The sequence below is a fragment of the Oryx dammah genome, unplaced genomic scaffold (assembly GCF_014754425.2).
Source record: "Oryx dammah isolate SB20612 unplaced genomic scaffold, SCBI_Odam_1.1 HiC_scaffold_19, whole genome shotgun sequence".
NCBI classification, from domain to species: Eukaryota; Metazoa; Chordata; class Mammalia; order Artiodactyla; family Bovidae; genus Oryx; species Oryx dammah.
The window spans coordinates 56,039,809-56,328,166 of record NW_024070203.1 but is presented as its reverse complement, the minus strand read 5'-3'; the positions used below and the strand labels follow the sequence as shown (position 1 = coordinate 56,328,166).

At 41.9% G+C, this 288,358-nt stretch overlaps 1 protein-coding gene and 1 pseudogene across 1 annotated transcript; one reads left to right on the top strand and one right to left on the bottom strand.

Moving 5' to 3' along the window:
• Window positions 1-129,889: 129,889 nt before the first annotated feature.
• On the top strand, window positions 129,890-236,866 carry PAG1 (phosphoprotein membrane anchor with glycosphingolipid microdomains 1). Its single transcript, XM_040262001.1, has 8 exons — window positions 129,890-129,984; window positions 173,516-173,613; window positions 215,371-215,578; window positions 217,200-217,251; window positions 220,354-220,450; window positions 224,408-225,009; window positions 229,581-229,640; window positions 234,799-236,866. The coding sequence occupies exons 3-8, from the start codon at window positions 215,454-215,456 to the stop codon at window positions 235,165-235,167; spliced, it is 1,305 nt and encodes a 434-aa protein (XP_040117935.1). The 5' UTR covers window positions 129,890-129,984; window positions 173,516-173,613; window positions 215,371-215,453; the 3' UTR covers window positions 235,168-236,866.
• On the bottom strand, window positions 182,658-183,587 carry LOC120878997 (annotated as a pseudogene).
• Window positions 236,867-288,358: the final 51,492 nt, after the last annotated feature.

Here is a 288,358-nt window from a genome sequence, read left to right as displayed (position 1 = left end):
AGTGATTAATATAAGTCCTTTGCTTATACATATAGAAACTGAAGCACAGAGAATTTAAATCACTTGCTTAAGATTGAACAGCAGTAGAATTGACATGTGAGTAAATAGCCCCTAATATAATGCTTGAGCTTCCCCTGTAATTCAATTGGTAAAGAATCTGCCTGCAGTGCAGGAGACCTGGGTTAGATTCCTAGGTCAGGAAGATCCCCTGGAGCAGGAAATGGCAACCCACTCCAGTATTCTTGCTCTGGCCCATGGACAGAGGACACTGGCAGGCTACAGTTCATGGGACCACAAGAGTCAGACACAACTTAGAGGCTAAACCACCACCACAATGCTCAGTGGTAGGTTGAATAATGGCCACCCAAAGATGTCCACATCATAGTTCCCAGAACTTGTGATGTGTCACCTTAAATGTTAAAAAAAAAAACAAAAAGACTTTACAGATGCGATTAAGGATTATGAGGATTATGAGATAGGGAGATTATCCTGGTTTATCTTGGATCCAGTGTAATTACAAGGGTCCTTGTAAGGCAAAAACAGATGGGTCAATGGGTCAGAAGCAGAAAAGAGATGTGATTATGGAAGCAAAGCTCAAAGTGATGTCTTCTGAAAATGGAGGAAGGGGCTACAGTCAAGGAACACAAGTGGCCTTGAGAAGCTGGAAACTCCACTAAAGCCTCCAGCAGGAATGAAGCCCTGCCAACACCGTGATTTTAATCCATAAAACCCAGACTTCTGACCTCTAGAAATGTAAGAAAATAAATATGGGTTATTTCCAACCACCAGGGTCACGTGAATTTGTTATAGCAGCAATAGGAAACTAATACGCTTTCCATTTAAACAGCTTAGTTCCTTCCTTAAAATAATCATGAGTGTTATTGAAAGGAACAGCAAAATGCAGGAACTTTACTGAAAATTCAAATTTCCATTACCAGATAAGCTGTGATACAGTCAGATGAATCAACTGGCTAGTTTCCCACAGGCTGACATATGAACTAGACTCACCATTTTAAATTAAAAAACAGTAACAGCAAAATTTAAACCAAGGTCCAAAATATGATAAACAGATTTTAAAATAAAATGGAAGAATCACTTTGTTAAAAATCATTTGGTTACAAGGAACCAAATTAACTCTGGCTAGCTTGAATACAATGGAAACTAGAGGCTGGAAGGGAAGCCAAACTATAGAAAGAACAGGGACTCTTGTAGGAATCACGGTCACCACTTTTTCTGTCTTTCTGTCTCACTCTGCATAGTCCTTTGGTACTTCCTCTCTTTGTGCACAGGCTTACTGGAAGCCTACCTCTTTTTGTTCCAGGCAATCATGACCACCCAATTTTGACTTTTTCTTATATCCCAATGTGTAATCTCAAAGATATTGATTGAAGTCACTTCAAATCTGATCTTCTGATCTTCAAGGAGAGAAATATCTGATTAGTCCACTTGGTCAGATGCTCACCACTCCAATTAGCTGGGACTGGTTGAGTCCCACGGGGACCAATCATGGCATTGTAGGGTTCTGTGTTTCAGTTCATTAGAGAGTTCATGGGCACAGGATCAGAAAAGGGGAATATGCAGTATAGATCAAATGACCAATATGTCAATCATATCTCTAAACAAGAAGAGTGGAGCTGGATTCAGACAGAAATTTATAATATTAATCACAATTATTGTTTTAAAGAGATGATATATATGAATTGAATTTCTCATTAAATATGTAAAAGGATTCACATTCAAACAAAGCAGTGTAAAGCAAAACACATCAATAAAAAACAGACAAACTGTAGGATCAATCACCTAAAGTATATGCTCAAAATTTTTTATGGAATGAACCAAATGAAAAGTTAAACCTGATTAAGTCAAATGAAGAAAGAGTAAATGGACAACAGAAGTAAATAATACTACAAATAAGAAATAAAATACAACCATAGATACCCAGAAGAATTAGAAAAACAAGAGAGTACCATGTATAACAGATGGAAAAAAGGTGAAAGTTATATAAAAAAATGATAAAATATTATTCCAGTTCAAATAGAAAACCAGTAATTCAGAATTTTTTAAATGTAAATGATAACTTTCTTCCCATATTTTTTCTTGTCTGCTACCCAGTAGACAAAAAATACCTCATAATATATTTAGATGAAAAGCCACTGTGATTTGACAGAACTTACTCCATATTATCATTTAGCCGTTACCTATTCCCTACTCACTCACTTCCAGCTTACAAAATAAGAAAGGCTTCTTTAACCAATGATTTGTTTAAGCCCTCTAAAAGAATTGTGTTTTCATAAACTACAATAGAAAATACTGGAATCTGCACCCCCTTTTTTCCTTTCCTTGAAGTTATTGCTCTTCTGAAAATTTAATGTCTTAACCAGATAAGTTTCCCTGGTATCTCAACAGTGTTGGAAATTGGACTGGACAGAAATCCTTCCTTAAATAACAGAAATCCTTCTGCTGCTGCTGCTGCTGCTGCTGCTGCTGCTGCTGCTGCTAAGTCGCTTCAGTGGTGCCCGACTCTGTGCGACCCCATAGACGGCAGCCCACCAGGCTCCCCCATTCCTGGGATTCTCCAGGCAAGAACAATGGAGTGGGTTGCCATTTCCTTCTCCAATACATGAAAGTGAAGAGTGAACGTGAAGTCGCTCAGTCGTGTCTGACCCTCAGCGACCCCATGGACTGCAGCCTACCAGGCTCCTCCATCCATGGGATTTTCCAGGCAAAAGTGCTGGAGTGGGTTGCCATTCTAAATGACATCAAAGAAACTGCAGAAAAATTATCAAGGCTGAACAATTAAATAATGATGAGTTCTTTGCTACTGTCTTCCACCAAGGGTTTCTTGGCAAATTCTAGATTTTACCTTGTTTCCTGGAAGGTGCAGAATAGTAAATCAACAGTACACGTTATCTATATTTAGCAGATGGTAGAGATGAGATTCTGCAGAAAAGCTGATATGCTCAGCTTCTCACATCAGTGGTAGAAAGGAGAAATAGTATTCAGAACCCCAGAATCCAACTACATGGCTCATTACCTGGATTATCCTTCTCTCTGAGAATTAAAAATATCATATTGCAATTGAATACCAAAAAATTATATTCCTTTAGAAAATCTGACCTCAGTTGGAGTTGGAATAGTAGGTAACATTATAGTTTTAAAATATTCAGCCTCCTCACTACCTCTGTAGAAGTATCCTTCCCTGTCTCTAGGCTTAGGGCTTGCCACATAACTTGCTTTGACCAATGAGCTATTGGCAGATTTGATGTCAGCAAGAGCTTGAAATTTGTGCAGTTATCTTCATGTGCCTCTGCATTTCTCGCTGTGTATGTGTTTGTCCCAAAATAAAGACAAGTGGGGCCAACCAAAGCCAAGCCTGCAGCTCAAAGCAGAGCCATCCAGCTGAGTCTAGATCTGCCAATGAGCAGACTCATTAAAAACATTGTTGAGTGGCACTGGGATTTTATGTTTGCACAGTAAAAACTGACCAAACGTGAGAATGTATGGTCTATAGTCTAGGGCCTGAAGAGATTTGATTGCTTTTCAATTCTGTTGCCTGAGTTATTTTTCCTAATTTTAAATCAGGAGCTTTAATTTCCCCAGGCTAAATTGATTTGCTCCAGCTCCCAGCCATTTCTTCAATTTTGCACTCAGCTTTGTTGTCAATACTGCTGCTCCAATATTTACAGCTTCAATGACCATCAGCTCTGGGTTGCTTGTTGATTGCCTTTGACTGCTGTTGCTGAGAGCAATTCACAGAATCCCCAGGAACATTGAAGGTATTTACAGATTTGGTGTCTGCATACTTTGTTTTAATCTTCTGCTATAATTATAAGAAGGGATTCCCTGGTGGCTCAAACAGAATTTGCTTGCAATGTGGAAGACCTGGGTTTGATCCCTTGTTAGGGAAGATCTCCTGGAGAACGGGATGGCTACCCACTCTAGTATTCTTGCCTGGAGAATCCCATGGACAAAGGATCATAGAGAGCTACAGTCCATGGGGTCACAAAGAGTTGGACACGAGTGAGAGACTTTCACTTTCTTCCTTTCATAGTTATAAAAAAAGATGTTTCTAAGGTCACTATTTGTTCAGGATGGTTTTCATCACTGTGAGAATCTTATTTTCACATAACATTTACAAAATATATATTTATTAAATGATAAAATCTAAGTAGAATCCCATATGATTAAAGCTAATAGGATATAAAAATTGCTTTATTATGTTATAGTTCAACTTGTGTACTATCTATTGAAGTACATAAGAGAATGTAATTCAGACTTTCAAATTGCTGAGTTCTCAGTCTCAGCACTATTGACATTTGAGGCCAGACACTCTGTATCAAGAGTAGCTGTCCTGTGCATTGTTTAACAGCATCCCTGGCCTCTACCCACAAGATACCAGTAACACCCCCTCCCTAGCTATATCAACCAAAGATATCTCTATGTATTTCTAAATGCCCTTGGGAAAAATTATCCCAGTTGAACGTGTTAGTCTCTCAGTTGTGTACAACTCTTTGTGACCCCATGGACTGTGGCCTCTGTCTATGGAATTCTCCAGGCAAGAATGCTGGAGTGGATAGCTGTTCCTCTCTCCAGGGGCTCTTTCTAATCCAGGGATTGAACCCAGATCTCCCACATTGCAAGCAGCTTCTGTACCATCTGAGCCACCAGGGAAACCCGGGTGACAGCTGCTGAATTAAAAGATACTCTATTTTCATTTATCAGCTAAAAATACCTAACTCAGAAATTATTCCAATTTCCCATTTCTCCCCAGTGACTGTTCTAATCTGACTGGTCTCTATACTCTCACCAAACTCAAAGGTAGTCAGTCTTTCCTTATACCCGTCAAAGTTTAAAAAAATGTTCCACAGCACTGAAGTCCACTTGCAATGCAGTGATAAATGTCAAAACAACTTTCATGCAGATAAATTTTTAAATAGGCAGGACCGGGTGAACATAGCATCATTTATGCTAACTTTATATTGAAACCAGATCAACAGAATATTGTAACTATGGGTCATATATAAAAAACCTGCACATAGTCTTACTAAAGAGATCTGGAAATTACTATAATATTCATTAAAGTGGTATTTTACCTGTATTTCATTGTCCTCAATTGTACAGAGTCAAATTTCTCTATTGATTTAAAGCTTTGCACGCCAGAACAGCTACAACTAGTCTCATTCTTATAATTAGACTGTATAAGATTTTTGCATGCAAACACCATAAGCATATTTTGCTTTCAATAAAAAGCCATCTGTTTTCTAAAGGCTGCACTCCCAGGCATGCAATATTTCATTTAGATATTATAGTGTTGCTGTATTTTTCCTTGCCATGTGAATCACAGTCATTGCAAGTGTAAAGTCCACAAGGTTTGTGTTGCAATAAGGTTATCTACTTTTCCAGTGTTAGTTTTGAGGCGGCATATCCATATTTTACGCCTAGACTGACATAACAAATATGGGAGTAATTAAAACAGTCCAGTGGAGAGCCAGCTACACTGGCAGATGGTGAAAGCCTCTTCACCAACCATTTTTAAGCAGAGGCTATTAAGTCAAGGATGTTTTCTTTGAGAGAGCCTTGGCTAATCTAATCTCCACCATTCCCTGAGTCTAATATTATTATACTATTCTTGCTTTTAAACACTTTGATTTCATTCAATGAACCATTAAACTGTTCTTGGGAACTAAGTACTAGGCGAGGTAATGCCTAATATTTATCACATATATTATCTCTTTTTGTCCTCTGATAGCATGAGTATTGTTATCTCCATTTGACAGATGGGAAAATTGAGGCTTAAAAAGATTTAGTGACTCCTTCCAACTCAGTGTCAAAGTAGAGATTTAAGCCCAGATCTGATCTGGCTATACCAACACTATCCTGAAGCGATAGATCAGAGGTCAGAGTCATGATCGTGTGATGAGTCTGTCCAGCTCATAATGTACAAGCCACAGATCTTTTCCACACACAGTACTCTCCATATTTCTTAAAATCCTGTGCCTTTTATCACTTATGGTAAGGTTCTATACTAAATAAAAACTGATTAGGCAATGAAGAGAACAGTGTTACTAAGTGTCCTGTGACAAACGAAGCTTTGTTCTCTAGTTTTTAAGTAGTCATATTGGTTTAAAAATATAATTACATGCTCTGTGCAAAAACTCAGTTAAAAAGGAAGAATAAAACCTTATCATTTTAATTTTGTTATTTCCTTTAAAACTGCATATACCAATTTAGTGAAATGGTTTGTGTGTATAATTTGCATGTGTGTATATAATTTTTAAGAAGTTAGGTTTTGAGTTTTAAATCTTAGGTTTAAGTCTTAGTTTTAAGTCTTAGGTTTCATGTTTATGCCATTCCTTTCCACATCTGTACAAAGATCTGTAAAGAAACACAACTAAAAATAGATCAAGAACCTTGTTTATGGTACAACTTTTTTCCTGAGGGAAGTTAGAAAACTATAAAATGAGACAGTTTATTGTAGTGTATATATTATTTCAGAGTAAGATGAGGAAACATAATGTTAATACCATGCACTAGAAATGCTATTTCTGTATAAAAATAATGAAATGTCAGGATCAAAAGGAATCCCATAAATCACTATTATTCACTTCTGCTCCTTATTTTATTACTTGAAATGCATGCAGCTATGAATTGAGACCTTTTCTCCTCTTAAACTAACAATCGACTAAATTGACACAATTCCACACTCTCATTAATAAAAAAAGCCATCCTATCCAAATTACATGATTTAGTTTTATCCATTATTTGACCTTTTCTTATCTCGTATTTCTTGTTTATAGCTTCAAGCTTTGAAAGCTGGCTTGATTCATAAAAGTATTTTCCTCACAGCAAACAAAATAAAGCAAGACAATTCCCACAGAGCACTTTATTGTATTTGTATCTCTTCTTGTTCCAAAAGATATTTGAGAGGACTTACAAAGTGATGGTACTAATATGACAACATTAAGAGGGATAAAAAGTCAGAGCCAAATAAAATAAAATAACAAGAGGGAAACCTTTATCATGTGATTTACCTACAAGGTGAAAGTGGTTGACCACTGGGTCGCTATTATTTAATATTATAAACAAAAGAACACACTGCAGATGCCTGTGCTTCACTGGTTGTACTTTACTTTTCTCCCTTCTTATGGTCCACTCTCGGGGCTTCCCCGGTGGCTCTGGCGGTAAAGCCGCCTGCCAGTGCAGGAGACATGAGAGACTCAGGCTCGTTCCCTGGTTTGGGAAGATCCCCTGAAGGAGGGCGTGGCAACATACTCCAATATTCTTGCCTGGAGAATCCCACGTTCAGAGGAGGCTGGCAGGCCCTGGCCCATGGGGTCGTAGAGGGTCGGACCCGACTGAAGCAACTAATCATGCTTCACAATATCTTTAAAATTGTCTGCTTCTTTTCGTTCCTATTACCTGACTTACTGCCAGATCCTTGTGAGCTGATAATTATCATAACCCCAGGAGGTGATTATTGAAGTAACCAGCCTATATACGCTTCTGGTCTCCAGAATTTCTTCACTTCCATCCATCATCCATGTGACTGTCAAATGAATCTTTCTAGACACCACATCCATTCCTCTTGCATGTACAAATTGTTGATGGCAATTCCTTATCTTTAAATTACCTTCCAACCCCTGCTATAATTACTGCATTACTTGAATACTCCTCAAATGAGCTGAAATTTTATTACCATCTTAATATACCAAACACAGTTCCTCCCCCACACACTTTGCTCAATTCCTTCCTCATTCACTCATGACCTCCTGAGTCTCTGCATATTTATAATATTTAAATCCTTGTCATGCATCACAACCCAGCTCAAGACTACATTCCTGATATCTCTGATTCACAAAATGTTGCCAACTTAAGATATTCACCATACGCTGCATGATGAATAAAAAGACAATATCAGTCTGGAACTAAAAGGAAAAGAAGCTATCCACAAAAGATTTCTGAACTACTATTACACTTAATACTTGCTACATTCATCTAGAAATAAATAGCATATATCTTTGCATTTTCCACCAATGAGAATATTTCTCTATAGGAATTAGCTGAAATAAAATGCAATTACCAGAAACCTCTGGAAATTCCATCTGGAACTGTGAATGAAGGTGGGTCATTAATAAACCAGCTCTAATCAGATCATGCCAAGATAATTGGGCCAGAGTAAATGTGTTGTAATTTAAAATAGAAAGTGGCACTGCCTGCAGTTGTTTGTTTTCCTTGCCATTGTTCAATATTGTAAGGCTTAATTGATTGAGGTATGTTTTCTATACAACACTTCACTAATAAGAGCAAGCACAGCTATCTTTCACTTAAAGTAACTTTATATGTCCCTGAAAGCTCTTAAAGCCCTAAGGGCCAAGCCCACATAATGGTACTTCTCTAATTGCACACACGTAGAGCGAAGTCCAAAGAGCACCTCATAAAGTCATTTGTAATTTGTCCAACCCAAAGACTGGCAACAATATCAGGAAACTTTTTCATGTTTATGAGTCTCTTCTCCCTCTTTAATTTGACTGCCTCTTGAAGTCAGAAACCAGGTCAAATCATGCATTCAATAAGTATTATTCAACATTCGTTCATGAGGATTCATGGGAAGTTATGAAGCTAAAATGTATGAAGTATTCAGAGTTCAGAGTTTAAGTAACAGAAACGAACCCTGGCCAATTTCAGGAGAAAAGGAAAACAATATATTTAAAAAAGCCATTGGGTGGCACACATACAATCATGTGGGAGACTGGTAAACCATTAAGAGAGAATAGGCAGGAAGGAAAACCATAAAATTGACTGGGCAAGAATATTGATGCCCCACATATGACCATGGGACATGGCAACTCTGGACTCTGGAAGCCACTCCTGGCACTTTACCTGGGAGACTAGATATTGCTGTCACTTGTTGCTTTAGATTCAGATTCTAGAGCAGGCATGTCTGATTGGACCCATAACCTGGGTTATAGGTGTGCACTCAGCTGCAAGAGGCTGGCAAAACCCTGACAATTCTTTTGAGCTTCAATAGCAAAAGGCAAAGCAGGTTGATTGTAAGAGTAAGATCCAGATGTCAGAAACCAAAAGTTACTTTTTTTCAAAACGGTATGTATCCACTACTATGTGTTTTGATCATTTGCTCTTTAGAAAGATCACCCTAGTGGGAATGTTCAGAACACATTACAGAAGCAAAACCTGAGTTTCGATTTGAAGTTGCATGCAAGAGATTATGAAGCTACGAGGAGACAGAGGTAAAAAAGGAATTTGAGAGAAAATGAAGCGATCACCTTGGCAGAACCTGGAGACCATCAGCAAATTTAGGGAAGATAATAAATATTAGTTGGGGAAAGATCAAGTATAAGGTGCATGTGACAGTTTGATTCAGAGGCTGGACTCAGCTGGAATTGTCCACTGAAGTATCTGCACACTCACAGTGTCTCCATTGAGTTTGGGCTTCCATAGTGGGTTTTATATAAGCAAGAAACGAGACTTTGCTGTGCTAAACCACTAACACTTTGGGATTTATTACTGTAGCAGAGCTGGACTTACCCTGGCCTAACACAATGATTACCAAACATGTAGCTACATCATGATTGTTCAGTTGCTAAGTCGTGTCCGACCCTGCAACCCCGTGGACTGCAGCATGCCAGGCTTCCCTGTCCTTCACTCAAAGGAAAGGCTCCCAGAGTTTGCTCAAACTCATGTCCATTGAGTCAGTGATGCCACCCAATCATCTCATCCTGTGTCACCCCCTTTTCTTCCTGCCAGCAATCTTTCCCATCATCAAGGTCTTTTCCAATGAGTCAGCGCTTCACATCAGGTGGCCAAAGTATTGGAGCTTCAGCTTCAGCATCAGTCCTTCCAATGAATATTCAGGGTTGATTTCCTTTAGGACTGACAGGTTTGATATCCTTGCTCTCCAAGGGACTCTCAAGAGTCTCCTCTAGCACCACAGTTGGAAAGTATCAATTCTTCAATGCTTAGCCAGCTATAGCATATAATGAAATATACCTTCATTTACCTTGTCTTCTTGTGCCTGTTAGCCTAGAGGCCAGTCTGAGGGACGCTCTTCTGTTCCACCATGAGCAATTTGGAAAGTGAGCTTCTGCTCAGTGTGGTACATGAAATACACATGATATGGGCCTGGGCGCCCATCCTGTCATGCTATCTACAAATAGTGGAGCCTTGGATAAGTTAGAGAATATTTCTGGGCCTCAGTTTTCTCATCTGCAGAAAAAGAATAATGATCATAGTGCTTGTCTCAGGATTGTCGTGAGAGTTAAACAAGATGAGATATCAATTATGTGGAAGGTGGAAAAAATATGACCATAAATTTTCTTAGCAAGACATGGAGCCTGTTTCCCCATTCCTTGAAATAAACCTGTTCTAATGATTCAGTTTGACTGATAATAGAATGTGGCAGAAGTGACAATACTTGCAAATCTCAGAGGCAAGTGGTCTTGTAGTTCCTGTTTTCACCCTCTTGGAACATTGTCATCACCTTGCGAAGAAGCTCAAGCTAACCTCCTGAGGACAAGAGATCACATAGAGAAAGTTAGATCTAGCCATTCCAGCGTTCTCTGCTGAGGTTGCAGATATGTGAATGAGGCCATTCAAGACCAGCCAACTGTAGCCACCTAAGTGATTCCATGCAAGACTGGAAGAACCACTCAGTTGAAATCTGCCTAAATTGCAGAATCATGAGCAAGTAAATCATTGTTGTTAAAGATACTGCATTTTACAATGCTTAATTATACAGCAATAGAACTGATATATTGCCCATCGAATATCCAGAGCAAATGTCCATCTGGGAGCTGGATATGAATCTAGAGCACATAGGAAAGATAATAGGATCATCATGATGACAGTCAATGCCAAGAACTGCATGCAATAATCCAGGGTGAAGTCATATAGTTTTAGTCATGGGCAAAGGCGATCATTTAAGATACGAGTAGAGAAAAGAAATTAGTGAAGGAAATTATAAAGAAGCAGCCAGTGAAAAATCAAGCAAATCCATTAGATCAAACAAGTAGGAAGTGACTTTGGTGGAAATAATGTTTTTTGAGTTGGTATGAAAACCAGGTGGAGATAGGTTGAGACATCAACAGGAAGTAAAGAAAGAGACACTAACAGATATGTTTTATAAATATTTTCTTATGACTAATAGGAAACAATAGGGTAGAAGTTGAGGTGTTTTTTTCCCCAAAGCTGAAAAAAGATATTAGTTTGCTTATAAAATGGCATGAAATTTTTAAAAAATATATTCAAATTATTCAAAGGTTTCAATGAGATGTAAGGTCCCCAAGGAAAAAGTAAGAGATGGGAGTAGGCCCAAGGGGAAGAGAGCAGCCTTTTTCAGGAAGAAGAGCTATAAATTCACTGACCTTGGCATGAAGAGTAAAAGATAGGTATCAGAAAGACTGATTCCTGGGAATGGTGCCAAGGACTGGGGAAGGGGAGGGGACAGACACAATCTACCGTAAATTAAGTGCCAGGTGGCAGCAGGAAAGAAACATCATTTATGCCTAAGATCCTCTGTTTTCTCTGTAAAGTTAGAGATCATTTACCTTCCAAAAATTGAGATATATGCAGTGCTAAAAGACCCAAGGGACATGGCAAAGATTTGAATAGGGAATGGGACATAGCGTCTGTGCTAATTTAAATGTGGCCATGAATTCCTGGCAGTTCTTAGCAAGAGCTGGAGTCTGTCTCCCCAGCCCTTGAAATCCAGTCGGTCTTATGACTTGTTTTCACGGACACAGTTCAGTTCAGTCACTCAGTCATGACTAACTCTTTGTGACCCTATGGACAGCAGCACCCCAGGCCTCCCTGTCCATCACCAATTCCCAGAGTCCATCCAAACTCATGTCCATTGAGCCGGTGATGCCATCCAACCACCTCATCTTCTGTCATCCCCTTCTACTCCCACCTTCAATCTTTCCCAGCATCAGGGTCTTTTCCAATGAGTCAGCTGTTCGCATCAGGTGGCCCAAGTATCGGTGTTTCAGCTTCAGCATCAGTCCTTCCAATAAACACTCAGGACTGATCTCCTTTAGGATGGACTGGTTGGATCACCTTGCAGTCCAAGGGACTCTCGAGAGTTTTCTCCAACACCATGGTTCAAAAGTATCAATTCTTCAGCGCTCAGCTTTCTTTATAGTCCAACTCTCACATCCATACATGACCACTGGAAAACCATAGCCTTGACTAGACGGACTTTGTTGGCAAAGTAATCTCTCTGCTTTTTAATATGCTGTCTAGGTTGATCATAACTTTCCTTCCAAGGAGTAAATATCTTTTAATTTCATGGCTGCAGTCAACATCTGCAGTGATTTTGGAGCACAAAAAATACAAGATGGCTGAAATAAATGTGACTGGCAAGTTGGTTCAAATGCAAGCTCTGCCACTTTGAAATGTGGGACCCATGGTAAGTGTATTCATTCATTCATTCATTCATTCAGCTCCTATTTGTTGGATAATAGACTCTCATATGTGCCAGATAGTAGGCAAAGTGTTAGATATATAGCAGTGAAAAAAAAGGCAGGGGGTAACAATAGAGTCACCACCTGCTATGGTCTAAATGATCATGTCCCCTCAAAATTAACTGCGGCATGTGAAAGCCTAATGCCCAATGTGATGGTATGAGTAAGAGGGGCTTTTGGAAGATGCTGACGACCTGAGGGTGGAGCTCTTATGAATGGGATTAGTGCTTTTATGAAAGTGTTCCCTAGCTCCGTCCACCATGGGGGAATCCAGAGAGAAACTGACAATGCATAATCCAGAGGGGTCCTTCACCAGAACCCCATCATGCTGACACCCTGATTTTGGACTTCCATCCTCCAGAACTGTGAGAAGTAAAGTTTTGTTAATTATGAGCCATTGTTGTCGCATTCCGGGAAACAAACTCACTCAGAAGGACAATGCAGATAGTGGAGTGCAGTTTATTACACCGGCGTGCCCAAGGCAGAGTCTCCTCTTAGTCAAGGACCCCGAGCAGTTTTTGTGAAAACCTTATATACCCTAAGTGTACATGTTCAAACCCACCTCCCCAAATTCTCTGAAACTAGTCTGAACAAAGGAAAAGAAAGATACAATCAAAGTTAACGCGTGATTTGTATGCCTTAAGCCTAGGTGGACAATTATCAATAGGCCTGCGGTCATACCGCAATAAGCATAATAGAATTTATGATTCTATTTGGTTACACAGATAATTAGGGTATTCTTTTAGGTGATGGAAAGTCTAGGTATGAGCCCTGGGGCTCTTCCATGGTGTGTGTGTGGGAGGTGGGCGTGGGTTTGGTTTTCCAGTTGGTAAGTCATTTCCATAGATACTGGGCATATAGCTCGAAGTCCACAGTCCGGCCAAAGATGGAGTCCTGCTTTCAAGATGGAGCCCTGCTTTCAAGATGGAGCCTGTTCTGTCTGTTTCCTCCTTCACCATCAGTTTGTGCTGTTTTGTTATAGCAGCCAGAACAGACTAAGACACTATTTTTATGTAATTTACAGTCCTTGGAAATTACTTACTCTGTGTCTCATTTGTCTTTTCCGGAAAATGTGTCTTAAAAACGTAACTGCTTGTAGCTAGCACTTCAGTTCAGTTCAGTTCAGTTGCTCAGTCGTGTCTGACTCTTTGCGACCCCATGAATCGCAGCACACCAGGCCTCCCTGTCCATCACCAACTCCCAGAGTTCACTCAGACTCATGTCCATCGAGTCAGTGATGCCATCCAGCCATCTCATCCTCTGTCATCCCCTTCTCCTCCTGCCCCCAATCCCTCCCAGCATCAGAGTCTTTTCCAATGAGCCAACTCTTTGCATGAAGTGGCCAAAGTACTGGAGTTTCAGCTTTAGCATCAGTCCTTAGTGACCATTAAACTATGTGTATAACACCACTCTCACCCTTAATTGTGCTATTTTTTTCTATTCTCTCAACAGCACTAAGAAGTAGGTACTTTTATTTTTCCCATTTTGTAGATGAAAAAACTGAGATCAAGAGGTTAAATAACTTTTCCTAAAGTCAAACATCTGGTAAGTCATGGAGCTGGATTTCAAATACAAGCCAACTGACTCCAAAAATCTCCCTTCCTATAAGGAAATTTTATATAAACTAATCAATTAATGTTAGTGGAGAGAGGAAAAGAAGAACAAGGGGAAAATGAGAGACTCACCAGAAAGAAATTGCCATGGAGCAGAAAAAATTGTGACCAAGTATTTAAGAGTGCATTAAAGCCGGGGGATGGGGGAAGGGAGCCTAACAAAACAATCACCTCTATGAAACAATCACCATTAAGACACAAATGCAGGAACTCAGAAAAGAGATGGTCCCCTGCTAAGCAGGAGACTCAGGTTCAATCCCTGGGTTGGGAAGATACCCTGGAGAAGGAAATGGCAACCCGCTTCAGCATTGTTGCCTGTGAAATCCCAGCACAAAGGAGTCTGGTGACAGGCTGCAGTCCATGAGGTCTCAAAAAGTCAGACATGACTTAGCAACTAAACAACAACAAGAAGATAACAGGAAAGGATGAATTATGAGCTAGAGGAATTTAGGAATACAGTAGGAGAAAAATATAATAACAGAAATACATGTAAGATTTGAAGGAGATTCAAGGGAAACGAGTATTGATGGAAGTCCCATGATAGAAGCAGAAATTAAAATTTCATAAATAAGCAAAATGAAACAGTTACTCAAGAAAATTTTTCTGAAATAATGATTTTATACATATTGAAAATCAACCATTCCCCAGATTAAATTTACCCAGAATGATCCATGCTGAGAAATACACTCATAAACCTAATAGATTTTAAAAGAAAGAAAATATTTGAGACATGCAGAAAAACCCATCTTAGGTTGGTTTCAGACTTTTTACACATTTCAACATCAGAACACAAGGGAGGAAAACCTACAAAATCTTCAAGGAAAAATTGTGACCTTAGCATTTTATATTTAATTTAATTGCTTTTCAGTTGTAAGGACAACAGACAAATTATCTTGAACATTCAGGGGATATTGTTCCCATAAATCCTTATTAAGGAATCAACTAGAGGAAAGACTTCAGCCAACCACTGGCAGTGAGAATTGCAACTAAATGACTCTAAAACTGAGATTAGAATAAATATAGAAATAGAGTGATAAACTGGAAAAATTTTAATTTCTGACAAATTATAAAAGGCATAATGAAAAAAAAGAGTAAAAGAGGGGAAAGTTTAAATATAGAATAATTACTTAAGCCTGGGTTCCCTAGAAAGCAGAACTTGCAACAAAGGCTTTTGTGTAAGTATTTATTGGACAGTGTGATCTAAAGAGTGGAGAGGAATGGAAAAGGAACAGAAGGGGAGTGAGTCCATACAGAAATGTGTTATTGTTTCATAGACTGTTACAGATCCCACCAACTTATCCAACATGGTTCATTGAAAAGTCTACCTTCACCCTACTGATGTGGGCTGCTGCCTTTTTAATATGCTAAAATCCTTTTATTTTAGACCTATTTCTTGTTTTTCAGCTAAGGAACTTGTACCAAATTGTTTTTATTTTTGAAGATGTAAAATATGCTTGAATATGTGGAAGCACTGATCCTTCTCACAACTCCTCCAGATTTTTCTTGTCTATTCTTGTCTTATTTTTCCATTTGAACTTTAATACTAGTCTGTCTGACTCCAAAATAAAAATGCTGTTGCTATTTTTATTGAATCACACCTTTATGATGTGGATTTTTTTCATCCAAGAAATGATACATCTTTCCATACGTAGTTTCAGTAGCATTTTAAAATCTTAAGTAGATCTTTATATAGACCTCACTCTTATTCCTCCGAGAAAGCAATGGCAACCCACTCCAGTGTTCTTGCCTGGAGAATCCCAGGGACGGGGGAACCTGGCGGGCTGCCATCTATGGGGTTGCACAGAGTCGGACATGACTGAAGCGTCTTAGCAGCAGCAGCAGCACTCTTATTCCTAAACATTTTATTTTTTTGTTGTTGCATAGAGTTTTTCTTCCCTTATATCAAATATGTAAACTGTTTATTCACAACCTTGCATGCATGCTTGCTAAGTCGCTTCAGTCGTGTCCGACTGTTTGCAACCCTATTGACTGTAGCCCCCCAGGCTCTTCTGTCCTTGGGATTCTCCAGGCAAGAATACAGGAGTGGATTGCCATGCCCTCCTCCAGGGGATCTTCCCAACCCAGGTACGGAAGCCGAGTCCCCTATGTCTCCTGCATTTAGGCGGTTTCTTTATCACTAGCACCACCTGGGAAGTCTATTCACCACCCTATTAAGCAATCTTACTTTGACTGGTCTCTGAGTTTTTGTTAAAGAATCCAAATTGTGTCTATATTGATTCAACTTTGATAGATATAATGTGTCTTGAAGTCAAGAGCAGCAGCAATCCTTTGTATTTGATAAATGATATTACTTGAACTCAGATCACATCTTTTATGAAAGCATTATTCATCCTAGTTTAGGTATATAATGTTATGATTGCTATTGATTTGTTTGCTTTTCTTCGAAATTAAAAACAATACTTAGCAGCTATTTTTTATCATCATTAAGTAATCCATGAGTATTCTGGGAACATATTTACTATAATGTAGAACTTTATCTCAAGAGGAAACATGTGGCTTTAACCTTTAAAATGTTTTAATTATTCTGGGCTATGTCTTCTCTCTTATCATGAAACATCCGACTGATTTTCCACACGTGCCTCAAGCTATACCAAATCCTTCTTGAGCAGCAGGAATCAGAAGCATTGACTCTTTGCAGCCAGGAATGTAAAGGATCAAGCAACTATCACTGATCAGATCTTGGTGAATTGATGCATGTATAAAAGCAGGTAGGTGAATTGATGCATGTAGAAATCACAATAGTCAGAAACCAAGCAAATAGATAGTAATCCAGGGTGAAAGGGCAATATTGAGTGGAGAATGAGAAAAATCAACGGCAGAAAGACTAGGCAGAAGCATCATATATAACTCATGAATGAAGAAAAACAAAACTGTCCAACAAAAAAGGAAGAACAATCAATAAATGTGATGGGCTGTTATCCAGCTGTTAAAATGACAATTCTGGTAATTGGCTAGAAACACTGAAATATCGGGATTCTAAATGAATAAAATACAGGACAGGACATTTACAACAGTATTCAGTATTGTTGTTTTTAATAAAAAAAAATCAACTACACATGGACAAAATTTGTAAGCAAATATGAACAAACAAATATTAGAGAGTTAGAATTATGGTTAGATTAAGAAAATAAACTTTTCATTGGCTTAACAATAGTTTTTTAAAATCTGTTACGAAGATATGGATTTAAGAGAATGTGAACGTGATGGCAGCAAGAAGACCTCTTACTAAGGCAGGCATCTGCCTCAGTCAAGACATTTTATATATTTCCTGTTAGTAAGAACGAATGCTTTTTCACCATCTCCTGAATACTAAGTCTTTCAAGCAAAAGTCAGGTCTTAACCACGGTTAGTATCGGCTTTGCAAATATCATTCCTTGCACTCTAATAAGAAATGGATAAAATGAATATGCAGACAATGAGAGAGGGAGGGAGGAAGTAAAATAAAGACATTTCATGCTATTCTCTCAAGGAAGGTATGAAAGAAATGTATGATGACATCTGTTCTCAAGCCACTGAGAATTTAGGTGAGTGAGGGAGAAGGAGAAATGGACTTGAAATAACTGGCAGTAAAATACTCTATTTCCTGTTATCTCAAGCTACAATAACAGATTAAACTAGAAAATAAACACATAAATGCAACACCCCCCCCAAGTGTTTCTTAAGAGCAATGTGGGGATTTGTAGCAGAACAGTTCTACAGTTGTGCAAGACTATTTCATGAATTGCAAGACGGTTTAATCAGTATCTGAAACAGTGCTTCTCAATTTTTATTTCATTATTCCTATTAAGACTCTCCCAGACATTTGTCTTCATAAATCCACTGCTTTTTGCATACCTGGAAACATATAGTCTATACCCAATACTCTTTAAATGAATAAAGGTTGTATCTATTCAGGAAAAGTTTAAGAGAATTTAGAAATCAATGTAAAACTGAAGGTATACATGGATTCTGCAAAGGAGAAGCATTTCTCAGTTGAGGGACTATTAGGAAGTTGTTGTTGTTCAGTCAGGCAGTCATGCCCAGCTCTTTGTGACTCCACGAACTGCAGCACACCAGGCTTCCCTGTCCTTCACTATCTCCTGGAGTTGGCTCAAACTCATGTCCATTGAGTCGGTGATGCCATCCAACCATCTCATCCTCTGTCACCCCCTTCTCCTCCTGCCTTCAATCTTTCCCAGCATCAGGATCTTTTCCAATAAGTTGGCTTTCCATGTCAGGTGGCCAAAGTATTGAAACTTCAGCTTCGTCATCAGTCCTTCCAATGAATAGGGTTGATTTCCTTTAGGATTGACTGGTTTGATATCCCTGCTGTCCACAGGACCCTCAAGAGTCTTCTCCAGCACCACAGTTGGAAAGCATTAGGAAGAAAGATTTTCAGCTGTATGTTGGGGAACACAGAGAAGTCATATTAAGTATACGAAGAGGAGATCTGACTATGAAAAGCCTTAAAAACAATTCTTGGGAGTTAGGACTAAAAGTTGAAAGTGAAAAGAAAGAAATCATTATAGGACTTTACAGAGAAACATGATAAAAATAGTCTTTTAGGAAAATTGACCTGGCAACAGTATAAAAGATGAATCAGAAAGAGGAGAGAATAAAAGAATGTAGACTAACTAGAAGACTACCAGTAACTGGGTGTGCACTTAAGAGATGACAATTGTAAGGGGGGAAAATGAGGAGATTGAGATTCTCCCAAAGAGAACATGGCAAAACATTTCCTCACTGAAAGCCCTTGGTTGCAAGTAACTGAAACTGGCTTAAACAGCAAGGGAAAATATGGACTCCCATTGCTGGATATCAAAAGAAGTGCACCCTTTCGGAGGAACTTAATCTAGTTTCCTTAACTCCATTTCCTCGAGAATCATTGACTCAGCACTCATAAACATGTTGGATTCACCCCCAAAGTGACGCTAACATAATGACCTCCTTTCCAGATGTCACATCCATACACGAATATATCCTGAGAAAAAGCAGGAGAAAGAAAAAAAGATAATCGCTTCCGAAAGTTCTCCTGGAAGAGTAAGAAAGAATTTCCCCAGAATTTCCCAGAAGAGGAAAAAGTTCTCCTTAGATCATTCTGGTGCATTCCTGGACTTGGGGCATGGCAACCCACTCCAGTATTCTTGGCTGAAGAATCCCAACGACAGAGGAGCCTGGCAAACTACAGTCCACGGGGTGGCAAAGAGCTGGACACGACTGAAGCGACAGCATGCACGCACACATGCGGGCTACCTGGGAGATTAGCTGATGGGCTAATCAAATGGACAGTCAGCAATGATCCTGGGGCCCAGGGAAAATATCAGAGCTGGAAACAGAAATTTAGCGGTCACCCTTATAGAAGGGAATGAGCTCACCAAGAGAGTAAGTATAAAAAAGGAAATATGACAAGTCTTGTTCTCATATTAGAGAAAGGAAAGATAGATACTAGTGGGTCTAAAAGAAAAAAAGAGCCATCAGATCAAAGGAGTAGTAAATGCAGTATAATCATCAGGAAGAAAATGTCAAGTGGTCCAAAGAAATATGAAGAGGAGGGCTGATAAAGCCAGGTTTGGGGCTAGAGAGGTATGAAAAGTATATGAGGAGGTCATTTAAATATTCATGAACCATTTCCAAAGAGTATCTAAGGCTGAATTCAAGTTCTCAGTGTAAATTTGCAATGGGTCAGGTAAGTTGGGTTTCTCTCACAAACCAGTATGACTTCTGCACAGACAACAGCAAAAAAGGATGATTCCATCATTGGGGATGTGTTATTGGGTTTGGGAAAAGATAAGTAGTGAGAGAGTTTAGAGTCCTGATAAAGCAATACTAGGGAAGGGCTTCCCAGGTGTTGCTAGTGGTAAAGAACCCACCTGCCAATGCAGGAGGCATAAGAGACTCAGGTTCGATCCCTGAGTCGGGAAGATCCCCTGGAGAAGGGCAAGGCAAGCAAGCAATCGCTCAGTCATGTCCAACTCTTTGCGATCCCATGGACTGTAGTCTACCAGGCTTCTCTGTCCATGGGCATGGCAACCCAATCCAGTCTTCTTGCCTGGAGAATTCCATGGGCAGAGAAACCTAGTGGCCTACAGTCCGAAGGGTCACAGAGAGTCAGCCACAACTGAAGTGACAGCACGCAATCACGCAAGGCAATATTAAATAGTTGACCATGGAACTTAAAGTGGAAAAGGCATTGTAGGCCAAAGGGTGCTGATGGACAGATTTCCCCTGTTTATCAGGTGACATAGACAGCGTTAGGTTCCATTTAATTGAATTTGCACTATAACAGAGTAGACTTGCTAGCTTTGTGTTTTGCTTTGAGTTACCGTGAAAATGCAGCTTGAATAAGAACTTGGGTCCAGGTAGTTTTTTCAGAGGCAAGTCTAGGAAGAAGAGAGAGTCCCAGGAGTAAGACAGGGAAGTGATTAAAAACCCATAGCTTATTGTTACTAATTTCAACCAGCTTTAGCAGACAGTTCAGTATAGATACCAACATCCCACCTCAAGCTTCAGTGGTGCTGTCTCTAAGTTTCTAACCCAAATCTTTCTCTGAAGCCCAGCAACAGAGGTGAAATGGCAAAGGTGTTGACAAACCTGGGGCAACCCTCAGCCAGTGGGAAGTGGGACTGGTTCAGTCAATACCACTGGGTCAGTCAGGGTCTGTTGTACCAGTTGGTTACCAATGTAGGCAACTGATTTGATCCCTAGGTCGGGAAAAGATCCCCTGAAGGAGGGCATGGCAACCCACTCCAGTATTCTTGCCTGGAGAATCCCATGGACAGAAGAGCCTGGTGGGCTACAGTTCATAGGGTCGCAAAGAGTCAGACATGAATGAAGCGACATGCAGGTAGGCAACTGAGACTCAGTCCATCGGGTTCATGCACAAAAACTGTGCGGAAAGCCTTCAAGTACCCCATCGCCTTGCACACTGATAGAGGATTGCCTCCAGGTGTTCACTCCCTGCCGTTCCCGGCTGCACCTGCGCTGGTGATTCAGAGAAAGCCCCGAGGCAGAAAAGCAGAGTCACAACTTCAGGTTCTGGTAGACCACAGTCCACCACAGCTGCTCTGAAATCAGTCACTGAGGGAGCTGTGACACGGGCATTGCACGCAGCTGCCACCCGGGGTGGGGTTTCTTACCCGCATCACTGGTGACATTTTGGACCAGTGAGAATTCTTTGTTATGGGGGCTTCCCTGTGCATTGTAAGATGTTTAGCAGTATCCCTGGCCTTTCCTCCTTAGATACCAGTTGCCCCCTGCCCAGTTGTTACGACTTAAAATGCCTCTAGACGTTGCTAAATGTCCCTAGGGAGGCAAAATCCCCTTTTGTGGAGAACTAGTGTGCAACACTGTAATTTTGGGCAAGTTTCTTCACTTCTCTAAATCTCAGTTTCTCATCTGTAAATTGAGCGTAATAGAGGACCAACCGCAGGGGCTCTGTGTGTGCACGTGCTCAGTTGCGTCGGTCATTTCTGACTGTTTGTGACCCTATGGACCATAATCCACCAGGCTCCTCTGTGGGATTCTCCAGGCAAGAATACTGGAGTGTTTCAGGGAAAGATTAAATGACATGGAGAACATTCATTACAGAGCAGAGTACCTGTTACACAGTACATGTTAACAACAATAATGCAGAAAACTTCTCTACTTGACAGTAGTGAATTTTTATAGCTAGAATTCAAGGTCTATTTTCCCCTTCTCTGATTAAAAATGATAACAAAATACTTATTCCTAATATCTGTTTCTGCAAATGGAGCAAAGGCTGAATTTCAGTGTGAGTAAATCAGTAAAAAGTCAACATCACTCACTCTTGATCTTCTTTCATTACCAAACACCAATTAATGCTCCTTAGTTAACACGACTATGTGTCATTTGTTGTAGTTAAGTGAATGCAGGATGTAAAGGAAATAAAAGAACTTTGCTTAAGAAGTGACCAGTCCAAGTTCCATGAATGAAACAGGGTACTCAAAGCCGGTGCACTGGGACAACCCAGAGGGATGGGGTGGGGAGGGTGGTGGGACGGGGATTTGGGATGGGGGACACATGTATACCCATAGCTGATTCATGTCAATGTATGGCAAAAAAAACACCACAATATTGTAAAGTAATTAGCCTCCAACTGGAATAAATTAATTTTTTAAGAAAGAAGTGAATAGAAGATTAGAATATCCTATTCAAGAATCACGGAGAAGATAATGGCAACCCACTCACTCCAGTACTCTTGCCTGGAAAATCCCATGGATGGAGGAGCCTGGTAGGCTCAGACACAACTGAAGCAACTTAGCAGCAGCAGCAGCATTCAAGAATCATCTTGCAGTGTTTACACCTCAGTATTTTGCAAAATAGAGATTTAAAATGTACATTTACTGAAACAAATTTTTCGAACATAGTCAGCAACCTCAGGCTTAAAGGCATGAATATTTCAGGTTTATTAACATAAACAGAGTACCAGCATGCAAACACTGAAATGAATTTATGGAAATTGTTAATGATTCATTATATAGAATAATTAGATTTTTGTATAATCTGAGCAAATGCATTAGCAAAAACAATTATGCACTGATACAATGAAGAACCACTCTCAGGGAAAAAGCCATTAGTGTAATAAAAAGGACATTTTGCAGGGGCTCCTCCTGTACTTTTTTTTGACTCAGTCCCAAACAGCTGTTGCCATCTGCCAGGGAGAGCCCTTGGCAGAGATATTTGACCAACTTCTACTAAACGCTTTTCTGTTGAAAATGTCTACCCCAAAACTCTCAGAGGCCCAATATCTTTGAGAAGTAGCAATGAGCTGACTTATCTCATTCTAAAGGATTGTAAGAGAAAAATGAAACAACGTAAGAATGAAAAGTATATTCATGGGAAATTGCTTATGGTTTCTGAGTCTGTCTCTTCTCAAACTTTTAGCGGGTGTGTCTTTTTGCCCACAGTGGACTCACTGTTCAAATTTGTTGCTTCATCTTGTAACTCCTTTTTTTCTTTTCTTTTATAGGTTATTACAAAATATTGAGTATAGTTCCCTGTGCTATACAGGAAGTCCTTGTTGATTATCTATTTTATATATAGTAGTGTGTATTTTTTTTTTTCGGAGAAGGCAATTGCAACCCACTCCAGTACTCTTGCCTGGAAAATCCCACGGGCAGAGGAGCCTGGTAGGCTGCAGTCCATGGGGTCGTGAAGAGTTGGACATGACTGAGCAACTTCACTTTCACTTTTCACTCTCATGCATTGGAGATGGAAATGGCAACCCACTCCAGTACTCTTGCCTGGAGAATCCCGGGGACCGGGGAGCCTGGTGGGCTGCCATCTATGGGGTCACACAGAGTCGGACATGACTGAAGTGACTAAGCAGTGTGTATTTTTAAAACCCAAACTGCTAATTTGTCCTTCCCCAACCCTTTCTCCTTTGGTAACTATTTGTTTTCTATTGTGCGTCTATTTCTGTTTTTGGAATAAATTCATTTGTATCACTTTTTAAATATTTCACATGTAAGTGATATTATCTGATATTTGTCCTTGTCTGGCCTACTTCACTTAGCATGATAATCTCTGGGTGCATTCATGTTGCTGCAAATGGCATTATTTCGTTCTTTTTTATGGCTGAATAATATTCTACTGTATATATACACCACATCTTCTGATCTATCCCTTTGTTGATGATATTTAGGTTGTTTCCATGTGTTGGTTATTGTATATAGTGCTGCAATGAACATTGGGGTGCACATATCTTTTCAAATTATGGTTTTCTCTGAATATATCCCCAGGAGTGGGATTGCTGAAAAATATGGTAGCTCTATTTTTAGTTTTTTGTAGTAGCAATTTTCCAGCTGTATGCTGCCACCCTGTTTGTTTAATCTATACGCTGAGTACATCATGAGAAATGCGCTGGATCAGTTACAAGTGGGAATCAAGATAGGTGGGAGAAACATCAACAATCTCAGATATGTGGATGATACCACCCTCATGGCAGAAAGCGAAGAGGAACTAAAGAGCCTCTTGATGAGGGTGAAGGAGTAGATTGAGAGAGCAGGCTTAAAACTAAATACTAAAAAAAAACTAAGGTCATGCCATCTGGCCCCATTACTGCGTGACAAATAAGAGGGGGGAAAGGTGGAAGTACTGACAGATTTCCTCTTCTTGGGCTCTAAAATCACTGCTGTTGGTGACTGCAGCTATGAAATCAGAAGATGTTTGCTTCTTGGCAGGAAAGCTATGACAAATCTAGATGGTGTGTTAAACAGCAGAGACATTACACTGCCAACAAAGATCCATATAGTCAAGGTTATGGTCTTCCCAGCGGTCATGTATGATTGTGACAGCTGGACCGTAAAGAAGGCGGAGCACTGAAAAATTGATGCCTTTGAACTGTGGTGCTGGAGAAGACTCCTGAGAGTCCCTTGGACAGCAAGGAGATCAAACCAGTCAGTCTTAAGAGAAATCAACCCGGAATACTCATTGCAAGGACTGATGCTGAAGTTGAAACTGCAGTATTTTGGTCATCTAATGTGAACAGCTGACTCATTGGAAAGGTCCCTGATGCTGGGAAAGATTAAGGCAAGAGAAGAGGGCATGAGAGGTTGAGATGGCTGGATGGCATCACCAATGCAATGGACATGAACTTGGGCAAACTTCGGGAGATGGTGAGGGACAGAGAGGCCTGGCGTGCTGCAGTCCATGGGGTCACAAAGAGTCGGATGGGACTGGATGACTAAACAATAAGTTTTCTAGTAGTAGTTTGTAACCACTTTTTAATGTGACTTCGAACTCTTAAAGTGCTGGCATCTAGAGATTGTCATATTTATATTCTGGGGCCCTGGCACACAGCACTCAATAGATAATGAATGAGTGAATGAATTAATAAAAATGTCAGTTAATCCAACTCACCATGACTGGTGGAACAGACCCTAACATCAGTTAAGAACTTAAAATATCTAAGTATTCACAGGGATATCTCTGTAAGTACTATACCTCAGAACCACCCAGCCTTCCTATCATGGCTTAGCCTTCCTAGAATAGATACAGTCTGGGGCAGCAGGAAATGAGGCAATCATGTTTAGACACTGAATGCTCAGAGCCCTGTGACATGAACGAGATCTACACCCCTCCATCCCTGTCCAAAAAAGAAGTTAGGCGATCTTCCAGATCACTGAAACAGACAAAGATGTCTGCCAGGAATTGCCAGTTAACTCAGGCTAAGTAGGTTTTTTGTTTTTTTTTTTTCTGCTCAAATTAATAGTATAATTGCCTTAATTCTAAATTTGTCTATTCATGTGCAGACATAGCTTCAGATAAAATAATTTGAGGTGGCAAGTCCTGGGGGAATAAAAGGGAAGGAGCCCAGAGACAAAGGAGGAACTTTCAGAACTAGCTCAGCTGTGTCACAGAAGAGGCTGAGTGCATCCAGGTGGCAGTCTGGAAATTATGAAACGAAACTGGATCTACACAAATGATTAGGAAATGCTTTTGTGAATTTTACAAGTAAGAATTACAGCGATTTTCGTACTGTGAACCATTTGATTTTACCTGAATCTATCAACATTTCAAAAGTAAATCCCTGTGTCAGTTCTTTCTGTCTGACTGCAAGGAACCTTTTCTGTAAGCATTCAATCTGGAAAGCTTCAAACAAACAGTGGTAAAGATAAGATGGTTTGAAAAACTAAACTTAAATAATTCTGCTGTCTCCCAGGAAGTAACTCTGAATAATAAAAAAAATCAAATTAAGTACTGTAGAGTCTCACATTGATGTCATCTTGGAAGTTAGCTCTGAGACTGTGCTAGAGATGGACAAGTATTTTAACGAGCATTCTGAGTTTTCATTACCAATCTCGGTTATATTTCATCAAGGTAATGCACCCTCTACTGCCTTGGTTGTGTTGATAACCAGGCATGAACTTCAGACTGTGAACAATCACAGCATAGTTTAAAAACTGACAGAAAAGTGAGCAGGCACCATATAAATTACAATGAGATAATCTGTGAGAAAACTTTGTGAACCGCAGCACGCCATGCAAATCTGAGTTATTATGGCATGGAAGGCTCACTGGAGTATTTTTTTTTCTTTTAATAAAATGATGTGACTAATTAGGACAAAACCTCATTAACTTGTTTAACCTGATTTTCCTTTTTAATTATTGGAACCTTATCTACTTTCTTCGAGCAGATTTCTTCTCTGAATGGAGATCTCTCCCTGCTGTGATTAGATTTCACAGAGACCATGAGATACATCACCTCTGGAACTGTTTGAGTCAAAGGAATATAGAATTAGTCTACCTGAATTAATTTTAATTCACCATGGAGACCGTAGACCAGGAAAAAAGTGAATGAGAGAAAAGTAAATCCATATTACTGACTCTTGAACCCAGGTAGTTCAAACTATGGCTAAGATCTCCTTGCTTACTTGAGATTCTATTCCTGGGCCTTGAAAAGAATTCACAGACATACTCTGAGTCAGATTTGGGGCATAACATGAAATGACTGTTATTGTCAGCTAAATGATCTGAAAAAAAATTTTTTTTTCCTGAAGCTTCAATCATTTCTTTTCCAGTCCTAATGGCTTTAAAATGATTTGTGAAGTTGACATATATTTTAAAGCAAAATACATAAATGTTCATGCATTTAAAAAATAGACTTAAGGAATCATAAGACCTTGGTGAATAACGTTATAAACCAAATAGTGATTTTCTTTGTTTTAATTTTCTTTTTCATTCTTTAGGACATTTTTTTTCTCTTCAAAATTTGCTACACTGAGAGGGAAAAGTACGCTTTTAAATGTCTCATCAGATTAAATAAGTTTAATGGGAAATTCTTTTGAAAAATTTGTCCAAATACTTTTGAATTCTCTCACCAGTTTTTTTTTAAATGAACCTGTCCCCAATTGACCTATGTTAAAACATTCATAAAAATAGATATTTTAAAGATGTTTTAACAAAAATATTTCATCCTAAGAAGAGATAATCAACCATTACCTTGCTATTTATTTTCTTTTCCTTCACTATGCCCTGGGCTTACGTTGCTTCTTAAATTGCTTCTCAATGTCTCTATTACTACTCTGCGTCCCAGCTAAGAGATACTTGGAATACATTATGATACAGTTTGCAGCAATGCTGTTTTAGTAGAGTTCAGTTTTTCTAAGACCTAGTTCAAATTCAGTTCAAATAACATCTCATGGGTTAATCAAATTCTCTTAACTAAAATTTTGTAGAATTAATATTCTGTAAAATGACTAGTCTCTTATTATATATTTAAATTGCTTTGTTCAGAAATTTGGGTCACAATATTGGTCTGGTAAAGTATACTTGGGAATATCTATTTTTATTCTTACCAGTTTCACTTTCTTTTAGATTTTGAAGAAAATAAACAGGAAGATTAAAAAAAAAAAAACTCACTGTGATGTTGACTCTGATGTTACCGTTCCCTTTATGCGGCATCTTAAAAAAAAAAAAAAATGATACAAATGCACTTCTTTACAAAACAGAAACTGACTCACAGATGTAGAAAACAAACTTATGGTTACCAAAAGGGAAAAGAGGCAATGAGGAATAAATTTGGGGTCTGGGATTAACAGATACACATCCCTATATATATAAAGTAGATAACCAACAAGGACCTACTGTAAAGTACAGAAAATTATATTCAATACCTTATAATAACCTAAAATGAAAAAGAATCTGAATCACTTTGCTATACACTTGAAGCTAACATAACATTGTAAATCAACTATATTTCAAAATTTTAAAAATAAAATTAAGAAATAAATGACTTTAAACCATGCTTAATAAAAAGGTTTACTCAAATTTGTCTAAATATGTAGATATTATATGTTACTACAAGAGGAAATAGTATGGGAAAATTACATTTCCAGATGTTTCTGAATGATCACACATGAATACACATCTGTGACTTTTTCCCAAAGTCTAACCAAGAGCCTATAGTAGGCTGAGGTCCTAAAATTAAATTATCTTAATAAGTGCAAGGGATTAGAATGAGATCTTCCAGTCACACTGATTTAAACCTAAGTGCAGTCTGACATTGGATTCTATTCTTGCACTCAAAATTCAGACAATGTGTTTAAAAATCAAATAAAAATAGTGTTTAGAATCATATAGTCATTACCATGTAATCCACATCAGACATGGTTTTCCTTTCCATAGATAGTCAAGAGTTGGACATGTATTCTATTTTTGACCATATTTCTGATCCAGTTAAGTTGGTCATAATAGAGGAAAATTCAATTAATGCTTTTCAAGGCTTAGCCCTTTTCCTTTAATGGATTATCGATGCTTGAGTAACAGCTGAATGAGGAAGGGGCCTTAGATACTGTCCTAATGAGAGGAAGGAAATACATTCTATCAAATGTTCAGATGTACCTATTCTTAGGTTTTATTCTAACTAATTCAGTAACATTAAAAATTAATCTTTTCCACTCTCTAGAAAAGTGAAAATTTTAGATGGGAGATTAAAGATTTATGTACGTATTTAATTATTTAATTATTTATGTCTATAAATGCTCCTACAGTTATAAATCAGTGCACACAGAGCTTGGTGCTTTGTGATAGTGAAGAAGAGGTTTTGGAAATCTGCAATGGGGTGCTGTAAAGCATAGGTATTACCCAACATCTTTATGGTAAGCCGTTTCCTAGGGCAAAGGGAAGCTATTCTTCTAAGGGTGGATACTGTAGTTCTCAGATTTTTGCTACAGCCAGTTTCATAATTTATTGCACCAGCTTTGTTCCTAACACACCAAATATTTCCCACCCTCCTCGCTAAGCAACCCCCACAGACTGAGAAAGAAATAATCAAGGGACATATGTCTCTTCTTTGGTTTCATCTGCTCCTCACCTGCCTGCTTCCCCAGCTCACCTCCTTTTTGAAGACCACTTACTGCTGACACCTAACTGCCAGTATCCTTTATGACCTCAGAAAGACCCCATGGCAAAGCAGAAGGCTCTCAGAAGTACAGACAGGTCTGAGAACCTAGAATATGGCCTTCCCCTACTGAGCTTCAGAAAACCCCCATATACACCATGTTCACAGCTTAACTCCCAGAGATTCCATGATAGTATTTTATCCTTCTGAAAATCTTTTCAGGATTTAAGTGAATTTCTCACAGGCAAGTAAAGAAATTGACATGAGGGTAACCAACTGGGGACTAGAAACTAGAAGTAGGTTAGGAAGATTCTAGCCACTGATGGGAGCCAAACTGAATTCTCAACTGCTTTAAGAAAATGATGAAAAAAGAAAGGTCATCGAGATGAATGATTTGTGAGCATAAAGTAGGTGTTCTCTTTATTGGCAGACAGACACTTGTATCATGCTCTCTCTTTCTCCCTTCCTCCACGTTCCTCTTTAGGAGTGAAGTCTGAGGAGGAAAAGGCAGAGAGCCAGTGGCGAAGGGGCAGAGTCGGGGGCTCCACACGAAATGCTAAGGTTTCAGGTCTCCAGCAGTCAGCTTCCTGTGTTTCAGTCATCTTACCTCCCAACATACTTCTCTATTTTCTATAAGGCTGAATGAACTGGAACACTCTCTGGAGGAGCTTTGCCTATTTCACAGATTCTCTCTATTAACAGAAAACCACTTCATCATCAAAGAAAGAAGTCACCAAATCATTATGCTATGATTCTTCTTTACTTAAATGTTGTCAGTTTCCAGCAGGTATTGTAACACCTCCTCCAGTTGCCTCCCTGGATTTCATCTGCTTTCTTTGTCGTAGTTGCTATGTTTCATCAGACCACAGGGAGATCATCCTCCATATTCATGATCCAAAGAAAAAAATAACTGATGGCCTATTTATAGCTGACAATTGTTGCCCTGTAGAAGAATGAGGAGGGAGGGTTTCTTAGGCCAAGGCCCTGCATCCAAGCAGGGGAGGACGGTGTGTCAATGATTCCAAGGCGGCATTGCTCCATCTCTAATTACCCTGATTCATCAGCTGTTAATTCTGTCAGGAATTTTTGACAGAAAACCAACACATCAGAGACAAAACTGAAGGCATTAATTCTGGTCTTTTAAGCCTAAGAATATTAACATAGCAACCAATCTGATGGAGGGGACCGGGCTGAGGGGGAGGGGATGACACCACAGCTGCACAATTGCCTGTTGTAATCACTGCCGTTATCTTCTGTGCTTTATATTCAACAGTTCTCAGTGCTGATCACTGCACATTGATTTGGAGAAAAAGAAATGAGTTTCTGAACATATAAGGCCTTTCTGGTATACTTAGAACAATTCACTTCCCTTTTTTCTTTTCTGATGCATTTTCTGACTTCAAAGATCACGTGACTCGTTTATTTTTAACTTTTTTTTTAACATAATTTATCAGGCAGGACGTTGGATGGGGTAAAGCATGTAAAATAAAGTTTAAATTGAATTAGAAATGAATTTCTTCTTAATAAGAGCCCCATTCAAAGGTTCACATTTAAATGTTCTGAGATGGTGTGTGGGATATTTATGTAAATCATCCTACTCAGACATCTAAAAGGTACACGAGGGCAGAGATTATGTTAAAAAGGCAGCACTTAGACTCCAACGTGAGACTCTATAGCTGGAAGCCTCAATGTTCTCCAACAAGAGATTTCAGGTTGTCAGCAAGGGCTGCTGACTGTCACTCATGCCCCCCTGGCATTTCTGTCCCTGGTTGCAGACACGGGGAATGTATGCTTTAATGAGGGTGACCGGGGTACTCATTGTCCATGGAGAGGGCCCGAGAGCAAGGAGAACCTTGTCTTGAGGGCAGCATCACATAGAGCCCGGCTCTCTGTCCAATATGACCGAGCTTAAAAAGAGCTAAATTCTCTCCTCTGAGATGACGAAAGCTCGCATTAGCTCGCATTGTTGAGTGCTAAGTGTGCTAGGCATAATGTCAGACACTTGACTTAAGAAGCTAATTTAATCCTGAAACAACCCTGAGAGATAGGTTTTAATATTAGCCCCATTTTAGAGATGAGGAACCTGAGGCTTAGGAAGATAAAATTACTAAGCCAAACTCCCTGGGCCAGAAAGAAGTAACAATGAGATTCTAACTTATGCTCCTAACCAGGTGTAACCATCATTGCTCTGGACTCTTCCCAGGCTGTCTCCCAACATGCTGCCATTGTGCTGAGCAGGAGTTCGTGTCTCATGAGATGACCCCAGGATCTGTTGTCAGACAACCTGCATCCACACACCTGTGCTGCCTTTCTAGTGCATGTCCAGGGTGTGGGGATGTTCCCTACCCCTTGCCAGTAACATGGGGGAAATTAGACTTATTGCAAAGGACTGCTATAAGAATTAAATTCCTTTTCCAATTTGATCAGGGCTCAATTAATGGTTATTGAGTCTGATTCTTTAATTCTATAAAGAAAAATATATTTGTATATTTTATATAGCTTCTCATTACATAGCAATCAGATACCATCTCAGTTCATCTCTCATTGTAACTTGATAAAGCCTCAGTTTATCTTTGAGAACATAATTCTCCACTTTATTCTTATCTGCCCAGGCATTGGTTTCCACACTTAGAGCTCACTTTCTCAGCAAAACGTTCACACATATGTCAGGAAGATGCAAGCACTTGGCTCAGAGCCCCACAAAAGGAACTCAGTGACATGTTATTGAACCGAATCTCAGGCTTGTCAGTGGACTCTGCCCAAGCTTGTATTTACACACACCCATTTCCTGACGTGACCTCTTTGACCACGCAGGGTTCCTGCTCTTGATTGTTTGCACCTCCTCCCAACTTACAGCCCACAGAACTTCACTGTCCCCACCTCAAGAAGGAGAAGATGTTGCTAGCAGAGTAGCTGGGGTGAGAAGGTAAGTTGCACTGGGTGATAGAAAGAGAGACCAAGAGCCAAGCAGCGAGACTCGGAGGTGCAGAACACCAGGATGACTTTGGCTTCCTGGAGATGACGGACTGGCTAAGATGGGATGGAGTGAGGGGTGCCCATGTGCTGTGAGACAGAGGGATCATGAGAATACTCCCAGCCTTTGTGACAACGGAAAGGTCTGCACAGAACGGTAGATCTCAGGACCTTTGCACAAGTTCTATGGAAATCCTTTCACTCCAGACTATGCAACCAGTGTCTTCTCCCTAGGAGCCTTCTATGACTTCTTTATTGAAAGCAATCATTATCACCCCCATCATATTGTGTCATCTCTGTAGCACCTTATCATGATCTGAAATTAAAGTGTTTATTGAGTTACTTGTTTTCTGATTTGTCTTCCTCTTCTAGAGTGCAAACTTCTTTCTACTGCCTTCCCAATGTCTAGAATGACTCAGTGCATATTTATACAATGAATGAGTTTTACCACTGACTTTTCATCCCCTTTAAAGCTATTAATTTCCTTTATTTTAAGAGATCTCCACTCAGATATCCCATTTTTATTCAAAACCAAGCCTCAAAATTGAGCTATAAATCCTCCTTTCAGTCACCCAAAGAGCCAAGATACATTCTGTCTCACAGCTTTTCCTTGTTGTTCCCTGTGCCTGCAAACTCCTCGCTGCTTTTCTTCCCACAGAAAATGCTCTGCCCAGAGGATGGTTGTCTTTGATTTTCATCAAATTCAATGCTGTTTCTCAGAAAGAGCTTCCCTAATCACCATGATCAAAAAGTCTGTCTTTATTTTCTGTCAGAACAATCTGGATTTTTTTCTTTTTCTATATTAGTTTCAGGTGTACAACATTGTGAATCTATATATGTATATATCATGAAATGATCCCAGTAAGTCTAGTTAACAATCATTACAGTCTGGTTACAAATTTTTTGTAACAAAATGTGCAAACTTCCAGTTATGAAATAAATAAATCCTGGGGATGTAATGTACAACACGGTAATTATAGTTAATAGTATTGTATTGGATATTTGAAAGTCCCTTAAAAGAATAGGTCTTAAAAGTTCTCATCACAAGAAAAAAATGGATTTCTTTTGTTTATTTTTGTTTTTTAATTCAATTGTTTATTTATTTGTTTCTTATCTATGTCCCTTCCTGGACTTTCAGTTTTACCAGGGCAGAAACTGTGAATATTTCTTTTTATAATGCATGCTTAAAATATAGCACAATGCCTAGAACAGAGTGGGTACTAGGCCAATTGTTGAATGTATGAATAATCTTAAGTTTGTCCACTTTTGAATTAGAAGGCAAATCTTACTTCCAAATTTACTAATACTTGAACCCCTTACCTCTTTTAATGTCTACATAGACTATTCCTTTGCAAAAGTGAAAAGTGAAGTCGCTCAGTCGTGTTTGACTCTTTGCAACCCCATGGACTGTAGGCTACCAGGCTCCTCAGTCCATGGAATTTTCCAGGCAAGAGTACTGAAGTGGGTTGCCATTTAAAGGACTAGTTAAAATTCTACTTTGTCCATGGGACTTCACTAAATCACTCCAGCTGCTGTCACCTTTCCCTTTGCCAGACTCATTGGTTTAATTTATAAACTGGTGCTCAGGTATGTAAGGGATAGAACGATACATCAGATATGGTTCCTGACCTCAAAGAGATTTAAATATTTATCACACACTTTTGGACTTCAGTGTAATGCATCTGCGTCTAATGAATAAATAGATGAGCTTAATTATAGCTTTGTTGACCTCTTAAATCATTTTTCATGATACTGAACACAAAGACTCAGCTTCTTCCGGCAATTTTTGTAGGAAGGCTCAAGAAAGATCATACTTACAGAAGAATTGAGAAAGTGGCCTATTTGCAGTGAAGAATCGGTGCTAGGAAATAAAGTAGCTTTCTAGCATCTCCTAAGTCCTATTTATACCCTTTTAATTCATTATATTTAAATGAACTTCCTGAAAACCACACCCTCATGTACCAAGTGCCAAGTCACTTCAGTTGTGTCCAACTCTTTGTGATCGCATGGACTCTAGCCCACCAGGCTCCTCTGACCATGGGATTCTCCAGGCAAGAATACTGGAGTGGGTTGCCATGCCCTCCTCCAGGGGATCTACCCAACCCAGCCACACCCTCATATTTAAATATAAACTTGAAAACATTTTCCAAGCCAAAGGTAAATGTTTTTAATTATTAATAGTTTTCCTATGAAATGACTTCCTCTCATTAGTCTGTTAACCTTTAATCTCCCCCTGGTTTCTCAGGTCATATATGGTAGCACTGTATTTGTGCCCCACCAATTTGAAACCAAATTTGAAATCAAATCCAGATTTTTTTCTCCTTGCTTCATCCATTACATCCAATCCTCGATGAAAGTTTTCTGTCTGTAGCATTAAAAAAAAAAAACTAGCTAAAATGTGTGAGTGTGCTCATGCTCAGTCATGTCCAACTCTTTGTGATCTCATAGACTGTAGTCTGCCAGGCTCCTTTGTCCTTGGAATTTTCCAGGCAAGAATATTGGAATGGGTTGCCATTTCCTCCTCCAGGGGATCTTCTCAACCCAAAGATCAAACCCTTTTCTCTTATGTCTCCTGCACTGGCAGATGGCTTCTTTACCACTAGCGCCTCCTGGGAAGCTCTAAAATGTGGGAAATGCAGTCAGTCTATTGGCTACTTTGTCTATGTGAGGCTCCACCCAGGGGTAAAAGACTTTTCTCTGCATTTGATTAATGGAGTGCATCTTGGCACAATTGTTGGGCTACCAATTTTCTTTAACATTTCTCCGGTGTTTTTTCTTTCCAGTGCCATTTTTTAAAATCGCTCTCAACTGCAGGCTGCTTAAGTGACCTCTCGTCCTAGTTTTTCTTTCTCCTTTCTGCCCCACCCGTCTCAGCCACAGTGATCAAATTCCAGTATCCTATCTGCGTGTAATTTCCAAATTACTCCTCCTCACTAGCTCATCGATTCAAACTTCCAAAGAACAGACCTTGGGAAGCTCATCGTTAGTCCTCACCTCCTATAATGTCCTGGTGATATTTTCTACTTAACTAAAACCAACCCATTTGTTACCCTCTGCTGTTCATTCAGTGTTCATTGCCTCATTAAATGCTTCTTCAAGGCCTGTCAGTTCCCCCAACCATTACAGCCTTAGTCAAAGCTGCTATTACATCTCTCCTCCACTTGGACAAGGCCTCCCTGACCCTCCTCCACCACCACCTTCTGCAGAATAAACATGAACAACTCTGCAAACTTACTTTCTGAGAAATAAATCAGGTTATGTCATTCCCCTGCTGTAAGTGTGCTGGCATCTTCCCCTTTTATCCAGGATAAAAGTTGGACTTCCCAGTCCTTCACCCCTTGCTTCTGGACACACTGGCCTGTTTGGCTTTCCCTAATTCCCTTCTTACCTGGTGGGCTGCAGTCCATGGGGTCGCTAAGAGTCGGGCACGACTGAGTGACTTCACTTTCACTTTTCACTTTCATGCATTGGAGATGGAAATGGCAACCCACTCCAGTGTTCTTGCCTGGAGAATCCCAGGAACGGCAGAGCCTGGTGGGCTGCCATCTGTGGGGTCGCACAGAGTCGGACACGACTGAAGCGATTTAGCAGCAGCAGCAGCAATTCCCCTCTTAGGACCTGAACTTGCTCTTTCTTCCCCTTGATGATGTTCTCTTTCATTGTATCAGCATGTGGCTTCCTGGGCCTCACAATCTCATATCAGTTCCAATGTCACCATCTCGGAGAGGCATTTTCTGCCCTCTTAGTTAAGCGACATCCCTCTTCTCCCTCTATGACGTCTCCTCTTCTGTTGTATCGTTAGCGCCCATCTGTGTGTGAAATCATCACACTTCTTTGTGTATTGTCTACCTCTCCCTTCTTAGAAGGCAAGCTGCCTATGGTCAGGTTGACTGTGAGTAGTATTCACCATTGTTTGTCTAGCATCTAATACAGAATCTGGCACATAGCTGGCATGCCTTTCATTCACTCAACAAAGGCTTATTTGGAAATGTCTATATGACAGCCACGGTCCCAGGCACTAGGATATAGCTGTGAATAAAATTGAAAAGTGCCTATTCTCAGAGGATCTATGTAACATTTTGATGTGGCTAGTGCACATGGTCAAAAAAAAACCAAACCAGTTAATAAACAACATGTACTATATCACGTGATGGGAAGTACTCTAAAGAAAATGAGTAGCAAAGGGAAGTAGGGGTGTCTTACGGAACATCCCCCACTCCAAAATAAATGGGGTGAATTACTCCTGCCTTTATTTCCATAGCACCTTAGATACAGTTTTTTCCCCACATTTATCACATTCATCCTAGTTACATGTTCACATGACTTTCTTCATGTAAACTCATCTGACTATGTGTTCTAAAGTTAGTGAAGATGTTACACCTATAATTCTTTATGCCTGGCACATAGGAAGACTCAATTCAGACTTAAGTTCAGTTGCTCAGTCATGTCCAACTCTTTGTGACCCCATGAACTGCAGCATGCCAGGCTTCCCTGTCCATCACCAATTCCTGGAACTTGCTTAAACTCATGTCCATCAAGTCAGTGATGCCATCCAACCATCTCATCCTCTCTCATCCCCTTCTCCTCCTGCCTTCAATCTTTGCCAGCATCAGGGTTGGTGCTGAGAAGAGCTGATGCGAAGGGCTGACTCTTCACAACAGGCAGCCAAAGTATTGGAGTTTCAGCTTCAACATCAGTCCTTCCAGTGAATATTCAGTGAATATTCAGTCCTTCAGTGAATAATCCAGTGATTTCCTTTAGGATGGACTGGTTGGATCTCCTTGCAGTCCAAGGGACTCTCAAGAGTCTTCTCCAACACCACAGTTCAAAAGCATCAATTCTTCAGCGCTCAGCTTTCTTCACAGTCCAACTCTCACATCCATACATGACACTGGAAAAACCATAGCTTTGTTTATACAGACCTTTGTTGGCAAAGTAATGTCTCTGCTTTTAATATACTATCTAGATTGATCATAGCTTTTCTTCCAAGGAGCAAGTGTCTTTTAATTTCATGGCTGCAGCCACCATATGCAGTGATTTTGGAGCCCAAGAAAATAAAGACTCTCACTGTGTCCATTGTTTCCCCATCTATTTGCCATGAAGTGATGAGACTGGATGCCATGATCTTAGTTTTTTGAACACTGAGTTTTAAGGAAGACTCATAAATGCAATTATATAAAAGAATTAAAGAATTAACTGTTTATGTTTTCTTCTCTTACCCTCTAGAATATCTTCCATGTACCACTTCATGAGACAGCATCCCTAGGAGACCTGGAGAAAATATTTTTGATATTCAAGCACACAGTCAGTGCCACATGTGTGGTCTCTGTGTTTCATTTACTGTCTCTATGCTACATTTGCTGTCTCTGTGGATCAGTGAACGGAAGGAAAACCTTGTAACTGCTGTGTATTATTTTTCAATTTTTTCCCATTTTCTTTTTTTGTAATTAGCTTATTTTAATTGGAAGATAATTACTTTACAATATCGTGATGGTTTTTGCCATACATCAACCAACATGAATCAGCCACAGGTATACATCTGTCCCTTCATCCTGAACCCCCCTCCCACCTCCCTCCCCATCCAATTGTTAAAGCATCCTCTGATCACGGAAGGACAAAGATCCACCCTCCTTTCCTTCAGGCCATAGTGCTAGGGCTCATGCTCATTAACCCTTTATATGGCACAGACTGAAAGTGTGCCCATATGGATTTCCCTGGTGGTCCAGGGGCTAAGAATCAGCCTACCAATGAAGGGATAAAGGTTCAATCCCTGGTCTGGGAAGATTCCACATGCCGCAGGATATCTTCTAAGCCATGCGCTGCAACTACTGAGCCTGTGTGCCACAACCACTGAAGGCCCTGTGCTCTGCAACAAAAGAAGCCCCTGCAATGAGAAGCCTGAGCACTGCAGCTAGAGAGTGGCCCCTGCTCAACCTAACTAGGGGAACTCTACAAGCAGCAGTGAAGACTCAGCACAGCCAAAAATAAAGAAATAAAATTTAAAAATAAATAAATAACTGTGTGCCCATAAAGGAGATACATAATACATATCATGAGCTCACTTAGCTTCCTTTGTTGCAAAGAAAATCGTCACAGAGCAGAAACTGTGTATTTTGTACTTCTAATCTAGGTCCTTGGCACACAGCCACGCATCAGGGATAAGTCCAATTTTCCTGCAGAAATGTTGTGATGGATCTGAGGTCCTTCTTCAATGACATTACACTGCTTTCCTAGACAGGCAAAAGCAAACGTCTGTCTTTTTCTGTGCTTCCAGTGTATTTCAATATTAGAAGCAATCAAAGGCCTAGAGCCCTTTTTTATTTTTCGAGAATTGGTTCCCAGGTTGCATCTTTGATATGGCTAAGGAAACTATAGATAAAAAATAATGATATCTGACTCTATATCCAATGAGGGATAATAAAAGGAAAATTGAGTTTTCTCTAAGAATCTGAGTGGTTGGAGAGAACATCAGGAAAGCAAATGCTTCATTACCAACCAAGCAGTTCATTTCATTATAAAGACTCCTCATATACACTTATGAACAAGAGAAAAAACAGCCTATTTCTCTAGTGAAAGACTGTAGTAGTCAGTATATGGTGTGGAATAGAGAAGAGGAAGAGATAATTTTGATGCATATTATACCGGATTTCAAAATACATGTGGTTTCCTGCTAGAAACTTAATTTCTAGCCCTGTCTCCAAGCAGTTTAGGCTGAGTTGTTACAGATTTCCTGTGTCCCTCTCTGATAATATATTTATAAAAATAGAAAACGAGAAGAAAACACTTCTCAGCCAAAATATATCACATCAGGTTTCAAGTGTAATCTCAGGTAAGAGATTAAAAGACTACACTGTTAGTTAAATGTCTTTTACACATTCAGCTTTTATGCCCTTCAGACTATCTTCCTAACAGTGATTGGTGTGAAATACCAGAGACCCTTGGATCGAGCACCTGTTTAGCAAGTGTGATCCAAGCATCTGGAGAAGATCTGTGTTTTACAAAATAGCCATGGAAAAAAACAATGCAAGTATGCATGCAATCTATATGGAAAATAGTTTGGAATCATTTTTGTTTCAGGCCCTATAAATGAATGACCATTTCATGAAGCCTGGAAATGTGGGTCTTTCATGCTATTCTGCCACTGGTATGGGAACCACTAATAGCTCCAACTAATCATCTTTTAGCTGGCTCATAGATGGGATCCTTAGGGATACTCAGCAAATAAAGCTTCCTTTATTCATCCATCTTTGACCAGCCATTCTACACAGTTCACATCTTGTTTGCTAGGCCTGTGAAAAGAAGTTCTGAATGATGAACACTATTGTCAAGGATTTTCCATATATTTAGAGTTTTAATTATTACAGGTATTTGGTGAAAGAACTTCTCATATGCAGTCAATTATTCTGCTACTCTGTACGTTAGAGAGGGATGCACACATGTTAAATAAAATTGCATCAACCCAGATTGGGATGTTTTGACAGCAAGAGACAGCAAAAGCTTATGCTGGTATTACAAAGCAGCGAAGCATAACAAGTGATTTACGATGGCAGCAGAGGCACAAACTGAATCACAATGAATAGAGCAAGCTGGCTGTTAAAAATATAGAGTAGTTAATAAAACTGCATTTCATTAAATGAAAATTTGGGGGATCCTCTCTAATGGATCATGGATAATGGTTCTAATAAAGTCAAGTGGATTTTTAAATTTTTATTTATAATACTCGCTTTTTGATGGATCCTCTAGGTATATGTGCAGTAGTCCAGCAGAATTCAAGTATGTCAGATTGTCAAGAGAATCCAAGTCCATTTTTATCAGGAAAATCCTGATTTAACAGATGTGCTTCGTGTAATGCCATGAAGGACAACATTTTCTGAGTCTAAAGAACAAAATTCCAGAGACTTTCATTTCTTTATAAAACTCTTCTATTCTCAATCCTTACAGTTCAGTCAATTCTCAATTTTGACTTTAGAACAATACATCTTTTCCCTAAGCCTAAAGATAATTGGATGGTATCGAGGAGAATGGCAAATATATGTGATTTTCGCTATTCAAAAAAATTTTATACAAGATACAGGAAAGGAGTATGTGGGTGGATATGAAATGGGTTAGATCAGATTGAGAGGATGTCATGGATGAAACAAAAAATAAACAGAAACTGTGATCAGCCTGTGGGGTAATAATGTTTTCTATTTTTTTTAACATTATGTTGAGGAAGCATGAACTAATTTATGAAGGAGAAAGAGAGTGATGGATCCTATTTTGGAAAATGTGTTTATTTTTTAGTGTGTGTTTTAAATTTTTTAGTGCAGCAGTTTCACTATTAACACACAAAACTAAAATCTCCCAGTTGTTGCAGCCCAACATTGCAACGTTAGGAATTAATAGGAATCACTATTCTTCATCTTTTTTATACATTCTTTTAAAAATATTTATTTATTTACATGGCTGCATTGGGTCTTAGTTATAGCACGAGGGAACGTCGTTGCATCATTCGGGATCTTTCATTGTGGTGCACGGACTCTAGTTCAGTGTCAGCTTAGTTGCTCCAAGGCATGTGGAATCTTAGTTCCCAGACCAGGCGTAGAACTCATGTCCCCTGCATTGCAAAGCACATTTTAAACCACTGGCCCACTAGGGAAGCACTGAAACCACTGTTCCTCTTGATGTTACATGTAGACATTCCGTGCTAAGAGTCAAGTAGGGAATATTAGGAATAAGTGATTTTTATTGTTTTTATTGAAGTATAGTGAATTTACAACATTGCATTAGTTTTAGGTGCACAGCATAATGATTTGGTATTTTGTAGATTACGTTCCATTATAGATTATTACAAGATATTGGGTATAATTCCCTATGCTCTGCAGTAAATCTGGTTGCTTATCTATTTTATGTATAATGGTTTGTATCTGTTAATCCCATACCTCTCATTTGTCCCTTCCCCTCTCCTCTCCCCTTTGGTAAGCATACATTTGTTTTCTATGTCTGTGAGTCTATTGATGTTCTGTATATACATTCATTTGTATTATTTTTTTAGATTCCACATATAAGTAATATCATATAAGATGTCTTTGTCTGATTTATTTTACTAAGCATAATATTCTCTAAGTCCATACATCTTGCTATAAATGGCAATATTTCATTCTTTTTATGGCTGAGTAGTATTTCTGTGTGTGTGTGTGTATGACATCTTCTTAAGCCAATCTCTGTTGATAAGCTGCTTACATGTCTTGGCTATTATAAATAGTGTTGCTATAAAGATTGGGGTATGTGTTTCTTTTTTAATTAGTGTCTTTGCTTTTTTTTTTTGGATATATATCCAGGTATGGAATTGTTGAGTCATATGGTAGTTCTATTTTTAGTTTTCTGAGAAATCTCCATACCATTGTCCGTGGTGGCTGCACCAATTTATATTTCCACCTACAGTGTACCAGGGCTCCCTTTCTCCACGTCCTCTTCAGCATTTGTTATTTTTAAACTTTTTGATGATAGCCATTCTGACTGATGTGTGGTGCTATCCCACTGAGGTTTTGATTTGCATTTCCCTATTCAAATCAAATAAGTGCTTTTTCAAAGTGGCAGAAATTTTCATTCTTTTTTTTTTCCTGAACAAGCAATATTATATGATTGTTCACACAATATTTCTCTCCGAAGCACATGAATTTCGTTAATTTTCTTGGAGTTAGTAACCAGGTGATATACAGACAAACATGATTACCTCTCAATAGCAGCAAAAAAAAAATCTCCAGGTATAATGAAATAGTCCATCTTATTGCAATAAAAAGCAAGAAAACCAGGGCACTGAGACCTGATGCTTTCTCTAGTTTACATCCCTGAAGACCTCTGGAGGTAATAATCATTCCAGCTTCCATTTCCATAGTGCCTGATGGTTTGCAAAGTACTTCACATATATTATTTCATTCAAGGAAAAAAATGCATATTCTATAAGGTCCATTCCTGAAAGAAAATAAAATGTCAAGTAAATGAAAACTACCTCTTAGAGAGAATAATTCAAGGAGCTGCTCTGTCAACGCAGTGAATCACTTCATGACAAACAGGGGAGCCAAAAAATAAAACAAAATCATCATTATGAGTATAACTGTGAAATATATGGGCCTTGTTAAATGTTTTTCATTTTGTTCATGATTCGGGGACTGTATTTTTTTCCAGATTTGTTGAAATTAGGAAAAAGATGATAGACATCCTAGATCTTAGATGCATTGTGGAATTGTAATGCTTTGCCACCTGAGGCAAAATGTATATGTGTTGTTTGGTGGTAATGACCTTCCTTCCTTTCCCTCTGATTCCATCCAGAGCCCACTCTGATGTGATATATGCTCCATCCTTAGCTCTGTGTACTTTCCACTTCATCCAGGCCAGAATGTTCCCTTTGACAAAAATGTACACATTCCTGCCCCATACCGGTCTTCATATCTAAAATCATCTTTCTTCCTCCAAGAATGTTCCCATGCTACTCTGAGCTACACTCTCCTTGTTTAGTCTTCCAGTACTTCATATTTTTCATTCATTCAACCACTATTTAAAGAGAATCCACCATGCACAAGGCACAAACTAGGGAATGGAATAATGAATGAAAAAGACAAAGACAAACAAGATCTCTAATCTTGGGCAGCTGACATTCTCTGTGAGAACAGGCAACAAACATATGCACAATAAAAGATTATTTTAGATGCTCTTAAGTGTTATGAAGATCCACAAAGGGGTGATACGAGACAGTGGCTGAAGGAGATGGCTCAAACCATGAAGATTCTGCCTGCAATGTAGGAGACCCACGTTCTGGAGAAGGAAATGGCAACCCACTCCAGAATTATTTCCTGGAGAATCCCATGGACAGAGGGGCCTGACAGGTTACAGTCCATGGGGGTCACAAAAAGTTGGACGCAACTGAGTGACTCACACACACACACTGAATGCAATGAAAGGAGCCAGCCCTTCAAAGTTCAGATGCAAAGTTTTCTAGGCAGAATGGATATCTGCAAAGGCCCCAGGGAAGGACCAAACATGGAAGTTTCCAGAAGGAAAAAAGACAGGAGGTATGGTCAGAGAGTAGCAAATGATGGGAAGCTTGGCAGAGATGGAGCTGAGAGGTAAGCTAGTGCTGATCACGTAGGAACTTAGTGTTTAAATCGAGTGCCCCCAGAAGCTATGAAGGGGGCTTTAGGCAGGAGATGGCAAGACAGGATCTGTGTGTTCTGAAAGCTCTCCATGGCTACTGTGCAGACAGTGGGCCGCAGGGGAACAAAATTAGAGTGAGAGTCACTAGTAAGAAGATTGTTGCAGGTCCAAGGAGTACAAGTGATGTAAAGACTAAAGTTGTATGTGAAGATGGAGAAAAGTTGACAGACTTGAAATCTATTTTGCAGCTTAAGTCATCAGAACTTAGAAAATTCAATGCAGAAGGAAATAGAAACTCAAATACATACTCTACCCCATCTTAATTAAGCTATTTAATGTGTTTGTACATGTGTTCCAAACAAGATTATGATTACTTTGCAGCCAGAAATTACTTCCATCCTACTTTTTTTGTCTCAATCACAGAAATGAGGATGGCTCTTTGCAAAAATGAGCACATAAGAAAGGCTTAACTTGGATCCAATGAATATTTTTACCTCTTCTGTGGGGCCAAAAATAATCCAATCCAACTGACCATTGCAAAGCAAAGTGTCTGCCTCCATTTTTTTTTCCGCATGCTGCCATCCATACCTTCACCTCCTGCTACATTTTCGGTATCTGTAATTCTCTCTGTGATTTCTCGGCACCCACTGTCTATTAATGAGATCTCTGCCTTGGTCAGAGTGCCCACTTCCTTGCTTACTGCACACAACTCTGATGAGGCTCACTGCAGCCAGTAACTCTGTACTCACTCTCTGCCACGCCCTCAGCAGGTGATGGGAACCCAAAGATAACCAAGAAGAGGCATGAGAAAACTTGCCATCTAGTCTTCGCTAAGAACTAAGTGGGAGAATTCTGGACTACATGGGTACGCATAAGAAAGAAAGGGAAGAATTATATAAGAAAATGCAAACATGAGTCTCTCTAAGGGCCTCATGACATCATCAAGTGACTCAGTGGTAAAGAATCCACCTACCAATGCAGGAGATACAGGTTCGACTCCTGGGTCAGGAAGATTCCCTGGAGAAGGAAATGACAATCCATTCCCGCATTTTTGTCTGGGAAATCCCACAGACAGAGTAGCCTGGCTGGCTATAGTCCACGGGGTCACAAAGAGTCGGACATGAATGAGCAAGCGAGCAAGCAAGGGCTGCATAAAAAGGAAGCTCCAAGTGTTTCCCCATCCCTTAGCTCTTTTGTAAACACAACATGATTTTAGTTCCAGGAAACAGAATCTTGAATCTCTCCACAAGAGGCAAAGAGGATGTGGTGAACACGTGTGCAGGATTGTCTTTGAGGTTGGTGAGATAACTCCATCTTTCATTCCCCCATCCCCTCTTCTCAAAAACAAATGTCCTTTCTTGTATTGGAGTTAGTTTCTTTTCAATAAATTTTTATCAGATTACAAATAACATACACAAGACTCCAGAAGGGTCCTAGAAACGTAGTCCTTGTCCACTAAATCTTTGAAGAAAATATGTAAAACAAAGTATAAAAGAAATGTATGGCAAATAAACAAGTGCATAGGATGTGTGGCACGAGGGAAATGTGCTAAAAGATCACAGACTGCTCAATACAGGCAGGGCAGAGGGGAAGGTATAAAGGAAGTAAGAGAGAAGGGAATGCTTGATGACAAAGAACGTGCTTGCTTGATCATCTACATCCTGAATGGATGATTCATGAAAGATGCTTCAGAGGAGTAGCAGTCAGTGTGGATGTGGAAAGGTGTGTACTATTGTGAGCAGTTGAGAAGAGTACCCACGTAGAAGACCAGCTGGAGCAAATCTCAGAGACATCATACTGCTTTGGAGCCCTGAGGAATGGTGTGGAGTTATCCTGTGGAGAACAGGAACCAGGGTGAGTAAGTTAAAAGGAGACAAGGTAAATGAATCCCACATCAAGGTTGCACGTTGGACATTATTCTGTAGCCAACAGGGAGTTCTCACAGACTTTCAGATTGGGACGCACCATGAGCTGGTCCAGAATAAGGATGATAATTCTGGTGGAGCCATAGGAAGGCCCCTCTCAGGTCTCCACTTAAGAAAATCTCTTAGGCATAGAAGATAATTTTATGGTTACCAAAGGGAAAAGGGGGGAGGGATAATTGAGAGTATGAGATTAAGAGGCACACACTACCGCGTGTAAAAAATAACAAGGATTCACTGTATAACACAGGGAACTATATTTAATATCCTGTAATAAACTATAGTGAAAAAGAATTGAGAACAAAGACTATATCTAACTGAATCACTGCTGGACACCTGAAAGTAACAAAAGACTGTAAATCAACTATGAAAAGTAAGTGAAAGTGTTAATCTCTCTGTCGTGTCCAACTCTTTGAGACCCCATGGACTGTAGCTCGTCAGGCTCCTCTGTCCATGGGATTTTTCAGGCAAGAACACTGGAGTGGATTGCCAATTCCTTCTCCAAGAGATTTTCCTGACCCAAGGATAGAGCCCAGTCTCCCACATTGCAGGCAGATTCTTTATCATCTGAACTATCTGGGAAGCCCCACCAGTAAATCAACTATACATCAACTTTAAAAAAGCAAGAGAAAGAAAATCTCTTTGGGAGCAGAGATGACTGATGGTCTCCAGAAGTCACTCCTTTGAGTTCACCCCAGTGGTGAACACCCTAAAGCTGCCCATCCTGATCACAAGGAAGCTCTTCAGTGGGAAACTTTGTCTCAGCTTTTTCCCATCGTTCTGACTGAGACTGTCTCCACCCTGGCTGTTCTCTATGGTTCTGGGTACCAATGCTTCCTCCTCCTTTTCCATTCACAGCTGTCAGGGCTGCATGGCAGTTAGAGGCTCCCCCCACTCCCATCTGTTCCTACTCCCTTTCTTTGTTTTCTCCATAGACGACACCCCCAAATAAACCTCTTGCACCCTTGCCATTGGCTTCCCAGAAGACCAGTCTGACACAGCTGCTGACATATGAAGGATGAGCAATACTGATCTCCCCCTTTTGGGGGTAATAGCTAAAGGACCACAGATAGGTCGGTACTGACAGGACAGAAGGGAGAAGCAGAAGGGAAATAGAAGGGAATACTTGATAACAAAGAAGAACGTGTATGCTTGATCATCTCCAATGACCCTGTGGGAGGGAGACTGCTATTTTGAAATCACTCAGTCATCAATGTATTTTTCAGCTATGGTGGGGATGGATAAATATTTGTGTTTTTGTCACTGGTGAGTCATTGTCTGTTCCCTCCCCACCATTTATGTCCCTGACCCTGTAACTGTGCTTTTAGTGTGGGATTGACTTAGTAACTTGGATCATATGTAAGAAAATGTTTGTTACTGTAAATTTTAACATTTATGCTCTTTTTATTAATATTGATAGCAACATGAACTAATGATTTAGATAATAAAATTTTCCTAATTAAAGACTACTACTATCGTTTATTCATATGCTATGGGGCATAACCCTGAAGAGGGTTTATAAAGAATACAGTTAGACTTTCTACTTTCACAGAAGAAATCATGGCTTTACAAAAGTGTTTAGTTGAAAAAAGAAATAGCCTATTTAAGAAACTAACTTTATTTTCTTATTGCAAACTATTTTTAATGTTTAACAAGAGAAGACTAATTATAATACATAAAGCCAATTTAGTGATTTCTAAATATTTTCTTTAAGTTTTTATCAGATTACTTTTCAAATTTCATTAGGTAGACTTCATTGTGGACTTTCTATTCTGATTTTCTATGTTTCCATTTGTTTCTCTACTAAATAGATACATATTAATATCCAGAGTGAAAAAAATATGAACTTCTTGGAAAACTAAATGGAGTAATTAATAGTTCTCAACTACTCTGATTTGATGAGAACAAAGATTACAATTAAGAAAAACTGTGTAGGTCCATTAAAACTATGGAATATTTGAGCTGACCATATGACCACCTAATTAAAGACAATTTAAAATCCAAAACAACTTGACAGTAATTATACAGTCAGTCAGTCAGTTCAGTTGCTCAGTCGTGTCCAACTCTTTGCAACCCCATGGACTGCAGCATGCCAGGCTTCCCTGTCCATCACCAACTCCCGGAGCTTGCTCAAACTCATGTCCATCAAGTCGGTGATGCCATCCAACCATCCCATCCTCTGTCATCCCATTCTCCTCCTGCCTTCAATCTTTCCCAGCATCAGGGTCTTTTCCAGTGAGTCACCTCTTTGCATAAGGTGGCCAAAGTATTGGAGTTTCAGCATCAGTCCTTCCAGTTAATATTCAGGACTGATTTCCTTTAGGATTGACTGGTTTGATCTCTTTGCAGTCCAAGGGACTCAAGAGTCTTCTCCAACACCACAGTTCAAAAGCATAAGTTCTTTGGTGCACAGTTTACTTTATGGTCCAATTCTCAAATCCATCCATGACTACTGGAAAAACCATAGCTTTGCCTAGATGAACCTTTGTTAGCAAAGTAATGTCTCTGCTTTTTAATATGCTGTCTAGGTTGGTCGTAGCTTTTCTTCCAAGGAGCAAGCATGTTTTCATTTCATGGCAGCAGTCACTCACCATCTGCAGTGATTTTGGAGCCCAAGAAAATAAAGTCTCTTACAGTTTCCATTGTTTCCTCACCTATACACTTGTGTGTAAATATGGAATTTTTAACTAAAAAAGAATTATTTTTTCATCTCATATGATTCTTCCTAAACTGTCACATATAAACTGGTTTCATAACTTGTTTTCATCTCCACATCCTATGAAGTACTTTTGTTTGTAATATTCTTTTTGAAGTAAAAGAAAGCCTTGCAGATGAAAGAGATAGCACGAGCTCGTATTTTAATATCATAAAGTAAATAAGAAGAGTTGTTCATTTGATCAGTAGCTGTCACTTTGAAATAATTTTCCACTGAGTCCAAAGTCTTGGAATTCTTTGGAAGAGAGCAGTCACTCCTAGCAACTTTTATAAACCACAGGGACAACTGAGTGGTTGATTGCCTTTGGCATATGAAGAAATTCACATTTCAATAGTATGTCAACATTTAACCTTCAAAATCTAATCCACATGGATTATACTGCATTTATAGTTAATATGAAATATTGACTATATTCCCTATGTTGAATGATATAGTCTTGCAGCTTCTTTATTTTATACATAGCACGTTGTATCTCTAAATCCCATACCCCTATCTTCCTCCCCCACCTTCCCTTTCCCATTGGTAACTCCTAGTTTGTTCTCTGTACCTGTAAATTTGTTTCTGTGTTGCTATATACAGGCATTTGTTTTATTTTTTAGATTCCACATATAAGTCATGTCATACAGTATTTGTCTTTCTCTGTCTGATTTATTTCACAGAGTAAAATATTCTCTAGATTCATCCTCATTGCTGCAAATGGCAGAATTACATTTTTTTTTTTAATGACTGGGTACTATCCCACAAGAACTTTTTTCCTCCAAAATTCTGCTCATCAAAATGGCTCAGCTCAAATGAGAAAGTTTCCTTGAACTCATCGGTCTCCCACCATGTTCCCTTAATGCTTTGCACTAACCTCATGTTTACTGAGCAGACCAAGGGCTCCTTGAGGAAAGGATTCAATTCCTATTCTTTGAATTATTCTAATACCATTATACTGTCCCCAGTAGATAACACAGTACCAGAAGCACTGGGACAAATGTTTCTGTTTGTTAAATCTTACATTTTCGAAACTACTTTAGGAGATAATCTTGATCTAATCTCAGTTTTTTTCATTGAGAGCATTTCCTTTTGTTTTAACTGAAGTCATAGTCCTTCTCCACCTGACCATCCTAGATTAAGCTATATATAGATATAGCAACTGGAGAAGGCAATCGCACCCCACTCCAGTACTCTTGCCTGGAAAATCCCATGGACAGAGGAGCCTGGTAGGCTGCAGTCCATGGGGTCGCTAAGAGTCAGACACGACTGAGCAACCTCACTTTCACTTTTCACTTTCATGCATTGGAGATGGAAATGGCAACCCACTCCAGTGTTCTTGCCTGGAGAATCCCAGGGACGGGAGAGCCTGGTGGGCTGCCATCTATGTGGTCGCACAGAGTTGGACACGACTGAAGCGACTTAGCAGCAGCAGCAGCAGATATAGCAACAGTCTTTCTGAAGGACAGTTTACAGCAACAGTTATAACTTTAAATGTATATAATTAAAATTTTGAACATATATAATTTTTATTCTAAGAATTCCAATTCTAGAAAGTTAGCCTAAAGATATATCATACAACTGGCCAAAGACATCTGCACCTAGATATGGATTACAGCATTGCTTATAACAGCAAAAACTGGCCACTCTATAAGTGATATGTTAAGTAAATTATGGCACATCCATTTAAAAAGAGAATATTGTGCTACTCTTTAAACAAACCAGAAAATCTATGTATGGTGACATGTAAGGACTGCCAACATATATCACTAAGGAAAATAATTCAGTTGTACAAGAGTATATTTTTATCTTTCAGTAAAAAATACATACATTGAAATAATCAAGATGAATAAACCATAACTTATAAATCATGATTAGTTCTAAGGTTGGGATGTACTATCTTAGATTTAGATGTTGAATGGATTTCTGTAAGCCATATGCATACATTATCTATGATCAGAAACACATTACTAGAGAAACAGATATTCAGCGTTTGTTCTCAATAATGGGAGGAGGCCAAGAGCATTTGGAGGGGTGCTCTCTCTATGCAGAAAAGAATAAGCAGGTTAAGTTTGAAATGCAGGATAGGGAAGGGCTGGAAATGGGCAGTAAGGTTCGAGGTCCAGGGAAGGAGAATATATGATGAGAACTGTCCAAAAACGGAACGAATTGCATTGTTAAGTAGAGAGCTCCCCACCCATCCAACTCTAAGCACGAAAGACCTCAGAATGTTCCTTTGTACCTTTCTCTTCCTTTCTCAAGATTCACTTAACACAGACACTTCTCCCCATATCTTTCAACATTACTTTTGTCCTGATCTAACCAGTGTCCCTATATCAAGTGTAGAGATTACAGTACTCAGTCTCTCAGTCATGTCCAACTCTTTGCAACCCCATGAACTGTAGTTCCACCAGGCTCCTCTGTCCATGGGATTTCCCAGGCAAGAATACTGGAGAGGGTTGCCACTTCCTCCTCCAGGGGAGCTTCCCAACCCAGGGATCGAACTTGTGTCTCCTGCATTGGCAGGAGGATGCTTTACCACTGAACTACCTGGGAATATCAAGTGTAGCAGGCAGAATTTGGGCCATGACCTTTGTCCCCAGTGTCATGACTATAAATAACTTCTGTGCTGTGCTTCATCGCTCAGTTGTATCCGACTCTACGACTCCATGGACTGTAGTCCACCAGGCTCCTCTGTCCTTGGGGATTCAACTTATATTACATGGCAAATGGCCTCTGCAGATGTAATGAAGGTTATTAATGAGCTTGGCTTTAAAATAGAGAGAGTATCCTGGATTATCCAAGTGAACTCAACATCATCACATGCACCCTTTCAAGTGGAGCTTCCCACCAGCCCAAGGCAGAGGAGGAAGTAAGAGAGAGGTAGCGGAAGGGGAAGTTGGAAAGATTGGACTTGACCTGGAGGAATTATGGGCTCAAAGACCAGAGGAGCTTGGAGGTGAGAAAGAGACAAATTCCAACAACCTGTGAGCTTGTGATGAGAACCTCAGCCGCGCTGATACTTTGATCCTTATCTGGTGAGATCCTGAACAGAGAACTCTTCTAAGCCTTGCTGGGCCTAACCTCCAACCTACAAAAAGTGTGATACTGTTTTAAATGCCTAATTTGTGATCATTTCTTTCAGCAGCCATAGAAAACTAATACACCAACCCTGGCCCATCTCTGGTCAATTTTTCCAAATGCAACGACACTGATTTCTTTTTTCTCAAAGTACAGATCTGGTCATGACATGCTTATTTACAATCATTATTTGCTCTTCAGAAACCTTGTGAATCCTAATCCGAACCTTAATCCCTCACACAGCATTCAAGACTTGTGTGGTTTCTAGCTCATATGAACCTCTCCAGCCTCATCTTCTATCAGCCCCCAACTCTGAGATTCAGCCGTTCACAGACTGTAATGCTCCTTTGCATGCATGGCCTTCACACAAGCTGCTCCCTCTGCCTAGAACGTTTTTCTCTCTTATATTCATCTTTTGGCCACTACTATTCATTCTGTTTTCTGTTAGGGTTTTCTTCTTTTTGATATTTGAAAATATTTATTTGTTTACCTTTTTGAATACAACTAATACCTTTTTACTTTGGAATAATTTAAGATTCACAGAAGTTGCAAAAAACAGCATAGTTATTACATTACCTTCCCCTCTAGCGATAATAGCATATTCTTTTTGAATTGCCAAAAAAGAACTACTTAACATATTCTGCTGCTGCTGCTAAGTCGCTTTAGTCACGTCTGACTCTGTGTGACCCCATAGATGGCAGCCCACCAGGCTCCCCCGCCCCTGGGATTCTCCAGGCAAGAACACTGGAGTAGGTTGCCATTTCTTTCTCCAATGCATGAAAATGAAGTCGCTCAGTTGTGTCCGACTCTCAGCAACCCCATGGACTGCAGCCCACCAGACTCCTCTGTCCATGGGATTTTCCAGGCAAGAGTACTGGAGTGGGGTGCCATTGCCTTCTCCTACTTAAAATATTCATTACTTTTAAATACTTTTTACTTATCCAAGTTCACAGACAATTCAGAAGGTAGTCATATCATAATTGTATTTTTTTGTGTGGTTTACAGTTTTATTTTTTTAATTTATTTTAAATTTTTTATTGGAATATCGTTTCTTTACAAAGTTGTGCTAGTTTCTACTGTACAGCATTCATCCTTTGAATTTAAGTCCACACAGCTTCTACTCAGAGAAGTCTCTCATGCATGACCTCTCTGACTAAACCAAACACAGAAATTAACAGGCTCCTGTAGAATTACATATCTATTCTTCCCAGCAATTGTCATAATTACAATGGTTTGTGTGATTATGTGACAATTTGTTGTTGTTGTTCAATCTCTAAGGCATGTCCGACTCTTTGCAACCCCACGGACTGCAGCATGCCAGGCTTCCCTGTCCTTCACTATCTCCTAGAGTTTGCTCAAACTCATGTTCATTGAGAAGTGATGATATCCAATCATCTCATCCTCTGTCGCCCTCTTCTCTTCCTAACCTCAAACTTTCCCAGGATCAGGGCCTTTTCCAGTGAGTCAGTTCTTCACATCAGGTGGCCGAAGTATTGGAGCTTCAGCTTCAGAATCAGTCTTTCCAATGATATTCAGGGTTGATTTCCTTTAGGATTAACTGTTGATCTCTTTGCAGTCCAAGGGACTCTCAAGAGTCTTCTCCAGCACCACAGTTTGAAAGTATCACCACACTGTAAACTCTATAAGGACAGGGAGTGGTTTGTCTTTCCTTGCCATAATCAACAACTCTTAGTAGAGTGTCCAAAGCATAGGCAGTTCTCAAATTATATTTCCCGCCTGAATAACTGAATCAACGAGGCACACTGCATCAATGAATTGGTTTTCTAGGATAGAATAGATGAAAATATAAATACCAGCCACAAGTAGAAGGTTGAATCAGTGACCACATATTATCCTACTGGCTCTGAGACTGCACGATATTTAGTATTTTGTGGCTGTCCCAAAGTGTAACTGTCATTTAATTTTACCTTTCCCAGGGAACCTTGGTTTTTCTAATGAAAATAGCTGTCAAAACATCACTTTATCACCAGTATATGTCCTGACTCACCAAATAAACTTAATAAATACTTAATGGGGAATGACCAAGTAGAAGACACAATATGTGTCCCAAATGATGTAACATGCCCTTGATTATTGATGTGTTCATCTTATTTATTAAATTTCACATTCGTAAAATACAATTTTGCAAATAGCCCCTCCCTTAATCCTCACAATAACTTTGTAAAGGCTTAGCTTATGGGTTTTTTTGTTTGTTTGTTCTAAGCTTTTTTCAGTTTAGCATGGATCAAATCAGAGATTCACTGCTCAGAGGTTAATTGACATGTTCAAGTTTAGTAAAACCAGAATTCCATCTCAGGTCTTCCTGTTCCATGGCCAGGTTTTAACAGCATAGATTTTCAATTTAGGAACTAAAGCCTCGCATTTTCCTGTGTATTTCATTTCTCTCTGTCCCCACTCGCTGGTGCTCAGCACAAGTGCCTCAGAAGTGGTCTGGGCATCCATCGACCACACCTGGTGTAATTTCTATTTACATCTGCCTCTGCACTTCCCAGAAATGAGAAGAGGAACCATGGTGCGCAATCAATAGTGTTTACCAAATGGATTGTCTGCTTTAGCCTCACAATTCACACTCACATGGTAAGCAATTATTCAAGCTTTAAACTTCTCAGTGAATATAAATTTTTTACACAAGAAGCATTCTCATTATCGATTATTTTGGGGTTGACTTTAGAGCATGCCTCTTCTTAAACAGTTATATATAGAGGGAAAATACTGGTGTAATTTCTGAGGGATGCGTTCTTTTTTTCTATGAATTTATATCATGATATCATAGATCAGTGTGGAGTGGGCCTTACCCAGAATGACTGGAACTGGAACATAGAAATGAGCTCAAAGATAAACTTCTACTTTATTGAAGTGGCTAGAAGATTCCAATAATTCTGTTGAATGCACTGGAAAATCCAAAAATAAGTTACAGAAAAACAGTTTTAAATAAGTAATGCTGAAATAAGGGCATAGTTTCACCTCATAATTACTTTTTTTTTAAATTGTTTTTATTTGGATTCTTCTCATATGTTCTATTTTCAGCAAGAAACTTAAGATTAGAATTAAGTCAAAGGGCACAAACATCTTCTATATAATTGTATTTCTTTCTGATTGTTACATTAATGCATGTTTCTGTAGAAAATATAGAAAATACATAAAAGTGCTCAGAGGGAGAGAAAAATTTACTTATAATGATCATTATTCTATCCTGAGGCAAATATTAACATCTTGACACATTCATCTCTACAATAATCCTGTTTATTTTTCTTAGTCTAGATGTAGTCTTTTTTTTTTTTCTACTTAACATTGCTTTTTCACAATGTTTTTTCAGTGTTTTTCATTTGGGTCAATGCTCTTATTAAAACTGCTATTCCTCTGAATTACAATTCAAAAGTTTGCCCAGCTGATGTAACCACTGTAAAAAATTTGGTATGAACATCGCTTACTTGGGCTTCCTAGTTGACACAGTTAGTAAAGAATCTGCCTGTCAGTGCAAGAGACATGGGTTCAATCCCTGGGTTGGAAAGATGCTCTGGAGAAGGACATGGCAACCACTCCAGTATTCTTGCCTGGAGAATCCCATGGACAGAGAAGTCTGGCGGGCTACAGTCCGTGGGGTCGCAAAGAGTTGGACACAACTGAGCAGACACTTCTTCCTTACTTATTTCTTTGCTAAACTATTAATAACATGTACAATATACATATGAATACCACTGTTCCCACTGTTTTATTTTTACAAAAATGGAATTGTACATATAACTAATTTTTCTTAATATCATCACATTTTTCCAATCTCTTCAAATACATCTATCTCATTCCATCAAATAATTGCATAATGTTCCATACAGTAAAAGTATAATAATTTATGAAACCATTTCCTGTTGATGAAAGCTCATGATTTTTTTCTTATTTTTTTCCTATTGTAAGAAACAAAGTAATAAAAATCATAGTACATATATTTAAATAATGGCACTTTTAATTTTAGAAAATATTCCTTTGCTAACAATTACAAATTTTACTAACAAGTGTAGTTGGGTTCTTTCCCTTGTTTTCCATGATGTTATGACCCATATTTGTTCAGTTCATTGCTCTTTTGCCCAAACAGAACATAGAGCATATAGAACATATAGATAGCTTGAGTCAACTAAATATTTGCCCAACTGAACTGAACAGATGATATTATTGTGGGAGTCCTGAATTTAAAAGTGGTCAAGATGTGAGCTGTGCTGTATGTTGTTTAGATAGAACATCATAGGCTTACTCAGTACATTCAAAACCCCCATCTACATCCAGCTTCGCCATCAATGGGCAGTATGTCTTTGAACTTGGTCCCTTCCACTTCATCTTTTCTTTATTTATAAATTGGTTAACTGGCATGCATCTCATGTTGCATAGACTTGTTCTACTTTAATACTCATTTCATTCTTATCAGATGTCTGATGACAATGTACTTACCAAGTTCCTTTAGCATTAAAATAATAAGTTAAAATAATACATTTGTAATTATGAGCATACTCACTGACATCTCTTTATAGCACATTTCACATGCAAAGGATGAAATGATGATTAAATTAAATTCTTCCCACTCATTGACTGAACTTTAACATATTCAAAGTCTATGTGAGAGTCAGCTCCTTTAGTCCACAGTCACCCTGATAAATAATGGACCATCAGAGGATGATGAGAGAATGATGCGAATGAGTCAGTGTAAACTCATCAATTTCAGCAGGAAAATCAGAGGGCCCTTGGGGAAGAGTCAACAATCAACATCTTCTTGAAAGTCAGAAATCAGAGGTACTCAATAATGAATGTCTTTTTTTTCCTCACTTGAAGCGCAAATAAATTCAGACATAGATAGAGAAGTTAGGGAGATAGAGGACACAAGGAAGATTCCCTGGAGGAGGGCACAGCACTCCAGTATTCTTGCCTGGGAAGAGGAAGGACATCACAGTCAGATATGGACTGGTGGGCTACAGCCCATGGGGTCACAAAGAGTTGGAGCCTGAAGCAACTTAGCATGCACCAATAAGGATATTAACAGAGGAGGTGACTTAACACAGCAATGTTGGCCAGAAGGCATTCTGACACAGCAGGTTTGTCTTCTCCAGAATTAGAAGCTTCTCTGCCCTGTTGTGGGTGTAGGGGTGGGGGTGGGGGAAGGGGTAGACTCCCAGAGCAGATCTGTCTCATCATACAACCCAGAGAGGAGCACTGAGGAGGGCTCACTTCTCAGCAGCTTCCACCTAAAAGAGAAGAAGAGGTAGGCTATACACTTCTTGTTTCTTCTTCCAGCCTCACCAGTTAGAAAGCCACTGAGCTCTTCTGGCTACTATTTTTCCTTCACCTTGAGAATCATGCAAATGATAAGTGACTTGTCATGGATTACCCTGGTTTACCAATAGGGAGGAACAACTGCTGCTTCTCCTCAAACAAAAGAGCTGAGACAATGGAGGTCATGTCAGTGTCATGGAGTTGGAAAGACTTACAGGAAGGAAAATAACAATAGTAAGACATCACATTTATTTATTAGATAAGCAGCAGAAAATCGTGGTTAATTAGATAAGCAGCAGAAAATCGGAGCCATAGCTTAAGTGGTGATCTGCTGCTTGCCAGCTGTGTGATCTTGAACAAACTACTTAGTCTGTATGTGCCTCAGTTTCTTCATCTATAAGATGGGAATGCAGTAATTCATACATGAAAATTAAATGAGTTACATATATGAAATGCACAGACCTCACCCAGCACACCAGTACTTTCTGGTTGTTATCTGAGCACTTTCTAGGTTTCAGAGACTGCCAGAAGTTTAAAAACCATTATTTCATTGATCATGTAATTAAATATCAATTAAGAAAAGCCATTGCTACATTTTGCAAATGAGAAATCTTGAGACAGTGAGAGTAAAAGCAACTTGATTAAGAGTCTAGTAACTGTCAGTGGGGACTTCCCAGTTGGTTCAGCGGTAAAGAATCCACCTGCTAATGCAGGAGATGTGGGTTCAGTCCCTGGATTAGGAAGATCATCTGGAGAAGGAAATGGCAACCCACTCTAGTATTCTTGCCTGGAGAATCCCATGGACAAAGGAGCCTGGTGGGCCACCATGTGTGGGGTTGCAAAGAGTCAGACACGACTGAGCGACTGAGCATGCACACACATGTCAGTGGAGGCCTACAAACCAGGGTTATCTACCCCCAGAGCCCACCCTGCCAACCACTGTGCTGGGGGCTGAATTACTGGTTCTCTCTTTCCCACAAAAAAAAGAGAAAAACTGCTTTGGGGTCCACACTGCTACAGGCACAACCATGCCTTTTTTCTATAACAGGTCACCTTTTTTTTCTAACCAAGCTTCCATCAGTTCTCCTGTGGCCCCAGGAGGGTGGACCTACAGCAGGCCATATCATTCCTGAATTAGAAGAGTCTAGATTGGTCTAGACTGTGAATTCTGGAATTTTGGAGTGGCTTTAAGTGGGTCTCAAAAAATAACTGTACCAGACTCCCCTGGAATTAAATACTATTGATGTAATCAAAATCAGGCCAATCTCTGAGGCCTTCTCTTAAACACTCAAGTCCCCAAATCCTCCATACCAAAGCTTATGTGGAACAGACATCCCTACTTATCCAGGAGTCTTCTGGAAAGAAGGGACCATGGACTTTCTCTTAATTGCAATGTCCGTGATTAGTCACTCAATTGTGCCCAACTGTTTGCCACCCTTTGGACTGAGAAGGCAAGAGATCCTTCCCAGGCAAGAATACTGGAGTGGGTTGCCATTTCCTCCTCCGGAGGATCTTCCCAACCCAAGGATCAAACCCATGTCTCCTGGGTCTCTTGCATTGCAGATGGATTCTCCACCCACTGAGCCACTGGTTGCTTAACTGCAAAATTTTCACAAAAATCTCTGCTTTGACTCAAAGAAAGCCTCACAAGTATGTCTAAACTTAAGACTCCAGGAAACAATCCTTTATGTCCATGTTTGCCATTTTAGATAAAACTCTTAGAGAAATGTGCTGAGAATCAGCCTGTTCATGCAAGTTTATTATCAAGCTTGTTAGTACTCAGCATTAGGTTAAATAAACCTTGATGCTTCCTACCACACATTTGAGGGCAATTTAAAGCTCTTAATGGACATGATTGCATGTTGTCAAATGGAATGTTACCGTAATGACTCTTCCTTAACTCCAGTTGCTGTCATTTTCAGAGATTCTGTTAGTAATAAAGTGAAAGTTTGGTGTATTAGAAAAGCAAGTGATTACTTCTGAAGAGTAACATTAAATCAGATAAATTAAAGCCATACGTCTCTTCTGTTCTCCTTCCTGAAATAAATTGTTAGTTGGTATCCCTCAAAGTCATTAGAAACTCCTCTGGTTTCAAAGTTATTGTTTCAGTTCTGATATAAAATATGAAAAAGACTCAAAGAGTGAGTCTAGCTGCAATTCAATAGAGCTAAATAAATTTTAACCTGCTAGAGAGGCAATACAGTTATTTCTATATACTCAAGATTTTTTTTTAAGTGTTTCTGTTTTGTCAATGCTTGAACTCTATTTCTTTTCCTTTTTAAAAGTATGTGTCTTAAGCTAGATTCTTAACATTTCCTATCAGTATAAGTGACTCACCAACTTAATTTGGCAAAATGAGTTTAATTACTAGCATAAACATAAGGCTAAATGAACAATTCAAAAGTGAACGACAAGCTTACTGTGAATAATAGAATCTGTTTCTGAACTTCTACGGCTATATCACTGTCTATTATCATTCATAGAACTATTGGAACTAAGAAAGACCAGTAGCTCTTCATACTTAAAGAGGGTGTGATAAGCTAAGTCACAAATGAAGCCCAAATGGGGTGGACTTTTAATTTCAGTTCTGGTCCTGACTTACTCTGAGATTTTAGGAAAGAGGCTTATCTATGGATTATCTTTTCCTATTTGTGAAATAAGGAAAGAAAAAAATATGAAAGTAATATCTGTAGAAACAAGATTGTTAAGTAGGCATGAAATGAAAAAAATGAATGTTATAATTAATAAGTACTTATTTGTACATCATCATATCAACCATAAAGCGTGTCATTAGTACTTAGAATTTTTTAAGATAATTCACGAAGCATGGTTTGAAATATGAAGACATAGGAAATGTGGACTTGACTTCCACAAGCACACAATCCAGCTGGGGAGACAGAATGCTCATACTAAAATGTGTTGATTACTTCACTCACCACCCATCAACTTGATCAGATTGACTGGTGTGGACATGATCATACTGCTATAATTGCTCTCTTCCTCATCTTGAGATGCTGATGTCATTTCTGCTCGATGATAATCAACACTATAAATAAGACAACATAAAATATCATGTGTATTTTAATTACACAGGGTAATTCTGTGTTCTGATGCCAATTCCCTGACACCAACTGGGAGTCCTACAATTCAATTCAATTCTAATAATAACTGTAGTTAGCATCAGATACTATAAGCTAAAGCGCAAAGTCCCTAACAGATTTCCCTTACATCAGATGCCAGCTGCAAGTGGGGTCTCCAAGCTACCTATACTCTGTCTGACTTGGCTACAGATTCAGAAGTTCCTACGATGCTATTTCAGATTCAATAATTGGCTAGAATGACTCAGAGAACTTAGGAAAATATATTTAGGATTATCAGTTTAGTATCACCTTTTTAAGGTTCTGAGACTATTCTCATTGTATTTTGGTTAAAACCTCAAATAAGTGTAAAGTAGGACAGAACAACCAGCATAGGGTATTCAATACAGTAATGTATAGGAACATCTGTCCATGTGAGGTCAGGTGCATGACCCTCTGAGTCACTGATATATGCATCAACCAGGAAGTTCCTCAAACCTTGCTGCCTTGAGCTTTTCTTTTTCTTAATTGAGGTTTCATTGCACAAACATGCCTGATTAAATCATTGGCCATTTTATTGAGCTCAGTCTCCACCTCTTCTCCCTCCCCTCGCCAGGGTCAGGGAGTGGAGCTAAAAGTTCCAACTTTTAAGCACATGGTTGTTTTTTCTCCAAATCTTACTACCAGAAACTCAAGCATGGCCCAAAGAGGTTCATTATGTAATCATAAGGCACTCTTATCACTCAAGAAAGTCCAAGGGTTTTTGAAGTTCTGTGCTAGGAACCAGGGAGAATTTGGAATTAGTGCCATGTGGATGATATAGACAGTAGGTATTACAGATGCCCACAGGAGTAGAGATATCTCCAGCAAGGAAGCCAGGATGATCAAGGTCAACTACATGGACATGAGGAGACATATATTAGGCATTCAAGTTTGGCTAGTATTTGAAAGACAAGAGGTTGGAAAGGAGAACTTGAGTAAACCACAACAGTAAAGAAATAAAGTATATATTTTTTAAAAAACTCAAAACGTATGTGAAGGTTAAGCATTATGCTGGTAAATAACCAATGAGTCACTGAAGGAATCTAGGAAGAAATTTTTTAAAAAAATACATGGAGACAAAAGAAATTGGAAACACAATGACTCAAAACCCATAGTAAACAGCAAAAGCAATTCTATAAGGGAAAAGAGAAAGTGAAAGTCACTCGGTCAGATCTGACTCTTTGTGACCCTATGGATTATGCAGTCCATAGAACTCTCCAGGCCAGAAGACTAGAGTGGGTAGCCTTTCCCTTCTCCAGGAGATCTTCCCAACACAGGCATCAAACCCAGGTCTCCTGCATTGTGGGCAGATTCTTTATCAGCTGAGCCACAAAGGAAGCCCAAGAATACTGCAGTGAGTAGCCTATCCCTTCTCCAGCAGATTTCCCGGCCCAGGAATCAAACTGGGATCTCCTGCATTGCAGGTGGATTCTTTACCAACTGAGCTATCAGTTTATAGCCAAAAAAGCTACCTCAGGAAAGAAGAAAAAGCTCAAAAACAACCTAAGCTTACGCCTAAAGGAACTAGAAAAAGAAGAACCTACAAAACTCAAACTTAGTATAAAGCAAAGAAATCATAAAGATCAGAGAAGAAAAAATGAAATAAAGATTTTAAAAAGTAGTGCAAAAGATCAGTAAAATTAAGAGCTTTTAAAAAGATCAGTAAAATTAAGAGTTCTTTTAAAAAATAAACAAAATTGGTAAAACTTTAGCTAGATTCACCAAGAAAAAAAAAAAGAGAAAGCTCATATAAGTAAAATCAGAAATAAGAAGTTAACCCCCAAACCACAGAAATACAAAGGATCATAAGAGATTATTATAAAATGAGCAACTTAGAAGAAATGGATAAATTCTTAAAAATGTACAATCACCCAAGATTGAATCAGAAAACTAGAAAATATAAACAGATTGATTAAATTGAGTCAAAAAAATTTTTTTAAAGTCCTAAAAAACAAAAGTCCAGAACCAGACAGCTTCAAAGGTGAATTCCACCAAACATTTAAGGAACTAATACCACCCTTCTCAAATCCCAAAAAAACTGCTGAGGAAAGAACATTTTTGAACTTATTCTATGAAGTCAGTATCATCCTGGTGCCAAAGTCAGTCAACAATACCACAAAGAAAAGAGGAAAATTACAAGACAGTATCACTGATGAACATAGAGGCAAAAATCCTTAACAAGATATTAACAAACAAAATTTAAGAATACATTAAAAGAATCATACACCATGATTAAGTGGGATTTATTCCAGGGATACAAGGAGGGTTCAATTCCTGCAAATTAATCAATGTGGTATACCCATTAATAAATTGAAGAAAAAAAATCATACGATCATCTCAATAGATGCAGAAAAAGAGTCTGCCAAAATTCAACATTCATTTCTGATAAAAACTTCTAACAAAGTGGGTACTAAGAGATTATACCTCAACATAATAAAAGCCATATATGACAAACCTAGTCAACATTAAACTCAATGGTGGAAAGCTGAAAGCATTTCTCCTAAGATCAGGAAACAAAACAAATGTGCCCACTGTTGCCACTTTTATTCAATGACAATCAGATAAGAAAAAATAAAATAAAGAGTCCAAATTGGAAAGGAACAAGTAAAACCATCACTGTTTTCAGACTACAGTAAAGAAAGTCCTAAAGATACCACCAGAAAACTATTGCAAGATACAAAGTAATATACAGAAATCTGTTGCATTTCTATACACTAACAGCTAACTGTACTCAGAGATTATAAGACATTGATGAAAGAAGTTGAAGACAAGAAAACAAATGGAAAGATGCTCGTGGATTGGAAGAATTAATAGTTAAAACTATCATACTCCCTATGGCAATCCACAGATTCAAAGGAATCCTTATTTTAAAACTAGTGGCATTTCTCAGAACTAGAACAAATAATTCTAAAATCTGTGTGTGTGTGCTTAGTTGCTCAGTCATGTCCAACTTTCTGTGACCCTGTGGACTGCCTGGCTCCTCTGTCTATGGGGATTCTCCAGGCAAGAATACTGGAGTAGGTTGCCAAGCCCTCCTCCAGGAGATCTTCCCAACCTAGTGATCAAACCCAGGTTTCCCACATTGCAGGCAAATTCTCCACCTTCTGAGCCACCAGAGCAGCCCCTAAAATTTGTGGAAACTCAAGATTTCAAATAGCCAGAGTGATCTTGAGAAAGAGGAGCAAAGTTGGAGGCATCAAGCTCCCTGATTTCAAATTATACTACAAAGTTACAGTAGTCAAAACAATATGATACTGGCACAGAAACAGATATATAGCTCAATGGAACAGAATAGAGAGCCCAGAAATGAAGCTACACTCTACGGATGACTAATCTATGACAAAGGAGGTAAGGATTTACAAGGGGGAAGAGACTGCCTTTTCAATAACGATACTGGGAAAATTGGGCAGCTACATGCAAAAGAATAAAACCAGGCCACTGTTCCACACCATGTACAAAAATAAACTCAAAATGGAGTAAAGATTTAAGTGTAAGACTTGAACCCCAAAAATATCTAGGAAAAAAATATAGCCAGTACATTATCAACACAGGTCTTAGCAATATTTTGGGGGGATATGCCTCCTCAGGCAAGGAAAACAAAGCAAAAATAAACAAATGGGACTACAGCAAACTAAAATTTTTTTGCACAGCAAATGAAACTCTCAATAAAATGAAAAGACAGCCTAATGAATGGGAGAGATATTTGCAAGTGATATAACTGATAGGGGATTAATATCCAAAATATACAAAGAACTCATAAAAATAAACATCAAGAAACACACAAAAAACAGATTAAAAAATGAGCAGAGGACCTGAATAGACAATTATTAACATGACAACAAATAAAAAGTGTTTACAAGGATGTAGGGAAAAAGGAACTCTTGTGCAATGTTTGTGGGAATGCAAATTGATATGACTACTGTGAAAAACAATATGGAGTTTCCTGAAAAAATTTTAAATAGAACTATCATATGATCCAGCAATTTCACTCTGAGTGTTTCTCCAAAAAGATTAAAAACATTAATTCAAAAAATATATGCACCCCTTTGTTCATTGCAGCATTATTTACAATTAGTCATGATAAGAAAGCAATCTAATTGTCTAAGTTCAGTTCAGTCGCTCAGTCCTGTCCGACTCTTTGTGACCCCATGAATCACAGCACTCCAGGCCTCCCTGTCCATCACCAGCTCCCAGAGTTCACTCAAACTCATGTCCATCAAGTCGTTGATGCCATCCAGCCATCTCATCCTCTGTCGTCCCCTTCTCCTCCTGCCCCCAATCCCTCCCAGCATCAGAGTCTTTTCCAGTGAGTCAACTCTTCGCATGAGGTGGCCAAAGTATTGGAGTTTCAGCTTTAGCGTCAGTCCTTCCAATGAACACCCAGGACTGATCTCCTTTAGGATGAATAGATGAGTGGAAAAGAAGGAAAAGAAACAAAATATTAGCCATAGAGAAAAACGAATCTTGCCATTTGTAACAACATGAATGGACCTAGAGAGTATTATGCTAAGTGATATAAATCACACAGAGAAAGACAAATACCGTATGATTTCACTTAAATGGGAAACTAAAAAACAAAACAAATGAATAAACATAACAGCAGAAACAAACTCATAGATACAGAAGACAAACAGGTAGTTGCCAGAGGAGTGAGGGTGGAGGGATGAATGAAATAGGTGAGGGAGATTAGGAGGGACAAACATCCAGTTACAAAATAGATGATTCATGGGGATGAACTGTGCAGCACTGGGGGCGCAGTCAATCGTGCTGCAACAGCCTTGTATGGTGATGAGGGAACTAGACATATCCTGGTGATTATTGTGTAATGTATAGAAATATTGAATCACCCTGTTGTACATCTGGAATTAACATAGTGCTCTAGGTCAATTATATTACAAGTTTTTAAAAGAGGGGAAACGTATAGTTAAAATGGGAAAATTTTATCCACGTAAAAGTCAAATTGAATATAATTGAATAATGCAAGGAATGAAAAGACTAAACAGGGAAACACACTAAAGCAATAAAGCTCAAAGGATGTAAAGCAATAAAGCTCAAAGGATGTGAAGCAATGAAGAAGAGCAAACCAGTTTGACCAAAGCAGAAGAATCCGGGTGGGGTAAAATAAAAGATAAAGTAGGTTTTAATCACCACTGTATACCCAAGGCTCTTTTTATCAAGACGCCCAGTCATGTATTTTCAGAACAAAATTCTAATTGCTAATATAGACAAAGCAAACCACTATCAAATTGCCTATAATTGGTTTTTAAAATCTAATAGTCTAGCATTTTCTGGGGAAAAGAAATCACTTTAGAATGGCATTATAGTTGGTTGGATACTGAACATTCCCTGAATAAGTGATTTGGACAAAGTTTGTCAAAGGAATATAAATAATATTTAAAATTGCTGTTACTGGCTCTACAAACCAAAATCATGTCTCTTGGGCTCAGCTGTCCATTGTATATATAAACAACACAGCCCGTACACTTTGTTTCTTTTCTAGCCAAGAGAAATTAGGCTCCCATGGCTTCAGACAGCTGTCATGTATTTCCCGGCCTGCTGCCACATGAGCGTCAGGCTCTGCAGATCATTCCCAACACCAACATCTGGCTCTGCCTTCTTTCTTTCAAGCAGAGCTTAATTTTATTCTACTTCCAGAAACAGGAAATGCCATGTGCACTTCAGTGGAATTTGGGATTAAATATTCCTGAAACCAACTGCTGTTTTCACAAGATGTCTTGGAGTGATGGTTTATTTTATGGCTTTTGCCTCTGGGAATTCTTCTGTGTGAATTTCTGTGAAATCTCCAAGGTTTACTTTTCTATCGGGCTACGTGCTTGTGCTTTTTTCCATCCCTCAAAGAATACGGTTGGATTCCAGGGTGACCACCAACCATACAAGTAACATCTCAAATTCTAAGAGCCTCAGTCACTTGTTCCGAATAGTAGGTTTGGCCACCAAGTATGGAGAAACTTTGAGCGGCTCTCATTCTCCCTAGTCTTTCCTAGCACCCCGCTCTAGAAAGTGTTTTCCTCTTTGGGCATAAGGAAGCGAAGAGAGTTCAGCAGAAACTAAATGCTCCTTCTTCATGGGGGAGAAGGAACAGGTAAATAGCTGACTCTTTCCGAGAATAATAACAGCCACCTTTAACATTCTCATTTTGCAGATAAGTAAGCTTAGGCAGACTGAGGAAGAAATTCAAGTAAACAGCGCATGTCCCTCCAGTCCTAAATGGACTTCCGACTAAATAGAAAAAGCCACAGTATACTGAATTTCCCCTCCTTGTCATCTTGTGTCCCTCCATAGCAAGATATGGCTGCATGCCAGGGATGATGCAAGACTGAGAGCAGGAAAGTCTATTTGCTGAAAAAACATTGAAGGGGTGGGAATGGAGAAAGAAATGACAGCCATGCTTTAGCCCCTGAAAGCTCTTCATACCTTTCTGACTTTGGAGAGCATCCAATTAGCTCCTCCTGAAAGGAAAACTCTCGACAGCTTTATACATCTTCCTTCCTCAGTCTTGAATTTTTGTTTGTTGGCTGATAATGAAACACACAATTTTCTCTGGTGCTTACTTCCAACTGGAGTGTGTGAGAATTACATTCTATGGAAGTGATGAAGTGAACAAGTAAAAAGTGAACAAAGGAATCTCTGTCAACATTATGAGTAACACATCCTCACATTACTTTAAAAGCTGCAAATCTTAAGCAGTGACATCAAGATAGAAATTTAAGGACTATGTAAGGTTAGGATGACAAAGGGTGATGGGAACATCCATTCTTTAATCTGTAATATAAAGACATCTCCTTAAGGCACTCTCTGCTCTCACTTTTATAAGTACTGTCTCTTTTCCCACTGTAATTTCTTTCTCCCAGTAGAAAGATCTGGAAGTGTCTAGTCCTAAGCCCTGCCTTTCCCTTTGCAGTACGTGTGAGGCCACAGAGTAACATTAGCAGGCTTTGTCTTGATCTCCCCTGAAAGCCTTTTCTACAAGGTTTCCCTATTCTCAGAGGAGCCCTAAAGTCACTCCTAAGTCTTCTGTCAAAAAGGGAAAGCACTCTCTGATGAACCACAGTTAATCACTGCTTACATTAAAATGATAAAACAGGCATTAGGAGACATCTAGCTACAGATTTTGACTCTAGGAGGAAAAAAAAGTTAATTCTAATATCTGGCATTCATTAGGAACTTACTATGGGCTTTCCAGGTGGCTCAGTGGTAACAAATCTGCCTGCTAATGATGGAGATGCAGGGTCAATCCCTGGGTCAGGAAGATCCCCTAGAGGAGGAAATGGCAACTCACTTTAGTGTGCTTGTCTGGAAAATTTCATGGACAGAGCAGCATGGCAGGCTACAGTGCACAGAATCACAAAGGATCAGACATGACTGAGCACACACGCATGTGCTTAAAACTATTGTTACTCCGTGTTAGGTAATCAAAGATGGTAGTCATGTGATTGCAGCTGACAGATGGGGATACCAGAAGCCAGGGCCAGCCAACTATGTGTGGTTCTAACTGTGTCCATGGCCTCTCCACTGGCCACCTTCTCCTTCTATTAGTGGGTAACATGTCTGGGAGAGGGTTAGGTAATTCTTAGACATTAAAATTGAATGTACATTTCTGTAACACTTCTTTAAAGTATTTATCCATTTGTAAGGGATTTATAACCTCTTTAGTAGTCTCTGATCATTCTTTCCTATGTTGCTGCTGCTGCTAAGTCGCTTCAGTTGTGTCCGACTCTGTGTGACCTCATAGACGGAAGCCCGTCAGGCTCCCCCGTCCCTGGGATTCTCCAGGCAAGAACACTGGAGTGGGTTGCCATTTCCTTCTCCAATGCGTGAAAGGGAAGTCGCTCAGTCGTGTCCGACTCTTAGCGACCCCATGGACTGCAGCCTACCAGGCTCCTCCATCCATGGGATTTTCCGGGCAAGAGTACTGGAGTGGGGTGCCATTGCTTTCTCTGATTCTTTCCTATAGATTAAGACAAATGTGAGGCCCTTTACACTTTTAGTAGATGCAAGCACTAAGCTGCAGGTCCAGTTTCAACTGATATTTCTCTTCTTGGTCACAGGCCAATACTTATCCCAAGTTTATCTCAGAGGCTACTGATAAATAATCTTTATCAGTCTCTGCTTCTCAGCCACCAAGACCATAGGCAGTCTTCCTCTTTGGCCCCTAAATTCCATTCTCCCCTGCCCCAGACCCCACGCTTATCACTGGGCCAGAACCTTTACCCAGCAACTATTTCCTTTCAGGCTCGGAGTTGCAATTGAACACTGTATTAATTTATTTTTAAAAAATATTTTGGAGCTAGCCTGAAAATCAGGCTGCTCTAAGTTCTAAAGATATTTAGCACAAACAATTGAAAAGTAAAAAATTGAAATTCAGGCACTTCTTAATCTTCCTGTGTCAGGGAAAGAGGAATTGAGTTTTTCAATAGTTTCCAAAAGTTGCTCAGGATAAAAAAACAAAACAAGGAGAAGGCAATGGCAACCCACTCCAGTATTCTTGCCTGGAGAATCCCATGGACAGAGGAGCCTGGCGGGCCCCATGGGGTCGTGAAGAGTCAGACCCAACTTAGCAACAAGCATGCACACACATCCTTTAGACCCAACGTGTACAGTTTGGCTCATCTCATTAAAGATGCTTGATGTCAAAAAAAAAAAAACAAAACAAAACAGAATGTTCACCTAACTATCCCCAGTCCTACCTCCTCCCACCCCCATATCCCACCAGGGATTCAGTTATGATTTCTAGGGAATTTACTAGCAGCTGCATGTGTTCAAACAAGGCAAACTTGGTAATAAGCCATGTCCAGAAATCAAGCACAACTTGTATTAACCTTTTATGGCAACCTCATTCTTTCCAAGTGAAATCTAATTCTATGTTCCATTTTTGTCTCAGCTTTGCCAGTCACCTGGACTCCCCCCAGTTCTCTGAGCTGGACTGTAACTATGAAGCAGGCAGAAGGTAGAAGATTTTCCTGTCAAAGAATCTCTTTGAGTGAAATGGATAAAGAAATGTAATTAACAAATACAAAAAATTGGGGGGCCAGAACCTCTCAGTGCAATGATCAACCTGTGATTCTTAGCAGAAAGAATTGAATAAGAGTCTATTCTAGGTACAGTTTCTTGAATGAGAAGAAAATAGGTTCAATGGAGTTGCTAGCATCTGTATAACTGAGATCCTTACCATTGGGACTTTTAGAGGCATTGAATGAAGAAATTCTCAGCCAAAGAGCAAGCTTTGCTGACCCATAAAGAAATCAATCCTCAGAGGGGGGGAGAAAAAAAAACAAAACAAAACATTGCTGCTATTCTTGCCAGACAACAACAGAAGCTAATGAGAAACAAGTTCTAAATCAGACACAATCAATATTAAGACACGGTCAATATTAGAGCAATGTTATATATTTCATGTGTTTAATGCCAGTGATAGTGACTCAAAATACAATGTCAGTGGGTCAAACGAATTAACTTTTTATAAAATTAAATCCTGGTTCTCAAAAAGTCAATATTCAAATGAATTCATACACTCTACAGATAGATATTTTGACTGGAGTTTTTAACACTTCAGAAAACAAGACCACAAGTTGGGACACCTCTCCTAAAAATCCCAACATGACTATTATGTTGACTTTTTAATAATTTTTTTTTCTTTAAAATATTTTCTTATTAAAAACTGAACTAACAGAGTTCCACAATCAACTCCCTAATTTACAGAGAATTCTCTTTTAATTAGGGTGTTCATTTATTAATTTTTTCATAATCACAGAGAAGAGTAGCTCTAATTGAAGTAAAGATGTTGCATTGTCTTTACATTGGGAGTAAAATGGACTGGAATGGGTGAATTTAACTCAGATGACCATTAGATCTACTACTGTGGACAAGAATCCCTTAGAAGAAATGGAGTAGCCATCATAGTTAACAAGAGTCCAAAATGCAGTACTTGGATGCAATCTCAAAAACAACAGAATGATCTCTGTTCATTTCCAAGGCAAACCATTCAATATCACAGTAATATAAGTCTATGTTCCTACCAGTAATGCTGAAGAAGCTGAACGGTTCTATGAAGACCTACAAGACCTTCTAGAACTAACACTCAAAAACGATGTCCTTGTCATTATAGAGAACTGGAATGCAAAAGTAGGGGATGGTGTGGAGTGGGGAGGTGGGAGCGGGGTTCGGGATTGGGAACACTTGTACACCCGTGGCAGATTCAGATTCATGTTGATGTGTGGCAAAACCAATACAAAAAATAAATTAATAAATACATATCTGAAATGTAACATGTAAATTTAAATTGTAAAATGTTAATTTGATGCATATTGACATTGTAACATGATTGCCATTGTAGTGACGGTTAACACCTCTGTCACCTTAGTATCCTTTTTTTTGGAAGTTGGGATAAATTCTCTAACAATTTTGATTTTTAAAAAAAAGTAGGAAATCAAGAGATACCTGGAGTAACAGGCCAATTTGGCCTTGGACTACAAAACAAAGCCGGTCAAAGGCTAACCGAGTTTTGGCAAGAGAATGCACTGGTTATAGCAAACATGCTCTTCTGACAACACAAGAGAAGACTCTACACATGGATATCACCAGATGGTCAATACCAAATACAGATTGATTATATTATTTGCAGCCAAAGATGGAGAAGCTCTACACAGTCAGCAAAAATAAGACCGGGAGCTGACTGTGGCTCAGATCATGAACTCCTTATTGCCAAAATCAGACCTAAATTGAAAAAGTAGGGAAAACCACTAGACCATTCAGGTATGACCTAAATCAAATCCCTTATGATTATACAGTGGAAGTGACAAATAGATTCAAGGGATTAGATCTGATAGAGTGCCTGAAGAACTATGGACGGAGGTTCGTGACATTGTACAGGAGGCAGTGATCAAGACCATCCCCAAGAGAAAGAAATGCAAAAAGGCAAAATGGTTGTCTGAGGAGGCCTTACAAATAGCTGAGAAAAGACAAGAAGTGAAAGGCAAAGGAGAAAAGGAAAGCTATATCCCTTTAAATGCAGAGTTCCAAAGAAAGCAAGGAGAGATAAGAAAGGCTTCCTCAGTGATCAATGCAAAGAAATAGAGGAAAACAATAGAATGGGAAAGACTAGAGATCTCTTCAAGAAAATTAGAGACACCAAGGGAACATTTCACGCAAAATGGGCACAGTAAAGGACAGAAAAGTTACAGACCTAACAAAGACAGAAGATATTAACAAGAGGTGGCAAGAATACACAGAAGAACTATACAAAAAACATCTTCATGACCAAGATAATCATGATGGTGTGATCACTCACCTACAGCCAGACATCCTGGAATGTGAAGTCAAGTGGGCCTTAGGAAGCATCACTATGAATAAAGCTAGTGCAGGTGATGGTATTCCACTTGAGCTATTTCAAATCCTAAAAGATGATGCTGTGAAAGTGCTGCACTCAATATGCCAGCAAATTTGGAAAACTCAGCAGTGGCCACAGGACTGGAAAAGGTCAGTTTTTATTCCAATCCCAAAGAAAGGCAATGCAAAAGAATGCTCAAACTACCACACAATTGCACTCATCTCACATGCTAGTAAAGTAATGCTCAAAATTCTCCAAGCCAGGCTTCAGCAATATGTGAACCGTGAAGTTCCAGATGTTCAAGCTGGTTTTAGAAAAGGCAGAGGAACCAGAGCTCAAATTGCCAACATCCGCTGGACCATCAAAAAAGCAAGAGAGTTCCAGGAAAACATCTATTTGTGCTTTATTGACTATGCCAAAGCCTTTGACTGTGTGGATCACAATAAACTGTGGAAAATTCTGAGAGAGATGGGACTACCAGACCACCTAACCTGCCTCTTGAGAAACCTATATGCAGGTCAGGAAGCAATAGTTAGAACTGGACATGGAACAACAGACTGGTTCCAAATAGGAAAAAGAGTACGTCAAGGCTGTATATTGTCATCCTGCTTATTTAACTTCTATGCAGAGTACATCATGAGAAACGCCGAACTGGAAGAAATACAAACTGGAATCAAGATTGCCGGGAGAAATATCAATAACCTCAGATATGCAGATGACACCACCCTTATGGCAGAAAGTGAAGAGGAACTAAAAGGCCTCTTGATGAAAGTGAAAGAGGAGAGTGAAAAAGCTGGCTTAAAGCTCAGCATTCAGAAAACGAAGATCATGGCATCTGGTCCCATCACTTCATGGGAAATAGATGGGGAAACAGTGGAAACAGTGTCAGACTTTATTTTGGGGGGCTCCAAAATCACTGCAGATGGTGACTGCAGCCATGAAATTAAAAGATGCTTACTCCTTGGAAGAAAAGTTATGACCAACATAGATAGCATATTCAAAAGCAGAGACATTACTTTGCCGACTAAGGTCCGTCTAGTCAAGGCTATGGTTTTCCCTGTGGTCATGTAGGGATGTGAGAGTTGGACTGTGAAGAAGGCTGAGCGCTGAAGAATTGATGCTTTTGAACTGTGGTGTTGGAGAAGGCTTTGAGAGTCCCTTGGACTGCAAGGAGATCCAACCAGTCCATTCTGAAGGAGATCAGCCTGGGATTTCTTTGGAAGGAATGATGCTAAAGGTGAAGCTCCAGTACTTTGGCCACCTGATGTGAAGAGTTGACTCATTGGAAAAGACTCTGATGCTGGGAGGGATTCGGGGCAGGAGGAGAAGGGGACGACAGAGGATGAGATGGCTGGATGGCATCACTGACTCGATGGATGTGAATCTGAGTGAACTCCGGGAGATGGTGATGAACAGGGAGGCCTGGCGTGCTGCAATTCATGGGGTTGCAAAGAGTCAGACAGGACTGAGCAACTGAACTGAACTGAACTGAACTGAACTGATGTATGGATGTGAGAGTTGGACTATAAAGAAAGCTGAGCACCAAATAATTGATGCTTTTGAACTATAGTGTTGAAGAAGACTCTTGAGAGTCCCTTGGGCTGCAAAGACCCATCCAGTCCATCCTAAAGGAAATCAGTCCTGAATATTCATTGGAAGGACTGATGCTGAAGCTGAAACTCCAATACTTTGGCCACCTGATGCAAAGAACTGACTCATTGGAAAAGACCCTGATGCTGGGAAAGATTGAAGGCCAGAGGAAAAGGGGACAAAAGAGGATGAGATGGTAGGATGGCATCACCAACTTGAGGACATGAGTTTGAGCAAACTCCAGGAGTTGGTGAAGGACAGAGAAACCTGGCATGATGCAGTCCATGGGGTCACAATTGGTCAAACATGACTGAGTGACTGAACTGAACTGAACTGAACTGAACTGAACTGAAAGACAAGGGTGGATCAGATGTAGTTTACAATACAGCATTCTGAAGCAAACCTCTGGATTGATAGACTGCGTATAAATACCCCACCCTCTGTCCACGGAATTCTCCAGGCAAGAATACTGGAGTTGGTTGCCATTCCCTTCTCCAGGGGAACTTCCTGACCCAGGGATCCAACCCTGGTCTCTCACTTTGCAGGCAGATTCTTTACCATCTGAGCCACCAGGGAAGTCCAAATATCACACACTTTCTTCCAAAACTTTACTCTACATTGGAAATATAGTCATGAACACTTACTACAAGAATTGTTCCTGACACTTCTGGTTCTATATCAAGGAGTGACTCTGGAATATCTTTGGGTTCTAATTTACTGATGGAAAATCAGTAAAAATTTGGAAATGAAAAACAATATTCAGGAGGTCATTTGGTGACAGGAGAACAGAGAAGAAGGACTGAGGCCTGAGACTGGCTCTTGCCTGGATTTTGTCTAAATCACTTAGTTTCTTTAGTGAAGTCGCTCAGTCATGTTGGACTGTTTGTGACCCCATGAACTGTAGCCTTCCAGGCTCCTCCATCCATGGGATTTTCCAGGCAAGAATACTGGAGTAGGTTGTCGTTTCCTTCTCCAAGGCATCTTCCTGATCCAGGAATCAAACCAGGGTCTTCCGCACTGCAGACAGATTCTTTACCATTTAAGCCACTGGAGAACTCAAAGTCAATTGGGGGTGGCTGGGAGGCATAGAGGTTCACGGGGGAAGTGATATTCTTTTCAAGTCCATGGACTGTAGCTCGCCAGGCTCCTCTGTGCATGAAATTCTCCAGCTAAGACTACTGGAGTGGGTTGCCATGCCCTTCTCCAGAGGATCTTTTTGAACCAAGAATTGAACCCAGGTCTCCGGCATTGCAGGTGGATTCTTCACCATCTGAGCCACCAGGGAAGCCCCTGAGATGCTGTTAGGACAACCTTTGCATCCCAATTTGTGCAGCTGCAAAACTGGGGTGAAGATGCAAAATGGATTTCTTCTCTCCAAAAATGAAAGATTTGCTAACTCAGAACTTAGGCACAACCTTAATCAGATGTGAATAATAAACAGAAACCTTTTTCCTTATAAGAGCTTACTCGTTTTTCTTAGTTATAGAACCTGCATCTAACACACAGATCTGTAGTCTCATTCAAGTTCCATTGTGTGAACAAGGCAATTTTTTAAAATTAGTAAAATGAGCATAATTTTTTTAATATTCAATTTACAAGACCATTGTGAGATTTCAGTGAGGTAATGTACATGACTTGTCATACATTCAAATGTTCTGGAACACTGAGTTTCACCTGATGATACTGATCAGGATACCAAGTCTGGTCCTTGGTCCAGGAGACCAAGTCTTCTCCAAGTCACTTTTCCAGGACCTAGGTTGAGTCCAAGGTTTGTTTCTCCCCATGCATCCTTCCCTCTATGTGCACTATGAAACAGGCCATCTAACATTTCTTACTCCATCACTTTGCTCTCTACACCCACACCTCCCCTCCTAATCAACCTTCTTCCCAGGCCAGATTTAAGCCTCCTTTTATGATATGTGTAGAAAAGGCAGAGGAACCAGAGATCAAATTGCCAACATCCGCTGGATCATCAAAAAAGCAAGAGAATTCCAGAAAAACATCTATTTCTGCTTTATTGACTATGCCAAAGCCTTTGACTGTGTGGATCACAATCAATTGTGGAAAATTCTGAAAGAGATGGGAATACCAGAGCACCTGACCTGCCTCTTGAGAAACCTATATGCAGGTCAGGAAGCAATAGTTAGAACTGGACATGGAACAACAGACTGGTTCCAAATAGGAAAAGTACATCAAGACTGTATATTGTCATCCTGCTTATTTAACTTCTATGCAGAGTACATCATGAGAAACGCTGGACTGGAAGAAACACAAACTGGAATCAAGATTGCCGGGAGAAATATCAATAACCTCAGATATGCAGATAACACCACCCTTATGGCAGAAAGTGAAGAGGAACTAAAAAGCCTCTTGATGAAAGTGAAAGAGGAGAGCGAAAAAGTTGGCTTAAAGCTCAACATTCAGAAAACGAAGATCATGGCATCTGTTCCCATCACTTCATGGGAAATGGATGGGGAAACAGTGGAAACAGTGTCAGACTTTATTTTTGGGGGCTCCAAAATCACTGCAGATGGTGACTGCAGCCATGAAATTAAAAGATGCTTACTCCTTGGAAGAAAAGTTATGATCAACTTAGATAGTATGTTCAAAAGCAGAGACATTACTTGCCAACAAATGTCCGTCTAGTCAAGGCGATGGTTTTTCCAATAGTCATGTATGGATGTGAGAGTTGGTCTGTGAAGAAAGCTGAGTGCCGAAGAACTGATGCTTTTGAACTGTGGTGTTGGAGAAGGCTCTTGAGAGTCCCTTGGACTGCAAGGAGATCCAACCAGTCCATTCTGAAGGAGATCAGCCTGGGATTTCTTTGGAAGGAATGATGCTAAAGGTGAATCTCCAGTACTTTGGCCACCTCATATGAAGAGCTGACTCATTGGAAAAGACTCTGATGCTGGGAGGGATTGGGGGCAGGAGGAAAAGGGGACGACCGAGGATGAGATGGCTGGATGGCATCACTGACTCGATGGATGTGAATCTGAGTGAACTCCGGGAGTTTGTGATGGACAGGGAGGACTGGCGTGCTGCGATTCATGGGGTCGCAAAGAGTCGGACAGGACTGAGCGACTGAACTGAACTGAACGGAACTGAATAATATGTGTAGGCTTCCCAGGTGGCGCAGTTGATAAAGATCCCATCTGCCAATGCAGGAAACACACGAGATGTGGGTCTGATTCCTGGGTCAGGAAGATCCCCTGGAGTATGAAATGGCCACTCACTCCAGTATTCTTGCCTGGTAAATTCTATGTCCATGGCGTTCCAAATAGTCGGACAAACATACACTCACACACACACAAATGATATGTGTAAGGAATACAGCATGTGTGTTGTGTAGGTAGTGTGATTTATATATTTTTCTTAAGTAAAGTAATGCATAATAATTACAGAAAATTTGGAATAATCATATAAAGCTTCAGTGGGAGTTGGGCTTGGAGCTGAACTTGGACTTGGGAGTCAGACTTAGACTTGGGAGTCAGATGTCCTGAGTTCAACACCAGGCTTGGTGCTTCCCACTTCAAAGGTCTATTCCGAACTCCTAATTGCTGGTCTAATAATCTGAAGTGAAGTGAAGTCACTCAGTCGTGTCGGACTCTTTGCGACCCCATAGACTGTAGCCTACCAGGCTTGTCAGTCCATGGGATTTTTCAGGCAAGAGTACTGGAGTGGGTTGCCGTTTCCTTCTCCAGGGGATCTTCCCGACCCAGGGATCGAACCCAGGTCTCCCATATTGTAGGCAGACGCTTTACTCTCTATCGGACTCATCAGAGTGCTCCTTAGGAATGAAATTCCAGGGTCCCACCTTTGCCCAGGGCTGAGCCATAACCACTGAAGATAAGGCCTGGAGATATTTTCAGATAGCTACAAAAGTGATTCTCATGCAGAAGGAAAATTCTGCTCTCGATTCTAGACCACACTTGAGTAATAAAGATGGGGTGGTCCAGACCTGCAGCACTGATATCAATAGTGCTTGTTAAAAATGTAGAACCTTCCCACAGTGCCCAAACTCACTGAATACAAACCTGCATTTTAAGAAAATCTCCAGAAGACTCTATCACACATTAAAGGTTTAAGAAGCTCTACTGTACCTCGATCTCAACTGGGAAGCTTTACAGCCTAATAATAGCTGGGCCCCAACCAGAGATTCTCACGTACGTTCTATTCTGGATTCTGGGGTGCGGCCGGGGCAAAAGGGCTCCTATTAGTTCAGCAAGTTATTTTAATGTACAGCCAAGGTACATTTCCCCTAAATCCCAGCTCTTTAAGGTTAAACCATAACATGAGTTAAACTGACTTTTGTAGGTTTGCCCAGAGCCCTAGAGGATCACTTAGAGTAAACATTAGTTTTTAAGGGACAATGGACTCTGGAGCAAACAAGTTCAAGCACAACAGCTTTAGGTTCGCAGAACCCCAGGCGGCAGACTTCCTGTACCTTCCCGTGAGGTAGCTGGGCGTCTCTCTCCCACCCGGCCCCTCCCGGCTCACCCCCTCCCCGCCCCTTCTCGTCCCTCCCACCCCTCCTCGTCCCGCCCCCCCGTGACGTGCCGCAGCCAGCCGGGCTCATGCGCAGTGGCACCCCGCGCCCCGCAAGGCTGCACCGCCTCGGAGCTTGTCATTCTCCGTGGCGCGGCTGCGAGTGCGAACTGCGGTGCATGCTCGCCGGCTCGCTTCCCGCCGCGCCCGCGATGTGACCGACCGCTCGGGAGCGGGCTGGCGGCTCTCCCGGCAGCAACGCCTCGGCTTTTCCCCGGCCGCCTTTCTTGTAGAGCCGCGATTCCCTCGGAGCCGGAGACACGCACCAGGGGCTCGGAGCGCTGCACTCCGGGGCGGGCGGCTGCGGCAGCGCTCGGGACCACGCGGACCCGTGTAGTTTTCGTTGTCGCCGCTGCCGCCAGGCGGTGCGTCCCAGCGAGTGCCGGGCTCCGGGCACCGCGGAGCTGAGGCGGCTGGTGCAGAACAGCAGCGCCTCGCCCCGCACCCGCCGCAGCCGCCGGGGCAGTGCGGGGCCAGCGGGGCTCTGCGCAGCCGGAGCGCGGTCCCCCTTGAAGGCTCCCTGTCGCCTGTATCCCAGTAAGTTGACTGTAGTTTCTAAAGTTGGAGGGTGGCGCCGCGGGAAGGGGAGGTTTGTTTTTATTATCTTCACGTCGTGGGAAGCACCTTTTGTTAGCGGGGCTCCAGCTTGGGGAGTTGAGAAAGCGAAGCCGTAGACAGGGTATGCAGGGAGAGGCAGCCGTCCCTGGCGGGCTGGCTCCAGTCTCTGCTGAACGTGCCAGTTGGAAATGTGCTGTGAGAGGACAGGTGCTCCGAGGGCATTTCGCCTGCTGCTGATTGCTCATTCCGATCTCCTTGACTGTGTGTGTGTGTGTGTGTGTGCGCGCGCGCGCGCGCGCGCGCGCGTGCACGGGAGGTAGGGGATCACCTCCGTCCCAGGTCCTCAGGGGAGTGACTCCGGTAATATTCCTGGAAGCGCTAGGTCTTCAGGGATGGAGGCTAAATCATTCCTTCTCCGGCCTCCAGGCTTCCCGCGCATCCCACTTTCCCTCTAGGCTGAAGTTCCCAACGTTTCCCTAATTAGAGCCCAATCCTTTAGGGGAAAACAACTTAATATGTCAACGTACAGTTTTGTGCTATAAGGCAAATAAAATGAGAAATCCGCTCAGTGTTATGTGATTCCATTTATGTGAAGAATGTGAGCAAATCTCAAAGCAGTCGTGTTCGGATGATGACACTTCGGTTTCACCCTGACTGTCCTGCACCTCTTATGTAAGCCTCCTGGCCAGATAAGTGTGTCTCTCTGCAGTGGCTGCAGCTGTGATTCTCCCTTCCATTTGTTTAAGGTCCAGCTTGAACGTATTTAATGAAAATGCTGACATGATATAGCGCCCTGCAGTCTGAAACAGAGTGCACTCTTCAGATTGGAGTGTCTTCTCCTAATAAGGTGCATGCAAGGAAAAACCCAGTATATTTTTCAAGGCAACTCCAGGAATTAGACACATAAATCATGTTTTAAAATAGCATGCATTGTACAAGGAGCTTGCAGAGGACCCCTTTGAACACATCCCCTTTGTTTTAGAAAAAGTGGAAATTGTTCATGCCAGACAATTGTTGAGTCTGTAAGTTAAGTGTACTGTTAGGCTTAATTCTCTTAATAAACAAAGAGCATGATTTATAGGTAGATGCCCTGTCCTACTTTGAAGGATAGAATTCCAGAATTCTTTAACCATCTGTTCCCCCAGAGATTCCTCTTAAGCAGAGAAATAGATTATCATCATTGATGTTTAATATTTGAGTTGATTTAATTTGTAAAAGGATAGTTTGAAATACCATACAGTACTGCTATGACTGTGAAGACATGAATATTAGCGATAAGGAGAATATTCAGATTTTTTTGGTATGGAAGTCATTAGTTTAATAAAACAGATAACATTCAGACTGCCCTAATGTATCTTCTTTTGATTTAGACTTGTATTGCAAAACTCAGGATTGTAGTTTAATGTGAGATTTATTTAGGTGCTCCTTAGAAAAAGAAGCACATTTATTTATAGTATTCTGGCACATGGAACAAGATGAACTAGTTATAGGCATCTCATTTAAAAGGCATCTCATTTAAAATCATAGTATTTTAAGGAATTCTAAGAAAATACACAAAATGTTATTTCAGAAGTTGATAAGTTATTCAACACATTGTACTTGGTGGCGACAGCATCCATTGCTTATCTCAAGATATATATCCAAGGATAGCAGCTCAAACAAGTTGACCCCCATATACTCTGTCACATCAAGGTTAGAAGGACAGGCTAGGGAGACTTGCTGCTAACTCAGGTACCATCTCTTTGAGCCTGGGCGTGTTACCTGAACTCTGTGCCTGAGTGTGTTTGTCTGTAAGATGGGGATTACAGTACCTGCCTCCCTGGATTGTGATGATGATTAAATGAGTTCATAGATGTAAAGCTGTTAAACCAGTGTCTGACTTAATTAAACTGGGTAAAATTATCATTGTTACTAAAGGAAGTGCTTCTGTGGATACTCTTGACATTGAATGATTGAATGACTGCAGACAGAGGTTAACAGAAGCTGTTCGCATGTATCATAGGATACAGGGTATAAGCATTTATTGAATACCTCCTGGTAATGTAGACACCAGCTGGTATTTGACCAATCGTCTCTTTCGATTCCTTTTCAAGGTGGTGGCTTCATCTCCACTTTGGAGAAGAGGAAACTGGAACTCAGCAAGATCAAATCGTAGAAATCGCATTTGGGCTTTTAACCCATGTCTGTCTGTCTCAAACCCTATCCTTTTTGGCCCTGCTGTCTCAACCTCCAGAGTGCTTTTTTCTTCTCTTCTCCTGGAATCCTCATAATAACATAATAAAATAGGTTTGTTCTTATCTTTCACTTACAGATGAGGAAATTTACATTAAGCTGTAAAGTATGCAGAGTGCTTAACTCACAGCGTAGTTCTCCATGACTGGGAGCTGTTATTATTCTCATAATTATCGTTAAAAGGCTTGTCTGTCTTAGCACACGATAGAGATACCAGCAGGTGAAATGGGTTTTATCCTTTGGTTTGAAGTGGATTCCATTGCTTTTTCCTTTCATGCTCATATATTCAGAGAATTGAGAAAAAGAGAGTGGTGTGTTACGGTTCCTGGGTTCGTGCTGGAGGCCGCCCCTCCCGGGTTTGTTTGCTGCCTGCAGATGAAGGTGCGGGATCTGCACAGCCTAGTGAACCACCACAAGCAGGTCATTCATCTGCAATTGGCGTCATCTATGAGCATGAGTTCAGTCCTAGCTGGAGAGTACCCCTGGGGCAGAGAGAGAGAGAGCACACACTTTGCTGCATATTGTACTGTTTGTTCAGAAATGGCAATAATTTTTATTTCATGTTAAATAAGCATGCTTCTTCTGGGCCTTAGTACAGTGTGGTCGGAAGCAGTTTCAGGGGTCATGTGTGAGCTGTCCAGTCGGCCTTCCATATCCATAGGTTCCACATCTGTAGATTCAACTGACCATGGGTTGAAAATGTATTTTTTAAAATTCCAGAAAGTTCCAAGAACTTACTTTGAACTTACTTTGCTCCAGCAGCTATTTATATAACATTTACATATTTATGTTAACGTGGCATTTAGATTGTATTAGGTATTATAAGAGATCTAACGATGAAGTGTGTGAGGGAATGTACTCTAAGGTTATATGCAGATATAATGCTATTTTATATAAAGAACTTGAGCATCCACTGATTTTGGTATCCTCGGGTGTTCTAGAACCTATTGCCCGTGGACTGGTGGACTGCGCTTCGTTAAAACTCTGATCCACAGCCTGTTGAGCATCTTATTTGACTTCTAAAAGTTGAGAATGATTGAAAAGTTTTTTTTTTTCCTGTGGCTTCCTTAGAGTATCATCCAGATCTACATAGTATTCTGGCCCTTGGTAAATATTAACTCATTTTCTAGATATTAAAATGTAATTGCTATCACGGGCACATAGGCCACAGGCAGCTTACAGACTGATTTAATATTTAATTAAACCTGGTATCCTGCTACTGACAGGTGCTTCAAGACAGATATTCTTCCTTGGCTTTTTTAAATAAAAAATTCTCTGTACAGCATGGTGATTAAGGTTAATAATACTGTATTGCCTATTTGAAAGTTGCTAAGAGAGTAGATTTTAAAAGTTCTCATATGAGATTATTTTTAACTATGTTTGGTGACGGATGTTAACTAGACTCATCTTGACTATTTTGTAATATATACAAATGTTGATTCATTATGTCGTACACCTGAAATTAATATGATTTTGCATGTTAATTATATCTCAATTAAAAAATTTAAAAGTCCGTGGGGGCAAGGTTCCAGGAGGGTGTCAGAAAGGGTCCTTGCCATCAGCTGAGTCTTTCCACATCTCTCTGAAATATCTTCTACTTCAGTTTTAGCCCTCCTGCCAGAGCACAAATATTCCCTTTACTCTTTCAAGTGCTTTTACATTTCAAATGTTCCTCTGCTCTGGGTGATTTGATAATACAGGTCTTCCTCAGTCACTTCTGTGACTCAAGTTGGGGCCAGAAGTTACTTTCAACCAATTCTTTAGAATTTGCATAGTGTTATTTCTTGTCCCTGTTAACTATTTGTTGGCTTGTCTGTGACCACCTCTGTTTCCAGACAACTTTCTTCCAACACCCAGCTGTCAGAAGATATAAGTACCAGAAATGCAGGCTAATTATGGTATGAATAAAATGAATGAAGACCATTTACTCTTCCCAGTCATCTCTCCTGTTTTGAATTATCTTCCCTGTAGGCTTGGAGAGTTGGGGGCTGATTGTATTTCTAAAGCTGTGGTCTCAGACATCTGGGAGAAACACGTGGAAGGTGATACCAGTTCTCCAAATAAACAGTGCGTGTGCAGCATGGTAGAGACAGCCCCTCAAGGCTGGGATGCTGCTGAATTTGAGGGTGGGGGTGATTGTGGGGACAGACAGCTCCATGATTTGTCTGCCACAACCTTACTGGATGGAATGAATAGCTAACATAGAACCTTTATGTGTGCTGGCTGCCATGCTAGGAACTACATACATGATTTACTTGAATCCTCACAGTGACCTTATGCAGTTACTTTGTTATCATTTTTTGCACAAGCAGAAAGATCAGAGCACTTGTCCAAGAGCACATTAGTGAGTTTCAGACCCAGGAGTGGATCCTGGGAGTCTATGAGGCCTAGTGTTCTACTGCGTAATTTGGGAGGCTTCACATCGTCCAGCTTTGTTGCATAGATGTCTTGTATTGTGCTTCTTGAAATAATCCTATTCAGTCTCACTCCATCCGCACAGTGACCCTGGGATAGAACTGAAGGGATGGTTGAAGGTTTGTGCAAATGGTCTTCTAGATCTTTGTGAAGGAAGAGTTTAAAGCTTAGTTTCATTCAATGATCTCAGAAAAGAAACCCACATGTTAGCATTGTGAAATAGGAAGCATACAGCCATCCACTGATAACGGGACTCAGTGAAGAAGCTTGCAAACTTTATCTGTGTTTGATGTCACACAGTTACGTCATTCGGAGAAGGCAATGGCACCCACTCCAGTCCTCTTGCCTGGAAAATCCCATGGGCAGAGGAGCCTGGTAGGCTGCAGTCCATGGGGTCGCTAAGAGTCAGACACAACTGAGTGACTTCACTTTCCCTTTTCACTTTCATGCATTGGAGAAGGAAATGGCAGCCCACTCCAGTGTTCTTGCCTGGAGAATCCCAGGGACGGGGGAGCCTGGTGGGCTGCTGTCTATGGGGTCGCACAGAGTCGGACATGACTGAAGCAACTTAGCAGCAGCAGCAGCAGCAGTTGCGTCATTCTCATCCAAGAAAGAACAACCTGAGATTTTCTCAGGTGATTTCTAAAAAAGTAAATCAAAAATTTATTTAATCAGCAGTGAACATTACTGTAGTGATGTCATGTGTCACAGTGAGACTATGGTTTTTAGTAAATGAACATGTGTGTCTCACAAGTAAGGTGCAAGCAAGTTGTCTCAGAAAATGACCATTGGGTCACATCTTCTGTATCTGCGTCCTAGTCTTTCTAACTGCACTCGAAGTGCAGAGGGAAAGGGCAGAATTTAAAACCAATGTCTAATATTTTCAAAACCCTTTACCACGAACAGCACCTCCTCTATTTTCTCACAATTTCACACTGGAGCCAATATTTGTTGCAGAGTCTCTATAATTTGCAGCGACACTTTAGTAAGGAGCATTTTTTTCCCCAAATAAAACAATTTTTTAAATCCATTGAAAAAATTAAAAATCCATTGAAAAGTTCTTCATATCCCTTGGGTTTTGAGTTACTATATTTGTTGTTGTCATTGTTATAATATTTGGTATGTTAATGTCTAACCTACTCCCCCTTCTTGGTTTTATAGGACTGTATAATTTTCAAGTCTGTGAGTGATTAAAAACTTAAGAAAAATTCAATTTTCCTACGTGTGGGTTTTATGGTAGAGGACAGGGAAGCTTGGCCTGATTGGGGTGCATGCCTGCTAAACTACAGAGCGCTTAAAATCCTGTGAACCTCATGGAGTAGGCAAGTTTTTTTTTCAAGTGTTTTATTTGACCAACAGTAGCTTTGTACTTTGGTTTAATTTCATAGGACCCAGTCCCTGCATCTTTTGTTCTAGTGTTCATTTGTAAGTGATCAACTTCAGTTGATTTTCTGAAAGGACCAAAAGCTGTGACTAGTCAACACTGCTACATCTGTTATTTCAGTCTTCAGGGAGCTCCAGGGTTGCATATGGAAGCTCTCCTGTGAATTTGTTCCCTAAGGAATAAAGGGCATTCAGATGGGTCATTGAGGTTCAGGTCTTGAGGTATTTGTGACTCAGTCATTGCTGTTAATGTTGCTTCCACTCACTGTGGCCTTTCACCCTGACCCGTACTCACGTTTCCGTCACCCCCATGTGGTTGAACTTGCTGAAGCTTTTGGGAGACTTTAATGCTGAAGTAGTACATGTTATAGATCACAGGCAATAGAACCACATGAGACAATTAAAAAGAAAAAGACTGTAAAAGAGCCAATCTGTAACACGGCCACACAGGGGAACACCATGACTTCTGTATTCAACACTTGGGAATTGCAGCCAGAGTGGCCTTATGATATTTTCCGTGACCTCTTTTAAAAAGAGCTGTGAGCCTCTCATTCACACATAATCAGCCACTAGCAGCTTGGCAGTGTTTGAGTCAAACTTAATTGGACTGGTTTTTACTCATTTATGCATTCACCAGATATATATTGATATACAAGGCCTAGTGTTAGATAATGAAACTTCAGACGTAAGAGGATTCCTTTCACATCTCTCAAAACTCTGTCTTGGGAGGGGAAATGGTGCTTAACTCCAGTTTTAACCAGTGCATAAAAGATACTGGGCTCTATTAGGGGTACCTGACTCCAAAGAGATGACTTACCCCTAGGGAATAGGGCAGGGTCTGAGTCTGAAAGAGTGAGTTGGAAGGGACCAGGCAGCTGAGGATAGGAGTGGGATGGCAAAAATCTTTCTGAGCAGAGAGACCAGGGAGAACAGTACAGTAAAGACGCCAAAGAGTGTGGTGTGTCTATGAGACAGCTGGTTTTTCCCTGTGGCAGGTGCACGTGAGGGGCCATAGGCGGGGCTGGAAATGGAGAGTGGAGGCTGGAGCCACTTTGGAAAGGGTCTTGTAGGGTGTATTTGGTCCAGATGAATTTGAGCATTTCAGGGCGTTCTTTTACAAGGATCAGTCTGGTGTGTTGTAGAGAATGGATGGGATATGAGGATGGCTGTGTGGAAAAGAGCAGTTGTGTGCAAAAGCTGTTGAATCCTAGTATGGATTTAAGGTCTGAACTCAGACTGATGGGGAGGTGGGAGGGACAGAGAAGAAGAAAAGCAGGAAGGGGTGGAGACTTTAGGGATGACTCCCAGAGCTCTGGCTTGGGTGATTGAAAGGACAGAGTTGTTCTTGATAGTGAATACAAAAGTCTTGATAGTGAATACAAAGGATGATGTGGTTTGTAGGGGGAGATAATGCGTTCAGGTGTGGATTTGTGTAATGATACAGGGGACCAGGGCAACATCCAGGGCTTGGGATTCTGTTGACAGTTGCACAGGCCTGTGGTTCTAGAATTTAAGACAGAGGCTCAGCTGGAGATACAGGTTTTCAAATCTTCTATGTATTTGGAGTTGTTGAGGTTGTAATCTGACTGAGAAGGTGCCTTGTGGTTATTGTTCAGTTGCTCAGTCGTATCTGACTCTTTGCAACCCCATGGACTGCAGCTCACCAAGCTTCCCTGTCCTTCAGTATCTCCCAGAGCTTGCTCAAATTCATGCCCATTGAGTCAGTGATGCCATCTAACCATCCTCCATCATTCCCTTCTCTTCCTGCCTTCAGTCTTTCCCAGCATCACGGTCTTTTCTAATGAGTCAGCTTTTCACGTCAGGTGGCCAAAGTATTGGAGCTTCAGCTTCAGCATCAGTCCTTCCAATGAATATTTAGGATTGATTTCCTTTAGGATTCACTGGCTTGATCTCCTTGCGGTCCAAGGGACTCTCAAGAGTCTTCAACACCACAGTTCAAAGCATCAATTCTTCGGAGTTCAGGCTTCTCTATGGTCCAGCTCTCACATCCATACATGACTACTTTAAAAACCATAGCTTTGACTAGATGGGCCTTTGTTGGCAAAGTAATGTCTCTGCTTTTTAACATGCTGTCTCAGTTTGGCATAGCTTTTCCAAGGAGCCTGAAGGCCAAGGTGGCAGGCAGAGGGAAAGGAGATGGGGGGATAGTAAGATTAAGTGAGAAAAGTTATCTACAAGTACTTGGACACAACGTGGTAGAAGCCAGAGGCAAAGTGGAATGAGGTCCTTGATGGAATGGGAGCTGAGTGACGAAAGGAGTGAAATACAACGAAAAGGCAGAGAGCAGAGGAACAGTCTGACTGTTAATGCGTTTGTAACTACACAGAGGACAGTGACTATGTCTCATGTAGCTTTCAAGGCTTGTGAAGAAGTATTAAGAACCTACTGTGTGGAAAAGGGATGGGGAGTGGGGTAAAGGAAAGAAATAAGAAATAAAATCATGAATAAAGCACAATCTTCGATCTCAAGCTGCTTATAGTGTAGAATTGTCATTTCTTGTTTTCCCTTTTCATTCATTTTTCTCCTTCATTAACAGCAGGACATGGGCACTTGGGAAAGTGGGAAGAATGAAAGAATTACTTTCTCGGCACATAAAATTCTTGGTTCTCATAACAGGCACGTCTCGTTGTGCCCATGGATGAGCACGCCGAAAGGGAGAGTGACGATGACCCATCATTTGGTGGTTTACAAAAATAAGTTTTTCTCATGGCTACAGCATCTTTGGAGGGTTGGACCTTTGAACCAATCTCGTTAGAGTTATTAATGAGCCTTTTGGCTCACTGGATTATTTGATATATATTAGGTACTGCTGCTAAGTCGCTTCAGTTGTGTCCAACTCTGTGCAACCCCATAGACGGCAGCCCACCAGGCTCCCCCATCTCTGGGATTCTCCAGGCAAGAACACTGTAGTGGGTTGCCATTTCCTTCTCCAATGCATGAAAGTGAAAAGTGAGAATGAAGTCGCTCAGTTGCGTCCTACTCCCAGCAACCCCATAGACTGTAGCCCACCAGGCTCCTCTGTCCATGGGATTTTCCAGGCAAGAGGGCTGGAGTGGGTGCCATTGCCTTCTCCTATAGTAGGTACAGTTTCCTGTAATTTTCACTTGCCTTATAAGAAACAGGCAACATTAAGTCATAGACAAGCTGGAGTATTGGGGGGATGATGAAAATAATTACCATGTCTTTTAGTTAATATCATGCATATCAGTCCTTGCTCCTTTCATTTTGACCTAAAGGTGGAATTATTCCCATTGCAGAGATGAGGGAACTGAGGTGACTGTGGGGAGATAACATAGCTAATAAATGGTAGAGCTCCTAGGACCCCAAATAAGGCATTCCGACTTCAAATTCTGGCTTCTTGCCACTCCATTATGTTGCCTGTGTCTTCATGACTAGCTACTAAAGAAAAATTAGGGGGTAGCTACTTAAAAAAAATTTTAAGAGTTTTTTTTTCATTAGTCTGCTCAAAGCACCAGTAGTGGAAGCTATATTGACTGCAGTCTTTATATTTGATGGACCACAGATTCTTTATGCAAATGTATGCAATCAAGTCCAACTGGGGGAAAGCTTTTTTTAGAGACAAACATCTTTTTCTTTCATTATCTTAAAAAGCTCTTAAAAAGCAACTAAGTTTAAAAAGAAAAGCATTCAACATTTTAAACTGTAAAACTGTTGTAGTTAAACTTGCTGTCTGGTATAATGGAAATTTGTTTTTCAATTGTTATAATGGCCTTTGTAGGTGAAAAGTGTGTGTGTGTGTGTGTGTGATATAATTCAGTCAAATTAAGTTTAAACTATTGGTTTTCCTTTTATAATATCATTCCTGAATTCTCCAAATACATTAAGTGATGTAGCTTGCTTTATCTTGCCAAAGCAGCTATCATGTTCCCCTTTTAATGCCAAAGCATTAAAGCATTTGTCTTTTTTTTAAGCAGTGTAAAATTATGCAGGATAAATCGAAAGGGCTTATTTTAGTTTTACAACTTGTATTTTAGCTTCAGATATTCAGAAATTTACCTAATTTTGCTACTGTTAAAGCAGATATTAACTATTAGTATACAGAAATGTTTAGAATCATGAAATGTTCATGGAATCTTACAGCTGTTTGAAAAGTTTATGATGCTACATTTATTTCATAAAAAATATCTGTGGGCCTTGCTAAATAGCAATTTTCAGATAAAAGCAATTTCTAGCAAGTAGCAAATGCTGGTACCAGTGCTTATCTTTAAATCTCAATTTCAAGCTTCATGGTGCCAATTTTACGTTTTAGCTTTAGTGGAAAAAAAATGAATCCAAAAGAGCTTATACATTTGTGGTATGTGGTGGGTTGATCCTTTATTATTTCTGCTGATTTTTTAAAATCACTTATAAATTTTTTTAAGTTTTATAAAAATGTTAGGCCACTATATTAGTTCTAGTAATTATCATTACACGTGCTGTATTATAGTAGCCTTAGTCCATTGCAGTTGAGAAATTACAATATAGGCATATAAGAATTTAATAATAATATCAAATAATATTATGTTTTGTGTGTGATTTTAGTGCATTTTATAATAATATGTGAGGAAATTCAAATGAGGTAAAATGAAACTTAGTTTAGCCATTTCATGCCTCATGTGTCCCAGTTTCATCCAAATGCAAATATGATAATCCAGGGCACAGAAGTAGTATCCTGTGGAGGTGATTTGACAATACTGTGTTTATTACTCACCACCAAGATGAGTAATTAAGCTGCAATCCTACTGATCTTTCCATAAGTATGTATTTTAATATTATGTACTAGAAGTTTTCATTTTCTAAAGAGACTAAGTTTTCCTTAACTCATTTTTCTTCCTGTTGAATTTTTTTTATGTTAGTGTCTACTTGACATGATAGAACATGTCTAAATTAGTAATCTAATTTGAATAGCATAGTTATGTATACAGTCACATCTTGTTTGAATAGAGGGCTTTTTGCATATTGTGTATGCTCTTTCTCTTAGCAGATTGAGGAATTATATGCTTAATGTTTCAGAATCCTAAACTTACTCATGTTTGCCAATAGACATGCAGAGATATAAATATTTTTACAAACATAATCTTAAAAGATATGCTTCCTTTTCAGATATTAGAAATTGACAGTTAAACTGTCTGCTATAGCAGTTTCTCATATGCGATAGACTGATAAATCCAGAAGGGGCTGAAACCAACGATGTCATTTGTAGGGCCTAAATTGTTAGTGTTGAGGTTAGGAGTGTATTTCTCTGTTTTCCTAAATAAAAAATAATGATGCTTTGCAGTAAAGTATTATGAATCTTGATAACAAAACACAGTCAAGTAATATAATTTTTTCTTTGCTGTACTATATTATAGTCATTTTGCCCAAAATACACATCTTAAGCTTCTAACATCAGCATGAAATTCCCAATATCTCCAAAGTAAGAGTCGAAACTGAAATGTTCAGGGACTCATTTAAAGCATACAATATGGATAACAGCTTTTCAGATTTTATGCCAGGGTGTATGGAAGAGGATTGCTAAGCACTGGTGGTTGAGAAAAAACAAAATGCCAAAGGATCAGACTTGCACTTAATGGTTTTTGCCACCACAGTTCTTAACCTTTCCAACTGGTTGAGTGGTTTACTAATAGCAGCTGGTCAGGACCTGCATTATTGTAGATCTTTTCTTTTAATAAATATTCAATAGCATTTTCAAAATTGTTCCCCTAGCTACAGTTCATAATAAACAGCCCAGTGCTGGCAAAGAGCATGCTGCTTTTATACTGTTTACAGCCATAGGCCATTTGACATTTGGACCCTTCTCACAGGGATTTTTCCAGCTCCGCGTATCCTGAAAACTGTCAGCCTTAGATCAGAACAAGCCTTTTGCATCTTCACACTTACAAGGAAATTAAAAAGAACTTCTTTTCTTCTCCCCATAAAATGCCAAGGCCCATAGTCAGAGAATTATCATTTGCTAGTCATATGCGTTTTCTTTTTGATGTTCCCACTGGCTTTAGGAAGTAATAACGTGAAAAGCACTGCTGAAACGTGAATACAACAGTTTGATTTGATCTTCATTATACTCTTTCTCTTTAAAGCTGTGGTTCTCAAGAAAGGGTGACTTTGCCACCCAGAGGACATTTTGGTTGTCACAGCTGTTGGGTGAGGGTGGGGGTCAGCGGGGCGGGGAGGGGTATGAAAGGGCTACTGCTGGCATCTAATAAACAAGTAGAAGCCAGGGATGCTGTTATACATCCCACAGGGCACCGAACAGCCCTCCTCCACAGGGAAGAATTATCGGGGCCAATATGTCAGCAGTGCTGTGCTTGGGAAACCCTGGTCTACAAAGTAGGGAATGTCTTTCTAATTTGCTTTATATTGTTCAAGCAAATGGAAGTGTGTTCAGTGGTTCTGATGAAGAGATCCTTCCATTCAACAAACTCATATATTGAACACCTGCTAGGTCCTGAAAATGTGGGGAAGACCATGACATCATCCTCAGGAGTTTCCGCCGTCTTTGCAGGATGAGTGGTAAACAAAATACTATTGTTTGATGTGATGTATGCTGTAATTAGCGAGGCACACATGGCATGTTAAACTTGAAATAATTTCAATTTCATTTGCTAAATGTGGGGGAGTGTCTAGAAGAACTCATCTCTGCTGTCTGGATGTTAAATTAGTCATTTGGGAGCAGAATTTCTCCTTTTCCCTTAACGATCAGGAATGGATCTCATTTACTGCATCCTTCTTCCCCTGTTTGCACTGGTGTTAATTTGAAACATCAGGACAAAAGAAGAGGTGTTGACATAAACAGTGTTACTCCCAACATTTAGAATTAGTTTTTCCACATCTTCATCGAGGTATAATTTACATGACATAAAACTCTCCCATGTTAAGTGCACAATTCATAGATTTGTAGAAAACTGACAGAGTTATGGGACTTCCATCACAGTTTAGTTTTAGGGCTTTTCCATCATCCCAGAAAGATCCCTTGTGCCCCTTTGTGTTCATTCTGCATTCTCACTGCCAGTCCCAGGCAAGAGCTAATCTTTATGTCTTTTTTCTCTTCTGTCTCACTTTCTGTCTCCATTTGCTAAAAGGCACATCTATGGACATTTTATTTGGAATAATAATTTTTGAAATTTATTTAATTAATGATACTTTTGGTTGTGCCAGGTCTTTGTTGCGGCACGCAGGTTTCAGCAGTTGTAGCACACAGGCTTAATTGCTCCACGGCTTCTGGGATCTTCCTGGACCAGGGATCAAACCCATGTCCCCTGCGTTGGCAGGTGGATTCCTATCCACTGCACCACCAGGGATGCCCTGGAATATTAATTTTTGCATAAAATTTTAAAAGAATTAAAATTTTTGCAAAAATTAACACAGTTTGATAGCTTCTTTTTGAAAATCAGCATCATGTTTTTCATACCTCCTGCATGGTACACCTGCTGTGGCCCAGACTGGGGATGCTCAGTGTCAGAACTCCCAGACTGATACAGTGAAAAAGGTGACAGGAAAAGATGAGTGCATGTGTTTAAGGCAGCATATCTGAAATCATACATGGTATGCCTGTTTCTTAGCTTTGTCCTATTTAGTTCCCTGTAAATGTGTCTACTAAAATAATATTGTAGAAATCATTGAAAAGCTGAGGTCTGGTAAACACCTGCATGATGTGGGAAAATAATACAAGTCTTAAATATGGAGAACTCAACTGTCTGGGGAGTTGTATGCAGGTCAGCAGTTCTTTAGCCCGATACTCTGGGGCCAAATGTCTTTTAGAATCCATCCCGCTTTCAGAAAGGGAATGCAGTTTGCATCCTATAGGTTAGGTAATACTCCCGTGGCATACGGGAGACACAACCATTTCTACAGCAAAGTAGATGAAGATTCTCATTTAGTTGGACAGAAAAAGACTTGTCAGCTCAGGTCAGGGTTTGGAACAAATTCATTTAGTAGCAAAATAACAAAGACACTCTGTTTTCACAAAATTTTGCATTTTAAAATTGTGGCTAAAGGTTTATGAACCTGTCCAGGATATTACATTCAAAAATAATTGTCCCATCCTCCTTCAGCCCTGCCCCCAACATCTCCTCTGCCACATACAAGCTTCATACAGCTTAGCCATGGGTATACTTGTCTTTCTTTCACATCATTAACTTCCCATCAGACTTGACAAAATGCCAGACTAGCTGTTCAGTTTCGGTGGATGAGGGCCAGGTATGGATGTGTTATGGCCAGCCCAGACCCACATTCTCTTATGTCTGTGGTTTCACCTCCCTGCTTTAGGCCTGGATTGTAGCCATGTTCATCTAGCCTAGCCCCTCCTCCACCAGGCCCAGGGCCCCAGATGATGAAGATAGCTTTTAAGGGTCAGAAAAGATGGCCTTGAAGAAAATCCAAAGGTAACAATGGTAGACATCACTGCAGTAACCCCAGATTCATGCTTGGTAACCATCACACCTGTCACAAAATCGTGGGCTGTGAGACTGAACACCTAAAGGAGAAGAGAAAAGCCAAGGTAGGGAATCCACTGGAGTCAGTTCTCTTAAAGTGAAGATATTTAGAATTTAAGAAAGGAAGACATGAAGAAAACGACATAAGGGTCTTTACTGGGGTCACAACTTAGAAGGAGGACACCCATCAAAGCAAGATATTTCAGACTTGTTTCAGAATGCCTAAAATCCTGCATAATCATCTTATTTATTTACCTAATGGCATTTAGCAAACCTTGTTAGTCTTTTAATCATAAATTTCACATCTCTGTTAATTTCCAGATTCCAGTGGTGAAATTGTAACTGAGATGGCAGTGGGTTTTAGCTGGCCTTCTCCTAGGGAGCTGTAGAATGAGCATTGAGTATTTTGATCAACATGTACATTTGCTTTTGTGGCATGTGAGCAAGCATGCCCTTACAGCGGTGTTACTTAAATAGAATTGTACTCTAGACTGGGGGACCCATTTATAAACAAGGGAACTCCATTTCTGCAAATGAGAAAAAAAAAAAGAGGGTGTAAAGTTGCATTAGCATTAGAGAAAAACTGCACGTTTATAGAGACATCCAAGAATTTTGCTTTTCTAAGGCTCAGAACATCATCAAGGCAGTACTAAGTACTTAAAGAGCAACGTGAGCCAAAGTTAGTGGGCACTTGCGTACATGCTGTAATTTGCTGCCTCTTTCTTTCTTTCTTTCTTATTTTTTACAGTTCTTAATTGCTTCAAGGGTGACACCAAAATTTCTGTCTAAAGGGGAACCATCCATGTGTACAGGTGTTGAGTCATCACCGTTTGGCAGTGGAAGTGCACACCCCACCTTTTCTAGCGTAGACTTATTTCTGGAGCATCTTAGTTGACACCTCCTTCTCCAGCTTCAGCCAACACGTTCCTCACAGGTTTTACAACCTCTTCCCAAGATTCGTTTTATCTCTTATCTCCCAGCTTTAAATAGCTCCACTCGTCCTGTCTTGGTTAGCCAGGACAAGCTTGTCTTCTCGTGCCAAGCGTCTTCCTTTCTTGAGTTTTCAAACATTGCTTGTTGTTACCACATTTCCTGTTATCAAATGGCTGACAGCACACAAGGGCCCCACCTTGTCAGTGCTACCTCTTCTTCCTCATTTAAATATGCCCCCCACCTTTGTGCTGTGAGGATGCTGCCCCCTTCTGTTGGAGTGGACCCTCTGATCCCTCTTATGTATCTCTCTCCCTCTCTCCAGTGGCTTTTAGAGCAGTGGTTCTCCACACTGACTGCAAAAAGCATCGCCTGCGGAATTCGCCTGCAGTGTGGGAGACCTGGTTTGATCCCTGGCTTGGGGAGATCCCCTGGAGAAGGGCATGGCGACCCACTCCAGTATTCTTGCCTGGAGAATCCCCATGGACAGAGGCGGGCTCCAGTCCATGGGGTCACAAGGAGTCAGACACGACTGAGTGATTAACAACCTGGAGAGATTTAGTCCTTGGTGATGTCCAGGGCTCGCCTCTAGTAATTGTGATTACCTATTACCATACTGTGGTCAGGGGGAGTGCCAGGGGGAGGGTGCAGCTTTGCCAGGCTGGTGCTTGAAAGCTCCCCCAAGTGATGTAGCCATCACTGAGAACCACCTGTGTAGAGGCGGCAACACCTGTTTATTGTTATTGGTAACAAGCCATCGAATCACTAGAAGGACCAGCAGGGAAGTTTGGTTGCCAAGGCAGAAGAGTTGGGGGGAAATGGAGTGAGAAGTTGGGTGAGCAGTTAAAGGCTTTTATATTTAGAATGGATGAACAACAAGGTCCTACTGTATAGCACAGGGAACAATGTTCAGTATCCTGTGATAAATCATAATGGAAAAGAGTATTTAAAAAGGGTGTGTGTGTGTGTGTGTGTGTGTGTGTGTGTGTATACATATATGTACATACTGGAGAAGGCAATAGCAACCCACTGCAGTATTCTTGCCTGGAGAATCCTATGGGCAGAGGAGCCTCTGTGTGTGTGTGTGTGTGTACATATATGTACATACTGGAGAAGGCAGTGGCAACCCACTGCAGTATTCTTGCCTGGAGAATCCTATGGGCAGAGGAGCCTGGTGGGCTATAATCCATGGGTTGCAAAGAGTCGGACACGACTGAAGCAACTTAGCATGCATACATACATATAATATGTGTGTGTGTAACTAAATCACTTTGATGTATAGTAAAAATTAAGAAATTAACATTGTAAATCAACTATACTTTAGTTTGAAAAATACTGCTTTTAACAAAAGAACAGGAAGAGACTAAACAATAGCAACATCCCCAGTTTATGTTGGGTTTCAGCTCAGGGTGTGGATGTCTGTACGGGGCAGCTGCACACACCCAGCTGATGTGACGACTTCTCCCCCTGGAACCATGTTCTCATTAGTAAATCCTGGTGGCCCCATGGCCTCAGCAGGCCAGAAACCATTTCGGGTGAAGCCTGTGCTTATCTCCTCATGAGGCTGGCACCCAGGGGCCTGATTTCCTTTCAGAACTTTTGCTTCCAGCCTTGCAACCAGCTGTTTTCTTTTTTCCTCTGTGTAACTCTGTAAACCAAAGCTGGGCGCCCTCCTGCCTCATCTGCTGTTAGTTCACTTGCAACTCACTCCCCACAATCACACACGCAGGAGAACCTATTAAAGTTCCCAAGTGGAGTCTTGCACTTTGCCTTTCCTTTACGAGAAAGATGGGCGGCAGGGTCTTTGCTGGAAAACTATTGTATAGAATGTAATTTCTCTGAATTAGTGGGAGAGGGGAAGCTGGTACTAAAATGGAACTGTCATCTATTCAGAGTTTGCTTTTATTCTTAATGCACCTATGCGTCTCGGAAATCTTTCCTTACACATTAATGAGTCCCGGAGTTGGACAGAAATGCATTCGAATAGGCTTCTTTATAAAGGTCTCTTTATACAGCCTCTTCTCTAGACATGCTGTGGTCAGAATGCACGTCCATTTTCTGGGAGCAGCACACAGGATCCTTTGGACTGTGCTCCATTGTCCCGCAGTGTCTAAAGGAGCTGAGAACAGTTATAACAGGAGTGGGCCTACCATACTCTCTAGACCCTACTGCTTCCCCTTGTTAAGGGATATTTTGTTCCAAAGACGGTGACAATACTTTTTTGTGTGTCTGTAAGTAGAAAATTGTAAGTGAGGTGATTTTGGCATTAATGATGCACAGCTAACTGTTTTAAGGGCGTCTCGTGAAATTTTTGGAAAATTCAGTTGTGCAAAGAAAGAAAAGGAATATTTCACTTTGTGGGCTACTGTAAAGATATAGGAATGACTTAAATGCCAGCTTTCTTTAATGGGATCAGTTACAGAAATTATATTTCCGTAACACTTTCTCCTGAGCACAGATATCATGTAATTGAAACTTTGTCCCACAGTTGTCTTGCATGGAAAAATGCGCTTTCTCTGCCTCCAGCATACAGAGTGAGAGCCTTGCAAAGGCTGGCACTGCAGACCAGTGATCAGTTAACGTGTTCATCCATTCAGTATGCGTTTATTGAGTTCTTTCTGTGTTCCACACACTGACTTTCTCGCGGGAGGAGATAGTCACATAAACAAGAGAATATCAGCAGGTATTAGGTTCTAGGAAAGTAAAACGTGTTAATGTTACTGGAAGTGGCTAGGCAATTAGGGAGGGTGCCCTGGAGGAGGTGACATTTAGGCTGACATGTGACCAAAACAGGTAAAGCTGACCAGAATTCAGAGACCAGCCTTGCCAGAGCAGACTCTGGCAGTCAGAGGAGGGCAGAGAGCAACCTGACCAGGTTTGTATTTTAGGAAGATCACTTCAGAGCAGGACAAAAGGTGAACTTGAACCAGAACAGGGATTCTAGTGCCTCAGGCTGGAGTCCGGATCTGGAACCAGCGGACCAGCTGAGAGCACTGTGGGCAGCCTGCTGACTTGATGCTAGACTGCTGATCTTGGGCTCTTCTTCTGCCCTCTGTCCTGACTCACAGGGCCTTATGGCCTGTTGACATCACCAGCCTTCATCCACTTGCTAAAATGCTTGTTCAGAGTACTGACTTCCAGACCCCAACCTGGTCTAGTGACAGAGAGTGGGACCCAAGACTTCAGCAAGACTTCATTAAGCCTCTGGTGTCTGATGCGTGGAGTCCATGGACCTGATTTTTGAGAAATACTATGTCTAGGGGCTCTGCTTACTCGACTATCCCATGTAAGTCTTACAACAGCTCTGTAAAAGGAATGTATGCTCCCTGGGTTACAGATGGGGAAACAGACTCAATGTGATTAAACCTCTGGCCCAAGGTCATACTGCTCATGCATGTTGTGACTGGCAAAGCAGTCTGCCCTTATTTGTAGCCAGTGCTGCCTACATGAAGATGGGAAGAACAGCTCTGCAAAACTTCAGAAATCTTTTGCAGGTTAATCATCTCATGAATGAACATGGTCCTTCTTGCAAATCCAGTACATCCCATCTTGGGACAGAACCAGAAATGTCCATTTTTGCTAACTTTTCTGGAGGAAAAGTTTAATGTTCTTTCTTAAAGATAGAATTTTAAGTCCTGGAATTGGGAGGGGTGTGTATATTACAAAGGAGAGATATGATCTTCATTGTTCTTTCTGGGTCTCTTTTTGCCTTTTTTTTTTTCCCCCATAAAAGAAGCTAAGAGGTTTAAGGAGTAGCATTTTTTTTTAATCACCATAAACCTAGAAACCCGACCATCATGCCTCACAGAAAATTATCGTGCTTTCAGTTGCCATGAGTTATTTATTTCTTAAGTGGCTCTTGAACCAAGAGTTGTGCAAATGATGTTGACGAGGTGGAGGAGGGTTGCTGTGTGGAAAGCACACTGATAATTAGAGATCTTGTGTAAAAGCTGGCATGAAAACACATTGACTTCAGTGTGACCCACCTGCCTCCATTTGAGAGTGTGAGGGAGGTTCCAGCTTTATTTTCTTCTGGTGATGGCATATTGGGTGTATTTATCTGGAGATTTAACTTCATAATAAAGTTTGGGTGGGCCTGAATTTAAGGACTTAGCATGCATGCATGTATTGGAAAAGGAAATGGCAACTCACTCCAGTGTTCTTGCCTGGAGAATCATAGGGACAGAGGAGCCTGGTGGGCTGCCGTCTGTGGGGCTGCACGGGGTCAGACACAACTGAAGTGACTTAGCAGCAGCAGACTTTGGCGAAGGAAGGCATCCTGTATTAGTAGTCTGTTAGGGTTTCCATAACAGAGTACCACAGATTGGATGGCTTGAACAACAGAAATGCGTATCCTCACAGCTCTGGAGGCTGGAAGTCCAAGACCAGTGTGCCAGCAGGGCTGGTTTTCTGCGAGGAGTCTTCTTGGCTTGCACATGGCAGTCCTCTCCCTGCCTCTTGACGCCGTTGTCCCTCTGGCACATGGATCCCTGATATCTGCGTGTCCTCTCCTCTTCATATAAGGACACTCTTCCGATTAGATTAGGCCCCACTCTAGTGACCTGATTTTTAACTTAACTGCTTCTCTAAAGGCTATATAACTCCAAATACAGTCATGCTCTGGGCCACTGGGAGTTAGGACTTTAACATAGGATTTTTGGGGAAATATCACTCGGCTCATAGCACACCCTTGCCCCTGGGGAATATGTAGAGATGAAGAGCATGAACAAAGCAAGAAAAAATTCTCCCAGAGCAGGGTGCCCCCACCCCGCCCCGACCCTGCGCTGCCATGCCCACTCTGTTGGGTGCCCTGCTCAGGCAGGCCAAGGCAAGGACCAGCATCCTCTAGGTTGTCGGGCTCCACCCATGCTGTACTAGTTGTGAATGGCCTGCCTCAGGCATGAACCCAGTTTGAATGAGCTTCCAGGAGGATGAAGGGGCTCTCTCTCCCATGAAGTCTGACTGTTGGGTCCTGCAAATTGCCAGGGGAAAGGCTAGCCCTTCCAGATCCCAAAATGATAGTCACAGGTTTTCCCAGTGTGGCATTTTGTTGCTTATTGTTGGGTGTCAGCCTCAATTCCATCATTAGTGCTGGAGGTCTGACATACAAGACAAGCAATTGCATTGTGAAATCAAAATGTCCCCCAACCCCTCACCTGCCAGCATGTGTCTGTAAGCAAAAGAGGAACTTCAGCCACAGTCTTGAAATGAGAAGCAAAGCAAAGATTTGACTGCAGTTTAAAGAACATCGATTTGTGAAGCAGGAAGAGACTTTGGCTTTTTAATTGCAGTGAAAGCATTTTGTGTTGATTGTGTAGAGTGTCTATAAAGTCTGGAAATAGACATATATGCCCTAGAACATATTGTGTGTTGTAAAGTAATATAGTAATATTACTTCCCAGGTGACTGTGGTAAAGAATCTGCCTACCACCGCAGGAAATGCAGGTTCAGTCCCTGGCTTGGAAAGATCCTCTGGAGGAGGAACTGGTAACCCACTCCAGTATTATTGCTGGAAAATTCCATGGACAGAGGAGCCTGGAGGGCTACAAAGAGTTGAACATGACTGAGTGTACATGCACACAAAGTAATATTAATATACCATATGTTATGTGTATTCACCAGCTTTTAGAGTTTATGACCACCTTCAAGTTAAAATTAATTGTGCTAGGTTATTACCCGAAACACTAGCTACACCCTTGATTCCTGGCGCTGCCACTGAAGGTAAGATGACTTACCTGGGCAGGCTTGGGTCAGATACATAGTTCTGTTTTTGTGCAGCTAGTTTTGATAGTGCCAAAAAGATTGTATATTAGCATATTATTTTCTTCATTTTATAGGGTTTTTTGCTCAGTATATATCTTGGAGGCTTCATTCATTAAACATTAGTTGAAACCCAAGTATTTTCCAAGCACATTAATGTGTATCATTAAGGCCTCACAATTCCCACATTCTAGGAGAGGAGATCTAGTTGAAGTGGTGGCATGACTCACCTGTGTCATGAATTGAAGAGATCTGTACTTAGTCACTCAGTCCTGTCTGACTCTTTTCGATCCCATGACCTGTAGCCCACAAGGCTCCTCTGGTCCATGGGATTTTCCAGGCAAGAATACCAGAGTGGATTGCCATTTCCTTCTCCAGGGGATCATCCTGACTCAGGGATCGAACCAGAGTCTTCTGCATTGGGAGGTGATTTCTTTACCACTGAGCCACCTCGGAAGCTCTCTCTTGGATTTAAGGGAGATCTGATGAAAGCTGTGTTCTATGCTTTACTCCCTCTGTTTTCCTGTGATTTCTGTATTGGAGCTCAACACCACAAGAAATTGACACTATTTTTGCGATCACTTAGGGATTAAAGAATGAATTGTTGGATCCGATTACACATCCTTCTAATTTAGGTAAAATGGTATACAATACCATTGACTTGACAAATAATTTTCTTTGTTGTTTCTTCTGTATTATCTTGGCAAACACATGCTGCTAAATGGTGAACTTAATTTACAAAGCAGTTATCAGATCAGTTTACTGACAAGGGATAAAATTTTGGACCGAACTAATATTGTTGAATCTCTGGAGATACATCAACATTTGATGATGAATTGACTGACATTTTGAAACCTCTTTGCTCTCAGATGGGGCTTCCCTGGTAGCTCAGATGGTAAAGAATCTGCCTGCAATGCTAGAGGCCTTGGTTCGATCCGTGGGTTGCGAAGATCCCCTGGAGAAGGAAATGGCTACCCACTCCCAGTATTCTTGTATGGACAATTCCATGGACAGAGAAGCCTAGTGGACTACAGTCCATGGGGTCCCAAAGAGTCGGACACGACTAAGCTACTAACACGAACATTCACTCTGAGATGCAATGGATTTGTCATATTTGACAAAGGTGAAATCATATTCAGAATAAATGTTTTCTCTGAAGCCTCATTGTAGAAAGTAATGTCATTTTAACATTCATAAATGGATTTATCTTTATTCAGACAGATGTCCAAACTAATATTGTCAGGGTCTTTTGGTTTACCCTGTGATCTAGGATACAACTACTGTGGTAAATACAACTCATTGTTAAAATTCGCCACTCACTGTTGAAGTGATCCTAGTGTTTATCAATTATTTCTATGAATAGTTTATTCATATATGTATATTCTTTTTAATTGGAATATAACTGCTTCAAATGTCATGTTAGTTTGTGCGTACAACAAAGTGAGTCAGCAGTACATATACATATATTGCCTCATATATGTGTATTCTTAACCAGATCATAGAGGAAAAGAATTGTGTTTAGCGTTCCGTGCTTCTTTTGGAGTTCCTCTTGGTGCCGACACAACATGAGTATTTGCTCTATGACATTCTAACTGAACACGTTCAGATACCCAGCTGATCGGTCTGCTCCCATAGGCTATCCTCTGCCACATTTTATCTCTTCCTGAAGTCTTTCCATCACCAATTCAGTAGACCTGGCAAATAAAACAGAAAGTCCCTCTGATGCCTCTGTATCCTTCACTCTTGTTAGTGCCTGGTCACCAAGGTTTATACACTGTCTGTTAAATACTGAACCTGCCTTTGAATTTCAAATCCCTCTGCCGTTCTCTTAAGAGTCTTACCATCTGGATGAGGTATAGCCCAATGTGATTTTTAAGGTTATCTAACTGGTCTCCATTCAGCCATACTTAGACGGAACTATGTTATTTTCTACCCTGGTGCTGGGAGAATTACCTAAGGTGCAGAGTTATTCCTGCCATTCTTTAAAATTCTTCATTAGTTTTTCTAAAAGTGGTCTCCAGCAAAGAGCACTAACTCCTTAGCATGGATACAAAGTCTTAGTGATCTGGTCCCTGATTGTCTATCCAGCCTCATTTGTTACAATTTCCTGTGTGTTCTGTGTTCCAATTGTACATCAACTCAAAGTTCCTTAAATGTTGCATAAAGTATTTCCTGAATCCCTTAACTGACTTAACTCCTGCTTCCCACTTCAACTGCCCGTTTCTCTGAGCACCTAGCCCTGCTTGTCCAACCACCCCTGTCGAATCTGGTTTAGAGGTCCTTTATTTGCATTCCCGAGGATGAGATGGCTGGATGGCATCACTGACTCGATGGACATGAGTCTGAGTGAACTCCGGGAGCTGGTGATGGACAAGGAGGCCTGGCGTGCTGCGACTCATGGGGTCGCAAAGAGTCAGACACGACTGAGCGACTGAACTGAACTGAATGCTTCATTAGAGTATCCCTTATCAAGAGCAGCTCACACTTTATCATAATCGCCTGGTTAGTGGTCTCTCTTTTCCATTTGGACTATGAGTTCCTTAAAGGTAGACATCACAACATATTAATGTTTATTTCCCCAGTGTCTAGGATTGGGGCTTCCTGATGGCTCAGCGGTAAAGAATCCACCTGCCAATGCAGGAGACACAGGTTTGATCCCTGGGTTGAGAAGATCCCCTGGAGGAGAAAATGGCAACTCACTCCAGTATTCTTGCTGGGCGAATGCTATGAACAGAGGAGCCTGGCAGTCTATATAGCCCATGGAGTCTCAAAGAGTTGGATATGACTAAGTATCTGAGCATTAGGACTGAAACTGGTTTATAGTTCAGTTCAGTTGCTCAGTCATGTCCAACTCTTTGTGACCCCATGGACTGCAGCATGCCAAGCTTCCCTGTCCATCGCCAACTCCCACAACTTGCTCAAACTCATCCCCATCAAGTCGGTGTTACCATGCTACCATCTCGTCTTCTGTCATCCCCTTTTCCTCGGGCCTTCAATCTTTCCCAGCATCAAGATCTTTTCCAATGAGTCAGTTCTTTGCATCAGGTGGCCAAAGTATTAGAGTTTCAGCTTTAGCATCAGTCCTTCCAATGAATATTCAGGACTGATCTCCTTCAGGATTGACTGGTTGGATCTCCTTGCAGGACAAGGGACTCTGAAGAGTTGTCTCCAATACCACAGTTCAAAAGCATCAATTCTGCGGCTCTCAGCTTTCTTTATAGTCCAACTCTCACATCCATACACCACTGCTGATAAAACCATAGCTTTGACTAGATGGAACTTTGTTGGCAAGGTAATGTCTCTGCTTTTTAATATGCTGTCTAGGTTGGTCATAGCTTTTCTTCCAAGGAATAAGCATCTTTTAATTTCATGGCTGCAGTCACCATCTGCAGTGATTTTTGGAGCCCAAGAAAATAAAGTCTATCACTGTTTCCCCATCTATTTGCCATGAAGTGATGGGAGAGGATGGCATGATCTTAGTTTTCTGAATGTTGAGTTTTAAGCCAACTTTTTTTTAATATAAATTTATTTATTTTAATTAGAGGTTAGTTACTTTACAATATTGTATTGGTTTTTCCATACATCAACATGAATCCTCCATAGGTATACACGTGTTCCCTATCCTGAACCCCCCTCCCTCCTCTGTCCCCATACCATCCCTCTGGGTCATCTCAGTGCACCAGCCCCAAGCATCCAGTATCATGCATCGAACCTGGACTGGTGATTCATTTCATATATGATATTATACATGTTTCAATGCCATTCTCCTAAATCATCCCACCCTCTCCCTCTCACACAGAGTCCAAAAGACTGTTCTATACCTCTGTGTCTCTTTTGCTGTCTCACATACAGGGTTATCATTACCATCTTTCTAAATTCCATATATATGCATTAGTATGTATTGGTGTTGGTGTTTTTCTTTCTGGCTTACTTCACTCTGTATAATCGGCTCCAGTTTCATCCACCTCGTTAGAACTGCCAACTTTTTCACTCTCTTTCACTTTCATCAGGAGGCTCTTTAGTTCTTCTTCACTTTCTGCCATAAGGGTGGCGTCATCTGGTGGTGGTGAAACTGGTTCATAATAACAAATCAAACATTTGCTGAATTGATTCTGAAATGAACTGAAGATAAAAACAGGATGACTGTTACAGACGCTGCCAAATCAGAGTAAGGATCAATACCTGCATTTTTAGAACAATTTGCACTTCATCTACATTTTATGATGTTTTACACTATTTGCTGTTATCCTCTCACTTTCCTTTCAAAGCCTGTGGAATTGATAGAACAAGCAGCATTTTACTTGCCTGCACTCATCAAAAAGCCAGAGGTGATGCTGACTTGAGGTCCAGGGTGACATTTCAACCAATCCTGAAAACTCCCAACTGGAGAGGAAAATCAATTGACATTTTCACACCTGCATAAATCTTAAAGCTGGACTGATCAGAAATCATTTAGATACCAAGATCTATTTACCAACGTGTGATCTCAGGCAAGTGACATATTCTATTTCATTGACTTCATCTAAATAATAAAATTTTTCTTAGAATGTTTTGAGAAATTAAAAAACTACTATATACCCAGCACACAGCAAGAGCTCCATAAATGCTTAGCTGTGTTTATAGTCTGCCCTAAGGACATGTATTATGGTACCTGCTGCATATTTGCAGAATGCTGTTGACTGATTGAGAAAACAAAGAGGGAGTTCCAGAATTTACCTGGGGACAAGTTCAGAAAGTTATAGGATATATCATCACTTACACAATTGTTTTATATAATATAAAAATATCATGTATGTTAGCAAAGCCTTTGACTGTGGATCACAATAAACTGTGGAAAATTCTGAAAGAGATGGGAATACCAGACCACCTGACCTGACTCTTGAAAAACCTGTATGCAGGTCAGGAAGCAACAGTTAGAATTGGACATGGAACAACAGACTGGTTCCAAATAGGAAAAGGAGTACGTCAAGGCTGTATATTGTCACCCTGCTTATTTAACTTCTATGCAGAGTACATCATGAGAAACACTGGGCTGGAGGAAGCAAAAGCTGGAATCAAGATTGATAGGAGAAATATCAACAACATCAGATATGCAGATGACATCACCCTTATGGCAGAAAGTGAAGAACTAAAGAGCCTCTTGATGAAAGTGAAAGAGGAGAATGAAAAAGTTGGCTTAAAATTCAGTATTCAGAAAACTAAGATCATGGCATCTGGTCCCATCACTTCATGGGAAATAGATAGGGAAACAGTGGAAACAGTATGACTTTATTTTGGGGGGCTCCAAAATCACTGCAGATGGTGATTGCAGCCATGAAATTAAAAGATGCTTACTCCTTGGAAGGAAAGTTATGACCAACCTAGACAACATATTAAAAAGCAGAGACATTAGTTTGCCAGCCAAGGTCCGTCTAGTCAAGGCTATGGTTTTTCCAGTGGTCATGTTTGGATGTGAGAGTTGGACCATAAAGAAGGCTGAGCACCGAAGAATTGATGTTTTTGAACTGTGGTGTTGGAGAAGACTCTTGAGAGTCCCTTGGACTGCAAGGAGATCCAACCAGTCCATCCTAAAGGAAATCAGTCCTGAATATTCATTGGAAGGAATGATGCTAAAGGTGAATCTCCAGTACTCTGGCCACCTGATGTGAAGAGCTAACTCCCTGGAAAAGACCCTGATGCTGGGAAAGACTGAGGGCAAGAGGAGAAGAGGGCGACAGAGGATGAGATGGTTGGATGGCATCACCGACGCAATGGACAGGAGTTTGGGTGGGCTCCGAGAGTTGGTGTTGGACAGGGAGGCCAGGTGTGCTACAGCTCATGGGGTCGCAAAGAGTTGGACACGACTGAGCGACTGAACTGAACTGAACTGAATGTTAGCAATAGAAAGCTACAAAGGACTCAAGAACAATCTTACCTTTATAAAGTGAAGTATAAAACTTTATCTGAAACACATATTGTTGTTGTTCAGTCGCTTGGTTGTGTCTCACTCTTTGTGACCCCATGGACTGCAACACGCCACACCACATGTTAAGAACTAAGTAAGTGGAAAGACCTACAGTGTTCATAGCTTGGGAACCTCAGTATAGGAAAGATGTGGTCCTTCCCCAAATTAATCTGTAACTAGAATGCAATTTCAGTTAGTCTTCACAGGGTTTGTTGTTTGTTTTTGTTTGTTTGCTTTAAATGAGAGTGTTGGGAAAGGTCTCACATTTCTGCATGTCTTACAAACAGAAGCAATATTTTTTCAAAGATGTTTGTGATGTGAACAGCGTTAGAGGACAGGGATCCTGTCTACATTCAGAGCAAAGGATAGGTTTATTTACTATCCAATATAAAAATGCCTGCATTCAGAGCAAGGCTTTGTGATGAATAATTCATGTTCCCCAAACTCAGGGTTCTTTAGGTGTGATGCAAAGGCACACTGCAGGCACAGCAGCCACCTGAGTCCCCAGCACCCAGCACCCCTGGGACCTGAGCACCAAGCAGAAGTGACTAAACAGGAAACCCATGCCGCTTGCTTGCCGGACCCCAAGTAATACAACCCTTTGTCTCTGACTCAGGAGTCCTGTGTCTTCTTACAGCATCCATGAAATGTGGCAGGCCAACTTGTTAGCTACCAAGTTGGATATAATCTCAGAGCCTTCACAGTTCTGTCTTCTTACAGCATCCATGAAATGTGGCAGGCAACTTGTTAGCTTCCAAGTTGGATATAATCTCAGAGCCTTCACAGTTCTTGACAGAGTTGTGATAAATCTCCACTTGTAAAATAATTTAGCAAATTGAATTTCAAGAGGAAACAGTAAGAATTTCGTACTGTGATTTCTCTGAAAGCTAAAAAATAAACAGACCAGCTCTTATTGCCAAGAAGGAAACTGTTCTTTGCTGATTTAACTTTTTCCCCCTAAGGATGGTAAATGAACCTATTCATTTTGTCCAGAGCTTCTCATTTTGACATTTTTGATAATAACTTTCCCTTGCGCTTGTTAGAACTTAGCATCTCTACTTCTTTCTACTGGCATGTTAAGCTAGTTTTTTTTTTTCCCCCCCCTGGATGTGTGCATTGTAATTTGGTTTGAATGTTTGTTTGGCAAGGCAGATTTATTTGGCTTCTTTTTAAAGGCTTAGCACCTTTCCAACTATTTTCAAGATCTCCTTACCCAGTTTACTCTAATTACATCTAAAGATATCATAATCATTTTGCTATTTACCCATAGCAAAGATAAACACAGGGTTATATGCATTAGAGAAAAAAATGCATGCATGTATTTTTTCACTTCAGTTGCGTCTGACTCTGCAGCTTTATGGGCTGTAGCCTGCCAGGCTCCTCTGTCCATGGGATTCCCCAGCAAGAATACTGAAGTGGGTCGCCATGTCCTCCTCCGGGTGGTTTGATTTAGTCGCTAAGTCATGTCCGACTCTTTGTGACCCCATGTACTGTAGCCCACCAGGCTCCTCTGTCCATGGTATTTTCCAGGCAAGAATACTGGAGTGGATTGCCATTTCCTCCTCCAGGGGATCTTCTCAACCCAGGGATCAAACCAGCATCTCCTGAAGCTCCTGCCTTGGCAGGCGGGTTTTTTTATCACTAGCACCACCAACAGAGAGGAGAAAAGAAAAGTCTCTGACTAATAACGATAATAGGATGTTTATTTTAGTACTCTGGTCTCTTCCTTTGGAGAGAAATGCACTTTGGGTGATTAAAGATCATAAATGTAAGATTTACATCTAGTTTTGATTTTAGTGAGCTTCTGTTACAATACATGCACTTGCCATATTTATTTTTTTCATAAACTGATAGATCATTCAGACAGCTTCAGATCCTTTTAGGAGGGAGTTGGCATGCAAATAATACATCATCAAAGACATGTACCCAAATGTGAAGCTCTCTTAAGATAATAGACATTAAAGAGTTATTTTTTGATAAAACTTGAGGTACTTAGGCAACATTAAAAATGTCTTAAACTTAGAGTAAATGGGTAGTCCTAAAGAACCTTAAGTTTTAAGTCAAATCAATGTGTTGTGTTTTTTTTTTTTTCCCTGATCCTTGACGTATCTTGGGAAGAGCCCAATGGCATTAAAATGCCTCCCCTTCCTATAACTGAAGTCTTAAAACCATGGTGGGTAGCAGACAGAATTGCCCACCTTCTATGTCTTCAGCAGTGCTGGCTGCCTGGCCCATCCAAGTGACCACCCACAGGGCAGCTCCCTGGCCGAGGGTTCCTTCTGATACTGCTCACCTCCACTCTGGAAGGACATATCACTTGTCCTTTCCAGATAAAGGGGTAATACATCTCTCCACTATCCTATGTGTTCCTCTCTGCTGGTAAACTCTCTTCTTTGGAGATAGGAAGGGGAATGTACTATTTATTTCCTAAGCAGATTTTACAGTGGCTAGTGGGCTGTTTTGAACTAGCTTATTGAGTACAGGTGTTTCCCTGGTGGTCAATCAGTAAAGAATCTACCTGCAGTGCGGGAGACCAGGTTCAATCCCTGGGTTGGGAAGACCCCTGAAGGAGGGCATGGCAACCCACTCCAGTATTCCTGCCTGAAGAATTCCATGGACAGAGGAGCCTGGCGGGCTACAGTCCATAGCGTCGCAAAGACTCAATGCAACTAAACACATTGAGTACAGAATTGTTGTTCAGTCTCTAAGTTGTGTCTGACTCTTTGCGACCCCATAAACTTCAGCAATCCAGGCTTCCCTGTCCTTTAGTATTTTCCGGTATTTGCTCCAACTCATGTCTATTGAGTAGGTGATGCCATCCAACCATCTCATCCTCTGTCGCCCTCTTCTCCTCTTGCCCTCAGTCTTTCCCAGCATCAGGGTCTTTTCCAAGGAGTTAGCTCTTCACATCAGGTGGCCAGAGTATTGGAGCTTCAGTTTCAGCATCAGTCCTTCCAATGAATATTCAGGATTGATTTCCTTTAGGATTGACTGGTTGGATCTTGCAGTCCAAGGGACTCTCAAGAGTCTTCTCCAACACCACAGTTCAAAAGCATCAATTCTTTGGCACTCAGCCTTCTTTATGGTCCAACTCTCACATTCATACATGACTGCTGGAAAAACCATAGTTTTGACTATACAGACCTTTGTCAGCCTTTTGTTATTCTAGTAATGGACTTGACTGATCACGGAACACAATACACCTTTTCATGATTTTAATGCTTCTGTGGGTTATTTCATTTTTTGTGTGCTGCTTGTCACTTCACTGTTCATTTGCTTTCTAGGGTGCTTTTTTTTTGCCAGATTGGCTGCGAGTCAAGCTGGTCAATGAAGCTTAATTTTTGCTAACTCTCCAGAATGGCTTGTTAATCCTTATTTTACATCTCACTGAGTACTGTACCATGCAGTTTCCTTCTGTTCACCCAAGGAACAGAAAACAGCTCCGTGAAGAAGTAATGTGGTGGGTTTAGAGTCTACCCTGAGGAGTCGCCATTTGCTTCTGATTAAAAGTAGAACATAAAATTCAAACCCTGATTTTTGCAGAACTGTTCTGAGTAAATGCCAAATCTTCCTAACTCAGAGCTCCTCTTAGGCTCTTTTCAAGTGCCTTTATCTACTTGAGAATTCTTTTGATTTACACATTTCTTGCTACTTACTATATCTCATTTGATTTGGGTACTTTTTAAACCTAAAGAGTAACCTTTCACATTGATCTGCAAAAAAAAAAAAAAAATTCTGCTGAAAACAGACCTCATCTCACTGTATTTTCAGCAGACTTTTACTTACTTTTAGCCATGCTTTTGCCACTCTGTCCCATCTAAAAATAGAGAGCTGATTAAAGGAAAATAGATGTAATATTAGAAATGTGTCTGCTCTTTATTAATGACTGGCATCCTGTAGCATGCACGCATCTCGTTCTATTAAATTCTATAAAGATGTCACATGGGAGAAAAGCTTTCAAAAAATATAAATACAACCCCACATGATATCCATGCTGCCAGTTCTTACAGAGAGCTGAGGAAAGAAAAATGCCTTCAGAGACGAACTGAAGTGGGGAGGAAAAAACCTACTAAAAACCTCAGTATTGTAGGTAACTGATTGCTAAACAACGCCCACTGAGGAAAAGTCCCTTTCTTCTTCTAAAATTATCTTTAAATTAAAAGTTAACTAAAATCTTGGTGGGTATTTTTTTGAGAACACAGTTAAAAGATATTCTTTGTAAACTTAGTTTTCTTATGGGTTAAATGCCATAGCACATCTTTAAAGTTTTCCTTAAATTATTTGCTAAGTATTTGAAATTGATTTGATGCATTCTTTTGCTCTTACTTGATGTAGTGTCCTCAACATAATTAAGTGCAATTTCCTTGCTTGATGAGGTTTCTAATTTTAACCTCAAAATGAAAGGAAGGACTACTTATGCTATTGGAAAGGTGGAATAGCCATACTTTTCCCTGTTATTCTGACAAGTACAAGTGAAACCCCTAGATACTCTGTAAAACAGATATAATAAGACTGAAAGGTGGAGAAAAGAAGGCAGATCATCTATGGACCTTAAGACCCAAGGAGCGACATGACGATTTGTTACATGGGTTTTCTTTTTCTTTCTCATATATTTGGCAACATACATCAAATTTAGATGTTGGGAAAGATTGAGGACATGAGGAGAAGAGGACAACAGAGAATGAGATGGTGGGACAGCATCATCAACTCAAGGGAGATGAGTTTGAGCAAACTCCAGCAGACAGTGAAGGACAGGGAAGCCTGGCGTGCTGCCGTCCATGAGGTCACAAAGAGTGGGACACGACGGAGTGAGCAAACAACAATCTAATTCAGAGTCAGAGAAGCCAGCAGTCAGGAAACACTAACAGGAGCAGACAAAACAGACAGTGACAACGAAAGCCTGTCTTCTTTAGCCAAAGGACCAGAAAAGGGACAGAAAACTTTCCAGTAATTGCTGTCCTCCAGCCAAACATCACAGAAAAAACTATGGCCCCACCCTGCGAGCAAAGGCTGACTGGGAGGCTGGAATCCACCCTTGCCAGGCTCCAAGGAGGCACCCCAGCCCCCTCCCTCACTGGGTGGTGTTAACAGAAAGCTGAGCAGTAGGAAGCCAAGACTTTGATTTCTGCTGGGTGGTACCAAAACCTGCCACCTCCACCCCTATGCAAGCGGCAACCACACGAGGAGTCGAGTTGCACACCTCCCAACCGCCAGGGTGGTGTCAGTAGAGACCACACAGGAAACAGTAACACTACCCCTCCCAGCCAGGAAGACATGGGTGGGGGCCAGAACCCCCCTGCCCGTGGCAGAAGGGAGCCCCTCTCTCAGATGTCAGTGGAGGTTAGTGGGGAACCTGATTCTCTCTCATGTGGCAATAATGTCACAGTCTTTCCTTTTCCTTTGCCAGAGTGGTGTCAGAGGAAAGCAGCTAAAACACAAGGTTTAAATAAGATCCAGAGTCTCATAATATCCCACCTGTCCAGATTTCAATGAAAAAATCACATGTCCTTCCAAGAGCCAGGAAGATCCCAAACTGAGTGAGAAAAGGGCATTCAATAGAGGCCAACACTGAGCTAGATGAAATAGACAGTAGAATTATCTGCAAAAGGATTTAAAGCAGCCGCCATCCACATGCTTCACTGAGCAGTTGTGAACAGTGAACAGGAAGTTTCAGCAAATAAATAGGACATATAATTTTGAGCTTGGTGGATATTTTAGGCTGGAAGAATAGAACTGAAACAAAAATCTCAGTGGATGGGATGAACAGCAAAATGGAGGGGACAGAGGAAGGAGTGAGTTCCTTGGACAATAGAACAATGCAAATTGCCCAAATCTTAGCAAACAGAGAAACAGACTAAAGAAAACATAAAAACAGAGCCTTGGGGACCTGTGGGACTGTGACTATAGATCTAATGTTTGTAGCATAGGAGTCCCAGGAGAAGATGAAGAAGAGAGAAGGGCTGAAAAAGTACTGGAAGAACTAAGGGCTGCAAACTTGCAAATTTGGCAAAAGATAAAAATGCTCAGTTACAGGAAGCTAAGTGTGGTAAGCTGAATAATGGTCCTCTTAAGATAGGGATTTCCCTGGTGGCTCAGATGGCAAAGAATCTGCCTGCAATGCAGGAGACCCAGGTTGGATCCCTGGGTCAGGAAGATCCCCTGGAGAAGGGAATGGCAACCCTCTCCAGTATTCTTGTCTGGAAAAACCCAATGGAGAGAGGATCCCAGTGGGCCACAGGCCATGGGATCACAGAGTCAGACACGACTGAGTGACCAACACAGTGAATATTGGTCCCCTTAAGATATCCACATCATAATCCCAAGGGCCTCTTAAATCAGTTACTTTACATGGTCATGGGATTTTACAAAGGTAAATTACAGATTGTTAGATACAGAGACTCTCCTGGATTATCTGGGTGTGCCCAGTGTAGTCACAAGAGTTCTTACAAGAGTGAAATAGGAGGGCCAGGCAAAGAGATGTAAGGATGGAAGCAGGGGAAAAGGTGATACGATGCAAGGTCACAAGACTAGATTTACAGACAGCCTCTAGAAGCCAAAAAAAGTGAGAAAAGTGATTCTGACCCTTAGCACCACCAGAGGGAATGCAGTGGGTCTTCTAACTTCCAGATCTATGATTTTATAAAGTTGAGATATTCTTAACTACTGCCTTAGTCCATTTGAGCTGGTCCAGCAGAATACTGGAGACTGTATGGCTTATAAACAACATGAAGGGATTCTGATTTTTGACAAAGATGCAAAAGCAATGCAGTGAAGGAAAGTTAGCCTTTTCAATAAATAGCCTTGGAACAGTTGGGCCTCCATATGTTAAAAAGAAATGAACTTTAACCTGCCTCACATCTTCTACAAAAATTAATTCAAAATGGATCATGGTCTTAAATGTAAAACACAAAGCTATAAATCTCTTGGGAAAAAATATAAGAACAAATCTTTAAGGTATAACTAGGTAAAAAGTTTTTAGACTCAACACCAAAAAAGGAAAATTTGGTAAATTGGATGTAACCAAGATTTATGAGGATGAAAAGGTGAGGTACAGAGTGGGAAAAAATATTTGCAAACCATGTGTCTAACAAAGGACTAGTAAAAGTCAACAATAAAAAGAAACAAACAAGGCAGTTATGAAATAAACATTTCACTGAAGAGGATACACAGATGGCAAATAAACACATGAAAAGATGTTCAACATCATTAGCCATTGGGAAACTGCAAATTAAAACAAGATCGAAATGGCTCTGCACACTTACAAGAATGACTAAAATATAAAATAGTGACAACACCAAATGCTGGTGAGGATAGGGAAAAACCAGGTCATTCACATTGTTGTAGAAATATAAAATGTTGTAGCTACTCTGGAAATGAGTTTCTTCAAAAACTTAAACATGGGCATTTATCCGAGAGAAATTAGTAAGTATCTTCTCACAAAAATCTTTACTCAGATATTTGTAGTAGCTCTATTTGTAGCAGCCAAACCTGGTTTATATGCCCTTCAGCAGATGAATGGTTAAACAAATGTGGTATATCCATACCATGGAATGTATATATATATACCACACTCAGCAATAAAAAGGAGCCAGCTACTGATAAATGAAGCAAATTGAGTGAATCTCCAGGGAATTGTGCTGAGTGAATAAGCTCAATCAAAAATGGTAACATACAGTATGGTACTATTTACATAATGTTCTTTAAAATGACAAAATGATACAAATAGAGACCAGATTTGTGGTTTACGGGGGTTAAGGATGTGCTCGGGGCAGAAGGGAAGTGGCTGTGGCTGTAGAAGGGCAACCTGTATAATCCAGTTGGTGATGAAAATGTCTTGTGTCTTCACTGCATAGTTGTCAGTTTCCTGGTTGTGATGTTGTACTGTAGTGTTTCCAGAAATTACATTGGAAGACACTGAGCAGCGGACACATGAGATCTCCCTGTGTTACAAGCAACTGCATATGGATCTATAGTCATCTAAAAATAAAAACGGAATTTAAGAAATTAAGTCAAGAGACTTCCCTCATGGTTGAGTGGTTAAGAATCTGCCTTCCCAGCAATGAAGACACAGACATAGAAAACTGACTTACGGACGTGGGCAGGAGGAAGAAGGAGAGGGTGAGAAGAATGGAGAGTAGCATGGAAGCATCTCAGTTCAGTTCATTCGCTCAGCCGTGTCCGACTCTTTGCAACCCCATGAATCGCAGCACGCCAGGCCTCCCTGTCCATCACCAACTCCCGGAGTTCACTCAGACTCACGTCCATTGAGTCAGTGATGCCATCCAGCCATCTCATCCTCTGTCATCCCCTTCTCCTCCTGCCCCCAATCCCTCCCAGCATCAGAGTCTTTTCCAATGAGTCAACTCTTTGCATGAGGTGGCCAAAGTACTGGAGTTTCAGCTTTAGCATTATTCCTTCCAGAGAAATCCCAGGGCTGATCTCCTTCAGAATGGACTGGTTGGATCTCCCTGCAGTCCAAGGGACTCTCAAGAGTCTTCTCCAACACCACAGTTCAAAAGCATCAGTTCTTCAGCGCTCGGCCTTCTTCACAGTCCAACTCTCACATCCATACATGACCACTGGAAAAACCATAGCCTTGACTAGACGGACCTTTGTTGGCATATACACCACCATATATAAAATAGATAGCTAATGGAAATTTCCTGTATGACTCAGGGAACTCAGACCAAGGCTCTGTAACAGCCTAGAAAGGTGGGAAAGGGTGGGACATGGGAGGAAGATTCCAGAGGGAGGGGACATATGTATACCTATGGCTGATTCATGATGATGTATGGCAGAAACCAAAGCAATATTGTAAAGTGATTATTCTTCAATTGAAAAAAAAAAAAAAAAAACTGCCTTCCCATGCAAGGGACAAGGGTTCCATCCCTGGTCAGGGAACCAGGATCCCACATGGCCACAGAGCAACTAAGCCCACGGGCTCTGAACTCTGCTCACCATAATTATAGAGCCCACACTGGGCAACTAAGACCCAACACAGTTCAGTCATGTCCGACTCTTTGCGACCCCATGGACTGCAGCATGCCAGGCTTCCCTGTCCATCACCAACTCCTGGAGCTTGCTCAAACTCATATCCATTAAATCGGTGATGCCATCCAACCATCTCATCCTCTGTTGTCCCCTTCTCCTCCTGCCTTCAATCTTTCCCAGCATCAGGGTCTTTTCCATGGAGTCAATTCTTTGCATCAGGTGGCCAAAGTGTTGGAGTTTCAGTTTCAGCATCAGTCATTCCAATGATTATTCAGGGCTGATCTCCTTTAGAATGTACTGGTTAGGTCTCCTTGCAGTCCACGGGTCTCTCAAGAGTCTTCTCCAACACCACAGTTCAAAAGCATCAATTCTTCGGTGCTCAGCTTTCTTTATGGTCCAACTCTCACATCCATACATGACCACTGAATAAACAAGACCTGACACAGGCATAAATAAATTAAAAAAAAATTTTTTTTGAGTGAAGAGCTTTTAAAATGTCCTGTAGATCATTTCAGTTTGAAAAGCTGAGTCAGTATCATACTATACAGAACTTTCCGTATCCAAATTCAGAAAGTTATTGCAATGAAATTGCCTCTTAAAGTATAGTTATTCTTTGTTTGGTGGAGGTTGCAAAGGAAAGCAAGGGATTCTGTTATATTGATCATATGTGTCCAAAAATTGTTAATACTTATTGAATCCCCAACACTCTGTGATGTCAATAGCATTTTAAAGACGAGGACACTCTGACACAGAGAGGTGAAATACTGCCCTGATGAGTAGTGAGGCAGAGTCTGAACTGGTTCTGAAACCTGCATTCTCTCTCAATGACTACACTCTTCTACCTACTCACACTAGCTGCTTATTTCGCCTCTAAGTATCTTTGTGCATGGCACTGCCTTTAGGAAGTTTAGGCACTTTTCCTAGGCCCTGCAGTAGTACATCTGAGATTGAAATTCCAGGCCTTTGCTATCCAGATTCCATCCTGCTCCCACCTTAGCAGAAGCTATATATCAGATGACCCTCAAATCTGATCCTCAAGCCTGTTTTGTGGGCCTGCTTAGTGATGGAAGGTAGAGTATTATTTTTCAAATCATATTAGTAGTAGCATGTATTTAAACATAGTGACATATCATGTGAAAATCTATGTTTCCAGCTTCTCTTAAAGGAAAAAAGAAAGGAAAACATTCGCCAACACTGGCTTCACAGTCCCAAGTTCCCCCAAAGGAGTTAGATGTTAACACATGTGCTTTGTGGCTGCCCAGTTATACAAGGCATGTTTGCCACAGTCCTTACCACTCCTTATTGCCTCCCAGATAATGCAGCCAGCCATCAGCTGCCTTTTTATCATGGCATGACACTTGTTTTCCTTAGAATAAAGGAAGGCAACATTGTTCACCTCCCTTTCTACCAAATCATAGACCGTCTGAGACAGCTTTGTCTTCTTCTGACACACTTCACTCATATATGGTTATATATCGTATCTGATCATGCCTGACCCTGTCAGCACTTGAATTTATGACTCACCCCTCATGACAGGACAAAGCTGTGACTACTGCTGACACCATTGTCTCCTTCTCTTCCTCACCTGCCCACAAGGGCCTCTTTCTTCCAAGTTTATGCAGCCTTTCTTGTCTCTTCCCTAATAATCTATTGCTGCCTTTTTTTTTTTCTTTTTATTTTAGCACACAAGTCACGTTTCTTTCTCACGGCTTTAATATTCTACCTTTTATATTAGCAATTTGTCTAGATGTATCATCCCTAATTATAAACTATTTAAAGTTATATTTCTAAAAACCTCCATTATTAGAGAATTTACAGTTGTCGTACTTAAGACTCCCATAGAATTGGAGGAGTTGAAATCATTAGTCCAACTAGGGAAAGATAGTTACTGAAATAAAATAGGCATACACAAAATAAAGTGTCTTCTTTGGCATTTCTTAAGTTAGTAATAAAGAGTATTGTGCAATTACTTCATTGCTATGGTTACTTTAATATTTCTTGCTAAAGACTTTCTGGTAGTTCTGTCAGAGTTTCAATGAGGTACTCATCAGTTGAATTAATTTCATGACACTTAATATGTGTAATAAGTAGTAATATTTCTTCTGCAGGATTCCCAGGTGGCACAGTTGGTAAAGAATCTGCCTGCCAGTGCAGGAGACGTAAGAGATGTGGGTTCGATCCCTGGGTCAGGAAGATCCCCTGGAGAAGGGAATGGCAACCCACTCCAGTATTCCTGCCTGGCGAATCCCATGGACCGAGGAGCCTGATGGGCTACAGTCCATGAGGTCACAAAAAGTCAGATATGACTGAAGTGACTTAGCACACACACATTTCTTCTGCATCCACACACGCATTTCTTCTGCATCTGGCTTTCTAACAAGGTATTCAAGGTGTTTTCAATTTTACGACTCAGAGGTCCCATCTCTCTACAAAGAAGCCCAATTCTGAATGTCTCTACTGATTCTCACGTTTGTTGTTGTTGTTTAGTCACTAAGTCATGTCTGACTCTTGTGATCCCATGGACTGTAGCCCACCAGGTTCCTCTGACCATGGGATTTCCCAGGCAAGCACAGTGGAGTGGGCTGCCATTGGAAGCCACCAGGGAAGCGCAATTCTTAGATACTCAATCTTAAATAGTTGATCTATTAGGAAATGAAAGTAAAGAGTTTCACATAAGGGAAATTTACCACAAGGAAAAGGTTAATCAGTTATTCATATTGATATACTTAGCACATTGTTGTTACAGAACAGACGTTCAGAAGGAGCTAATAATATTCCATATAGAACTCTTAAGTAATTCACTACTGTATTATGCTTAGAAGTATTTTTTTTCTTCCTGTCCAAACTGTAAATGACAAGAGGCTGCCTTGTTTGTAGCCATTGTGTTAGGATTGAGGGATGATGGAAAGTTCCAGGAAGATGATAACCTTTCAAGCTGGGCATGTGACTAGTACTGATAGAAGATGGGGGGTGGGTGGGGGATTGCAGGAATGGAAAGCTGCTTGGGATCTAAGCTGTGGGCCCTACGCCCATCTCGCTGCCAATCCCTGTTATCTTTATTTGCAGGGAAGGTCTGAGAAGGGTGAGATGCGGCTCGGTTTTCACCAGACCCAGACATCAGTGACTGCTTAACTCATAATGCCACTGTGGGAGAAACTCGAGCATTTGCAGGAGAGAAGGAAGATGATGAAGTGAGTGAAAGGGTGTGGAACAGAGTAAAATTTGAGAGGATAAGAGCTTGTACTGTGGAGCCAGACTATTTGTGGCTATGTGTCTGCCTCCCTGCCCCTCCCCCATCAGCTCTGTGACCTCGAGCAAATAATTAACCTCTCTAAAAGTCAGTTTCCACGTCTGTAAAATGGGGATAATAATTGTATTTCCCTCATAAGGCTGTTCTCATATGAAAGGTACATAGAACACGCCTGGCATAAGATGTCAGCCACTGTTAGTGTTACTGTTATAGAAGGGGAGGCTCACAGAGCTGGGACCAGAAGACAGGCTTGTTCTGTCCTGTACCAGACATTCAATGTTTCCTTTCATAAGTAGCAACATCTCTTCACTGTACAATTTTTTTTCCCCTTTGTCAATTGCTCTTTTTATTCTGTACCTGCAAGGTCATCTGAAACAGCCTGTCTTTTAATGTAATAAGTCAGGAGCCTAGAAAATAGATAAAATAAGGCAGGATAAAGAATGGCAAGTCAAAGCTCTGCATGCTTTTGGGACTCTTATCAACGTGTTTTCAGACGTCTCTTTGGAAAACCTATTTCCAGCTTTAGATGTTTTTTCAGGCTTGGTCTTTGCACTAAACCCAGATATCTTCTCATTTCCGAAATATGTCCATCCATGACTTATAAAATATTATAGAGATCTTTGGCTCTGTTAGAAAAGGCCTTAGTTCTTATCTCTACTTCGTTAAGGACTAGAGAAGAAAAGCCTTCATATTATAATAGAATTGATTGTCCCCAGTTCTTTTCAAGATACTTGTTTTTAAAGATATTTTTCATACTAGATTCAAGTCACTTTTTAAGTTGATTTTATTAAACAGATTCAAACTTTATCACTTTATCTCAAGAAATGAAAGAGTGAAAGTCATTCACTTGTATCTGACTTCCCGACCCCATGAACTGTAGCCAACCAGACTCCTCTATCCATGGAATTCTCCAGGCAAGAATAGTAGAATAGGTTGCCATTCCCTTCTCCAGGGGATCTTCCCAACCCAGGGATCGAACCTGGGTCTCTTATGTCTCCTGCATTAGCAGGCAGTTGTTTTTTTCCCCACTAGTGCCACCTACGAAGCCCTATCTCAAGAAACAAGTACATAATAAATAATATGCAACTGAGTATGTAATTTGAATCCAGAAACTCTGACATTGAAAGAAAGAAACTGGCAGACACTTGCTGTATTTTTCCTAATTCTGTGTGTCAGGAGTTTTGCTGAATATATTTGTAACAATGCCCCTTGTAAGGAAAACTATTCTTGAGTTCAGGGGTTTCATAAACCCAGTTCCATGCACTGGGCTTGATTCCTGTGGGCAGGACAAGTCGGCACAGTTTTCTCCAGGTGGATGAGGTGGGAGCTGCTCTTCCAGCACCCAGTGTGGCTTCTCAGAGTAGACTTAGGGACGGAGGAGAAGGAGCAGAGAGCATTATGGGATGAGGTGTTCATGTCGCCACGGAGACAGGAGTGAATGGGGTTGAAAGACTCTTGAGATGGCGGGCAAGGGTGACTTGACCTCTGACTGCCCTTCGTTATCCAATATCTTGTCTCTTTCCTGTTCTTTCAGCAGCTGCAGACTTTATCTCTGATGTGGGGGACTGTGGAGAGCGGGTTATGAAGTCGTGAGGAGGAAAAGCGGGGATGTTTCTTGCCCTGTTTCTTGCCCCCTCCTCCTCCTCACTGTTGATCCCGCCTTGTCGCGTAGAACTGACATCCCCACTGGGTTGCAGAGTGGAAGCCTGGAAAGCGAGTTCCAGAAGAAAATGAAGCAACTTTGTTTTCTTCATCTCTTCTGGTCTCCTTTACCACTTCATTTCTTTCTAGGTCTCGTGGGAGTGGGAGATCCAAATAAGGAGGCACAGGAATGCCTCCCCTGCCCTTTTTACCTCCCCTCTTCCTCCTGGCCTCGATACCAGCAGTTACCTGCTTGCCACACAGAAACACACACAGTCACATACACACACACGTACACTGTAGGCCCCTCGTGAGGCGTGCATGTCTGTGTAGGACGGGGGTGATTAGGGCTCCAACAGAAAGAGGTTTGAGAACATATAGCTGGATGTTGTGAGCAAAACAAGACCTTAAAACTGTGAGGGGAAAATCAGATGATTCAGCTATTGGCCTAAAATGGAGTCCAGAGAACTAGTTCTAAAATTTTAGTGAAAATGTTAGCCGTTCAGTTGTATCCAACTCTTTTCAACCTTATGCACTATAGCCCACCAGGTTCCTCTGTCCATGGGATCTTCCAGGCAAGAATACTGGAGTGGGTTGCCATTTCCTTCTCCAAGGAATCTTCACAACCCAGGGAATGAACCCGGGTCTCTCCCACTGCAGGCAGGTTCTTTACCATCTGAGCCTCCAGGGAAGCCAACGATAAAGCAGAAGACTCCAACTGAGTGGGCCAAAAAGACTGCAGAAGCCTTGCAAAGTGAATTCATTGGGCAGATGGGAAAAGGGGGCCAAGGAGCAGAGCATGTTCCTGGCAGAGGTAGCAGCTTTATGCAGGTAATAGCATTAGCTAGGGCAAGAAACCAGAGAAGGCAATGGCACCCACTCCAGTACTCTTGCCTGGAAAATCCCATGGATGGAGGAGCCTTGTGGGCTACAGTCCATGGGGTCGCTAAGAGTCGGACACCACTGAGCAACTTCACTTTCACTTTTCACTTTCATGCATTGGAGAAGGAAATGGCAACCCCCTCCAGTATTCTTGCCTGGAGAATCCCAGGGACGGGGGAGCCTGGTGGGCTGCCATCTATGGGGTCGCACAGAGTCGGACACGACTGAAGCGGCTTAGCAGCAGCAGGGCAAGAAACTCAGATGGGTACCAGAAATGAGTGAGCCAGAGGGTCTCAAAGCCCTCTCAGGAGATCAGCAGATGGTACAGAGATGGGTAAAACTTCAGCCCTTTCCTTTTATTCTGCTTTAGCAACAGCACTGCCATGCAGTGTTCAAAAGCAGCTGGTGCTTGGCTGCAGTATCTGGGGGACAACAGGGAGTGGTAAGGACTGTGGCCAACAGAGAGCACATGCCTCATCTAAAGGGCGGCAGTTCAAGAGCTTCACTCAGTTGCTGATTTGGGGGAATTTGCGAACATAAGTCCAATGCTGAGAGATTTTATATTCCACATGATATACACTAGGCCCTGTTCTGTGCGTGCTAAGTCGCTTCAGTCATGTCCGACTCTTTGCGACCCTTTGGACTGTAGGCCACCAGGCTCCTCTGTCCATGGGATTCTCCAGGCAAGAATACTGTAGTGAGTTGCCATTTCCTCCTTCAAGGGATCTTCCCAACCCAGGGATCGAACCTGTGTCTCCTGTGGCTCCTGAATTGCAGGTGAATTCTTTACCACTGAGCCACTGGGAGAGCCCAGGCCCTGTTCTAAATGCTTAATATACTCATTTAGCACATCTCCAAAAATGTAGTGAAGATTTCCCCAACCTATTGCCTCAACCAGTTCATGACAGACTTCCTGGGATGTGCAGTTCAGCAGTATCTTCTCTTTGTACTTTTTCTCCTTCATGTACTAGTATTTCCTGGAATGCTTTGTACCCCAGATGACAGAATGATATTCTCTTATGAAGGACGTTGCCTTGAGAGAGAGTGCTTCCAAGGTAGGATTGGGTACTTCTGGCTCTCTTTGATTAGCAGTCCCTCTCAAGGATTATTTAGGAAATGCTGCCCACAACAATGTCAGTCCGTCCTGGTCTCCCACTAATCTAATGTTTGACTTTCAGCAGAGGGCTCACAATGTTTCCAAACTTCTACACCAAACTTTGAATTTTGATTCAGTTAATCTTTTGTGTTTTTATAACATGCCTTCTTCAATGCATTACTTTTCTTTTGTATCCAACAAATTGTTCCTGATTTCTAAATGCATAGAAAGAAACTGAAACTTGTGGGGAAAAGTACAGCCAATCTTTTTAATACCTGGAGAAATTTTTTTCCAGAAAATCACTGCACTGAGAGGGTGCCAGTTGGTATTCAAATGTGAGTCAGGACAGATGTTTGCCACACACAGTGATGAAAGTGTATGCCAGTGCTTATTTACCTTTTGGAAAATAGTGGCCCAAAAGGGATGGGATTTGAATATTATTGAATATTCCCCACTAACTACTTTTTGTGGCTGGAATCCTGAAGAAACTCATAGTAAAAGTTTCCCTGATGCTGGGAAAGACTGAAGGCAAAAGGAGAAGGGGGCAGCAGAGGATAAGATGGTTAGACAGTATCACCTTCTCAATGGATGAGCAAACTCTGGGAGATGATTGAGGACAGAGAAGCCTGGCATGCTGCTGTCCATGGAGTCACAAAGAGTCAGACAAGACTTAGCGACTGAACAACAAAATAGAAATGAATGGCTCCCAAACTGAAACAGGAAGAATGAAGTATGGCTGGACAGAGAAGGTGTGGAGGAAACTGGTTTAAAAGATGCAGTGACAGATCAGCAGATCAAGAGCGACTCAGAGTTTTTCCAAGTTTTCACATGGTTCTAGCTTTGTTTTGTTTTTCTGGGAAGGCATGTCCTTGAGGGTTTGAATAATATTCACTTGGTTGGTCTCCAGAACTCCAAGGCAGGGCCATGTGTACCTGGGACTTAGGAGCAGTTAGTGAGGTAGGGACCAAAGGTCGAAGGTGAAACACTGGACCCAAAATGTACCACAAATGTGAGATCCAGATCTTGAGCAGGAAGCCTGGTGGCCAGTTCCACACACCATCACGATGTGGGCAGTGTGTCACCAGCAAGCCCTCTACCGTGTTCTAGATTTGCGTTTCCAGCATCTCTAAGTGTATTCACAGTATTGAAAGATGAAAGGAATCGGTGACAAACACAACCGGTGTTCTCAACAGCAAGCTGTGGATACATAGAAGAGGAATTTAAGGGGGAAGAATCCTGAAGGAGCAGGAGAGGTTGGAAGGTGTGAGACCTACTTGGTTATCTACAACTGCAGACTTTTCAGCCTTTCCTCATCTGTAGAAGGAAGCTGCTGAACAGGATGGTTCTCTAGCCTGTGGTTCTCAGACTTGAATGTGCATGCAGATTGCCCAGGCATCCTGTGACATTGCACCTTCTCAGTTCCTAAGTCTCGGGTGGGGCCAAGGTTTGCCGTTCTGACGGGCTTCCGGCGCTGCTGCTAGGCCACAGACCACACGGCATTCAGCTCGCTCTGCGTGATCTCTCAGCCCAGGCTTCCATGAGCTCTGCATGTGTGTGAGCGTGTGATCATCTGGCATTTCAGGAAGACAGGGAGGTGGCAGGAAACACGCCTGCCGTGGCAGTCACTCTTCTCATTCTTCATAATCAACTTCATCAAAAACCCTTTATGTGCCTAATTATGCATGACAGTTTCACATGCTTTACAAAGAGAACTAACTCGATTTGGCCCCCACATTATCGGACTTGACAGCCTAAGACAGCTGGAGAAATAGGCATAGAGACAGTAATAAATATTGAGGCAGTAATAAATATGGAGTGATAAATATTCATCCATATATTAATATAAAACATTAAAATTAAAAGGTTATGTATTTAGCATGGGCCCTAGGATATTTATCTTTCTTACAGTGTTTGTACCTTTTCAAAATCTGAGAAACTAAAAATGTTGACTGTAATTTTTATTTAAAGAAAAAGAGTTTCTGTTTTTCAGATGGTGACTGGGGAAGGGGAGGGTCCCTTTGTAAGGTTTCTTGTTGTTGTTTTATTTATTTTTAGCTTCACTAACATCGAAAGCAATATTCTATGAGCCCCATGTGCCTAACCCTGATTACCGTGTAAGTGTGTCTTGGCCTGATTTTGTGTTGTTCAACGCTGAGCATGTGGACACAGTTTCATTAACCTCAGGTCTTTCTACCTAAGGGCCTTAAGCCCATCAAGTCATTCTCACCTAGTCCTTGGGAAGCAAAAGAGGCAGGACCAGACATTGTTATCTCTGAATCGTGGGTGCTTCTGGTGTGTCCAGAGTCTCGTGGTAATTAACTCACACAGGAAGGCTTAGATTCCATTCTATTTCTTCTGTATGTGTGCTAAACTCACCCAAGGTCTTGGCTGCCTTGGTGGAGAAAGGGATCCAACAAGTGGCCATTGCCAGCATTCTCTCCTGACAGCAGAACAAATTTTGTTACTGATGGGCCACCCACCCACTGGAGATTACATTCAGGTCCCCACAGTGCTGAGCAAGTTTGTTATATCTTATCACAGTTTAACAGAGTGATTTCAGATTCATCCCTTTCATTGATTTCTTCTAGCCAAGAAACGGCTGAAAGAATTATCACAGAGCTAGAAAATGGTCACATCTCACCAAGGATGCCTGTGTCAGATATTAGTCATCATGGGATTAGAGACGGTTGGCTTATTGGTTTATACTTTCTTGATTCGGGTAATATAATATTTAGTGATGGCTATGTATGTGCTTGGGCTTCCCAGGTGGCGCTAGTGGTAAAGAATCCGCTTGCCAGCGGAGGAGACAGAAGAGATGTGGGTTCTATCCTGGGTCGGGAGGATCCCCTGGAGGAAAGCACGGTAACCCACTACAGTAGAATCCTATGGACAGAGGAGCCTGGCAGGCTACTATGGTCCATAGGGTCGCAAAGAGTGGGACACGACTGAAGTGACTTAGCACTCATGCATGCATGTATGTGCTTAGGAATCTGGCCACAGCGCTAGGTGACAGCTGTGTGTTATCCAAAATGATCTGAGTGAGGTGTACCTCTGGAGTCAGGTTTCCTTGCTTGAAACTTGGCTTCGCCACTCACTGGCTGTGTCACTTACCTTTAACAAACCTCCATTTCCCCATCTGTAGAATCAGCATAAGAATAGAACAGATTCCATGGAATTCCCAGGAGATCCCATGACATGAGGGTGTACGGAATGTGCAGCACAGGGCCCGCAAATACTAATAGGAAGCCTTGTAACTAGTAACTTTTAGTAATCATAATAAAACTATTACAAATGACAGCATCTGAAATCATCTGAGTCTTGAAAGAGAGCAGAGATTCTAAATTCAGCATTTTCATATTATTTCATGAGTGAGTATTAGTGTGGGAGTTTGTATCTAGGTTAATGAGAATGTCACACTCTGTTTATTAGGAATAAAGCTGTTATTGAAGCAAAGCCTGCATTAATTAGGCTCAACTTCATCTTTCATTCAGTTATGTCACATACAGCTGTTGTTTCCCTCGTTTTGTAAAATTAACTAAAAGAGTGAAGGCAGTCTGCTCAGATTAAGAAGACATAAAAACTCTGAGTAATTATTAGAGCCAGAAGCTAAGCCTTTATGAAGCCACAGTGGCAACACTATGTCTTTTGCATTAGTGCCTGGTAATAGACCTTTGTTGGCACCGGGAGCTGTGCAGGCCAGGTCGAGGGCACTGAGTAGGTGGTTGCCCCTCAAAGCTAATTGAGAGCAGAGGGGGAGGGGCGTCTGGAACTTGGTCTCAGGAAGTGAGCTGATGCCATTTGCTGCAGACAGGGTGGGAATGCGGGTGAGGCACTCCAAGGGCCCTATGCTTCCATAAATGGAATCCAAAGCCTGCCAACTGTATATTGTAAGACTGAAAGGCAGGACCAAGCAAGGGCAAGAGGCAGCTGAATGGAAACCCAGGAAGCCAAAATGAGCCATTTAAGGTGGAAGAGGGGAAGCAGAGCCCCAGGAAAGTCCCTCAGCTCAGAAACCCATTCAGTAACACTTTTTATAGGGTGTCTGTGGCTTCTGGGCAAGTGGAGGTTGAGACCAGCTTGGCACAAACGGAAGCCAGTTCTTCCCCAAATTCAGTGTACACGTGGCTCACCTGTTCAAATGTAGATTCTAATTTAGTAGGTGTGAGATTCTGCATTTCACACAAGCCACAGGTATGGTTGGTGATGCGAGGCCGGGGACTACACTTTGAGTGCGTGAATGTGTGATAAGTCGCTTCAATTGTGTCACTCTGTGACCCCATGGACTGTAGCCCACCAGGCTCCTCTGTCCATAGGACTCTCCAGGCAAGAATACTGGAGTGGGTTGCCGTGCCCTCCTCCAGGGGATCTTCCCGACCCAGGGATCAAACCCAAGTCTCTTGTGTCACCTGCATTGGCTGGCAGGTTCTTTACCACTGGCGCCACCTGGCAAGCCCATATTTTGAGTAGCAAGGGTTTAACCCACTCTCTCTACCCGCATTCCGTTCTTGGTCACCACCTCTTTCTATTTAACCCCGCTCTTGTACCTTAACTCCAGCCACTCTTGCACTCCACCTACACCTGCAATCCACGTGCCCTACTGATCTCCAGGGCATAACTCTCTCTACCTCCTCCACGGCTTCACCTGTGCTGTAATGTGGCTGAAGAAACATACACTGCTGTGTGAGCAGGTCTCATTTTCATCTCCGTGGGCCCTTCTTCCTTGTTGGTTTACTCTTTCCCTCTCCTGGAGGACTTCTTCCTCCTCCCTACTCTCCTGTCAGACCTCCACTGCTTCCTTCCCCACCCTTAGTGTCAGCTACTATCCCTGCCTCCACTTTTCTTCTTTGTATCATGACTTAGAAAAGAACTTCCTCCTGTTTCCTCTGCTGGATCTGCATGTCTGTGTGTGGGTCACTGGCCCAGGCCTTCTCTGCAGCAGCCATGGGAGCACTGAGCATGCTCCGATTCATCATGCATCACCGTGGTCACTTTGGGGCCTAGGGTGATCAGCCCCTCTCTGACTTGCCTCCCCACCACTCTCCAGGGAGTGGCAATGTCCACGGTTGGCCCCTGATCGCCCTTCAACCTCTAGCCTATCCTGCAGCACCACCCCCAGCCCCCCAGCCACGCCCACTTCCCCTCCCAGCCCCCACCCAGTCCCAGCCCCTCCTACTCCTTCTCTCAGCCCCTCCCACCACCTTCAGGGCTCTGCTTAGCATATTTTACCCCCTGAGGTCTTTCCCAACTCCCTACTTAAAGCAGTGCCTTCCCCAGGGCAGCACTTGTCCCCAAACTGGCTTCTGTTATTTTCCTCAGTGATTATTATAACTGTTTCATCAGAAGGCTGGTTTGTCTCCCGGCTGCACCAGAAAGCCCCAGAGGGCTGGGAATTGTGTGTCTCCATCAGTATTGAAACTCCACCTGGAATAGTGGCCAGCACATGACAACTCCCTTTGAATATCTCAACAGATGCTAGAGTGGAAGTCAAAGTGTTAGTTGCTCAGTCGTGTCCGACTCTTTGCGACCCCGTGAGCTGTAGCCTGCCAGGCTCCTCTGCCTGTGGGATTCTGCAGGCAAGAATACTGGAGTGGATTACCATGCCCTCCTCCAGGGGATCTTCACGACCCAGGGATCAACCCAGGTCTCCCACATTGCAGGCAGATTCTTTACCATCTCAGCCACCAGGAACATGTGGTTAAACTAAAACAGAATCAGAAAAAGCCAGTTAGTAAAAACTACATACCAACATATGTATTCATAAAGCCACTCTGTTGTTGTTCAGTTGCTCAGTTGTCTGACTCTTTTGTGACCCCATGGACTACAGTACACCAGATTTCCCTGTCCTTCACTGTCTCCAAGAGTTTGCTCAAGTTCATGTTCATTGAGTCGGTAATGCCATCCACTCACTCTGGATCATTTGAATTGACATGGCTACCTGTTTTGGGACTCTTTTTCACTTGACTGTGCTGAATGTAATAGAAATCATTGAGGTTTCCAAGCCCTTGGGGGATCAGGAGGGAAAATGACTAGCATTAAATTCTTTCCAGAAATTCCTATCCTTCCTTTTCTCTTTAATTGCTTTCAGGGAGGTCAGTAGTTAAGTCAGGATTTAACCCACCACCTGCTCGGGGCTGTGGGGCTTCTTATTTTCATGTGGGACATGGACAAAGAGCTGTAACCTGTTAGCACTTAACAACAGTTCCTCAGGCCAAATGCCCACTTCCCTTAGGGCTGATGGTAAAGAATCCACCTGCAATGCAGGATACCCAAGTTCCATCCCTGGGTCAGGAAGATCCCCTTGGAGAAGGGAATGGCAGCCCACTCCAGTATTCTTGCCTGGAGAATCCCATGGACTGAGAAGCCTGGTGGGCTATAGTCCATAGGGTCCCAGAGCGTCAAACATAACTGAGCAACTGACACTTTCATGCTTTTACACACTTCAGCCTGTACATACTTTTTATTACTTGTGTCTCTCTGTATCTTATGTGTTGGTTACTTGGTTTCCTGAACTGAGCCTCTTTGCTTTTGTATAACATAGAGGTCTATCAGTGTTAGACTCATTAGAAGAGACCCTGATGCTGGCAAAGATTGAAGGCAGGAGGAGAAGGAGATGACAGAGGATGAAATGGTTGGATGGCATCACCGACTCAATGGACATTAGTTTGAGTAAGCTCCTGGAGATGGTGAAGGACAGGGAAGCCTGGCGTGCTGCAGTCCATGGGGTCGCGAAGAGTCGGACATGACTGAGCGACTGAACAACAACTATCAGTATTTAACTCATAATAGTTATTGCTCTACTTAAGAACAGGTGCTTTTCCCAAACCCTTGTTTCTGTTGCAGTTGTTTAAAGCTTGAAATGCAGCTTCGTGGTTTTATAAACAATGGTGTGGCTGGTGTGGAAACTTTCCAGAGCTCACAGCTTTGCTGAGCTGTCTTGCTTAGTGCTTGAGAATGGGGAATTTCCCACAGAAGGGCAAAGAGGAGAGAATTTCCATTGCTTTTCTATGTTGAAAGCAAACCCTTTGCCAGTGTGATCTTTTACCCTTTTCCTCCTAATCAGACACTCTCCCTCATCTTCTGCTGCACCTTTCTCTTGCAGCTTCAGCCAGGGGGCTCTTAGCTCACATGGTCAGGGGCCCTAGGACATGGGATGGGGCTGGGGACTTCCTGTCTTGCTGACCTCTGGATAGTCTGAGCTGGCAGGCCATGGAGGGACCACCACCTTGCTCACTATTTCCCTTTGCTCTTTCTCGAATTGCTTTGCATTTCATTTCTTTCTAAGAAATAGCTCTTTCTTTTCTCTTTTAAACTCTTATCAAAAAGGAAAAAAAAAATCACATTGGTTTACCTCAGTGAGTACTTTTTCTAAGACTATTCAATCTAGTTATTGGATCATTTTTTTCACTCAATGCTTTTTACTTCCGCCTAATAGTTTAAGATACCTTCTTAGATCCTCAGTCTACAAAAACAGAATATTAAATTTGTGATTACGTTCCTCAAACTTGAATCACACATTCTCTTGGAGGAAGTGATCTTTGTAAGTGATACAGATTTATCTTAACCATAGGAAACCATGCTAACAAAAATATGGCATGTTTCAAGATTAAGATATAAAATAGTATGGCTAAATCTATTATAACAATTATCACACAGTTCTATGCAGTTGGGGAAGGTCCCCTGGAGAAGGAAATGGCAACCCACTCCAGTATTTTTACCTGGGAAATCTCATGGACAGAGGAACCTGTCAGGCTACAGTCCATGGCGTCACGAAGAGTCAGACATGACTGCACAACTGAGCGCACAGATAGACAGACTTTTGTTCCAGTCTGTTCCAGATAAAATATGTCTTTATTCTGATAAGACTGTCATCTTCTTGAGGCATGAAACCATTTTTGTTTTTGTTTTAATCTCTAAGTACCTTGCATCCTGGAAGGCACACATGTTTGTGATTCGAAGTGCTAACCCATAGTTACCCTTAGTGTCTGTGAGAAGAGATGGAATGAAGTTATGAGTAAGACATAAAGCATGGGCATAATTAGTAATCATTGACAGCACATGTGATTAATGCAATCATTTTTACTTTCCTACTGGTATAAAATTTGTGATAATACATAGATCTGTGAATATTGGCAGAGCAAGTTTTAGCTTTTGTTTTTCAGCGTTATTTTCTACCTTCAGTTCAGTTCAGTTCAGTTGCTCAGTCATGTCTGACTCTTTGCAACCCCATGAATTGCAGCACACCAGGCCTCCCTGTCCATCACCAACTACCAGAGTTCACTCAGACTCACGTCCATCAAGTCGGTGATGCCATCCAGCCACCTCATCCTCTGTCATCCCCTTCTCCTCCTGCCCCCAATCCCTCCCAGCATCAGAGTCTTTTCCAGTGAATCAACTCTTCGCATGAGGTGGCCAAACTTTTGGAGTTTCAGCTTTAGCATCATTCCTTCCAAAGAACACCCAGGGCTGATCTCCTTTAGGATGGACTGGTTGTTGGATCTTCTTGCAGTCCAAGGGACTCTCAAGAGTCTTCTCCAACACCACAGTTCAAAAGCATCAATTCTTCAGCACTCAGCTTTCTTCACAGCCCAACTCTCACATCCATACATGACCACTGGAAAAACCATAGCCTTAACTAGACAGAGCTTTGTTGACAAAGTAATATCTCTGCTTTTGAATATGCTATCTAGGTTGGTCATAACTTTCCTTCCAAGGAGTAAGCTTCTTTTAATTTCATGGCTGCAGTCACCATCTGTAGTGATTTTGGAGCCCCCCAAAATAAAGTCTGACACTGTTTCCACTGTTTCCCCATCTATTTGCCATGAAGTGATGGGACCAGATGCCATGATCTTCGTTTTCTGAATGTTGAGCTTTAAGCCAGCTTTTTCACTCTCCTCTTTCACTTTCATCAAGAGGCTTTTTAGTTCCTCTTCACTTTCTGCCATAAGGGTGGTGTCATCTGCATATCTGAGGTTATTGAGATTTCTCGGCAATCTTGATTCCAGCTTATGCTTCTTCCAGCCCAGCATTTCTCATGATGTACTCTGCATGTAAGTTAAATAAGCAGGGTGACAATATACAGCCTTGACGTACTCCTTTTTTATCTTACTAGAGGTTAAGTAATTATTTTAGTTACTTTCTTTATTGCTCAGAACTTTAATAAGTAAATGAAAAAGATCATCATCTTACCCTTCATTGTGATGTGCTTAGTCACTTAGTAATGTCTCTTTGCGACACCACTGACTCTTTGAGACACTGACTCTGACACTTTCTGACTCTTTGCGACTCCATGGATGATACAGCCTGCCAGGCTCCTCTGTCCATGCAGATTCTGCAGGCAAGAATACTGGAGTGGGTTAGCCATGCCCTCCTCCAGGGGATCTTCCCAACCCAGGGACTGAACCCAGGTCTCCCACATTGCAGGCCGATTCTTTACCATCTGAGCCACCAGGGCAGCCCAAAGAGTGAATATGACAAAAAACAATGAGAAGTCGGCCTGCTTTGAGCAGTGAACACATAAGTAGCCTGCGTGCATATTCATGGGATTCTCTAGGCAAGAATACTAGAGTGGGTTGCCATGCCCTTCTCCAGGGTCCTTCCCAGCCCAGGGATCGAACCCGCGTCTCTTGTGTCTCCTGCATTGACAGGCAGATTCTTTACCCCTAGAGCCATCTGGGAAGCCCTTTATTACTTCAGTTTCATCCAGTTCAGAGTTTTGAAATTGTTTCCTGTTGTGTTTCCTTTCCAGAAAACCCCTAGGTCATTCTCTTATTTCAACAGTTGAATGCAACTTCACAGCTGGGAGAGAGTGGTTGTGAGGTATTCGTTTTTCTGGTTTATTCTACACTGTTTATCCATGCTTGCTTACAGTTTAACTTTGTACCGGTACCAAGGGTGTATTTGGGTACTCTGAGATGTGGGATTGGAGACACACAGCTTTGAAGCTGAAAAACCTCAAGGGTATTTGCTAATCCAGTTTTGAAGTTAGCACCGTGGGGCTTCTGCGCCAGCCTCTAAGACACCACCCACCATGCTTCCTACAACATGGTGTTTCCCTTTGGTCAGTGATGGACATGAGCTTGGTTCTCCCTTTTAATGTCTCTGTGAAATTAGGCAAAGTGCCTAACCTCATTCAAGTTCTGTGTTCATCTTTGAGATGGAGACTATAATTGAATAGCTTGATGAGTTTCCAGTTCCAAACAGTGCTCACCACCACCACCAATACCAGCAAGAAAATATATATTGGACTGTGTTTTACTGTTATTATTATCAGTAGTATTGGTCATCTCATTTAGTGCTGATAATAAACTTATGTAAAAATTCTTTAATGACTTCAGGTCATCTATAAACAGAACTGAAACCAGAAAAAAATCAGCTAGCCTAAACAAACAAGTTAACACAAAGGCATTCTTTATTTGATGTTAGCAATTAGTTCGCTGCATGGTTATCTGCTTTTCTAATGAATCCTGGACTTTGAAGTGCTCTGCCCACCCATTTAAAAGATTTACAAACTCAAGCACTGTGACCTAACTGACCTCTGTCCATTATACATCATTATCCAATTCCTCTTATAGGCCAGAAAGGGAAGAGTACATCTGGTCTGAATCTCTTCACAGAAGCAATCTTGTAAAATAGGCCACTGTCTTTCAATCAAATCTTTCCTTCAACTTGTTAAGAAGCTCTTTCTTTTGCTAGAGGAACCCTTTCCTCTTAGGAGAGCAGGGTGCTATTTCAGGGTCATTGGGGCTCCCCTCGGAGATCTTTCTATATATAACTGCAGATCCTGGAAAACAGCCTGCTTTTTGTTAGTTAAGTTCAACTTAAGAGTCAGTGCATTAGGAGCTTCGATTATCCATGCTCCAAAAATGCCTTCCTCTGATCTCCTAGCATTTGATAAGAATCTCGAATCAGGGATTATATATTGTTTTCTCTAATGTACTTCCATTTTCACTAGAGCTCCTTGCCTTACACATTTTATTTGTGGGCCTGAATTATAGAGCATTTTCTAATTAGGGGGCATTAAAGATTTAACTCAAGAATCTATATATTTTAGAATAGGGCTCAGATGTTTCTGAGGAGGAATCACACTGTCCTCTTAAGTTTTTAGAAAGTATTGTATTGACTGCTTTTTTTTTTTTTTTTTTTTTGATAGGTGGTAGATTGCTTCAGTCTTACTCTGGGGATATTTTTCTGCCTTTTTAAAAAAATTGATCTGGAATTTGCAGTTTGCTCTCTGCCAAATTCCTGACCCCAGCTTTTGGTTATCATCATTTGTATATCCCAAGCAGTTTTCAAAACTAATCTGTGCACAGTGGAACCTTCTTCCCCACCCCTCCTCACTTGTCTGCTACTCACAACTGATACCTTCTCCTGGAATCAATATTTTAATTAAAGGCATCACTGTTGACCTGGTTACTCAAGCCAGCAATCTCCATCCTGACACTGCTTCACTCTTTGCATTCAGTCCACACTGGATCCCGGATTTAAGAGAACGTATGAAAAGTTCCCCAAACAGTGGCGCTTGGTGAGGTCAAATATTAATTGCCAGCTGTCACAAATGTTAATTGTAAATATCCTTCCGGTCTAGCTATCCTCTGCCTCCCACTGTCACTACATCAGTTTTGGTTCTCATCAACTCCATGCCAGTCTGTTGCTGGAGCTCACTAGTATAGCTGTCTTTCAACAGATTGTCCCCACTCTAAGTACCCTGCTCCGCACTTTATAGTGTGATTTCTTGTTCAGTGACTTCTGTGGGCCCTTGTAACCTTGAGAATAGACCCCAGACATCTTGGTGTGTACCTCCACTGTCAGTCCTGTGCAACCCTCTAGCACATTGCCTGCCTTCCCCTGCTTTGCTGTCTGTGCTTTGTTAGGACTGAGTTTCTTGGGCTGTTTCAACACATCCTGTCCTTTCAGGCTTTGCACGTTCTGGTCTCACTCCTGATAATGCCCTTGCTCACTTTTTCTTGATAAATCACCATGCAGCCTTCAAAGTCCACGTCAATTTCCATTTCCTCTGAGAAGCCTCTCCCACTCTCATGATTTCCTCATGTGAACTGGGTTCCATGATTCTTTAGCTGTATCTCTGGTCAGACTATACTTAATTGTCCATTAATATGTCTGACCCTCCTATGGACACTAACCTTGAGGGTAAGATTCAGATATTATTTTTGTATCTATAGCATTTAATAGATGCCTTGAGCATAGTAACACTCAGTGGATGCTCTAATTTAAATGAGTGTGTCTCTGACACTGTAATAAAAAGGAAGGTGTGTGTGTAGTCACTTAGTCATATCCAACTCTTTGGACTATAGCCCGGTAGGTTCCTTTGTCCATGGGATTCTCCAGGCAAGAATACTGCAGTGGGCTGCCATTCCCTTCTCCAGGGGATCTTCCCAACCCAGGAATGGAACCCGCGTCTCCTGTGCTTCCTACATTGCAGGCAGATTCTTTACCCACTGAGACATTGGGGAATCCCAAAAAAAGGAAGGTAGTGTTTGTAAAAAGGAATCTCAAGCTGTGCTTATTCTCTATGTACAGACATTTTTCTCAACAATAATGTTTTGTTTTTCTATTAGACTGTTAGTATCTATGGATTAAAGAAGAGCTGCCCAAACCAATTTACAGCCCCTTTCCCTTTTCTATGGGCTTCCCTGTTGGCTCAGATAGTAAAGAATTTGCCTGCAATATAGGAGACCCGGGTTTAATCCCTGTGTCAGGAAGATCCCCTGGAGAAGGAAAAGGCAACTCACTCCAGTATTCTTGCCTGGGAAATCCCATGGACAGAGGAACCTGGGGGAGCTACAGTTCATGGGGTTGCAAAGAATCAGACAAAACTGATGAACCAAGCAAGAGAAGGGGCATGGCTGTCAGAACTAAAATGCTGGCTGCGTATCCTGGAACTTGTGACTGTGTAGTCATTTCCACCTAGAGAGTAGATTCAGTCAGTGCATTCACCAATCTAGGTGAGGATAGTAGTTACTGGTATAATGTTTGAATTTGGGATTCAGAAATTAAATTACCCTGACCCATTTTCAGGCTTCTCGTGTGCCCGTGTCTTGGAAGTGTGTTTCAGATCACCAGAGTTGTTCTTTCCACTCATGAGAAAGACAAGCTGGGAGAACAGCATCAGGAACTGTCCGCTGGGACAGGAGCCCTAATCCCACAACGAGGCTGCAGTTAACACAGTTAGCAATGGATTGTGTCTTTGAGGAGCTCGGGAGACATAATGGGATTCATTTTTAATTCCAACCAATTCGGGAAACAAAGCAAAAGCCTTGGCCTCTGGAGTAGCTTTGTAGTCAAAGGTTACCACAGGCCTGTCAGAACTCTCAACAGCTGTCTCCACTGTGAAAATAGGCTTAGGTTGTAAGGTGATTTCAGAACTGAGGAAATGATGACTTTAGCCAGGTGTTGTCTCCCATGTGAACTCTGACTCGCACAGATGAGGTTAATTTCAGTGTACAGTGTTTGCTTTATTTTTCAAACCAATTTTAATAGCAACCTCCTTGCACTCTGAAAAAATGTCTGAGAGCAGTTATAAAAGAGTTGATGTAAATAAGCGTTACAATGTGTATCTTTGCTGTCTCTAGGTCAGTAGTCAACAAAATACTTTGCAGTCAATTAATTAATCCTGTTTTTTTTTTCTCTTTTTTGCTATCCTGCCTTGCATTTATTATGTGAGTATCTTCTGAACTATAAAAGCAGTATACATATTCAGTATAGAAAGTTGGAAAATATGAAATTCCAAAGAAAGAAAAAAGCTTTCCTATGAGGCTGTACCCTAGAAAGAACCATTGTCAACATCTTGGTTGATACTAGCCTTAAACGGAGTTTCTTCCAGGCAGGGATACATACTTTTAAAATTCGTATTATGAAAAATTTTATATCCATGAGAGAATGAATAACACAGTGAGTTCTTGTATACTCACTGTATAAATTCACAGATTACCAAGATTTTGCCAGTATTGGTTTGTCAACCTCTTTTTAATCTTTCCTTTCCTCTTTTCTTTTGGAAGTATTGGCTAACTACCTTGAAAAGGAAAGAGGAATCCTGATTCCTGAAAGAAGGCTATGGAAGGCAATCATTTGCCTGCCAATTTCATATACCTTCACCCAGCTTTTACTTAGGAAGCAAAAAGTATGGTTTTCCATTTAGTATTGTACTTGGGGGATAAGTAGCCTTAATGCTCAGGTCTATCACATGCTAGATGGGTATTGATTTTTCTTCTTAAATCAATGTTTCCCTAGAGCATAGTTTTATTTATTCATAAAGCCAAGATGATGTCTGACAGGAGTTATGGCAGTGTAAATCTGTGATGCAGGCACAATACGAAGAGCTTTTGTAAGACTCAAAAATCAATGATGCTGGAGGGTTACTTCATAAGCTTGAGAGAGTGCATTTGCTGTGCTTCCAAGTATAAAAGGAGAATTTCAGCCTCTAGTTAAGTTTCATTCTTCTGTTTTCTAGGCCGCTGTCCAAATGAAGTACAGTTAACCCTTGAATAACGTGAGTTTGAACTGTGCAGGTTCACTTATAAGTGGATTTTTTTCTAATAGTGAATACTATATATAGTAAGTACTAAATGAGTCATGGTTGGTTGAGTCCATGGAAGAAGAACCATGGGTGGTTACAGAGGGCCCACTATAAATTATGCACAGATTTGCACCCCTACCCCCACGTTGTTCAAGGGTCAACTGTATAGCATCAGTTTGGATAGAACCAAGCTTCAGCATTGGTCCCTTTTTGACACCAATCTGTTGACTTACTCTCAAAAGCTGTGCTGGCCCTGCTGATCATAACACTGTCATTTGGCTTCATGGTATAGAATATATTCTAAGAGTATTCACTTTTTGTCACTATATTTACTTTTTGGAATGTGTGTTTTCACTTTTTGTGTGTGTTCTGTTTTCTTTTTAGAAGTTTTTAATATATAAAAATTACTATTAGAATTTTTTAACTTAAAATATGTTTCAAATGGTTTCCCTAACCTTAACTGACTTTTTAGTGGTTAAAATTGCATCTAATCACTAGACTGTCCCCATCTAGAGTTGTAAATATCAGTTTTCTATTAGGTATGTGATCTCAACAAGGCAGAACTTGGTTGGGAAGTCAGATGACCTAGACACTGCTGTCATTATTCACTCCTGGCTTCTGTGTGACCCCAGGTAAGTTTCAGAACTTCTCTAGGACTGTTTTTATTTATTTTGTTTTGAATTTTTCATTTAAATAAAGGTGAGTGAAGATGCATGAAATTGGCAGGCATTTATTTGACTTCCATAGTTTTCTGTATATCAGGACTCTTTTTTTTCCCCCTTTTAAAATAGCTAGTTGATATTAAAAAAAAAAAAAAAAAAAGGAAAGAAGAAATGAAAGACCAAAAAAGGGACAGGTGAAGTGAGGATTATTTCTTCGTGAAGAATAAAGTTTCTTCCAGTGTGAAAATACTGTGATTTTCTGTGAAAAGATTTCACATGATGAGCTGTTATCAGTAGTCATGATTTCCTTACAAATTTCTGAGCCATCATGGATGTACCGTGAGTTCAGAATCTGAGATCCCCAGCACCTGCTCCTGAGAGCAGATAGGGGCTCTGGCCAGACCTATGGTTCCCTGGGACCCCAGTTCCCCACAAGGGCTTCTCTGACGGCTCAGATGGTAAAGAATCTGCCTGCAATGCAGGAGACCCGGGTTTGATTCCTGGGTTGGGAAGATCCCCTGGAGAAAGGAATGGCTACCCACTCCAGTATTCTTGCCTGGAGAATTCCACTGATAAAGGAGCCTGGTGGGCTATAGTTCATAGGGTCGCAAAGAGTCAAGACACAGCTGAGCAACTAACACACCTCTCACGAAATCAACCCCAATCATTAAAGGACTGACATCATCGCAAGAGGGCCCTACATCCAAGTAGTTAATGCATGGTAATTTTGAATGGTGGGCCTCTGAGGTCAAGCATGGTGAAGGTGATGGTGAAGTCACTCAGTCGTGTCGGACTCTGCGACCCCACGGACTGTAACCTACCAGGCTTCTCCTTCCATGGGATTCTCCAGGCAAGAATACTGGAGTGGATTGCCATTTCCTTCTCCAGGGGATCTTCCCGACCCAGGGATCGAACCCAGGTCTCCCGCATTGGAGGCGGACGCTTTAACCTCTGAGCCACCAAGCATAGTTTCTCGTAATTTTGCTGTGTCACCGGGTAGTACTAGGGTTCCTCCTTCTCTGCATGTGCGTCACTCATTCTCTGTGGACTTCAGGCAAGCTGTTCTGCTGGCCATTTTCTGATGGTTTTAACTATGAAGAGCCACAGAACAGAGAAGGAGGGGGAATAAAATAAATAAAACTTTTCCTGTAACATCATGTAGGGGAAGAACCAAAAAATCGAGGATTCTGTGAAAATGAATTATTTCCTATGGGACAGCCGGAAAATGTAGACACTCAAGAGCAGCAAGCCAGGCTTTGCCATTTCATGACCACGATCATCTGCCATTGTCCAGCAAATGACCCAAAGTGCAAAGGCATGCCGTCCAATGTTAGTATCTAAAATTTATTTTTCCAGGGATTTCCCTGGTGGTCTAGTGGTTAAGACTTTGCCTTCCAGTGTAAAGGGTATGGGTTTGATCCCTGGTTGGCGGTGGGGGCTAAGATCCCGCATGCCTCATGACCATAAAACTAAAGCATAAAACAGAAGCAATATTATAACAAATTCAATAAAGAGTTTTAAATTTTTTTAATAAAATTTATTTTTCCACATTTGAGTATGTATAGTTTATAAAATATGTATATACAATTACAGGTATTGTTAGGCAGTTATGAAGCTAAACAAGTATGTTCACAGAGAATAAGGGAAGTTTAATTTTTAGTTGAGTGTATGCTATAGAAGGATCTCCTTTCACTGGAGGCGAGTTTGCCTCCTGGGTGTATAAGAGTGTGGTGTGGGCTGCAAATACCAGCTCAGAATTGCGTCCTCAGGATGACCATGGGGAAAAGGGGTATTTTCATAGACACCTGAGGCACTGTTAGTGAAATTGCTGTGAGTGACAGGACTGAACTCCTGTTGACTGATTTCAAATTGCTTTGTTTTATAATCCCTTCTTATAATCTAATACATATTATGATATTTGAAAATGTGCCTCGAACATAGACAGAAAAGTGGTGAAAACCCCTGAATTACAAGACAAGATCACAGCTCTTCAGTTTGCCATTTGACACCCTTTTCCCATCAAAGAGAGTTTATATAGGTTGCAGGAATAGAGGATAGTTCCTTCTTGTATTCAGATCTCAACTTAAATGTTCCTTCCTCAAAAAGGACTTCCTCAGGCAGCCAGTGGAGAAGGCATTGGCACCCCACTCCACCCCACTCCAGTACACTTGCCTGGAAAATCCCATGGATGGAGGAGCCTGGTAGGCTGCAGTCCATGGGGTCGCTAAGAGTCGGACATGACTGAGCGACTTCACTTTCACTTTTCACTTCCATGCATTGGAGATGGAAATGGCAACCCACTCCAGTGTTCTTGCCTGGAGAATTCCAGGGACGGGGGAGCCTGATGGGCTGCCATCTATGGGGTCGCACAGAGTCGGACACGACTGAAGCGACTTAGCAGCAGCAGCGGGCAGCCAGGGCTCAGGAATCCCTCATAACACTCTGTCCTTCCTCCTTCATTTACCTTTTAAAAGTAATTAGCCTCCAATTAAAATAAATTAATTAATTTTTTTAAATAATAAACTTTAAAAATTAAAACCTTGAAAAAAAAATTTTTAATTAAAAAAAAAAAATTACTTTCCCTACCTGAGGTTAAAGCATCTGCCTCTAATGCGGGAGACCTGGGTTTGATCCCTGGGTTGGGAAGATCCCCTGGAGAAGGAAATGGCAACCCACTCCAGTATTCTTGCCTGGAGAATCCCATGGACGGAGGAGCCTGGTGGGCTACAGTCCACAGGGTCGCAAAGAGTTGGACACGACTGAGCGACTTAACTTTCACTTTCTTTCACCTGATACTCTAGTGTTAATTGGTCTGTCATGAGTCTTCTATGGGGAGGTCAGCTGAGACATGTCTGTTTCGTTCACATTGTATCCTCAGTGCCTAGAGCAATGCCCGGCATTGTATAAGCACTCAAAGGTTCTTCCCATTCTCCTGTTTTATTCTATGGATCATCTCCTCTTTCCATCCCTGAGGCTATTTCTTTATCACTGCAGGAATCAGGCCTTCTGTCTCTTCCCCTTTACTGTGGAGTCTGTGGCACTTAACACTTTACATTTCTGTCATTACCCAGCAGCTCCTTCCTGGTGGTAGCATCTGATAGGCAGGGACAGTGATAGCACATTGACTGTTACCATGATAGGCACTTGAGTCAAGTGGTTCCTGTTAAATTTTCCAACCACAAGATAGTTACATAAAATAGATAAATAGCAAGGACTGTAAAGCACAGGGAATGATATTCAATATCTTGTAATAACCTATAATGGAAAAGAATCTGAAAAAGTATATGTATGTGTGTGTGCGTGTGTGTGTACGTATAATTGAATCACTTTGCTGGTACATGTGAAACTAACACAATGCTATAAAACAGCTATACTTCAGTTAATAAAAAAAAATACCAATAATGGAGGGTTCAGTTCAGTCGCTCAGTCGTGTCCGACTCTTTCTGACCCCATGAATCGCAGCACGCCAGGGCTCCCTGTCCATCACCAACTCCCAGAGTTCACTCAGACTCACGTCCATTGAGTCAGTGATGCCATCCAGCCATCTCATCCTCAGTCGTCCCCTTCTCCTCCTGCCCCCAATCCCTCCCAGCATCAAAGTCTTTTCCAATGAGTCAACTCTTCGCATGAGATGGCCAAAGTACTAGAGTTTCAGCTTTAGCATCATTCCTTCCAAAGAAATCCCAGGGTTGATCTCCTTCAGAATGGACTGGTTGGATCTCCTTGCAGTCCAAAGGACTCTCAAGAGTCTTCTCCAGCACCACAAGGAGAGCTTTAAGATTGAGCACAGAAATTCCTGCATGTGGGCCTCTCCCAGATCTCACCTTATGTACCTTTTTGTCTGGCTGTTTATATGTATCTTTTAACATGTGTGAGTGTGTGCTAAGTCTCTTCAGTTGGGTCCAACTCTGCAACCCCATGGTCAATTGCCTGCCAGGCTATGCTGCCCACAGGATTCTCCAGGCAAGAATACTGGAATGGGTTGCCATGCCTTCCTCCAGGGGATCTTCTTGATCCAGGGATCAAACACGCAGCTCCAGCATTGCAGGATTCTTTACTGTGGAGCCACTGGGAAGCCCATCCTTTGACATATCCTTTAATGAATTGGTAAATGTGGGGGAGAAAAAAGAAGATGCTGAAAGAGAAACAAAACAGATAAAACAGATACAAGTTTTATGACTTACCTCTACACCAGTACTAACACTAAGGGTCAGTTGGATAGAATGTTCTGCTTTGTTGGTGGACTTAAGGAATGGCCTGTTGTGGCTTCCATTTTTTAAGGAACTGCCTGGGTTCAATCCCTGGGTCGGGAAGATCCCCTGGAGAAAGAAATGGCAACCCACTCCAGTATTCTTGCCTGGAGAATCCCATGGACAGAGGAGCCTGGTGGGCTACAGTCCACGGGGTCGCAAAGAGTCGGACATGACTGAGCGACTTCACTAAAATTCCTTTAATTTACCACTGTGAATACCTCTTTCAGAAGGAAGAGTTTCTTTTTTTAGAAACACTCCACATCTTATTCCCCAGCTCAGTCCAGAAGCCTGAGAGTCTGATCTTGTTATGTCTCAGAATGTGGTTACTACATTTTCTCCTAATGGCTGTATTTTACATGATAATGAATCAGTCTTTTCTACAAGCCTGCTTCATTTATGCAAAACAGATAGAAATTGAAATGGGTATGAATCATACTATTCTTTCAGGGAGCAGCGAAGCTACTGTAGAGCCTAAATATAATGTTATGGTCCCTTATGTCAAGTTAAGCAAAGAAATGTTGGTTCTGTGGTTAGTAAGGATAAGCTTATTGGACAGTTTCAGGAAAACAGAAAGCAGCTTTTGAATTTCAGGCCTTGGCTACTTAATTCTTACTTTAGGAAGGTCAACTCATTTTCGATCATCTTTTGTACTTTGAAGTAATAACCTCTTGTACATTAGTGGCCTGAAAGCATTAATGACATTACTGCCCACTGATTTTCAATAATATGGAAAAGGTATTCCAAATTGGTCCCAGCTATCAACAAGGAAAAAGGCAGAAAATTAAATTAGCAGGAGGATATTGGAAAAAGCCTTTTGTAAATGCTATAGAATCTCTCAAATCTAATCCTTGAGAGAAATGTATTTTGTTCTGGAAAGAATAGGTTTCTCTCCCAAGAGATACTGAAACATCTTTCATTTATAAGAGATGGATTATAGCCTATGGATGGAATAGTGTGTGCATGCTAAGTTGTTCAGTTGTGTCTGACGCTTTGCAATCCTATGGACTATAGCCCACCAGACTCCTCTGTCCATGGGATTCTCTGCGAGAATGCTGGAGTGGTTTGCCATGCCATGCCCTCCTCCAGGGGATCTTCCCAACCCAGGGATTGAACCCATGTCTCCTGCATTGGCAGGCAGATTGCTTACCACTAGTGCCACCTGTGAAGCCCATTAAATAGAGTTAACTCCACAGATTCATTAGAAAATAAAGCATGCCAATTAATACGCATTTCAGAACTGCTCAGCTCTTGCAGTATTTATTGATTTTTGTCTGCAAGCTTTATAAACAGACACCTCAGATCCCTGAAAACACTGCACTATTTAAAATTTTTAAGTTAAGGTTAAGTTTCCATGGGTTAATGGAGAAAACGTTGGCTTCTCACTAATGGACAAAGTTTTGAGTTTAGATCTAATGTCACTGAGCTGGGGCAGAAACACATGTATACTCACTTAATTTGACCAATAATCTAGTCTTCTGTTCTTTTCAACAGTAGGAAGTTAATAAAAAATAACTTTTTAAGTAAGATAAATGTGCTTCAGGGAGTCTTGTCTGCAGATCCTGGCAAGGGAGGTAATAGACTTATTCAGGAATTTCATGACAGTTCTAGACGAGTTCTCTGAAGAAGGACACAGGCACAGAGAGCTTTGCACATAATTGCAAGTTGTGTACAGAACCTCCGAGGTTGCTCCAGGACCCTTTGAGATCTATCCTCATGGGCCCAGGTTAAAGCAAAACAAACCTGACTCATACTTTCCAAGTAGGGGCCATGCTTAATTTTTTGTCTTATAAATACTAGTTCTTTAATCCCTGGCATTAACATATCACCCGAGACATGTTTGAATTTTTTGCTGGGTTGTGCTTAAACAGAAACTATTTATTTATTTATTTTGCAATAAAGTATATATTTAAGATGTTGACAGTTATTAAATACTTAATATCTTATATAACCATATATAACTTTATTATAGAAATAAGCATTTTTAAATGTTACAATTGCTGTTTGCCCTGGTATAACATCATTGTATTTTCTCTTGCTCTACCTTCCTTGGTTTCTCTTTAGTATGTAAAAACTTTATCCACTTCATGGGTAGGGGTAATTCATCCCAAGGTTTTTCTGGAAAAGTGAAAATGGCTTAGTTGTGTCTGACTCTCTGTGACCCCATGAGCTATATAGTCCCTGGAATTCTCCAGGCCAGAATACTGGAGTGGGTAGCCTTTCCCTTCTCTAAGGGATCCTCCCAACCCAGGGATCAAACCCAGGTCTCCTGTATTGCAGGCGGATTCTTTATCAGCTGAGCCACAAGGGAAGCCCAAGAATACTGGTGTGGGTAGTCTATCCCTTCTCTAGCAGATCTTTCTGACCCAGGAATCAAACTGGGATCTCCTGCATTGCAGGCGGATTCTTTACCAACTGAGCTATCAGGGAAGCCCCTGGAAAATTTAAAAACTGATCTTAATTCCATTTCAGCAACAATTGATAGTTAAATAAATTTAAATAATAATTGGGTGTATTTCCTGTGTTGCTTAAACTTTTAAAAAATGTTTGAAAAGATAGTATCACTGTTAAATTAGAGTATGGAAAGTCCATTATTTTTACTTATGACTTACATTCCTTTTTCTTTGGGGATTAATGGCTTTTCTTGTACTCCTTGCTTTTATATATGTAAATTCCTATGCTAGCTTTTATTCCACATATCAAGAAAAGAAGTAAAAGTAACTAATGCCATCAGTCAAGGAATTCCTCTTCCAGCAGAAGGTACCAAATAAACTGCTAACAGTGGTTACTGCCCTAAGAGAGATGTCAGAAACTTGCCAAGAGAAATGGAGCATAAGAGAACAGAGAATTCTGCAGAGGAGGGAGAATTTGAGCTGGACCTTAATGTATAAATAGGAGTTGGTTGGTCAAAAGTGTCTTTGTGGGGGCTCATTAATTCCTGGCAAAATTAAATGCTTGTTAAAACGTAATCTACCATGAACCCAAAATAGGGACCTATAGATCCTTACAGCAGGTTGGAACACAAGGAAAAGAAACTATCCTTCTGGAATTTTCTGCGTATGAACACAAAGAATAAACCAAACTTGACTGGGAACACTTGGTGAAAAACCGAAAACAAAGATGCCAGGCAAGTGGTAATAAAGGATGATATGATTTTCTTTCCCAACGTCTTTTCCTAAATGGAAAGGCAGCTTGAAAATTGGCAGTGGCATTGATTTGAGGGCCTTTTTAAAGTTGGTGTTAGAAAGTGAAAGTAAGTGTCTTAGACAAGACTGACTTTAATCTAAGTCATCTTTATGTCCTTAGTCTATTTACCTCACTCTGGATTATAATAATAATAATGACCACCACTTACTGGGTTCTTTCTACACACCAAGCACAATGATAAAAGGCTTCACTTTTGTCTAATCCTCATCATGACTTTTTGTGATTTGTGTAAGATTAAGAGTAGGAGTCTAGGGCCAGCTGCCTGGGCTGGAACCAGACCTCTTCCACCACTTACACGCTGAGTCACGAAGGTGTGTTGTTTAGTCTTCCTGTGTTTCAGTTCCCACATTAAAGGGAGAGATAACATCTTACAGAAAAACCCAAACAAGCTTTTTGGCCAACCCAGTACTTAATTCTGAAGATTGTTTATAAATATTAAGGTATTCTTTAGCACCATGCCTGTTATTGGCTGTTATTATCATTATCATCATCCTCATTTTGCCATCAAGGAGACTAAACTCAAAGGTTAAATAACTGGCCCAATTTCACATACAGTTAGTATGAACTGGAGCAGTTCTGGGCTCCTCTTGTGGCTCAGATGGTAAAGAATCTGCCCACAGTGTGGGATTCCTGGGTTCGATTCCTGGATCAAGAAGATCTCCTGGAGTAGGAAATGACAACCCAATCTAGTATTCTTACCTGGGAAATCTTATGGACAGAGGAGCCTGGCAGACTACAGTCTGTGGTGTCACAAAGAGTCAGACTCAACTGATCGACTAACACTTTCACTTTCATTTGACTACAAGCCTTGTCTGTATCCTTAACTGGACTCAACAGAAATGAAGAGTTCCATGTTTTCAGATTTCATGTCATACTACTTTGCCTTACTTATGTTCTTCCTGAGTGAGCTTATCCCTTCCTAGGAGTTTATTGGTCATCAAACTCAGGGCCTGGTGAACTGTGTCCTGCAGCCAAATACATCTGGCACCTGTTTTTATAAATAAAGTTTTATTGGAACATAGGCACACTCATTCTTTAGCTATTGCTTATGGTTGCTTTTCTGCTGCAGTCATAAGGCCCTCAAAGCCTGAAATATTTATTCTCTGGCCTGTTACAGAAAATGTTTGCATATCCTGATCTTGCTCACTAAGACGTTAACCTTTCTCCTTTCTCCTAAGACGGTAATTCCTAAGTTTAACCACCTACCAGATTTCCCTACCTCCGTGCTCCGTATCCACCTGAAAATCAACCTTTCAGTCATTTGCTCAGTTGTGTCCAACTCTGCGACCCAATGGACTGTAGTCCGTCAGGCTCCTTTGTCCATGGAATTTTCCAGGCAAGAATATTGGAGTGGGTTATCACTTCCTACTCCAGAGGGTCTTCCTAACCCAGTGATCAAACCTGAGTCTCCCTGGCATCTTCTGCATTGGCAGGTGGCTTCTTTACCACTAGTGCCACCTGGGAAGCCCCCAAATCAGTCAATTCAGTCGCTCAGTCGTGTCCGACTCTTTGCGACCTTATGGCCCAAAATCAACCTTTACCAAACTAAATTCTTTCTGTGTTTATTTCTTTCTCTTTATCAGTTCCTCCTCATTTCCTAAACCAGCTAAGGGCACCACGGGCTTCCCTTCTTTATGTTTCTCTTGCCTGATCTGTCAAAAAATGTTACAAAAAAAAAAACTTACAGATGAGCTTACTTTCAAAACAGAAACAGACTTAGAGACTAGAGAATTTACCAGCAGGAAAAGGTTGCAGGGAGCAGGTAATTAGGAGTTTGAGACTGACATGCACACAGTGCTATATTTAGAATGGGTAACCAAAAATAAATAAATACCTAAAATGGGTAATCAATAAGGATCTACTGTATAGCACAGAGAACTCTGCTTAATATTATATAACAGCCTATATGGGAAAAAAAATAATTTGAATAAGAATAGATACATGTATATGTAGAACTGAATCACTTTGCTGTACACCTGAACTAATACAACATGTACTCCAAATATAAAGTTACAAATTAAAAATAAAAATGAACACCGTAAAGACAATAATCTAGGTTTTTAGTACTTTCTCATTTTGGTATTCTCAGGTCCCAGCTGCATTCAATCAGAAATTCCTGTTACCAGTCCCCTAGAAATCGTCATAAACTACATTCACTGAGAAATAACTATTAGGATGTCTTCATCAAATAAGCCATGGAGACATTGGTCCATGTCTTAACTTCAGATACTGCCTCACAAGAATTCAGCAGTGCTAGGAACTCAGGATATTGTAAAATCTGTACATTTATTATTAAAATACACTGAAGAGAGGGTGACTATTTGACTTATTAAGTTGTTATTTTAAAACTATTCATCACTGGCATTTTAAAATTAAATCTCTGTTCTGTATGCCAAGCCTCATTGGCCAAATCATGAGGAGTCAAAACTCCAACATTAGATTATCCTTTTTACGGGTTCATCCAAAGAGTATATTCAGATAACAAATGGATTTCCATCCTTTTTAGTATTACTTGAATATTATTATAAAGCTCATGATATTATTAACTCTGCATCATCTTTTATGAATTTAAAATTACTACGCTGTAATAACTGATGAAAGAGCCTAGAAGAGCCGAGTAAAAATAAATAAACTTTGAAATACAAAAGGATTAGTGGGGATAATAAATATCCACTCATTGTCTTAACATTTTTGATCTTGGCATTTGTTTTATCCAGTAAATATTTTCATAGTACTTGAATTTCAGTTTCTCTGTTTGAAAAATTATGCAGAAACAGCCTTTGTTTTCAGGAACAACAGAGATGTTTATAGCATTTAAGTCAAAAGCAGAGGTTGTAAATTAATTCGCTTTTGTGTAACATAAGGATTTGGGCTTGTTTACACAAAATAATCCCAAGAATAATAGTTCCCCATGCTCAACAGGGATCCTAAAGATTAATATTTTTCTTCGGTTGATGATTATGTAATACATTAATAGGCGTCTGTAAATACTCCCTAAATTTTGAATTGTCTGTAGACTTTCAAAGCTGTATTTTGATCAGACATGTAAAGAAATGATGTAGCTCAATTACTGTCAAATTAAGGATGATTTTTACGTTATGATTTGGAGAGAAATGCCATCTATGATCAGACTTCAAAATAGCTGAACTACTTAGAGGAAAAAGTAAGTGGTTAAGGCCATCAAGCTGAAGCATGGCCCCAGCCCTGGTGGTCATGGCGCCTCTTCTGCGGAGGTGGCTGCTGCCGCCACTGTTACCGTGTCGCTAGTGCATCTGCTGGTGACTGGTCCTCCCAGCAGACCTCCCACCCAAGCTCAAAGCTGACACACGAAGTCTCACTACAAAGCCTCACATAAAAATCACTTTCGACTCTTTAGTGAATGGGTATTAGCAGGTGGATAGTCCCTTTCAATGTCCTTTTTCTAAGAACAGGCAGTTTGGGGCAGAACAAAGAGAGACTTCTGTTAGAAGCACAACTGTTATGGAGATTCCGTAGCCTTAGATGAGTCCCCTAACTCCTCTCCTTGTTTAAACTGGCACTAATAATCCCTACATTATAAAAGATGGGAATGATGCTTGCAAAGCACCTAGCAGGTGGTAGCTGCTTAGGAAACTGTGGTGAAGTGCTTGATGATGTTACAATAATAATAATAATCAGCAGTGTATTTGAGGCATTATGCTCGTTAATTATTCAACATCTCCATTCGGTTTTCTGATGTTGTCCTTGTCACTCACTGGTGCTCGTTACAGGAGTGAAAGAAGTTTAATCTCGATAAATAGATGGCTCTTCTCTGATGCTAGGTTTCTATCATATGAGATCATAACTTCATTTCATAGAGAAAAATGTGCAGAAGTCACTGTGCAACCATTCATAATGGCATGTTTTTTAAAAGAACTAGTTGCCTTAATAATGAGGAAGTGACTCGGGATATAAAAAGTATACAATATTTTATAATTTTTATTTTTTTATTTTTAATTTATTTATTTATTTATTTTTAATTTTTACTTTACAATTCTGTATTGGTTTTGGCATAGATTGAAATGAATCAAATGACATATTCAGGCTATTTTGAAATGTGAAAGTACATATTTGACCTACTAACAGAAATTGATACATAACAGTATTCCTTTGCTGGTAACTTGGTAAATGTTTCTATAAAAATCAAAGATCAAGGAAACTTCAGAATACAATAAATAGGGTTTTAATGTTCATTGATTGCTTTACACAAAGTTGTTTAACATGATAAAAATTGCTATTACCTATTGGTCTTAATAATATAATAACTTTCATTTACTCATCCTAATGGAACAGTGTATTCGGTATTCCTAATGGCAGGCTAAGGTGAACTTTTGCAATATAATTTTTTTTGTAAGTTAGACCTCTTTAGCTATCTCTGTTTTCTTCCTAGGTTGCCAAAATCTTAGGTATGTTCAATAAATCAGAGAAGGTAGGAAGTTTGAACAGGGATTTAGATTCTTAGTTAATCCCATACCAACAAAGAAATGCATGAGTCAGTGTATCATTCTATAGAAATTTATGTGGCAGTTTGGGACCTGAGGCTTTAAAAAAGCTTAAGTCTTTTTTTAAAAGGCATCTGACAAGTGATTTATATAAATTAGAGCCTGTATCTCATTTTTCTATTTCCTCTTATCATGTCTAACAGGACTCTAATAAGGTAGAGCTAGTTTTACATGAGAGTAGTGCCTCGGAGGCACTGTGGAAGACACTGGACTTGGGCGTGTGATACAGTTGACATCACAGTTATCTACCCTAAGGTAGCTGACAGATTGACACAGAAACATATGTACTTAAGAAATAAAGCTACATTGATTAAGACTTTAAAATATATATATAGAGAGAGACTTATCTCAAAAAAAGAAAAATATGGGTTAAATATCAAGTCATAATCCTTTAGAGACAGAAAGAGTGGAGGAAGGAGACAGGAAACTGAAACGCATTTTTGCACTCTTCTACTTGCTCAATTCCGAGAGACTGATGACTCTTGGAGGCCTAAAGTGGTGGGTTTGGGTTTCATTTGTAATGAGTACATGTTCTACTGTGTTCCACTTGCTTATCAGCAAGAGTGTGAGGCCGTGGTTGTGAAATCAACTCCCTGACTGATTGAATCTGCCACCTACTAATACGTTTCTTCTTTCAGTGCCTTGTTGGGTTTCTTTACATCAGGACTCCTGGTTTCTCTGAGTCATATCTGTCTGTCTTGTCTGTCGATCTGTCTTCCTACCTGAAAGGAAACCTGCCTTAAATGTAAATGCCTTTACTACTGATGGATTAATTCATGGGCAAAAGTAGAGAAAAGGCCATGTGGGTGCCATGCCTTTTCATTTCAGGACTCAATCAATACGGATTGTCTCTCTCATGTTTTATGACATTTTATGAGAATTGCACTTAAGTAAGGGGCAACTTCATATGAAAATCATGGCTTGAGAACTGCGTAGTGGTACCGGGAATGTAGATCCCTGTGATTTGAAATATGTGAACCCCAAAACCGAATTTCAAGAACGGTCTTCTCCAGCAGTATTCTCAGCACTGTTCCTGAGAATGTTTGCGTCTAAGATTGTCTCCTTAGATAAAGTCTGACATTTTGGTATATGAATGAGGTAGACAAATTTATGGGATTAAATTCTCATTCATTTGATAGATTAAATGCTATCATTGAAAAATGCCAAAGGCTATTTTTTCTCAGTTTTCATGGAAACACTATCTAATTGGAGCCTTGAGGAGTAACAATTAAGTATATTCTTAATTTCTAAAGTAAATGATTAAGTGTATTAACTTTAAGGAAGTCTTCCAAAGTTTTGTTTTTACAGGAGAAATATTAACAGATTTATTTTTGGTTTTGTCCATGTATAAAATACAGATCTTATGTTGACTGTATAATGTGCATGTTGATTTGATACATGGGGCTGACTGGTCCTGTGTCAAATAGGATGACCTGGGGAGAGACTGGGAGGGCAGGCACCGCCTCTGTCCCCAGCTGCAACACAGGATTTGCTGCTTAGTAGGTGGAGAAGGCAATGGCATCCCACTCCAGTACTCTTGCCTGGAAAATCCCACGGGTGGAGGAGCCTAGTAGGCTGCAGACCATGGGGTCACTAAGAGTCGGACACGACTGAGCAACTTCACTTTCACTCTTCACTTTCATGCACTGGAGAAGGAAATGGCAACCCACTCCAGTGTTCTTGCCTGGAGAATCCCAGGGACGGTGGAGCCTCATGGGCTGCCATCTATGGGGTCACACAGAGTCGGACACGACTGAAGTGACTTAGCAGCAGCAGCAGCAGGTGTTGAATAACTATGTATTGAATCGCCAAACAACTGATTAACTACTGAGCATGAGCAGTCTGGACTGTAGTACCAGCCCTGCCAGTGTTCAAGACCTCTCTGAGCCTCAGTTTCCCCATTGGTAAAGTGGGTATGACAATATTTGCTCTGTTGTTTTAACAGGAGACTGTGATTGTCTAGAAAAAGTGTGTGACATCTTTGAAAACTGGAAAGTGCTTTATATATAGGCAATCATTTTGAGAATTATTATCGTGTTGCTAAGTACTGCTTATTAGTACCATTAACTAGTCCTGTTAGCATTCAATAAATGCATACTTAAAAAAAAAAGATTGCATTTAAACTCCTAGGTATAAAATAAATAAGATACAAGGATGTAATTTACAACATAGTGAATATAGCCAATATTTTCCCTGATGGCTCAGACAGTAAAGAATCCAACTGCAATGCGGGAGACCCTGGTTTGATCCCTGCATCAGGAAGATCCCCTGCAGAAGGAAATGGTAACCCACTCCAGTATTTTTGCATGGAGAATTCCATGGACAGAGGAGCCTGGCAGGCTACAGTCTATGGGATTGCAAAGAGTCAGACATGACTGAGCAACTTTCACTTTCACTTTATAAAATCTATAAAAATATTGAATCACTGTTGTATATCTGAAACTAATATAATGTTGACTGTACTTCAATTCCAAGTAAATAGACTTAGAAACAAAAAAATGTACTAAAACTAAAATTGACGGGAAATTAGTGGTTTAATCACTTTAATTGAGCTCTAAAGTTTTTGACATAATTGTAAATCCTTTATGTATTTAATCTACTTTTGTTGTTTCTTTGGGAAGGAAATTCAAAAGCATATACCTGGACATCTGAGCTATTATTTCTCAGCAGCATTGCCCATTAATAGGTTTTTAAATACATGAGAAGCTTCTTACGTAAGAGCAAGAAAAAGATAATGGAACCCATAATATGAAGGTTTAAGATGTGGATAAATGAAAACTTGGCTTATAATAGATTGCCACTACTGCTTTGGAAATTAGGTTCAGATATATATCACATAAAATTCACTGTTAGATATGCTGGAAATTTAATGACAGGGTTTTGTTGAAATGAGATCTTGTGGGTTTTGATGAAGAAAATCAATCAGGATATGCCTTATCTTTTATTCTCTCTTCTAGCTGCTCAGTGTGCAATTAAATTGACTCTGCAGGACCACAGTGTGTCGCATATATTAATTTTATACTCACCCAGCCTATATTAACTTTATGCTAGCACTTGCTGATAAGGGACACCAAAAAGGCATTAATAAACTTATAACTGTGAGCTGGAATCACAAATACTGTAGTCCTGAGTTTTGTTTTTAATCTTCCCTCTATATGTCTTTAATTAGACGATGTATTCATGATTGAACATATCTGAGTTTATTTCTGCTGTACATTGGGCATTGTGATGAAGCCCTGGGTAGCAAAGATTTATGACCCCAAATTATGTCCAGGCAGGGAGATGGGACATGATCTCACATCAATTTTGAAAGCCAGCTAATCAATATATGTAAACTTACATACATGAATGATTCTGGAGTCTTTGATGAAAACCACAGTCACCCCCGTGACCCTCCCAAGTTCTGGAAAAAAAAAACAAGAGCGAGAATAAAATAATTGGCAGATAAGGTTCAACTGTCATCATTATTACTGGTATAGGCCAGACAGGAGGGCGGAGTTTATTTATTATAGTGATGCAGAACCCGAGAGGTGAGCACAAGTCACAGTAGCTATGACAGGCCTGTGGGCCAGAACGATCGGATTATGGCATGGAGGGTCAGAGGCCAATTCCCAGGGGGCAGCTCCATCCCTAAAGAAGATAGAGAGGAGCTAAGATGCCACCCGGGCTTCCCAGGTGGCACTGTTAGTAAAGAACCCGCCTGCCAGTGCAGGAGATTTAAGAGACATGGGTTCAGTCCCTGGGTCGGGAAGGTCTCCTGGAAGAGGGCATGGCAACTCACTCTAGTACTCTTGCCTGGAGAATCCCATAGCCAGAGGAGCCTGGTGGGCTACAGTCCATGGGGTCTCAAAAGAATGGGACACGACTTAGTAACTGCACAACAATGAAGCCAGGGTACCTAGTTTATGCTTCCTGGAATCACACACTGATCCACCTCCCTCCCCTTAAATGAAGAGGTCGAAAGAGCCAGAAGTGTTACCTGCTTGACCTGCTTGATCAGGGAAAAAGGGATTTAACCCCAGTACAGGACAGGTAAGAATATCTGATGCCAAATGAACTGGGCAGAAAGTAAGGATGGAGGGAAAAGAGAAAAACCTTACCAAGAAGGATGGTAAGTTAGAGATGAGGGGAGAAGAAGTGGAACATTCCAGATAAGAATAATAGCAGCAAAGACAGGGGAAGGTGCATTTGTTCTGGAAAGGAGCTGGGCTGGCCAGTCAAGTCACAGGTTTTAGAGTCCCTACCACAGGAATTTGGGAGCTCCCTCCTTAACCAAGGAGCTTTCAGAAGTGGAACACTAGAGTGTTTCTTTCTGAATGTATGTTAAGAGAGAGGTTTTTTTCCTTTTTCCTTTGTTGCTTCCTAGCACATTGAACTCTGAGAACGTTTTCATGTGTTTGCATGGTTCTATCTGTAATTTATCCTGGCTAATTACATTTAACTATAGGCTTTTAAGTATACATTGAACTTAGTGACTAATCATTAGATTTCAATAGCAAAGAGTCTGTAATTTTTGGAGTTATATGACCTATGTAAGGATATGTTGCAGAGAGAAATGATTCCCTCTCTTTCTGTGGTAAAAAATCTTGTCTGTGGTTACATTAAAAGCTACCTTAAACACATGGTTGTTCAGTCACCAAGGCCTGTCCAACTCTTTGCACCCCCATGGACTGCAGCACTCCAGGCTCCTCTGTCCTCTACTGTCTCCCAAAGTTTGCTCAAATTCACGTCCATTGAGTCAGTGATGCCATCTAACCATCTTATCCTCTGCTGCCCCGTTCTCCTTTTGCCATCAGTCTTTCCCAGCATCGGAATCAACTATAAATAAAATAGATAACCTTACTATATGGCACAGGAAACTCTACTCAATATTCTGTAATAATCTATATGGGAAAAGAATCTGAGAAAGGATGAATATATGTGTGACTGAATCACTTTGCTGTATGCCTGAAATTAACACAGTGTGCATGCATGCTGTTGCTCAGTCATGTCCAGCTCTTTGTGACCCTATGGACAGTAGCCCATCAGGTTCGTCTGTTCATGGGATTCTCCAGGCAAGAACACTGGAGTGGATTGCCATGCCCTCCTCCAGAGGATCTTTCCAACCCATGGATCGAACCTGTGTCTCCTGAGTCTCCTGCATTGGCAGGCGGGCTCTTTACCACTAGCACCACCTGGAAAGCCCTAAATTAACACAACATTGTAAATCAACTACACTCTAGTACATTTTTTTAAGGTACCTTTAAAAAAGATTTAGTTCTGAAGATAGTTTTTAAAACTGAAGTTTGTAGTTTGTGTCAGTCTGGGTGGACCCAGTAGAATGCTGCTTACAAAGACATGCTCTAATACATTGAGGAGCAGCCTATTGATATTTGAAGACTTTTTCTGTTGTTTACGGATCATAGTAAACATTTGTCCAAAATAAAGTCCTTAGAAATTGGGCCTCAAGGAACAGTAACAATCAATTATGAAATTATTTATTACATAGATTTTGTGAATATTCCATTCATTAAATTGTGTTTGCTCCAAAACAATATTATTAAAAAGGAAAAAAAAAATGTCTTTGGTGCTGTAAGACTCTAAGATGTGTGTATCCTGTGCCCCATAAAGCAGTTTTAACTCTTTGCTGAATGCTTTGAGTATGGAATGGTGAGAGGAGAGAAAACCTATGGGATTCTTTCCCTGTTTGGGGGGTGTTTGGAATTTCACTGGGGAGATATGACAAGCAGTTTCATAGCAGGTGATAAGTATTAATACGAAACAGTGTATGAATAAGGACCAGAATATCTGCTGTTAGTCATTCATTGCCTGGTCTCTTCAGAAGACTTACTGAATGGTCTGGCAGGTGTTAAAGATGTCATGTTCCTTTGCCTGACTACCCTGACAAATGATACTGTCTTGACTTAGCACAGAGGTCATTGGTTCACCACAAAACTGATATTTCCTCCACTGTCTAAAGCCTGGTAGTTTTTAAGAGTTTGTTTTTTGACTATCGTTTATCATTTTATCTCACTTCCCTCCTAACTGTTATGTTTATCCAACTCAGTGTATCTCTAGTGACATAGAAAATTGTATCTCTAGTTGACATAGAAAGAAGAGAAAATTGGATACTTCATGACAAAAGGAAAGTTCTGAGCTCTAATTACGCTGCTGTAACTAGGTAGTAGGTTGGTCTGGGTGGATGAGCCAGACGGGAAATGCCCTGGGGCCCATCACATTTTCTGTTAGATGCTGTATACATTCCAGGCTGTGGTTTTGTGTGTGTTTGTTTTCTTTTTTATTAGTGCAGAAGGTATATTTTATTTTATCTCTGTGGCTGTTTGGCTTCTAAGGAGTTGACTTGTTTTAACAGCAATTCTTAGGGACTAAATTGGATTAAATGAACTCTGCCTTTAAAAAAAAAAAAAAAAGCTTTATTGAACTGTAATTCTCATATCATGCAACTCACTCATTTAAAGTGTTCATACAGTTCGGTGGCTTCCCCAGTGGCTCAAGCAGTAAGGAATCCGCCTGCAATGCAGGAGACACAGGAGATGTGGGTTCAATCCATGGGTCAGGAAGAGTCCCTGAAGAAGGAAGTGGCAACCCTCTCCAGTGTTCTTGCCTGGAAAATCCTATGAACAGAGGAGCCTGGCAAGCTACAGGCCATAGAGTCACAGAGTCAGATACAATGGAGTGTGCGTGCCGTTCACCTAATTAATAAATCAGTGGTTTTCAGTATATTCACAGAGTTTTGCAACCATCATCATGATCCATTTTAGGACATTCTTACAACTCTAAAGGGAAGTCCCTCACCTCTTAGCTGTCACCACCCACTTCAATTTCCCCATCTCCTGCACTGTCCCCAGCCCTAGGCAACCACAGGTCAACTTTATGCCTGTAACAAACCATTCTAATGAAGAAAGCAGTCAGAGGACATCGTGTGATGGACTTATTTTTGATGATTGGAACTGCCACTGTATAATATCTGAAGGAATAATCTGATGTTCCTAAGTGCGACTGGTTAGAGGAATGAGGCTCATCAAAAATAATAATAAGCTGAAAGTAGCCACAAATTCAGTGCGTAGAAAAGTACTTTTCAGCCAGTGTCACCTGTGTGCATCGTTTGTCATCATCCCAGACCTACTTTACTCCACCTCTGTGCATGAGAGACATTTAACGGAATAAAGTCTATAGGTACACACTACTATATATAAAATAGATAACTAACAAGGACCTACTGGATAGCACATACTAGAAAGTGCATTAAAAAGCAGAGCCATCACTTTGCCAACAAAGATCAAGATAGTCAAAGTTACAATGTTTCCAGTGTTCATGACAGATGTGAGACTTGGACCTGAAAGAAGACTGAGGAACAAAGAATTGATGCTTTTGAATTGTGGTGCTAGAGAAGACTCTTGAGAGTCCCTTGGACTGCATAGAGATGAAACCAGTCAATTCTAAATGAAATCAACCCTGAATATTCATTGGAAGGGCTGATGCTGAAACTGAAGCTCTAATACTTTGGCCATGTGATGCAAAGAGCTGACTCATTGGAAAAGACCCTGATACTGAGAAAGATTGAGGGCAGGAGGAGAAAGGGGCAACAGAGGATGAGATGGTTGGATGGCATCACTGATCACTGTCTCAATGGACATGTGTTTGAGCAAACTCTGGGAGATAGTGAAGGATGGAAAATCTGGCATGCTGCAGTCCGTGGGGTCACAAAGGGTTGGACACAACTTAGTGACTGAACAACAACTATATAGCACAGGGAACTCTACTCAGTACTCTGTAGCTACATAGGAAAAGAATCTGAAAAATACCAGCTATATGTATATGTATAACTGATTCACTTTGCTATACTCCTGAAACTAACACAACATTGTAAATCAACTATATTCTAATGTAAAATAGAAACTAAAAATACATTAAGTTGCATACAACTCTTATATTTTCATAGCATTGTTCACTGAGCCAAATCCCATTTCAGCATGTTACATGCAGGGATTTTTGCTAGAATACATTGAATGGCTCTTCCTTCAAGGAACTCAACAGCATAGAAAAAGAGGATGGATGTGTATAAACAAGCAAGTGCAAAATAATGTCAGAATACTCTAGAGCCAGCACAGAGGGGACTCAGGAGAACAGGTGTCTGGGGACTCTGGTAGAGAAGGGAAATGTCAGAAACAGCTCATAACAGAGGTGACCCTGGAAATTAGCTAAGGCACATTAGTAATTCTTGCAGAGTGGAGAAGGGAATTTAGGTAGAGGGAGCAGGGAGTTCAAAAGCATGGGTCTAGGAAGCATCCTAGAACTTTGGGACATGAGCAGATAAGGAAGTAGGGCATTGGTAGGAAAGGCAATGAGTGGGTTGCTGAGGGCACTGAGCCACTGTGGGAAAGATACTGTGTGAGTTGCCTAACAGTTTGACTTTACTCCGTGAATTAATTTCCTGTGGCTGCTGTAACATAGGTACTGCACACTGGGTGGCTTAGAACAACTGAGGTTCATTTTCTCACAGTTCTGGAGGCTGGAATTCCAAATCATAGTGTCTGCAGGGCCACGCTCAGTCATGTCTGACTCTTTTGTGACCCCATGGACTGTAGCCTCTTAGGCTCCTCTGTCCTTGGGATTTCCCAGGCAAGAATACTGGAGTGGGTTGCCATTTCCTCTTACAGGGGATCTTCCCAACCCAGGGATCAAACTTTCGTCTCCTGCATTGTAGGGAAGATTCTTTACCCGTGAGTCACTGGGGCAACTCTGCAGGACCATACTTCCTCTAAAATCCATGGGGTCAGATCATTCCTCGCCTCTTTCAGCCTCTGGTAGCCCGAAAAGTTCCTTGACTTGGGGCAACATAATTCCAACTTCTGCCTCCATCTTTGCTTGGTGTTCTCCGTGTGTTTCTTGCCTTCATCTTTCTTCCATGCATGTCTATCTCTCTGTCCAACTTCCCCCTTTTTATAAGGACACCGGTACTGTTGGCTTCCCTGGCGGCTCAGACGGTAAAGAGTCTACCTGCAAAGTGGGAGACTAGGGTTTGATCCCTGGGTCAGGAAGATCCCCTGGAGAAGGAAATGGCAACCCACTCCAGTACTCTTTCCTGGAGAATTACACAGACAGGAGCCTGGTGGGCTACAGTCCACAGAATCACAAAGAGTTGGACACAACTGAGCAACTAATGCACACAGGCCTATTGGATTAAGGTCTACCCTTGTGGCTTCATCTTAAGTAAATACCTCTGTAACAATCCTCTTTCCACATGTGGTCACATTCTGACATACTGAGGGCCAGGATTTCAACATATATTTTTAGGGGACAAAATCCAACCCATAATATCCACCAAGCATCAGGGTGTTATTGACCAAGTTTAAGAAGGAGAGTCAGGTGATTATTTTTGCATTTCAGAGGGTGACTTGGACAGCTGTGAAGGAGGAATTCACAAGGGGCAAGAGGGTGGACAAGAGGTCTTATGGCACTTCATAGCTGACCAACTCTGTGGGGTGCTGCTTTATCCTTCAGGCACCACATTTTAAAAAAGAAGAAATGCAGAAAATCACAAATCCACAACAGCACTGAAAAACCTGAAAGAAACACCATCCACAGACAAGGATATCCAAGAATCCCAGAAGTTGTTAAGAGAAATTAATATGATTGGTGGTGAAGCCCAACAGAACTGAGAAGTACACTCTCTTTTACAGTTAAATAAACTGTATATTAATGCAACTTTAGTTTTAGGTCAAGGAGGAGAGAGAGAATTGAACAAGAAGTGCACACGCTCTATGACCATCAATTCCATGCCTAGGAGTCAGTCTCATCCGTGTGCTCCCACTCTTACACCTCTGAGATATGTCTGCAAGAGTAATTTTTTGTAACATTGTTTCTAACTTAGGAAAACCAGAAATAACCTAAATATCCATTGACCTGGAAATGTCTAAATATAGTATATCTGTAATACCATTGAATGCTCTGTAGTTCAAAGAAATGAGATAACTCAGTGTTTACTAACACAGAAATTCTCTAAGGTATAATAAATGAACATGAAGAAACAGTTGAACAATATATTGTGTAGAGAACCATAGCAAATATGTAACAAAGAAAGAAAAAATACCTTTAGATTTTTTATATCTTTTAAAGCCTTTTTAAAGTGTTTTTCCCTCAATTCTATCAAAAAGGTAAGGAGGTTGAATTCATGGGTGATTCAGTCAGCAGTTGAATGTGGTGAACAGCAGGCTTTAAGGAAAGTGGAAGATGGGAGACAGAATGGAAGGGATGAAGTGGGGGCCAAGAATTCAAAACACTCAGAAGTAAAAGGACATTTTAAAGAGGGGACTGTTTTGTTGTTTGTTTTTTAGAAAAATAAGCACACAAAAAAAGACAGAAGTTGTGTATCTTACTATAAAAGAGATCTAGGGTTTTAGTTGAGAGACAGGTTTCATGCATCTTGAACTACGATCGGCAAAGCCATTTGGCATAAAAATGGAGAAACAGCATCGTGAGAGGAGAGTCAGTGGCAGACATCGGTGTCATCAGCAGAGTAGAATTGCTTCTGCTGAAGACGGGTAAGGCCATGCTTAGGGTCCACAGATAGTACACAGAGTAACAAACGCCATCAGGGATGGCTACATATCTGAGGAACTGGAATGAAGGCTCCTTCTCACTTTGGTAACTCATTTGTTCCTCTCCTTTTTCCTTCCTTTCTCTCATCCCTCCCTTGCCCCTTCTTCCTCTTTTACACACGCACACCCACACATGCATCCCATGATACACATCTGCCAGCCTGCGAACAGAAAAGAACAGGAACTAGTAGAAGACAGTGACGTCCAGAGAGATAAGCACCTCCAACTAATCACAAGAGCTTTTCTGCCAAAAACATCATGTGAAAATTTTGTGGCCTGCTTCATCCTCAAAAATGCGAACCAGGTAACACCAGCATTGCAGATAGCTTGAAAAACAAAGCGACAACGTCAGCTTTTGATTTGCCTAGTGGTTAATGTTTATGAACAACATGATGCTCTCATAGATAGGTGTTATTTCATTTGAGCCTCACATCAACCCTTTGCAGGAGCTTCTGTCTCTTTGGGGAGCAGGACTCTGAGTCCCAGAAATGGGCAAGAGAAGAAAAGGCAGGTCTCACACCTCAGTTCCTCAGCTGCTGTTATTTTGCCCAGCACCCTGATTGATGCTTGCTTGGCCTTAGCAGAGTGTCCTTGATACCACACTGATTTGTGTCTCAAGCTAAACCTTTCAGATGTAAACAAACTTGTTGTTTCATCAGCTGTCCTAACTAATTTTAAAGGATCACAGAAATCAGCAAACTGTATTTATCCATGTTATTTGTTTATGAATGGAGTGGTCCTTTGAGCAACAACAAAAAGCTGGGTAAGTGGGATAGGTTGTGCTTTTTCAGGGGGTCACCAACAATAGCTTACAAAATAAAAATGCAGTATTTCAGAAATAACATTCTATCATTTGTGATACTAATGTATTTGGGATGCTAGTATTTGGGAATACTATCATTAGCTGTGAGTAATGAAAGAAAGGGCTTCCCTGGTGGCTCTGCTTTAAAGAATCTGTCTGCAATGCTGGAGATGCAGGTTCGATCCCTGAGTGGGGAAAATACCCTGGAGGAGTGCCATGGCAACCCACTCCAATGTTCTTGCCTGGAAAATCCCATGGACAGAGGAGCCTGGTGGGCTTCAGCCCGTAAAGTCACAAAGCATCGTACACCACTGAAATGACTGACCACACTCGCACGCAATGGAGGAAGGGCTGGAGAAATGGGCTTCGAATCCCAGGCAGCCTCTGGGGTATCACTCTGATACCAGGGCTACAAATATTGGCTATAGTTGTTCACAGGAAGAAATAGCTGTTATTATTTCACTAATTCATTGCATGCAAACCCTCGCTTCTCCATTTGGAGGGAAAAAGCCAAGAAATTATCACTAAACACACTACCTGAGCGAAGTAGGAGGACAGTAAGGAAGTTGTTCAGTGACATATGTTCCCTTTTTACAAGTTTCCAGACACTACATTACAAAACTGTTACCTTCCCCCCAAAGTCATCACAGAGCTATGAAGTGTACGCTCGGGAGTGGGGATGTAAATTACCGCCTAAGGTAAACTGAGGCCCGAAAAGCTGGCCTGAGAGTCCCCTGGCTCTTCAGAGACCACACTCTTGGGCTGAGCCCTGTTCCAGCAACACAGAAGACTGGAACAACAGGAGAGTGAGCCTCTGGTTGCTCATCCTGCGAGATCTGAGGTTAGTGTGTGTACAACACACCGTTCTTCTTTTCCCCTTTATGTGGGTCTGTATAGATTTTCTTACCTCTACTACTACTTAACCACAGTATAGTTACCATGGCAACACCTGTTGATGGCAGGCGAAAAAGAAAAGAATGTAATTCTGCAGCGAGGAGGCTGCTACTGTATGTCTTTCCCTTTCTCACAGTTGGATTCGGGGGACGTCTTTGTTTCTTCTTCTTTCCAGGCTTGTGAGTGACCCCAGTTTTCTCCGTTTGAACAGATTGATATGGAAACTGCTCTCAGCTGTTTCACATGGGAAGATGCAGCCGTGTTAGCTCCTAGAGCGTTTGTTGTCTAAGGATTTCTACTAACTGTGATAGAAATCGTATCTTTGTCAAGGGAGTTCACAATCTTTACTTTTTCTAAATCTTTAAAGCTTATTTTTCCTTTCCCTTTTTTCTGTTTTTTGTTTTATTAGCATATTATTATAAAAGCTAATTTTATAATTAGTTTCTGCTATACAACGATGTGAATCAGCTATATGTTTACATATTCCCTCCCTCTTGGACCTCTCTCCTACCCACCCCTCTTACCCTTCTAGGTCATCACAGAGCCCTGAGCTGAGCTCCCAGTGCTATACTGCAGGCTCCCACTAGCAATCTGTTTTACGCCTAGTAGTGACGTGAGTTTGAGTGAACTCCGGAAGTTGGTGATGGACAGGGAGGCCTGGTGTGCTGCAATTCATGGAGTCGCAAAGAGTCAGACATGACTGAGCGACTGAACTGAACTGAAGTGTATTTATGTCAAACCTAATCTCCTTTTTTCTTATTTCCTTCTTCCTTTTCCCCTTCCTGCCTTACTTAACCAAGTAGATGGACTTACATTCCTTCTTTGACCAGACACCCAAATAGAGGGCCACAGTAAGTAAAGCCCAGATTTCACATCTCACTTAAAATGCCATTAGCCTAGAGATCAAAACAGAGAAGAAAATAAAACCTGGGCTATATATAATGCCTATTAGTTCTATGGTCAGATTAAAGGAAATATATGCTAGATAGTAAATAAACTGAAGAGACTTTAAAAAAAAATTAGGTGGCGCTAGTTGTAAAGAACCTGCCTGCCAGTGCAGGAGATATAAGAGACATGGGTTCAATCCCTGAGTTTGGAAGATCCCCTGGAGAAGGGAATGGTAACCCTCTCCAGTATTCTTGCCAAGATAATCGCGTGGACAGAGGAGCCTGGCGGGCTACAGTCCATATAGTTTCAAAGAGTCGGACATGACTGAAGCGACTTAGCACTCTCACCATAAAAAATAACAGTGTACTGAAGAGCAGTCATGTATGATCAGTTTCCAGTATCCTCACACAGAAACTTACCTAGATCACCAGTAGTCCATATTTAAATGAGCATTTTGGTATGCCTGCTCTGAATGCATCATTGCAGGAGAATCTTTGAATGAGATGTAAAAAACCAACTCTGGAGCCAGATTTATATGATGAGGGAGACATGCACAGGTAGCTTCTGTGGAACATGGTGAGGCCAGGGCTACAGATCTGGAGGTAATGAAAAGTGGTTCTGGTTCAGCCTCTGCCTTAACCAGCTGTGTGATCACAGCTGGACATCAGCTTCCTTGTGGCTAAAATTAGTTGAACAGAAATATTGCAGAGTTTCTTTTCACTCTAAAATTACATTAACCTAACTTGATGAAAGTGAAAGAGGAGAGTGAAAAAGCTGGCTTAAAGCTCAACATTCAGAAAACAAAGATCATGGCATCTGGTCCCATCACTTCATGGCAAATAGATGGGGAAACAGTGGAAACAGTGTCAGACTTTATTTTGGGGGGGCTCCCAAATCACTGCAGTGGTGACTGCAGCCATGAAATTAAAAGACGCTTACTCCTTGGAAGAAAAGTTATGACCAACCTAGATAGTATGTTCAAAAGCAGAGACATTACTTTGCCGACTAAGGTCCGTCTAGTCAAGGCTATGGTTTTTCCTGTGGTCATGTATGGATGTGAGAGTTGGACTGTGAAGAAAGCAGAGCGCCGAAGAATTGATGCTTTTGAACTGTGGTGTTGGAGAAGACTCTTGAGAGTCCCTTGGACTGCAAGGAGATCCAACCAGTCCATTCTGAAGGAGATCAGCCCTGGGATTTCTTTGGAAGGAATGATGCTAAAGCTGAAACTCCAGTACTTTGGCCACCTCATGCGAAGAGTTGACTCATTGGAAAAGACTCTGATGCTGGGAGGGATTGGGGGCAGGAGGAGAAGGGGATGACAGAGGATGAGATGGCTGGATGACATCACTGACTCGATGGACGTCAGTCTGAGTGAACTCCGGAGTTGGTGATGGACAGGAAGGCCTGGCGTGCTGTGATTCATGGGGTTGCAAAGAGTCGGACATGACTGAGCGACTGAACTGAACTCTGAAATATGCACAAGTCCTAAACAGTAAAGCAGGGCAGACTTAAGGATGAATTCAAGGAAAAACATGAATGACCCAAGAGTCAAAGAAAATAAACTGAGCTATGACATCAGTCTAAAGAGATGTCCCAATAAAGCAAAAGAAAAAAAAAATCCCTAGGAATTTTGTTAAGTGAGATTCTTAGAGAATTCTCTCAGAACTGTCCTCAAGATTAAAGAAATGATTGAAAGTTTCCTCTAATTCTGCTTCATGATATTTGAGTAATCAGTCCTTCAGTCTATTATTGACAACAATCTCTAAAAATACAAATTCCTTCTTTGAAGCTGTATCATGAATTATGTGAACCTGCTTGTGAGTGCAATGTTCCCTTGAATCATATTCTTAGGGAATCCTCTCAGAACTTTCCTCAAGATTAAAGAAATGACTGCAACTTTTCTCTAACTCTGCTTCATGATGTTTGAGTAGTCAATTATTGACAACACTGTCTAAAAATTACAAATTCCTCCTTTGAAGTTGTATCATGAATTATGTGAACCTGCTTGTTATTTCAGTGTTCACCTGAATTCCTATAAGGAAGAAATGGGCTTCCCTGGTGGCTCAGATGGTAAAGAATCTGCCCACAATGTGGGATACCCTGGGTTCGATCCCTGGGTGGGGGAAGATCCCCTGAAGAAGGGAATGGCAATCCACTCCAGTATTCTTGCCTGGGGAATTCTGTGGACAGAGGAGCCTGGTGAGCTACAGTCCATGGGGCTGCAAAAAGTCAGACTCAACTGAGCGACTAACACACATACAGAGTGAAGAAATAACTCCAGTGTAGCTGCTGGGTTGCTGTGTCAGCTTCTTGATATGAGAAGCCAAAGTGATGAGTGCTGCCTTGCTAACACTCATCTCCAGTCCTATTTATTATTTTTTTCAAATTTCTTATTGGAGTACAGTTGATTTACAGTGTTATGTTAGTTTCAGGTATACAGCAAAGTGATTCATATGTGTGTGTATATATATTATATGTATGTGTGTGTGTGTATGCGTGCTAAGTTGCTTCAGTCATGTCTGACTCTTTGTGACCCCATAGACTCTAGCCTGCCAGGCTGCTCTGTCCAGGGGATTCTCCAGGCAAGAATACTGGAGTGGGCTGCCATTTCCTTCTCCACGGGATCTTCCTGACCCAGTGATCAAACCCGTGTCTCATGTCGTCTGCATTGGCAGATAGGTTCTTTGCCACTAATACCACCTGAGAAGTCTATATATATGGAAACTTGGAAACCACTTTTTCATGTACTAGTTCTATTAATTTCCTAGAATCACCATAACAAAGTACCACAGACTGCATAGCTTCGTGCACATGTGCTCAATTGCTCAATCATGTCTGACTCTTTTTGACCCCATGGGCTGTAGCCCACAGTGCTCCTCTGTCCATGGAATTTCCCAGGCAAGAATATTGGAGCTGGTTGCCATTGCCTTCTCCAGGGGATCTTCCCAACCAGATGGAACCTGATTCTCCTGCATCTCCAGCATTGGCAGGTAGATTCTTTACCACTGAGCCACCTGGGAAGCCTGGGTAGCTTAAACATCAGAAATGTATTCTAGATCTAGAAATGTATCCTAGATCAGGGTGTCAGCAAGGCCATTTCCCTCCTGAAAGTACTAGGACAAGACCTGTTGCAGGCCTCTCTCCAGCTCTTGGTACATCCTTGGATGGTGGCAACCTACCTCCAGGCTTCCCAGGGTGTTCTTCCTGTGTGCATCTCTCCAATTTCCCCTTTATAAGGACCAAGTCACACCCCTGCACACCTCTTTGAAACTCAGAGACTTTATAGACAACAATTTTTCAATAATGGGGTAAATAGCCAGAGCTCAAGTGTGACCTGTGCTCTGACCCCACAGAACTGTTGCTTCAGGTCAACACAGACCTCACAGCCAGCTCTTCAGAACCTTAAGATGAGAGGGAAGGGCCCTTTCTGTCTTGAATTACTCTGAGGCTGGGACTCCTAGCAGTCAGTATTTTTATGTGAATTTTTGAACCTTGAATGTACACATGGGCAAACTTCAGGTCTCTTTCCTCAGCTTCCTACGCAAGAAGTCTTCTTACATTCCCACCCCACCACCTCACTCCTGCCCACCACAAAACACATATACATCCATTTGCACAACTTCTTCTAGAAAAGATCTGTGATCAGCAACCCTCTACCTTCGCCACCCTTTGAGTGGTCCCAGGATAAGATAAAACTGGTTATTCCTCATCAGGACATGTTCAGAGGCTGATCTTGGGCTCTGGGATAAACAGCAGCAGTGGGCCTGCTGGCTACCCAGTTAAGTATCCATCATTAGACAGAACCTAGCCAAAGCTATAGGCTAAATATATGGCAGCCTAAGACCCAGTCCAAAAGACAGCTTCCCAGATACACAGAGTGGGAGGGAATGGAGTAATCTTTACTTTTTTTTTCAGCAAAGAAATACCATTGAAAGGTAAATAAGGAAATGAATGAATGAATGACCTTTCTGTTTGCCTGGGTTATTATTCCCTGTTTATTTACATTGGCTAGGATGTCTTTAAATATTTTTTTTAACTTCCCATTCATAAACTAACCTATAGAGGAGTCAGTTTATTTTCTGTTTGCTGAAGCAAGATTTAAGTTCCGAAACTAAGCTTTTTAATGTTAGTATTTATGCTACCTTGCTTACTGTTCAGATATTTTAAAGGCATGCAGCTTTCCTTAAATACATTAAATTTGCATAACAAAATGTTCTGATTTTTGCCATCAAGAAGGATTTTTTTTTCATTGTTGAGTGCTTTGGTCATTTTTATTTTTTCTCTGTTAATATTGAAACTGCAAGAAATTCATGCCCAAGCCTTGCTCACTTGGGATGTAGGCTTACAGATAAGGCTTATAGTAAAAGGTGTCATTTTAAGCCTCTTTCCAAGTGACAATACTAATGAAAAAGAAGTTTTTATTAATAATAATGTCATTTATTAATGTCTAATAAAATGTCATTTGTTAATGACTCAGTATATGTATTATTACTGTATCTATGCTTCCCTGCATTCCATATATTGTAGATAGTATAAGGATCTGTGTTGAAAGATTTTCATCTTCCGTTCCCTTGAATACAGTCTTCTTGGAAAGGGGATTATTTTCATTAAATCACCCATACCAGTGAAGGGGATTTTCAGAAGGAATTATTTTCCCAGTGTCATAATCTTTTTGATGCTTAAAAAAAAATCCTTTTTTTTTTCCCTTCATCTTATCTTCAGAGTGGTCTCTCTTTGACACCTCTGTGAACCACTCTTTCTTGCCTTTTCCATTTTTCTTGTTCTCAGCAAGGAAAACAAAATCCCAGAAAACGCTCTTTTCTTAATGGACTGCTGCTTTGCATACACTAGGGATTTCAGCTGTTAGAGTGTGTGAAAATGAAGCAGGAGACATCAGATGGTGTGATGACTAGAAGTGTTAGCATGGCAAATACCAGGAAGGCTGGAAGTGTGAGCTAAAGCAGTCTGAGGTGAGGGGGGCCGGGTGGAAAAGATGAGACAGCTGGGAGAACCAGCAAGAAAAACGGCCAGAAAACATGCGGGAGCTTAACAAGAGAAGTGCAGCCCAAGGAAAATAAGAATGCAGGAGAAGGAAGCATCATAAGTTATGTTTTTCCAATATTCACAGTATGCATGCGTGCTCAATTGTGTCTGACTCTTTTTGACCCCATGGACTGTAGCCCGCCAGGCTCCCCTGTCTATGGGATTCTCCAGGCAGGAACACTGGAGTGGGTTGCCATTTCTGTCTCCAGGCTTCACAGTATACCTTAGCCCATATAATTGCTGTACCATTGAGCATATGTAGTTTTGAGTACTATGTAGTTTTCTTGGATGACTTCAGTGAAAGGCTGAATATTGAAATTTTAACAGAAGAATATGTCTTTGTTTTGAGGTTGCTATCTATTATACTGACAGTTTTTTTTTAACCCATTATAGAATTCAGCAGGATTAATAATAAATAACACATATTTGTTTAGAGATATATTTGATTCTTTAACCAAAAGTGTATCACATTGCTAACATTTAATATTTGGACAAAGAGAGGGTATGTATACTGAGCTTGATTAATAACTGGTTTTGTAAGTCTGTCGAGAGAAAACATTAGCAAATTACTCACTTCCTGGAAAATGGTTTCTGTTATTTGAACCTAGGGCTTTCCTGATGGCTCAGCGGTAAAGAGCCTGCCGGCAAAGCAGGAGACACAGGTTCAATCCCTGGGTCAGGAAGATACCCTGGAGAAGGGAATGGCAACCCACTCCAGTATTCTTGCCTGGGAAACCCCATGGGCAAAGGAGCCTGGCAGGCTAGAGTCCATGGGGATGTATAGAGTCAGATACGACTTAGCAGCTAAACAACAACAGCAATTTGACCTTATCCTGTTCTAGGAAACATGAGGACTCACTTGGGTAAAACAGAAATATGCATGGCCCAAAACTGGGTGAGATGGCTAATATAATAATAAATGAAGGAAACAGAGGAGAACATCTCAACATTTAACACAGTGACCCAAATCTAAGGCAGATATAGCACAGGATATCAAGAGCACCTCACTACCACTGCCACCAGTTAACTTGCAAAAAGGCAGTAAAGAGAGATCTTTAGTTCCCCTGGGGCCAGAGAGATGTGATATGTGAAGAGGACCAAGTTGGGAGGACACAGAGAAGGTAGAAGGAGACATGCTAGGGGCTGAGTCTTTCAGTTTTTGACCTTCTCTTATTGGAAGGCAATTCTCCAGATGAATTAACGCTGCACCGTGAAGACAGGACTCTTACATGTGTCAGTCCAGATACTACACTCTTATTTAGAAAACCTAATCTGTCAAAGCTATGGTTTTTCTAGTAGTCTTGTACAGATGTGAAAGTTGGACCATAAAAGAGGCTGAGTGCCAAAGATTGATGCTTTTGAATTGTTCTCCCTATAGCAGGAAATACTTAAGATGTCTAAGCCTACCCACAGTGTGTAAGGCATCCACCCATCACGTTCTGTCTTGCCCACAGTCGTCTTGCTCAGTGCTAACTGTTGGTTGAATTTTGATCTCCCATGCTAAGAATGGTATTGCCTCAGTGCTAACCACTGGGATGACCACTACTGCATTCCAAGTAGCCTTCCTTACCATCCAAATGTAAGATCCCAGGCATGACTCCAGTTTCCCAGGAGACTCACTGCTGGATCTTCTAAGTTTAACTCTTTCTCTTCCCATCTGTCTCAGTGTCTGGAACTCATAATCTACTTTGGGTACCATGATCTATCATGATCTTGCCAAGAATTGTGCCTCTTACCCTGCCTCCTTGCCCAGTGGCAAGATTCTGTAGCCATAACTGGACCTCAAGGACGGTAGCAGGCACCTTCCTGACTCACCGGCTTGTTGCTCCTTGCTGAGAGCTCTGCCCTCCCTATGATAGCTGGGTCCTGAGAATTCCCCTCCCACCATCCCTGAAACCCAGATGAGGACGATTTCCTAAATCAGATCGAGGTTACCTTGTCCATCAGATGTTGTGTTTGGTTCCCGGGTTGCGTTTTGCAGCTGGATTGGGCTCTCTGCCTACTCTGCTCTTGTGAGCAGGCCTGGCCAGGGCTCAGCTCCTTTCTCCTGGCAGCCTTTGTTCTCTTTGAGTCATGCTAATGGGTGAAAGGGTTAGTCAGTCAGTCATGTCAGACTCTTTGCGATCCCATAACTGTAACCAGCCAGGCTCCTCTGTCCATGGGATTCTCTGACCAAGAGTACTAGAGTGGGTTGCTATGCCCTCCTCCAGGAGATCTTCCCTACCCAGGGATCGAACACAGGTTCCCTATATTGTTGGCAGATTCTATACTGTCTGAGCCACCCAGGGAGTGAGTCATGTGAAAAATGAAAGTATTAGTCACTCCCTCGTGTCTGACTCTTTGCGATCCTATAGACTGTAGCCCACCAGGCTCCTCTCTCCATGGAATTCTCTAGGCAAGAATCCTGGAGTGGGTAGCTGTTCCCTTCTCCAGGGAGCGAACCAGGGGATTGAGTCACACTAGATGGTACTCAGAACTACACTCTTTGAAATGGAGAAGGGGACACTCAAAGGCAGGAAAACGGGGATCTCTTTACATATGTGTCTTTAAGTATTTTAGATGTTGCCCTGTAGAACAGTTCTGGGCTTGTCCTGCATAACCCTAGAAATTAGAACCAGGGCTCAAACTAGTCTACAGCCACAAGCCTTCCTTACCCCTAGCTCAAACCTAACAATGCTTCCCAGAGACAGAAAGGGATTCCTTCTCAAAGCCTGTCATTTTTAAATTTTTTTTAATTTATTTATTTTTTGGCTGTGCCGTGTCTTCGTTGCTGTGCAGGATTTTCTCTGGTTGCAGCAAGTGGGGTCTCCTCTTCATTGCAGTGTGTGGGCTTCTCATTGCAGTGGTTTCTCTTGTTAAGGAGCATGGGCTCTAGACTGTGTGGGCTCAATAGTTGGGGTGCAAGGGCTTAGCTGCTCCAGGGCCTGTGGGATCTTCCCAGACTAGGGATAGAACCCATGTCTCCTGCATTAACAGATGGATGCTTCACCACTGAGCCACCAGGGAAGCCCCTAGATGCCTTTCATTATGGGAGGGAATCCATGATAAGCTGGAACAGCATTTGAAGTTTTGTTTATTGGTTTATTTCCATTTTGCTGCTGTTGTTTAATCGCTAAGTTGTGTCCAACTCTTTGAGACCCCACGGACTGTAGCCTGCCAGACTCCTTTGTCTATGGGATTTCCTAGGTAAGAATACTAGAGTGCGTTGCCATTTCCTTCACCAGGGGATCTTACTGACCCAGGGATCAAATCCACATCTCCTTAATTGGCAGGCAGATTCTTTACCACTGAGACACCAGGGAAGCCCTTATTTCCACTAGAACATGGATAGGCTAGTGTTTACTTAGCTGGCATTTGCACATGAGCTATATTGCCATGGTAATACGTCCATCATGAGCGACCTACAGTCCTCCTTTTTCTGTCTTCAGGGACTGCAAGTGAGAGCAGCTTCATTACTGCAATATCCTGGAGTCTGCTCTGATTTTTAAAAATTCACTCAAACAAACAAACAAAAAAATTCACTCAAACAGTGAATAAATATTGAGTGATTATTGTATCTTAGGCACCGTGATTCATTGCTTAGAGCATTTAACTGCTGTTTTTAGCCGAGTATTTTTTTACATTGCACTCACGAGCTAGAAGTTACAGACATTGGAGAAAGGGTTCAAGTATCAATTGAAGCTGGATTTATAGGTCACCTTTAAATTTCTTTTAAATTTGAGAATTATTCATTGAACTCCTTGAGTAAATGTCTCCTTATAAAGGAGCCCCTTGAATCTAGTCTCATGTTGACTAGATGGCCTGTCAGGCATGAATTTGGAGTTGAGTTGCTCAAATCTGTACTACCAGATCCCAGTATTTATCTACCCAGATCGCAAGGTTTGCTAACAGCATCATCACTGCTGCCCTAGGAGGGGCCGCAGGGCATAGTTTTCAAGAAGTGCTCCTCTCCTTAAACCTCCCTTCAGCAATGGCAGCTGGGCCAGGCCATCTGTCAAGTGTGTAACCAATCCTCTGGGGGTCCCAGTGGCCCAGAATTCAAATTCTATTTTAGCTCCTCTAAGAGGCTTTAGCTAGAGTGAGCCTTCAGGTTAGTCACCAAAATTCAAGTCAGTCCTAATGAGGTGGGTGAACCTGGAGCCTATTATCCAGAGTGAACTAAGTCAGAGAGAGAAAGACAAATATTGTGTATTAACACATGCATATGTAATCTAGAAAGATAGTGCTGATGAACCTATTTTCAGGGCAGCAATGGAGATGCAGACCTAGAGTACAGACTTGTGGACACAGTGGGGAAAAGAGAGGGTGGGACGAGCTGAGAAAAGAGTGTGGAAATGTGTACATTTTGCCATATGTAAAATAGATAGCAAGTGGGAATTTGCCCTGTGACACAGCTCACCCCAGTGCTCTGTGACAGCCTAGAGGGGTGAGCTGGGGTGGGGGATGGGAGGGGGTTCAGGAAGGAGGGAACATATGTATGCCTGTGGCTGATTCATGTTGATGTATGGTAGAGGCCAACACAATATTGTAAAGCAAGTATCCTCCAATTTAAAAAAAAAGGAAAGAAAAACCCAACATGAATTCCCAAAGTCCCTTTGTTGGAGCTTCTTACGAATGACCTCATCCACGTTAAGAAGCTGGTTAGAGACCCCATGAGAACTGTCGGAGAAGACAGTGGAGAAGAAGTGCTAGGCTTGGCTTCTGCTGATGTGGTGTGTGCGGGGGGTGGGGGGCCGGCAGGGTGGGGGGCAGTCGTAGTTGAGTCGCTACCTGGTTTCAGAAACCCTGAAATTCCATCTAGCAGGAAAAAGAAGTCAGCGTGGAAAAGATAGGATTTCTGTTTGACTAGATCAGTCATCGTCTGCGGTAATTAGCTGCTGTCCACACTCAGAGATAGTCACGGTCTGAGATGGGACCTGAAGGAGAACTCGGTCCACACAGAATCATATTCAGGTCTCAGACTGTGACAGTATTCAGTGGAGCTGGGTGATCCGGCTGCAGTGCGACAACTCCAGTGAGTCCAGCAAAAGATACACTTGGCTTTGCCGTGTGCTGTGTTCAGTCGCCTCACTTGTGTCTGACTCTTCGCAGTCCCATGGACTGTAACCCCTCAGGCTCCTCTGACCAAGGGATTTTTCAGGCAAGAATATTGGAGCAGGGTGCCATTTCCTCCTCCAGGGGATCTTCCCAACCCTGGGATTGGACCTGCGTTTCTTGTATTGACAGGTGGATTCTTTACTACTAAGCCTCCAGGGAAGCCCCATTTGGAGAAATGTCTACTCAAATCCTTTGCCTGTTTTTGGTTGGGTTATTTGTCTTCTGATCATTGAGTTTTAAGAGTTCTTTGTACATTCTAGATAAAAGGTCCCCAACCTCTGGGCCACAGACCAGACCTTTGCAGGTTAGGAAGCAGGCCACACAGCAGGAGGTGAGCGACGGGAATATTAAGTGTCATCTGTTTCTCACCATCACTCACATTACTGGTTGAACCATCCCCCTCCCACATCCGTGGAAATACTGTCTTTCATAAAACCTGTCCGTGGTGCCAAAAAGAGGTTGGGGACCGCTGCTTAATCAGATATGATCTGCACATTTTCATTCTTTGGGTCGTCTTTTCACTTTCTTGATAGTATCCTTTAAAACATAAAAAATGTTTTTAATTTAGATGAAACTTAAATTATCTATTTTTCTTTAATTACTTGTGCTTTTGGTATTACATCTAAAATACCGGTGCCAAATCTGAGCTCATAAAGACTTACCCTTATGTCTTCTTCTAAGAGTTTTGTAGTTTAGGCTGTTAAATTTAGGCATTTGATCCATTTTGAGTTAACTTTTCTATGCAATCTGAGTTGAGGATCCAACTTCATTCTTTGGCATGGAGCTATCCAATTGCCCCAGAATCTTTCATTGGAAAGACTGTTCTTTCCATATTGAATAGTCTTGGCATCTTTGTCAAAAATGAATTGGCCATAGCATTGCGGGTTTATTCCTGGATGCTGAATTCTGTTCCATTGATCTAGATGTCTATCCTGTGCCAGTACCACACTGTCTTAATTATCTTGTTTCCTTGGAATGTTTCTAACTGGTGAAATGCATGTTCTGAAAATGCAAAATTATGTACCACTTTTATGTTATTAAATTAGCAGTCAAATACTGTGTTCTGTTTTAAAATCAGACTCCTTACTCCTGTCTCGGAGAAGGCAATGGCACCCTACTCCAGTACTCTTGCCTGGAAAATCCCATGGACAGAGGAGCCTAGTAGGCTGCAGTCCATGGGGTCACTAAGAGTCGCACACGACTGAGCAACTTCACTTTCACTTTTCACTTTCATGCGTTGGAGAAGGAAATGGCAACCCACTCCAGTGTTCTTGCCTGAAGAATCCCAGGGATGGGGGAGTCTGGTGGGCTGCTGTCCATGGGGTCGCACAGAGTCGGACACGACTGAAGCAACTTAGCAGCAGTAGCAGCAGCAACTCCTGTCTAGTAATACAGATAGCATACGCAAGCAAGTTAATTACCATACATATTAGTAAGATTTGGCTTTTTAAGAAGCATGTTTGTTCTTTTCATTTTATTTTTTTAATGTAGCAGTTTGCTTTAGATAGTAAATTTTGTTCATATCGCTAATGAACTCAAGAGAGTTCCCTGGGATTGACAGTGACAACATGGGAGAGTGAAAGGGTTTGCAGTTGGAATCTGTATCTAAATATATCTGTATGGCAGAAGCTCAGGAGGAGGGTTTGATTTGAAATCTAATGAAAGATTGAAAGATGGCTCTTTTCTGTCAAGCCCTTCACCCAGTGAAGCCCTGCCCTCTCTGTTTGCTTGATTGACAGTGGAAAGACCTGGAGTTGAGTTGGAGAACAACTTGACTGTGTGACTTATTCTAATCTTTTTAGACTTTTTTTTTTAAGGAAAAAAATAATGTAGCTAAATGCAGCGGCAAACAAAAGTCAGCTGCTTCTTACTTGGTAACTATCAGGGAAACAATAGATGTACCTAAAGATAGTATAAATAATCTGCTGATTCTGCTATGGAAAATAGAAGCTCTCGGTCTAAGAGTGGTTCTAATAAAAGAACATCACAGGACACAAATCTAGAAGGCTTATGTTGTATTCAGTTTTTTAGATTTTAAATCAGGAATTATACCTTAGTCTGTTAAATAATCAAGCTGTTCTGAATCTTAGTCAACTTCCAGGATATTCTCCTTGGAGATTCATTTATTCATTCATTTCATCCTTCTCCCCTCCACCCTCTCTTACTACATTTATCATGGTGTCTTATGTAAAAATAGAGGTTCAGTGCAGGAGGTGTTTATTAGACGGTGGGAAGAGAATTGGAGAGGAAAGTGGGGTGGAGGAATGGTAGGGCACTGGCCGTAGAGCAGAGCCATGGATGCGAGATGAACGGAAGTCACCCCTGCGGTCTCCTCCATTCCTGCACATCTTCCCCATTTTCACAGTGGACTAGATGAAAGAACACTCAGGACTAGATCTGCTTGTCATTTGGCCTGCCCTGTTCATGCTGCACCAAAGATTCTGCTTTTAATAAGACATTTTCACAGTTAAATCACAGCTTACCTTACCTTGAAGCATAAATACTCTCTTCAAATAAATCACTTGTTTTATCTCAAATTCAGACAACAGTTATTTGAATTATAATATCACTCCAATAACACATAGATGGCTTTGTTGTAAAATGGGGACCCATCAGGAAAGAGCGAGGAAATTGGTGTATATTTGATTACCCATTGACTTGGCTGCTATTTTGAGACCTTTTTTTATTCATTCACTACTATGTGTAGTTTTGCCTCTTCTTTGTAGTTTGCTTTGTTCAAGAAGGAATATAAAACTCTATGTTTGGATTTTTACAGTGAACTAGACCAGTATCTGTCACAGTCTTTATCCATCTTTTTTTTTTCCTAACTTTCTTTCTCTTTGGTTATAGGCCAAGACGGAAGAGAGAACATTCAACAACACAACATTTCGAAGGGAATACATCTTGCCAGCATTTTGAATACTTATTTGGACAGACATTTCTCCAAGGTAAATATTACCATTGTACCAGTGATGGGGGCACATCATTAGAATTTGTAGATTGCAGTGGGAGTGCACAAAGGCTTAATTGTTCAGTCTAGTACAAACCTAGAGTGATAGGAGAGAGAGGAGAGGGGGCCAGAGGAAAGAAAGCCGTGCTGTTGGGATCTCTGCAGTCTCTTCTGAATGTGTTACCAGGAGAATGCCAGCAGAGTCTGGGAGCCCGTTGAGCTGGACTCAGAATGTGGGGGAGAAAGGGGAGAAAGGGGAAGCTGTATTTTTTTTTTCTTTTCAGTGTCTCTCACATATTCATAAAAGCAGAAGACAGTGTGGTCTGATTGTAAAAATAGCATTTCTTCTTTTAAGAGGGAAGAGTTGGGTAATTCCTTTTAGGGGTTAAAATAAGATTTATGCTGTTTCACATCACGGGGTGGGGGGGAACCTGAATCATGGTATTTTTAACCAAGACTTATGAATATGGAAGATTTTAAAGAAATCCATGTTCTTCTTTTATGAAAATACCTACTGAGTAAATCGTTGGCTGCTGATAAATGCCTCGTGAATGAATGTTCTTGTTGGGAAGATTATATTCTTAATGCCTCTTTTGGGGGAGGGGAAGGGGTGTTTGTGTGTATGTGTGTGTGTGTGAGAGAGAGAGAGAGAGAGAGAGAGAAATAGAGAGAGTGAATACGAGACAGACACACTAAAGAGAAATCTGTCAGCATCATACAGTATATTTCAGGGAAGTAACTCTAGGCATTTTCTTTGTGAATCATGAGCTTAGTGGGAATAAAGATGCTCACAGAGGTAGCGGAATTTCCTAGTGAGCTCCAGCATTCATGAATTAGCTGCCAATGTTTTAACACAAATTGCTGTGTCATTTCTCTGAAGTTCCCCTGTTGCTGCTGAGTCTGTAGCTAAAAGCTGTTTTGGCCAAGCCCTGGGATTATAGCTGATGAACTGCCTCTTTCCTTCGAGAAAGATGTTCATGACCACGCACACACAGAAATGCAAAAATCTACGATCCAATTTAAAAGAAAATAAACTTGTCAACTTTCTCTGTTTAGCAGTTGATAGAGAGTTGACATTACTTTGTCCCCAGCCAGCTAGAATGCCGTTACAGATTGACAGGGTGAGAAGAATGCCTTCCTCCCCAGTCCTTATTCTGCCTGTTTTCTTCTGAAGGGGCTGGATCGAGGAAGTGGAGGCTGTACATTAGAGGAGAATTGTGTGATACTATTCATTCTCTGATCTGACAGAGAAGACATTGTTTATTCACTGTAATGGGGTTGCCAGGAATCTGTGCTGTGCATACAGAATGGAACAGCATGGAGCAATGGGAAATCTCAAAATCCTGAGCAGTATATCAGCTTAGAGCTTTTTAATATATATATATATATAAATTCTAATAGCCTCCATGACTGTAGATGCAAGTCAACATGGGGAGAAAGTTTTCCTCGAAGTGACTTCTTCACATTGCATTTCACATGTCTCACATGGAAGAAGTCATTAAGATAGCAGCCTGCTTTTCTAGATACTGTAGTAACAGAAATTAAAATCATGAAAGGTGAGAATTACCTTCTAAACACACTAGACCTGCTTTGAGATTGCTCCCTGCATATTAGCATTCAGATGTCAGAATCAAATGGAAAATAACCCATGCGTGTCATGGGATGACTCACAGAAACAAGTAGGGGCTGCCTGAGATAAGAGAAAAAAGGACAAATTCAAAGATGTGCCTTGAGGTAAGACGTGCCCTGCCAGAGACAGTGTGAGAAGATGCCATGCTCAGAATGCTCCAGAACTTTAAAGGCAACAACAACTGTAAAAGCCAAGGTTCAAAGCAGTGCGCAAAGACTGCATTGGAAACTGAGCTGGCGGAAATGTAAACCCAGACCGAGGCTTGGGGTTTGTGCTTCTTAAAGTCTCTGCATTCACCCCGCTCCCCCGCCACCCTGAGCACAGCGCCAGGTATGTGGGGACTCAGGGTGAGTATGTGTGTGCATGTGTGTTTCTTACCAGAACAGAGAAAGGTGTTGCCAGGCTGCAGGCTGTATGTTCACAAACACAGCACGAGAGCTGGTCCAGGGTGGCCCTGAGAGCAGGTGTGGGCGGCCACCCCCAGCCCTATTCATGGCCCCGTGTTCTTATGCTCAGAGAGAGATTTGTCATATTCCCCAGTCTCGGCTGGTATCTGTAAGAAGAACTCCCTGCACCTTTTTAGATAAGAACTCTGTGTGTGTGTGTACATGCTCAGTTGTGTCTGACTCTTTGAGACCCCATGGACTGTAGCCCACCAGGCTCCTCTGTCCATGGGATTTTCCAGGCAAGAAATACCAGAATGGGTTGCCATTTCCTTCATGATATAAACTATGCCATTTCTAAAATCATGGTTATGATGACATCAGTATACAATCAGCTATTAGATGACTGTCATCTTATGACTATTAAATGACATACCCATCTCGGCTTTTTATGCACCTTATATAAGGATTAGTCTTACACACCTCATGGAGCTCTTTTACTCTTGGGACATCATTCGTGTACATTATCTGCTTTAGTTTTCGTCTAAAGAAATATACATTCCCTTAAAACATATTTGACAATCTTTATAAAGATGAATTCATTAACTGTTTAAAAATATGTAAAATATATTTATACGATGCTGTTTTCAAGGAAATGCCAGAGATATCAAGAAAAATTAATCAAGATGTTACTAAACTGTTTCCCTCCATTGCATCAAGGATTTTGTCTGTTTTAAAAGTAGTTTTTATTTTATCATTATCTGTTTATTTTTTGGTTGCCCCGGTCTTCCTGGCTGCTCTCAGGCTTTATCGAGTTGCAGCAAGTGGGGACTACTCTTGTTGTGGTGTGCAGGCTCCCCATTGAGGTGACTTCTCTTATTGTAGAGCACAGGTCCGTAGTGAGCTGTGAGCACAGGCTTGGCTGTCCCAGATCGTGTGAGATCTTCCCAGACCAGGGATCAAACCTGTGTGTCCCGCGTTGGCAGGTGGATTCCTATCCAGTGGCCCCCCCCCCGGGAAGTCCTGTTTTATTATTTTTAACAACTGAGTTAAGGACTCTGAAGGGAAGTAAGGCGGAGAGAGGGCCACTTCCTACTACTCCCACGGGGCTCCTGGGAGGCACTACTAACCGGGAGGCTGGGCGAGCCCAGAAAGATGCAAAAGATGCGGTTTGTAGGGCAGCTGCTAGCTCGCCTGTGACGCTGGCAGCCCTGCCTCTCGTTCTGCCTCCTGTTCCTTTTCTGCTGGGATCCCTGGTAAGGGTACCTGGGGCCTGATCGTAAGCGTGTGTGAGTGACAGCCAGGCTTCCATCACAGGGGACCCCAGCCCACCAGGAAGTCGGTGTCTGCAGCTCCAGAAGAGCACTGCCCGGCCCAGCCTTGTAGGGAGTCAGGCCTGGCGTCTCACAATGAGGCACACAGGAATCTTGTTCTCACCAGTGTGTGTGTCATCTTTGTCTGTTACGAAAGGAGACATATGCCAATAGAAGGAAGTTGAAGTAAACACTTAAAGATTCTGTTTAACATGCACTATATTGTATGTGCAGTGAGGCAGGTGCGGGTCTTACAGATCTTTGCAAATATTAAATCATTTAATCTGCCCAACTCCTCTACTACTACTATTGGGATGATTCCCATGTTCCTGAAGAGGAAACTGAACCTCAGAGAGAGTGAGTAACTTCAAGGTCGCACAGGCAGTGAGGGCTGGCTGCACTGGTGGGAGGGCCCCCGCGGGAGCCTAGGCCACAGGGCTCCACGCGCGCCGCCCCAGGTGGCTCCTGTGTCACAGCAGAGCTTGCTGTGGCAAGGACTGTCAGGGACTGTCACGTCCCTTTGGGTCTCTGAACACACAGGCCAGCCAGCAGAACTGCACACAGCGCGTGTGACGTTGCTGGTTTGGGAACTGCCCACCCTTTGTCTCTTGGTGTTTATGTCGGGGGAAGAATTTGTAAGGTCTGTCCTTGCAGAATTCAAAGCAGGTGTGATTAATGCTGCACAGCAAACTCAGGCTTCCAGGCCCCGTGTCCTGAGGTCGTCAGACGAGCTGTCCTGCACAGCACCACCCAGCAGCACTGGGAGAAAGACCAGACGTGGTTGCTGTCCTTCTTCCCCTGCACTTCTTCACTGGGTGGATCCTGTACCTTGACAGACGGTGGCTTTGATACATCTCATGGGTGGCTGATTAGTGAGGTAAGAAGCATAGAGGCATTGATGTGACTTGATAAGCTGTAGTCATCTCGTCAAAACTCTTACATGCTTCTCACAGTGTTGGCCACATTTTATTTTCAACTGGGTAATGGTTACGTGAGTGTTTGTTGAATTCTGGTGGTGGTGGTGTTTTAGTCGCTAAGTCGTGTCTGACTCTTTTGTGACCGCATGGACTGTAGCCCACCAGGCTCCTCTGTCCATGTGGTTTCCCGGGCAAGAATACTGGAGTGGGTTGCCATTTCCTTCTCCAGGGGAGCTTCCCAGCCAGGGATTGGACCTGCATCTCCTGCATTGCAGGCAGTCTCCTGCACTGCAGGTGGATTCTCTACCCACTGAGCCACCTGCGAAGCCCATCAATTGAATTACACTTCTTGTAAATCTTAAATATCTTAATGTATTTGGTAAGTTTTATGTTAGCCTATTAGGATATCTGTCTGATACAAAGTTCAATGTTAGAAAAAGTAATGACAATCGCATACAATTTGGCTTTTCATTTATTAGAAACAAACATTATTCATATCCTTTTATATATCCTCACACTCCTCTGGATAAACTGACTACACAGACAAGTCAAAATATGTATTAATTGCAGAGAAATGCTTACAAACTGCCACCTAAGACATTTTGTCTTATCTCATTGTTTTATAAGTAAACACAAAAATTATCATAGCTTGATTGTTTTTGTTCAAAATATAAGATACCCAGATATATGTTAAAGAAAACAATTATTTTCTAATTTGATATAAGAATATATTATAGTTTTAAACTCATATATTTGGTTCCAAATCAGTTATATACCAGTATGCTTTTTCAAATATTTGTCTTCAAGTCATGTATTTTATTAGATACTGAATGTGAAGTTAACTAAATAGCACATCACTTATTAAATAGGAAAAATCAAAATAGGATTTTTAAAGTTTGAATTTAAATGAATGTGACATATAGTCTTGAATAATAACTTACCTAAAATTGAGTAATTTTATTTAAGTCACTTCTTTCTTGTGTACCATAAAATGTTTAAATAATTTAGATATCTCCGTGAGAACTTTGCTAAAGTGTCACTAGACAAGTCAAAACAGGTGAAAAAGCCTTTAATAAAGCCAGGCAAATAGGTTGCAATAATTATTTGTATTCAGTTTAAAAGCCATCCTCCAGGAAATGACTGGTAATTGGATAATATGAGGTCTAGTGAGATGCAGAAGGAAGATTAAAGTCCAGTGGTACAGTCAGTTGATTAGAAGAAAGTGTGAATCCACTCTTGGCCTGCCTTACGCCACTCACATCAAATGAGCATCTTCTGTAGTTTCTTGTCCCAGCTCTCAGTAAAAATCAGCAGTTACCTCTTCAACCTAACCTCAAGTGTGCTACCCAAATCCCTGTACTATTCATCTTCTCTTTACTTATTGTAAGAGGTATAGAGAGACATACACTATCTTGAAATACCCATCATAAATCAGTGGCACTTTCCTGATTGATTATTTTCTTTACAACAAAGGATGCTTTCTTCCCAACAGTCCTATTTTTTTTAATCAAGTAAAATTTCTTAGAGTTTAATTTCCTTCTATTCTTGGACATCGGGGCTTCATTTGTACATCTCTTTGGTGAACTTATTAGTTTTCATGTTATGACTTCATTATTAACTTATTTTATTACAGTTGATACATTTTACATCTATTATATCCAAATGAAGCTAATGAATTTCAAAGTGATTTAAGTCAGCATTATTATTTTCTAATAATATTCATGTTACTTGGCTATTCTAGTTTTTAATTTAAAAATCCAGTTCTCATGGGAGTAACTTCTCTTTAATAAAACCTCTTAAAATTCTGAAGAAAGATTTCAATAGATATGATCTAAGGAAAAAGAAATACACGTAAATGAAGTCTCTTTGTCTTTTTATCAATGTATGCTACACCGTTTCTCTGTGAATTGGAACTAGCTTTCATTTTCAAACTTTGGAAGGATGAGTCATTTGTAGTAGGAAGTCGATGCTAAAGATCTATGTTTGGCAACTGGAAGAACATTTTTAGCATTTGGATTTCCCTATTTATAGTGCAGCGTCAGGCAGAGTGAATGTTTGGCATTTCTATAAGGGATGCAAACTCTTTAACATGCTCTGTTGTGATCTAACAATTCATTTCAGAGAAAGATGAATCAGTCTTGTTTAGAAAACGTTTTATACAAATATTGGCAAGAAGATTGTGACTGTGTTTCTATGGATTTTGCAAATGCAGAGTTCCCTAAAGTAAAGGATAGTATATTTCACAATATTCCTTTCTTCTGCATTACTATAATTCTATATGAACTGTCTTTTATTGCTCTGAACTCTCACACTCTCCTGCCCCATTCCTTACTTTTTAGACTCTGTTAATCCATGTTGAAGTCAGAGATCACGTTTCTAGGTCTCTCCAAGTGTCAAAAAATTTTTAACCTAAACTCCCTCTTAACTGCAGCATTTTTCTCATAGTTAAAATTCCAGGTTACTTCATTAATGTATGCTCTTTTCTTTTAGATTAAGGCATTTGAGAACATTAATTTGTAGGATTTTGCCCTTAATTGGTTAAATAGGAGACATATTCTATCCCACACACACATAACCCAACACACGGTTGAACTAATGAAAAATAGAAGAAACTAAATATAATGTGGGATCCTGGATCAGATCCTGTTCAGTTCAGTTCAGTCACTCAGTTGTGTCCAGCTCTTTGTGACCTCATGGACTGCAGCATGCCAGGCCTCCCTGTCCATCACCAACTCCTGGAGTTTACTTAACTCATGTCCATTGAGTCGGTGATGCCATCCAACCATCTCATCCTCTGTCATCCCTGTATCTTCCTACCTTCAATCTTCCCCAGCATCGGGGGTTTTTCAAATGACCCAGTTCTGCACATCAGGTGGCCAAAGTATTGGAGTTTCAGCTTCAGCATCAGTCCTTCCAATGAATATTCAGGACTGATTTCCTTTAGGATGGACTGGTTGGATCTCCTTGCAGTCCAAGGGACTCTCAAGAGTCTTCTCCAACACCACAGTTCAAAAGCATCAATTCTTCGGTGCTCAGCTTTCTTCACAGTCCAACTCTCACATCCATACATGACCACTGGAAAAACCATAGCCTTGACTAGACAGACCTTTGTTGGCAAAGTAATGTCTCTGCTTTTGAATATGCTGTCTAGGTTGGTCATAACTTTCCTTCCAAGGAGTAAGCATCTTTTAATTTATGGCTGGAGCCCAGAAAAATAAAGTCTGTCCCAGTTTCCACTGTTTCCCCATCTATTTGCCATGAAGTGATGGGACCAGGTGCCATGATCTTAGTTTTCTGAATGTTGAGTTTTAAGCCAACTTTTTCACTCTCTTCTTTCACTTTCATCAAGAGGCTCTTTAGTTCTTCTTCACTTTTTTCCATAAGGGTGGTGTCATCTGCATATCTGCTGTTATTGATATTTCTCCTGGCAATCTTGATTCCAGCTTGTGCTACATCCAGCCCAGCGTTTCTCGTGATGTACTCTGCATAGAAGTTAAATAAGCATGGTGACAATATACAGCCTCGACATACTTCTTTTCCTATTTGGAACCAGTCTGTTGTTCCATGTCTAGTTCTAACTGTTGCTTCCTGACCTGCATACAGATTTCTCAAGAAGCAGGTCAGGTGGTCTGGTATTCCCATCTCTTGAAGAATTTTCAAAAGTTTTTTTTTTTTTTTCAAGAATTTTCAAGAGTTTGTGGTGATCCACACAGTCAAAGGCTTTGGCATAGTCAATAAAGGAGAAATAGACGTTTTTCTGGAACTGTCTTGCTTTTTTGATAATCCATTGGATCCTGAAACAAACCCAAAAAATGGACATTAGGTAAAAAACTAAGGAAATCTGAACTAAGTATTGTTGTTGTTTAGCTAAGTCATGTCTGACTCTTTTGTGACCCCATGGACTGTAGCCTGCCAGACTCCTCTGCCCATGGGATTTCTCAGGCAAGAATATTGAAGTGGGTTGCCATTTCCTTCTCCAGGGGATCTTTCCAAGAATTAAATATCGACTTTAGTTAATAATAGTGTACCAATATTGGTTTATTAATTATAACACATGTACCATGTTAATGTAAGAGTTTAATAATAGAATAGAAAGAGTTCAGTAACTATATTTATACCTAATGTAGTAAATGGCTAGAGTTGACCCCAGCCTTTTTGTCATAAGAGGAAATGGGATAGAAAGTGGTAACTAATTCTCCTTTTGCCAAGATCCTCTAGTGACACAGCCACCTGTTAACAGAGGTCAGTCCTAGCCAGCCACAGTGACCGTGGGGCTGTTATCTTCCCTGTGCCTGTCTCCAAAGACATGAGAGGTTGGCAGCTCAGACTTCCTGGGCTTGAGTTCCAGCCATTGGGTACTGGGGGCTTTGCTTGACTTGTTAAACTCTCTGGACCTCATTTTCCATTTCTGTGAAATCAGAGAGTCAAGCCGGATTTTTCTCTCCTGAAAACCATGGCTTAGAAAAATTCTGACTCTCTGAATATGTGCTGGAGGTTTATTTGTAATTACAACTATGGAATTTATTGAGGATAAAATTTTGGTACTTAAGCAGTTTGCACGCATTGTATAGTTTATAGCGTAAGTTATTATTTATCTATCATTTTCTAGCACTTTTGTGCCCTGTACCCCACCCTCAAAAAAGTCCTTAAAAATAATGCTGTTGCCATGTGAGAGCCACTTACACATTAAGAAGATAAGACCACAGTTTTTTGAAATTTAATCTGAACTCAAAATCATATTAAACATTAAATTATACCTTAATTTGTGATAAATTGTTATTCATATAAAGTACATTTTCTTTTTTTTTTTTGAAAAGACAAGTTATTTAATTAGGTTCTTTGCAAGAAGTTCAGAATACTACTTTGTGAGGATAAATTCCATTTGTGAGAGCAAACACAGAGCAGAGGTAGCCCTGGAGCTGAGGGACAGCTTTGACTCTTCGCAAAATTTGGCAGTCCACAGCTTTCTGATCAACCTTGCGCTGCTCTGTGATCTCGTATTTCTCTGTGTCGAAGATCTCACCCTCCTGGTGTCTGGGTTTCTGCAGCTTCTTCTTCTTGAAGTAAGTGTCAGTGAGATATTCTGGAATTTTCACACCATTGATATCGATTTTGGTGGAGGTTGCAATGACACATTTCTGGTGTGTTCTATGCAGAGGAACTCGATTGAGGGATAGAGGCCTAGTCACAAGTAGCAAGCCACTGCCCACCTGCTTCAGGAAAACGACCCTCTTGCCTCTGTGGTGCCCAGAGAGGATGATCAGAATGGTCTCAGGAGTGATGCTGGCGCGCAGCTTCCTCACATGCTTACTGAAAGGTTTTTTGCCTTGACTCAACAGTTTCCGAGGCACATCTTCAGTAGGGTAATACCAAGGCATTTTGCGAAGTTTGACCACTCAGGTACCACCATTCTTGTTGCCACCAACTGGTTTTGTGACAGTAGTAAGAACACGAACCTTTTTTTTCTTTTCGACCTTGGATTTAGGTGCTGAATATTTTCTCTTGTACAAGGCCTTTCTGGAGTACATGGCTGATTGGGAATATCTGCCAATTCCTCTGACCAGGACAGGATTTCGGCTGCAGTGGGGCTTCCGCTTCTTAACCTTCTTCACCTTTTCCACCTTTTTAGCCTTATTGCCAGCATCAGCCTTCTTGGCTTCAGGTTTTTTCTCCTTAGTATCTGGCTTCTCAGCCTTTTCACCCGCCATCTTGCAAGATGGGAAAGAGCTATAAAGTACATTTTCAAACAAAGATTTTAGGTTAATGTACTTGCTTCCCAGGTGGCACTAGTGGTAAAGAATCTGCCTGCCAATGCAGGAGACACAGGAGATGCAGGTTTGATCCCTTGGGTCGGGAAGATCTCCTGGAGGAGGAGATGGCAACCCACTCCAGTATTCTTGCCTGGAGAATCCCATGGACAGAGGAGGCTGGTGGGCTGCAATCCCTGGGGTTGAAAAGAGTCGGACTTGACTGAGCTACTGAGCATGCATGCATGCTTCAATGTAATTTAGTTTGAATTTTTTATTTAATATAATTTATAGTGTTATACGGTGCTTTAATTTAGGGCAATAAAATTTTGAATACCCAATTATACTTAAGGCTTTGGAGACATTTAAGACCATGCCAAGTGTTCATATTATGCTTGTTGAGTTCATCATCAGGAAGTTACTCATCCAATAATTATTCCTTAATTCCTTTTGAGTCAGTCATTGTCCATTATAAGAAATTATTATTTTCTAGCTATGGGTCTCAGTGCTGTGTTTTGATTACAGGCATATAGAAAACAAAGTTTACTTTCAGTTCATTTCAGTTCAGTCACTCAGTTGTGTCCAACTCTTTGCGACCCCATGGACTGCAGCACACCAGGCCTCCCTGTCCATCACCAACTCCCAGAGTTCACTCAAACTCACATCTATCGATTCAGTGATGCCATCCAGCCATCTCATCCTCTGTCGTCCCCTTCTCCTCCTGCCCCCAATCCCTCCCAGCATGAGAGTCTTTTCCAAATGAATCAACTCTTCACATGTGGTCGCCAGAGTACTGGAGTTTCAGCTTTAGCATCATTCCTTCCAAAGAACACCCAGGACTGATCTCCTTTAGAATGGACTGGTTGGGTCTCCTTGCAGTCCAAGGGACTCTCAAGAGTCTTCTCCAACACCACAGTTCAAAAGCATCAATTCTTCGGCACTCAGCTTTTCTTCACAGTCCAACTCTCACATCCATACATGACCACTGGAAAAACCATAGCCTTGACTAGACGGACCTTTGTTGGCAAAGTAATGTCTCTGCTTTTTAGTATGCTATCTAGCTTGGTCATAACTTTCCTTCCAAGGAGTAAGTGTCTTTTAATTTCATGGCTGCAGTCACCATCTGCAGTGATTTTGGAGCCCCAAAAAATAAAGTCTGCCACGGTTTCCACTGTTTCCCCATCTATTTGCCATGAAGTGATGGGACCAGATGCCATGATCTTCGTTTTCTGAATCTTCCTTGAAAGTTAAATCCAGAGACTTCCCTAGTGGTCTTGTGGTTAAGAATCTGCCTGCCAGTGCAGGGGACACTGGTTCAATTCCTGCTCCAGAAAGATTCCACATGCCATGGGGCAGCTGAACCCAGGCACCACAACTGCTGAGCACTCGTGCTCAGAGACCATGCTGCACAACAGGAGAAGCCACTGCAATGAGAAGCCTGAGCACTGCAACTGAAGAGTAGCCCCCACTCACTGCAACAAGAAAAAGCCTGTGTGCATCAGCAAAGACCCAGTGCAGCCATAAATAAAGAAACAAAAATTCAGATAGGGGATACATGGATACCTGTGGCCGATTCATGTTGATGTATGGCAAAAACCATCACAATGTTGTAATTATGCTCCAATTAAAATAAATAAATTTTTTTTAATCCAATAATAATCACTTGACCAGTAGAAGCACTCTGGGGAGGGACTGAATTGTGGTTCTCAACTTTGACTAATTCAATAAAGTCAATCCAGGACTTTTTGAAAGTCCCTGTGTGCAGAATATACCCCAAACTAGTTAAACCTATTGTCTAGAGGCATTTTTTAAAATTTCCCAGTTGCTTCCACTGTGCAACCAAAGTGAAGAACCATTAGCCTTAAGAGAGTGGGAATGCCTCTTGTGGTGGTCCTTCTATCGAATAATTCTCATACTCTTTGAAACTGGGTGACTTGAGTAGCTCTGATAATTTTAAAAGTGTCTACTTTCAAAGAGAAAGAAGCTTGCCAATATTCAGGGGGGAAAAAGAATGTCCCTTGCCCTAGATCTCCACCTCACAAACACCAGGAGAGTTTGTCCTGATTTTGAAAGGTTTCAGGAAAAAAATCTCCTGCATGCCTCAGTGCTAAAGTGTTTGCTCTGGCTTTGTTTTGCTTGGCATTTCAGTTCACATACAGGATCAATGAGAGCTAACATTTATTGAGCACCCCTGGTTAAGTATCAAGCCCTGTAAATATGGCTCTGTCTCACAACCAGGGGAGATAGGAGTTAAAAATAGACTTCTGTTTTGTTTGAAAAATCTTATCTCAGTGTAATTGAATATTTAATCATTTATTCGTTAATTGATTGAACTTTTATCAAATACATGTGCTATTCTAAAAATAAGGTTAAAAATGCTAGAAAAGTACAAAGGGGTCTGTATCTATCATCTTTTTTCTTCATAGCAAATTTAGTGGCTTAATATGACCTGATTTATTTAGCTTTTGATTCTGCAACTGGCAATTTAGGCTGGATTCAGCTGAGCAATTCCTCTGGTCTCAGCTAGCCACCACATACAGCAGTGTTCACTGTGGTTTGGCTTTGCTGATCTTTGCTGGGTCCTCACATGTCTAGGGGCCTCAGTGGGACAACCTAGCTAATGAAGTGCTGGTCAGTATGGTTTCTCACCCTTCAGCAGGGCTAGCCTAGTCTTGTTCACATGATGCAGTTAGGGTCACCTATAAAATGAATGCAAGTAAGCAAGGCCTCTTAGGCTTCATCTCAGAACTGGCACCATATCATGGCTGCCACATTTATTGTCCAAAGTTAGTCACAAATCCAGTCTAGATTCAACAGGTAGGGAAGTAGATTTTATCTCCTAATGGATAGTACTGAAAAGTCATATTACAAAGGGTGAGGATAAAGGAAGGAGTGAGTAATGGTGGTTATTTTTGCAATCAACCACAGGTGGGAAATTCTAATTCTGTCTTGGACACAAGGAAGGTTTCTGAGAGGTGGTTACATTTGATCTGGTTTAAAAGGTGAAAAATAAATTTAAAATATATTTGAGATGAAAGCACTAGAATGGACAAAACTATCACATTGCCGTTTCCTTAGTGAAAGACAAAATGAAGATTGTAAGTTTCCTAAATGTAAGAAATATATCTAGCCCAACACAGAGCATGTAGGAGGCACTTAAGGTAGACTTTTTCATTTGTATCAAAAAGAGTCAGCACAATGGAACTAAGAGTGTAGGCCCATGAGACCGATGTAATACTTGATAGCTTTACCACTTTACTGGTTAAGTGACCTTGCACAAGTTACTAACCTTTCTGTACCTCTTTAGTACAATGATGAGAATAATTTTGTATCAGTTCGCTTTGCTGCATAACAAAGCACCCCCACTTTAACAGCTTAAAACAACAACCATTTACTTAGCTCCTGAACTCTCTGGGTTTATGTTTGGGCTGACTCAGTTCTTTTGGTTTCAGTTGGGTTCACATATGTGTCTATAGTCAGCTTCCAATCTCAGCTTCTGGCAATTGACTGACTACTGGGGGACAGTGAGGACACCTGGGCCACGTATCTCTCATTCAACAGCCTGGTCTGTACATATTCACAGGGAGCATCAGCAAAGTTCCAAGAGTGAGAGCCAAAACATGCAAAGCTGTAGTCTTGTTTCAGAACTGATACTCTGTTGCTTGCACTGCATTCCTTGAGACAAAGGCCAGCCCAATCCTAACGCAAAGTCTTGCCAGAAATTAAGGGTTTAGAAATATACATTTTTCATCACTGGAAGGAGCTACGAAGTCACAGTGCAAGGAGTGAAGATACTGGGAGGGGTAGACTTGTGGCCATTGATACAATCTTCTATACCTCCCTGTAGCTCACAACAATCCTATGAAGAATAAGTGAAATGTAACAATCTTTCTAGGTAAATAATTGTTGTCCAACTCTTGTGAACCCATGGACTGTAGCACTCCAGGCTCCCCTGTCCTTCACTAACTCCCAGAGTTTGCTCAGATTCATGTCCACTGAGTCAGTGATGCTATCTCATCCTCTGCTGCCCCCTTCTCCTTTTGCTTTCAGTCTTTCCCAGCATCAGGGTCTTTTCCAATGAGTCAGCTCTTCATATCAGGTGGCCAGAGTTTTGGAGATTCAGCTTCAACATCAGTTCTCCCAATGGATATTCAGGATTGAATTCCTTTGGGATTGACTGGTTTGATCTCCTTGTAGTACAAGGGACTCTCAAAGAGTCCTCTCAGCACCACAATTTGAAAGCATCAATTCTTCAGCTGTCTAGGTGAGGCTCCAAGTTAAAAAGAATCTGGCAAGCAATGGATGTTGAATAAGTAGAAGCTGTTAATTTTTCCTAACATATATTAAAAATCAGATTTTTCAGGCAAGTTCTTTAATTGCCTGCTTGTAAAGAGTATCAGATGAGCCTCCAAATGGTATTTGCAAACCTTAAATGTTATATGTATTTTTTCTCTGTTGCAGAAAGATAATGTAAGTAGGGGAAAACACATTGTCTACGAGGCCATGTGCACCTTGGCACAGAATTCAGGTGTCGTCACCTGAAGAAGCAAACAAAGCCTGGCAGCCAAAGCCAGACAAAGTCACAGCTGTGCAGGAGAAAGACATATTTAATCGCTGTGAAGGGTCAACTCAGGAAAAGAATCAGAGACAGTAAAGTGTGATATTTCAACTCCAAAAATATTAAAAGCCTTTTTAATGGGTCAGAACTCATTTTTAAACCTATGCAAAGGAAGCAAAACCTTAATAGGTCTTTATTGATTTCTTTCACTGTTGTGTTATAACTATTTTCACAAAACCAGCCAAGCCCCATATAATTCCAGATTGATCCACAAATTGCTCTTGGATCCCACAAATTGGACTCAGTGGACATTCATTTATCTGGCAGCTAGAATATCCATAATCAGTGATATTAACTGGGTCAAAAAAAAAAAAAACCCAAAAACTGTCTCCTTTGAAATAAATAGAGCATCAAAGGTTATTCAGGAATGTACAGTATAGAAATAGGGCAAATGTTCATTGAGGATGCTGTCTGCTTTTCATAACTATGGAACTTGAAGGTAAAGAATCTGCCTGCTAATGCAGGAGACGCAGGTTTGATACCTGGGTCGGGAAGATCCCCTGGAGAAGAAAATGGCAGCCTACTTCCATATTCTTGCCTGGAGAATCCCATGGACAGAGGAGCCTGGCAGGCTATAGTCCATGGAGTAGCAAAAGAGTCAGACGTGACTTAGCAACTCAACAACAACAACAGCAACAACAAAGATCTGTCACATGATCATTGGGCCCTGCAGCCTGAGCCCAGCTTATATCACCCAGCCCCCCACTCTCCAGGAGCCCCAGGACCTTCAAAAAGCCATCTATCTGCTTACACTTAGCTTTCAAGCACTGAGTTTCCACTCTATTGCAGTTCCTTTTATGATTTTAGAAAGTCCTAATGGTGGAGTGATTGAGACCCATGGCTCTCATCCTCATCTCTCTCACTTTCTCTCTGAGTGATGGGGAGTCAAGGGTATGGATGGGGATGATGGCAAACTCTATAAGCCTCAGTTCCTACTCCATCAACCAGGATCCTATGAAGATACTTATGTTTCCGTGGTGGTTCTGTCACATTCATAGTCCCAAATATTGAATCCCAGAAATGCAGGTTAAAAGAAAGTGAAGTGAAAGTATTAGTCACTCAGTCGTGTTCAACTCTTTTTGACCCCATGGACTGTAGCCTGCCAGGCTCCTCTGTCCATGGAATTCTCCAGACAAGAATACTGGAGTGGGTTGCCATTCCCTTCTCCAAGGGATCTTTCCAACCCAGGGATAGAACCCAGGTCTCCTGCATTGCAGGTAGATTCTTTCCCACCTGAGCTACCAGGGAAGTCCGTAGGTTAAACAGATTATCAGAAAGAAAAAGGCAATAGAAGGTAAAAAGTCCAAAGCTACCAATCCAGACAGGTTTGCTGATAGCCTTGATTGTGCTTTTAAATTCCATCTATCACGTGTGCACTCACTACTGTCTCTCCCTCTAAAACACAAGAGTATGGGTCTCTCGTTCCATAACAACTAAACAGTGTTCATTCTGAACACTCAGTATTTGTTTTTAAAGTAATGCTTTACGGGCTGTGTAATAAAGTACCTAACCTGGAACTGAGCATATGGCCTCAAGTATTTGTGGACTTGATGTCTGTCTCTGTATGCCTGAGAATGATTTCTGCTTTCTGAAATTCATGTTGGCAAGGAAAGTGGTTTCGTTGATGCTGGTAGACCATCTGGGGTTTGCTATTCTAAATTTGATAACTTTATTTATATATAATATCTTCAAGGGGAATTCCCCATTTTTGACATTTGTTTGAAAAACTAGAAGTTGTAGAAAGGTTCCTAAATCCAGGATAAGAAAAATTTACCCTTGCAAACCCTGCAAGTATCTTAAATTCCTGCAACTTTATTTTTTACAAATTAAAATGTAATGCAGATATGTTGGACTCAATCTCAAAAATCTGTGGACAGTCTCAGGTTTTTAATATTACTACTGTAAAGGATTTATAATATGTTAAACATTTTATATTTAGTATATGCCTTAAGAGTTGTTGGAACCTCTATTTAATTGAAAGCCATCCACAAATTTAGTAGTCAGTCTGTTTAATCCTTCAGATTTTAGAAGATGATTAATAAAACATGAATACTAGTTCTATTTCACATATCTATATGGGCTTCCCAGGTGGCAAAGAACCTGCCTGCCAATGCAGGAGACACGAGACACAGGTTCGAGCCCTGGATTTGAGCCCTGGGTCGGGAAGATCCCCTGGAGGAGGAAGTGGCAACCCACTCCAGTATCTTTGCCTGGAGAATCCCATGGATACAGGGACACAGGAGCCTGTCAGGCTACAGTCCATGGGGTTACAAAGAGTTGGACAAGCACGCACACGTATATATACGTTCAGTATTTTTAAACTATGGAACTTTGTTCCTCTTGTGTCTTGAAAGAATGGCAACCCACACCCAGCTTGGAGGGTGTAGAATAATAATTTGCCCCAGCCGCACCCTGCTTTGTTATTCCCCAACCATCAAATTGAGTGTTGATCACCATTTCCCATTAATTTTGTCCTGTAGTTTTCTTAAGGGAAAGAAAAAATGAAAGTTAGAATGAGCGGATCACATCTTTAAAGAAAAATGAGAAACACCATGCTTCCTTGAGGAGGAGAAAAATATTTCCACATGGTTAACCTGTCCTGCCTCAGTGTTTACATTACCTGCCAGGCTCTGTGCACGTGGGGCCTCTTTTAAATCTGATCTCATACATCACAACTAACTATGGAAACAAAGACAAACAAAAACCAATACAGACTAGAATCTCTGGATTCAGCGAGATTACTCAGGCATGACTGGAGGAGAGATTGCCAAGTACTACTTGATGACAAAGTACAGTATCTACTGACTAGTAGTTCAGGTGCAATTTCATAATAGGGTTCCCATACAATCTGGAAAGTATGGCAAGTATTAGTCAAACCTGCAGCACAAATACATGGGCATAGGAAAAAGAGGCATTGTGAAAGAGAAATGCGTATCGCAGTGAGCAATGGCCCTGTGCGTGGGAGGGCTTTCCTGGCGTCTGATGGGGGTTAGAACTGAGCTAGGAGAAGGGCTCCAGTGGGGTTGAAGAGGTTCCGGATAAGGACTAAGTGAGTGAGATGGAGACAGTTAGACAGTAGAGTGAGAAGGTGGAGGGAGGCCACATCCAGAACTTACAGGAAGTGGCAGCTACTTGATGTGATTTCATTTCCTGTACGCTTTGATCAGTGAAAAACTATTAAAGGGTTTTAAGCAGAGGACTTGATGTGATCAGATTTTCTTTTTGGAACGATCCCCTTGGCTGGGGTTTGAAGAAGGAACTGGAAGGCAGGAGGGTGAGTCTGGTGGCCAAGACAAGAGATGCTGTAACTGGAGGAGGGGACTTGACCCTGGGGGTGCAGAGATAAGCTGAAGAGTTGCATTAGAAAGTCATCTCAGAGATGAAACCAAGAGGGCTCGCTGTGTTGGATCGGACATGGGGGAAAACTGAGAGGATGGTAAAAGGGAGGACCCTGGAAGGCGAGCTGGCACAGGGAGCTGAAGGTGGCACCATTCACAGAGGGATGGGGTGGAAAGAGGGGGTCCAGCAGGCACATGTGCAGAAGCCGGGGGCCTGAAAACATGCTGGGGGCGTGGGCCCATGGCAGCTGGGTCTGGACTTCAGAGCTCAGAACAGAGGTTTCGGCTGGAGGTACGAAAGAGTCAGGCGTGACTTAGCAACTAAACAATAGAACAACAAATAGGGCATCAAGGAAACACGAAGGGAATTGAACTCATGGCTATGGCTAAAACGTCAAGAAGAAAATATGAGGCAAGATAAGGAATAAAGCCTAAGACTGAACTCCAAAGAACAAGGATCACAGAACAGTGAGTCTCCTACATACAACCTTCAAGTTGCATCTTTCGAAGATGCAAATGTGTGTTCCATCAGCGTCAGGTGTGAGTGACATTGCAGCCTGCCCTCTATCCCCTATTGCTGACAGTCCTTCAGCTCTCCCATCTTCCACCTCCACTCCCTCCTCCAGCCAGTAACTCTTCTTGCCTGTTCACTCGATGCCAGCCCCTGTATGCCAGCTGTGGTACTGTACTACTGTAATTTTCAAGGTATTATACTATAAGACTTTAAATGTTTGCTTGATTTTTTTGTGTTTTTTTAATGTATTATTTGTGTGAAAAGTTTTGTAAACCTACTAAGTATAACACTATATAGCCAATTGTGTTAGTTGGGTACCTAGGCTTTGTTGAACTTACGAATAAATTGAATTTATGAGCTCGTTCTTGAAAGGGAACTCGTTAGTGTGTAGGGGACTTACTGTGTTACATAACCAAGGAGAGGAGGGAGGTTCTGGGAGTGTCTTCTCAAATGTGTAGTTACCACCAAACTCGAACTGTCATTCTCATTTCCTTCCACTCAATACAATTGCATTCTAATGGACACATTGAGGACAGGCATTATGGGTGGTTACTTAAGGTGCACATATAAAATTTATTGATTTTTTTAATAAAGATAGTCATGTATAGAAACTTACACACAAACCTCACAATCCTGTGAATGTGAGCTAAATGAAAGGAGTAGACACAACCCTTGATTATTCTTTGGTTTCTTAAATGATAATAGAGAACCAAATGGCTACCCACTCCAGTATTCTTGCCTGGAAAATCCCATGGACAGAGGAGCCTGGATGACTACAGTTCATAGGGTCACAAAGAGTCGGACATGACTGAGCGCCTGAGCACATTTCAGTGATAGAATTTAAAAATAAATAGGGACTTCCCTGGTGGTCCAGTGGTTAAGACTCCAAGCTCCCAATGCAAGGGGGCCAGGGTTCAATCCTTGGTCAGGGAACTGGATCCCATATGCTGCAACTAATGATCCTGTGTGCCACAGGTAAGACCCAGCACAGACAAATACATAATTTTTTTAAAAACATAAATAAGTGAAAATAAAAATAAATAAAAGCCTGGTGGCAAGTCAGGAGGCTTAATCAGTTCAGCTCCACGTTTTTGGCAGGATGGCTTCATAGTTCCCACCTCCTCTTACATCACACAACCTGGTGTCCGGCTGTGCCTCTTTGCACGGCTTAAAGATTCATCGGGGGTTCAGGTGTGGTCATCCCGACTCCCTCGCTAGTTTCTCGTCAGCCCCAGCCCTGTAGTTTGAACAGCTTTGTATCACTGCTGAGAAGCAATCATTAGTTTCTGGGTCGGCTTCGTGTCTGTTCGTGGCCTCCTCTATGGCATTACATAGGTTCCTGTATGTTTCTGTGAAAGGCTGTTTGAAATCGCGCTATATCTTAAAGAAATTTGAATCAATCATCATTTAAAATAGTATCTGTGGAAAATATTCATATTATTTCATAATACCACTCTTACGAATACAAATTTTTATATACATTGGATTTGGTTAAAGCAAGATCTCTTAGAACTTTATACTGTCATTGGACATCTTGCATTGAAACAGCTTCTTCTGATACTTATAATGATTACAATTTATTGTTTGAATTTAACATAACTCTAGCTAGCTGACAGAAATAACCAGACTCTGGGTATACATTTGAATACTTTAGGTACATTGAGTTTTTAACAGATGCAGATTCTTCTTTAAGTATATCTTTGAATAAAATAAGTTGTTAAAATAGCCAGGAAAGCAACAGAAGGAACGAATATTTATTTATCGGGTACATTTTCTGAGCAAGGGTACCAAACTATGCATGTTTCACAAGATACAAATGTAACTGACTTTGTTAGTGATAGCAAATAGAATTTTCTACACTGAATGTAAAATGGAAATGCTGAAGATGCTGAATGGAGCTGACATGCAAACCTAGGTGCCTATTTGGAAGGCTGGCAGAGTGAGGTATCAATATGGCTTAAAGTGCTAACCCAGACTAAACAGAAGCGCCTCGAAATAGAGGCAGTTTCCAACTGTCGATTCCATATGTCAAGAGGATTTGTCCTGGAGACATGACAGCTGAGTTCCTGGCCAGTACTGTCCATATCACGTGGTAGTAATGGAAGGATAAGATTACTGACAAAAGATCCCAGGCTGTATGTAACAAACCCATCAAAATTAAGTGGATGCTATTTGCAATGTACCTTCCATCCCAAGCCAGATATGTGTGGGGATGAACAATAGCAAGAAACCCCAACACTTTTGCATGGTAGACTGAGGACCCTACGCTAAGTAAACACAGTTACCCCCAGTAAAGTGGTCTAAAGAAACCTCTACAAGACCATTAGAAGTGCAGTTTCAGGCATTAACGTCTAGCCGCTTTCTGCTGAGAAGTGAAAGGAACAGCCAAGATTGCAAAAAGAGAAGCTCTCTCTGGCAGAAACTGAGAGCCAACAAAGCCACAGGGTACAAATCGCCTTCTGTGCAGACGTGGCTGCCACTGTGGGTCCAATTAAAATCCTAACATGTGCATATTGTGAGGGGAGCTATAGGTTAAAATGGCAGCTGTGCCCACTCATTTATTATCTGTTCAGTAGTTTCAGTCTTAAAAAGTCCAGGACTGTTTCGGGAACTATTCTTGGTAAGACTGCAAAGGCATGCGTTCGTTCACACCATTGATACTTACTGAGTGCGTGCGACTGTTGCCGGTGCTGCAGTTACTGCTTGTCAAGACAGAGATCCTGTGCTCAGGGAGGCTATGTGTTCTAGAGTGCATCCCCCAACCACGAACGCTAAGACCAGTACATAAGATGCTTTCAGATGAAGTATTAAGAAAGGCTTCCCAGGTGGCGTTAGTGATCAAGAACCTGCGGGCCAGTGCAGGAGACGTAAGAGACGTGGGCTCTATCCCTGGGTCAGGAATATCCCCCTGGAGGAGGGCATGGCAGCCCACTCTAATATTCTTGCCTGGAGAATCCCATGGACAGAGGAGCTTGGAAGGCTATAATCCATAGTGTTGCAAAGAGTCAGACATGACTGAAGTGACAGCACACACACACATATCAGGAAAGGAAGGGGTGATGGGATAAGGCTGAGCTGGGGGTGCACAAGAGGACTGTGGGATGGTTGGTCAGAGAGACTTCTCTGAGAACATGATACTTGAACAGGATGAAGAAAAGGAAGAGAAAATCAGTGGTGTGATGGCCCAAAATATGATCATTCCAGCAGATAAACAGCTAGTATAAAAGGATGGGGCTTCCCTGGTGGCTCAGACAGTAAAGAAGCCACCTGCAATGAAGGAGACCTGGGTTTGATCCCTGGGTTGGGAAGATTCCCTGGAGAAGGGAATGGCTACTCACTCCAGTATTCTGGACTGGAGAATTCCAAGGACAGAGGAGCCTGGCAGGCTACAATCCATAGAATCAACCAAGAGTCAGACACAACTGAGCAACTTTGACTTTACTCAATATGTCCAAGAGCTAGAAAGAAATAGCCCTGGGGTTTGAAAGGTCTTGGCCTGGGAGACTAAGGAACCAGCTAAAGCTGGGAGGGCTTGGGCCTGCCTTGCCCATGGTCATCTTTCAGTAAATTGCTTGTTAAAATGACCTGAACAGTATGTTGTGTCTGTTTAAGTAATGAAAATCAAGAGAAAAGTTCAAGTAGCTGAAAACATAAAGAAAGGTATTGTCATAATAATGTATTGGCTTCTAGTACATTCTTTACCTCTGAGAATTATGGATCATTTTGTAAATGGACAGATAATTTTAATGAGTGTTTAGATCAACTTTGACATGCAGCCTACAAACAGCATGTGAGAACCAGTAACAGACCAGAATTTCTTGTTGAAACCTTTACATTTGAAAAGACTTTGAAATAATGCTATTTTAATTTATCCAGTGAATTATGTTCAGTCATACAACTTTTAGATCCATATTTGAGAGATGCACAGATAAACATGTAGACATAATCTAGCAGACAATCAATATAGCTCAGCACACTTCTGAGTCTGTCTTTATGTTGCAAGGTCAGATTCTACCTTCTGGAATAGACTATACATGCTATGTTTGAGTCTGGGTATTGAGATTATACAAGTGCTGCAAAAAACTTGCTTTGCATGGTTCCCAGTGTGGACTTGTATGGGAAGAGGAAAGATGAGCTATATCTGTTTTATATTGTCATATCCTGACTATGCTATGTTCCAATAATGTAGGAAATAAAATGAAGTAGCATTTGTCAGTTAAGAGCTTAGAAGTATGAATGAATAGTCTAGGTGAGTGATTCTCAGCCCAAACTATATTCAGATGTTCTGGGGACACATTTACAACTATAAATATCCAGACCAAATCTCTACTTAATTAAATCAATTTCTGGGCTTAGACCTGGGCATTAGGATGTAAAAGGTATCTCAAGTGATTCTAATGTATAGCCAGGGTTGAATATTCTAATTTATAAGCATTTAATAATTCTCTGTAGCCTTTAGGATAAAGTTAGTTTGATTTTAATCATCTTAGTCTGCATCTCATATATCATCTGAATACTCTTTTCATTATTCTCTTAGAGTAGATATCAGACCTAATGATCCCAAAGATTAATTTAGTGAGAAGATCTTCCTTCTTTCCTTTCTTCCTTCCTTCTTTCATCCTTTGCTTTTTAAATTGAAAGTTTTTTAAATTGTTAAAGGAATAGTACATGGCAATTAAATTTAAAGCTTCATATATACAATATTTAGAAATTAAGATCCGCTTCTAAGAAATATTAAAGTTATAATAAAAACACTTCTATAAGACTTGAAAATGTATGAAATAAAAAACTTGTAATTGGGGTTGGTGGTAAAGAAAGGAAAGAAAGAGCTAGACTAAGGTAATTGCTATAATTGAAGGATAATTACAGCATTTAGCTTCCAGCCAGAGAAAAGGAAATATGATTTTTATATGTATATTAGTTTTTATAAGAAAAAGAAAGCTAACTTACCAGGATTTAAAAAAAAAAAAAACCTAAGCACTGAAATCTCTGAGTTTATCACACAAAGCTTTATACACTACACAATAGAACAATATAATTCATAGTCTTACAGAAAAATACAGATAAATCATGACAGTTCCCTCTGTTAATATTTGATAATAGACACCTTTTATGACATTAATTAGTCAATGGGTTCAGCTGCTTTCTAATCTACCCACTAGCTCATAACAGTGGACAATGTCAGCCGCAAGATAGAGGATATTTGTCTTCCAGTTTCAATTGGCAAGAAGGTAGCCTTCAGTTCATCTAAAAGCCATATCCAATGACAAATTAGGGGAAAAGGCATCCAATTAGAACTTGGTTAATAATGTGAAAGATTGGAATTTTATTTTTTAGCCTATCCCCGCCCTGCCTAATCTTACAGTGGTAGCTGCCATGACACAGTCTGGGGGAGCCATGCTAGCTGGGGACTGTGCTGGAATCATACACCTTGATATCCTGGATCCTGGCTACAGAATCAAAGACTTGTGGTAGTGAGTGTCGCAGAGCATCTAAAATTGTTCTTTTTGTTTCTGTTTTTTTTTTTTTTAATTGGAGTATAGTTGATAAACAATGTGTTAGTTTCAGGTGTACAGCAGAATGATTCAGTTACACATATATTCATTCTTTTCCAGATTCTTACTCTTTTGTAATAATCTATATGGGTAAAGAATCTGATTTCTTTCTACTTTTTTTACTTCCTTCTGTTTTTAAGGCTGAATAATATTCCACTGTATACATATACCAAATTTTCTTTATGAATTCATCCTGTGGCAAGCTTCAGGTTTCTATTTCAAAATACATTACAAAGCAAACATAATTAAAACTGCCTGGTACTGACATAAAACAGGCATATATACCAATGAAACACAGTAGAAATCCCCCAATTAACCTGCACATATACAGTTAATTGATTTGCAACAAGTCTGCCAATACTGCACAGTAGGAAAAGGATAGTCTCTTCAACAAATAGTGCTGGGGGAAAATGGATATCCAGATGCAAAAAAAGTAAAATTGCACCCTTATCTTACACCATACCCACACATCCACTCAAAATGGATTGAAATCTTTAGCGTGTAAGACCTGACGCTCTAAGTCTATCAGAAGTCATGTCACTGGTCTAGGAAATGATTTCTTGAATATGACACCAAAAGCAGAGCAACAAAAGTAAAAATACACAAGTGAAATTACATCAAACTCAAAAAAATCTTCTGCATGACAAAGGAAACAAGCCACAGGGTGAAAAGGCAACCTGTGGAAAGGGAGGAAGTATTTACCAACTTTATATCTGGAAAGGAGCTCCAGAATACATTATATTCCATAGTGTATTATATTATTCCGTATTGCACTATATTGTATTCCAGAGTATATCAGGAACTCCTATAACTCAGTAGTAAAAGAGCTCAATTAAAAAATGGACTAAACACCTGAACAGAAATTTCTCCAACAAAGACATAGAGATGCCCACAGGTGTATGAGAGTGCTTGACATCACTAGTCATGAAAGAAATGCAAACCAAGACCATAATTAGATATACACACATATATGTGTACATGAATAAATATTAATATATTCTATATATGATTATCATATTTATCACACATATGATTATTCTCAGTCATGTTCTCAGTCAGATGAAGCATAATGTATCAGTGGCTGCCAGTGGACCAGGTGTCACTAAAATTTTCTTGTTCCTAATGTAATATGAGGAACATGAAAATGTATTAAAAAGCTGGATGAATTAGGATTTCAGAGAGTTTGGAGAAAGGCTTAAGAAAAATAATGTAAAAAAGACTCTCTTAAATGTAAAGTATAATAATGTACTGTTTTATAATTGGTGTTGAGAAATCACATAACCATTAGAGATAATTGTTTACCAAAAGAACTGGAATGAAGCCACTTGGCTTAGATTTTTTTTAATCTAATGAACTAAAATGATAACTGCTAACTTATTTTCCCAATAGCAATAAATAGGTGTGACTACTTCAATTTTTCTAAATGAGTTTTCCTCTTGTCCAGAAAACACACCTTATTGTTCCATTTTCTAAGTATATTTTTCTTGAAGTTTTCCTATAGTAGAAGCATGAGAAATAAACAGTGACTTTCTCAGGATCAAAGTCCACTGTTCTATTTCCACAATCCACATCTACAGAGCAGCTATTATGGCTACGTGGTACACATTCCACATCTCTGGGGAGACATCACTCACATGCCAAGGTCTGTGCTGTTAGTACAGTCGGAGCTACTCACAGTCTCAGTGGTGGAGAAGAGTGAATGCAAATTTTTGACTCCAGGTGTGACATTTCTTTGAGTTCCCACATTCCATTTTTTAAGTTCTGAATAGTTTTACCTGGGCTTCCCAGGTGGCGTTAGTGGTAAAAAACCTGCCTGCTTAATGCAGAAGACGTAAGAGACATGGGTTTGATTCCTGGGTTGGGAAGATGCCCCAGAGGAGGGCGTGGCAACCCATTCTGGTATTACCTGGAGAATCCCTGTGGACAGAGGAGCTTGGTGGACTGCAGTCCATAGGGTCGCAAAGAGATGGACACAACTAAAGTGACTTATCATGCACGCATACTCCATAAATATCCGTGTTTCTTTTATTAACAAATAACAGTTAAAATTGAGAAACTTGGTCAGTTGGGTAGAGGTGGCTGGGACCTTTTCCTGAATTGACCACAGTGCATAAGGTGCACCTCTCCCAATCTTCCATTTCACCTTAGGCCATTCCTCTACTTCTCAATTTTATGCCTTTGAAATGTTCCTTCCCCAAAAGGGGTAAAAACATAGCACAGAGCAGTGGGGTGAGGTCAAAGCCATACCCTGATTAGCTCTCATTTTATTGCTTTCTAATTTCAAGCAGGAAAAAAAAAAATGAAAATTGAGGCAGAGTGATGACATTGACGCCGTGACGTACAAAATTCTTTGAACTAGCAGGAAAAACAACTCTCTTTTAAATATCAGTGTTATAAATCCATATTCTAGGTCTCTCCAAAAAGTTTATATTTTATTGGCATCTAATGTAAATTTCAAATGTAACCCTTCCACTTGGAGACCACTGTGACATTTAAAATGTCAAAGTCTACAAATTATAAAAGACTTATCCTAAACACAGCCTTAACCCATGACTTCATTTCATTCATGATTTACAAACAGGAAAAAAAGGGGGGGGGAATCTTAAGGGAGAAGATGTGATTTTCATTAGCTATGAAGATTTTCAAAATTGCATTAGTCTCAGTTCATTAGGTCTTATAATCACATTAGCTACGTGGCATTGTAAGGAGGAAAATGCCCTGCAGAGGGCTCCCAGTGGATTTTAGAATTCCACTACCCCTGCCCGCTGGGACTCCATCACAGGAATAGATTTTTCCTTTCCTAGGATGAGCCAATGAAAATGATACAGCTTGTAGAAGCCATATCCATACAGATGTTCCTCTCACTCTTGCCTAATTCCGTCTACGATGATTCCCCTGGCCAAATGCCATGTTCAGTTCAGTTCAGTCGCTCAGTCGTGTCCGACTCTTTGCGACCCCATGAATCACAGCACGCCAGGCCTCCCTGGCCATCACCAGCTCCCGGAGTTCACTCAAACTCACGTCCATCGAGTCGGTGATGCCATCCAGCCATCTCATCTTCTGTCGTCCCCTTCTCCTCCTGCCCCCAGTCCCTCCCAGCATCAGGGTCTTTTCCAATGTTATGTTAGTTTTGAGTAATTCTGAATGTCTAAAGACTTGAAAAGTAACTCCCACCTCACTGGGATTCCCTTAGGGCTTGTAACAAATTCTGAGCCCAAGGTTTTCAGTGAACTGCTTACTTCAGGATCACTTAGGACACACGTTAAAAATACAAATTCTTGGGCCTTGAATAGTGAAGTGAAGTTGCTCAGTCGTGTCCGACTCTTTGCAACCCCATGGACTGTAGCCTACCAGGCTTCTCTGTCTATGGGATTTTTCAGGCAAGAGTACTGGAGTGGGTTGCCATTTCCTTCTCCAGGGGATCTTCCCGACCCAGGGATCAAACCCAGGTCTCCCGCATTGTAGGCAGACGCTTTAACCTCTGAGCCTCCAGGGAAGCCCCTGGGCCTTGAATATCTGCCAGAATATCTGAGGGTCAGGCCTGGGCATCAGCAGTGTAACATGTGTCCCAGGTGTTGTGAGCGGGACCAAGGACTTCTGGGGGGGAATCTGTACAATGGCTGATGCTCTCACGTGGCCTGAGAAGGAAGCCACGTGAGACCAATGGGGCTGATAGATGGAGGCGGCCTGGAGGATACCAGTCAAGGCTGGTTCAGTAGGGCCCTAGTCACAACGCTCAGCCATCAAAGTTGAAAAAAGACTCTCGTGCTCACAAGTGAGATATACTTGTCATGTCTCTACTCAGGACCCTGCAGTTTACCCCGTATTGCCTTTTATTTTGAAACAAGATTTTTCAGTTGAAATATAGTCAATATACAATATTGTGTTAGTTTCAGGTGTACAGCAAAGTGATTCAGTTATATATGGGGTTTTTTTTTTTTCAGATTATTTTCTACTTCTCTGTGCTATGCAGTAAATCTTTGTTGCTAATCTATTTTACACTTAGCGGTATATCTTTGTTAATCCCAAACTCCTAATTTATCCCCCCTCAACCCCTGCTTTCCATGTTGGTAACTGTAAGTTTGTTGTCTCTGTCTGTGAGTCTGATTCTCCTCTGTATAAGGTTCATTTGTATTCTTAAGTGATAGCGTGCATTTGTCTCTCTGAGTTACTTCACTTAGCCTGGTAATATCTAGGTCCATCCATGTCGCCACAAATTGCATTATTTCATTCTTGTTTGCAGCTGAGTAATAGCCTGTTGTATGTGGCTGTATGTGTTGTGTGTGACATCTTAAATTTTCTTACCACATTTTCTTAAATACTCCATATTGCCTTCTGTATCTGGTTTGAAGTGTGTTTGGCTGTCATGATGTTAACGGCCTTTTTAATGAACAGGGACCTCGTCCAAAGAACGTGACAGTTTCCATGTTTAGTCACTTTGTCAGAACAGGGTCTCCACAGGGGTTTCTATTCTCGCACACTCGCCTCCCCTACCTCCATAACAGAGTGTTATCTGCCCAAAGGTGAGCAAAGGAGGAGAAGAAGATAGATGTACTGAAGTGTCACGTACATACAGACATCATTCTTAAACTCCCGAAGTAACCCGTGGAGTAAGGTCAGCTGTAGATGAAGTGGTAAAGCAGAAAAGACTTTCCAGAAAAGTGCAGAGTCTGTTCCCCTTGCCCCCTCCACACACAGTGCATCTGCTCTCTGTCCTCAGCCCTCTCACCTTCTTCCTCCCTCCCTTCTCCTACACAGGTGACTTGCTCCGCTCCATCACGTATGCCTCAGTGGGATTTTAAATGCATGCGCCACTTCTTTCCTGAACTTTTTTTTTTTTTTTAGCTGTGCTTTAACTGTAAAGTGAAAGCCATTTTCTTCCATTCCGGGTGAGGGGTCGGCAGAAGGGGGGGTACTCTTTACAGGTGCCCTCCTGGGTCCTTGAATCTGACCCATCCTCAATGGCTGGCTGACCCTGACTGTGATGAGTGTGTGCGTGGGCGCCCGGAGGCGGTCCTGTCCACGCTGTGAGCATGCAAGGGCTGTCTTTGGAATCCACCAGACACAATGAGGGCAGTTCTCAGCTTGAAACAACATCAGTCCAAGGGCACTGCAGCTGCATTGATGCGGTGGCGCCTCTGCTGCCAAGCCGAACAGAATCACGCTACAATTATTGCAACTAGGTGTGGCTTCTCACGCAACATGGTGGAAGTGAAAGGACTTCTGGCTCTGTTTTTTCCTAACTTCCCATGCTTGGAATTCAATGGTAAATTGTATTTCATCTTTGATCAAAACATATCGCTGTATTAGGAACAATGAAAGTGTTAGTTGCTCAGTCGTGTTTGACTCTTTGAGACCCCAGAGACCACAGCCCACCAGGCTTCTCTGTCCGTGGGATTCTCCAGGCAAGAATACTGGAGTGGGTAGCCATTTCCTTCTCCAGGGGATCTTCCCAACCAGGGATCCAACCCGGGTATCCTGCATTGCAGGCAGATTCTTTACCATCTGAGCCACTAGGGAAGCCCTATGTATTAGATACTTAATTCTAGAGATTTTTCACCTCTTGCCAGTTGAATTTACTTGCCAGTTGAATTGCATCAGCCCAGTGTCATCTCATATTCAAGGTGTGATTAGAAGATGAAGCAGTGCTTGTCACAGGGTAGATATTTACCAATTATTCATTCAATGAATTATGGAGTGTCAAAGAGTAAAATACAGCATGTGCCTTAGAATCAAAGAGTAAGAACTGTTGGAGGTCAAGAGACCAATGAAACCAACTCAAAGAGCTGAGCATCTTTAATAATAGGGACAGAGAAAGTCTCCAGGATGTTCTGTCACCTTTGGAATCACCTCAGGCTTATCAAGTACTGAGACTGGAAATTAGATGGATCACTTTCAAACTTTTCTCTGTAAGATTTTCCTAATTCGGGGTAAATGCCTTAAAAAGCCTCTGCAGCTTCCAGAAGCAGCGTCTTCTCTTTCCATACCTGTGTGTGCCCATCTTCATATTTTGATTTGATCCTCGCATTTTGTTGAAAGACTTTTATAAATATGAATTGTAAATGTGTAAATATATCAACTGGACATTAATGAGAACATGAAGAGACTTCTCCGTCAGCCCTACAGCCAGTGTGCAGTGCTGGTGTTCCCAGCATGCGTGCGTGCTCGGTCGCGTCCGACTCTTTGTGACCCCATGGACTTTGTATACCCCGCCAGGCTCCTCTGTCTGCGGGGTTCTCCAGGCAAGACTACTGGAGTGGGTTGCCGTTTCCTCCTCCAGAGGACCTTCCTGACCCAGGGATCGAACCCACCTCTCTTGCTTCTCCAGCATTGGCAGGCGGGTTCTCTACCTGCTGTGCCACCTGGGAAGCCCAGTGTTGTCAGAAGTGCTGTTGATGTTTCAGGGATTGTTGGAATTTACTTCTGACCCTGGACACTGACCTTAAAGACCTCACATAAGGGGGAACTTCCCTGGTGGGCCAGTGGTTAAGAATCCACCATCCATGTGCTCTCACAGTGACATGTTTACAGCTGGCTGTGACTTAGTAAAGTTTTATTTTGTTTTTTTCCAAAAAAAAAAAAAGAATCCACCATCCAATGCAGGGGACACAGGTTCAATCCCTGGTCAGGGGACTAGGATCCCACACGCTGAGGGGGCACTAAGCCTGTGCACCACAACTTCAGAGCCCTTCTGGAGCCTGTGCCCCACAACAAGAGAAGCCTCAGCACCCTGAAACCAGAGAAAGGATGCGCCGCAACCAAGACTCAGAGCAGCCAGAAAAAAGTCCACCCGTGATGTCCCCTTCAGACACGTGTGACCTCGTCATGTTTTCCATGAATCGCTAAGACTGTGCTTCCTGGGGAGTTGAAACTATTGATCCCACTGAGGATTTGTGTCTCAGAGCTTGGGAATCACCAACTTCTTTTATAAAAGGATCTCAGAGATGGAAAGAAACCTTATAAGTGACCTCACTTTTCAGAAAGAGAAACGGAGGCACAGGAGGTTTGGGCTCATTTCAGGCCACACAGCGATGCTGTGGGAAGGAATGCAGCAGGAGCTGGCTCTGTGACTCCACGCACCAGTGACTGGTCCCTTGCTGCCATCTTGTTAGACTCTGGAGAGAGCGGCCTTGTGTGTGGGCGCTTCTATGGGAATCAAGAAGGCTCCAGAGACCCTGGAGCTCTGACCTCATCTCACATAACTCTGAGTAAGATGAAGGTCAGGTTTCAGCACAGGGATCTGGCTGGATGACCCTTCAACCCTAGTTAAGGAAGAGGAAACCTACGCTAGAATTACTCATCCATGACCCTCAGACCAGCAGCCCAGACCTTGCCTGTGGGCCAGGTAGAAATGCAGGATTCACAGGAATATAAGAGACCAGACTGGTGGTTACCAAGGGGGAGAGGGTTTTGGATGGGGTGGGAGGTCGGGGTTAGCAGGTGCAAGCTTCTATGCATAGAATGGATAAACAAGGTCCTACTGGACAGCACAGAGAACTATATTCAATATCCTAAGATGAGCCATAATGGAAAAGAATATGAAAAATGTATATCTATAAAACTGAGTCAGTTTGCTGTATAGCAGAAATTAACACAACATTGTAAATCAACTGTACTTCAATTGTGTGTGCTGTGTGTGTGCTAAGCCACTTTAGTCATGTCCAATTCTTTGTGACCCTACGGACTGTAGCCCACCAGGCTCCTCTTCATGGGATTCTCCAGGCAAGAATACTGGAGTGGGTTGCCATTTCCTTCTCCAAGTACCACCTAGGAAGCCCCAATTAAAAAATATTAAAACTAAAAAAAAAATAATAATAGCCTGCAGGATTCAGAATCTGCAGCTTACCAAGATCCCCAGGTGTTCTGGAGAGGCAGTAGGTACTGTCCTAGAACCGTCTTCTCCAGTTTCAGCATGCCTCACATCACCTGGAGGGCTTGTGAAAACAGAGCTTGCCCAGCCTCACCCCAGACTTTCTGATTCATAAGCCTCAGGGAAGGTCCAGAATTCTGCATTTTTAACGAGTTCCCAGGTGATGATGGGGCTTCTGCTCCAGGACCCCATTTGAGAAGCTCTGCTCTGCAAAGACCACGACCTTGTCTCTTCTTCTACAAGGGGCTTGGGGAGCCATACTCCTTGAGTATCTGCACCCACTGCCCACACCCTTCCAGCAGAAAGCCTTGATGATGAGCCTCGAGAACATACATTTTCAAATAACGAGTTCTGACTCATTCTGATCAAGCCGTCACTCTGTCTCCCCAGCCCTGAGTAGTTTCCGGGAACACTGACAAGTAACCTGCAGGGATGTTTTTTTGCAGATTTTTGCTTTCTAGAAGTCAATGAAACATACTTTGTTGACCAGTTTTATAATCTAAAGAATCCTTAATGTTTTTAAAATGTAGGAAAGATGAGGGCTTCTCTGGTGACTCAGTGGTACAGAATCTGCCTGCCAGTGCGGGAGACACAGGTGCGATCCCTGGTCCAGGAAGACCCCATGGGCCACAGCTGTTGAGCCCATGTGCCTCACCTCCTGAAGCCTGAATGCCCTAAGACCCTGCTTCACAATTAGAGTGGCCACCGCCACAATGAGGAGCGAGCACACCGCAACTCGAGAGTAGCCCCCGCTCTCCGCAGCTGGAGAAAAGCCCGCATGTCAACAAAAACCCAGCACAGCCAAAAATAAATAAAATTATTTTTTTTTAACGTGGGAAATATGAGAGTAAAAGATGGCCCTGATGTGTTAACCACTGAGGAGTAAGTCGAGCTGTCGTCTTGCTAGTGCCTGGGCATAATGTTAAGTCAGCGCACTCATATCCGGGTACATCAGAGGGTGTGGTTGATCTAACTCACAAGGAAACCAGCACTATGAACTAGGATTCCTCTGGCACGTGGTTTAAATTCAGTCTAATCTCTGAAATTCCACTTCTTCCACCCTGAAGTTTTCCTTTTCCCAGGGTAAGCATCCTTTGTTGGACCGTCTGCGTGCGGTAGCCGGGTTAGGTGAGGGCTTGGTAAAAGCTATTTGGGATGTGACAGATACTAGAGCATGTATAATTAGCTGTCCAACCTCAGTCCAAGTGTTAAATGAATCTGATCTTTTAAATATCATGATCCATGAGTGGAGGATTTGAGAGACATTTATGTCACGTGGTGAATTTCTGAACCTCTCAACAAAGAGGTTGCGGGGGATTTTCTTGGTTAAGTCTTTTACTGTTATGAAAAACAGCAGCTGAAATCACCCGAGCATCCGAAACCAAGTAAAAAGTGCAACGTGGTGCTTAACAGAGTGAGATCTAAAAGTCCTGACCTCATATAGAAAACAGACTTGTGGCTGCCAAGGGGGGGAGGGGGTGGGGAAGGGTGGATTAGGAGTTTGGGATTAGTAGATACAAATTATAATATAGAGAATGGATAAACCATGAGGTCCTAGTGTGTAGTACAAGGAACTATATTCGATATCCTGGGATAGACCATAATGGAAAAGAATATGAAAAAGAGTGTGTGTGTGTGTGTGTGTGTGTGTGTGTGTGTATCACTTTGTTGTACACTAGAAATTAACACTGTAAATCAACTGTACTTTAACAAAATAAATTATAAAAATAGAAATAAATAAAAGTCCTCATCTCTGTAAACCAGCCCTGTGTGTAAACACCACATCCCCACCGGGCTCCAGCAAAGCGATGGTGCCAGGCTGCAAAGTGCTCTAGGTCCCTTGGAAGGAAGGCCACGATGATGAGGCTGGGAGTGAGCATGGGCAAACCAGTGGAGAATGAGTGTTCTTCTCTCCGGTACTGAAAACCAGTCACCATAGCATGAAGCTGAGCTCACCAGGAAGATGGCAGGGCTCCCATATCCTCACCTGTCTGTGCTTGTCCCAGCCAGGTGGACACCTGAGGGTTATGAACACGGTAGAGATGGCTGTGTTTTTTATTTCAAGCCTGGCCCCTTCAGGGCCCTGAGGGGGCATGTGGGGAGAAGCCTGTTGCTTGTGTGTAGGATGGAGGCCGCACCATGGAGATTCCCCACCAGCTAGGCAGGCAGGCCGGCCAGCTTCTGAACTCCTCGTATCCCTCGGCTTCATTTGAGAAGACTGAGAAAAAGAATTTCTTCTAATTCTTACCATCTCTGAAGGCCTTTGTCAAGAACCATCCAGGTGCTTCAGTGAGAGTACAAAGAAGGCAGGTGTCTCTGTTCGTTCCAGAACTGAGGATTTGCCAGTTAAACCCTTGGCTTACTTAATTGTTTGCTTGATGTGCTCATCTCTTTTAATTCTTCTTTTCTTCCTGACCTGATAAATTATTCATTAAACTTGCCTTTTGAGAGTCAAGTGGGGAATCTTCCTTTCACAGAAACGTAAAAATTTCTGGACTGGGTCCTATATTCCAGCTCATGGAGACATTGAGAATATGGTGGGATGTGAGATGGATATGTGTCTGCCCTCAGGGAACTTTTAATTCAGATCAGCAGAGCAAACATGCAGGACAACTGCCAAAAGGTCCAACTGCACACTTTGTAAAAAGACCATTCAGTTCAGTTCAGTCGCTCAGTCGTGTCCGACTCTTTGCCACCCCATGAATAGCAGCATGCCAGGCCTCCCTGTCCATCACCAACTCCCAGAGTTCACTCAGACTCACGTCCATCGAGTCGGTGATGCCATCCAGCCATCTCATCCTCTGTCGTCCCCTTCTCCTCCTGCTCCCAATCCCTCCCAGCATCAGAATCTTTTCCAGTGAGTCAACTCTTCGCATGAGGTAGCCAAAGTACTGGAGTTTCAGCTTTAGCATCATTCCTTCCAAAGAACTTGCTTATGCAAATTGAAGACCCCTTACCTACACTCCTCACCCAGTCAGTCAAAATCATTCTCTCTCCCTCTCCCCCTTCCTCCTCTCCTGTTCTTTCATGAAATTTACATTTGAAAATAAAAAATGAACCTTGAGAACTGGTTTCCAAGTCAGGATATGAAGAACAGTAACCTTGGAAGGCATTCCTTAACCACCAAAGTCACTCGCCTTTTGGCTTTTCTCAAGGCAAAAGCAAAATGGTGGCAGGACTTTGATAAGCAGTAAACTATATTCTGTAATGTAAGTTTAGTGTATTTTGGAAATGAGACACACACACACACACCCTTCAGAGGGTCAGATTTCCCATTTCCTGTGGGGATCAATAGGTTTGGTATGTACAGGATGAAATCAGGTTAGGCTGACAGATGGCCTGCAAGGTTGATAACCTGCCCTGGGGATGAACGCTCGGGTCTTCCTGCAGCAGCAGCAGCAGCAGCAGCAGTGAACCTTGATGGCAGGGCCAGTTTACTGACGTCAAGTGTTTCTCTTGTGCTCCAAGTTGCTGAAGGAAGAAATGTCAAGATAACTGCTCCAGAGTGATGGTGAAATGATTCAGGAAAACCATCAAGAAAATCTCATCCTGGAGACCTTTGCTGTCTTCTGCTCTTTGGGTGTGTTTCCCCCTGACTCAGGGAAAGAGAGAAGCAGGATGATCTTTATAGCAACTGGTTTGGCAGAGACCCTTGGGTCTTAGCAGGGCCCCCATGGACAGCAGGCATTGCCTGAGATGACTCCTTGTTCACAGCAGTCCTGTTTGACTCTCCCGTGGAGTTCAGTGTACACAACTTACCGACAGCAGGGCCCCTTTAGTCTGAAGAGAAAGTGACCTCAATTCAGATACTTTAGCTTCAGAGTCTTTCAGGAAACGGGAGAATTCTGTGGAGGGGTTCTTGCCACCGCAGCCTGTGCATCTCCACCTGCTTCATAGGACAGAAACCCAGCAGAGAATTTCAGTCCTCAGCCCTTGTTAAATGTGTCTGATTAATCTGTTGCTTGTAAAGTATCATTTTACTGCATGGTTCCCACACCTGGTGACAACCAGGAAGGAGGCGTATCCATGGGGATGGGTCCTCGATCTCCTTATTTCAGCATCAGTGAGGGGTCATGTGTGGAGGTGGTTTCCATCATGTGTAATTATGAGTCAGCTAGGACAGCTGTAAAACGATAATGACCATCATTACTGACCTCAGCCAGCTTCAAAGGAGCCATAGCTAATCTCGCTGCTGCTGCTGCTGCTGCTAAGTCACTTTAGTCGTGTCCAACTCTATGCGACTCCATAGACAGCAGCCAACCAGGCTCCCCCTTCCCTGGGACTCTCCAGGCAAGAACACTGGAGTGGGTTTCCATTTCCTTCTCCAATGCATGTAAGTGAAAAGTGAAAGTGAAGTTGCTCAGTCGTGTCTGACTCTTAGCGACCCCATGGACTGCAGCCCTCCAGGCTCCTCTGTCCATGGGATTTTCCAGGCAAGAGTCCTGGAGTGGGGTGCCATTGCCTTCTCCGAGCTAATCTCACGGGCCATCCCAACTCGACGCAATTATTAGTTACAGAATTTGCAGGTATCAGAATCTACCTGTTAAATGTGTTTGGCTAAAGAAATAAATAGCTGATATTTGGGCTCCTCAGGTGGCACAGTAGTAAAGAATCCACCTGCACTGCAAGAGACGCAAGAGATGTGGGTTCGATCGCTGGATCAGGAAGATCCCCTGGAGTGGGAAATGGCAACCCACTCCAGTATTCTTGCCAGGAGAATCCCACGGACTGGTCGCAGAGTCGGACACGACTGAGCATGCACGTTATTATTTGGGCTGCAACTTTCATTCATTTCACCCACTTTTTGTTTTTCTTCCTTGTTGGACTTGATCGGAGTGGCTGATGGTCTAGGCTAATGAAGACAATTAAATTGCTCAGCAGAAGCACCAACAGCAAGAATAGCAGTTCTCTCCAGAAGCCTGCAGATTAGGGCCGAGAATAGAATTACACTGCCCCCTTGTGGTTGAAAGTGGCATGTGCTTTTAAAGTAAAAGGCTTTGGATTTTTCTCAAGATCGAATCGCTTGTTGATTAAACCATGAAATGAATGGATATAAAAGCATGAGAAATTTTGGAGTTTTCAGTCCAAAATAGTGTAATTATCCAGCACAACTTCTAAAAAAATCCCCAACAGAAGTCCTGTAAACTCAAGCACCGACCTTTCTTAAGACCAAGTGACAAGTTCCCACAGTAGTCTGAAATTGAGGGGTAGAAGGATCCCAGGGCCTCTTACAGAGCAATGTGTGGGTGGATGGGTGGGTGGGTATGCCCATATGCACATGCGTGCTCTGTCCCTAAGGTGTATTCAATTATTTGCGACCCCATGGACTGGAGCCCTCCAGGCTCCTCTGTCCATGGCATTCTCCAGGCAAGAATACTGGAGTGGGTTGCCATTTCTGTCTGCAAGGGGATCTTCCCGACCCAGGGATCAAACCTGCATCTGCTGTATTGGCATCTCCCACTAAGCCACCTGGGAAGCTCTTAAAGAGCAATACTATAATTATTGCTGGTCATGAATGGTGTATTAGTGCAGCAAACGGTAAAGCCTATTCTAAAAGAGAAAGAGTTGATGTACAAGTGTTAGGCTAAACCTGCTATTTCACGAATATGATCTTTTGCAGCACATCTTAGTGGGACATTCAGGTGTCTTAATAAATGTTCACTGAGGTCAGTGAATGATCCTGCTTTCCCCTATGTTGAATAACTTATAAAATATTTACACATGAAATCTGACAATGGGATGCTGTTTGAAAAGACAGCATTCCATAACTGAATGTAATTTTATTATAATAGGTAGGAAGAGATTTAGAGAAATAAGCTTAAATATCTCCTTGAAAAAATCCTGAGAGAGCACCCCAAACTGTATTTCTGCTGATATGGCTTGATTCAGGATGCTCAGGAGACATCTTACTTGATGAAGGAATTAGGAGAGAATAAATTGGTCCCCATGGTCTTCTCTGGTGGATCAAATGGTAAAGAATCCACCTTCAATACAGGACACCTGGTTCCAACCCCTGGGTCAGGAAGGTCCCATGGATGAAGGGAATGGCAACCCACTCCAGTATTCTTGCCTAGAGAATTCTATGGACAGAGGAGCCTGGTGGGCTACAGCCTATGAGATTGCAAAGAGTCAGGCACAACTGAGCAACTAAACACACACACACATACACAGAAGCTGGTCCCCAAGACCAGTAACAGCATCAGCCTTGGACTATCTTTTCCACATGGACCCTGGCACAGAGTGTAAGGTACAGGAAAGCCTCACTCCTTGGGGGACCCTTCCTTTTCAGGGTGACTCCTTACTTCCCGGACACTGTGCCTTGTTTTATCTCCCCCCGTCGCTACTCTTGAGAGAATTCTTCAACCTTTGCTAAGGATGCGGATGGCTCCGCTGCTCAAGATGAACTACATGAAGGACCCCTGCTCACTGCATTTAAGTTCAGTGAAACCAGTGTGTGAGGGCCCAGCCTTGGGCAGGAAAGTCCATTCCACTTCTTGGAAAGCCCTGGACCATTAGCACAGGGCTTCCAGTCCCATCCCCACTGGGAAGAAGGAACATGGAAGTCAAATGTGTGCGTCTACACAGACAGGGGAGGAATGGGCTGTCTACACACACTGGGAGGGGTAGAGGTAGTCTATCTGCACACCGGAGAGCACAGCCATGAACACCCACGGGGGGAAGGCAGTCACGTCTCAATAGTAGATAAGCCAGAAGAAATGGGCAGAATTATGGAGACAGAAAACCAGAAAGAGACCAGGAGACAAGAGTTAACAGTGGTGTGGATTTTCTCTAAAACAAGAATAATCCCGCCTAGAAGTCATATGTGTGTGGACACCTCCCACACACACTGCTGGCCCCTGCAAGGGTGGGGGCTCCCACCACACTCCCAACCACGGCTATGACCTGTGCAGCTCCTTCAGTTGCGTGCAGAAGTTTCTGAGAGGCGAGGGCCGCCCACACAATCGGAGCCCTTGCCCTGGGGGATTACAGTGTATTATGATATCTGACTCAGAAACACACCAGATCTTTCTTTTCACTGTGGCATTTTTTTTGTGCACCAGGAGAACTTTTGGAAAAAGTATTACTTTCACTTTCAGTAGCTTTTCTGCAGATTCCAGTGGAAGGGTAGTGAGCCAGGAGTTTTGACACATTTTCTGTGAGTTACATCCTTTATTCAGTCACGGGTAATAATCTGCTTTCATCCTTCTTCTCCCCACACTGCTCTGCGAGGCAGAGCTGCTGCTGCTACTAAGTCACTTCAGTCGTGTCCAACTCTGTGCAACCCCATAGACGGCAGCCCACCAGGCTCCCCCATCCCTGGGATTCTCCAGGCAAGAACGCTGGAGTGGGTTGCCATTTCCTTCTCCAATACAAGAAAGTGAAAAGTGAAAGTGACATCACTCAGTCGTGTCCGACTCTTAGCGACCCCATGGACTGCAGCCTACCAGGCTCCTCCGTCCATGGGATTTTCCAGGCAAGAGTACTGGAGTGGGGTGCCATCGCTTTCTCACCATGTTATATTCTATCGCCTCCCCCTGTTGAGAGAGAGAAAGAGAAATGTGCACAGAGTTGAGAGAGGGGCTTGCTGGATGGATATGTGGCTTTGAATAATTCACTAAGGAAACTATTTTCTAAGGACCTACAGTGTCTAATCAAATAGACACTGATTAATCATTGTACGAATGAGTGAGCAAATGAAAAAAGGAACACACAAATGCCTGCACAACAGACCTTCTTTTTTGGGCCTCTTAAAATGTGCTACGCATGGACCTGGATATAAACATTTATTGATTTATGTGCTTGCTTGAATGTGTTTTAATAACTTACTCTGATGCCAATTTGTAGCCTAAGTTTAAAGTGAATTATTCTTTGTTGCAACAAATCATAAGAGAAGTGCTCTTCAGTTATAGCTGTCCAGGAGCAAACAGGCAAAGGCAACGGGACCGTCCATGACAGTATGAGTGCAGTGTTCACAGGTATAATATATAGCCAACACAGGAAGAATGCCATTCTTTATTACCCAGGAAGTCGTATGTTTATCTACTTATGGAGCTTTAGAACATGTTCGTGTTGGTTTAAGGCCGTATAAAAAGCAGTCAGCTTCATCTCCTAGAATTCCCTCTGCATACTTACAGATACAATTTCTTTTTCTCCAGCTTTTTTTAATTATTATTTTTCACCTTTGAATATTTAAATAAATGCAAAATGTTTCACCTGGAGAAAATTTTCTCCCATTGAACCACAGTACACTCCCTAAGCTGCCCAGGTGCAGGCTTAATGTTGCTGCTCAGTGGATGGCTACATAGTCCCAGCTCTGTCAAGGAGCAAATGGAAATACAAATATCAACCAGCGTTTTTATTAAAAAGTGTTTTGAGTTCTGTTAAATTGTCATGACACAAATATTTATTTGGTGACTTTATTCACGTAACTTGAGAATGAAGCTAAGGCTGTGTGAGAAATGTTCTAGAACTGAACAAAGCAAATGTTCTTTAACAAGCTCTGATGAGAAAGCAAATCATTAATTTGAAATAGTGCTCTATTTTTCAAAATCTAAATCTTAAAATATTTCGCAAAGCTCATTGGCTGTTTTCATTTAGAAGCCTTGTAACTCACTGGACCTGGGAGCAATAGCCCCCAGTGAGAAGGAGCGCCCTCTAGGGGCAGAGGCCACAAGTGCCGGAGTCAGAGGTGGCTGGACTCAGGTCCTCCGCTGCCACTGAGCCTGACAATACCGCGGGGGAACTTAGTGCCTGAACTTCAGCTTCCTTGTCTGAAAAACAGGAGTCATGCTTTCTTCGCAGGCTTGTGTCAGCAGTGAAATGAGGAAAGCACTTGATTGCACGTGTGCTAAGTCACTTCAGTCGTGTCTGACTCTGCGACCCTATGGACTGTTGCCCACCAGGCTCCTCTGTCCGTGGGATTCTCCAGGCCAGAATACTGGAGTGAGTTGCCATGTCCTCCTCCAGGGCATCTTCCTGACCCAGGAACCAAACCTGCATCTCCAACATCTCCTTCCTTGGCAGACGGCCGGATTCTTTACCACTAGTGCCGCCTAGGAAGCCCCCATGTACCAGGTACTAAATGCCAGGTACTACAGTGTCCTAGGGACAGCTCTTACCCTCAGTTTGTAGTTGTTTATAGCTAGGCTTCTTTGCTGCTGGTGATGTGTTCTCAGCAGACTTTCCTCCAGTGTCTTCAAAGTAGACTGAATACTTAAAAACTTTCATGAAAGCCAGCCCTGAAAATAAAGTCGTAGGCTCAGAACAGGTAACTGTTTCTGAAGGTGAGTATAAAGACTATCTGTGTCATTAATTGTATTGACCTTAAACCTTCTCGGAGAGAAGCAGGCTTGGGGAGTTGAGGATTCAAGTGGGGAAGAAAAACGTAGCAAACTACGTTTTTGTGAAAGCTGTAATAAATGGTTTACAGTGTTCTGTGGAAAAAAAGGAATCCAAATACACGTGTATTTATTTGTTGTTTCTTTTTCAGCAGATTTTCTCCAGGTGAAACATTTTGCATTTATTTAAATATTTAAAGGTGAAAAATAATAATTAAAAAGACTTGGAGTCTTACTTGAAAACATTAAGAATCTATCCCCCAAACTTACAAAAATAACATCTGTGGCCTCAAACACAGAGCTAGGCACCACACACTCCTGCTTTGCGTTTTGCGTGAGAAAACAAAAGCCCGGACCACGGAGGGGTGCTTGTTTCAAGTCGAGTCCAATGCATTCTCTACACACCTCCCTGATCTGCTCAGACTTGCCCCCAGCCCCGACTCCCATCTAGCCCCTCCCCCACAGGTACTTGCTACCAGATTCTAGCACCTCTCCTGAGAAGCTGTCAAAACACAAGCTGTTCTCTCTGCAGGAAGACGCCACCCTCTACCCCCATGTCGCCACCTTGGAAGGACTGACTGACTGCCACAGCCCGTGCCACTCCCCACCCCCACCATGGGATCCGAGGGAAGCTTGCTGATCGATGCACAAACACAGATCGTCCTGCTGGGGAGCCTGGCATCTGCGGCCGCCTTCTTCCTCATCACCTTCCTCATCTTTCTGTGTTCCAGTTGCGACAGGTGAGAGTGACGTGTGTCTACTGGAGCCTTAAAATAACACATTCCTGGGACCTAGAAGACTTTCTGTATTAAAAAGCCTGTGATGGATGGCATCCCACTGCACTCCTGTGATTAACTGCCTTCTCTCCTGCAAAGGGGCCCAGGACACTTTTTATTAATGAAAGGCCATATTTGGTTTTCCTGGGGAGCAACTGGAAGAGACCTTATATATGAAAGCCCTTATATATGAAACTTCCCAGAAGGAACTTTTTGCTGTTCTCATGAGCACACCCATGTCTAAATTTATATTGTCTTTTCCCATCTGTGGACATTTGGAAATCTAAGCACGATGTGTATTAAACACACTCTTTTTTGCTACCATTTGAAAGTTACTGAGAATTTTTGCTGCTCTGTAGCTGTGCAGGGGTCATTTTATTAAAGACTTGTAATCTAGAACTGCGGTTTCTTACGAAACAGATTTTTCTAAAAGAGAAACATTCTGTGTATGAAATAACCATCTTGTCTTATTTTAGGATTACACTTCTCTCTCTCGACTCCTTCATATAAAATGTGTAACCCTCCCACCAAAAAAAAAAAAAAAAGTTTGGGGGAGATCTTTGCTTGGACAGAAACAGAGTCCTTCCAAAGCCAGAGTGATTTTCCAGGTGTTCAGACATTGTTACAACATATGCCGCTCTCTGGTGAGTTGGCTGCTACTGGAGCAACCAGTGCAGACCAGCTGGCAGCCAACCCTCCTCCGAACTCTTCTCAATAACCTTGGAAGAGAGTTGCCAAGTGTCATTTAAAAGTCTGGATATGGCTTCCTGCACTGAAGTCTCCGTCAAAAAGAGAAAATCTGGAGTCCCTGAACTCAAGTAGTGCCGGTTCGGACCCAGGTCTCCTGAGCTGGGAGAGAGTCCAGCTGGCCAGGAAGATGAAGAAATAAGATGAAGACCCAAGAGGAGAGGAGTGTCAACTCTCCTGGGCCTGGGAGGGCCTGTCTCTGTAATTATTTATGCTCCCACTAGGTGTCACTGTTGCCTTATACATCTATAGGAAAGGTAACCTCTAGTACTGATGGCTTTCTTTAGCCTCTCCTGAGTAAAAATAAATTCTATTTTTACTGGATGGACTTTTCCATAGTCTGGAAGTACACATGACTCATCCTGAGAGCATGTACCCTTCCCAACAAGCCAAAAGTTGTATTTTCTTTATTTTCTCAATCCCCTGGCAGTGTGTGACTTTGCAAAGACGGAATTAAGAAAAATGAAGACATGAGAACTGTCTGGACTTCCTTAAAAAAATAAAAAAGAAAGAAAGAAATCATTCCAGTATTCTAGATATAAACAGTTTCTACTCAAGAAACTGCCCCTAGTCCTCTTGTTAACTTGTATTTTCTACTTCTGGAGGAAGTGGGGGCAAGAGAGCTGGCTAGTCCCTTGCTAGGACTTGACCCTCTCAGACCCTGCTGCCTGCAGAGGAGGGGTAAGTTGACTGGCTTCTGGTTTCTCAGTAAAATAAACTTGGTTCTTTATTAAAAGAGAAATTTAAGTATTGATACAGTTTGGATAGGAAAGGGGAGTGTATGTTTGATTTTAGGTAGCACGTTGGTATTACAGCCACGTTTCCTTTTCTGTTTCAGAGAAAAGAAGCCAAGACCGCACAGTGGGGACCATGAGAACCTGATGAACGTGGTGAGTGTGCATGCACGCGTGTGTGTGCCCACACACGTGTGCACTTTGAGGCATCAGCCACTTCTCTAAGTAGGTCCCTGTAAGCTCACAAGCTGAGGGCAGCAACTCAGCCAGAGTTAACTGGCTGCCTGGGCTGAGCCCTTGTGCTGCAGGTTTAAACTCCCTGTGGCTAGCGTGTGTGCACGCTCAGTCACTTCACTTGTGTCCGACTCTTTGCAACCACTGCTCGAAAGATGCTCACATAGTTCCAGCTTACCGCAGGGATGTTTCTGTTTTGCCTCTTCCCAGCTCCAGCTGGTTTATTAGTTGGCCACAGATGTCATAACAAAGGACCGCAAGCTGAGTGGCTTAAATAATAAATTTATCATCTCAGTTCTGGAAGCTAGAAATTCAAGATCATGGTAGCAGCAGGCTACAAGGGCGCGTGTGTTCCAGGCTGCTCGCCTAGCTTCCAGTGGTAAAAGCACCTGCCTTTGGCGATGCTTGGTTTGAAGATTCTGCCCTCACTATCATATCTGTCCCTGTGACTCTTCATACCATTTTCCCTCTGTGTGTATTTGTCTGTCCAAGTTCCCCTTTTAGAAGGCCTCTGATATGATCTCATCCCTCATCTTAACCTGTTTCATCCGCAGCAACCCTGAGTCCATAGGTCAGTTCTGAGGTATTGAGGGTTAGGACTTCACTACAGGAATTTGGGGAGGATGAAAATTCAACCCATAACAGCTGATCAGTAAGCTCACAGGAGCCTGAGACCCCCAACATCCTAGATGGCCTGGCCCAGTTTTCTTGTTCTGTGTCCTACAGGGTCCTGACAAGCCCCAAGGGCCTCTGGGATCCACCCAGGTGAGGAGCGGCTTGAGTGTCCTGGTCCCACCTTGTTCCACTCAGGCCTGTGCCCTTAACTGGCTGAACAATACTAACAGCTGGGGCCACCCTTGTATTGTTGTTGTTGAGTCACTATGTTGTTGTTGAGTCACTAAGTCGTGTCTGACTCTTTGTGACCCCATGGATTGTAGCCCACCGGGCTCCTCTGTTCATGGGATTCTCCAGGCAAGGATACCGGAGTGGGTTGTCATGCCCTCCTCCAGGGGATCTTCCCAACCCAAGGACTGAACCCATATCTTCTGCTTGGCAGGCAGATTCTTTTCTGCTGAGTCACCAGGGAAGCCCCTGCCTTCATATATGCAGGATAAAACTATGAAGTTGCTTCCTCTCCTAGATGTAATTTCTCAAGAACAACTGTAAATCCGTCTGAGGAAAAAGGGGCAAAGAGGAACGATGGATGAGGGAGGGATCTAGAGGTGAGGTCTGGAATGAAAAAAGCAGCCAGCAGTCAGGTTCCGAGCCCCCCAGCAGGCGCCTCCAGTCCCGGGCGTCCTGCCCTGTGAATGTGGGAACTCTTTCAGCCCAGGCCAGGAAGTGGCCAAGTGTCCTCTCCTAGGAGCCCCTGGGGTCCTCCCTTTTGTCTCTGCGTGCAGGTGGCTCACCCACCCACCCCTTCCTGGCTTCTCAGCACTGCCCTCCCTCCTACCCTCACCTTGTCACCCCACTGCAGTCTCTGGTTGTCTGTGTCCCCACTTCTCACCTATCCCCAGCACCTCTGTTAGACTGTGCCCAGAATGCAGGTGGGGGAGAAGGTGGCGCCTCTGCTGAAGCTTCGCACACACGCAGGCCCAGGGGTGACCCAGGGGAAAGGGGGTCGCCTTTCATGGGATTGAAACAGTTGATTCCCTGTAAGTTTCTGGAGCATGATGAACATGAGCTCTGCACTCTATTATTATTTTTGTGATTTAGTCACCAAGTCATGTCCAACACTTTGTGACCCTGTGGACTATAGCCCACCAGGCTCCTCTGTCCATGGGATTTGGGAGTGGGTTGCCATTTCCTCCTCCAGAGGATCTTCCCAGATTAGTGATCAAACCTGTGTCTCCTGCTTGGCAGGTGTATTCTTTACCACTGAGCCACCTGGGAAGCCCCCTCTGTTATTATTACTTCGTTGCCAGTCAGGAGTCAGAGAATTTGAGAAGCCAGGTAGCCAAGGTTTGTGGTGCTATTTACATCAGAACTTCCTGTGTGGACGCCTGTCGGGTGTGGCCACCTGGGTCCTGCATGCACTCCATGAGCGGGATTGGGGAGCAGACCATATCAGCCATGATTCAGCTGCTACGTGAGATGAGCGGCATATTTCAAGAAATACGTGATCTAGCAACTTACTTCCAACTGTAGCTCAGCCTTGTGTCTTATGTCCTGTATTGTCCACAGCCAATAAGCCCAGTAGAAAACGATCAATGCCATTCTTCCCCTCAAAGGTCCTTGAATTTGTGAGAATAAGGAAGGTTTGCAGACCTAAGTTTTAGCATACGACATTTTTTGTGAACCTTCAAGTGGAGACTTGGCTGATTATGAACATCTCAGATGTCAGTGACATTTATCTTTGATCAGATTTAAGATTCTTCCCTTCAGATGACAAAGATGATGTTTTCCCTTGTTTTTCTCTGCATGACACACCTTTGAAAAGGGTAACATTTCTGGCATCTCTGGGAGAAAGATGAGGCCGCTATCTGCTGGCACTGATTCTGATCAGCCCTGGGGCTTTCCTGTCCCACTTTGCCTTGAGCTAAGAGACTGACTCCCCATGACCTACTGTAGCCCATTTGTGATCTGGGAAGGGAAACTCTGTGGGTGGCAGTCTCAGAAGATTCCCAGGACAGCTCTGTCCAATAGAACCTTCTGTCAAGATGCCTCGGCTGCCCTAACAGAATGGCCACTACCCACATGTGGCCGTTGAGCCCTTGACATCCAGCTAGTCCAACTGAGGAACTCCATTTCATTTCATTTCACTTAATTAGCATCTAAGTAGCAGATGTGGGTTTTGTTGTTGCTGTTTTAATTTTTAGAAAAAGCCACGGATGGAATTCCATGGTGGTCCAGTGGTTAGGACTCCATGCTCTCACTGCCAAGGGCTGGGATTCAATCCCTGTTGGGGAACTAAGATCCCACAGGCTATGCAAATGAATAAATATAAATAAAACAAGAACAAAAAGGCACGGCTATTCCCCTCTGCCCCGCAGTCTGACTCGCTTGGCACCTTTGTTCTTGCAGCCTTCTGACAAGGAGATGTTCAGCCGCTCTGTCACCAGCCTGGCCACAGATGCTCCCCCGAGCAGCGAGCAGAATGGAGCACTCACCAACGGAGACAGTAAGTGCTGCCACAATTCCAGCTTTCCGGGCAGGCCTCATTACCTGCTAAAGGACTAGAAATGTAGCTCAGAAAGGTCAGAAAATGTAGCTCGGAACACTACCGCGATTACCATCATCATTTCTTTATAACACCAGCTCACTTGCCTGCATGACCTGGACGGAAGTACCCGGGAATTAATATCTTCCCCAAGGCAGTCCTTCAGCAATGAGTGGTACAAGGAGGGGTCCCTTGTCCCTTGCCTGAGATAACTCGTAGGCCTGTTTATTGCTCTGTTTTTCCAGACTTTCCTGAAGGATTTGGCTCCAGTCACATAGTTGAAGCTGGCTTATTAATGCAGACTTTATTGGCTACATTATCCACTGTATTTCTTACACCTTTCAATAAACCGTTCACACATGAAAAAAGAAAATGTAGCTCAAAAAAACTAGGAAATGTGTTCTTGCTCTCCTTTTGTATTACTGCCAGTTTTAGCAAAAAAAAATATTATTTAGATGAAAAGTTAGTATCTATGAGTTGGCTGCTGTGTGCCCTCGCTCTAAGATCTGAATGTTTGTGAACTCATGTACACTAACAACTGTAAGATTACTGTTACCCTGTAAGATTACTGTTACTAGTATTACTACTGCTCTGTAAGATGGAGATTATTACTGTCCTCAGTTTACAGATGAGGCAACTGAAACATTGCTGCTGCAGCAGATTACCACATAGTGTCTGAGAGCAGCACAGATTAATTTACAGCTCTGGGTATCAGAGTCTGAACCAGGTCCCCCTGGGCTAAAATCTGTAAGTATTGTCCAGCCCAGTAGCAGCAGGGCAGCATTTCCTCCCCAGGTTCTAGGGGAGAATCTGGTTCCCCGCCTGCTTCAGCTTCTAGAAGCTGCCTGCGTTGGTCCCGGCCTTGCTCTCCATCGTCAAGCCTCTCTCAGGCTCTCCTGCCCCTTTCACTCACAGGTGTTAGCCGCTCAGTCATGTCTGACTCTTTGAGACCCTGTGGACTGTAGCCCACCAGGCTCCTCTGTCCATGGAATTTTCCAGGCAAAAATACTAGAGTGGGTTACCATTTCCTTCTCCAGGGGATCTTCCCCACCCAGGGATCAAACCCAGGTCTTCCATATTGCAGGCAGATTCTTCACTGTCTAAGCCACCAGGGAAGCCCCTTTCACTTATACAGACCCTCCTAATTACACTAGGCCCACCTGGCTGCCTAGGGTCCTCCCCATCTCAAGGTTAACAGGTAGGTAGTTTATCCTTGTCCTTAATTCCTCCTTTTCCATGTAACAAAACACATTCACAGAATCTAGGGAATAGGACGTGGACACCTAAGGGTGCATTATTCTGCCTGGCACAGAGAAGTTATTAATTTGCCTGAGATCTTATGGTCTGTGCACTGCTGCTGCTGCTGCTAAGTCACTTCAGCCGTGTCCAACTCTGTGCGACCCCATAGATGGCAGCCCACCAGGCTCCCCTGTCCCTGGGATTCTCCAGGCAGAAACACTGGAGTGGGTTGCCATTTCCTTCTCCAGTGCATGAAAGTGAAAAGTGAAAGGGAAGTCTCTCAGTCGTGTCCGACTCTTAGCGACCTCATAGACTGCAGCCTACTAGACTCCTCCATCCATGGGATTTTCCAGGCAAGAGTACTGGAGTGGGGTGCCATTGCCTTCTCTGGGTCTATGCACTAAAGATCTGTAATGTGAACCTTTGATTTGAGTCCTAGGCACCCCATCTACACTCTCACTGCCTGATGTGAATGCTGACAGAAGTCACAACTACATTTCCAGGGTGCACTTTACAGACTGCTTTCACCTGCAATAGCAAATCCTCTTCTTACCTCCATTTATAGACCAGGAAGCTGTGGGGCAGTCAGGATTGACACTATGTCTTCAGACGCCAGTGCTGGTTCTCTGTCTACCAGGACACAGATGTCTAAATCCAGAGGGCAAAAGTTCACCTCCTCCATGATGATTAAGTATTCAGAACACAGTGAGTGGTGGTGATAACTTCACAGATCAAGAGATCCATTATCAATTTCCCCAGATGTTGTGTCCAATTCTTACGACACCATGGACTGCAGCCCGACAGGCTCCTCTGTCCATGGAATTCTCCAGGCAAGAATACCAGAGTGGGTAGCAATTCCCTTCTCTAGAGGATCTTCCCAACCCAGAGATCAAACCCAGATCTCCTGCATGGCAGGCAGATTCTTTACCATCTGAGCCCCTGGGGAAGCCCAGATACTCCTTGCTGCTGCTAAGTCACTTCAGTCATGTCCGACTCTGTGTGACCCCATAGACAGCAGCCCACCAGGCTCCCCTGTCCCTGAGGTTCTCCAGGCAAGAACACTGGAGTGGGTTGCCATTTCCTTCTCCAATGCATGAAAGTGAAAAGTGAAAGTGAAGTCGCTCAGTCACGTCCGACTCTTAGCTACCCCATGGGCTGCAGCCCACCAGGCTGCTCCTTCCATGGGATTTTCCAGGCAAGAGTACTGGAGTGGGGTGCCATTGCCTTCTCCACAGATACTTCTTAGGGACACTTATTTCTAGCCTCCTCCCCCAAAGAGAAGTAGTCTTTTTTTTTGTTTTTCCAGAACAGGAGGTAAGCACTTTATTCATTCTTTTACTCATTTCGTTTTTCATGTAAAAACCTAGTGAAATCAGCCATACCATAGATACTATTCTGGACTCAGGGTCTTAGAGAACCCCAGTTTAGTCAGTAAAATCAAGTAGGTTAAAAAACTTAAGTTTTTGCATAAGTTTTACGTATATAGGTTATATATAATAAAAATATAAAGTAAATACATATGAATATTCCAGTATAAATATATGTTTAGGTATACACTGGCACTTAAACACACACATATATATGAAGAATATATAGTATATGAAGAACATGCAAGACACAGTCATTTAACAGCTAGCTCACTACAGTGTAGGTACCTGTAGCACAGACTCATTGGACATCACTGATGAAGGATGTATCCAGCACTTCAACCATCCCTGGCACCTACTAGGCACTCAAAAATCATTTGATGCAAAACCAATCACAATATTTAAAGTAATTATCCTCCAATTAAAATAAATGGACTAATATAAAAAAGTCATTTGATTAAGGGATGACTGAATGCCTCCACAGAGTTACATTTCTGTGGCAATCTAAGAATTTCTTGTTTGCATTTTCTAATTTGAGGTAGAAATGTTGGGGTGGGGGAGAGGCAGTGAGATGGAGGGAAAAGCTTTAAAAAGGCACAGGGTCGGTGGACCCTTTGGGACACTGTTTTGGCCACAGTTTTGTCCCATGGTTTCCATCATGTCTGTCAAAGTGACCTGTGAAGGAGGATGGCTCCTAAACAGTCCCTCCAAACAGGGGGAGTAGTCACCATGCATGCCCCTCTTCTGGTGCCCAGCCCCCTCACCACAGTCTGACCCCTTGCAGCATCATGTTAATCCTCTGGTCACTTGAACACTGCCTACAAGAAGCCCATCAGGAGTAACCACAAATGTTGTGTAATTGTGACCCAAATTTATAGCCAAGACATTTTAATTATATACTGTATTGGAAAGGTGGATGGCTTTAGTTTACACTGTGACTGAAATAAGAATGTGTGTTAGTTGCTCAGTCATGTCTGACTCCTTGTGACCCCATGGACCGTAGCCCGCCAGGCTCCTCTGTCCATGGAATTCTCCAGGCAAGAATACTGTTGTGGGTGGCCATTCCCTTCTTCAGGGGACCTTCCCAACCCAGGGATTGAACCTGCATCTCCTGCATTGCAGGCAGATTCTATACTGTCTGAGCCACTAGGGAAGCCCAGATTTCCACTAACAGCCACATCATGTACAGTTTGCAACCTCAAGTCAAATAAAAAGCCAGCACCTTGATTTCACTTCACTCGACATTAGCCGAGTCACTGTAGTAATTCTATAAGGAAGCGTCTTTCTCCACTTAATGCTCCTGCTGCTTTAGTTCTTTCAGAAGACAGCACGGTGACCTGCATGCAACATTATGAAGAAGTCCAGACCTCGGCTTCAGATCTACTGGACTCCCAGGACAGCACAGGGAAGCCGAAATGTCATCAAAGTCGAGAGTTGCCCAGAATTCCCCCAGAGAGCTCGGTGGACACGATGCACAATGGGAGAAGTGCAGACGGGGAACAGGGTCTGGGGATGGAAGGACCCTATGAAGTGCTCAAGGATAGTTCCTCGCAAGAAAACATGGTGGAGGACTGCTTGTATGAAACCGTGAACGAAATTAAGGAGGTGACGGCAGCTGCCCAGCCAAGTCGAGGCCACAGCGGGAGGTCGAAGTCAACTTCCGGTGTGAAAGAGCTTCCGGGGCCACAGGCCAACAGCAGAACAGACTTTGCCGAGTATGCCTCGGTGGACAGAAACAAAAAGTGTCGACAGAGTGTCAACGCAGAGATTCTTCTTGGAAATTCATGTGATCCAGAAGAGGAAGCCCCGCCTCCTGTCCCCGTGAAACTCCTGGACGAAAATGAAAACCTTCAGAAGGAAGAGAGTCAAGCAGGAGAAGAGGGAGCTGCTGAGGGGACCAGTGAAACCAACAAGGTGGGCTCCTCCTGCGATTTTGTTTTCAGAGCTTTGGTCCCGTTTGGGAATCTAGCTAAACCTGGCCGTCTGTTTGCATGGTATTCTAAGAAATACATGCTGACACCTTCACGTGCATTGAATGGTAAAAGCTGTTTTCATGTAAGCTGTGTTTGAATTTTTTTACCCCTCCAAGTAATAAAATACTGAAAACTCATGCTTACAAAATATTTCTGCCTTGGCACCTTGGATATTTTCCAGTTTTTACGTCATGTCTAATTGAGGCCAATTATTATTTTCTTCATTTTGAAGACCAAAAATGAAAAAGATGAGACTTTGCTGCCCATTTAGCCTCTTCTACTTTTCGCCATCCCAAGCAGTGGGGTGATTCCCACCTCTCCACCCAAGGTCCCAGAAATCAGACCCCAGGAGCAAGTCCACAGGTGCTGCTGGGCATATCTGGTTATGTATAGACTTTTATAGGAGTCAAGTAAGAGATTTTATCTAACAACAATTTCTAAACAATAACCTGTGACTCTTAAGTTTAGATGTTCAACAGAGCTCTAAAATGCAGTAAGAATCCCTGAGCCTTCTCTGTGTGTGTCCCATGAGCTGACATCTGAGACACAATAGCTTTGAATTCTCATCTCCAGCTGTCAGCATTACCTTGGGATTTTCCATTCTCTGCAGAGACAACAGTAGGGTTCTCTTCTCAGGTTTCAGTAGGAAGGCCGAGTAGGGGCTAGTCAGTCAATAGCAGCCTTAGAAAACTTGCTGGGTTCATAATCCAGAGGGGAGCCCTGGCTAAGGTTATATGTGCGTGCTAAGTTGCTTCAGTCATGTCTGACTCTGTAACCCCATAGACTGTAGCCCTCTAGGCTCCTCTGTCTGTGGGATTCTCCAGGCAAAGATACTGGAGTGGGTTGCCATGCCCTCCTCTAGGGTATCTTCCCGCCCCAGGGGTGGAACCTGTGTCTCTTCTGTCTCCTGCATTGGCAGGCAGGTTCTTTACCACTAGCGTCACCTGGGAAGCCCTTATTCCAGGGAGTCGTTCTGCATAGTGTTCTCTGAATGCATTTCAGTGTTTCCTGTTACCCGTGAAGGAAGCTGTTGACAACACCAGTGAAGTGTTTATGAACATATTTGTTAAAGGCAAAAATACAGCCCAATTTTTGGCCCTTAGTATAACCAAAGATAATAAAACTAATGTGAAGTTTATGCTGTTTAAAACAGTTAAACCTTTTTTTTACTTATAAGCAGTTGATAGATAAGAGAGATGATGGTCTAACCACTGCCAAGTAAGCAATTCTCCAGATGTCACATTAGAAACTGGAAATACCCATCTGGGAACCAGATTACCTTTCTGTAGGAATATAGGGATGAATGATCCATCATTTCCATATAAACCATTCTCATTTTAAGTGACTGGGAGAACTTGAAATGCTTAATATTCATGCATTCATTTGCAAAAAGATTTTAATGAGCTTTTCCACTGTAAGCTGCAAGATCTGGGTCCTGGAAATTCACTAGTGAACAAACATATAAAGGAACAAAAATCTCTGCCCCTGTGGAGCTTACATTTTAGTTAGAAGATAAAGACATAAATATGTGTGTAAGTAAAGTATATTTTATATATATATACATATGTATAAAGTGAAGTCACTCAGTCATGTCTGACTCTTTGTGACCCCATGGATTGTAGACCACCAGGCTCCTCTGTCCATGGGATTTTCCAGGCAAGACTACTGGAGTGGGTTGCCATTGCCTTCTCTGGGGGCTCTTCCCAACCCAAGGATCGAAACCAGGTCTCCAGCATTGTAGGCAGACTTTACCATCCAGGCAGCCAGGGAAGCCCCATATATACGTATGTATTATATAGACAACAGATTATAAGCCGATAATAATGGGTCACTGACTCAATGGACATGAGTTTGAGCAAACTCCAGGAGATAATGAAGGACAGGGAAGCCTAGCCTGCTGCAGTTCATGGGTTCAAAAAGAGTCAGACATGACTTAGTGACTGAACATCAAAAGTATATCTTAGAAGGCTTTAAAATATAAAGGAAAAAAAATCAGAACAGAATCTGGGGGACTGAGAAAGTTGGGTAGGAGCACAGTTGTGAGGAGAGTGGTCAGGGCATGCCTGCCTTTGTTCAAAGGGCCATTTGAACAAAAAATTAAAAGGAGTTGAGAGAGTGAGTTGGTTCATGTTTTGGGGGAAGAGCAAATGAAGTAGAGGGAATGGCCAGTATAAAGGCCCAGAGGCCAGAGTATGCCCGGCCTCTCCAGGGATGAGGAGGGTATAGCTGTGGCTGGAGAGGAGAGAGCAAGGCTAGGAGGAGTTGGAAGAGAGATAACTGGTGGCCCAACCCTGTATGCCTTGGCTTATAATTTGGATAAAATGGGGTCGCTTGAAAGCCTCGAGCAGGATGACTTCATCTAGGTTTAAGAAGGATCCCTCTGATGGAGTTGACATTTACCCGTGAAGAATGGAAGCAAGGAGACCAGTTGGGTAACCATTCTAATAAGCAGGACAAGAAACACTTGTTGCATCAGGGTAGGAGCAGCAGAAGTAACTGGAGAGACTAAACTAGAACCAGGAGATTTGTTGATGGGCCAGATGTGGAAAGGATGAGGAAACCGTGATGCATCCAGGGGGTGGCCTGAGCCCCGGGAAGCATGGGACTGCCATAAATTGAAGTAGAAGGACCGTGGGCCAAGCAAATTTGGGAGTTCGGGGCTGGACATATTGGTTTGAGATGGATATTGGTCGTCCAAGTAGCAACATCGGAGAACAGCTGGATGGAGGAGCAGGCTTATAAGGATAGGCTGGGCTGGGCTTGTACATTTGGAAGTCAGCAGCAGAAATTAGTTTTTTCAAGCTGACATCGGGTGAGATCACTGCATGAGTGTGTGTGAGTGGGGACTTAAAGAGTTCCAAGGACACAGGTCCAAGAAAGAAAGGAGCCAGCAGGAGAAAGGAAAATAGGAGAGAAAAACAGCAAAATCCAGTGTCCTAGAAGCCAAGGAGTGAGTGATCGGGGAAGAAAGGGTGACCCTGCAGCACACAGCAGGGGGGTCAGGAGAGATCAGTGACACGGTGGGCATCAGTGTCCTCAAGAGCAGCTTCTTTGGAGTCTAGGAGGCAGAAACTGAACTGAAATGGGTTTAGAGAGATAATAGGAAGAGAAAAATTTAGTGCTTTTTTTTTTAGACAACTCTTTTAAGAGGTTTTGCTATAATGGAATTAGTAATAGAACTAGAAGGGTGGGTTGGTTTGGTTTGGGTTTTAGAATAGATAAATAGCCTGTTTTTATGTGGATGGGGATGACTCCGTAGAGGGGAAAGTTGATGTAGACAGAATGGAGTGTTGCTGATGCTTATATCCACGAGTGGGTGTAAGGGGTCAGGGTCTCCTGCACAGGAGGAAGGGATCGCCTTAAGGTGGAGCTGGGAAAGTTCACTTGTGGCAACGGGCAGGAAGACGCGTGGATGCAGAGACTGGGGGTGTGATGGGAGAGGTAGAAGTTTATAGAAATTTCTTTTGATTCCTTTGGTTTTCTCAAGGTCCTCAGCTAGGGGTGAGGTGTTGGGGGTTCGGAGAGAGAGGAGAAGATGTGAAGAAGGCAGCTAGGAAAGCAGGGGCCAGGGGGTAGAAGCAGGTGTAGGAAAATTCAGAGCGGCATTAAGGACTCACTTGAGGGGTGAGTTCTCCAGTGACCAGGAAGGGAGTGGAGTACTTCAAGTATGACAGTGATGGTTGACCATGGAGCTTGAGTTTGATAGGGTAAGAAGGAAGGACACTGAGGAGAAGTGAGACATGGAAAAAAATGGTTGGGGCCCCACAGTTCTGCAGGCTTGTTGGAACTGGGTTATGGGAGGAGTAGGCGTGAACAGTGAGTGCTGGTCTGAAGGGGCCTGCAGGGAGATGGGATAGTGGGGCTGCTGTGGTTTAGGGTGGGAGGGGCTGAGGTGCAGACGGAGCAGGGAGGTGGGGCAAGGACGTATGGTCAGCACAGGGAGGTCAAGGAGTGGGGGCAGGTTTGGAAGGATACAGGTTGGTTGAAATCAGCAAGAATTCAGGCAGGAGAGGTGTTAGAGATTCAGTGAACCCAGAGCCAGAATCACCAAGAAATGAGGCCAGAAAATGTGAGTTGATTTCTCCACTAGTTATGAAAAGTTTCCAGATGACTTAAGAATCTTCCTGATGTCTCATGCAAACTAGAAATAAAAAGTTTAGGGATTTGGCAAACACCATGGTATTTTTTTCAGTCAGTTTTTCAAACTTTCATTGATGATCAATCCTTCAGTGATAACTAGGAATTGAAACAGTAATCTCCATAATCATTTGGTTTTTCTGTACCTACAGATTCAAATTAAAAAATTAGAAGAAATTTATCTAATGTAATATTGCTGGGTATGTATAATTATACTTATGTGTTTATTCCTGAGGTCCTTTATATAATTTCTTTGTAGAAAATAGTTTCTTATCTAAAAATCATTTGAAAACATTTTTGTAGATAGTTGCATCAAGGCATATGCCCCAAAAAAGGTTAAATTATTGACTTTAATGATTTATTTTGTTCTAACAGAGACTTAGTTCATTGTCGTACAAGTCCCGGGAAGAAGACCCAACTCTCACAGAAGAAGAGGTGAGTTTTGTTACTTTTAAATAATCCAGAAGCTCTTGTAACAGAGAAGAGCACTTCCTCCCTTAAGTAGATGCTCTGCCATATTACCCTTCATCTGAGAAAGCTGAAGCAGGCTCTCAAGCCTATGGTTGGAGATAGGAGTTGGCGACGTTGGCTTTATCATGGTTCAGAGAAAGTAACTGGGAGATGGGAAGACAAGAAAGAGGACAAGATGAACAAGGAAGCTCAATAGGGAAGAAGGAGAAGACAAAAACAGAAAGGGGAGGGGAAGAAAGAGGAATGAGAAGAGAGAAATGTAAGTGTGTGAGCTTTAATCAGGGAGGAGGTTCCCATTAGAAGGAAGTTAATAGTGGGTTGGAATATGCAGGGAACTGGAACAGGTGGGTGTAGAGAATTTGCTCCAGGCTGGGAATTTGCTCCAGAGGAAGAAGGGCTTAGGCTTCTGGGAGACAGAGAACTTCAAAAACACTTCAGACTGGAAGTAGGGTTAGACATGGCCACCAATGAGAAACAGTGATGCATTCTCCCAAGCACCGGGGCTAAAGAGTCATGGGTTAAACTTTCAGCAAAGCCAGTATTTATGGGATTTTGTCAAGTTAGATTCAGAGCCGAACACCTTAATTTGTCTAGCTACATAAAGCCTCTTTCTGGCATGCCTAGCTTAGTAAATTGTGTACGTGTACAAAAGCATTGTGGGCTTTCCAGGTGGTGCTAGTGGTAAAGAACCCACCTGCCAATGCAGGAGGCGTGAGACACAAGTTCAATCCCTGGGTCATGAAGATCCCCTGGAGGAGAGCACGACAGCCCACTCCAGTATTCTTGCCTGGAGAATCCCACGGACAGAGGAGCCTGGCGGGCTACAGTCCATAGGGTCACACAGAGTCAGACACGACTGAGGTGGCTTGGCACGCGCACACACGCAGAAGCAACATACACGTGTGACGTGGCCCAGCCCCACCGTGTTTCCTCCAGGGAGTGGAACTGCCATCTATCCACCTGGTTGCAGAAGCCCAAACTCTGGGGCCCTCCTGAACACTGCATTTTCCTCACTGTCTTCAGATTCAGCCAGTAATCAGGCCCTTCAATTCCACCTCAGAAGCTAGCTTTCATGTTCCCTCCACCCCTGACCATCTCCACTGGGCCCGCCCCTACGAGACTAATGCAGGGCCCTCCTACCAGGCCCCAAGGGGTCCTGTGCCTCCTCCAGCATTTTCCACTGTCCTGGAGCCATCCCATTGGGGTAAGAAAATATTTTAATTCCCTGGCAGTCCAGTTTTTAGGACTCGGTACTTTCACTGCTGAGGCCATGGGTTCAGTCCCTGGTTAAGGAATTAAGATTCTACAAGCCAGGCTGAAAAATATATATATAAGAGATCTGGAAACTAATTCTTTAAAATAAATTGAGACTATTTGAAATTTTTAATTACTTTTCCTCTTATCTTACATTTGTTTGTGGCTTTTGAAAAAAGGACCCTGTTATACTGATGAATGTTGAACATAAAATAAAGAACTGTGACTCCCGTGTATTCATTCTAGGAAGATGATTTAGGAAAAATAAATATGGAGATCATTTATTTTTATATTCATGTGATATAATGTTAGTCCAGACTGAAACTGAGACCTGAATTTTAAGTACTATTATCCTAATTTAACAGAATGATGGGGGAAGGGCTGAATATAAAAAGAAGAGAAATGAGGAAAAGAGGGTAATTTATGAGAACATAATAACAATTTACAGACTGAATAATAATGATGAAAGATGTTAAAGAGAAAAATTGCAAAGCTAAATAGTAAGAGGGCTTGAAGAGAAACCTTTTATTTATACAAAATAAAAATAATAGTCTTAGGAGACATACATTCAAAAAGAATGTTAGAAGACTTGAGAAATGTTAATAAGATTTCAAATTTACAATGACACCCTCCTGCACATTTGGTTCATGCCCAGGGATAATATTAAGTTGCAAGTTAATGAAAGAGCCTGTAATTTAAAACAGAAAAGACTGTAAAAGCCAAGAAGGCCCAAGTACTTACAGCGAGGGGAGGCCATTAAGACAGAACCATGGGGAAGAAAGGAGGAAGAGAAACAGAAATGGCCCAGCTCTCACTGTTACTCTCACAGATAAAGTTGTGTTTGTCTTCCTGGTGTTACCGCTGAAGGTAAGGAATAAATATCCATGACACCAACTCCCTTCATTACTATCCCTGCACCTCAGTCATGTCTAGCTCTTTGCAACCCATGGACTGCCAGCCTGCCAGCCTCCTATGTCCATGAGATTCTCCAGGCAAGAATAATGGAGCGGGTTGCCATTTCGTCCTCCTCCAGGGGATCTTCCCAACCCAGGGATCGAACCCGGGTCTCCTGCATTGCAGGCAGATTCTTTACTTTCTGAGCCACCAGGGAAGCCCCTATCAGGCATGACTCACCCCTTTATAATCTGTCCACATTTTTGGCTCTGACCACCTTTTAAATAAAAAGTTTCATGTGTTGGCAACTTGCTACAAAAAGCAGAGGCTTTGTTTTTTATTATTCTGAAATGGAAAGCTACTCTAATTCCTCATTTTGAAAGGAATTTTTTAGTTAAAACCTCTCAGGTGAGAATGTTAATTTAATATGCATGAAAATGGTTAAATCAACAGGGCAGGAGTTTCACAAAGATTATTTCTCTGACTCAAACCCTTTGGATTGTCAAAGCCTGGCAAATGCCAGCCACCAGCCTGTAGGGAAAGTTCTCATGCAAATGACAGTTAGCGTGTGGCAGGCGTGTCTTAAGAAGCTTTGGAGGCCAGCTGGAAGCTTTGTGCCCAGCATGTGGATATGTGAGAGTAGGACATCTCCCTCTGCACTTGCAAAGCCAAGCATCTGTCAGGAAGTATGTTCCCTTATTTCCTGGGTGTTTTAATACATCAATCGCTGGGCAAAGATAACTGCAGGTAATGAAGGATATTTTTACTTATTTCCAACCATGACTTCTAACAATAAAACAATACCCTCCCTCCCAAATCTCCTAATCAGTCCATTTTTGTATCAAAGAAAATGAAACCTCTCCCAATATTTGTGGCTTTGTTGTTGCTCAGTCGCTCAGTCATGTCTGACTCTTTGCAACCCCACAGACTGCAGCATGCCAGGCTTCCCTGTCCTTCATCTCCTGGAGTTTGCCCAAACTCATGTCCATCGAGTTGGTAATGCCATGCAACCATATCATCCTTTGTCATCCCCTTCTCCTCCTGCCTTCTGTATTTGTGGCTAGATGAGGTGTATTAGTGAGACTGAGTGGGTTTGCTTGGAAAACAGTCTGTTCTTCCCAAAGGAAAGAGTGTCCCATAAGTTTTTGTCTTTGGTGCATGAGAGGTACAGTCTTGTCTGACTCTCCACGACCCCATGGACTGTAGTCCACCGGACTCCTCTGTCCCTGGGATTTCCCAGGCAAGAATACTGGAGTGGGTGGCCATTTCCTTCTCCAGGGCATCTTCCCGACCCAGGGTTTGAACCCATGTCTCCTGTGTCTCCTGCACAGGCAGGCAAATTCTTCACTACTGAGCCACCTGGGAAGCCCATCCCCTAAGTCATTGTCTCTCAATATCATTTCTGAGCTGATTTCATATAAGAATCAATTTTCCCACTGAAGAAAACTTAGCCTCATCTCTGAATGTCTGTTTAACCAATAGTATGCAATGAAGTATTAATTTAAAAAATAGTGGAGGGGTGGGATGGTAAGGAAGATGGGAGAGAGGTTGAAGAGGAAGAGGTATACCTATGGCTGATTCATGTTGATATTTGGCAGAAAACAATGAAATTCTGTAAAGCAATTTTCCTTCAATAAAATTAATAAATAAAATCAGAAAAAAAAATAGTGGAAAGTGATCCTCTGACAGATATTATGTATACTACCAACCAGCATCCAGAAGCTACTGTTTAGACCTTTGTGATGCGGGAGGAGTGGCTTATACAGTCTGGTGCAGTGGTTCTCGCACTTAGTGGGCATGAGAATCAGCCCACCCCCAGAGTTTGTGACTCAGTGGTTCTGGGGTGGGGCCCCAGAGTTTGCCTTTCCAAAAATGTCCAGATCCTGCTGCTGCTGACTTGAAGCCCACCCTTTTGAGTATTACCAGTATGATATATGTTTTCTGTCCTTTTTTGTAAAGCAGTCAAAACTTTCCTCAGGTGAACTATCATTGTGATAAAGAAATCAAATAAAACTCGATGCTGTGGTCAACTCCTGAGGGTCTTGAGCTGCCCACTCTACCTGCTTGCCTCAAACCCTCAGCAGACCTAGAGAGAACCTGGATTTCATAGAATTAGGCTACTTACAAAGTTATAGACGACACATACAATTGTTCCGTTATGTACTCCAGGATTAGCACAGGTTGTGAAGAATTGGCTTCTGGGTATATTCAAAAGAAATGAAAACACTATCTCCAAGAGATAGCTGTACACCCCTGTTTATTGCAGCATTATTCACAATAGCGAAGTCATGAAAACAACTTAACTGTTCAACAACAGATGAATGGATAAAGCAAATGTAATTACACACACACATATGCATGTACACATAACGGAATATTATTCATCCATAAAAAGGAAGAAAATCTTGCCATTTGCAACAGCATAGATGGATCTTGAGGGCATTGTGCTAAGTGAAATGAGTCAGAGAGAGAAAGACAGATACTGTGTATTCTCACATAGATGTGAAATCTAGAAAAGCCAAACGGAAGTAGAATAGAATGGTGGTTGCCTCAGGCTAGGGACTGGGGGAAATGGGGAGATGTTGGTCAAAGGGTCAAACTTCCATCTATAATAAGTTCTGGGAATATAATACAGCATGGTGGCTAGAACTAATAATACTGTGTTATATACTTGAAACTTAGAATAGAGCTTAAATGTTATCACCACACACCAAAAATATGGTAATTACAGTAAAGAAGTTGTTAACTAACTTTACTGTGGTAATCATTTCACAATATGTGTATCAAGTCATCATGCTGCGCACCTTAAACCCATGTGTTGTGTGTCAATAATATCTCTGTAAAGTTTGGGAATCCGAAAAAAATTCTTAAAGGGACCCACACCCCCATAGTCCAAGGATCTAGCTTGTCACTAAAAGGGGGAGGGGGAATCAAGCTTGGAGCTTATTTATTCACTTTTCCCTTTGTTTTCTAGATCTCAGCCATGTATTCATCAGTGCATAAAAAAGGACAGCCAGGGAACAAATCAGGACAGTCACTTAGAGTACCAGAGGCCTCCTACACCTCCATGCCAGGAGCCGCTCCGAGGTCCCCCTCTTCCTGTAACGATCTCTATGCCACTGTTAAAGACTTTGAGAAGATGCCAAATAGTGTCAGCACACTTCCAGCAGCAGGCAGGCCCAGCGAGGAGCCTGAGCCAGATTATGAAGCAATACAGACTCTAAACAGAGAGGGAGAGAAGGCTGCCCCAGAGACCGACAGTCACCATGGCCTTTGCCCAAAAGAGAATGACTACGAGAGCATCGGGGACTTGCAGCAATGCCGAGACGTCACCAGGCTCTAGCAGCCTGGGAAGGACCCAGCTAGCATAGGACCAGCCGGCAAAGCCAGAGCTGCTGCAGAAGACAAGAAGCGACGTCGGCCGCACTTCACATGCTGCGTTAGGAAAGGGAAGGCGATTGGAGGTGCCAGAACTGCTTCTCAGTCTGGGGAGAAATGAGGTAGGCACCCTGCTGCCAGGGCACTGGCATACCCCAGCACACCTGGGTCATGCACCCGCACCCTCGGGAAGGATCCTGGCTGTCAGTGATGTCGCCCTCTTCGTGAAGACAGCCACACAATAAGGAAGAATGACACGTCAAAAGCCACAGCTCACCTGCCTGGAACACTGCCGTTCACAGGAGCTGGGTTTCTCTCCCTCTCCTTTTTGCTACCTGCTACTGATAGTAAAATGAATGGCATTTTTCTCTGAAATCTTCCGATTTACAATGGTTCATTCCAAGGATTTTCTCCCACCAGGCTGGGCCTTTGCCGTCAAGTGGGTGTTTTCCGTTGCTAAGAAATTGTGATTACTATTTCCGGTCTGCTCCCCAGCCCCTTCAAAGAGCTGCACCTGGGAACCCGAGCCCCCAACCAGCGGAGAGCGCTGGGGACACCCCTTGAGTTTCCTAGCTCTTCATTCCTTCTGATTTGGGCACTCCATGTCAGCAGCTGCTTCCAAAGTACTTGAAGTCATTGTTAGATGCTTTATTTTATTTTTATAGTCAATATGGTTTTTTTCCCCCAGTGTTTGAAACTCTTCAGAGTCTTTTCAGTATTTTCAGAGAATATCATGGTACTTCTATACTTGTTTTAGTCCAGCTCATTCTTCCAAAACAGAGAGCCTTAATCTCAATGTTGGGATACAGACCACGTGTTTGGGTGGCAGCCACTGCATCCATCTCTTCCCAAGGGCTGTGGACTTGAATGTGTATTTCTGATGATCTTTGCTGCCACGCTGACGGTGCAGGAGTTCATACATGAACTGCTCCCCTAAGGTAATCTATTTGAGATTAAAATATAAACATTTATTTTTGTTATATAAATTTATAAGGTATTTTATGTTTAATGCCTAATTTCTAGAAACTGCCAGATAAAATATATATTAACTATTTTGCTTTGATGTACAATGATTTATATTCTCATTTTGAAAAGACACCATGAAGCACATAAGCTTGTACCAGTAGTTGTTATCTTTTTTCTAACCAAGTGTTTAAAACATAGAAGGTTTTTAAAGATGTGACTTTTCAAATGGTACTTGGAGCTCTTGGTCAAAAATCAGCTGACTCATTGGAGAAACAAGTGGAATAAACATAAATGATCATTTTCAAAGGTTTGTGGTGGGCAATAGTGAAATATTTGAAATGGTAAAAATGGAAAGAGGAACAAGCTATGACTAGGGATGACTGACGATTACCCTTATGAAAGTATTATGATTCCATTAAGGTTTAGCTACGTTTTTAAGAAAAAGGTGATGAATTCTGTAGCCTGGTGCTTGCACATGTAAATTGCCTGTTGGGATTTTTTTTCCCCCTTCATTTTGTAAAAATCAGTGGCTGAAATAACTCTGATTGAGAGTTCAGCCTGGTTTGAATTTAATCATCTCTTTAGATTTTATAAGGCCGACATTGGGAAACTTGTTCACTTTTCATTTTAAAAGGAACCTGGTTGAAGTGCTATTTTGTAGTGTGGGCTACAGAAAAGAAGCTTTTCCTACACTGAAAGAAAAAAAAAGAGGCAATTATTCTGTACCACTGTGACATCTGCGACTTTTCAGATTGAATAATCTTACTGTTTTCACTCATTAGGACAAAGAATGCAGTTGGGAGGATGAAGCATCTTGAAAATTGTAGGGACCAGCTCCCGGGCATGTTTTTTTTCCATTCCTTGCATTCATGGCTTGATTTTGTGACTGCTCTGTAATACGTTTCTGCAATTGTAAAGTAGCTCAGTTGGGGTAAATGGTTCGCTTGTTATTTTTCAATCAGCCTGATCTCTCCCGTGAAGACTTTATGTGCATAAAAGCACAATCATCACTGATCAAAAGATCATGGCAGAATAACCTTGGATCAGGGAGAAGTTTATCAGAAAGGTGCAAGACCCATACTCTCTGAATTCTTCTCCTTTGTAAGCACTGGTTTGCCCGGTGATTCTCATTGTTCATTATGAATGAGTCTGACCCAACAACCTCAGTATGATGGGGTTGCTTTGGTACCTGCTGACAGCCACATCACACTGTTCACCTAGCCTTGTGCACGCTGCAGTCACACCCTTTATGAGCACCTGACTGCTCAAAAGTTGCAGTTCATGATGGCTCACTTATGACCAAGGAAATGGGTATGGTCTCTAAAGAGTAAAGCCGTTTCTAGATAGGGAATCCCTTTATAAGTAGTCATATCATCTTGAAATTTCATTATCGGAATTCCTCCAGAAGTTTCAACATAAGGGCTATGCCTTAGGGCCGTAAAGTGTTCAGTGAAATCTCTCTCCTGATTGGAGAACCTGTGCTAAGAATAAGTTGTGATATAAAGTATTAAAAGGGAACTGCAAGGGCCTCCAAAACACATCCTGAAAGAGTAAGTAATAGCACAATCCATGAGGACTAGGAGGTAAAAAAAGCAGAGTGGACTTTGGGAGATGGCTCTGCTCTTTAGACCATTAGGTACTTTACTGAAGTATTTTTATTGATGTAGCATCACTGTTTTAACCCTTTAGTATAGTATTTCATAAGTTTCATCACTTTTAAAAAATTTTATTGGTTGAAACTTCGTGCTAGAATCTTTAGGTTGGAAGCCTATGGTTTCTTTAAAAAGTTTTCATCTTAAAAGCTACATAGTTTAAATGTATGAAAGGTAATTATCAAGAAAGAAAGAGTTTACTGTATCTTTAAAATTCAAGTTGACATCCATATTATGTATGCATTGAACTATAATAACCTAGGTTATTATAATCTTGCCTAGGATCTTTGCTTTTATTCATGTATTTTGAAAATTTCAAAGAATTTTTTTACTGATTCTCAGATATTGTCTGTCAGCAGGGAGTGTAACCTGTTTTATGTGAAATGTTTGAGGAGATTTTAAATTCTAGGAGGAAGTTATTTTTGCACATATCTTTGCCACACATTTTTTCTTCCTGCCCTTCAGTAAATTATATTATTAGGATTATTAAAGCTTTTGAAAGTACCACTATCCTTTGTGGGAAAAAGGCTAATTACTGATTTATCTGCCCTTAAAATCTGAGAGTTGATTCTAATTGAGTGCTAGATTAGATAGTTAGCAAAAAGAACTGAAATTTAACCTCAGCATGTTACTAGATCTAGCTCTCATATTTGATTTTCATTTTTCAAATTAGAACATTTACTTACTTTTACCAGTAACTATATATATAGGGCTTCCCTGGTGGCTCAGACTGTAAAGAATCTGCCTGCAATGCGGGAGACCCAGGTTCGATCCCTGGGTTGGGAAGATCCCCTGGAGAAGGAAATGACAACCCTCTCCAGTATTCTTGCCTGGAGAATCCCATGGACAGAGGAGCCTGGCAGGCTACATACACACATATACATATATGCACATGTATATATATAAAGTCACTCTGGTGCTTAATTCATTAGGCTACATCCTTGTCATGTATTTTGAATGTTTATCCTACTAGTGTGATGAGTATTGTCATAAAAGCAGAACAGAAGAAACAGTTGTCCAGTCATTTTCTTCTTTTCCCCAATCGTTTTCATTTGACAGTTACCAGAAAACCTTCTTAACTGGCCCTCAGTGAATTTCTCTAGTTAATGAATTCAAATTTTAAACTATGTCCATCATTCTCTTAGCTGAAAAACAGTGGTGTGTTTGAACAGTTTTATTCATGCAGCTCCCTAAATATTCAACCTAACAGAAGGAAATAAAAGTAGGTGTCCTTCTCAGACAGGTATTTGAGGAGAGATTTGGCTGAAGGCAGCTAGGGCCATGTGAGCCAGGATAGTGACCCCTCCCGCCCCCCCCTCCGCCCCCCCCGACACAACCAGGCGGCAGAAGCAGGGGCCCATTATCATCTGAAGGCATTTCCTTCACTGTCTCCAGAAACAGTGAGATTTTAGCACAGAATGAACAGCAGTGGTGGAGGACCCCCGCGCTGCTCTGAGATGGTGCCGTATCATGGCTAGAATCTCAGAGCCTCAGTTCAAAACTGATTTAGGACTTTGTAAACGAGTAAATGCTCCTGGTAATAGTTGCTGTGAGTCCGTGTGGTCTAGTGATGCCATTCTGAAGGTGTTGATTTCTGGTACCGACCAGCTTAGCTTTGGTTGCTGGAAGCACAGTAGGTACTGATAGTTATTTCCTAGAAATTTTGACAGGCTTATTGTACTGTGTAACAGGGAAAAGTTAAAGTGTAATGTTTGGTGTTAATAAGTGACTGTTATGACAATAGGAACATGTGTCTATAATATCAAATATGGCTTTATTTGCAGTGAAGTCTAAATTCTTTGTCCTGTAGTAGTATTTTCTTGCTCTGTGTTGTAGCTTTTCTTAAATATATTATTTCTGATAGTATCACTAGATGAGTTTTACACACTTAGAATGCGTTTGACTTTAAGAGATCAATCCAGAAACTATGTGAGAGTCTTCATCTGGAATTACCAAAGTAAATTAAATAAAATCATGGTCTAGAAGAGAACATACATTCATAAATGGTTTTTTACCCCTACTGCTCATTTTAAAGCTGTGTTTATATGCAGTCTCCAATACTTATAAAGTATTTCATTGTTTTTCTAGGTTCTTCTTTTATTTAGCTAGGAAATTGTAGTTCAGATTTTTCTTAATGCCAGATGACATGAGAGATACATTTTTTGCTTTAAAAAAGACAATTTTTTAAAAGCATTATTTTGGTAATCATTTATCTTAATGCAGTAGATTCAACTTTTCTTTGCTCACCACTTCCATATTGTGGGTGTTTTTTTATTTTTATTTTTTTGTGGGTGTTTTTTTAAAATGTGGCTCAGATGGTAAAGAATCTGTCTACAATGCAGGAGACCCAGGTTCAATCCCTGGGTTGGGAAGACCCCCTGGAGAAGGGCATGGCTACCCACTCCAGTGTTCTTGCCTGGAGAAGCCCATGAACAGAGGAGCCTGGTGGGCTACAGTCCCTGGGGTCGCAAAGAGTTGGACACAACTGAGGGACTAACACTTTTACTTTAAAAAATGTATTGTGCTCTATCTCCGCTCACTTCCTGTAACGTATACTAAAGGTTGGTAATTGTCATTCCTCAGACTTCTGTATGTTAAATTGGCAACAGTGAATTGTTTTAATGTTGTTAGCTTTTAAATTTTGCACTGTATTAACAGCCTCGTGTTTTCAGGGGAAGTTTGAAATATCACTAAACAATAGGAATTTGCATTTCACTGTGCATGCATTTTTTTCCCTCATAATGGTTTCCAAAAAAAGTAACACATTGTCTGTTAGATGATCCCAATCAGTTTCAAAATACTCCTCTTACTCAAAACTACTCAAAAATAATTCATGACAGTTAGCATCATTGTGACTCGTTGTCTCAAAAGGTCTTTGTAATGGTCAAACTTGTCCAGTTCACAAAAGAGTGGGAGAGTTGTTTTCAATATTGTTGTTGTTGAGTCGCTAAGTATCTAACTCTTTGCCACCCCATGAACTGCAGTACCCCAGACTCGTCTGCCCTCCACTGTCTCCCAGAATTTGAGAAAACTCATGTCCATTGAGTCGGTGATGCCATCCAACCATCACATCCTCTGTTGTTCCCTTCTCCTCCTGCTTTCAATCTTTCCCAGCATCAGGGTCTTTTCCAATAAGTTGGCCCTTTGCATCAGGTGGCCAAAGTATTGAAGCTTCAGCTTCAGCATCAGTCCTTCCAATGAATATTCAGGATTGATTTCCTTTAGGATTGACTGGTTTGATCTCCTTGCAATTCAAGGGACTCTCAAGAGTCTTCTCCAGCACCACAATTCAAAAACATCAACTCTTTGGCATTCAGCCTTCTTTATTCTCAGTATTTGGAATGTTTAAAACCTTCTGTCACTTTGCATGGCACCATCTCAGCCCCTGTGTGTCTGCTGCCCCCAGAATGTTCCATGCCTTCTTTTCCAATAGCAGTTACAATCTTCAGTATCACAGACCCTGCCTGGCAGCATTGAACCATTCCCCAGCTCTGCCCAGTTCACATTTTCCAGCGTCAGGGGCTGCCTGGATAAGCCTCAGACCCACTTGCGGAAGCAGATGCTAGGTGTTATTTGTCAGAAACTTTGCTAAACCATGTAAACCATCACTTCTCAGCCTTTTCCCTGATGGCTCAGTGGTAAAGAATCTACTGCCAATGCAGGAGATACAAGAGATGCAGGTTCGATCCCCAGATCTGGAAGATCCCCTGAGTAGGACATGGCAACCCACTCCAGTATTCTTGACTGAAAAATTCATGGACAGAGGAGCCCGGTCGACTACAGTCCATGGGGTCGCAAAGAGGCAGACATGGCTGAATGAGCACAGCACACGAATCATGTACACCCTTGCCCACGTCTTTGGTGAGCTGTGGTCGGCACTAAGGGGCCAATGAAAAGAATTTTTAAAACATTCTGTTGAGGATTCAGACTCACAGATGTAAAAAAAGGAGCACTGTGCCCTCACCGGCTAAGGTCACGGCCCCTACAGTGTACTGAGGCTGAAGGTAAATCCGGGAACAGCAGACCAGTAGCTACCCATAAAGTAGAAGGACACTGATTGTTTAAGAGGGAGGCAGGGAGTGCCCTTTCCTATAAGAAAGATTCACTTCTAAAGTATATTGAGTGTAACATTTTGTTAAATCCTGTAGGTATTATGCCCCACCCCTGGGAAATAGTGCTTATGAGTTATGTTGCTGTAACTAGTTTGAGCTGCTCTCCTAGGTCTCAAGGAAATGAGGACAGTGTTCAAGCATCTGAAGTTAGCAGATGTTGAAAATAACTTGGCCATTTATAGATGAAATCTCCAACATTTGGAGTCAATGGGTGATTCAGTGACCAAGGGCCTCTGTTTCTATACACCCTAGGATCCAGGCCGGGTTTAGTTTTCATTTTTTTTAACTTCACTTTCATCATGCTAAGGTAGTGTTTGACTTAAAAGAGATCATTCCAGAAACTGTGTTAAATTAGAGTCTTCATTTGGAATTACCAAAGTAAATGAAATAAAATCATGGTCTAAAATATGTATTCTAGTGTAATTTTTTTCCAAATTAACAGAACAGGTATCTGTTCATTTTCATTATACATTTAATTGTTGAAAGCCTACCTGCTATACCCATTAGGCACCTGTCACGGGATAATTAAGGCTACAAGAGAAGAGGCCAGTCTTAGCCCCTCGAGCCTGCATCTCAGAACCGGCTTGTTGTAATGTCTGGTTTAATTTTGCTTTGTTTGTTTTTTCACTCAGCAAGTGGGAAACCATGAGTGTAAACAGACTCTTTCCTTTTCCTTTTTTACGCTTAAGGAAAAAAAGAAATGTAATTTTAGCTCCCATTTAGGTAGTAAAGGCTTCCCTGACAGACAGCGGTGCCTTTCCCTAGGCGAAGAGACTAGAAGCAAAGGCTTGAGTTGGTCTTTGAACATTCCTTTGACAAGTTTTTATGTATTTTTAATGTGAAACCCATAAATGAACCTGGCATGATGATCGTGACCTAGCCAGTAAACTTGCTTGCTTTTTTCACATTCATCTTTTTAAATATAAGCTTCCCTTGTTTTACCTGGGGCCATACTAGAAACTGAATTCCTGTGGGCCACTCCACGGCTGCCTGTTGATGTCCTGGAAACTTGGCAGCGCCGTCAGCAGCGCTCGCCTCACAGGGAGAAGCTCGTGGAATGTGTTGGGAAGGTTGAATTTTACATCCAAGTCAACAATCGTGTGAAAGAGTCCTGTATGCCTCAGATTTTGACACTTTAAAAAAAATAAAATTATTTTTTTCTGAGTACTAACTACACATTTGATTTGGAGGGGCGTGGGGGGCTGGCAGAGCAGGGATTAGAAGTAAAATCTGAACTAAATGATGTGGGCATGACTTTCGGCCCCTGCGTATGTGACTCTGGAACCGTCTTATTCCAGCGCACTACCTACCACTCTGAGTCTCTTAAGGAGCACACTGTAAATGTGTATAGGACTGAGAAAGAAGATGTTAAAGACATAAATTATTGTTTAGGTATTTCCTTCTTTGTAAACTCAGAAATAAGCTTGTGGCTAGCACGAGATGGCTACTAAAGACATAATTTGTAGGTTACTAGGAACAGCCTTTCAAATATGTTTCATTCCAACTTTTTGTAAAACTGGGGAAAGAACCTCCTAGTAATGAAAAAACAAAACCAATAAGAAACTTCCATAAACACTTTCTAAAAGAGCATGCGTGCTTAGTCATTCTCCAGGCCAGAATACTGGAGTGGGTAGCCTTTACCTTCTCCAGGGGATCTTGGCATCAATCTGACATCTGCCCTAGAGTGTTTGCTTCTTGCCTATAGTATTTCAACAATTTTTATGGGAGGAAAAAAATGCACATTTTTTATTTCTTGGAAAAATGAAGTATTGAATAAAATTATCAGAGGGGCCAATTTGGTTTAAAGAGATGCATTGGTTTTTGAGACAAGCTCATAGCTCTGTGGTCCATTTCAGCATTGACTTTACTGTGTGACCTTGAGCAAATGATTAATTACTCTGTGCCTCAGTTTCTCCATCTACAAAATGGGGATAATGATACCAACCATTGCCTACCTCATAGGGATGTTATGGGGACAATTGAGACAATATAGATACATACAAATGCTTTGAACTCTGGAAGAAAGGTGCTATATAAATTGAAATTGTGTTGTTTTTGATGATCCAGTTGTTATGTTTAGAGTTTAAATAATAGCAATAGTGTTAGTTATGTTAAGAATAAGTTTCAATTTGATGCATATTTACAATTCTCTTCTGTGGCCAGATAGCGATCATCATCCAGTAATGGTACTGAAATTGGTATTTGTTTTCTGTGTGTTTCTGCCCATAGTATTTCTATTCTGACTGTTCCCAAAAGGCTGGAGTTTAACTTGTCATATCTTGTAGTTTACATGTAATGAACCTTATTCAAGCTGTATATAGAAGTATAATTACATGTAAATAGCAGGTACGTTGTAATTAAAGGCACTTATCAAATTCTCTTTGTTCTTTTTTAATTGCAATAAAGATCAGTTTTATATAAAAGCTTGTTTAAGTTCATTTGATATTTGGGAAGATCAAGAATGGCTAATTTATATGCCCTGAGGGCATCACCAGGGTTGGGAGTTTTAACAATCAGCTCACTGCCTGGCAGGAAAAAGGTTGTGCCTGAGAAGCAGGCAGTGGAGCTGAGTAGTTAGAGCTGCCAACTCTGCAGAAAAGAACCTGAGTTTGAATCCCAGCTCCAGGGTGACTTTGAGGAAGCCATAGGACTTCTTTGTGCCTCTGTTTCCACTTAAGAAGTGAGGAATCATAGATAGCCAATGGGAATTTGCTGTATGGTTCAGAAAACTCGAACAGGGGCTCTATATCAACCTAGAGGATGGGGAGGGAGATGGGAGGGAGCTTCAAAAGGGAGAGGTTATATGTATACCTATGGCTGATTCATGTTTAGGTTTGACAGAAAACAGTAGAAGTCTGTAAAGCAATTATCCTTCAATAAAAAATTAATTTTAAAAAAAGAACAGGTAATACAATCTAACATTGTTGATAAAAGTTACTGTTGGTAAAAATTAACATTTTGGGGAAATTTCTCTAATAAAAGTCTGTCAAAGTTCAAAAAAAAGAAAAAGAAGTGAGGAATCATAGTAGAGAACCTATTAATGGGCTTTCCTGGTGGCTCAGTGGTAAAGAAAACACCCGCTAATGCAGGAGAAACGAATTCGACCCCTGGGAAGATCCCACATGCCACTGAGGAGCTAAGCCTGTTCACCGCAGCAGTTGAGCCCATGTGCCCTAGAGCCCGCGCTCCACAACAGGAGAAACCCACACACAGCAGCTAGAGAGCAGCCCCTGCTCACCACAACTGGAGAAAAGCCCATGCACAGCAACAAAGACCCAGCACAGCCAAAAATGAGCAAAATTATATGAAAAAAAAATCACAAACCTACAGACAAGGTTGTCTCAACCACCCCTTGTGAGGTACTGAACTTGGTACATGAAGATGCTGTTGTTTAGTCACTAAGTTGTGTCTGACTGTCGGTGACCCCCATGGATTGCAGGTTCCCTGTCCTTCACCATCTCCCAGAGTTTGCTCAAACTTAAGTCCATTGAGTCAATGATGCCGCCCAACCATCTCATCCTCTGTCGTCCCCTTCTCCTCTTGCTCTCAATCTTTCCCAGCATCAGGGTCTTTTCCTGTGAATCAGCTCTTCCCATCAGGTGGCCAAAGTATTGGAGCTTCAGCTTCAGCATCAGTCCTTCCAGTGAATATTCAGGAATGATTTCCTTTAGGATTGACTGGTGTTTGATCTCTTTGCTGTCCAAGAGATGCTAGTGTGTGTCAATGGCTCAGTCATGTCCGACTGTCTGCAATGCTATGGACAGTAGCCTGCCAGGCTCCTCTGTCCATGGAATTCTCCACGCAAGAATACTGGAGTGGATTCCCTTCTTCTCCAAGGGATCTTCCTGACCCAGGCAGTGAACCTAGATCTCCCACATTGCAGGCAGATTCTTTACTGTGAGCCACCAGGGAAGCCCTTTGAAGATGCTAAATGCTCTGTAAATGCTCACAGACCCTCTTCACAAGAAGTCTGGGGAAATGCTGATGGCATTTACCCATGTGGCTAGGCATTCCTGTGAAGAAATGCAAGTAAAGAGCAAAGAATGCCCCAGGCCATGAGGAAAACCCACCTGCTTGAGGGCACAGGAGTGTTACCCAGCAGGAAGTCTCAAGGCAAATGGCTCTAGCCAGCACCTGACCCTAGCTGCCTCTCTGCTAATCTCCAAAGGCAGACCTAGGGGCCAAAAGGTGACTCAAGGGAGGGTTCTCTTAGGTATGCTCCTGTCTCCTTTGTGTCTGTGCCCCTCAACTTATCCAGGATACCCCCAAACCTACAAATTGCCTCTAATAAGACCCCTTTGACCTGACCTCCACCTTTTCCATGCTCCCTCCTCTGCCCCATCCCATCTGTGCAATTATAAACACTCACCCTGATCCAAATTCCCCTGGACTGACCTGCTTATTTTTGTGGAACCAGGGCCTCCCTATGCAGGTTACTCTCCCCACTTACTCCTAGACCGTTGACAGTTTAAGGGTTTGCTGCCTTCTCAGTCTTGAGTCCACACCACCGACCTCTTGAGGGGAATTTCCTCATTCCCCAGAGCCGTTCGGCCCACTCCATTCTGTGTACTGAGGCTCCCAGTTAAAGGTTCGCTCTGAGTCTTTGTGTCACGGGATCAGGTTTCTCACTTAGACTACCTGGGGAAACAGACTTTCTGGGGCTCAGCAATTTGGTAGATGATCAGTCACCTAGGGAATGGAATAGTCTTGGCAGTTCTGCAAAAGATGAGCTGCCAATTCTAGGACATGCATTTTTGAGAGGGAGTGGGAATTCCAAGACCCTGGTTAAGTTGAGCCAGACACAGTCCACCCTCCTTTGTTATTTATAAAATTAATTCACTGGTCTACCTTCCTTCCTCTGTGGATCTGCACTAGGATTCTTCTCAAAAAAAAAAAAAAAAAAATTTTAATGACACCGGACACCACTGTCCCTTTACAGTCAACATCTTCAGTGTTTGCTCTCATCTGAGATGACTCTTAAAATCTCGAGGCTGGACCTCGGGGGCTCCAGAGCCAACTGTTTACCAGGAATCACATCTGTTTCCAGGATCTGTTCCGTCTGCATGTCCTGCTGTCATCTCGAATGTGACCATTCTGGAGTGGAGAGCGTCTTTCCCAGCTGTCCCCCTTGCCCTTTGAGGCATGGTTTAGCTTAAGTGTTCCCTGTGACATATACTGCAGTTCACTGCACACAACACGCACCAAATAAATGTCTGGTCTGATTTGAATCCTCATACTTCTCTATGTGAGCAATTTACAATTAAGGAAAGACTGAAAGGATAAGCCAGAGAGAGAGAGCGTTCCAGACATGCAACAAACCAACTTCCGTGGTGTCACCAGGATTAGCCTTCCAAAAAGCAAGTTTGGTTTGTTTAGGAGAAAGAGAGACTTCCTGATAAGGTAATTATTTTAATACTATTTCCTAGGCACTATTCCAGATTCTGCAGATATCACGGTATATAAAACAGGCAAGAATCGCTGTTCCAATGAAGCGTACTTTCCAGGGAGGGAAGGGAAGAAATGATTTTCAAAACAAATTCCAGATCATAAATGTGATGAATGAAATAAGATGGAACAAAGTAAGTAAAATGGTGACGAAATAGAGAGTAAGTAGTGGTTTGGGGGTGAGGGGTTAGGGGAGCGGGAAGAGATGCTGTGTTTTATCTTCAGTGGACAGGAAAGGCCTAGATGACTAGGAGCATCCATATAAAATATGGGAAGAAAAATATTCCAAGGAAAGAAAATAGCAAGCGTAAAGGCTCTGGGGAGGAAGAGTGGATGGTATGTTCCAGGACCACAAAGGAGGCAAGGGTGGCTGTAGCACAGAGGTGCAGAGTAGTAAAAAGGGAAGTCTGAAATGCAGGTGGAGCAAGAACCCATGCAGCAGAGAAGATAGGGAATGGTCCTGTGATTCTAAGAGCAAAGAGAAACCGTGGAAAACCATAAACAAAAGTTTGGGGATAAATGGTCTTCCATACGAAGAATAACATAAAATGGGACTCCCGATTTACAACATAAATGAAAATAAATTTCAAATGGATTAGAAAGGCAATCATAAAAAACATGGTAAAATGATAGCTATAATAATACAAGCGTGCAGTTTGTCAGCACATTTCTATATGCATTTAATTTTGGTTGATTTCCAAAACAGCTGCAATGAGTTAAATATCCTTAAATAATCTTTATCTGTACAAATGACCAAACTGAAGTACGGAAGAGTTGACTAAATTGCCTAGGTTTCATTGACAAAGATGGGATTTAAACTTAGTTTGACTGCTGTCCTGAGCTCTTAATCATTATTGGTCTATGTGAGATTTTCATTATAGTTTTGAAGCAAAAGATTTCTGAAGCTGTTGACCCGTGAACAATGTGGGAAATTAGGGGTGCTGACCCACACACAGTCGAAAATCTGAGTATGTATAAATATTTATAGTCAGTCCACCATACCCTTGGTTCCACATCCCCAATTCAACCAACTGTGGATTGAATAATACTGTAGTACCTATTTACTGAAAAATCTGCGTGTAAGTGGACCCACACAGTTCAAACCTGTGTTGCTCAAGGGTCAACTGTCCACAAAACCACAAATAATAATACCTTTAAAGGACCCCGATATGTTTGACTCCATAAATTTACAAAACTTCTTTATAAAAGTTTAAATATATCCCTCAGTGTAAGAAGCAACATTTGTAAGGCCAACAGTATCGGTTTTGTTTGTTGCCATATTCTCATTTCTCCAGTACTGTGTATCCACATAGTAGGAGCTCAGTAAACACGTATTGCAAGGGTGAGTGATGATGCAGGCAGGTGACAGTGAAGAATCTGCCTGCAACGTGGAAGACCCAGGTTCGATCCCTGGGTTGGGAAGGTTGGAGCTTGTACTGTAGGATGCTGAGACTGGTTTGGACAGAGCAGAGGGAACAGGGAAAATGAAGGTGCTCATTGCAGACATAAGCAGGTAGTAGAACAGAAGGAATCTGGTAACTGACAAGATCTAGGGGATTGGGGGCATAGATGAAAACTCTTGGGTTTCAGATAAATGATGATAATATTAATGAACTATAAATAGAGATGGAGAAGGTTTGAAGGGGGCTACATAATGACTTCAGTTTGAGCTTTGAATAGTCATATCTCCATTTCCACAACTAGCAGTACAGTATTTACCTATTAGCTTTCTACCTATTGGTTTCATAATTAATCAATAAAATTGCATTGAGCTTCCTGATGAAAGACATTATGTAATATGATGCCATGGGGCGAGAGGGCAGAGATGTAAACTCTCCAATCATAATAAATTGGAAAACTATGGAGTCTGCACTGAAACAGGATTAAACATATATGATCTGAATCTGTGGGTCCTTCCATGTGAGGGCTTCAAGAAGGGATTTGCTGAAAACTCATAGCTCTCTTCCATCAATAGTTTACATTAACCCCAGTGAATAAGTGTTAGGTTATATATTAATCACCCACCACCAGGGCTGGATGAAAGACTACAGTCACTGGAATGAAGCCTACCGTAGTAACTGAATAGAGGCTCAGTAAAAGAGAGAGCCAGCTGGCAGTTAGCGGGAAAGCAGAACACACAGGGAATAAAACTCAACGTGACAATATTTAAAATGAGGTAAAAATAACTTTCCCACAAACATATTCCCTATTCTCTCCTCTTACTCATTACTCATTAATGACTGGGAAGCTTTTGAAAATGAAATGGTTTTAGTTCAGAGATTCTTGTCAATTATAATTACTCTTACTGTGTTTTTCCTGCATGGCTTCCATCCTGTGGCGTTTCTCCCTTCATTCTTTTGCAGAACTAGTTGGATCCAGTGACCTTCCATTGTCCCCCGTGACTTTCACTTGCTCATCATCTATATCTTGTTACATGGGGAAAGGTAAAACCAACCGATTGACTGTTTCTTCAGGAAAATGTTACATATTCATATCCTTTGGCCCAGTGGTTTCCCACTGAGGCTTGAAATCCAGCAGCCATATGCATGCCGGGCTTCGTCTTGACTGCTTCCTAAGGCAATGCCCTTTCTCCCCGCCTTGGTGATACCGCGCACTCTGTACTCTGTGGCTAGGCTGCGCGGTGTCAACTACGGTCAGGTCACGCTCTTTTGAAATGTAACAAACCGGTGCCCGTATCTAGTGGGAAGTCCCAGGATGGCTGGAAGTTTCTGTGGAGTGTGGGACCTTGGGGGCACAACATTCCTTATTGGACCATCCATCTCTCTTTCTCCTTTGCCCCTGCAACTGTTCTCCTTCCTGTTCTTCCTGGATCCAGATCCCATCTTTCAAATTTCCCCTGAAGTCACTTCCACAAAGCACTTCTGAAGGTGACAGATTTCACCGCAGGTAAAAATTAGAACCACATACTAAGCACCCGGACTGCACCGCAGGTGCCCACCCACCACGTTCTTCCTCCCAGCACTCCCCCTCTCTATCTCCTGATTTGAACATGCTGTGCAATTCCATTCTCCGCTCCCAGCAGAGCCCGAGACCATCCATGATGTGTTCCAAGACTAATTAATGGGCTCCCGGAGACAAAAGATTATCTACTCGGGGTCTATCTCTTTGCAGCAAAGATAATCAGACAGTGGCTTTAGCATTTGGCTTCTTCTCTTTCTACCAAACAGCCTGTGCAGAGCTGATTAACTACGTCTACAAAGGACCCACATCAAAGTCATTTAACCAACTCACTGAAACTCCATCTTTGTTTGCTTTAACAAAAAAAAAGATAGACTTCACCATGTGGCTCCGGTTGTAAATAACATTTTAAGTTCTGTTATGTCCAAGTGCATCTCTATGCGCCTCCGCACACAGGTCCTTCCCTCCCCACCCCTACCACCACTCTCAGGGCCAACTGAGCACTGGGTTCCATTCAATCTTGCATTCATTCGTCCAATAATCACTGAGTATTTAATGTGCCAGGCACTCTGTTTCTCTCTAAAAGCAGTAGGACTACAGTTGAAGAGAGTGGGGCTTAGTGTCTGACTCCGAGTTTCTCCGGAGAAACTAAATACCATCCTGTATATCTGGGACACAACAAGGAGGTAAGGTTTCCACCACAATCGGCTTAGTGTAGAGTCTGGGTTATCTTGCCCCACCCCCAAAATCCTTCAGGCTTTACAAATAGAATGTTAGAGCTAGAAGGGATCTTGTGAAAATGTTAGTCACTCAGTCCAACTCTTTGCGACTCCATGGACTGTACTACGCCAGGCTCCTCTGTCCATGGAATTCTCCAGGCAAGAATACTGCAGTGGTTAGCTATTCCCTTCTCCAGAGGATCTTCCCAACCCAGGGACTGAATCCACGGCTCCTGCATTGCCGGTGGATTCTTTACTATCTGAGCCACCAGGGAAGTCCCAGAAGGGATCTTGAGCTCAAGTAATTCATCTGCCTCCTTTCTCCATGGAGGCCCAGAGGCCTCAAGAAACCATGTGGGTTTCCTCTGGAGTTCTGTTCAGTGAGTCACCACCATACACAGCCCTTGGGAGACACTACAAGAAGGGGTCATAGGAGAGTCAACTTGGGGAAGGGGGCCTGCAACCTTACTTTGATGTCAAAGACCAGAGTTCAAGTCCCAGTGATGCCACTTGTTCACCATTTAACCATTGTCAGGGTAACTGATCCCTGTCTACATCACCATGCGCATCTCTAAAAATAGGACAACACTCACCTCAGTGAATTACAGTAAGTCCTCCACATATGAATGAGTTTTGTTCAGAGTGTGAGTTCCTAGGTCCAATTTGTTTAAGTCCAACAAAGTCAGTTTAAGTGCCCAAATAAAACAATTGGCTATATAGTACTGTACTATAATGGGTTATAATACTTCTCTTTTTTTTGTTTGGTTAGACTTCATTTTTTTTTTTAACTTTATAATACTGTATTAATTTTGCCATACATTGACACACAAATTATACATAAAAAGAATTTTAATCTCACAGTACAGTACCTTGAAAAATACAGTAGAACAGTACAACAGCTGGCATACAGGGGCTGGCATTGAGTGAACAGGCAAGAAGAGTTACTGAGGAGAGAGAGGAGGTGGGAGATGGTAAAGCTGAAGGATCGTCAACAATAGGAGACAGAGGGCAAGCTGCAATGTCATTCACGCCTGACATTGATGGCACAGGTTCTGGTTCCTTGCTGGAACCAGATGCACAGATGCACACTTGCATCTTTGAAAGTTCGAAACTCGAAAGTTTGTATATAGGGAAGCCCTATATGGGACCTGCTGCTGCTGCTAAGTCGTTTCAGTCGTGTCCGACTCTGTGTAACCCCATAGACAGCAGCCCCACCCCTGGGATTCTCCAGGCAAGAACACTGGAGTGGGTTGCCATTTCCTTCTCCAGTGCATGAAAGTGAAAAGTGAAAGTGAAGTCGCTCAGTCGTGTCCACTCTTATCAACCCCATGGACTGTGGCCCACCAAGCTCCTCCATCCATGGGATTTTCCAGGCAAGAGTGCTGGAGTGGGGTGCCATTGCCTTCTCCATATATGTGACCTACTGTATATCAAATAACATTAATCATATAATATTAATGAACGTGCCTGGCTTATTTGACTCCCAGCGTGTCATTTTGCTGTTGTTGTTGTTCCTTCAGAGATCTGTCTGTCCCTTTACCCTGGAAAGAAGAAAAGGTGCTCATTTATCACCATCAAGACTTTTTAATGGCTTTTTTCCCTTCCCCCAACCCAGGTCCTATACATGCACTCACACTGGCACACATGCACACGCGCACACACACACACACCGACTCCTTGCCTTGGGCACGCTCCAGCAGCCTGCTCTCCGGCATTCACAGTGGTGGCAGCCACCCATCCCATGAGGGGCTTGCCATTAACCCCAAGGTCTGGCTAAGGTTTCCAGCCACCACCTGCCACATCACACCCTCCCTGTTGGCTCCCGCAGGCCTGAGAGAGGGTACAATGCCAAACACTGCACCGGAGACGCTTCCTGTCTGGCTTTAATTAATTTCTTTGTTTCCCTTGAAAAGACATCTTTAGTTGTCTAATCCACACTGTGTTTTGGCTGCAGTACAAACCTCTAATTCAGCTGCAGAAAGCGGTTCACTTCTAATTTAGCGACAGAGAGGTGAGAAACAGCCCCCTTCTCCTAGGATCTGAGGCAGGAGCAGAATGGTGGGTGGTGTTGGTACTTCTGAACCTACCAGACAGGATTCAGAAGGATTAAAGATTCTCCATTTCTGGGTACTTGACTCATTTAGGAATATTTCGAAAATAAACTACCAGAGTACAATAATAAGATATTCCTTCTTCAGTCCAGGATCACTCATCTGATTTATTGTGGGTGCGTTTTAGATTAAACAATGCTGGTAATAACAAGAAAGGACACGTCAGTGTCTTCTGGAAGATGGATCTAAGCACCACTAGGGGGATCTTATCAACAGCTATAGAAATTCAAGACAGGGCTTGAGCTCTCTCAATGCTAAGTACAGAAAAGTGTTAGTCGCTCAGTCATGTCCAACTCTTTGTGACCCATGTAATGTTGCCCACCAGGCTTCTCTGTCCATGGGATTCTCCAGGCAAGAATACTGGAGTAGGTTGCCATTCCCTTCTCCAGGAGATCTTCCTGACCCAGGGATCAAACCCAGTCTTCCTGGTTTGCAGGCAAGTTCTTTACAGAATGAGCCAGCAGAGAAGCCCTAAGTACAGAAAGACCAGCTCTGTAGATGCAGCCGTCCTCTGGCAAGCATTCAACTGATATCTGTTACATGGATGAATGAACAGGAATGGGGTTGCTGCATGACACCATTTTTAGCCACTGATGTAGATTCTCTTGATCCCACTTCATGAAAGACTCTTCTCAAAAACCTGAATTAGAGTACTAGTCTCTAAACTCAGACCTGTATTTCCCAACTGGATAACAGCTTGTACCTAATTCCCTCTCAGACTTGCCAGCAGCCTTCTGCCTTGATGGTTTCTCTCTGCAGGGCTCAGTAGCGATGGAGGTGGGGAGTCTGGTCTTTCCCTCTCCTCACCTGGATCCACTTCTCTTGCTTTACCTCTATTGGCTACCTCAGGCCACTCCAGGGTCTGGGAAGAGTGAAAGTGTAGGAACAGAAGGTGAAAATAAAAGAGGTAAAACACCTCTACCCTAGCTGTTCAGTCTCTCTGCCACTGCAGGCAACCAAATTCTGTCTCTCTGAGGGGGAGAATCAGTGGGACCTTCAGAGGTGGCCAAAGGGGACGTGTACCGTGCACTGGAGTCAACCTCTCACCCCGGCCTCCGTTCTTGCCCCTCGGTGCTACCCTGCAGCCTCAGACAGGCTGAGTGAGGGCCCCAGTGGGCGGGTCTCCAGGGCTGGGTTCTTCCTTCTGCTTTATGTTTTGGTTTTTTGGCCGAGAGGCGTGTTGGATCATAGCTCCCCGACCAGGGATCGAACCCATACTCTCTGCATTGCAAGGCGAAGTCTTAACCACTGAACAGCCAGGGAATCCTGGGTTCTTTCTACACGGTGCTCTTGGGTGTCTGTGAGCTACCCTCATTCCCACATCCTCTGTCCCACCCAAGAGTGCAAGCACAGCCTCTCTCCTCACCTGCTCGCCCATATAGCTCCTCGTAGCCTCCCAGCTTCCGGTTAACAAGGTTAGGATCTGGTCTGGTCTTTGGGGGTGACGTCACTTCCTCCCACAACCTCTCACCGCATTCACCCCCACCCCCAGTGGCTGTACTGAGGTGGGTAATAACACATCAGCCTCAGCCTCGATGGGAGGGTCCACCCTGGCCATGGACCTTGCCGATTGCTACTCTTGACTTCTTCCCTCCCCAAGACTGGGGGCGGGGTGGTTTAACAGCCCCGGCAGCACACACAAGAAGGGTAAGACACAAGCCCAAGCACCTTATCCTCCTGAAGGTGCAGATACTGCTGCTTTCCATGGCAAAATCACTGGTTTTGAGTATTTCCAACATTCTAATGGTACAGAGAGAAGAAAAAGTGGTTCTGTTCTGTCTGCTTCTCTGCAACCAATCTGGGGACTGCCACAGAACTGAAGTCATCAAACCTGATTCACCAGCCCCTTTCTTGCTGGCCAGCATGCTGGTTCCAGCCTCTCATTTAGACACACAAAATGTGTTCCAAGTTGCTGCAGTCATGTCTGACTCTGCGATGCCATGGACTGTAGCCCACCAGGCTCCTTTGCCCATGGCATTTACCAGGCAAGAATACTGGAGTGGGCTGTCATTTCCTTCTCCAGGGGATCTTCCCGACCCAGGGATCAAATCTGTGTCTCCTATGTCTCCTGGGTCGATAGGCAGGTTCTTTACCACTAGCGCCTCCTAGGAAGCCCCCAGACACACAAAGGGTAACCCCTTAAAAGTCTGACCTTTTTCTTCCCAAGCGAATAGGGGGCTACTTGGGAAGCCAAACTGAGGGGCTGGATTCTTCCTCTTTGGCTAAGGGAGAGAAGTGACCAGTCATCCCCACTGGGGATTTGAATCTCCAGCTGGTAACCCAGAGATGGGAGGGACAATTTGAGGTCAGATACTCTGGAAAAAACAAGGGTGTACAGTGTCCCAAACATTTCTGTAACATCCTCCTTGTGGGTCTTGAGGCCCCCATGCTCCCTTATTCCCTGATGGTCCTTCAGCCCCTCAGCCAATCTCTGGGTCCTCTAGATGCTCCCAAGACAGAGGTCACTCCCCTTGATTGCCACCTTGGACACAGTGGGAATCCACCCCTCACTTTACTCCTTCTACCTGTGAGCATTAAAGGAATGGAAACTAAAACTGGCTACATTTGTTTGGGAAACATCCAGAGAATTTCAGAGTCTCTCAGCTCTAGGGATTCACATTCCCCATCTTGAAACATTTGCTCTAGTCTTCTGTAGTTTGGTGAAATGATGGCACCTCGCCCAGCCTGAGCCCTTTGGTTACACGCACAATGGTCTTTTCAGTCAAGTGTTGATTTACTTTTAAGCCACAGTATAAATCAGGTGGAAACAACCCCCATCTCCTTTTCACAGAATCAGAGAAGTCAGGATGGAGAAAACTTCACAGATGGTCTAGCCCAACACCCCCATTTTATAAAGGAAGCAAAACCTTCTTCTTGGGAAAAGTACGGGAATTCTCTAGGAAGACTTGCCCTTTGTTCCAAAGGTAGTCATGCCTTAAACCAGGATTAAAAACTAATTTCCTTTTCTCCACACTATGGGGTGTGTCTCAAACTTAATTAGATTAATTTTTTCCTACAAATCCTAAGGTTGCTCTACCCTTCCTTCCCTACCCCACACCAGAGCCATGCTGGGGTTAGTCCCCCAGGCTGCTGTCCCTCTTCCAGGAACACCTGCCCCATTTTCTCACCTAACTATTCCTACTTGAAGGGGTTCAGAACATGCTACCCCAAAATGTGTCACTTTGGCATGCTGACTATTTTCAGTTAAAGACACTTGAAAGGGACTTCCCTGGTGGTCCATGGTTAAGACTTTGCCTTCCAGTGCAGGGGGTGGGGGTTTGATCCCTGGTTGAGGAGCTTAGATCCCATATGTCTTGAAGCTAAGAAACCAAAACGTGAAACAGAAGCAATACTATCATAAGTTCTATAGAAGACTTTTTAAATGGTCCACATTAAAAAGAAAAAAAAAGACACTTGAAAAACTGCAAATGCAAGGAAGGCACCTTGACCTTCCTTTTTCTTCCAAAAAATAGGAGCTTAAATTCCAATGTGAATAGTGTTCTCACTACCAGGAGAAAGAAACATTCTCTCCACCAGAGACAGGGAGTAGATGCCTAGAGAAATGTGACAAGCAAACTCTGTTAAAACATCTCTTATCTTCCTTTAGATTCCCCATATGTTTTGGTTACTTCTATACTATAGCAAAAATGGCTGTCCTTTGTTCAACTTGCTGTAGTAACACTTGGGCCTAGTCATTTGTTTGAGTCTTCATTTTTCTTCTGGCTCCATATAAATAAAATTTATATGTGTTTCCCCTGTTAATCTGTCTTATGTTAGTCCTCCCTAGGAAGGTAGTGGAAATTTTTACCTGCCTTCCACGATCATCCTGCCCAAGGCTGATACCTACAAGAAACCCTCCCTGATTCCCTAGGAGAGGTTCAATAATTCCACAGTGCTGTGCTTAGTTGCTCAGTCGTGTCCGACTCTTTGCAGCCCCATGGAGTGCAATCCACCAGGCTCTTTTGTCCATAGGAATTCTCCAGGCAAGAATAATGGAGTGGATTGCCATGCCCTCCTCCAGGGGATCTTCCCAACCCAGGGATAGAGCCCAGATCTCCTGCATTGCAGGTGGATTCTTTACCGTCTAAACCACCAGGGAATCCTAACCTTCATTAGGGAATGTACCAGCCTCTATGACAAGTGGTTATTTTCTCTTCCCTTTAGTAACACTATGTTGTTGTTATTATTCAGTCACTAAGTTGTGTCCGATTCTTTGCAACCCCATGAACTTCAGCACACCATGCTTCCCTGTCCTTCACTATCTCCTAGAGTTTGCTCAAACTCATGTCCATTGAGTTGGTGATGCCATCCCACCATCTCATCCTCTGTTGGCCTCTTCTCCTTCTGTCTTCAATCTTTCCCAGCATCAGGGTCTTTTCCAATGAGTCAGCTCTTCCCATCAAGTGGACAAATTATTGGAGCTTCAACTTCAGCATCAGTCCTTACAATGAATATTCAGGATGATTTTCTTTAGGATTGACTGATTTGATCTCCTTGCAGTCCAAGGGACTCTCAAGAGTCTTCTCCAGCACCACATTTCAAAAGCATCAATTTTTCAGTGTGACACAGAATTAGTATCAATCAAGGTGGAAGAAATGGTTTAACATTTAAACTCCATGAAGATAAATATTATTATCTGTTTTATTTGCTCTGAATCCTCAACATTTAAAACAATACCTGCTATATAGTGGGCTCTCAATAAATTTTTTCAAATTAATGAGTGAATTAATGAACAAAATGTCTGGGCAGAGACTCAAATATGGAGCTGAAATGACCAGAGAGAAGAGCAAGGTCCCTTACACTGGCTAGCAGAGCAGCTCTTCCCCAAGGAGGTGAAGAAGAGACCAGAAAACGTGAGGTTCTAAGATTGTGGAATTGCCTTCAATCTAACCCTCAGAAACCCTCTCCAAAATTGCAAACGTGCACATTTCCCAACACAGCTATGAAGACAGGAGACGAGATAGAAAGATGCTGCCTTTGTGGCTACATATGAATTCCAGATGTTTGTTGGAGCAGCCTGGCCTATGAATGATGGATAAGGTCAGTTTGACCTCTTTTTCCATGCCTGCAGAGGCCCAAAGTCTGCCAAATTTTTTCCTTTATTCTCATGACCACTATTGGCTTCAGCCCATGCCACTGCACTCAACCATATCACTTAACTATTTAAACATCAACAACAAAAACAAAAACTCTCTCTAGTTTTTAATATAATAGACTTCATTTAAGCATTTGTGGTGTGAGGGATGCTTACAGGGTTTCTAGGGAAAAGGGAGAAGAGAGATATGGAATGTCTGCCAGCCACTTAGTTTTCAGTCCTTCAATATCATTGAATTCTCATTAAATTTCCTTTTTTTCTGTACCTCTCTCTTACATACACACACAGAGGAAACAAATTAAATCCCCTCTTTGTCTGTTTAAATTCTGGTTACCTTTTCTCCCCAGCAGCTTACTGAGGATCACCTGCCTTAAAAGGTTTTGTGAGGCGGGACCAAGATGGTGGAGCATGAGGACACTGTGCTCACCACCCCTCAGAACATAACAAAACTACAGCCATATACACAACAACTCTTGAGAACATACACTTGAAGACTAGCAGGATGGCTTCTCCTAATAACAAGGCTGTAAAGAAAGATCCACGTGGAGTCGGTCAAGGAGGAAGAGAAGTGATCTTGTGGGGACTCACGTCCCTAGTGGGAGATCCAGAAGAAAAGGAGGATGTCACAGGCTTGAGGGAACTTGCTGAGAAGCAAGGGGCTCAAGCTGTGTATTAGGCATCCCAGTACTGGGGTCTCACACAGGGAAGATAAGCCCCCTCGTTATCGTTGTTCAGTCACTCAGGCGTGTCTGATTCTTTGTGACCCCATGGACCGCAGCTCGCCAGGCCTCCCTGTCTATCACCAACTCCCGGAGTTTGCTCTGACTCATGTCCATGGAGTCAACAATACCATCCAGCCATCTCATCCTCTGTCACCCTCTTCTCCTCCTGCCCTCAATCTTTCCCAGCATTAGGGTCTTTTCCAGTGAATCAGCTCTTCGCCTCAGGTGACAGACGTATTGGAGCTTCAGCTTCAGCATCAGTCCTTCCAGTGAATGTTCAGGGGTGATTTCCTTTAGGATGGACTTGTCTGATCTTGCAGTCCAAGGGACTCTCAAGAGTCTTAAGAACAACGATAACACGGGGGCTTATCTTCCCCATGTGGGACCCCAGTACTGGGATGCCTAATACACAGCTTGAACCCTTTGCTCCTCAGCAAATTTCCCCGAGCCTGTGACATCCCACTTTTCTTCTGGATCTCCCACTAGGGATGTGAGTCCCAGCTAGATCACTTCTCCAGCAACCCCTTAACTTGTTTGAAAACCAGGGGGGCTTCTGGAGTGCTGTGAGAAACCTAGACCCACTCTTGAAGAGCAAGAGCTTGCTCCAAAGGCAGCAGATGGAGAAGTGCTCGTCCCCTGGCCAGTCTGCCAGGTCTGCCCTCTGGTGCCCCCACCCACACTGGCTCCTACTCCAGCCCCTCTTGTTACTGCAAGGCTCCCACTGAGGCAAAGGTCACAGGTGCCCAGGAGAAGACACATTTAGAGAGAAGGAACCACCTCGGTCCCGGCCCAGCCTTGACCAGGGTGGGGGCAACTCATCAGCACACACCTATGCACACACTCAGGTGGGAGCAGAGCAGCTCCAGGGCTGAGCCCACCATCGCTGGCGCACTTTGTCAGCATACTTGGGAGGGGGTGAAACCAGCTTATGAGTGTGACTCCAGTTCCTCAGACCTTGACCCAGTCTCTAGCCAAGGCATGCTCACAGAGGGCAACGTGAAGAGAAGAGAAGCACAGCCCCGAGCTCACAAGCCCTGGCTAAGATCCCAACCACAAAAAGAGACTTCCGTCCTACCCAGGAGAGACCTTATTACCTCAGGGCTCCTGCTCCAGCCAGTCAGGCCCCATTCCTGCCTCCAGTAGTCAGGGTGATGACTGCCGTGGAGCCTAGGAGAAGCCCAGGCACACACCAGCTCAGGTCTAGCACCTCCAACTCCAGTCCCACCTCCCACCAAGGTGGCGGCTGCGAGTGCCCCTCAGGAGAAAATACAGCCAGCGTTCCGGTGAAAATCAGCTCCCCCACCAAAGCCTCCAGGCGGACGCAGATTGCATTGCGGTTCTCCCATGCTAGGACACCCCTTCAAGAACTGGACGGATAACTGTTTCACCCAACTTTATAGAGACAGAGAAAGGTAAACAAAGGCTTTGCTTTTGCTGTTCTTGTGCCGAAAATGTTCCCCTGCCACCTTCCCAGGACTGGCTCTTTCTCATCAGTCAGCTCCAGTTAGTCCTGAGAGGTCAGTGTCCTAGATGGTACTCGTCGAGTCCTCACTTCACTCCAGCTGCTATCAGTCATGCTCTATACTGTTTCTCTGTTCACATTCTCATTGTTGCCAATAAGAAAAAGTTACTAATTTCATTTATATAAGCTGTCTGTCTCCCACTGGAAAGTGAACTGCACAAGGGCAGAGCCTGTCTCTCCACCACTCTATTTCTAGCACGTAGGATGGTTCCTGGTATGTAGCAGGAATTTCGCAATTTTTTTTTTTTAATGCGTGCATGCTCAGTCATGTCTGACTCTGTCCGACACTATGGACCGTAGTCTGCCTGGCTCCTCTGTCCATGGGATTTTCCAGGCAAGAATACTGGAGCAGGTTGCCATTTCCTCCTCCAGGGAATCTTTCCAACCCAGGGATTGAACCAGCGTATCCTGCATTGGCAGGCGGATTCTTTTATCACCGAGCCACCTGGGAATGAGTGAAAATAATGATCCAGACATTTTACCAGTGTGAAGTTTCCCTTTTTCCTTAATGAATTCAGAACAGTGGGATATTACTGGACCCGCTATGCTATAATTTTCCTTTGGGTCACCAAAAGACCTGTTTTCTCATATAAAGTACATCATTTTAATATCCTACTTGATCCAGTCTTGGTCTGGGAAGCTTCTATGTTGGGGATTAGCTACCAGGGAAGCCCAGTCTTCTCTTTACACCTTTAAAAAATCCAAGATGACAACTGTGTCTATTAATACTTTCTGCTTACTCTGGCACTAAAGCCTTTCAAGGTTTCCAAACATGGATAAAGTCATGGTCTTTCCTCTTAAAACCCAGTGAGTTTTACTGAAACAAGGTGTACTTGTCTGACATGCTCCCTAAGACAATTTTTACCACTTCCAGCAGTGAAAATCAGAGCTCTTCTACTGGATCAAGGGCTCACTTACATTTCCTTTACAGTTGTAAAATTTGTAACATGCAAAAGAAATGTAAATGAGCCCTTGATATTCCAATAGAAGAACTCTGATTTTCTCTGCTGGAAGTGGTAAAAATTGTCCTATTTTGTCCTAGGGAGCATGTCAGATAAGCATGACTGAGCACCTGGGCACACATGCGTATACAATGGGTTAGTAGAGTTCTATTCCTGCTACTCTATTAATATGCTAGTATCCAACACCATGAAAAAATGTATGAGACTCACCCAAAAGTTCCTATTATTTTGAATAAACTTGTCTCACCCAAGTGAGAGAATTTAAAAGTAAAGTGAGCTTAGATCAGACTACAATTGTACAAGAAAGATGAATACATTGGGACCAGAAGTTCCTCAGGTAAAACTTACCTTCTTAGATGAGTTCCAAATCATATTATAAGCAGAGAGGACTAGAGAATGAGACGTCTTTTATTTTTATTTGTTTTTAAAGAAATCCAAGGACAGAAGGAAGAATTGTTTTCTTCTCAACTTGGAAGAGCTACATGAGCTTCAAAAGGGAGATCAAATAAAAAATACTTGAAAGCACACTAAAGGTTGCAAACCAAGAACTTTCACCCTAGAAAAAGCAAAAGCAAATTTCTGTGAGTGGAATACCAAGATAATATTTCTTTTCTCTTGGAAAATATAAAGGCTGCCAGGATGCCATTTGATCTAAACTTATGGGTAAGTCCTAAAGAAGCCAGAAATGAAAGCCTGCTGTAATTATTATTCAGAGAAAATAAGAGGTGGGCTCTGTTGGGTACCCTATAATGGCTTACATTGCAATGAAGTGGGTTAGCAAGTCTCTAATTGAATGAAGAGATATTTTATGCTATATCTAGTCATCATTTATTCATTGTATTTTTAGTCCCAGTGATATGACGTGTACTATCTAGGACCTGTAGGAAGGATCCTGTAAAAAATAAAAAGATTTTGCTCCCTAGGACAAAAATCATTATAGAAGAAACCCATGCACCATTGGGTAGCAAAAGAATTTATTAACAGAAGAGTAATATAGAAACTTGAGGAAAAGAGCAGTATGCCATACTACCACATAGGAATAAGATGGCTCTTTTATACTGAACTACATCACTTCATGCGAAATAGATGGGGAAACAGTAGAAACAGTGTCAGACTTTATTTTTTGGGGCTCCAAAATCACTGCAGATGGTGACTGCAGCCATGAAATTAAAAGACGCTTACTCCTTGGAAGAAAAGTTATGGCCAACCTTGATAGCATATTCACAAGCAGAGGCATTACTTTGCCGACTAAGGTCAAGGCTATGGTTTTTCTAGTGGTCATGTATGGATGTGAGAGTTGGACTGTGAAGAATGCTGAGCACCGAAGAATTCATGCTTTTGAACTGTGGTGTTGGAGAAGACTCTTGAGAGTCCCTTGGACTGCAAGGAGATCCAACCAGTCCATTCTGAAGGAGATCAGCCCTGGGTGTTCTCTGGAAGGAATGATGCTAAAGATGAAACTCCAGTACTTTGGCCACCTCATGCAAAGAGTTGACTCATTGGAAAAGACTCTGATGCTGGGAGGGATTGGGGGCAGGAGGAGAAGGGGACGACCGAGGATGAGATGGCTGGATGGCATCACTGACTCAATGGATGTGAGTCTGAGTGAACTCCGGGAGTTGGTGATGGACAGAGGGGCCTGGCGTGCTGCGATTCATGGGGTCGCAAAGAGTCGGACACGACTGAGCGACTGAACTGAACTGAACTGAACCCAAAGTAAATTTCAGGAAATTGTTCCTGAAAGGAAAATCAGAATGTTTTACCTAAAGGGGAAATAGATGCCAGACATAGAAAAACAATAGCAGCCACTGAGCTCTACTCATCTGACTGAAACCCCCGCCCACCCAATGGCTGGTCCCTTAGAATTGGGATGGACACTCTGGGTGTCCCTCAGTCACAGACAAGGATGTAGCAATGAGTTTGAACTTCTTCTTTTCATGGAACCCTTCAAATATTAGAATCGTGGGCAGTAATCTCAAAAGGAGTGATAGTTCAAAACAACACTAAACAAGTCAGTAATAATGGCAACACTGTCACTACTGGCGTATAACAGTGTGTCACAGTGCTTATAAAACAATCCACTACTTACAGGGTCACAAGGGTTTAGGAGTCTAACCACCCCGTCTTTTCTACTCTTGGAGTGGCATTTTGGGTGTTTTAGTAAACGTCCACTTGGTGTCTTTCTTCTTTTGCCTCCTGCCAGCAGAGAGCTGAACCCTGCTCTCTTTTGTATCCTGCTCAGCTCAGTGTTCCATTTGAAAGATTCATTATCACATCATACACACTCATTAGCAGCAAAAACGCACTTCATACCTTGACCCTGATGACAGCAAAACCATATAAAAAAACCGTTGACTTAAAAAAACATGCACAAAGTGAGAGTTGTGAGTTGTTTTATTTGGGGTAAAATGAGGACTATACCTCAGGAGACAGCATTTCACATAGCTCTGAGAAACTGCTTCAAAGAAGTGGAGGGGAAGGGTCAGCATATATGTGGTTTTGGTGAAGAGGGAGTACATGCAATCAAACACATATTTTTTTGCAGAAGTTTTCTGCTAGTCACAAGGAGCAAATATCACCACGAAGGATTCTGGTGCTTTTCTGATATGAGGAGATATAAGAATTGGGCTCATAAAATCAGCTCCTGAAAATATCTAACTATCTGAAGACCTATTCTACCAGTTTTTCCCAGAGCACAGAGTACCTCATTTCTGCTCTTGACACCAAATTCTTTTGAGGGGGTGTTGAAAATCAGCAGCTGCAGAAGCACGTCATTTAATCCTTGTAGAGGTGGATGGCAAGTGCCAATTTGTAGTTGACAACCATTTTCAATCTATAGCCCAATACAGCACTTTTCAAACTGCTATCTCCTGCAGGATGTCAATAGGTGTGATGCTAAATGGGAGAAGAGGGGTTTTACTGGTCAAATAAGTTTGAGAAATACTGCATCAAACACAATTAAACCAATGTCTATCCTGCAGAGCCTTTGATATGCCAGTGTATATACAAATCTCCAAGGTGCAATTATCCATGTCTACCAAAGTTATTTGGAAAACTCAACAGTGGCCACAGGACTGGAAAAGATCAGTTTTCATTCCAATCCCAAAGAAAGGCAATGCCAAAGAATGCTCAAACTACCACACAATTGCACTCATCTCACACGCCAGTAAAGTGATGCTCAAAATTCTCCAAGCCAGGCTTCAGCAATACGTGAACCATGAACTTCTACATGTTCAAGCTTGTTTTAGAAAAGGCAGAGGAACCAAACATCAAATTGCCAACATCTGCTGGATCATGGAAAAAGCAAGAGAATTCCAGAAAAACATCTATTTCTGCTTTACTGACTATGCCAAAGCCTTTGACTGTGTGGATCACAACAAACTGTGGAAAATTCTGAAAGAGATGGGAATACCAGACCACCCGACCTGCCTCTTGAGAAACCTATATGCAGATCAGGAAGCAACAGTTAGAACTGGACATGGAACAACAGACTGGTTCCAAATAAGAAAAGGAGTACGTCAAGGCTGTATATTGTCACCCTGCTTATTTAACTTCTATGCAGAGCACATCATGAGAAACGCTGGACTGGAAGAAACACAAGCTGGAATCAAGATTGCCGGGAGAAATATCAATAACCTCAGATATGCAGATGACACCACCCTTATGGCAGAAAGTGAAGAGGAACTAAAGAGCCTCTTGATGAAAGTGAAAGAGGAGAGTGAAAAAGTTGGCTTAAAGCTCAGGATTCAGAAAACGAAGATCATGGCATCTGGTCCCATCACTTCATGGGAAATAGATGGGGAAACAGTAGAAACAGTGTCAGACTTTATATTTTTGGGCTTCAAAATCACTGCAGATGGTGACTGTAGCCATGAAATTAAAAGACGCTTACTCCTTGGAAGAAAAGTTATGACCAACCTAGATAGCATATTGAAAAGCAGAGTCATTACTTTGCCAACAAAGGTCCGTCTAGTCAAGGCTATGGTTTTTCCACTGGTCATGTATGGATGTGAGAGTTGGACTGTGAAGAAAGCTGCTGCTGCTGCTAAGTCGCTTCAGTCGTGTCCGACTCTGTGCGACCCCACAGATGGCAGCCCACCAGGCTCTGCCATTTCTGGGATTCTCCAGGCAACAACACTGGTGTGGGCTGCCATTTCCTTCTCCAATGCATGAAAGTGAAAAGTGAAAGTGAAGTCGCTCAGTAAGTGTCCGACTCTTTGTGGCCCCATGGACTGCAGCCTACCAGGCTCCTCTGTCCATGGGATTTTCCAGGCAAGAGTACTGGAGTGGGTTGCCATTGCCTAGCACCAAAGAATTGATGCTTTTGAACTGTGGTGTTGGAGAAGACTCTTGAGAGTCCCTTGGACTGCAAGGAGATCCAACCAGTCCATTCTGAAGGAGATCAGCCCTGGGATTTCTTTGGAAGGAATGAAACTCCAGTACTTTGGCCAACTCAGGCAAAGAGTTGACTCATTGGAAAAGACTCTGATGCTGGGAGGGATTGGGGGCAGGAGGAGAAGGGAACGACAGAGGATGAGATGGCTGGATGGCATCACTGACTCGATGGACGTGAGTCTGAGTGAACTCCAGGAGTTGGTGATGGACAGGGAGGCCTGGCGTGCTGCGATTCATGGGGTCGAAAAGAGTCGGACACAACTGAGCAACTGAACTGAACTGAACCAAAGTTATTTAACCACAAAATCCTTTAATTTAAAAAATATCTTAGGATCAATGCACTAGGGAGTATACTTTGGCCTCTTCATTCTTTCCAGTCTATGCCGTCATGATGCTCTGGCCTCTGATCAAATATCCCTCTTCCTTCATCTTTCTCAGCTCCTTTTTCACCATGATGGTATTGTCTGCCTGGTATCCCATGCTCTAACCACAATAAGCTTGCTATTCTCCCACATAGGCAAGTACATTAAAAAAAAAAAAAAAGCCTCAGCTTGGATTATGTTGCACTTCCGTTTCTGCCTTGGGAAGCTTCCTTGCTATCTTAGGGAAAAAAAAATCAATCACTGCCTCCTCTATACTTCTTCTGCAATTAAAGTATGCATTTATAATTTTTATAATTATACTTTGTTGTAGCTATGTATTTGTGTGTATTTTTTCCACTATATTTGGAACTATCTATAGGCAGATAATATACTGCCTATATATGTATTTCCAGTGCCTAGCACAATGCTAGCTGTAGCAGGAGAAAAATTCTGAATTTAATTCAATTCATTATGATGAAGTCAATTGAATTGAATTCAGTTCAGATAACCATGCAAATATCCATCTGTAGAAAAAAAAAGAATCTAGAAGATAATATTATTAGTTTGCTTGATATGAGTGTGTCCAATATAATATAATGGTTGTTATTGACTCATTCATTCATTTGAAGATTATTTTTCAGTGAACATATGTTTTGTGCAGGCTACTCAGGAGATATGCAAAGTTTAATCAAGCATAGTCATAATCTCAAAGCTTTGGGAAAGTCTGAAACATAGACATCAACCTTGACAATGCCCTCACCTGGCTGCTTGTATCAAATCTATCATCAAAGATCATCCATCTTAAGTATTTCTCAACTCTGACACTTTTCTCCATCACCACTGCTACCTCCCTCATCCAAGGAAGCAGTATCTCTCCTGGACCACTGTAATCACCTGGTTTCCTCAAAATCACTCTAATCAGAATGATCTTTCCTAAAAACCCTACAATGCTTAAAACCCTTCAATGGCTTCCTATTGCTCTTACATAAAGACCCAAATCATTAACATACCTGCAATGTCTTAGATGGTCCATCCCTTGTTAATGGTCAAGTTTTCCTTGCAACATTGGCCCCTGGCTTCCCATATCCTAGACAAACTGACCTTCCTTTCATGCACCATGTTTCATGTTTATTTTACCTGGAATGATCTTTGGTCTTACTAGATGCTGACATAATTCCTCATAATTTTGAATTAAACTCCATTAGTTCTTCCTTAGGGAAGACTCCCTAACCCCCACCTCCAATCTAGGTCAGCTTCTTTCTTAATTTTCCCTCAATAGAGCCATGTTTCTTTCTTTCTTAGCAGATAATTCAGTTTGTAATTATACATTTATATGATTGTGTAATTAATATCTGTCTCTTCCAATTAATTACAAGCTTCATGAAGCCAGTTAGTTTGAGGGCGGGGCTGGGGCTTGTGCTTGTCATTGTATACTCGGCATCTAGCACAAATACTATATATAACAACATAAATAACATAACATAGAAATAAACAGGTGCCATAAGGACGATTCATTAAAATGTTAACTGAAGTCAGAAGAGAAGAGATAACATTTAGCTGAAAGAAACAATTAAGTTTCTATGGCATTAAAAGTCAATGTGGCTGCACCTTGGAGTCTCGTGGGGAACTTGAAGACATACTGATGTAAGGGCCTCAAAATATTAAAGAATTACTATATGATCCCCTAGTTTCACTTCTGAGTATACACACAAAAGGAGTGAAACCAAGGACTCAAATACATATTTATATACCAAAGTTCACAGCAGCATGTTCACAGAAGCCAAAGGTAGAAGCAATTCAAGTGTCCCTCAACAGATGAACAGATAAACTAAATGTGGTATATACACAGAGTGCAATATTGTTCACCCTTGAAGAGGAAATTCTAATACATGTCACAGCATGAATAAAACTTGAAGACATTATGCTAAGTGGATAAGGCAGACACAACAGAACAAATGTATGATTCCACTTACAAGAGATGTCTAGAACAGACAAATTCCTAGAGACAGAAATTAGGATAGTGATTACCAGGGGTTGGAGAGGAAAGTGGAAGGAAGAGTTGGTGTTCAATGGATACTAAGTTTCTGCTTGGAATAATAAAGTTCTAGAGAAGGATGGTTGCAAAACTCATGAGTGTACTGAAATGAATGATTTAATGAATTCTACCCTGAAGAATGGTTCACGTGGCAAATTTTGTCTATTTATAATTTCACCACCAAAGAAAAATGTCTGAAAAAAGAAAACAATCCTGATGACCTGGTCCATTCTCTGTGGGTTCTGATTGAATTGGTCTGGGGTGTGGTTTGGATATTGGGATTTTTCTTAAAACTCCCCAGGTGATCTATTGTACAACCAAGGGTGAGAAAGCCCGTTGCCAGAGCCGAGGCAACACACTGGTGGGAAGCTTAAAAATGGGGGAACGGGGCAGTGGCGTCAGCAGACAGTGGACGAGGAAGCTACAGGCTCTGCTCTCCCGTGAAACACCAAGTAAACAACACACACACCAGGCAGTTTTGTGGGAACTGTAGACACCAGCTGGGATCTACAGCAACCGGGCCCATCCCGAAACAAGAGGAAGTCACACTCAAAACGGGAGGACATTCCGGTGCTTCTGTTCACCCTTTTCCCAACTCCACCCCACCGTGGTGAACTGAGGAAGCCGTCCAATTCCCAGTTCCTTTCTCAGGACAGAAGGAAAAAAAGTGAAACCTGTTTGTACCCTTCAGGCTTGTCTGGGAGTTACATAAGTGACTGTTTCAGTCTTGCCTAACCCAGAGGGCTGCTAGGAACCATGGTGTAATTGGAATATCAAAGTGAAGGTGGCTGAAAGCAGTGCCTACAGAAGACCTGTAGGAACACTGCAGACTGTGGACGTCTGAACCAAGAGATTACAGGCAGAGGATGCAGTGAGACATCCAAGGCCCTGAGAACCAGCAGAGGTGAGACTCTAAGGGAAATTATGGCAGTCTTAAAGTAGTCATGTTCGGGACTTCCCTGGTGGTCTAGTGGTTAGGAATCCACCTGCCAATGGAGGGCACACAGGCTCAATTCCTGAGAGGATCCCACATGCCATGGGCCAGCTAAGCCTGTGCACCACAATTAGTGATGCCTATGTGTCCTAAAGCCTGCAACCTGCAACAAGAGAAGCCGTCACAGTGAGAAGCCCACGCGCTGCAATGAGGAGCAGCCCTCACTCACTGCAACTAGAGAAAGCCCACATGTGGAAACGAAGGCCCAGCACAGCCAAAAAATAAAAAGTAGTCGTGTGCATGAGTGAACTGGGGAGGCAGGGAGAGGGGACAGGACACACACAGGCCTAGAGAGAAGGCATCAACAATTACCATGAGAACAGACATATAGCTCAATGGAACGGAACTGAGAGTTCAGAGGGAAAGACACCTTCATATCTGTGGTCTAGTGATTTTGGGGAAGGATACCAAGACAGTGCAACAAGTAAAGGACAGTCATTTCAACAAATGGTGCTATAACAACTGAATATCAACATACAAAAGAATGAAATTGGACCCCTGACCTATGCCATATACAAAAATTAACTGTTTCTGGTGTTACAGTTAGGTCTTTAATCCATTTTGAGTTTATCTTTGTATATGGTGTTAGGAAGTGTTCTAATTTCACTCTTACATGTAGCTGTCCAGTTTTCCCAGCACCACTTATTGAAGAGGCTATCTTTGCCCCATTGTATATTCTTGTCTCTTTTGTCAAAGATAAGGTATCCATACTACTACTACTACTACTACTAAGTCACTTCAGTTGTGTCTGACTCTGTGTGACCCCATAGACGGCAGCCCACCAGGCTCCCTCGTCCCTGGGATTCTCCAGGCAAGAACACTGGAGTGGGTTGCCATTTCCTTCTCCAGTGCATGAAAGTGAAAAGTGAAAGGGAAGTCGCTCAGTCGTGTCCAACTGTTAGCGACCCCATGGACTGCAGCCTACCAGGCTCCTCCATCCATGGGACTTTCCAGGCAAGAGTACTGGAGTGGGGTACCATTGTGTGTGGATTTATCTCTGGGCTTTCTATCTTGTTCCATTGGTCTATACTTCTGGTTTTGTGCCTGTACCATGCTGTCTTGATGACTGTAGCTTTGTAGAATGGCCTGAAATCCAGAAAGTTGATTCCTCCGGCTCCATTCTTGCTTCATTATAATATTCACTTTTTTTGCAGTGGTCTGGAACCAAACCTAAAATAGTTCTGAGACATGCCTGTACAAATAAACCTGGGAAATCTGAATAAGATTGGTTGTAGTAATGCCAATACCCTAATATCCTAGTTTTGATATTGTAGTATAGTTTTTAGGAGATGTTATCACTGATGGAAATTGACAAAGAATATCCAAAATTTCTCTATATTGTTTCTTACAACTGTATGTGCAACTGCAATTATCTCAAAGTAAAAAGTTTAATTAAAAATACATAAAAGAATACAATACAATAAAAATTCTGACAAAAAAGCATTAAGCAGAAGAAAATAAAGGGGGAAAAAGACATAGTATGCAAAAGATGAAAATTCTAATCTGGCTAAAAGTTTAACTCAAGCTACAGAAGCCCATTACTCAAATTCCTTCTCATTATAGTACAATCAAAAAGATCAAATCAATAAAATAGAAAGGAAATGAGATTTTTTAAAAGATGATTTCTAGATGAAGTAAACAAATTGAAAGACAAACCAGCCACGTTTTAGAGCTAATAAAAGAGAATGAAGACTACTGAAAATTAAATTACTGACCCAGTGGATACAAACGAAAATAACAAGGCAATTATACAGAAAACAAAATATGGTAGATAGACATAATCCAATATAAGAGTAATTGATACATTTGCGTTGAAAAACCTCAAAATAGAAGATAGTTTCTAAGATATAATACAAGAGAATTGTCTGAATTTTAAGATACTAATGAAACTATAGATGAAAAGTGAATACCATGTTCCAGGAACCTTTAAATTACAATATCAATATAAAAGTTTATCCTGAGTACATCACTGAACTTGAAGAACATATTCAGGCATCTATTAGGTAAAATAAATCACCTTTAAAGAAAAAATCCCTGGTGGTTCGGTGGTTAAGAATCCACCTTGCAATGCAGGGGACTCAGGTTCGATTCCTGATCAGGGAACTAAGATCCCACATGCGGTGGAGCAACCAAGCCCGTGAGCCGCAACTACTGAGCCCATGCTCCAGAGTCCTTGAGCTGCAACTGCTGAGCCTGTGTGCTCCGGAGCCTGTGTGTCACAACTGGAGAGTCCATGAGCCTCAAGGAAAGATCCCACAGGACACAACAAAAACCAGATGCAGCCAAACAAATAAGTAAATGCAATTTGTTTTAAAAAAGAGGAAAATCAAGTTGGTCTCAGACTTGCCTCAACATCATTTACTGCCAAAAATAATGGAGTGATGAAACTAGATTTGCTCACTACAAAATATGGCTCTGTATACTTCTTTTCCCAGACAAGTGTTAAGTAACAGACCCAAGAACCAGAATACTGGAGCCATAAATTCATGTCATCGCAACACAGGAAAGAAACATAAGACTAATTAAATGAGCTCATGTTTGGAAGGTGGTACAAACTAATAACAAGCTATAAGATGAGTAGTTTAGGCAGTAAAATACAGATATTATCAATCAACAATTATTTTTGTGCCCCAGAATTTTGCCACAATCTTCAAACACTCTTATAAACACAAGTTTCTCATTTTACAGAGAGAAAATTAGAGAAAATTAATGCTTAAGTAGATGAACTTGCTCTGAATCATACCATTAAACCCATAATTCAAATTTTGTTCTACCTAATTCAGTCAATTCCTACCTAACAAAACAGTGTTATCTTATGTCTGGATAGCGAGAACACATATGATTTTAATTTTATTCTTTTTGCTTATTTTTTTCCCTAAAGTTTCAACAATGACATGTGTTGCTTTTGCTATTAAAAAAACAGTAGGCTTTTTTTAAGATGCACACAAAGGTTCTTTTTTCATAGAAACAATATAGAAATCTAATCCTTGAAATTTTAACTCTGTAGATGCCAGCATGGCATCTAGTTGAAATTGGTTGGTCATTTGAAAGCTCAGTGCACAAACATTGTTTTTCTCACTTTTGAACTCATTCTTAGGGAGATTAAATACAAAATAAGTATGGAAATAATGATCACAAATTCAGAAATTAAATTGGCTAGATTTTGCTAGTCTAGACTAACACAGTCTGTTTCCTGGAAATCTGTCTTAGCCTTCTGTCTTTTTTTTAAACTGTTTGGATAAAACACACACACACATGCGTGCACATGCGTGTACACACACACGCTACCACTGCTCCTGCAGTACACTATGAGACTGCATGGATTAGGATTCTAGAAAGATCCAAAATTCGCCTCAACACAGGACCAATGCCACACCCATGATGGGCAGAGGTCTTCTCACACAGAGCACAGCCTTGAGAGCCTGGTCAGAAACAAGCTTCCCTGGAAGGAGACAGAAGGTGCCGGCGTGAGATGGCAGGCTCAGCCTGGCCAGTTCACATCGCTTCGCCAGACAAACAGCCTCTGTCTGTCAAGTTCCTTGAACTTTGAGTAACTGGCTGGGGCGCCAAGTTAAGAATACGGCCAAGTCCTGAGCAGAACTCTTCTCCCCAAAGAGCTAGCGAGGAATCAATGATGAGGAACCCGCCAATTTTCTGTCACTTGGAGGGCTTCCAAACCCAGGATCATGCTCAGGGACCAAAGTCCAAGAGGCCTGTGGGTGGAAGCAAACAGGACTCTTTTTCCTCTTTCAAAATATTGCTATGAGTACGTCTAAAATGCTCTGAGGAAATAACATATTTTTAATTTGTCAGGTCAGCAAAAGCAGGCAGTAAGTAGAGGAAAAGTGATCTTGTGAACTGGCAAGTTTTTCTTCCTTCCTTCTCCCTCACAATCGTTTGTGTTGGGCTAAATCATTTTAAACAGTTTCCTCTGATGTGTATGTCTTGAAACATAAGGGAATTCAAAGTACAGTTTTTGGTTTGGTTTGGTTTGGTTCGGTATTTGTTCCCCAGAGTTCACTAAGGGAGGGGACAGTGAGAGGTTGAGAGTTTTAATGTCCCAGACTGATTTTAAAGCCAAGGTTTAAGAAATATTACCTCATACATAAATAGGAATTTTCAGTTATACTCAGGCAATTGTTTTATACCAAAGCCTTGCAAAGAGTCCCGGGTCTGGGACTGCTTATGGTTCCCTCTTATACCACCCATTCTTTAAACAGGTACCTCAGAGGCATTCCCTTTGATCACATAATGGATGAAGCAACAGCTAGAAGTAATCTTCGAAGAAATGAAGATTTGACCAGAATGGGGGCTCTAATGACCGTACTAGGACCTTCTGAAAGATTGAAAGCAGTAATTAGAGAGCTATTTTCTGAGGGGCATTATTTATTTTCTTAAAATAGAAAATTTTAAAAACAAGAAAAAGAAATGGATATCTTAATGAGCAGAGCCCTTTGTAACTATGGTCATGATGAACAAATTAAATGAAACTCTCAGCTAGTTTATAACCAAAACTTCAATTTCTCTGAAATTTAACTTGGAAAGCAAGAAGGAGGTAGAAGCTTGAATGAATGTCTCTGGAATGTAATCTTCCTAAAACAATGGATCTCAATTTCTTTGAAGAGTTCTCTCAGCTTTTGAACTTCCCAGGGTATTGCCTGCTTCTGTAACTGAGAATGTCTTACAGTTCACATTCTTGATGAGGGAGGGGCAATTTCTCTGCAAGAAACATCATTTGCAGAGATAAAGCGCCATCTGATACAGCCATTGAAAACCAGGGCCCTGCAAAGACAACTCCTTTAAGCTGCTGCTGCTAAGTCACTTCAGTCGTGTCCAACTCTGTGTGACCCCATAGACGGCGCCCACCAGCCTCCCCCGTCCCTGGGATTCTCCAGGCAAGAACACTGGAATGGGTTGCCATTTCCTTCTCCAATGAGTGAAAGTGAAGTCGCTCAGTCGTGTCCGACTCTGCTCGACCCTATGGACTGCAGCCTACCAGGCTCCCCCGTCCATGGGATTTTCCAGGCAAGAGTACTGGAGTTGGGTGCCATTGCCTTCTCCACTCCTTTAAGCATCTCAGTCTAAATCATATAGAACAAGTTTCCAATGTCTCATAATAGGAGAGTTGAGCTTCTCAGAGGGACTTCCCTCGTGGCTCAAATGATAAAGAATCTGCTTATGATGCAGGAGACCCAGGTTCGATCCCTGGGACAGAAAGATCCCTTGGAGAAGATGTTTGCTTCTCCACATTCTAATATCATGAGCTAATGGGTACAAGGTTTAGGGAGTTTTAGTGTGAAGAAGGCAATGGCAACCCACTCCAGTATTCTTGCCTGGAAAATCCCTTGAACAGAGGAGCCTGGTGGGCTGCTGTCCATGGGGTCACACAAAGTCAGACACGACTGAAGTGATTCAGCATGCCTGCATGCATTGGAGAAGGAAATGGCAACCCATTCCAGTATTCTTGCCTAGAGAATCCCAGGGACAGAGGAGTCTGATGGGCTGCCGTCTATGGAGTTGCACAGAGTCTCTATATTCAAACGACTAGCCCAGCTGCCAAGTAGCAATTTAAGAAGACTTAAATCTTTATTTTCATCTCTCTCAGAGGTTCTAATTGAGGGCAATACCCTTCTTTCACACTCATAGGGTTTGTATACTCCTTCAGCATCCCTCATTTGCAAAAAAATTCCCTCTCCAGAATAGCCCACCCTGTTTTCTCTCCTCTCTTCTTCTTTTGTAGCTCAGCATTGCCACACTACCTACCTTAGAGGAGGAAATGGCAACCCACTCAAGTATTCTTGCTGGGACAATCCTACGGACAGAGGAGCCTGGCAGGTTACAGTCCATGCAGTCACAAAAAGTCAGACATGATAGACTGACTGAGATGCTCACGTTGCCACACTAAGCAGTTTACCCTATCCCCTTCCCTTTCCACCGGCCTCTCCATTTCAATCCTCACTTCTCTGACCCCCTTTTTAACTAGCCTACCCTCTTCAATTCTCCCAAGTTTTGTTCATAAACCATCCAGGAATCCAACTGGATTCTCATGTAGTAGGTGGGTAGGGAGGCACAGAAATCCATGGAAGAGATGAGGGCCTGAGAGGGAGGAAACTGAAAACATTTGCTCAGAAAACTCCACCTGCCACATTTGCAAGACAGAAACATAGCTTGCAAACACAGCTGATATCACCTTTCCCCAGATCCCATAGCACCCATCAAGGCCTCCTGAACCCTAACCTGCTGTGAGTGAGCACGTGCTCAGTGGTGTCGGCCTCTTTGCACTTCTCTGGACTGTGGCCCGCCAGGCTCCTCTGTCCGTGGGATTCTCCAGGCAAGAACACTGGAGAGGATGCCACTTCCTTCTCCAGAGTGTCTTCCTGACCCAAGGATTGAACCAGCGCCTACTGCATCTTGGAGACTGGCAGGCAGATTCTTCACCACTGAACCACTTGGGAAGCCCCTACCTGCTATAAGTCTGAATTCTGTTTCCACCTTTCAAGGGAGCATCTGCCAGAAAGAAGCTTCTAAGCCCCAAGGAGCAAGATAGCTGTGAGTCCCAAGGGTCTGTAGCACTTATATCTTATCCCCTCCCCATTCTCCCTTCTGTCTTTTGACACTAAAAATACAGTTGTGTTTTTTTTTCCCCTCATATGCTGTTTATGGAATTCACATACACTCTAACATGGCCAGAATATTGAGGCGGTGGCAGGGTTGGGGTTGGTGGGGGGCGGTGGTAAAGGTGGATGGAGGTGACGTGGAAATCTTTTCATTAAAGGATCCTCGGGGCCAATTTGTGTTGCCGTCGCAATCACAGGCTTGGTATTCTCCCCAGAGTCATATCTTCGAAAGTGTTTGTTGAAAATACTATAATCAGAGCTACTGCTCCACAGAGGTGGGGCCAAATATTAGAGACTCATGTCCTGAAATCTGGTCAATGTGTCCATGCTCACCAAAGTGCGCTGACCATTCTTGCTTTATCACACCCAGGAATGTTAAATTACGAGGCTCCTTGATGTGAACATTCTCTCTAAAGCTGAAACGTGGATTACTTCACAAGTCAGTGCTTGCAAAGCTATGCATTTGGCTTTGAATTCATTGACTTTCTTCTCACCACAAAGTATTAACCATGCCATTGACTTAAGATGGCTTACTATAAACTAGCCCATTGCTTGCAATTTAATGGAAAAATTGCTCTATCTCCTTCTCATTTAATATACACGTGGATAATTTGTTTTCTTTGTAATATACATATGGGTAATTTGCATCACCTGTTCCATGTTCTCCTACATAATTCCTGTGCTCATCGCTTCTGCCCTCGCTACCCAAGCTTCAGCCTCTCTTTTCCCTCATCCACCTTTTCAATCCTGAATTATCTGATCCACCACCACCACCCTTTCTATCGTCTCCCATACTTTATCCCGGTCAATACCATCATTGACAACAATTATTTTGTGCTTGCTCTGTGCTCCACATAGCTCTATTCATTTGGAGAAACACCAATCAGAGGTTTTTCAAAGAGCTGCAGTATGAAAATAAAGCTCAAAACAGGCAACCTCATGTTTATGCGTGAATAAATCCAGATGTCTCGGACCTCATTGCTAAGTTTGGGTAAAACAAGAAACCAGGCTCTGATTCAAGTCAGCAAATTTTAAAAGGAAATTAGGAGATTGGGTGCAGGTCTAGAGAGTAAACTGAAGTACTTTCTATGAAAAGCTCCTGGCCAGTGACTTTACCCCAGTACTCCTCCTGAGGAATGATGACTGTCGTGTGGATCTGCTGTTTTATTTGCTCGAATGACTGACTGTTTTGATCATCATACATTTCACTCATTTAAACCAGGGTTTCTTGAGTGACACTGATTTCCCAGAGTGCAGGTGTACCACAGGGAAAAGAAAGGGACTTTAATGGGGAATCAGGCATCCAGAGACCTGGAGTTCATCAAATTCCCTAAACCTTGCTGGACCTCAGTTTTATCTATAAAATGGAGAAGTCACATCAAGTGACCCCCTCGATTCCTTGCAGAGCTGCTGATCAGTGACTCATATTGGTTAAGAGCTGAGATGTTGTTTGCTAGCAGTATAACGTGCCAAGTAATGCACTGTATTTCAATGACTCTGCAGGTAAGTAGTGAGGAGCAGGCGTGCGAAAATCAAAGACAGAAAGTCTACAGGGTTTTGACATTTGTAGATGAAAAGCAGTATATTCAAAATCTTGCCCTCACATAGGAAAAGAATGCTACAAAATCATTTATTTACTTATAATCGCTAGATTAGCACAAATTAGGAATCCATTAGCTGTTTAAGGTTGTGACTATGGTTGCTGAGGAAAAAAGCTTTAAAATGCTTTGGGGGCATCTAATTTAAAAGAAACAAATGGATTACATTTTCCTAATTTAGCAGTCAGTTACTGTGACTCCTCCTCCTCTCTCTGCTCATGTGACCAGGATAGTAAACACAGGGTATTGACAAGAAAATCTAGCCCGCCAGTCAGCAGATGCCAGCCCTCCTTAGACTGAAGCCACAGTGAAAATGTGCTTGTTTCCTGTTTTCTTTGCAAAACCAAATTGCAGGGACCGTGCCAGTGTTTATTATAGTGCCCTACGTGAAAAGGGACTGATTGCTTATTTTTGACTTATGAACGACAAATATTGTGGCAAACCCTCGCGCCTTCCACTTCCTGCTTTTAGAGAGCCCTGAGTCTAAGTGAATAGAGATTAAATAGGTGCTTATCTGCCTCCGATTCCCAAGGTGATCTGCCCAAGCTCTGGAAAATTTTCCTTCTCCTTCAAAATTTTTTTCAGCAATAAGATCATGGAGACAGATGACCGCTGGTTCACAGTCCCAGCTCTGCCTCCTACAGTCTGTGAGCCTTTGGGAAAGTTACTCACACTCTCATCACTTGGTTTCTTCATCTGCAATAAAGACAAAAGTACATCTCTTCCATACACATGTTTAAACTAAATAGTACTATTTTTAAAGAATTTACAAACATTATATCTTCAGAGCAAAATCAAAGAGATAGTAACTACTACCAGTGTAATCGTAGCTAACATTCATTGGTATGGGTTGTAATTGAGGTAGTAATGTGAATGTTATCCCCACCAGTTCAAGGGAGAGAAATACGACATGTGCTTCCCAGGTGGCATTAGTGGTAAAAACCCTCCTGCCAGTGCAGGAGACATAGGAGACGTGGGTTCATTTCTTGGGTCGGGAAGATCCCCTGGAGGAGGGCATGGCAGCCCACTCCAGTATTCTTGTCTGGAGAATCCCACGGACAGAGGAGCCTGGGGGATTACAGCCCATGGGGTCACAAAGTTTCAGACACGACTGAAGAGACCTAGCACTCACACATGTACCCAAAGAAGAGAAACTTCCTGCTCTGTGCAGAGTGACAAGTGGGGGTTTCTATTTCCTCCAAGAGAAACTGTGATCCACTTACTGTGTTTCAAACCAAAGGACTCCAACATGAGTTGATATTGTTACCTTTGAGTGATTGCCAATAATGCTCTACAAGTGTTAATACCAGTGAGACAGGCTGAGACCTGGAACCGGGGACTCTTTGCTGCAGTGCTTGCACCATCTCCTTGAGCAACAAAATACAAAGAAACTATAAGGGACTGAAAATAACTGTATACCAGTTGGGGAAAATTATGGACAACAAGGTACACAAAGACGAAAAACACAACTGCCACTTCTGAAGAGCTGGAGCAAAAACAGAGTACTGAGCATGCCCCCTGCACACAACATCACCAAAGGGCAAATGACCTAAGCCACCTCTCCAGCTGGACCCCCTGGAAAAACCCCTACCCTTACCCATACAAGGAAGCAGCTCACCCCCTACCTCCCCGCACCAGGGAAGGAACAAGGGAACCTGTTGCCTGTTCTCGCTCCCTCTCTGCAACAGGAGTCCCAATAAAGCCTTGCCTAAATTTCTTGTCTGGCCTCTTAGTAATTTCTGTTAATTAAGGAGGCCAAGAACTGTGGTCAGTAATACCAGGAGAGCAACTGTCTTGAGCTTGGGCCAAATATGGAAGTGCATTAGGGAGTGCCTTCCTACCATACTGGGGTGAGGGAAAGGGGGAAGGGTGGAGCTCTGGGCGTTCTTAGTCTAGTAAGAGAAGGAATTGGTGGTGCAGTTGCAATTGCCAAGCAACCTGAACCAAAAAGTTTGAGGTACCTTGCCTCTCTTCTTCCCTTCTCTCTCACCACCAACCAAGCAAACCAAAACTACTCCTCCTTCTAGCCTGTCATAAAGCTTTATTTCAGTGTAGTGATGATGTATTTGGGACTCAAAAGTTTGACATTTTCAAAAGTCTTCTATTAAAATTAAAAAGATAATGGAACATGTAACACTCAAGTCATAGTATTGAAAGAAAATTAGAGAAAATATAATGCCCTTATTTTTCCAAACTCAAAAATTAAAACCCAAAAGTGTACACATTGGGATGGCGGTAGAGATGGGAGGAGTTGGCTCCATCAAATACTCTTTCTGTTGCCCATTCAGAACCATTATCAGCTGTGAATATTCTCAGGGAGCTGAGGGGATTCATGGGTTGGCTTATAACACTGGTTTACAAGCTTAACGGGGGCCAGAGCAGCTGCTCTTTTGTTTGGTCCCCTTATTGCTCCTATAAGACTTTGTTTCAGGAATATTCTATGAGGTAAGATGTAATGCTTTGGGCTTCCCTCGTGGCTCAGTGGTAAAGAATCTGCCTGCCAATGCAGGAGACGCAGATTCAGTCTCTGATCTGGGAAGATTGCACATGCCGTGGATCATCTAAGCCTGGGCACCATGATTGAGCCTGTGTTCTAAAGCCTGGGAGCCACAGGAACTGAAGCCCATGCCCTAGAGCCTGTGCTCCACAACAAGAGAAGCGACCACAGTGAGAAGCCCGTGTACTGCAGTGGAGAGCAGCCGCTGCTCGCCGCAACTTGAGAAAGCCCGCACAGCAATGAAGACCCAGCACAGCCAAAAATAAATAAACTAAAAACAAAATAAATAAAATATAGGTCTTATGGTATCACTTTACAACCATGAAGTCCTGTTGAACAGCAGCCCTTGCAGAAGAAAATTTGAGATATGCTGTCTCGTGGATTGTGGTAAAAAGTGGAGAAGGAAAACCCGAGCTCTGCGTTCTGGACAGGGAAGCTTAGTAAAATTAGCCCCATGAGGGGGTATGAGCAGTGAAAGCTAACCTGACCCATGGGGATTTGGCAGCAGAAGAGAAGTTAAGAGAGAGGTGCATGAAAGGAGCGGGAAAAGGACCACAAAGTTTTCTCGATATTTACCTTGTAAATCCGTGTGCATTTCAGGCTCCTTAATGGTGTGTGACAGAAATACACCCTGGGTATTTTTTACATAAAAGGGCACTTATTGAAAGGATAGCGCTCAGAGAATCAGCTAAAGGCCTGAAAACTGCAGACCTTAGGGGAGTGTGAGGGTCAGGCCTCAGGACTGGATGGCTCACCTAAGGACTCCTCATCCCTCTTGTCTTTGTATCGCTCACTCAGTTTGTTTCAGAGGAGAGCACTGATTGGTCAAATGAGGCCACATGGTTACCCCTTGACTGCAGGAGAGGAGCTCTGGCCCCTCAGCTTCCCTAGTAGGAGACAGGTACTACCTTCCACCCAGGCCACATAGTTCGGGAAAAGGAATTTCCCCCCAAAAAGAATCAGGGGCTCTTGGGTCCAAGCCTACATCGTAGTCAGTGAACAGGAGGACAATTCTGAACACAGAACGTTCCCTGTCATGTGGTCCTGATTGGTACTCAGGTCCCCATGCACTCACAGCTGAATCAGACAGCAGACAGGCTGTACATAAAGAGCAAAAGAGGTTTTCTTACATTTTTAGGAAAACACTAAAACAATAGCTCTAGACATCAGGGCACCAGCAGCACTGCCTGAGTGAAGGCTAATGTGAGTCCTTCTTCCCCATTTGCCAGAGGCCACTGGACTATATGGCCCCTGGGGGAGGGGGGCCCCATGGAAGCAGTATTGCCCCCACGGAGCAGGAGCAGCTCCCAGCAAGAGGAGAAGTGTGTGAGTAGGGAATGACAGCTATTTACATCCGAGTCATGACTGTCAGTATGACCTCATTAGATTCTGGAGCTTCATGAGGAAAAATTCAATATGGCCTCCAAAGAAAGCTTTGAAAAGAAATAAAAGGAATGTGAGGGCTAGTTGGAGTGCCCAGGGCCATTCTTTCTCACTAGCTGAGTAATCTTGGGCAAGTTACAGAATGCCTTTGAGAGTCAGTTTCCTTGATTGTTAAATGGAAACCATAATCCCATGGGTTATTGTGAAAATTAAATGAGGTTGCCAGCTAAAAGTTGGCACTTGCCACCTGCCTCTACAAGGATTAAGTCACTAGCCAGTGTAATCGTTGACCTTCAACACACACAAAAAGAGTTCAGGGTGGAGCTCAGAACTGAGGCACTTTGTGGTGTGGGAAAAACTGGCAGAACAGGTTTTCAGATAGTTAGATATTTTCAGAAGATTTTATAAGCCCAAATTCTTGCCTACTCTCATATCTAGAAAGGCACTAAAATTGTCATTGGAAACATCTGCTCCTTATAACCAGAAGTAACCATTAGGAGACTAGCAGCAACCTTTTACAAAAACGTGTGCTTGATTGCACATATTCCCCTTCACAAAATCACATATGCATTGACTTCCCCAACCTCTCTTCAGAGCAGTTCCTCAGAGTTGAGATGCCGTCTCCCAGCCTATAGTCCTCATCTTGCCCCAAATAAAACTTAACTCACAACACTTACTCTGTGAATTTTATTTTTTCAGTTGACAAGATGAAAGGGTCAAACACAGCCTAACATGCAGTACTACTCAATACATGGGAGAGAAATATTTGAACAATAATCACCATAAAATGCTAACAATTCACTGCATGCTTCCTCTGCATAGACAGAGGGTAGTTCTAGCTCTGCTATCAGACATCCCAGGTTCCCATGCACCTGCTACTCAGTGGCTAGCTGTGGGGTCTTAGGCATGTTCCTCAACCTCTCTGAATCCTGAGGGTCCACCTCACTGGATTGTTGAGATTAACTGAGATGAAACACGTACAGCAGATGAAATAATACCTGGCATATAATAAGCACGCAATAGGAAATGGCAACCCACTCCAGTATTCTTGCCTGGAGAATCCCATGGACGGAGGAGCCTGGTAGGCTACAGTTCACGGGGTCGCAAAGAGTTGGACACGACTGAGCGACTTTACCTTCAATGTGAGACATACCAATTCCCCTGGTATTATCCTCATTTTCTACAATGCTACCTACTCAACATGAATAAATGGGGCTAAACTACCCTCGCCTCAGTATACTCCTCCATATATTTGGCCCAACTGGGTTAAAGAAATGATGTCTGTCTCCCAAAGATGCTGACATCATGGAGGAGAGGGGAAAACAAGGCATGAGGAGATCAAGGCAAAGAGGAATAAGAGAAGAACTTTGTACTCTGATATCTGATTGTGGAAGAGGAGTCCCCAAGTCACAGTCATGCACCTATTTCACTTCCAGCATTTTCTATCAAGCCTTGTGGTTTAGAAGAATCCTTTGAATGTGACTTTTTCTAAATTTTGTATGCAGATAGGATAGGGGCTCACAGAGAAAGAGAATCAGACATAGATTTCTTGACAAGCAGGGATCTTACTTTGCCTACAAAGGTCCGTATAGACAAAGCTATGGTTTTTCCAATAGTCATGTATGGATGTGAGAGTTGGACTGTAAAGAAGGCTGAGCACTGAAGAATTGATACTTTTAAACTGTGGTGCTGGAGAAGACTCTTGAGACTCCCTTGGACAGCAAGGAGATCAAACCAGTCAATCCTGAAGGAAATCAACCCTGAATATTCATTGGCAGGACTGATGCTGAAGCTCCAACACTTTGGCCGCTGATGCAAAGAGTCGACTCACTGGAAAAGACCCTGAACTGGGAAAGATTGAGGGCAGAGGGAGAAGGGGATGATAGAGGGTGAGATGATTGGATGGCATCATCGACTCAATGGACATGAGTTTGAGCAGACTCCAGGAGACAGTGGAGGACAGGGAAGCCTGGTGTGCTAAAGTCCATGCGGTCACAAAGAGTCAGATACAACTTGGTGATCGAACAACAGCAGTTTTGTGATCTAAGCCTGGCCACAATGCTCACCCTTACACAGGTCTCAGTAATTAATGATCTTAAGGGAAGTAAGGGAAGGCAGGAACAAAGGAAAAGCAGTTAAGAAACAGTAGTTTGGTAATAGAGTCCTAGTTCCTCTTCCAGCGATATAAATAATAATCTGGCCCTCAACCTTTGCCCTAATTCTATGCTGAATTCTCCTCTTCTGCTCAAGGCCCTTCATGAATATGCATAACCTTAGCTTAAACTTTCCCAGTTTTACTCCTTGGAGAGACATTGCTTTGGGAAAAATCTTCCATGTTCTCCTTACTCACTGCAAACAATAAATCTTTCCATCTCCCAGTCTTTGGTGTTGTGTTTTTTGGCTCAATATCCACCAAGGGGCAAACCCAGCTTTCAGGTAACAATATGACTGATGTTCAGTTCAGTTCAGTTCAGTCACTCAGTCGTGTCTGACTCTTTGCGACCCCATGAATCGCAGCACGCCAGGCCTCCCTGTCCATCACCAACTCCCAGAGTTCACTCAGACTCACGTCCATCGAGTCCGTGATGCCATCCAGCCATCTCATCCTCTGTCATCCCTTTCTCCTGCCCCCAGTCCCTCCCAGCATCAGAGTCTTTTCCAATGAGTCAACTCTTCGCATGAGTTAGGAGACGAATATTTAGCTAGTACTCTCTAAGTATGAGGACTGCTACTGGGGTATTAAATAGGGTGGACATCCAGGCAAGATTTAAGGAGGAAGAGACTTATTTGGGGCGAATGTGATTCCAGTGCAATGATAAATGAATGGACTAGAAATATCTAGTGCTCAAGGAGAACATCTATTTATTTAAGATGTCCCAAAGTGCCTGAGGCTTCCCAGGTGAAAAGAATCCTCCAGCCAATGCAGGAGATCCAGATCCCCTGAAGTAGGAAACGGCAACCCACTCCAGTATTCTTACCTGGAGAATCCCATGGAGAGAGGAATCTGACAGGCTATAGTCCATAGGGTTGCAAATAGTCAGACACGATTAACATACATGCATGCAAAGTGCCTGGTATCAAGACTGCTTACAAAACATTGTAAAACCTTGAGAAATGTATGTATGAGGATAAAGGAAAACTGAAAAGAGAAAGAAGCTTAAAAATAACAAGATTACAAAACCCAACTGCTTGCATATTTGCAGGCTTTTAAGTAATGAGTGTAGGAGACATTTAGAATCAGACAATTGATAGAAGAGAAAAAAATTCCAGACGATGGTAAAATTATTAAACATATAACAAATTCAAAAGGGGGAACACACAGAAAACATGTCATTTAGGAATACACTGGTGTCTGCTGTCTTGAACATCTTTGAGAGATTCAAGGAGACAGCAGGGCTCAAAATCAACTCATCTCCAAGAGCAGACTGATATTCAAAGAGGAATGGAGCAGAAGTCTTTGTTAATCATAATAAAGAATTTGCTGTATTCAAATGAAATAACAGCAAAGTGGAAGTATGCCAGGGCAATACCAGTTTTCCAAGCAGGAATAAAGGGAATGCTAGGAAATTACAGAGCCTTCATCTCAATGTCTGTAATTTGCAAAATAATGGAAACAATAGCAGGGTAAGTATGCCAAATGCATTTACAAATGAGTATCATTCCCTTTAATCAAGCTAGAGATAACCAACAAGGCAGGATAGAGGACTGAGGGGTTTAAATCTCTCTCTCTTTTGATTGGGCTATGACACAGTTAATAATTACATATGACTTGTTTTACTTTAATGTCCAGATTATTTTTACATAGTAACTGTTTCTCATGTGCCCATTAGAGAAAAGAGTAAGATAAAAAGGAAAGCAAAGAAAAACAAAGTACTCTGCTGTCTCCATTGTTTGGGGTGTGCTACTATATATTCTTTTTGCTTAACATCAGACTGTGGCATAGAGCTAAAAGAGAATGTAAAAAATACCAATAAGCCATCATCCAAGGCTGGAATCAGAACCACCTGAGGTGTACTTATTTCTAAGAATCACAGAGGCAGGTTGCTCTGTGTCCTCTTGTATTTTTAGAATATCAGTCTTTCTTGACATCTGGCTGCAATTTAAGCCCATTGTCTATTGTCCTGTCTTCAGTGAAGACCAAACAGCTAGACAGCATTTTCTTACCCCTAGAACACCTGCCCCTGGTCACCAGTGGCCGAGTCCACAGATTCAGTGATCTCACCATACTTCTCTGGCATTGGTTTTATATTAATTCATTAACTTGAATACTTAGCTCGTCAGAAAAAAACCCTGAGCTTCTAGGAATTACACAACCTACTTAAATGTGTGTCAGACCTGAGTTATTAGTGTAAGATGAACAAAGCACTTGAACCTCTATACTGCTGACAGTGTTTCCACTAACCTATGATCTCTCCAGTGGTTTCAACGCCCTGTTAGTTCCACTTTGTAAGTTTTGTCAATTGAAAAATATAGTCACAACCTGAAAGTAGAGAGTTCTTTTCTTTGGTGGGAATGTTTAGGACTCTTAGCCTGGGAGACAGCATCTCAGTAGCTCTGAGAAAACTGCTCTAAGGAGACAGAAGGGGAAGTCAGGCTGTATACAAGTTTGCAACAAAGAGAGCAGGCAGCCTGAACATCAAAGATCAGGTATCAGGTTAAGGAATTTAGCATTCTACATATGGGAAGATGCAAGCCTCTGGACTCTGAATTCATTCCTTTCATGTCACCTCAGCTATCTGGGGCCAATTCTGTTTCCTTGTTCATCTTATGGAGTGGCAGACGGTTGCTTCTTGCAGCCCCCCAACTCCTCAGCAATCACCACAGAGGGAGGCAGCATCTGCTGGATCACAGTTTTAGGAACCCTGATTCATATTTGGAGACCAGAAATCATGGATGGCTGTGATATTTCTTATTTATTAATATGGAAGGATATATTTTCATTTCTGTTTCATTCCTCCAGTGTCCTCAGGACACATAAAAACATTGTGTGCCCTCCAGTTCCCATTCTCTTCCTTGATTCTTCAGCCAGGAAAACAGACTTCTTGAGTAATAGAGGCCATCAGGCTTAAGTTCCTCAATTTTCCTTATACACACACATACAACTTTCTTACATCCATTGCCATTCTTACAGTTTCAGGTGAAGATTTATTCTTTTTTTTTTCTTAAAAATTAATGTCTCCAGCTCTGCTTCAAAATCTACCCCCTTCTGTCCCTCTAAGAGCATCTGATTCTTCAGCTTCCTTTTCAACAGGCTCTTTCCTCTCAATCAATAAATACGTTCAAGACTCTGACACATAAAACACTTCCCCAAATCCAATGCCCCCTTCTATTAATAACTACTGGCCTTCCTCCCCCCATGCCTTCAAGGTCAAGTTTCTTGATGGAATAAACTCTACTAATAACTCCACTCCTTTACCCCTTCACCCTGAATGTACCTGGTTTCCCAGGCCCTACAACACAGGGAAAGATATCAGCCAGAGATTTCCGGCAGTTTCCTAACTGCCAAATTCCTGTCTAGCCTTTCTTGGTTACTCTGTAGCAATGATACTTTTGTCCACTTTGTCCTCAAAATCCTCTTCACTTTAAGAACTCCACTCTCTCCTACATTATGTCTTTCTTATAATCATTTTATCTACACATCCTGTGGATGGAAGAAACACAAGCTGGAATCAAGATTGCCGGGAGAAATAGCAATAACCTCAGATATGCAGATGACACCACCCTTATGGCAGAAAGTGAAGAGGAACTAAAAAGACTCTTGATGAAAGTGAAAGAGGAGAGTGAAAAAGATGACTTAAAACTCAACATTCAAAAAACTAAGATCATGGCATCTTGGCAAATAGATAGGGAAACAATGGAAACAGTGACAGACTTTATTTTCCTGGGCTCCAAAATCACTGCAGATGGTGACTGCAGCCATGAAATTAAAAGACACTTGCTGCTTGGAACAAATGCTATGACCAACCTAGATAGCATACTAAAAAGCAGAGACATTACCTTATCAACAAAGGTCCATCTAGTCAAAGCTATGTTTTTCCAGTAGTCATGTATGGATGTGAGGGTTGGACCATAAGGAAGGCTGAGTGCTGAAGAATTGATGCTTTTGAACTGTGGTGCACTGGAGAAGACTCTTGAGAGTCCTTTGGACAGCAGGGAGATCAAACCAGTCAATCCTAAAGGAAATCAACCTTGAATATTCATTGGAAGGACTGAAGCTGAAGCTCCAATACGTTCACCACCTGATGCAAAGAACTGACTCATTGGAAAAGACCCTGATACTGGGAAAGATTGAGGGCAGGAGGAGAAGGGGGTGACAGAGGATGAGAAGGTTGGATGGCATCATCAACTCAATGGACGTGAGTCTGAGCAAGCTCCAGGGGTTGGTGATGGACAGGGAAGCCTGATATGCTACAGTCCATGGGGTCGCAAAGAGTCAGACACCACTGAGCGACTGAATTAAACTGAACTGAACTGAACCCATCCTGTGAGAGACTGGATTCTGTCTTGGGTTCTCCTGTCTTCTTTGCTTAAGAGATTTCAGCCTCTCCCTTGGTTCTGATATCCAAATTCCAGAAGCTTTTATATTTATATTTTAGTTCTACTTTCTCCTATTCCAGACATGTAGACCCAACTTTCTTGTGACAATCTCCACTTAAATGCTCCTTAACTATCTCCAGCACAACTGATTTCCCTCTCTCTCTTCTTCCCACTGTCCCTCTTCCTTCTCTGTTTTCTATTGGCTGGTAACATCCTCATTTACCCAGTTTTCCTGAGGTGGAAACCTGCGTTTAATTCTGGACATTTTTCTCCAGTGCCTCTTACTTCCTGCACATCCAGTCACGAAACCTTCAGATTCTTCCCTGAGACCTTCTCAAGTGCAGCCTCTCCATCCCCAGTGCCATGGACTTTGCATTTGACCCTCATCTTCTCTTGTCTGGATTCTTGCCATAGACTTTCAGACCATCTCTCCACCTCCAGCCTGGCTCCTACCTTATCAGTTTGCCGTGATCCTACCTGGGAGCTTGCATCATCCATATCTCTCTACTCCCT

Bases quoted from the DNA above. Each gene is read 5' to 3' on its own strand.
- PAG1 (XM_040262001.1), top strand. From the start codon at position 215,454: ATGGGATCCGAGGGAAGCTTGCTGATCGATGCACAAACACAGATCGTC. The intron at 217,252-220,353 runs GTGAGTGTGCAT...TTGTTCTTGCAG, and splicing joins ATGAGAACCTGATGAACGTG to CCTTCTGACAAGGAGATGTT. The intron at 229,641-234,798 runs GTGAGTTTTGTT...TTTGTTTTCTAG, and splicing joins CAACTCTCACAGAAGAAGAG to ATCTCAGCCATGTATTCATC.